Source organism: Ammospiza nelsoni, chromosome 14 (genome assembly GCF_027579445.1).
Source record: "Ammospiza nelsoni isolate bAmmNel1 chromosome 14, bAmmNel1.pri, whole genome shotgun sequence".
Lineage (NCBI taxonomy): Eukaryota > Metazoa > Chordata > Aves > Passeriformes > Passerellidae > Ammospiza > Ammospiza nelsoni.
This window is the reverse complement of record NC_080646.1, coordinates 18,785,776-19,023,880: the sequence shown is the minus strand read 5'-3', so window position 1 is coordinate 19,023,880 and position 238,105 is coordinate 18,785,776. Positions and strand designations below refer to the sequence as shown.

Here is a 238,105-nt window from a genome sequence, read left to right as displayed (position 1 = left end):
GGCATCATGGTGTGTGAGATAATTTTAACTAACTCAAAGGTAGTTTTTCTCTGAAGAAAAATAGTACTCTTCACTGAAATTGTCAGCTTCCTATTTCAGATACTCCCTCTGCATCTGGTAATTTGGATCTTATGCTGGAACATTAAAAAAATGTCTTCTGAGGTTTGATGAATTTACATTCAAATCAGGATTGATTCCAGGAAAATGATCTGGGAATTTCCTTTTTCTATTTCAATGGGACTATGTAAATGTAAATTATACAGACCCATGAGTTCTGCCCAAATAGCTTTTCATAGTAAAAATAGCATGAAGATTAATGAGAACATCAAGTAATTTCTTTAAGAATAAAAAACATTAACTGCCAAGTAATTAGTGAAATGTTTCAGAGAAAGAAAAAGGAGCTAATGAGAGGACAGATTAGTATATATTTGTTATTCCTGTGGATTGGATTTCTTGTGTTTACTACTGCTGAATCTCATCTGGCATGCTGATAACATATCAAGTTGCAAAGATCTCAGCGATACCAAATGCATGTTTGCTATCAGGGACAATAGGAAAGCCCAAGATAAGGCTGTGGGACACATGGAGATGGATGTCAGGAGAGAGGCTGCACCTGGGCTGCACTCCTGTTTCCTGAGCTGGGACTGAACCTTTCCCAGCTCTCTTGCTGTGGCAGCTGGTCTCAGGCTGTACAAATACAAGGTCTGAAGTGAGGGGGATAAAGTGTTACTTGTTCTGCTACATGATGAATGGCTGTTTACAAGATAAGGCTGCATGCAACTTTCTTCCCTTTCTCTCCTCTCAGAAAAAAAAAAAAAATTACTTCGCTGGGTTTCAGTAGACAGTTTTTTTCTTTTAAAGTGTTTTTTTGTGGGTGTTTTTTTCTTGTTCCCCAGTGGGTCTGCCTTTGATGGTAAAAAAATACTTTGGACAGACCTGGCAGTGTTGGCTGTTGACAAAAATTTACACTGTTTGAAGGCACAATCGGTTTGGTTCTCAGGATCTTCCCTAATCCTGAGAAAGGTGAATATTCAGGTCAAATAAAAAGTCTCCTGTCTTCCAGAAATAACCTCTTTACCTCCTAGGCTTATATAATGAATTTTCACAGCTTAATTAATTATTTTCTTGAGGTATACACACAGTTTGATTGAAACAGAATAATTCCTGAAGGTTAAATGCAATATTAACTTTTTTGCTATCAGCAAATTTGCTTTTCCCAGAGCCAAAGTCACACAGTAGAAATGTCCCACTCTGCTATTTCTTCATGGCAGAAATCTCTGAAGAATCTGTGTAAATTCCTCAGTCATCAGTCATAGGTAGATATGATGATAGTTTGTATGAATGTGGACATATTTTCCTACATCCTGTCCAAATTCAGATTGATGCCTTGATGTGTGATGGTTGAGAACCTGCACAAGACAAAACTAAATCCTAAATCCTAAAATTAAAACAAATCAGGAGAGGGGTGCTCACATGTACAGCCCAGCAGCTCCTGTCCATTCACTTACTGCAACAGCTTTTCTTTTTTCCTTCTGTGCTGTACTGCTGCATGAACTGCTGTGAATTCTGATACAGGATTTCAGGACATTCCTAAAACACTTGAGCTTTTCCCAGTTGCAGCCAAGAGAAGGGAAATTGCTGTCTGCTCTGATATTTCTCTACAGCATCTCTCCACTGTTGTATCAAGGGATGGGCATCAGAAATATAATCAGGTTTCTTGTTTCCTATTTTTCATTCCTGCTCTGTGCTGCTATCATATGTTACTGTACCAATGAGATCAGTAACACAAATCTGTCAGAGGTATGCAATGGTAATTGTTCTTTGTTCTGCTGAGGAAAAATCCCCAACAAAACTGCAAATTTCAGCACACCTTGTAATCTTGTAGATATGGCAGCAGATGTTACAGTGATAGTGTACTTATCTATATTTAGCTCAAAGCACTGCTTCACAAGGATAGAACTCTGCCTTTGAAGGTATTGGCCTTGTTGTCCACAACTTTTTCTCAATTGCATTCAGTAGAACTTGGTCTGTTATCATTTGGGATAAATGTAATCATTTGGGATAAATGTAATCATTTGGGATAAATGTAATAAGTGTAAATCAGAGATCACAATATTTAATGCAATTTCTGCACCATTGTAAGGTCATGAGTGGACTCTCACCAGAAGAGTTGCTTCTTTTTGGATTTTTCACAGTTCTTTTCAGTTTGGTGTTTGGGTACAGTTGATTGTAGTATTTCTTTTTTTTTTTCCCCTCATTGCATATTAATTGTCTTTTTCTTTACTTGGCCTCTTCACTGTTCTTCTTTTCTGTTGCACAATCCCATACTCTAAATCAAAACGGACTGGATATTCTTTTTCAAGACTATTTTTTAAACACTTTTTTAAAATAGATGATTACTTTAGTCAGATTTAAGTGACTCGAGACTTCACTGAGTGGGACACAAATCCAAACAATATATAAATACAAATAAACAGTTTTAAATTATCTATTAATCTTTTCTTTTGGTCTGAAACACATTGAAGCTATAAAGAAAAATATGTAGGAAGACATCTTACCAAGAGTGGACTTTGGGTTTTGTCTTTCTGTTACTTGTTTTTTTGTAGATTTTTTCCAGAGAATGACATTAGTAACTCCTAACTACCAGCTAAAGCAAATCTGATTTTTAAAGAAAGCCCAATACAAAAATTTGGGAGACATGTTTGCTCAGCTGAAATCCAGCAAATAGCAGTAGTGCAATTAGAGTGAAAGGAGTCTTAGGGAAAAAATAAAAAAGACCTTCTCAGAGCTATTTTAAGATCTTAGGTCATGAGTTAGGTCATGTGCTTCTTAGCATTTGGTGTGGTATCTGAGTAGACCCTCGGATTACAGATCAGGGCAGGTGCAGAAGACTGTGCTATAAATACTGCTTTACTTAAGGAGTTCACTGCTTTCTTGAATGACAAACCAAACAAACATTAGTTCTGAAGAGGAAAATTATTAAAATAATTTGAAGCTTAATTTTCCAATAAATCATTCTATAGTTCTTAATTACAAAAGCTAAACTGCTCTCTACCATTCCCCAGGAAATGTTACAGAAAACCTTTTCAGGGTTACAGCATGTGCTAAGCATGACTGGCATGTTCTGGAGTATTTCTGGACTTGTTTTCTGCCTACTGAGCTGTGCAGAGAACTGGCCATTGGGATTCCTGCCTTCTGCTTTAGGGCCTTCTCTTCCCTGATGGCTGAAGCACAAATGACCAATTTCCCCAGGGGAAATTTGCTCTTTTTATGCTTCTTTCAGAAATATTGTCCCTCAGTTTCTGTAGTGCAAAGCTCTTGGAGATCCTTACAGGATAAAATATGCTGACTGTACTAGTAAAACCTTCCTGATTTCATCAGTATTATTTTATTTGTTTTTTGAGGTGAATGCAGATGTTTTCAATTTCCTATTTTTGATAATATCCTACACTCATGTTGTTGGCTTCCTTTGTCCAAAAGGAACATTCGTGTTTTACAAGGGCAGCAGAGGTCTCAGAGGGCCTTGAGAAATTGGTTTATATTTCAATTTGCCTCCATGTGAGGGAACACTCCACTTTTCAAATGACATACAGGCCTGTGAGTTCACTGTGACTGACCTAACTTGAATCCTTAATGGTCTTTTAGGAGGCATGTTTTATAGAACTGGCAGAACCAGTTGTAAGGTGTCATTTCCTGTATATTCCTTAAAAAAAAAATCACACACACACAAAAAAACCCCAACCCACAACCCAAAACAAAGAGAGACCTAGGAGAAGAATAAGAAGTAGGTAAAGCAACTCCAAAGGCATGTTTGAAGTTTTTCCAAGTGAATATGTCCATCTCCCCTTTTGTCTGTTCTCAGAATGAACCCCCTATGACCAACTCAATCTATGCCCAAAGAGCAAATCTTCCTCAAGGCAAATTTCTGCCCATGATAAGGGATAGGTGACATGACAGAAACATTGTTCTATAAACAAGTCTCAGCCTTGCTCCTTACTGTATTGTCAGTGAGCCTGAACTGTGGCATCACCTGCTCACAGAAGGAGTTGTGAATTTCAAAACTAGCTATCCTTTCTTGGTGCTAAGAGCCCCATTAAATTAACAGAATTCAAAATGAGTTCAGTAGGTACTCCCCAGAAGAAAGTGGAACTACTGCTAGGGAGTTCCTGCATCATATTTCAATGAGAGGGGATGAGATGAGATTAGATGAGCCATTGTGGTGAAAAACAAGAGGTGACAAGTAACATTAGAGAATTGGTACTGTCATAAAAACAAAGTTAGCGCTGCCTTCTTTTTTCAATAGGTAAAAATAATTTGCATACAATCTGTCTTCACATATCAATTAAAGAGGGAGAGACTATACAAGCTATTTCATTTCTAAACCTATCTTTCTTGGCCAGCTGGAACAGAAGCTTCCAAGTAATTGAAATTGTTAATGAAAGGTATAGCAAGCATGTTAACACACGTCTGTACTTTTCATATTCTCTCTAGGAGGAAAACAAAAATTAAATCACCATCAGCCAGTTCAAACCCATGGATACAGGTCATCTTGCTATAAACAAAGCTTATTAACTGGACATTTTCATGTAAGTAGAACCTCAAGATTATTTTTTTTTCTGTGAAGGTGATACCATCCTTTAGGTATTTTTTTAAAAACTTTGAGTTCCTTTCCTTCTGCCTGTATCTCATCCTTTCTCCTATATCCTAGAGGCTCCCATGTCATGGCTAACATTCTTTTGAAAAACTCCAACAGGAGCTGCTCAGGCATTCTTTTAGGAGCCTATCAGCACCACTCCCAAATTAACCAGACAGTTGTTTGTTTAATTTCGCAAGACATTTTCTTTCCCCAAAGTGAGAACAGCTACCTCAGTGAATTCCCAGCCATGACGCTCTCTGTTTTTAAGGCATCTTCTGTGGCAGAGGAATATGTTCTCCTAAACTAGGGTTAAAACATACTGATACATTTAACAAAGCAGTCGGGTTGTTGAACAATATGTAACTAGGTATCTTTTAAATATTCACTATACTTACCCCAGAAAGGCCCCAAATCTGTTCTACCTGACTATAGTGTAAAATCAAGGTAGGTGCAAAGAGAAAAACTACACTTTAGAGGTGGTTGCAACTAAATCTGTAGACGTTTTCAATACTTTTGTGTTTGGAAACATTCTGTGAAAGTGCAATGTTTTACTCAATAATTTTTGCTGTTATTGTTGTAGTAATTTGGTTATTAAACCAATGCAGTGAGAAATCAGCTTTTCTTTAAGTAGGCATAAGGAAAGCTTCTATATTGACAGTGGACTTCTGCTCCCTAGGAGCAGTACACATGAATCCCCATGCCAAGTTGTGAGCGTCTGAATTTTGTACAGTTCCTAGGTTAATTCAGATTATGGCTTTTCTGAGGACCTGGGGACTGTAACTGTTGGTCTGAACCCTCATCAGGGGCTTTGCTGTCTTGTAGAGCTGAGGCTTTGTGGTGCAGCTTGTTTAAGCTCTCCAGGAGCTGGCCTCCAAGGCCAGCTTTGCAAATCCAACCCTTATCTGCCCTGGTAAGAACCATGGGCCAGAAGTTGTAGGACATTCCCTCCTCCTGCTAAGTAACATCAGCTCAGCTGATGCAGTGACAGCACCAGGGAGGAATTTTCTGCTACAAGGATTGAGTGTAGACAAAGGCTGCCTAATTTTCTCTTTGTGTAACCCACATCCTGTGGGACTCATGCACATCCCTGTACTTTCTACGCTGTACGAGGCAGCGTGCGTCCTGAGGACGTGTTGTGTCTTGCTCACTCTGCTGATGAGACTGTGAGAGATGCCAGAAGTGAATTAAATAGGTCTTCACTTAATTATATGTAATTTTGTTAATTGTCTATCTGCTGCTGTCCCTCGCTGGCATTACGAAAGGGTGCAAGTCACCTCTGTAGCTAGATTGCGTGCCCCAGCTTTTCCTGGGCTCCTTCCCTCGCAGCTCTGGATAGCCCTGGCCGGTCATGGCCCCAGCAGCGTTCCCGTTGAGGGTGGCAGGAGCTCCCGTTCGCTTTTTTTGTTCGCTCCTTGTGTGTGCAGTACCGAGGCGCAGTATCAGGAGCCCCGGTGCTGCACAGAGAGCGGTGTGCTTGGGAAGCTCTGCCAGCCGCTGGCACCTCTGCGTGCCCCGGCCCTGCTCTGGGGGTCAGGGTCGCGCTCAGCCCCTTCCCCTGGCCGTGGGTCCCTGCGGAATGCCAGCCCTGCCCGGCTCTCTCCGCAAAGTCTGGGATTGGTGCCCGGCGCTGCCCGCACTAGCAGCAGCCTGGCTGTGGAGCAGAGGTGCCCCCTCCTCCTCTCCTGCTCGGGCTGCCGGGGGAAGGTCTCGGAACGCTTTCATTCCGTACGTGCATGCGATTAACCCCTCAGTGCCCGTCCTGCAGCCCCCGTGCCCCGCTGCCCCGCCTTCCCCTGCCGCCTGATGCTGTAGAACCGATTGATTTCCACGGGCGGGGACGGCTCCAGCACGGGGCCGGTGTCACCCAGACACGCTGCCCGCTGCGAGCAGCCTTCGCTCCCGTCTCCTCCGCTCCCCGCCTAGCTGCCTTTTTTTTTTCTTCTTCTTTTTTCTTTTTTTTTTTCTTTTTTTCTCCCAGGAGTAGCAGCGAAATGTCCCGTCCTGCCTATTTGGAAATGGGAACAAATTGCTCCCCCGCCTTACCTCGCCCATCGCATCCCATATATAGTCATATCTGCGGTCAAATGGCAGGCGGCAGCGAATGGGAAAGCTGTGCCTCCCAAAAAAACCCGGGGGGCAGTGAGAGAGGGAAAGGGGTAGGGACGAAAGGAGGAGGGAGGGAGGGAAGAAAAAAAAGCCCTTTCCAAAAAAGTATTGGATGTCTTGAGGAATGCAGTCAGCCCCCTGGGAAAGTACATATCTGTGAGGCGCTCGCTGCCCGCCGCTTGCATTCGGCCGGCGCCCCGTCCCGCACGGACCAACCCCGCCCGGCAGCTCCGCTCCGCTCCCCCGGGGCCTGCGTCCGGACTCGGGGCTCTCCCGCAACTTTCCAAGCTTTTCTTTCGGAAGGAGTTCGCGCGGGGACGCGCCCTAGCCCACCGCCACCATGGATGCCATCAAGAAGAAGATGCAGATGCTGAAGCTGGACAAGGAGAACGCCTTGGACAGAGCCGAGCAAGCCGAAGCGGACAAGAAGGCAGCGGAGGAGAGAAGCAAGCAGGTCTGCACCGAGGGCCCGGGCGCAGCGAGCGCCGGGGCGCAAATCTTTCCAGACTATTCTCTTTTTTTTACCTCCACCCCTCTTCTTCCCCCTCACCGTACTTTGTTCTATTCCACCCCCGCGCCCCTGCAGAACTGGTTGAACTTTCCCTAAGGCAGAGCTTCAGCCTGGCAGGCTGGAGGTTCCCGGGGGCGCGGCAGGAGGTTCTTCCCCCTTCCCCACCGTTCCAGCCGGGGAGCAGGGCCCTGGGATGGCTGCGTGGCCTCTGTGCCTTTGTCACAGGGGGATGGCTTAGAGAGGCTGCCCTGAACGCCTGGTTAGCACTGGGCAGATGTGCGGCGCTTTGGCAAGGGACAGTGAAAGCTGTGTTCGGCCGCTCCAGCATCACTCGGCAGATGTGTCCGATTCAGACTGCCCTCCTGCCCCTCTCCGGACACATGCCCCACTTTACTGTCCTTCTCCAAGCCCCTTCCTTTACACCTGGGGCTTCTCGATTGAGGGAGGGGAATGCATTGATTGCACGTTTCTGGGAGATCCTGAAGGAGGAGGGAGAAAGGAAGAGTGATTTTATGAATTAGTTTCCGTTTTCTAAGCCAAGTGAGAAACATATTTGTGCGTTATATTTCCTCTTGTGCACCTAGTTAGAGAGTGACATTGTGCAATTGGAAAAGCAATTGCGTGGGACGGAGGATACAAGGGACCAAGTGCTGGAAGAGCTTCACAAGTCTGAGGACAGCCTCCTCTCCGCAGAGGAGAATGCTGCCAAGGTATCGTGCCCGTGCTGCAAGCAAAGAGGATCTAACTGTCTCTCCTTCTTTCTCTCTCTGTCTGTCTGTCCTTTTCTGTCTCTTCTGCACTCGCACCTCTCCGTTTGCACGATCACGCTGCCTGCTGCACCTTTTCCCGCCCGCCCTCCCCTCTCCACCACTTTCCACCCACATCACAGCTGGAGGACGAGCTGGTGGCTCTGCAAAAGAAGCTGAAGGCCACTGAGGATGAGCTGGACAAATACTCCGAGTCCCTTAAAGATGCACAGGAAAAGTTGGAACTGGCTGACAAAAAGGCCACAGATGTAAGTTACCCCCATCCCTTTCACCACAAGCCCAACAGAGAAACCACACGCTCCCTCTGCTCAGGACAGCCTGGACTCCTCCTCAGCAGCACTGCAAAGCTTTGCTGGAGGCTGGGTCCAGGCACCTCCTGGACAGGGAGTGGGAAACACAGCACTGCCTCTCTGCATGAGGTTTGCACACTATCAGAGGTGTCTGGTTGGGTTTCTGCTCACTTGACATGTGCTTTTTATGTGTACTTGCCACTCTAGATGTGAAAGTAAAGAAATGGTGATTTATCTATTCAGGTGATGGTAAAACAACTCAGGGTGGAACAATACTGTCTTGATAGTGAAACAGAAGCAGAGAGTTAATAGTGAGTAGGTGCAGGAGAGGGAGATCCAGAAGAGCAAGGGCTGCTAGTTCTGATTTCAAGAGAGCTGTTCCTAGGTATGCATGTGTTAGAACTGCTGGTAGATACTGGTTTGGCTCACTAGTCCCTGAGATAAAAGGTTCTCTCCTGGGTTTTTTTTTTTTTGGTTTTTTTTTTTCCCCTTGGAAATCAGTGGAACTGCTTCACTTGTCAAAGAAGAGTTCAGTCTTGTGTGACAGAAGACTGTCTGGAAGATGATACTTGCTAGTTTTGCTGTTCAGAGGACAGGGAGTTTGGGAGCAAGCTGGGAGATATATATAGCTCAGCACTTTATATGGTAATAAGGCAAGAGCTTGTGCCTCTCCCAGGCCCTCATCCCTCCCACCTGTCTGTTCCTGACGTGCATTTAATGGATCGCATGCATGGAACCATGAGAGTCTCTGCAGTTAAGGTCTTGGTCTCTATTGCTGCTGTTGGACAATTCAATTCTCCTTGAGTAAATCTCAGGTCTGAATTACAGGATTAGATGAAACTACAGCATTTCCCAAGCAGTCACCCTCCTTTTCCTATAGCTCAGCTTTAAAAGTCAACCTCAAAGCCAAAATGAAAAGGAGTTGCCACAAATGAAGCAAGCAAAGTATTTCAGGGGAGGAAGGATACTTTCAGAAATGGAAATGTTACAAACAACTTCACATAGAAGACACCATGTTTTTATCTTTACTTCTAAAATGCATAAAGAAAGAAAAGGTTTAGCTTCAGTATGGCAACTAAGTTATAGAGCTTTGAAAGAGAACCCAAGAACTTAACAAACAGAAGTGTTCAAAGGAATAGGGGAGAGGGATCCGTGTATAACGTGGATCAGATGTCTGCTCTGTGCAGGCTGCCATAGGAGAGACAGCTTCCTAGCAGGACATTTATTTAGCTTGTTCAAAGGAACCACATATAGATCCAAGGGAGATATTCCTTATATGGAAAAGTATGCAGACTATTTGGAAATAGCTTGCCTTGGATGAAGACTGGAGAAATGCTACTAGATTCCCTTTCTGAAACTAAGGATCTTCCTAACTGATTCCCATGCCACCTGCCCCGCTGGAAAACAGTGTTTGGAAGGTAGTTGAGGGCAATTTTATTTGCAGTCTTCCCTGAGGTGGAGGGTGGGAGAGTGTCTGGCTTGTTTTCATTGAGGTAAATGTCTTATCTATTTGTATGCATGGAATACGTCTGACAGTTTAGGGATTTCTTTGTCAATGAAGAGTATATTTGGGGCATTGCAGTTGACCCAGTATTTACCTTATTAGTTTGGATAGTTCCAAGCCTTAGGAAAAGGGCAGAGGCAGGGAGGGAGTGTCGGCTCGCTGGGATGGACTCGCCTTTCGTTGGGACGAGAAAATCTTACCTGTCCGGTATGATTCATGTCCCAAAGCCAGGCACATCCCGGGAGCCACCCCAGCTGAGAGGGGGCAGCTGCAGCCCCCTGTCCCCTGCCGTGTCTCAGGAGCCAGGCCGGTGCAGCAGCATTGGCGGGTCCCTCGATGGCATTGATGGCACCGCTCGTACGGGGGCGGCGTGCGGGGAAAGGCGGGGCCGCTCCGCTCCGGGGCAGCTGGCGGGCTGTGCCGCCAGGCGGCGCTGCTGCCCCGCACATCCGCCGGGCAGGACCGGCCCATCCCCTGCCACGACCGGCCCATCCCGGGCTGGACCGGCCCATCCCGGTTGAGGAGCGGCCCATCCCCGGCCACGACCACCCCAACAGCTGTCGGATCGGGCCAGGCCCGGCCCATCCCCGGCCAGGACCGGCCCATCGCGGTTCTGGACCGGCCGATCCCCGGGCAGGACCGGCCCATCCCTAGGACGGCCGGACCATCCTCCGTCCCCGCCCCGGTCCCAGCCCGGTGCCGCAGCCCCGCCCCGGAGCGCTGCGGCGCGGGGGGACTTCCGGGGCTGCGGCGGGCGGAGGGAGGCGGCGCGGTCTGGGCGAGGTGCGGGCATGGCGGCGATGAGCTCGCTCGAGGCCGTGCGCAGGAAGATCCGCAGCCTGCAGGAGCAGGCGGACGCCGCCGAGGAGCGGGCGGGACGGCTGCAGCGGGAGGTGGACCAGGAGCGGGCGTTGCGGGAGGAGGTAGGGCCCGGCTTGGGCCCGGGGCTCGGGGTGCGGGTCCCGGGGCGCGGTGCTCCGCCTGCCTCCCCGGCTGGCGGGCGGGAGGCCGCTTCCTTCACCGCCGTGCGACAAGGCGGCTGTTACCTGCCGGGCTGCTGGCTGTTACCTGCCGGGCTGCTGGCTGTTACCTGCCGGGCTGCTGGCTCTTACCTGCCGGGCTGCTGGCTCTTACCTGCCGGGCTGCTGGCTGTTACCTGCCGGGCTGCTGGCTGTTACCTGCCGGGCTGGCGGCTGTTACCTGCCGGGCCGGCCCGCGGCGCTGCCTTCCCCGGCTCGGTAACCCGAGTGCTGCGTGGGCCGGGCCCAGGTGAGCGCGCCCAGAGACAGCGCTGGGTGTGCTGGGCAACAGCAAAAGCCCGAGCTGGAGTGAGCTCGCACTTTGGCGAGATGTTTGAGGTTAGTTGTTTTGTTTTAGGCTATGAGCAAGGTTTTACGGGGTGTTTCTCCCCACAAGTCCTAGTTCTCTTATCCGAGCTCATTTGTGAGGGAAGTCAGCATGGCGGCTGTTGGAAGTACGCAGGAGTGCACCTGAGATGATACCTGACAACTCCCCAACAACCCCAGGCACTGAACACCTGCGGTGTGTGCTGTTCACCAAAGCCCCTCGCCAAGAGGGGAAAGGAACAGTAGGCTTGGTTTTAGGCAGAGCAGGATCAGGTGAGAGCAGCACAGGCTTACGTAGCAGAGAGATGTAATTATGGGTGGCAATCACAATAAAAAAAAACCTGATAGGGCTGTTCTTTGTCTTATCACTGACCTTTGGGAGTTCCAGCAGCTGTAGCTGAATGTTTCCTGCTGTAAAATGTACAGTGTTCTTTGAGGCAGTTTTAGTGTCTTCAGTGGTTGCATAAAAACAAAGCAAAAGAGCAAAGTTCTTGTGTAGTTTATTACAATAGAAAAAATTGTGATTATTTGATTTCCTTATAATATGGGCCTTTCTACACATTCTGGGCAGTAAGTTCAAAAGAAGAACCTCCTGATTACTTGCAGGTGATCTTCCTTCTGGAGCAAAATATGGCCACTTGTGCTTGTGTAACTATTGCATTCTTGCAGATCACTTGGCATATCTGGCTTTTTCAGCAAACAGCCATAATTCATTTCATAAGGGTTTCTGTTTTTTTAAAAACTTGTACTTGTTTTCTAATCTTTGTGGAGTAAAGGACACAGAAATCGCTACTTTCAGTAACATGTATTATTCTGACCAGGAATTAAGGAATTTCTATTGAAAAGGAAAGTTTTGCTGTTAACTTTGGTGGCAGAAGGAATAGTGCTGGAGGAGTGGTTACAGCCTTCTGGAGTAAGAAGGCTTCCCTTAAGAGTTCAGCTACATTGCAGTAAGGCTTAGGACGCTAAAGGTTAATGTTTATCTCTTCCCTGGAGTTGGTTTATGTGGATGATGTGAAATTCTGCAGAGTACATTTACATGGTATTTAGGTTTTTGTGTGGAGGGGTCAGTGTTCGGGTGAATAAAGGCTGAAAAAGCTGAACTCCCAGGCACATGTAGACGTGCTTTTCTGCAGGGCTGGCTACAGATGAGGGGTTTTATTGTTGCAGCTGTATTTCTGCATGCTTGAGGAGGGAGGCTGTGAGAGCTCTGCAGCAAGAGCTGAGGTGTGAATCTGCTCTTTCCTCGGTGCATGTATGGCATGTGACCTGCCAGGGTTGTTACGTGAGGGTTTGCTTCTTCCTGTGCAAGGTACAAACATGCAAACAACAAAAAAGCTACAGCTGTGGCCAGAACATAGCACAGCCTGCAGCTTTTGATTGTTATACCAGATTGTTAAAAGTTTCAAGGCTGTGATTAGCAGCCATTCCCTTAAAGAAGAATCTTGGTTTGAGTGCATGCATCTCAAAGGGCTGTTGGTAACCACTTTTTCAAAATGCATTTTTCTTCCTCCTTCTGGAAAACAGAATCTCCCTTATAATAGTGATAATTAACACCCAGTGGTAACTTATCCATGTCATCACTCATTGTAAAAATATGTGGTGTGTAAGTGCCACGGCAGAAACATGGGTTATGTTTGCATGGTAGCAGTGGGAGTGCCCCGAATGTCACTGGGGTTTTTTCCTTCCTTGCCATATAAGGAGAGAAGTCCTGCTCTGCAGAAGAGTAATGGGGCCATATAAGGCTGATTGGTAAATCCTTAGTGAGTTAGTGGAGCAGGAAGTGAAAACTTGAACTTTAGTCACCCTGTGTTTTGAACCACATTTTCTGCTCTTATCATGATGAGCAGTCTTGACATGATAATAATTAACTTGAACATTACAAATTTCCCTAGGGTAGCCTTTATGAAGGGTCATTTTCTTTCTTAAATGTGAAAGTTCAAATTCTTACTGTTTTAAAGCCAGAAGTCCAAAACCAGAGATTTTCAATACTACTTTATGATTACATAGCTAAATACTTTATATTTGGATTAATGTGGATCTCTAAGGATGAAGTCTCTTCTCCTTCTGGTTCTGTGTTCACTGCCAATGCATATTAATGTTCAAAGATATAATTGCTTCCCTGTTCATGTGTTACTTTCAGTCATTCTAGCTGGACATTGTTACTTTTATGTCAAAGGTTGTTTTATTTGTCTGGTCTGTAAGTTATTCTTTTTTGTGTTATGAACAGCAAAATCTTTGATATGGACAACTCTGTCCAGCTACCTCTGGTTAGAGAAGAAAAAGTACCAAACTGATACTTTTGGTATCCACTCTTGTCAGAGGGTTGGTTTTCCCCTCAAAAGACGTCATAGGAAATTCAGATGTGTACTTCCTCACATATAGCAAATATATATGTTTACAGTACTAATTAAGTGTTATTCTCTGAAGTAATTAACTTTTTAGAATAGTTACCCTTTTATGTATACTTTGTGCCTAATATAGTTTTGAAAGAAAGTAAGTTTAATGATGAGGTTACCATAAGAAGAATGTTTTAGAACTTACATTGCAAACTTAGGTTTGGAGCTGTAGTATATAATAGCTTGTAGTGATAAGAGGCAGATGAGTTGCAAGTGTTGTACAGAAAGTTAAGTGAACAAGTAATTCAAGAAAAGCAAATTTAGGGGAAGATTGAGGATGGAACTATGGGAGGAAAAAAAAAAAGGATGTTTGAAGGGATTGCTGCCTGTACTAGGGTCCTTGCTGGTGCCTTTTTTGTCAACCCTTGCACAGCTTGCCTGTAAACAAAACCTCTGGGTGTTGGGGCACTTTTTAAATGTTCTCAAACTCTCTCTGTGGCAGCTGTCTTGTTGCAAATGCTGCTCCAGGTGTGTTTTTACATGTTTACACTGAACCCTTCTTACAGGACTCAAGGAAATGTCGGGAGAATTCTTGCCAAATATGGTGAAAGGTCATAAATAAAGAATTGGGGTAACAGAAGAATTGAGTAATTAGCTTGTGTTGGTTTGATTTGAAAAAGGGATGGTCTGTAATTAATGCCTGCAAATACAATAACAGAAAATATTTGGGTAATGGTGCACAATTCTTCCTGTGCAGTTCTTTCTAGTACAAATTGTACAGTCCTTGATGTGCTTCGTTGAAAGCAAGCATTAATCACTTTTTCCCTCTGTTAAGCAATAACTTCACAATTCAATCATGCACATCTCTGTGTATGGACTTTTTAATGGATGAAGTCAGAAATGACAAAGTTCTGTTAAGTGGCACTAGCAGGTGATGGGGTAACCTTGTACAAGGGAAGATGTGTGCCTTACTAAGAATTAATTTCTGTTTTTCCTGTGCTTAGGCTGAGAGTGAAGTAGCTTCTCTGAACAGACGCATCCAGCTGGTTGAGGAAGAGTTGGATCGGGCTCAGGAGCGCTTGGCCACTGCCCTGCAGAAGCTGGAGGAGGCTGAGAAGGCTGCAGATGAGAGTGAAAGGTGGGTGGAGCCACACCTGGATGGATTGTTACCCTTATGACAAAGATCATAATTGCCAGGGTGTGGGTTAGGGACATAAATTAAACCACTCCTAGGTCTCTGAATATGTGTAATCTGCTCTTCCTTTGCCTACATGGGCTTCAGTAACAGCTTGTCTGTAGAAATGTCCAAAGTATCTGGGCTTGGATTCTTTTCCAGCTGTGAAGATGACATTTAAGTTGGTAGATCTTTTGATGGATCATTCACATCCTGGGAAAACTGCTTGGCCCAGCCCAGACTTCTCTGGTTGGGTGACAACTCCTTGTAATATTCTTGTGCTGTTGGGTGATTCTTGCTTTCATTGTGGGTAGAAAATCTCACCTGGAGAGTAGTAAAGTGCTGGAAGAGGCTTTGGTTCTCTTGTTGGCAAGATTGGTATGTGAGGGTGAAGAATGGAAAGAGACTGATAATTCCTTCACATTTCCAGAAGTCTGTAGTGTAAGTTAGTAACTCGAGCTTCATGACTTTGGAAGATCTTCTGTTTTCTTCCAATGGTACTTTATAGCTGTGATAGAACCTTTTATTGTGAAAGAAACCCACACATTCTGCATGTGTGCTTCTACCTTACTAAGAATGGGGTCTATTCAAAAGAAATTTGCCAGACTCACGATGTGTTTTGAAACATTTAAGGTAATTTTATATCAAACATGTGCAACACACAGTGTTTCTTGTTATGAAGGATTTCAATTTTGCTTTTAGAGAGCACAGGGAGCTTCTAGGGCTCTGACATGGCAAAACCCAGGGGAGTCTGGCCCATAGACATGGCTCTTTTCAGTTCTGCAAGGGTTCTACATGCTGATGATGAGTGTAAAAGCACAGCTGCTTTAAGTCTTATTAGGTCTGTAGAAGCAACACCCTTTGTTAACCTTTCCGTAAGAGGAGTGTTTCCTGCAGTTTAAAATGAAAAAGAATTCTACAGCTGAATTACAGTATGAGCTAAACAAATCACATTTTTTCTTTCTTCCTAAGTCATGTTTTGTTCCTTGAACTTCTGAAATGTAAGTGCACAGGACTAAATCTATGGTGTGGGGACTCATGTGTCTGATGTGCTTCACTCACCTGAATACCACTGTCTGAAAGTCACATACCACAAGGAGCAGAGCTGGAGATAAACTGGCAAACCCTGAACCTTGCATTTCCTGTTTTTCACGTTTTTCAGAGGAATGAAGGTCATTGAAAACAGGGCCCAGAAGGATGAAGAGAAGATGGAAATCCAGGAGATCCAGCTCAAAGAGGCCAAGCACATCGCTGAAGAGGCTGACCGCAAGTATGAAGAGGTCAGTCTTTGAGTGCAGGTGATCTCTCTCTGAAGCCCATGAGGCTGGGCCTGGAATTTTTGGTTTTCTCTTTTGCCTTTTAAGTTCAAAAGATCACAAACACCCCTCTCCACAGCTATGGAAGGAAAATCAGGCACTCAGATAGCTCAAGGGACAAGGTAACAGGAGATCTGAGCTTAGATCTTTCACTAAACTGGTGATCTTTCATTCACCAGTTACGCTCTGGTGAATGAAAGGGAGGCCTTGAAAAATGTCAGTAACTAAGTCTCAAATGAATAATGAAGATATCACATAATCTAAACTCATGTGTTGACCAAGAAATGAAGAGGCCTGGCCTCCTGCTTTGTAGGTTCTAGAAGCAGGTGAGGTGCAGTGCAGCAACATAACATCCCTGATTGTGCCTTGCCTGTCCTTGCAGGTGGCTCGTAAGCTGGTGATCATTGAGAGCGACCTGGAGCGCGCTGAGGAGCGTGCTGAGCTATCAGAAAGGTAAGTGTGGACCTGCCCTGGGGTCTGTGTGAGGTGCTAGAAGAGAACTGTAACTGCATGAAACGTTGGCAGCACACTGTGTGTTCAGCTCCAAGCTATGTTTTGCTCATTTACTGTAATGGTGAGATAAATGGTCGGTGCCAAAGTAAATGTGTTCTATGTGTGTGCGCGTGTTTTGTCACTGCATGCTGTACCTGCACACTGATTTTGTGAATGGCTTTTGTGCATTTCATGTGTTCACTAACAGCCAAGTCCGACAGCTGGAAGAACAGTTAAGAATAATGGATCAAACCTTGAAAGCATTAATGGCTGCAGAGGATAAGGTACTGATACTAATAAACAGTTTTTAGGTTTAACTGCAACCCAAGTGTTTCAGCTTCCATAGCCAGTTAGCTCACTCAGTAGTAACAAATAAGTCCTTGCTATGCTCTTTACTCTCTCTTTGCATCTCGCTTTGGTGGTTTTCTTTGGTCTCTTTTTTGTTTATTGATTTTTATCTTTAAAACTGATCTCCTGTGCAGCCAAAAGAAGCTGAACTGTCTCATGTGTAAAAGCTCTGTAAATGTTTCTGTGTAAGCCAAGAGCTGTAGATAAATTTCTGTCTGGTCATTGTCTTAATGTGCACTTGAACTGGTATTTGGCATCACAAAGAGCTGCTTTCAGTCTGTGATGGATCAGCTGCTTTTGAGGCTGTTCTTTTGCCCTGTAATGGTTTTCATTTTTCTCTATCTTTTCCCCCTATTTTCTCCTATTTCTTTTGCTTGACTGAATCTTCCATCCTCCCCTTTCCTGCCTTACCTCCGAAATAACAGCAAATGTGCTGAGCTTGAAGAGGAGTTGAAAACTGTGACCAACAACCTGAAGTCGCTGGAGGCTCAGGCTGAGAAGGTAGGCTAGAGACTTCTGTGAGAATGTGTCCCTTACACTGTCAGCTGGCCTGTGGGGTTTTCTTTGTATGCCAATCACTTTGCAGCATTTCTTCAGGGCTGTTGTCAGTAGAGGCATTTGGATTTATTACTCAATTCCATACATAGCATATCTTGTAATTCCAAATAGGTCAGTATTATTTGGCCACATTGGTTCTGTTGAGTATTCTGACAGGATTAAGTGTTAATTATAGAATGTCCTCAGAATGGCATTGTGCACTAACATTAAATTTCTCCAGAAGACATTCCTCTTTAAAACTGTAGTACTAATTTCTTCTCCAAGTTCCCACCATATTGCACTGGAATGTAACTCAAGGGAAGTTTGACTCTTGTAATAAACCATATTACCACAGCCTTCCAAGTGGAATTAATTTTGTTTTACCTATAACAATTTCTTGTGTACAGATAATCTGTTACAAGAGTTTCGAGGTGGGGTTTTGTTGGGTATATTTAGATTACCCATCTAATACCAGTGATCCTCTTTCTAATTACAGTACTCACAGAAAGAAGACAAGTATGAAGAGGAGATTAAAGTTCTGACTGACAAACTGAAGGAGGTAAAATGAGAGCTGTTCTTTGCAACATATTTTCCAGTGCACCTTTGATTCTTTTAGTACAAACACTACTTTGATGGTGCAAGGATGAGCATACCATTTTGGAAAAAGTTTACTGTTAAATATCTCCCCTAGAAATTAGTTTCTATTAGCCTTATTATTTGCCTCTTCTCACAGTGCTTTTTTCCTCACTTGAATTATTTCTTTTCTACTCCTAAGCACTGTGTGTGTTTCCTAAAGTAGTCTGTATTTGTCCTGACTGCAGGCTGAGACCCGTGCTGAGTTTGCTGAGAGGTCAGTAACCAAGCTGGAGAAGAGCATTGATGACCTAGAAGGTATGTGGGGCTGTTTTTCTACTTCCTGTGGAAATACATATCTCTTATTCTTCTCTTGTGTGAGGGTTTTTATTGCTTTTTTTTTATTACCCAATTCTACTGGGCTGACTTGTCCTGCTTTTATAAATGGGTCTGCCTAAAGAGTGGACAAAATGTTTTCTAAATGAAGTGTATTGATATCTTAAATGCTTCAGGTGAACAGTGTTTTGCTCTTGCCTGTTGCTTTTTCTCTTATGTTCTCAAGACTCCTTCCATTTTTTTGCTTTATACTCTTCTATTTGGAAGTATATAAATGTTACAGGGTAAATGATCAGGTAAATAACAAGTGTTATTGTCATCTTAGTAAAGAGCTGATGAAGAGTTGCATTATGTTTGCAATAGTTAGGAATGTAGCAAGCTAACCTAATTTATTACTGTGTTAAGTGTGGGTTGGGGCAGGCATTTTGTGACATAGACCCATTATTGGGTTTTGGTAAAGCTAATAGATTGTATACATAATCAGAAGGATTATTCAACTTCAGAGGTTTGTTTGTAAGGTTTTGATAAATCTGCCAGAATTGCAGCAGAGTAGTAGAATGTGCTTTCTGCCTCTGGAGAAAACAATTCAGTAGGACTTTGTAATTTGAAGTTCTGTGGAGTTTGCTATTTAGAGGCATTACACTAAGTGTAGGATTTGAAGAAGCTAAATTGCATGGTGTGGCAGGCTGGATTCTGCATGAAGGTGATGAAATGCCTAAGTAGCTGCTGAAAATTTATGATCCCTGACTCAGGAAGGAAGCAGAGAAATGTTTAGAAGGAACAAAAATTGCTGTAAGAAGCTGAGTTTGAAATCACACAAGCCAGAGTGGTTTAAAAAAATGGTAGAAAATGGTAACATCCTTCTTGAGCCCCATTTTTGGATCTTTTCTACCTAGCTCCTGTGTTTTCTCTTGATTAAAACAAAAAAGCATTAAAACAAAAATCCATGACACTGAAACATGGATTTTTGTATTTTGTATTCGTTTGTATTCTTTTTTCTTGGTTTTCTGTATATCACAGGTTACCCCGTTGGCAGTGCAGTTAATGAACTTGTTGCATAAAACTGTTCACTATTTTCTTGCATAGAACTGTTCACTATTTTCTTTCTTTTATTCTTCTCTAATTTTGTTTCATTTTATTTGTCACAACACTTCTTTCTGTGCACTCTTCCCATTTCCTATGGCTTCTGGATGGTATCCCCATTTCACCACCTCACCTTCCATCCCACCACCCTGCTCCATTTCCTTGCACACCTCTGCTTTTGCTGGGGGAACACCAGATGAGCTGTATGCTCAGAAACTGAAGTACAAAGCCATCAGTGAGGAGCTGGACCACGCTCTCAATGACATGACTTCCATGTAAATGTCCTCCCAGCCTGTGCCTGCTGCTGCTTCCCTGCCCTCACTGATTGCGCACTTCCGCCCTTGTGAAATGATGCTCCCTGTGTAGTGGGAGATGCTTTCCTTTAGAGACAATAGGTGTACAAAATACCATGAACAATTGCTTTACCCTGGCAAAGTGTGGGTGAGTGTTGTGCCAAGCCTGGTAAATACTCATGGTGATTTTGTAAGCTTGTGGTTACTTTTTTGATATTCTGTCTCTGCAATCCTTGTGTCTTGTGGTTGCCCTTTGTTTGTAGCTCTGTGTTTATCCTTTCAGTTCACCTCTGTTCAAACATTATCTACCAGGCACATCATGTTTGTTTTACCAAAGAAAATTGCTGTGGTATGTGTTGCATTCAGAGTGTATTCCTTTGCCTGCTGTCACAATTTTTGCTCTGGCAAAGTTCCTGCAAAAATGTCAGAGAAATTTAGATTTAGCTGTATTCTCTGTTAATGACAGTAGAAAGTGTTTATCTAAATTTTCATAACTGCTCTGAAAATTTCAGCTGTTATCACTGAATTCCATGTGTGGAAATGGATTGAAAATACCTTGTCATTTAAACCCATAAAGGCAACAATTTGTAGGTTTCTTCTGGGTAGCAGTAGTAATTTTATTTGCATACACCAAAAATGTGGTAATACCAACTTTAGTCATAAGGAGAAAAATAAAGAGTGGCAGGAAAGTAGGAGAGTCAGCAGCTGTAAGGTGTGACTGCTCAGTGCAGAGTTTGACACAAAGTGACTCTGAACAGAGGTCAGCTGTGCCACCTCCACCTTCCCATGCATGGACACTGCAGCTGACATGGGACAGGGGAAGAGCTCTGGCTCTCAAGTGCTTAGGAGGTTTAGCAGTGTTTAGTCCCAGCATTCCCTTTTGGAAACCCAGGCATGCTTTCAACAGGACATAAGGTTTGCTTATGTCTTTGAGCTTGAAACCTATTTTGTTTGCACCCATATTTGAAATGGTTTTTTTCTTCTTGTTGTTTTTGTCCCCATGTCTGTTCATTACTTTCCTCCTCCTCTCTACCAACATTTTAGTAGAGGTCTCATGTTGCCTGCTTTGTATGCTTTGATTTTTTGTTTTTAAATTCCTCCCCAACATATGGTTTTGCTTAGTGGCTTATCAAGCAAATGGATTTCTTTTTTCCTCCTCTTTATACAGAGATTACAATATTTCTTCAATTTGGGATATTTCTAAGTGGAAAACAGATTTAAAATTGTAGTCTACTGGTATATGAGGACATGACTGTATCATTCCAGTCCCAGCATGGTGTGCTGTTTCTCTAGCATAGTCATCTCAGCATGCTGGGCTCTGCTGTGCCATTGCTGCTTTTTTGAAAGTCTTTCTGCACCTTTTTTCATTTTCTACCTTATCTCACTTTTTCTTTTCATGCAGATAATTTTCTTTGCTTCAGTTCTCCAAAGACATCTTCATCGGGTTGGATAAAACATCTTTCCAAGCTTTGGATGTTTCATGGGCTCATTGTCCTGTCTTCTAGCTTAGTTGACTCTTCCTCTATCACCTGTCTCAGAACATGCTCTGTTTGTGCTCTGCTGTACAGAAACTACATTTCTCAATGTAAAATAAATATCCCAGCTGTATCCCTTTTGCTATTCCTTTGCCTTTTATTTATTTAAGTAACTATTTAAGTTATTAATAAAAGTTGCGCTTTTATGCCATTAGGGATTTCATTTTTTGGTGTTTTCATTTTTTAGCTGAAAACACTTTTGCCTGAACGCTGACAATGCCAAGCCAGCAAGTGCAGTGTGTGAAAACTGACCAGTTATTATCTTAGTTTTTCTCAAACTCTGCTGCAGATAAAATGACAAATAGATGTAATAGGAACTCTTCCAGTTGTTATTGTTAGGACAAAATTTGCAAGGTCACTACTTCCTTGGGGTCATTGGTCGTGGGAGCCTGGCTGAGGGAGCAGTTACATCCTTGATGTAACCAGATTTTTCACTTTAAAGCCTGAAATCTTTTCCTAGCTTTATGCTGAAGACTTCTTATCTCTGTTTAAATGTCTTTGTTCATTAACTTATATATTTGAAACAGATTTAAAGAGGCAACATCATAAACTTTAAATTATTTTTTTCACCCAAAAATAATCCTTGAAATGTCTTGCAAAAAAAGTTTTCCCTCTTTCACACCTCAGTTATTCAGCAAAGATGATTCTTGCTAACATTCTGGGGTTTTTACAATATATTTTTCTTGAGTGGCATGATAGTATTGGAGGTTCATTGGGGAGGTTTCAGTAGCTTTCCACTTGTGCTTAGTTCAGACTTGTGAGTTTGAATTGCAGACTCATGAGAAATGTTTCAAAGCTGGAGTAGGAAAATTCTAGTGATTATGCTGTTAATGAAATTACTCTGCTGCAAAGTGGAACATCGTGGATTTCAGGTTTCTGCTGATTTGTCACTGTCTGATTAAGGATGAAGCATTAAATACTGACATCTTGTGCTCTTTTTGTATTGTTATTTGCAACTAGGGTGTTTATTGCTTTATTTTAACTTTATTTACATCACAGTGAAAGAAGTTATTTTCCGGTTCACATGGAAGCGAAAACCAGATTGATTTCTGGTGATACTTTAACTCTATATATTGCTAAAGTTCCTAAGTCACCAAAGCTAAATAAATTCATTATACCATAGCTGAACTGTAGTTTTTAACTTTTAGAATAATGTAAATGTCTCTTTCTTGTTCAGCTTCAAGATTATTCAACAGTGCAGTCTAAAGTAGATTTTCTCCCCTCCTCAAAACTTGTTTTCCCAATAAGGCTTGGGATGGATGCATGCCCTTCCTGGCCTGCCATTCTTGGATAACTTTGGCATATCCCAGTTCTCTACCTCTGACACATCCTAATGTTGCTGGATGGGGACAGAACCCCAAATACAGGATACAAATCAGCAATCACACACAGTTCAAGTAATAAAGTTCAGTAACTTACCACTCCTCGACTGCCACAGTAAGTGGCTGTGTGTGAAGGGTAACCAGACAGAATGGGATATATAAAAGTTAACCAAATATAATGGAATGAGCATTTGTAAAATGACTGAGGCTAATAACTTCACAAATGCAGGAGCAGGGCATTGTGGTCAACTGTAACTTGTCATCTGAGCCAGAGTAAAATATGCTACAGCAACTCCAGCTACTTAATTTATTGTGTTTTGGTTCATTGTTTTAGCAGAGTTTTTTGTCCACTCAATTCCTTGCAGTACTGGTGTTTCTTAAGAAAAGTAAACAAAAAAGGCAAAATCCATTGTAGGAACCTGTCAATTTTTAACATAGTGATTTTAAACATCAGTATTAAAATTTTGCCTTTTGTGTCAGTCACACATGATGAGCTCTGCACTGAGGGATGACAGGTTGCTGGACAGAGCACTGGAAGTGGGCAGTGCAGTGTAGAGCCCCAGGAAGCTGCATGCAGAATTCCTGCTGCTCTGATCCTCACTGCAGGGAGCTGGTGTGGCTCCCTGCCCTGGTGTGGCTCAGCCCTCCTGTCCCCTCACTTGTGGTATTGTACCATGTCTGGCTGCTTTTGTGCCTGAGGCTTCTTCCCAGGGGTGCAGGGCTGGCTCTGGGCTCTGCTTTGAGCTTTGCTGACTCTGCTTGGCTGCTGGGGCTCCTGCAGAGCCAGCCTCTGCCTCTGGAGCACATGGACACATGGCCCATGGGAATCCAGGGCTCACTGTACTCTTGGGAAGTGCTTTCCCTGCCTTGCTGGGGGATTTAGTTGTTTTGGAAGTCAAGAAATAGTGTAAATCTCTGCCTCACTCAGAGAGGAGATTGCTCTGATGGTAATAAGAGTAATTTCACATGATTCATTTTTGAATAACAGCTACATACATTTTGCTAGACAAAGTGAAATTTTAGTTACTCTAAGGTTTTGCTTTTTCCCACATATATGTGGCGTTATCATGGTGAGAGGGACAAGATCCATTTGTTACTGGTGCAGGATCAGAGCTGTGAAATGCCCTGGCTTTGCTGAGCTGGCTGGGGAGGAAGCTGGGAGGAGCTGCTCACCATGCAAGCATGTCCTGCAGAGCAGCTCACTGCACAGCTTTGCCTTTGCTGTGTCCAGTGCCTGCAGGGGAAGGGGATTCCTGTGGAAGCTGTTAGGCAGCTTGTGGAGCAGTCAGAAACAGTCATTTCCTGCAGGGGAATAATCTGGGATCAAGAGGTCAGGAGTGCAGTTATTGAGAAGGGCATGGACAATTTGAGAGCACAAGATAGTCAAAAGCCATTGTGGAACATTTTTTTCACTCTGCAGAGCAACTCTCACTTAATGTGCTGTCACAACATGGCTGTGGCTGTTCTGTTCCAGCACAAATTGTCCTCTCTGTTTGCTGTTTTTGAGCAAAGTGTTCATCCTTCCTTTTCATTTTCACCAAATGTGAGTCTGTTTTCGTACAAAGTAAAACTCAGCAACGTAAAGGTATCAAAATGTGTGGATTCCAGTAATATTTACCTATCAAAAATAACATTTCAACCCATCAGACTGCCTCAGCCCACACTCCTTTCCTAGGAAGACCTGGTGGTGGCTGCCTACTGGCATCTCTCCTGCTGTTACTTGTGCTGGCTGTGGTGCAGTTGCTTTCTCTCTACTGGCAGATGAGGTTCCACTACACTTTAAATAGCTTGCAAAGAAAAATGGCACTCAATAAAACAAATTCACACACTGTACAGAAGAGTAAAGTAAGACTTAGTACTATTAGGAGTATAGCTGCAGTTCTTCCATTTCTATTGCAGTTTTGTCTCACAGCTGTTCCCCACAACAGGATTCTTAGCCAGTTCTTGCTATGTACAATAGCTGTTCCTTGGAGCAGCTATTGCTAGAGTTCTAGAAACAGAGGTAAAATGTTTCTCTCTATGTTACTGAACTGTCTGTCATGTGACCAGTTTCTTTAGTAACTCTTATTTAACTGTTTTCTCTGTCTAATCTGTCTTCATTCTGCCTCTTTTTTTCTCTTCTAACCTGCTTGCTGCCTGTACAGACCAACTCTACCAGCAACTTGAGCAAAACAGTCGCCTAACTAATGAACTAAAGCTGGCATTGAATGAGGATTAAACTTTAGTGGGACTGTGTTGTTAACTTGTTTGAAAACACCTCCTTCCAAATTTCCTTTAAAAATGAATTCGTAATTGTAGAAAGAAGCAAGAAACTTAGAAATTGATTTTTTTTTTTCCTGTTAATTCTGTGGTAAATTAATGAAAGAAATTCTCTTGGGAAAATCTGGAAATGCTTCTTCTGGATGAGGCTTTTCATTATGTGTCTGCACATCTATTTTGGAGGAGCACTAAGCTCTTCTGCTGTGCAGTAGTTTCTTTCTACTTAAGTAAAGAGCTACAGCATTTCACTCACAGTATGCAAAAAGTAACAGCCTGTGTTGCAGAAAGGCACTCACTTTATCCAACATTAATTGGCCCTAAGATTTTTACCACAGTGAGAGAAAAATATTCACTAGAATCCATATTTCTGTATTTCAAAACCAACTTAAAGGATACTACAGCTGTTTTGTCTGGAGACTTTGATAAAATAATTTTGCCTTACTATGAATTTGGCTTGTATTTGACATTAAAAAAAAAAAGAATGGGAGCTCCATCTGACAATACCCAATGAGTTAAAGGTATGCTTGCATAGTATGAAGTTACTATTACTGGATCCTGGTGGGATGCACCACCAGAACATTATGCTCATTTATTGTATTAACTATGTGTGTTAAGTGATTGTCCTATAAAAGTGTGCATGCAGCATAAGGCTACTAACTTAGAGTTAATTTATTTTCTAGAAGAAATAAATTTCTTAAAGGTCACTTCACTGAAAACTAAAATAGTTTTAATTTTTTTTGTTCTTTGTGTTTTTGAAATCTATGAAACTATTAATTGTGCAGCTGCAAAGAACTTATTTTCTTAATTGCCTACTTAAAAAAAGAAGAAAAAAAAGCTGCTTTTTTTATCTCACCTATAAGCAAAGAGTTTCCAGAGCATTGTGTCTCTGTTGGCAGTGCATTTCCTTAACAAATGCAGCTGTGAACAGTTCCAAACTCGCATTACTTGCTGTTTGTTTTATTAATTTGGAATTCTCTCTAGTTGTGTTATCTGGAAACATTGATATTTATGAGCATGCACATTTCTTAACTTTCTAAACCCTCTGAGAGAAGTGATGATTGCATGCCTTCATGTTCAGTGCCTCCAAAGAACTGCTATTCATGTTTTAATTTTCTAATCCCACAACAGAGAAAGTGGCGCATGCCAAAGAAGAAAACCTTAATATGCATCAGATGCTGGATCAAACTTTACAGGAGTTAAACAACATGTGAAAACCTTCTTAGTGGCAACCACACTATTTGTTTGTTTATTTTTACACCTGCTTGCCGTGAAGCCCCATAAACATGTCTTTATTTTATTTTCACCAGTCACAAGAACATCTGCTAAATTATGGAGCAGGGGTCAGGGAAACACCAAAATGGGCAAGCCATATGCGGGTTAAATGACATTACATTATGGTTTAAACGTGCCATTTCCCAACAAAAATGTTACCTACACTTTGTAGAGAGTTCAGCAATTTGGTATGCAATTCAGCAATTGCTTAGTCTTTGAAGAATCCTGGCTGTGGCAGAAAGTGTCCCACCTCAAGTGCCAACTACAGTTTTTACACAAGAAGAATGATTCGTGTTCCAGAGAGATCAGGTGGAAATGGTGCTATTTTGAACAAAAGGTTCTACTTGAAGTCTTTTGTTTGATATCAGACAAGTCAGGAGATGTCCAGCACAGTAATTTATTTTTATCAGAACTTGACTGGTCTGTGAGAATTTGGACTTTCTGTGCCTTCTAATTCATTAAAACGAAGATATCTAAGCAGTGGAGACAAGTGAAGGCTTCTGAAGGTTTTAAATTGTGTTCTTGCAACTCAATACAGAAGTGTAGGTCAGCATTTCACCTTGAGTTTTCATTCGATTGTATTTTTCATGTTGAAATGAAAGATTCAATAAATTCAGGACAAAACATTAATTTGGAAGAGATTGTGTTAAAATGTATTTTATTTGTGGGGGTTTGGGGTAGGGGAGGAATTTTTAAACTGATATTTGCCTCACTTTTTTCACACTTTCTTTGAGCAGTCTTAAAAGTATACCTGTATGTAAACATTGTATAATGATATGAAATAAAATGCACATTTCAGGACATTTTGTAAATCTTGTCCTCCTGTGGTTTGTTTTTCATCACATCAGTTTTCCTGTGCGTTGTGCAGTGTCTCTCATGGTGTGGATCACTGGTAACACGCTGGCTCTGGGTCTTTGCTGTGTTGTTAGGCCCAGGTATGGAAATGGGGTGCTGTGGACAGATGTGGGTGTGCAGCTGCTCAGAGGGACCCTTTGGGGGCCACACCTCAGGAGCCTGTCCCTGTCACTTCACTGCATGCCCAGCTCTGTGCAGGAGGCAATTACCCCATAGCAGAGGGTAGAACTTTCCAGAATTACTCATCATTGACCAAAAAATGGTTTTGGTAACACCGTTGCAGAGTTCTTTGGGAAATGCTCTTGGAAGCATTACCATCTGTTTGTATATCTTACCTGGTAACAAGTGCTAATTTACTTTAATGCAATGAATAAACCTTAGAAAATCATGTTTTGTGTTCACAAGAGGTACTTCCACTCAACTTTTCACTTCTGGTTGCTAATTTCTATATATGTAGGTGTCTTTATTTGAATTGTTAGGTCTGTCAATAGGCAGGTTCAGGACTTGAAAAATAATATTTTTTTTCCTTCTTTTTCTGTAGTATATTGCTGAAAGCAGATGCTGTCCATCCCTCTAGCAGCAAGGAGCTTGGTAGGAGACAGGTACAGACACCTTCCAGATCACCAAAGAATTTCCATTAGTGGGCCCTTAGCAAGGCACTGAAAACAGATGGCTTTATCAGCCCCTGGTGTAAGCTGGTGAGGGGGTAAAGTAATACACAATAATTTCAGGTTAAGTGGGAGTCAGAGAGGGAAGATGTACTGGTATGAGCCTGGAGGTTTTTTTTATTATGTTTTAAAGGGAGGAACTTGGTAACATTACAAGTTTTTGTGTGATTTATTGACTGCTGCAAAGTCATCCTAAGTAGAAAGGATGAAATCCCTGGCTTCATGTTTCTCTTGTGTTTTTGGGAAGCAAAATACATGTTACAGGGCCTTAGCTTGAACTGGAGACTGACAGATAAAATTCCAACCACAAAGTGCTGAGGTAAGTCACTCTAATCTCTTATTGCTTCCTTGCTTAGCACAAGGATGAAGTGTGAGGTAGTTGAAATCTAAGAGTTCAAATCCCCATCCCTGTGTGGCTTCCCCTGGTGCTGCTGGAGTCAGGAGGGTTTCCCATGGCAAAGTCTGTGCTGGGAATTGTTTGTGGAATGGGGCCCAGGGCCACCCAGAGAGTCAGAGGCTGTGCAGGAGTGGAGCAGAGGAGCTCTTGGCTCTGGGCTGTGAGTCTGACCCAGCTGGGTGTGCTGCCAGCCCCACTGCACTGCTGCCATGGGCCCTTGGGATGTGCTTGAGTCCGAAACAATGGCTCTGAGGTCACACCCTTGGTTTGCTGCTTATATTGCTTTTCAGGAGACCACAAACTGCCTTGTGGTTGGGGGAATCTGAGTTCAGCTCTCCCTGTGTGTAAGGATATGAGAAGGCTGTGGTTTTCATATCTCTTACTGGTGTCATGTCACCATTAATAGGGCAAGCATGTGAGGCAAGGAGATAAGAATTAATCTGAAAAAAATCTGTTGGCAGGCTAGACTTCCCCAAAGTGCACTTTGCAGATGAATCCATAAAGCTTCATAATGGGTAAGTAAAAGCTTTCCAGTTTCAGGGAGAGCTGAATGGAGCAGTGAACATGATAATGATGAATCTCACCAAGTGGCTTTTTGCTGACTAGCAAGAGACACATAAATACAAATAAGAGCATATTTGCTGGAGCAGAAAAATTGTTTTTACCGTATCTCATAAGCTACTGCCCCTCATGGGGTGTCTAATCAGACAAAAGTCAGTGAAGCTACAAAGCACTGGCTTGTAAAAACAAGCTGAGCCTTGATTTAACCCCATTCTAGCACATTTGCAGCTACTTTGGTATTTTAACTAAAAATTTGTTAACTCACAGAACCCTGCATCGTTCAGCATTCCTCAAGATGTATGTCCTGGTTTGGAGAGTTACTCACCCTTTCTTTTAATCCAGAAAAAATATTTGGCAGTCTGAAATGTATCCTAATTGTGCAGCCATGCTCTGTAATTGTCTGGTTTGGTTTTTGAGCTGACCTCTCTCAATGAAATGAGTAGTTCTGAGAGCACCAGAACTGGCAAAACCTGCCTTCTTGCAGATTCCTATCTCATGGTTGGCTGCAAACTTGGAATTAGTTATTTTCCAGATATGGAGACATTTTTGTTGTCTCCTGCTCCCTCTTGGAGTATTTGGCATCAGAATACCAAATAATGTACAAGGCCCTGCTGCAGGGTGTGCTTTCCTTCCATCATGACCCTCAGAGGCCTGTTCTATCTTAATGGTTCCTTATGTTCACAAAGCTTGCAGAAATGTATTTTATCTTTTAGAGCTCTATGTGGTCAATCAGTTCACTCCAGAGTTATTGAATGGCTGAGAGATAAGAAAGAACAGGAACTTTGATTAGGAAGCAAGGCTAAAGCCAGTAAGCTGCACCTGTAGAGCACTGCCTCAGCTCTGGGTCTGTAAGTATTTTGTGTATTAAATGCTACTCAAAATCTGGGTTGTCAAACTTCACTACACTGTTAATATCACAGGAATATCTATTACACTGGGCTGCCACTGACTGCTAGAATGTTCTTCAGTGTCAGAAAAAGAAAAAGTGGTTAGTCAACTAAATTTTAAAATTGAAGAAGGGAATACTTTATACATTACTCAGCACATAGAAAAAGAGAGTACTTTTTCCTTCAGGTGTTCCTCTGGGTGGGCTTCTTTTAATAATAAACCAGGAACATCAGTGAAAGATTAAGTGGAAATTGCAGCAAAAAGGTCAAAGTGGAGGAACCAAGGATAATGCCTCTTATCTTCATGGAGGACTTTTTGAAAATGCACACAGCAATAGCTCTTTTAATGGAGGGAAGCTGTATAACTTACTGTCTTCAGTGTGTGTTGTGTTCTTCCCAAGGTACAGAGAATCTCTACAAGTTTGCATCATCTCCTTGGCTTCAGTTGCAAACCCATCTAGTTTTCTGTAAGTCAGAGCTTTGCCAATTCATAAGCTGCAGCTGAGAATTACATAAATGCAGGATGCCCCTCAATGCCAGCAGCTTAGTGAGCAGTGCAGATAGTCCAGATGGAAACAATGGGAAACAGAAGCAGACAGAAATCTTACAGACACATAAAACCCCATCACTCCTTTCCATTTGTTATTTCCTGACTCATAATGCACCAAAATAAAAGCACACTCTACAGTATTTTGGATTTGAGTATTGTGGGCCTTAAGGACACCACAGCACTGGCTTCTTCTATCTTTGCTGGTTTGAGGAATAGCTGGACAGAGACTAAACAGCCTCTTTTTCATTAAAGAAATAAAGCAAAGACATACAAAAACCCCAAGTCCTGCAGACCCAGCTGCAGCTGCCAAGAGCACATGTCATAACACACTGACATGCAGGGTTGTGAATATTTCTCTGTTCCTCACAGCAAGATTTATGGATGATGGGTATAAAGGGTTGGTATGTTTGAGGCCATGATCCAGCAAAGTGTTTTGAATGCCTTCTATTCCAGGGTCTGACTATGATCTGCTTCTTGGGATTGTTCCTTTCTTAGATGTAGTTTTCATTCTTGCCCTGAGACACAAAGAGAAATGTCAAGAATCCACGTGGTCTGTCAGAGCCAAAGCTCATGGCAAACAGTGTTTCCTTGGCTAAAACCTGCCAAGTGCTGCACCTAGTGATAGCTGGCTGTGCCACTGAGGAAAAAATTATGCAGCTCTGGTGAAAGAATAATCAGGGTGGAGCAACTACAAAGCTCTGGTAAGTTGTTTTAACTTGGGACACATTGGTATTGATATTAACATGGAGATCTGTGTGAGTTTCCAGTTTAAGAATAGAGCATTTCTTTGCAGGCCCAATGGATAGGTTATTATGTTTTTCTTGACAAGAATATTACGTGGAGAAATAGCCTGGGAAAATGCTTCAGAATCTTTCCTCTGCTTTCAGGATTATGGTTTTTTGCAGCCAGCAAGGAAGAGCCTGCCAGACTTCTTTCTACTTAATCTGGATTGCAGTGCTACTTCCTTATTTTTTATTGTACACATGTAGACCATGAAATAGGATAAAAGGGTGATGTAATTGCTGCAGGCTTTCCAGAAAAAAAAAAAATCTGGAACATGAATTAGGTGAGAAAATAGGAAGGGAAACAAGATGATAGAATTGCACATGGGGGCTCAGGGCCAGTTGGGAGGGTATGGAGAACACAAAGATGATCTACAGAGGGATGAATCCTCCCCTCTAAATGCTGCTGTGTTTGTTTTGTCCTGGTCCTGCAGCCTCCACATGTCTATGCAGTCACCACATTCCTTTGCCACAGGGGAAGATGTTTGCTAAGGTCTAGGTAACAGGACTTCTTTGTCAACCTTGTCTGGGTTTAAAGTATGCAGGAAATTTTTCTGTTAAAATCCTTTCAGTAGTTCTTGCCACACTGGCAGAATCTGGGTAAAATTTCTCTGTGCTAGGACTTCATTTTCAATTATCTTAACCAGGAAAGTACAACATTAAAAAAAAAAAAAAAGACAAACCCCCACCATTTTTTGCTGCTTGTCAGCAGGTAGCAAACGTGCAGCACATGTGTGTGTGCTTTCATTGCATTCACATGCTGCTGTATCTGAGAGCAAGGCATTTCCAGGAAATCAGCAACTGCTGGGAAGGATTGTGGATGCAAGAGACAGCTCAGCTCACCACCCCAACTGGCTGTTAGTCAATGGGAGGTGCTCAGTGCTGAGACTTGCTGTCATAAATTGGAATGAAAAGCACATGAGCTTATGAGGCTGTGTGCAGGAGATGCAGACATTACTGTCATTTTGAGCAATTAAGTTATTGCCTCCTCCCTCTGCATCTCCTTCAGTAGGAACACTGCAGCTGGCAAAAGGACTGATAGCAAGGATTTGCCCTAGATCCATTATATTTGTGAATCACAAGCTATTAACAATTTGGATTTAATTAAAGAAAAGTTATAAAATCCAAGTTTAAATTGGGCGCAGATTGTGTAGGGATTTGTGCCATTTCAGCTAAGTTGTTTTAAAGATCATTTTCCCAAACCACCCAGGTGCATACACAGCTCTGGCCATACACACATATGGAGCACACACAGCTCAGGCCTGCCTGTTTGACTAAGCCTTAGTCAAACAAACAGTTCCATTAGAGCAAAGTCTCAGTGTTGCAGAATTGAGCTTTAATCACCATTGCACAATGAAAAGTTCTCTCTTGTGTTAAAGCTGCTGGATCTTTAGCTGCTGTGACATTTGGTATGTAGGTTTAAAAACCAAACAGCTGCCCACAGTGAGCAGTGCAATGTTATATTTCAATTTTAGAGAAAAAACTGTGTTCCGAGATGCTGAGAATTTTTTTTAAATCTGAATAGAACATCTGCATACTGTATTAAAGGTGTGAGATGGCAGAAATCCCTTTTCAAGCTACTTTAAACCCAGAAAGCCCTAATATCTCTTTTCCCAGTTCCTCTTTTGCCCAAGTCTGTTTTGCATGTGAATCAATAATGAAGACATTGCTGTCTAACATCAGGTGTGTCACTTATCAGTTATACACGTATTTCTCAGACCACATGGGATTTAGCTTTGGTTCTATTTAATTTCCCTGGCTGAGAATTTAGAAGAACATAACAGCCCACATAAAAAATGTTTTTTACCCACACCTGTTGGTTAAATTTTCCAGGCAACAAGTCGAGTAGGAACTTGTTAGCTTTTGTTACAGCACTTGGAAAAAATGTTGTCATCCACTAAGTAGAGCACAGCCTCCTTCCAGCACCAGCAAGCCTTGATCTCCTCTGATGGATGTGTCCTTATCTTGCTTGTCTTCACACTGCAGATTGCTGCTATTGGTGATGAAAGGATGAAAAGAACCCAAGCTGGGTGGCAGACACTGAGATGAGTGTGCAGGTAGTCAGTCTGTGCTACTGAGTCATGTTAATCACACTGAGGCACAACTATAAGTGTGTGATGGATATTGCTATACACCAGAAAGTACAAGTAGCATCTAAAACAAGGAAATGGTCCTGGTTGTGTTCAAGGTAAAAGAGATAAATGACAGTATTTCCAATTCAAGCAGCTGATGAGTTACTCCAAGTCACAAGAGACATGAACTGTCTTACAATTAGGGCATATTAGAGAAGTTACTCATCCCAGGGAGTTGTTTTCCCTCAGTAGCAATTTTTTTTTTAATTTTCTTAGTTGTTTCCCACAGCCCTGCTCGCAAAGGTACAAAAGAAATACCTCCTTTAGTTTTTGCAAATATCATTAACTTGGTTTATCCTGTATGGAAATGGAATAAAGTAAAATTCCTGCTTAGCAATTTGTGTAGCATATAGTAATCAGACATCTTTAGAGGGGCTCTTTTGAAATATATCTAAGTTTGGGAAGAAAAATATGAAGCAAAGGAATGGAGTTTGTAGTATTCATGGACTCAGTCCCATAAGAATATGCAAGCCCAGTGCCAAATGCCTCCACCCAAATACCCGAGACGTTACTAATTTGATAAGAGTCCTTTTCCTGTTTTTTTACTGGCCTGTGCAGTTTCTCAAGCTATCTGTACTCCTTTCCCACGAAGAGCAATTTTAGTGGCACAGAACATGTCTGCAAAGCAGAATGAAGGTGTAGTTGCAGCACAGGTAGGTGAAAGCACACGAGAATGGGTGGTCAGAGCAGTAAATGTGTGGGAAATGGGCTGGCAACCAGCCTGCATTTATAGCTGGGTGAGTATTTGGCATAAACTGCACAGAACCTTTTGCTTGTGGCAGTAGATATCAGTAAAAATACCTGCTGGGGCTTCAAATAATGTTGAATGGCTTGGAAAAACTGCTGGACAAGGTCCTGAGCAGGATCCAGAGTCTTCTGTCTAGAGGAACAGATAAGTGCAGTAAATGCAAATCAGGACTGCATTCTTCAGACAGAGCAGAAGATTCACACAGAAAATCTGGAACCACGTTTTTCTTTCTGCTGCTGTATCTTTCCAAGCAAATGTGCCTGTTGTCTTTCTTCCTGACTTGGAGACTCCTGCTGTGGGGGTGGCACTTGGTGCTGGCACCTCAGAGTGGCTGAATGCAGTGCCTGGCCCACTTGTCTCACCAGTAAGTGTCAGGCTGTCAGTGCTCACATCTGGCCTGCCACAGCCACATCTTTGACTCTGGGCCATGCTCATTTCATTAAGCTTTGTATTTTGGGGAGAAAGGGTGGAGAGAGGTTGTTATCACCTCCTGTGAGGAGTGTGACCGTGTTCACAGGGGTCTGAGGATGAGGGATGAGACGAAGATCTGACTCCATGTTCAGAAGGCTGATTTATTATTTTATGATATATATTATATTAAAACTATACTAAAATAATAGAAGAAAGGATTTCAACAGAAGGCTGGATAAGAATAGAAAAAGAAGGAATGATAACAAATGTTTGTGGCTCGGACAGAGAGTCTGAGCCAGCTGACTGTGATTGGCCATTAATTAGAAACAACCACATGAGACCAATCACAGATGCACCTGTTGCATTCCACAGCAGCAGATAATCATTGTTTACATTTTGTTCCTGAGGCCTCCCAGCTTCTCAGGAGGAAAAATCCTAAGGAAAGGATTTTCTATAAAATATCATGGCTACAGAGGAGCTCTTTCTAGAGCAAGCCAGAAAGCTTTCCCAAGTGCCTGCACATGTAATTCTATTTTTGGGCATATGAGCCTTACAATTCCTTGTTAATATGTTTAATCTTTCAGGTGTTTTACACCTCCCATGGCTCTTACTTTGTTTAGAAACATGTTTGAGTCTGAAAAGAGATAAACTGGAAAGTGAAACTCTCTGATGGTGTGTGGTGCTTCTGGCACTCTGGGTGGTGATGCACACCATCATTTTCCATGCTGTCTTGTACCTCTGCCCAGTAAGTGGGAGAAAAGCTGGAGAGGGTAAAAAGGTTACACACAGCAACTGAATTTTAATGATAAATGTGAGTACATTCCCAGGCACAAAATTGTCCAGTGCTCTCTGTGCTGTTTTCTACCAGAACTGATTGCAACCTGGAGAGTAACTTCAGGAAAAACAGGAAAAAAAAAATCTGCATGTTTTCTTTTCTTTGGAAGAAGAGTGTATGTGTGGTGGTTTTCTCTTTTTTTACACTGATGTATTTCACAAATGTTCCTTCACTACATACTTTCAGCTGGTGAAAATTATTTTTCCTCTGGGTCCAAAAAAGTTTCAAGTAGGCCCTGAATTAAAACTATGAGAAAATCACCACTGCAAAACTGGAATTTTAAAACCAATGCTTTTGCAAAGAAGAAAAATAAGTGTGTGTGCCCTTTGGCTGATCTGTAACCGCAGCCTGGTCTTCTCAGCATTCCTTTTTTTAACATGCAAAATATTTTCCAAACACCCATCCTGTTTTTTTAGGAACTGTGTCAGACTGCATGCAGTTTTTGAAACTAAGGCAGTAACAGTGTGGCACTATAAAACTTGCATATTCTATTTCATTGAAAATATATAATGCCCAGATGGTACACGCTGAGTACACAGGAAAATGAAGCAAATTAAGCAGAGCTGATGATAAATGCGTTGAGCTCACTGCCTGAAGATCCACTGCTTTTAATCCTGCTCTTTCTCTTGGTTCTCTTGTAAGATATCTTAAAGATTTGTTCCTGACTAATGTGTCCCAGCTGAGCTTGTGGAAAAGACCCAAACCACCCCAGACAACCTGGGGAAGATTTAAATGTTAAACTCGAGCTGTGAGTATGCCTTTATTTCTGCACCTTTAGGGGTTTATGCCTGGGTTTGTGCTGGCTCTGACTGTCCTGGCACAGAATGTTCCAGGTGCAGATTGGTTCTGTTACTGCAGTGTACATACACTGAGAGCAGGCTGCTCTTACCTTACTTGACAAATAATAATACTCTGAGGACTGCTATACTCACCAAAACCAAGCAAAAAAAATAATGTATGTGGGTGAGGAGACTGAGATCAGGAACTCTGGGACAACCAAGGAAGTTCCCCCTGCGGTGGAACCACTCCCTTTGCTGGCAGCCTGTTAAATGGGTGAGGGTTTTTGCTGCCATCTACTGTGCAAACGCTTCCAGCCAGAGGGAAATAAAAGTTTTGTCTCTTGGCTCTCATATAAATGAAATTACTTCTGAAAAGAGAGGGAAAGCAGAGCTTGATTTCTCTCTACAGCTAATATTCTCTTTATTTATCTTCTTTTCTGATTCAGAAAGGATTTGGGTCTTTTATTTCCTTCCTGTGCTGAGAGTAGAATCATCAGGTTTGATCAAGGTAATTGTTATCCCTTCACTCTTTGCATTTTCCATCAACATAATTTTTCCACATATCTATATATACACAGATAGTATTTTTAATTACTGTTTTCCTGTTTTTCTTCATTTTATCTAGTACAAATATAAATTACAATCCTTTTTGACAACTTTAGCTCTTCTCTGTTAATTATGTTCTATTAGATTCAACACTTTTAGATCCAGAAATCTTTACAGAAATTAGTCTTTAATTATTGAAATCCAGCTGGAATAATGGGAATTCAGCTGGAATAATGGGAATCCATTGGACCATTTCATTGTTTCACAATAAATCCAAAAAAGAAAACAAAGGAGCTTCCTCACACTACTACTGTCTTCATTTTTAAGAGCCCTTTCCTACCCATTCATCCTACAAGCGTCAGTCTGGGGCAGTTAAAAATGGCATTTAAAAATATAATAGAATAGAGATGGGCTCATGATTTCAGGTCTGCCCAGCCCTTTATCAGGGGAATACTGATATTGATCACTTGTATTCTATCTTTCATACCTTACATGTTATTTGTTGAAAACTTCACCCATTTTTTCAATTGAATGGTTACATTTAGGGGAGTGTCACTGCAAAGTTTGTCAGTGAGCTAGAAAAGCAAATAAGATCATCATAGCAAGAAATAATGTGATCAAAGTCCAGACCTACAAGCAGGAGCAGCCATAATAACATCTGTTATTATTGCTGAGACATCAGAATCCACACAAGCATTTACAGAAATGCAAGTGACAGAAGTGATGATGTTGTTTTCAAAATTCCTGATTTCTTTTTTCGCCCCAAGAGTTATGTTTTAGGAAATGTCAATGAAGCCTCACAATTTGCAAATGCCTGATGTTCCCACAAACTGGTGACCATCAGCAGCAGAGTGAGCATATTGTGCCTTTTGCTGGTGGGCTACAGCCCTGCAGAACAGCACAGAAGCTGCTGCCCACCTCTCTGTTCCTAGTCTTTGGTGACTAGTGCAGCTGCACCTCCTCAGGGGTGAGATTACCTTCTGCACTATTTTCTTACATTCTATCCCTCCACATCTTAGAAGCTCTAAAACCTTAAGGGATTCTTGGTGGTGAGACTCCAGAACTGGGCCCAAGTGGAGGAGAGTGAGCACAGCCCTGCCTTGCTGAGAGACCCATTGTCTCACACCACTCTTTATCATCTCAGTAAGGCATATCTCAACATAAATCCAGCAAGTATAGCAGAGCAGGAGAAAAATTATCTGGTTTAGTAATAAACCAACCATGTTGAGATTTTTCCACTGTGCCAGGGGGGTCTACAGATTGACTTTTCTGGTTATGTTGCATAAAGAAGACAGATTACAGCTGAGACTCTGTGCCTGTACTTCTGAGTCACTGATGGACAAGAATGGAAGAAACACATTGTCTTTTTTGTTAAATTAGAATTGTATAAGCCTAGCGCTTGCTGTCCTCATTTTCTATTGCAATCAGTAGAAAAAGAGTTGAAAATCCTCAAAACATTGTAAGCCTGATAGTTCAATTCAAAGTTAGCAAACCCAGAAGTTTAGAGGAAAATAAACCAGATAACAATTGACACAATTGTGCTACTGGCCTTAGCACAAAGCTCTTCATTAAGGCAATCAGACAAAAATGGCAAGCTCTGTTTCTGGCCCATTCAAAAGTGTGATGGCAAAGAGTGCTCATGCTGAGCAGGTTAATGTAGGAATGCAGAGAATGCTGCTGAAAAATGCTTCCAGAGACAGCTTAACACAATGAAAATGAGTTACAAGAAAGGAAATGCATCATCTTGTACCAGTTGGGTATGAAGTTGTACTGTGATAAGCAGTGGAGTTTTATTGAGAAAGTACTAATGAGCAATAAATGCCTGCAGTGAAAAGGTAGCAGCTGGTCTGCATTTGACTCACACGTGAAAGCTATTTGGCCTGACTTTCTGCCAAATCCTGCCATTTTTGAGATCTTCAGACATGAAGAAGATTGAAATCCCTAGGTTAGCCCCTCAAAGAAGTGAGCCACACTTGTAAGCAGAAGTGGGGAGTCTGTCCTTCTAGAACTCTCCATGAGCCAGCTGTGCCATCCACACTGTTCTAGGCTGAAACCTGACCCTACAGCCAGTCCTGGAAGATTCAGCTTCTGTAATTCCTGACAAACCTAGTTCAAATATGGTCATCTTGCAGTTAAGAGGTTTTATCTGGGTGTTAGCCTAGCTTGCTGTACTTCAGCCTGGCATATGTTCAGCAGCAGGCTTTTGTCATTTGATTCTGCAAACATTTGCTGGGGAGTGACAAATAAAGAAATTATTTTGTGGCTTGAAGTATTCTTTACCTTCTCTACCTTTTTCTTGTGCATCAGAGCAATGAAAGTGTTGGTTAATAGCAGGTTATTTTGTCAGAGGCACATTGATGCTGGTAGGAGTTACAACCTCACCTCCATCAGGAGGACGAATTAGTACTGAGCCTGCTTCAAGAAATTTTATTTTCAAATAAGTTTTTGGGGAGGATTCACAGGGGTTTGGCTCAGTTTGCCAAACACCACCTGTGGACACAGCTGGTGGCTTTTGGTTAACAAAAGGAACCAACTCTAAGTCCCTGTACTTGGTGGGGCTGCAGTGGGTCCAAAGAGGGACAATGGGGATGGGGAAAGGTCTGGAGCACAAATCTAGTGAGATGAGGGAGCTGGGGGTGTTTAGCCTGGAGAAAAGGAGATTCTGGGAGACCTTATTGCCCTCTAGAACTCCCTGCACCAGGAGGGTACAGCCAGCTGAGGGTCTGACTTTATTTCCACACCACAAGTGACAGGATGAGAGGAGACAGACTTAAGCTATGCCAGGGGAGGTTTAGGATAGGCACTAGTGTGAAAAACGCCAATCACTTGTTTTTAAAATTTTAAAAGTTTAATAGTAATAAAATGGTTATAAAAATAGTAATACAATTAGAGTAAAAATAATTTGGACAATTTGAATTAGGACAATATGAGACAATAGAGACAAAGAGTTATGGATGTCCAGGTACCTTTATCTGGGCAGCACGAGCCTGAAAAAGGACCCACGTTAACAGAGGATTAACCCTTAAACACAACAGCCTGTTGCATATTCATACACCTCATACATGATGCATAAATTCCATTCAAACTCAGGATTCTGTCTGGTCATCATCAACTTCTTCCTAATCCTAACAGCACCTTTGAGGCAGGAAGAAGTTCGTTTCTTCTGATAATGGAGAAATAAATTATTTTTCTCTGAAAGATTCAGGTGTCCTGTGGCTGCTATCTTGCTGCAAGCCCTTTCTTTACAAAAAAAAGTATCCTACATAGCCTAGTTTCTATTTTAACATTTTTTATAACCTAAAACTATATTTAACACAGTACTTAAGAGAATTAATACAGCATTACTTTCTAACCCAACGCATATAATATTCATTTTAATATTTGCGAAAAGCCAATCGTAAAATACACATTTTTCACACTAGGAGGAATTTCTTCACTGAGAGACTGACATTGGAATAGACTGAGCAGGAAGGTTTTGGGAGTCACCGAGCCTGGGGTGTCCAAGTAAAGGCTGGACGCTGCACTTGGTGCCGCGGTCCAGCTGATAGGAGGTGTTCGGTCACGGGCTGGGCCCGCTGAGCTCAGAGGTCTTTTCCAACCTCATCGTTCCTGTGATTCTGTTTCTCTCCGTGGCCGGCCAGTCGCGCCGAGCCCCGGGGAAGCGGCCCGAGCGCCCGGTGTGCAGCCCGTGGTGAAGGCGGCGAGCCGCACTGCCGTGCCCCAGCCGCCGCAGGCCCCGCCGGAGCGGAGCCCGTCCCTGCCGGAGCGGAGCCCGTGGAGTGCAGCCCGTCCCTGCCCGGAGCCCGTCCCTGCTCGGAGCCCGTGGAGTGCAGCCCGTCCCTGCTCGGAGCCCGTGGAGTGCAGCCCGTCCCTACCCGGAGCCCGTCCCTGCTCGTAGCCCGTGGAGTGCAGCCCGTCCCTGCCCGGAGCCCGTCCCTGCCGGAGCGGAGCCCGTGGAGTGCAGCCCGTCCCTGCCCGGAGCCCGTCCCTGCTCGTAGCCCGTGGAGTGCAGCCCGTCCCTGCTCGGAGCCCGTCCCTGCTCGTAGCCCGTGGAGTGCAGCCCGTCCCTGCTCGGAGCCCGTTCCCGCCGCCGCGGCCGCGCCGCTCCGTGAGGCGGCGGCGCTCGATGCGCTCGGGGCTCGGCCCGGCGAGGCGGTGCCTGCGGCCCGGCGCTGCCATGTCCGCCCCGGCCATGGCGGGCCTGGCGCGGGCCCTGCGGCGGGCGGCGGCTCCCGGGCGGCTCCCCCCGGCCCGCGGAGGGGGCGGCGGGGCCGAGCCGCGGCCCTGGGGCTGGGGGCTGGCGCTGGGGCTGGCGCTGGGGGTTCGGGCGGCCCCGGCGGGAGGCGAGCCGGAGAACGGGCGGGAGGAGAAGCCGCTGTCGCCGCGGGGCTTCGGCGCGGCCGTGGAGAGGAGCAGGGACCTGGTGCGGAGGATCAAGGTGCTGAGGGAGGACCGCTGGGGGCTGGCGGGGCTGGCGCAGCTCAGGCCAGCTCGATACGGGGGAGTGTGGAAGTGTGGCATAGTGGGGGGTGTCTGAGAACAAGGGGGGCCTCGAAGGCTGTAGGAAGAGAGGCAGGAGTGACCCAGGGCACTTGGCTCAGCCTGGCGGAGAGACCTCACTGCAGCTTCCTCATGAGGGGGAGCGCAGGGGCAGGCGCTGATCTCTGCTTTCTGTGACTAGGGAATACCAGGAAATGATGTCAGGAGAAGTTTAGGTGGGAATTAGGAAAAGTTTTTTACTCCGAGGGTGGCCAGGCAGTGAACAGGTGCCCAGGTAAGTGGGCACGGTTCAAGCCTGGCAGAGCTCCAGGAGTGTTTGAGCCACGGTCTCATGCCCAGGGTGGGATTGGTGAAGCTCTCCTGGGCAGGGCCAGGCGTTGGCCTCTAAGGTCCTTGTGGGTCCCTTCCCACTCAGGATATTCTGTGATCCTGTTTAAAAAGCACCTTGTAGTTACTTCGAAAATCCAGCCGAAGCTTTTTTAAAATCTTGCCTGCCAGTAGGTGATGCAGATTGCCAGTTGCATAGTAACTGTCATGATTTGTTTCTCTTGCATGTTCCATTCAGTAATTTAATTGAATTATAAAAGCAGAAATATTACCTTGCTATTCTTGTTAGGTATGCTTTTCCCAATAGCTGAGTTAAAATGTCAGCTTTGCAAAGCGGATTGTACCAGTTCAACCAAACTGGTACATAACAAAATTTCAATTATAATTTGACAACAATAAGCAGATTTATTTGTAGGGGTTTTGTAGCTTTTTCAGTTCAAGGCTTGGGAGGAGGTGGTTTTTATCTTAAATATCCTTCTAAATGTCTTCTGTCCATTTTGTTTTTTGCAGGATGAAGCAGGAATCCCTGGTATATTAGTTGGAGTTTCTGTAGATGGCAAGGAAGTCTGGTCAGAAGGTTAGTATGTAGGAGCAGTAGCTGTGCATGCTGTCAAGAACTGATGAACATCTGAAAAATGAACAATTCAGACAAGCTAATCAGGCTGGGATTTTGTCTACTTGACCTCCCATCTCTGGACAGTCACCAGAAATGGGTGCTTAGGGAGTATCAAATGGCACCTTCCTTGGTAAACTTCAGTAATTTCCAGTAATTGATAATTAGTTAACTTCCATAATATGCTAGTATGTCTCAACAGTTAGATTGGAGAATCTTTCTTCCAGTAATTTTTCAGAATAACCTTTGAATGTACTCTGGGCATAGAGCTGTGCAGTGGTCTGGTAGCATTGGGTGTAGGAGGAAAAGAGCTGTTCTCCCCACAGGAACTTCCTTAGCAGTCAAAGGAATCAGAGCTCACATTTGGTGACCTGTCTCCTGTTTGTGGGCTGAGGTGTTTACTGGGAAGGCACTGGGATTTAACAGGTGCCCTCCTTGCAGAAGTTGCAGTTGTTTTTTTTCTGATTACGCAGGGTGTAAGTAGAGTGTGTTAGTATTCCTCATATAATGTAGACATTTGATGTTTTTAAAAAACCAATCAAATTGTCTATCTGTTCTCAGAAACATTTTCATGAGTGTCAAAACACTCAGTTCTGGGTTGTTTGGGTCTCCTCCTCCCTTTCTCCATGGGGGCAAAGCAGGGTCAGGTGTGAGTTGCAGGTATTCTGTGACCACAGCACTGAACCTGCTCTCTTGCTGATGGGGATGGTGTGAGGTTTGGGAGGTGTTTTCACTGGGAGAACATCATTAACAAGCTTAATTAGCTCAAGTGCCTGCATTAACAAGCACCAGGCACTTGAGTAGCAGCTATGTAAGAGAAAGGATCTTGGGCAAATGGCATGTCATCTATTGTATTTCTTGTACTTTGTCAAGGTTTGTGGTTTAATATCCTGAGCAGTTCATTGTTAGACTGCAGTTGTATATAGACAGAGGTGTGTTGCTTGCAGGCCTATCTTGTACAGAAAACTGCAAATATGTCATTGCTGCATTTTCTTGCTTTTATGCTGCAGCATCACTTGCACTTTCTTCAGACCTCTCTCAAACTGAAGGCAGGTTTGGCAGCTTGAAAATGCTCTTTTAATTCAAGTTCTTGCTCCCAGACTTGTGGGTTGGTTACATAGGAAAACATTGTTACAGAGACTGTTAAACTGTGTTTTAATTGAAGTTATACTGAGTGATGTTGAAACATAGTAACACCTGGGTTCTGTGAAACCTTACAGTTTAGGTAATGGGAATAAATTTGTGAGTGATTTCCTCTCTCAGTTTCTGGATTGATACAATAAGACCCTTTACTGCTTTAGCCATTAATTTAGACCAGTAAAAGGAGTGTTTATGACTGTTGGTTAGTTATTTTACAGTCTAGATTTTGGTCTCTTTGGGTTTTTATGCTGAAAATTTGACCTCAGGAGTGTAAATTTTGGCTTAATCTTTAATCTCTTTTATCATTATGTTTGTTGTAGTCTTAATCATCAATTTGAGATGCCATTGTCTAATCCAATGGACTCTGATTACCCGCTGCTGCTACAGTAAAATGTTACTGACTGAACTGAAGCCGGGGCTGGGATATTCCAAAGCTTCATATCCCAGTTTACCTGGGGAAAAAATATTTTCAAGAGCCAGTAAATCTAATTCATTGCATGTAATGAATTCAGCATGTGCCAAGGACTTAGCAGTGTTTTGTTTCCTGCCAGGTTTGGGCTATGCTGACGTGGAGAACCGTGTGCTGTGCAAGCCTGAGACCGTCATGCGCATCGCCAGCATCAGCAAGTGTCTCACCATGATGGCTGTTGCTAAACTGTGGGAAGAGGGGAAGCTGGATTTAGATGCTCCAGTGCAGAAATATGTCCCTGAATTTCCAGAAAAGGTCTACGAGGGTGAAAAGGTATGCAATTGTTTGTTGGTAAGAGTTTTAAAAAATTTTTGTTCCTGTCATTGCATAGGTATCTGTGTGCAGGTGTCTGGTGTGGACCTATTCCTATAAAACACTCAAAATCATTTAGACAAGTACTGAGATTTCCTGCTCAGAAAAGCATATTTGGATCTTCACTTTTATATCAGTGTGTGTCCACATACACACCCCTTTTTTTTTTTAATACTCTATTTAATATGTGATATTTAAAATGTCTTGCACCTTTGTCTGTTCTTTGTCATGGTGAATGTTACTTTTTCAGTGATTTGTTGTTTGTCTTTTAATGAAGAGAGCTCACATTGTCCTCTCCACCTAGGTCACCATTACCACGAGACAGTTAGTTTCACACTTGAGTGGGATCCGTCACTATGAAAAAGATATTACAAAAGTAAAAGAAGAAAAGGAAAAGGCAAACAGAGCACTTAAGCTAACAAAATCCCATCAGGATAAAGAACAAAAAGCAAAAGAAGGTAAAGGGACTGAAAACACTGGTTGTGTCAAACAGAAGAAAGAACATGATAGTGAGACAAAGAGCCGAAATTCAAAGCCTGGCAGGAACGACAAGGAGTTTGAACAGGAAGAGTATTATCTGAAGGAAAAATTTGAAAGTGTGATTGAGTCACTGAAGATATTTAAAAATGATCCCTTATTCTTTAAACCAGGTGAGTTTCTATTAATATAGACTAAAATATGCTCTTCTGGTGAGAGTTTTGTTTCAAATAGTTTGACATGTAATGATGGTAGTAGAGTCCAGTGAAGAGTGTTTGTGTGGGTGTTTTGGTTTGTTCTGCTTCCCTCCCTTTTTAGTTTTTCTTCACATGCCCCATTAAAAGCTCATTAGAGAGGTATTTGGTCTGTTCTGCACAAACCATCTGGTCATGTAGTATTTATGTGTAAGACTTTTCTCCCAGGAGCAGTAAGTAATGCAGTAAGTGCTCTGAAACATACCAGTCAGTGGATTTATAAATGGTGAAGCAGAAGATAATTCTGGTAACAAATTTGTATCTACAAAGTATTTTGTAAGCAGATACCAACTTGCTGTAGTCATGTTCTGGGCCTTCTAGATAGGAAATGAAAAGCAAAATGTTTTACTGAGACACTAAATCAGACCTAAAAAAAAAATCTAAAAAAACCCCCATACACTCACAGAATTACTCAAGTAATTTATTGTTGGGATTATTTAAATTAGGTCTAGAGAGGACTTTGAGGAGCTTCACGTGTAAGTTTTAAATGAGGTAGGTTAAGGTAAATTCTATATATTGCTGATAAACAGTAAATAATGTGCATTTAAGGGGGAGAGAGGTAGAAAGAGGGTGAAGTTAAACACACAATCTTGGAGAGCTCACTTTAAATAAGTGACCTGTCTCAGATGTAGGCACTTCAGCAGTTGCTCAATATGTAAATGTTTCATAGAAGGCATTAGTACAAGAATGAGATTTTTAATATGAAACACTGTTTTGTAAATAAATTCAGTTGTCTTAAATAATACACATGCTTGTGTTCATATAATCTTTTGGGATATTCTAGAACTAGAAACACTGTGCTTAAAGTGATGAATACCCTTGAAAAATGTGAGTATTGCTGTTGTTTTCCCTTCTCCAGGGGATGGACACACAAACAAGTCACAGTAGCTGAGCATCTTTTAAGCAGTGATTTTATGGCTTGTGTCAGCTTTCCAAATCCAGACATCCTTGTTAGACCTGATGTGGTAAATCTCCTGGAAAGGATGTTAAATGTCAGCATTGACACCTTGGCATGAAACCTGAGTGTACACAGAGATCTCTGGGAGATTTTAGTGCTGTTCTCTTGGCAGGATGTGTGCCTGCTGCAGTACAGAAGGCCAGGATCAACAACAGTTGATTATTAATTGCTATATATAGTTTTATTTGTACATATGATTCCATTTAAGCATCATGCAATTAACCTGGGGTTTTTTCCCTTTCTCACTGTGTTTCTTCAAGGTAGTCAGTTCTTGTACTCAACATATGGCTTTACTCTCTTAAGTGCTGTTGTGGAGAGAGCTTCAGGACAGAAATTTACAGATTATATGCTGAAAATGTTTCGTGACTTGGATATGCTGTCAACTGTCCTAGATGACAATGAAGCAATGATATACAACAGAGCAAGGTACACAGGGGTGGAACTCTGCTTTTTCCACAACAACTGTTCCCCTTTCCATCTTAATTAAGACACCTGAATTAAGAATGTGTGATTTTTCTTTTCCCAGACATTTGAATGAAGTGTTGTATGTTACCTCAACATTACTTTTTACATTTACATTACAATTTACAAGGGAATTCCTCAGCATTACTCATGTAGCTGCTTCCAATGTCATGGTATAGGTTCTCTAATTAGCATGTAAAATTACAGAATAAGAAATAAATATTTCTTGTTCTAAGTATGGATATGGGAGGTGCGGGGACTAATAGGGGTGACTTCAAAGTTTGCATTTACCTTGGGTACAAGTAAGCACATAAATGCAAATTAAATAAGGAGTAACTAGGAAATTATGTTGGAATATATAATTACCTTACCTTGCTTAATATACTAGCATTTAAAGGGTTCCATGGAATTGTAATAGTCTCACAGCAACACAATGTTTTCATAAATCAAATTTCAGTGTGCATGTTGACCAGAATTAAAATTCTGTTTAACATCAATTTAATTTTAAAATTAATTTAACATAGGAAAAAAAAATCAACACACCCCACTGCTCCAGATCTACAAAAAAAAAAAAACCCAAACAACACCCACAAAACAACAAGCTGAGATAAATTTTGTAACTGGATTATCCATTCCAATATAGTGGATCAGGCTAGAATTTCTTGTTTTATTTTATTGAATTTCCTGTCTGGGCTCAGAAATGGATTATTGACTCCCCTGTTAAATTTTGGTGTGGGACAAGAATTCTATTGAATGACAAAGTAGTTTTCAGTAACAATCTCATGAAAATGAGACTCAGACTTTTAAAAAGTTTGGCTTCTAAAATGTTCTCAAAGAATGATAAACATGTTGTAGCTGAGGTTTATAAGTACAGGTGTATATTGAAAGTGTGTGCACAGCTTTACTGCTCTGTTCTAAGATGCTTTGTGCTGGTGTTCAATTTGCTTGCAAAATTTCAGAGGCTCTCTGGCTGTAGGATCAGAGGCTCATCTAGATGATAGTGATGTTCTTATAAATTATCAACTTTGTACAGTCAAGGTTTTTTAGAACATGTGTATGTTCATCCTTTTATAAACTGAAATATGGGAGGGATCAAGGAGTTGGGAGAGATGCTCTTCTGGGTATCTTTTTATAGGTATTTACTGTTAAGCAAAACTGAGATGCTGATGGATTTGCTTCCACAAATTGGAGCTTGATGCCTCAAAATAGAATGTACTGATGTGTTAAGGTTTGTTTAATGGTTTGGTCATATTATATTTATCTAACAGGCAAAGGCTAAAAAATCCATGTTCTAGATCTTTTAGAAATATAAGTCAATGTCTTTGTAACAGGTTTTTTTTGTGATAAAAAAACCTGTTGTCATTATGGGGACAACAGGATACTAAATCACTGTCAGTTTTGCATCCTGGACCATTCATCTTTCTTCCTTTGTTTCAACCTCTGACTTCCAGTGTTATAAGTTATTCAGAAGTTTGTTAGAAAGCTTTCCAACACAAGTGAAATCTAGGTAGGGTTTTTCCTTTTCACAAACTCTCCACAGACCTTAATTGGTCAAAAGACCAAAGGCTGAAATTCTTTGGGTTATATATTTATTCAACAAGTCCTTTTCATATGTTGTATGAAATTACCCAAGTCATGATTGGACTGTTTCTTTCAAAAGCACAATTTGTTCTGCATTTCTGTTGTATTGTTGCTGGCAGTTCATTCTGCAGCCCTGGTTTGCAGTTTCTACATTTGTGTTATGCAAGATTTTAATGGTCCTTGCTTTGTTCTAGAGTACAGCAACCGTAATGGGGCAGTGGGGGGAAATCAGCCATAAGTGGGAACTACTGTCTGGGAGCAGTCACCTAAGCCTCAGTTGTAGAATTCCTTGTTCTTTTAAACATTTCTAGTACAGGCATTTAAGAAAAAAATCTGTGTTGCCTGATCTATTTATCTCTGTCACATCTCTTATTTGTATATTGTCTTTATTCTTAGTATATCCTAAGATTAAGCAGGATTAGTACTTTTATTGAAGTTCAGCTTCTAACCTAAGAAGTCACCTTAATTTTTGCTTTGCTGTCTGAATTACTTGTTGATTTTTCTGCACTAAATATATTTTAAAAATGTGTTTTAAAAACCCTCTAAATGTTCATGAGAATGAGCTAATACATGCTCAGCTTGCTCTTTTAAGGTAGGGCAGCTTAAAATCATTGTGCATAGTATATGAGAATGACAAATTGAATTTTCTTGCATTTCAGGTGTTACATTTACAACAAAAAGGGACGGCTGGTAAATGCACCATATGTGGACAACTCTTACAAGTGGGCTGGTGGTGGCTTCCTGTCATCAGTAGGTGACCTCCTGAAATTTGGAAATGCCTTGCTGTACAGTTATCAAGCTGGACAATTTCAAACCAACAACAGCAAACTCCTCCCAGGGTACCTCAAGCCAAGCACAGTTGCCATGATGTGGACTCCAGTGCCAAAAACAGAAGTGTCGTGGGACAGGGACGGTAAATACGCCATGGCTTGGGCCGTGGTGGAGAAAAACCAACAGTGTGGCTGCTGCAGACAGCAGAGACACTATGCATCTCACACTGGGGGTGCTGTGGGGGCCAGCAGCGTCCTCCTCATCCTGCCTGAAGAGCTGGACCCCGGGGCCGTGGGTGCCTGGCCAGTGGCACCCCCCAGAGGGGTCGTTGTCACCATCATCTGCAATATGCAATCGGTTTCACTCAACAGCACCGCCCTAAAGATCGCCAGGGAGTTCGACAGAGAGAAACAGGCACAGAGTGTGGGCTGAGATCTGTGGGACTGAACCCACTGTGCTGGAGAACAAAGGGTGGAGTTGGACCTCGAGTTCACTAAGAATATGGGAAGAAACAGCATAAATAATTCATTTAATTAACCTCTGCTAGTGGTGCTAATCTTATGTCTAACTGGAATTCATCTCTCAGGGAAGTTCCTAACTTACAGAAAATGAGAATGTAACAGTCAAAGATAACTTTCTGTAGTACCTGTGTAAATTATCATTATATTAGCAAGTTATTTTTACCAACTAGTGAAACACTTGACCATGATAAAAAAATAGCCTTTTTTTTTACACTAAGTACAAATTACCTACCTTGAATGTTAAACTCTTGAAAAATTTCACATCTTGATTTGACCACACAAATATGTTGCTTGTTATTCTTACAGTTCCAGTCTGCCAAAACTATTCAGTATTACTTTTTAAAGAAAAATCGTGTCACCATTGTTTTTTGTTTTCACATGCCACTTCCCTTACTTGCTTAAAAACCCAACAAAACCCAAACCTTGAAGCTACCTCCAGAATGCAGATTTATACCAGAAGCAGGCTTTTATCAGAGCTGTGGATTAAGAACTAGAAAAGAATGAATCTAGAGCAGTGTAAGTAAAATTCTTTTTGTTTTTTCGATATTATCTCATCCATTTTTATTGGACACAGAATGTGTAGAATTAGTTTACTGTGCAATAAAAGTATTATTTCCAGAGTCAAGTCCACCCGAATAGCACAATGTGGCAAGCTGTCAAACTGTCCTGTTGTTTTTGAGTGCTAAACACTTGGTAGCCAGAAATGGCACTGTGTTCTGTAGCCCAGATACTCCCTTGTGAACAGGAATTAGGAACTCCAATAGCTCAATACAGCTCCAAGCCCATTCTTGAAGGCAGGAGTAGAAGTCTCACCAACAAACATGGCCCTGGCAGCTGGGGCACAGCTCAAAGTGCTGCATCCAGGGTGAGGACTCCAACACCTCCATGGGCAGCTCCTTCCAATGCCTGATCCCCCTTTCTGTGAAGAAATTCTGCCTGTTGTCCAAGCTGAACCTCACCTGGTGCAGCTTGAGGCCATTCCTCTTGTCCTTTCACTTGTTCCCTGTGAGAAGAAGCCAACCCCAGCTCCAGCCTCCTGCCAGGGAGTTGTAGGGAGTGATAAGGTCACCCCTTCTCTCCAGGCTCCTTCAGCTTCTTGTCAGACTTGTGCTCCAGACCCTTCCCCAGAGAAAGAAAGAAAGAATGTCCCCTGCCTTTCTCTGGACATGCTCCAGCTCCTCAATGCCCTTCTTGATGTGAGGGGCCCAGAGCTGGATGCAGGACTAGAGGTGGGAGATTTTCTAATCTTGTTTCACAATGGGAATAAAGTGGCATCTGAAGTGTCCATTTTATTATTTCACAATGGCATGGGAGATCTCTGTCATCTCAAAGATTTACCCCACCTCACTTCCCCTGCAGCTACACTTGACAGCACTTCCAGGCTGACACAAAACAGAGGAGTATCTTTAGGAAAGGTTTCAATACTTCCTTTCCTGCACTGCTCTGCTGCTCTGAATTTAAGGAGCAAGATGTCTTGGTTAGCAGCCAGCAGATGACAGCCCTCCCTGCCTTTTTCCCAAACTGCAAATTTTCAATGTTTCTCTTCTCTTTGCTGATTTATGTCCTGTGAGATGATAGCTCAGGGACGCCACTTGTAAGGTTTTCTGTTTCTGCTGTTTAGGCTGTTTAGGTCCAGGGATGGCCTTGAAGAGCTGACGCTTCAAAGGACGAGGAGAGACTTCTGATCTTGTCTCGGTCTTGGTGTTTATTAATTGTTTATCTAAAAGATTTTCTTTCAGCCCGACAGAGGTCTGCACAGCAAGTCAGCCATGGGCACACTCCCGAAGCCCCCGGGCGGTCACTTATCTTTATACCCGAAGTTATGTGTACAATATTTATCATTTTTCTCCAATACTTTCTACTCTTATTAACCGGTGCACTTCTAGTAATAACCAATCCCAAAGTGCCACCACCACCACAGAAGATGGAGGCCAAGAAGAAGAAGAAGGAGGACAGGACACGCCCCAATTCCTCCATCTTACTTCTTTAGACCCCCCTGTACCAAAATCCTAAACCCTGTGTTTCACACTCTAATTAACTTATCCCTTCACCATTCACCCAGTGAAATCCTCCCATCCTCATACAGGTCTCGTCTCCTGTGTAGGATCAAAGCCCTGCCACCAGACACTTCTGGCAACATTCCAGGACTCCCGAGCCCCCCAAGGGTGGTCTCGGCCACTCTGCACCTCCATCCTGAGGTGCTGAGATCCCACACCAAACTAATGTTTTTAATGTTATCCTCATAGCTGTTACCTGCCCTGGGATGATACAGCACGCTGCCATCTCTGCTCCCACTATGCCTGTGGTAATATTTATTACCCAAGAACAAGAACCAGGAAATTTAGTATTTTGAGGGGTCAGTGTTTTACCTATATTTTTAATCAGAGCTAATAAGACTAGTTTAGTATATTCTTCATAACTACAATCATTATTGTACCTTAAAAATGGTTTGCTTGGGGTTTCTGGCCCACTCACCAAAATTTCACTTTTTTATTCATTATTAATGTATTTATCTCAAGAGTATCCAATCATTTCATCTTCTAGCACCTGGAACAAAATGGGTCCCTGACAGTCTCTGCTTTGGTATTAAATTAATCATGAGTTCTTATATTTTAGGGTAGAGAAGGCAGAGATATGAGAGACTAGGAATCAATGTGGCCTTAGCATATGTATTCAGGTCACAATTAATATTGCTACTTTGATCTTTGTTCTAAAACCTGTAATCTGATGGGCTGCCATTGTATGTGGGAAAATTAACTAGACTATATTTGGTTAATTAAAGCAGCTTTCCTGATAAACTTACCTGTGAGTGAACCTTTGTTGTGAGTGGCACTGACATGAACCCCAACTCTTCTTAGAAGGCACGTGCATTCCATGGGTACACCTGTTTCTGTATCAAACACCTCCTTCTGCATATGGTAATTACATGTTTGCTGTTTGAAATAACAGAAATAAAACTTACCTTGCAAATGCTACCAATTGTAGTAGCAGGTTTTTGGTTTATTTTATTGACTAGACATGTAAGAGTTTTCAAAGTCATAAAAAGAATGCTAGCTAATTAGAAAATCCCAATAATAATTAGCTCACCAAGACACCTGATACTTGTAAAGAGCTGTTGATACATAACTTGAGATATTATTTAATAAGATATATGTAAGATTTTGTTTTAATATTTTCTCATGGTTAAAAACAAAATCCATTTTTACCAGCCATTTAGAAAGACATGGCTTTCAAAAAATAATTATATCCTTTTCCTTATTGCAAGAGGGCAATTATTTAATGCCAGTATTTAATACTAACAGTATGCACAGTTTTGCTGTGCCTAGATACCATTCACACCTCTCAGTGTAGTTCCATGACTTAAAATTGTTTATATGCCTGTTGCCTTCTCTATGCTGCAGGTTTTCAGTGCTTTGCAAAGTACTTTGGGGTTTTTTTGGATAGACATCTCAGTTTAGAATACCAAGTGCAGTCTTGAGATCAAATCAGCAGGAGGGAAAACCCATGCATTCCACAGAAACAGCTGAACAGAGGTGAGTAACATTTCATTTTTATTTATCACCATATTGCCCAAGAGGGGGAAGGGACTACAGCAACATTGAAAGCAAATGAGCCATTTTAAATCTTATCTAGCTTTTGCAACCCTTGCAGTTATGGTGGCTGCAGTAATAAAATAAAATGCATTTTAAAGCAGTTTCTCTAACTATATGCATTATATAGTTACAGAACTATAAACATTATAAACACTGCTGTAGTTTATGATTAGCAAGGGGAAGGATGCAGGAAGTCAAAGGTTTTTTCTGTTCAAACTTATAAAAATAGAGCTTGGTTATCTGCAAACTTACAGGAAGAACTTGCACTTCAGATCATTTATTGAAAAAGAGATTCCAGCAGATTAGTCAGCAGGAGCATGTAATTAGTACAAAATCAATCATAATCACATTGTTGTTGTAACAGGCATTTTTAAATTGGGAAGGTTTTCAGGAACACAGATCCAAAAATCACATGCTGAACTGCTCAGTGTTGCTTTCTTCTAAATGAACAGCCTGCAAAGAAATCACATGAGTAGAGATATGAATAGTCCTTAAATTGTCAGACTGCCTTGAAAAATTGCCCATCCAATGAAAGTAGAAAAATCCGTGGATTAAATATAAACTTCATGTACCATGAGAGGTGAAGATTTAGCACTGTAAGTCTTCTCTAGCTCAACCTGTGCAACATGGTTGTCATGCAATTCATCTTAAAATAAGATTAAGGTGTACTATTTCTTTTCTTCCAGATGCAATTTAAAATTTCAGTCTATTATTCCATCCCTTAGTGATACAAACCCCAAACTGAAACAGCTGCTGTGTGTTGTTACCATTTCAACAGCCTCACTTCAGGTATTCTGTCCTCATGTTTACACCCCTTTGTAGCACATTATATAAGCACTGCTATGTGTAATTTGCACACATACTTACCTTTTGCCCTTTAAATAAGAAATTACTAAAATTTGGGTTAATTCTTACATTTTTTAAATCCTAAAGTGTTTCCAGTGCTTTTCACATACCTCAGAACTGGGCTGCACTCAAAGATGCTGGTGTTGTACCAGTTATCTGTATATACATTATTGGTGGTTATTTGCTCCCTTATAATTTATATGAAACAAATATACTTTGAGCCAGGGAACTGCTTTACAGCAGGGCTGTTTAAAAACAAACAGGCAAACCATTAGTGACTAGCAGTGGCACAGGATTACTTTAGCCTGGCAAAAGTACCCCACTCCTTTGATGGTGCTTTTGAACACTTTAAACCCAGCTCAGAGTTAAACAGCAGTATTCACTACACAAGCTGAAGGGAATGACAAGTCACCTAAAATGAAGTGTGTTTGCTGACAATGTAGGTGTTTAGCTGCCTGGCAGGTCTGTACAGCCATTTAAAAACAAATAATCTGAAGAAAAATTCACAATTCTGTGCCTATTATCAATGTTTCTAGTAGCCAACTCTAAGCCATTTGCAAAATCAGTGTTCCAGTATCAGTTTCCAAAATTCAAGCTAAATATTTGCAGGCTATACAATGCATTTATATAAGTGACATATTTGGGTTGTGTAACATTGCCCTTACCTTCTGTGAGCCTGGCTTTGCCCCCAGTTGGCTGACACAGCACAGTTGAGCACCCTACACACAGAACTACTGTCTGAGCATGGCTGAACACTGTGGTGATCTTGTAGCATCCTGAAAAACAACATCATGAAACTTTCCACTGGGTATTTCTAGCATCATTTTTTAATGTGGTAATTGAATCAGGTATTCTAAATACTTGTCCAAAATGCATCTATATTTCCTTACACAACATACTTGTCCAAAATGCATCTGTATTTCCTTACACAGCACACCAAGCCAAACTAAGCAAGCCATGGTTGTGTTCTGAAGTGCTTGCCTTTGCTTACATGCACAGGAAAGCAAGTTAGGTAACAGAAACTGGTTTGATTCCATATGAAAATCAACAGGCCCTGCTGGCTGACAAACCCCAGTTTGCCTATCACATCTCCTGGAAAGAAGTTCAGCAGTTCCAGGTTAGCCTCCTCTGCTGAACAGAGGAACCCATGGAGCTGGAGAAATATTTACCTTGTAACAGTGGAACACTGCTGTTGACAAAGTCTGAAAGCTGGGAATATAAACACTGCTGTTCCAATCTGTGTTTGCTTTCTGTTTAATAATTGGTACATGTAAGGCTTGGTTGCATTCTATAAAACTAACATAATATTTAAATGGAAAGACTTGCACAGAAAAATTTCACTAATTCCCTATGTAATGCTTTTGTCTACAACTTATAAATTTTATGACTTAAGAAAGGATGAGATCACTCATACATGGCTTAGAAATGGGATTTTCACTGCTTTTCAATTTTTTCCCCCTGAAAAGTATTTTTAATTAGCCAAGAAGTATTTTTGGAGGGAGAAATCCTGTAAAGGATTTAATCTGGATGTGCATATACAAAATAAATAGGTAAAGGTGAGCAGAGATTGCATTTTCAGCACATGTGGATCAGACAGCTAAGACAGAACATATGTTGTGAGCAGGGTCCTGTGACAAAAGCTCTGCTTGGTAGGGAGAAGTACTATAGACAGAATAACAGATCTCTGTTTAAATCACAAAGAGCAACTGTATAAATCTTTGTGAAAAACTGCTAACAGCTAAAATTTAATCACAGCAAATTGGTTTTTTTCCCCTACTGAAGCTGAACTTCCATGTTGATGAGTTTTTAATGTTTGTGAGTTGGCAGGGAAATGAGCCCAACCCATTTGAGTATCTAGGTAGGAACTTCCAATTCCACTGACCTGGGGACACATAAGGCCATCTGCTGTTTTCAGTGCCTTGTGCATAGGATTCTATCATTAGTGAAGCTCTCCTGCTTTGCTCTATACAGCCCTCAAACACAAAAAAACAATTAACCCAACAATAATGAAGATAACTCATGACCTATGGCCCTATTTTGACACTAAGTGTATGCATTCATGTATTCTGGTTTGAACAAAGTGTAAAAAACCCCAAAAACCCCAGAGGCTTAGTCTTCAACCCTGGATTTGTTTGAAAGCAATCAGAGCTTACTTTCAAGTTGTTTAAATTAATTTACCTCACTTCAGATGGAATATGTCTCAGAGCTTCTTAGAAAATTAAGCAACTAAGAAAGAATAAGATCAGAAAACCTGAGCACATCAACAATTCCCTGGTTCTATGTCAGGAAGATCACTATTGAAATGTTTTCTTACTGCTAAAATCTTCTTATACTGCAGCAGTTGCTAGGAAGTTACCACACTGTGCAATATGGATGTGACTGTGCTGAATAAAAAAGCTCTTCACTGGTAGAGCACATTCCTGTCATGGTGCTACAAAATCCCATAGTTTAGTTTATAAAAGTGAAGTTTATTATACAGATATCTCTGAGCCAAAGTACTGAGGATCTCTGAGAAGTGGACACAGGCAACTTCTTATAACCCTTGTATGTGAGTTAGATGGCAGCTTAGTTCTTAACAGCATATGCAAAAAAGGCAGTGCTGTATGTTTTACTTTTATGTATATGTGCAGTGTCCCTGCATATATCCTTGTCAAAAGTTTTTCTAGTTGCTCTTCCAGAACTAAGTTACAAGAGCAGGAAAACAACGATGGCTTTTGTTTGAAACTTGTGCTATGGATCCTTTAAGGCATCCAGTTAATCTCACTTTATACATGCAAACCTGGGGAGCTGGGTTTTTCCCTACTTGCAAGAGTTTTATACCAGAAAAAACCCAACTAAAGAACTCATGCCAGAACCTCCAGAAAAAAAGTGTGATTGTTTACATCAACTTTTTCCAAAGATGGAAAGCAGTGTTATTGTTAAAAAGCCCAAAGCAATATGCAGACCTTTTTCTAGACAGAACACAAACTCAGATAAGAAATAATAATCAACCGTTATGTTAAGATCTCTATAGAATACAAACTCAGTTAAGAAACAATAATCAGCTGTTATATGAAGATCTCTATAGAATACAGACTCAGATAAGAAATAATAATCTGTTATATGAAGATTAACAGTATATAAAATTAGTTTTGTTCCTTCCATAATGCATGAAGGTTTCAAATATTTACCTGGACATTTTACATCCATAAAGTAGGAGTTCGGGCTCTGCACGAGACGTTTCTTTTTATGCTTCCTCTTCTCATCCTCCAAGGAGGGATGCACCAGGTCCTTGGCCAGCTGCGTGGGGCAAGGGGAGAAGCGCCCGGCGCGTCAGGCGGGAGCCGGGCCGGGCCCCGGGGCTGCCCCAGCGCGGCCGCAGCCGAGCCCCGACAGGGCCGGCCCGGGGCCTCTGAGGGGGCTCCGGGAACAGCGGGAGCCCGAGCGAGCACGGCCGGGCCGCTCTGTCAGCCCCCGCTCCCAGGTCCCTGCTGCCGCTGCGGGGCCGGGCGGTACCAGCGGACCGTACACAACTCACCGGCATGTCCGCGCCGGGCCGGGCCGGGCCGCCCCTCAGCGCTGCCGCCCCTCAGCGCCGCCGCCGCAGCCGCGCCTGTGCCGAGCGCCGGGGGCGGGACCGAGCGCTGCCAGCCCCGCTCGTGCGCTCCGGCACCGCCGGGCGTGACACCGGCCCGCAGGGCGGCAGTGAATGCCCGCTAGAACTGCTCCGGCTCCACGCTGCATGGTGACTAAAGCACATGGTATGGCACAGAATCGTGGAATTGTCAGTGTTGGAAGGTACCTAGAGCAGGTGATACAGGAACGTATCTGTGAAAAACGCCAATCACTTGTTTTTAAAATTTTGAAAGTTTAATAGTAATAAAATGGTTATAAAATAGTAATACAAAAAGAGTAATAATAATTTGGACAATTTGAATTAGGACAATATGAGACAATAGAGACAAAGAGTTATGGATGTCCAGGTACCTTTTCTGGGCAGCACGAGCCCGAAAAAGGACAAACGTTAGCAGAGGATTAACCCTTAAAAACAATAACCTGTTGCATATTCATACACCTCATACATGATGCATAAATTCCATTCAAACTCAGGATTCTGTCTGGTCATCATCAACTTCTTCCTTCTAATCCTAACAGCACCTTTGAGGCAGGAAGAAGTTCGTTTCTTCTGATAACGGAGAAATAAATTATTTTTCTCTGAAAGATTCAGGTGTCCTGTGGTTGCTATCTCACTGCGAGCCCTTTCTTTACAAAAAAAAGCATCCTACATAGCCTAGTTTCTATTTTAACATTTTTTATAACCTAAAACTATATTTAACGCAGTACTTAAGAGAATTAATACAGCATTACTTTCTAACACAGCACATACAATATTCATTTTTATATTTGCAAAAAGCCAATCATAAAATACACATTTTTCACAGAACTGCACTGGCTTCACGCTGGATGGCGACTAAATCATCACTCATATGGCACAGAATTGTGGAATTGTCAGGGTTGGAAGGCACCTGGAGCAGGTGACACAGGAAGGTGTGCAGGTGGGTTTGGAATGTCTCCAGAGAGGGAGGCTCCACAACCTCCCTGGGCAGCTCTTCAGTGCTCTGCCAGCCTACACATAAGTTCTTCCTCGTGCTGAGATGAAACTTTTTGTGCTTTAGTTTATGGCTATTGCTCCTCATCACATTTCTGGGCATCACTGAAAAAACTCTGGCACAATCCTCTTGGCACTCACCTTGAAGTTATTTATATGAATTAATTAGATCCCCTCTCCATTTTCTCTTCTCTAGCCTAAACTGGCCCAGCTCCTGCTCATAAGAGGGATGCTCCAAAAACTCTCATCATCTTTGTGGGCCTCTGCAGGACCCTCTGCCTGTCTTTCTTGTTCTGAGGAACCCAGAACTGAACATATGTTTGTTGTTTCATAGTAAAATATACATTACATGAAGTTGTACCTGTGAGCTTATTGTTTTGCAATTTCCCACCCCAGTCAAAAAGAAAAAGGAGAAAAAGGCAGAAGAATTTATGTTAGCTATCATTTATGTGCTTAAATCAATTTAGAGAACTTATGAGACATAAAAATATTGCAGAGAGTGGAAATTTTTAAAAAAACTTTTTTTTTTTTTTCTAACAGGCTGAGTGTTTTTTTCTGCAAGTCAGTAATCACAAATGTAATCTGTAAAATCGCGTATTTTATCCTGGAATATTTGGAATATTTCAAAGTGCAGTTCAGTAGAAATCCTCCTGGTGGCACAACAGACCTTACAAAAATCTCTCGGTATGAAGTCTTCCCAAAAGCCCAACGGGAACGTGTCAGGACACTGCCTTTCTGAGAGGGAACTGATGCATTCAGCAAAACTTATTTGAAAAGTTTGCCATGAGCACAAGTGAGGGTGTAATTTCACAGAAGCATATCACTCTGACAACAATATTCTCAAGGCTGGGCTTGGTGTCTCCAGTGCTATAACAACTTTCAAAATACTTTCCACCCCAAATTCTTACATTATTCTGCCAGAATAGTCCCGTGTGTTGCAGTGCTCCAAGCCATTATATTGGTTTTCCTCTTCTCACTGTCCCAGCCCTGTAGCACTGTAATGCTGTGTTAGCATTTTTTCCTTATGTGATGATGACACACAGATAGAGGTATTTTGGAAGTATTTCTTGTTGTATCATGGGGAATTTACTAGGAAGGGCTCTGACTCATACTTTCCTCTGCATGCTGTGCTGTGAAGCTAACAGCACAAACCAGTTAGGAGCACAGAGTCAGTTCTTGTGTTTTAAGCTGTTCCTACTACCCTCCTGTCCTTTTCAAATACATGTTATTTATGTGCCAGCAGAATGGAAAGAGGATAATTGCTTAAGGCTTTTGATTTAGTATCTGCAGTAGAGTTCTGTTTTTCTGTGTTAAATAAAATAATAAAATATCTTCACCATGTATAAAGTGCCACTTACAATAAAATAGAACTTCTGAAGTGCCATCCTTCTTCACCTCTTCCTCCTGGCTTTCCCTTCGAACTCTTTCCTGTAAAGAACCTCTGGTGCCTGAGGAAGACTTCAGAGTCACATTAGAAATTGGCTTCCATGGAAGGAAGGGCACACAGGATGATCTGAAAACAGGATGTGTTTTGGACACATTCCTCTGGTTCTCTATTTTGGTTTTGCTTGTAGATTCATTTCCTTTTTGTAACAGCTAGAAGTTCAGTGACCTGCTGTATGAGTAAATTCGAATGGATTACCTCTAATCTTACAATTTAAACTTTTCATGAAGTGTGCTCTTAAGAAAACAGAAATGCAGCATTGAGTGTCAGTTAGCACGGACAGAAATTCCGTACAACAGTGGCTTGGCCTACTGAGACACAGACAGATTCAGGTCTAAGAGAACAACTTCCTCTTTCCAGCCTTCTCCCAGCAAGCAAGGGCTTTGATCTCATTTTAGAAAAAAAAAAAAAAAAAAAAAAAGAAAAGAAAAAGAAACTTTGTCTCTTTGCTAGAATGACAACAGAAAAATTCCAAAAGCTGATCTGGAAATGTTTTAAAACAACATAATGACAGTTGGGTTTTCTCCTGCATTGTGTCAGTCTCAGGACAGGCATTGTGGTGGCTCCTGCTGGGCTGGGACAGCCTGCAAACCCTCACTGTGATGAGCACCTGCTGCCCCTGGTACTGCTTTTCTCTGCTCCATTTGTGGTCCTCTGCACCTGAATTTGGGCAGCTCCTTAGGATTTGCTCTCTGACAGCTTTTGGGAGGTTTTACTACAATACCTTGTATAAACTGCCTGTGGTCACTGACAAAGTGTGTAATGACTGATTTTAAAAACCCAAATTCACGCTACTAATGCTCATAGTGGTTGTCTAGAATACTAAAATGGGGGTGGGTATCTCTGTAATACTATTGTTAAGAGCATTTAGATTTCTTTTTGCTAACCACCTTTAAGCTGCACTCAAAAGAAGTTCATTTCAAGTGGTATGTTTGATCCAGAATGTGACCAGTCTGTGGTTTTGCCTATACTGCAAATTGATTGTAAACTAATGCTGTAAACTGTGGCATGTAATAATTTGGTTTAAATATGCTTGTGCTCAGATAGTTTAGATTAGCAGTGGAAACTGAAGACACTCCACTTTTAGCACTACTGTAATAGCAAAATTGAAAGTAATGGATTTTACAGATAATCTTACAGTGTTTTTTCCTTCTGGAATTTAACTGTACATACTTTGTGTAATTTTTTTCTCAATAATGACTTTATTTAACCTCTTCTATATAAAGTTCTGCAGTATATACACATGGAAAATTCATACATTTAGATCACTATAGTAGAGTACTGTTCTTTGTACATTAAACATTGATCTTAAAACTAGGAGTTGAAAGCAGGACATATCAACCTAACAAATGCAGTAAGACAATGAGTATAGAAGTATTCACCTTCTAGTGAAATAAGTGAAAGACTTATTTACTGGAAACAGGTAATAAGTGACTTTTTTAAAGGAGTGTCAGATGATGGTTATCTACTGTAATGAATTCCAGAGGCACCTCACCTGCCAAAGTCAGAGTTGTTAGAGATATGCATCAGAAGTATTATTATATTGGGTAGCAGAGTTCAAAAGTTAAGGAGCAAAGCTCATGTTAATGACTTGTGGTTAGGTGGCATTCAGGGCAGGACTGCCTCATAAGATTATTGTTGGTAGGACTTGGACCTGCTGATTCCAGTTAGTGCCAAAATAACAGGATCTTATTTCTACCAACATGTTTTAAACTCTGTTTTTTTCAAACCTTGTACTTAAGCAATTAAGATGCAGAATTTTCTACAATTTTGTGTGTGTTGAGAAGAGCTTCATTGAAAACAGATTTTCTCACAGTTGTCTTTTTACCTACCCAGTCTCACCTTTGAACTAAAGGGGAAAAGGGATGTTTGAAAGCTAGAAGTAATGATGCCTATCATTTGAGAAATTAAAAATGAGAGTGGGAATGAAGTAGCAATATAATCTGTTTTTTTCTTCAAAATGTAGGTGTCGGTAAACAAGTGTTTTCTGGCTTTTTTAATGTATATATAAAGATTTTTGAACTTAGTGCATATGAGTAGAGGTCATCCTTACACATTGATATTCCTATTAGTTCCTTTCTTGAACTGAGGGCTTTAACAGATGCACTTTACCTGCGCCCAGTGACTAAGGGAATTCTGCCATGCCTTGATTAGGACTCCCCTATTCATTGGATGAGCTTGAACTATGGCACTGCTCTCCTTTTATGAGCAGGTGACCTGCCTGGGGGATGAGGGAAAGGCTGTGCAGTCTGCCTGGATTTCAGGAAGCCTTTGGCACTGTCCCACATTGGCCTCCTGGAGAAGCTGCAGCCATGCCTTGCCCAGGTGCACTCTCTGCTGGGTTAAAATGTCTGGCACGGTGCTGAATGGTGCCACATCCACGTGGGACCAGTCACTGGTGGTGTTTCCCAGGGATGAGTACTGGGGCCAGTCCTTTTTGAGGTCTTTATTGATGATCTGGATGACAAGATTGGGAGCACCCTTAGGAAGTTCATGGATGACACAAAGTTGGATGGGAGTGTTGATCTGCTGGAGGACAAAAAGGCTCTGCAGAGGGATCAGGACAGGCAGGATCTGGGTGCTGTCCCTGGGTCACAACAAGCCCCTGCAGCCCCACAGGGTGGGGCAGAGGGGCTGGAAAGCTGCCCAGCAGCAAAGAACTGCCTGGTGACAGTGGTTCAACATGAGCCCAGGGGGCCAAAAAGGCCAATGGCGCTGGGCTGTACCAGCAATGGTGTGTCCAGCAGGACCAGGGCAGTGACCATGGGCATGTGCTGGGGTGTGCCAACCCAGGGCACTGGGAATATTTCTGTGTCTGCTCTGGGGTGCCCTGACGCCCAGGGAGCACTGACTCTGACCCTCATTCATGGAGAAAGTTCCCCAGACTTCAAGATAGCCTGGAATCCACAAAAGTGTGAAATAGAGTATAGAGAGTAGTGTAGGTGTGTCACTTGGTGAGAAATTTAGGTTTTGGGGTTTTTAGCGTGTTGTGGATGGAAGCAAGATGGAGGGCACAGGGTGTCATCCTGAGTTTCTTCTTCATGCTTCTTCCTTCTTCTTTGTTATTATATTGCAAGAGTTCAACTGTCATTACATTGCAAAGGTTCCATATTGCTAGAGCTTTGTACCTCCTTGATGTTTCTTGTAGGCATCTCCTCTAGGCACTGACTTCTTGTCCTCACAGCAGCCAACTCCAGTTCCCCCCAATCCACTCTTTATAACACTCTCCTTATTGGCTAAATGCAGCCTGTTAACATCAGGCCTGCTCCTAATCTTTAATAATTAACCAGCTGCAACTCTTTAGGGGGTGAGATTACTTTCTATAATTCCTTTATTTATTTATATTCTATCCCCCTACACTTCTTCATGGGTTTGGGGGGAATTTTGTAATTGTGTAGAAAAGTCCACATTGCAGCTCTGTGGGATCAGTTATTGGGTTAAAAGGGAAAATAATCTAGGTGTCAGTTCTTAATTGGATAGTTTAGTCTTAAAATATGTTGTAAAATGAGATTGTTGGCCATTTTGTGCCTTCTAATGAAAAGGTGCTGAACTCACAGCAGTGAGACTGTTTTACTGATAAGAAATAATAAACACTTGAGTCTGAACATGAACTACCCTCTCTAGTGCCTTCAGTCCAGACCCAGAGAAACCAACAACTGGGACCCCCACACTGGGGGCACATCCAGTGGGCTCCTCAATTCAGGAGAGACATTGAAGTGCTGGAGTGAATCCAAAGCAAGACAGCAGAGCTGGGAAGGGCCTGGAGCACAAGTCTGATGAGGAACAGGTCAGGGAGCTGGGGGTGTTTGGCCTGGAGAAAAGGAGGCTCAGGGGTGAGCTTCTCGCTGCTGAAAGGAGGGTGGGGGTCAGGTTCTTCTCCCAGGGAACAAGTGACAGGCTGAGAGGACATGGCCTCAGGCTGCTCCAGGTTAGGTTGGACATGGGGAAGAATTTCCTCACAGAAACAGTGATTAGACATTGGAATGGGCTGCCCAGGCAGGTAACAGAGTCATTATCCCTGGAAGAGTTCAGAAAAAGACTGGAGATGGAACTTTGTGCTCTGGCTTAGTTGACAAGGTGGTATTTGGTCAAGGATTGGAATAAATGATCTCAGAGCTCTTTTCAAACCTTAATGATTCTGTGATTTTATTCAGGCAAAATGGTAGTGTAGTAATTTAGGAATTGTAAAGAGTTTTTAAATTCTGCTTTTTTGAAATGTACAAAACAGAATCAGACTGTTACAGTCCCATCTGCTTTTACATAGTGACAAAATGTAAACCATAGTTTCAAATCTGTTCTATTTCCTACACGTTCAGTGCTCCCCTCAGAGGTTCTTCCATGCCAGAAAAGAAAAGAATTGTTGATCTATTTGACTGTAATGCAATATAAACCAAATGTTAACTTTTCCAATTTGGTGCAATAACAAAGACTGAGTTCCATTGTTTTCGTGGAACAGGTACCATAGAGGTGTGGCTATTGAACCTTAACAGCTTTGATAGTACTCCTCAAAGTTTTACTAACATATTACAAGGTGTACAATTGAACAATTAGAGGATATTTTTCATATTCTAGACAATAAAAAATGCAACTTAATTTTTCTATCTTGTTTTTAAAGTCCATGGTTAAATAAACATCTGTCCCTTGAATGTGGCAAACTGGCACTTTTCCAAATCAGAACAGAATGCACCAGTGTAATTGAAGAGGGAAGTAATTTGCATTATTTTTCTATAAAAATACTCTTGAGTAACAGATGGCGATCACAAACATATTGCTCCAGAGACATATGAAAGCCTACGTGTTCCATCAAACTCAAGAGAGAATATTAACCCCCAAATCCTCTCTTCAGTGCTGAAATGCGTTTGTGTAGTCATCTTCAGCATGGCCATAATTACAGTACACAGCAACTCATGTCCCTGAAAGTACAGCTACAGGATAATATTTCAGAGACTTTTTCATTTGCAGTTTCCTATAATCCAATTATTCATGTTAGACTGCAGTAATGAACCAATTTGGTCTGACTGCTTCGGTGCCAGGTTGCCATTATAATTTATAAACTCAATTATTGTAATAACTAGTGTGACAACTCATTTTAACATTTAAAAGCTCGACTGCTAATTATACAGTATAAAAATGATCCAAGCAGCCACGTTTTCAAATTCTGGCCTGAACTAGGCAGAGATCCTCAGGTGTGTTAAAAAAAAAAAAGAATTGGCATCCTTGATTTGTGCTTTCATCCTTGATCATCCTTTCACCCCCATCCTTGATCTGCAGCTTTCATTCTCCTCTATCAGATGATACCCAGGTCTTCCAGAAGTCTCAATCAAACAATTAATTTTAATAAGAATAATATTTTTTTCACTTGAATTATGATGAAGCACATAAATATAAAATTAGATTTTGATCCAATTAACTGGAAATTAGATTAGCATTCATGACAAGCTCTTGCTGAATTCACCTTGTATAGAGTTTTACATCACATCTGTCAATGGATTTTTCATTATATTCGCTGGGATTACCACCCAGCTGAGACCCTTAATGGGGAAAATTTGGATAATTTATAACTAGGAGCAGAATACCTTTTGCTTTTTCAAGAAGTATAATGGCTGAAGGTACTTGTTTGGAGTGATTCCTCAGTGCACAAATACAGCAGTAGCCAGGGATTAGACTGGCCTGGTCCTATTTCACATCAAATTGTTGTTTAATGTCACGAGGTGAATTTTTTGTGTGCTTGCAAGAGGCTAAGCATGTATGGGAGAGCTTTAATATTCAAAACTAATTTTGTTTGATTCTCTATAGAGCTCAGCATAAATATTTGCCAAGTTAACACACATACAAGGAAGAAAAAACAACACAAAAGTGAGAAAGGACCCTACAGTATGCTGGTTTATAACTAATAGAAACCTTAATGAATTATTTGGGGAAATCTTTTTTCTGTTTCTGCTAAGAGGGAGCTGAGAACTGTTCTAGTGATTTATAGTGTTAGAGTGTTCTGTTTATAGCTTGTCTGAAGGCTACAATTTTTAGATTAAATTAAAGCAGTAAGTCCTTGTTGTCATTTTGAAGTGTTTTGTAGTGCTATTTATTTTTATAGTGCCTTGTGACATCCTGTGGGGAACACACTATAATGAATACATAATGAGGCTGCCTCTCACCAAGAGATTATTAGTGGAAAAAAGATGGGGGAAAGCGTTTTAGCTGCTCCAGAGCAGATCTCTTGTTGTAGCACACCCCGTTTGCAGTGTTACGTGGGACAGCATGAACATCATTTTTGTGTTGTGCGCACAAGTTTCTTTGGGAGTTGACATGCCATGGGCAACATGTAAACTTCTGGGGTCACAGGCAAGACTCACTCATTGAGGACGTGAGGGAATGATGCCATTATTTAACTAAATACATAACTATATGACTCTGGTTACAACTCCTGCTATGTTCGAGCGAGAATTGAGCCCTGGGGGACGGCCCGGAGCCGCCGTGGGTGAGGGCAGGCCCGCGGACCACAGCCCCCGTCGGGCCCGGCGGTTCCGGCCGTGACGCGCCCGCGGCACCGCCTCCGTCCCTCTCTCCGCCCGGCCCTGCTTCCCTTGCTTCCCTTCCTCCCCTTCTCCTCCCCGCCCGAGTCCCGCCCTCCTTCCGTCCCGCGTTCGCCCCCTCCTGCTGCGGCGGCGAGCCGAGCCCAGGCGAAGATGGCGAAGACTTACGACTATCTGTTCAAGCTGCTGCTGATTGGGGACTCGGGCGTGGGCAAGACCTGCCTGCTCTTCCGCTTCAGCGAGGACGCCTTCAACACCACCTTCATCTCCACCATCGGTGAGGGGCCGCGCCCGCGGCCGAGCGCCGCCATCCCGGCGGGAGAGGGGTCCTGCCGGGGCCGAGCGGGGACGGAGGGAGGGAAGGGCCGGGGGCACCGCCCGTGCCGGGGCCGCGCTCGGGCCGTGCCGGGCCCCGTGCGGGACCGAGGGCAGCGCTAGCCCAGCACGGCAGCGCCCGGCACGGATTGTCCGGCGGGGGAAGGTGCCGCGGGCCTGGCGGGGCCCGCAGGGTGCGATCCGCTCCTGCAGCGGCCCCGGCGCCTCCGTGCCCGCCGCAGCAACAGTTGGGCCGGGCCGGGCCGTGCTGCCGCCGCTGTGGTGCCGCGCGCGGAGCCCGCAGCTACTTCCCGGGAGCCCGCACCCCCTTCCGGGGGCCATCGGAGCCCGCAGCCCCTTCCCTGGGCGCCGGGAGCCTGCAGCTCCTTCCCGGGAGCTTTCAGCCCCCTCTCGAGGCGCCGGGAGCCCTCAGCCCCTTCCCGGGGCGATCGGAGCCCGCAGCCCCTTACCGGGGCGATCGGAGCCCCTTCCCAGAGCGATCGGAGCCCCTTGCCGAGCCCGCAGCCCCTTCCAGAGCGATCGGAGCCCCTTCCCAGAGCGATCGGAGCCCCTGGCCGAGCCCGCAGCGCCGCCGGCCTGAGGCAGAACCGCGGCTTCCTTGGGCTCTCCCCGTGTGGGGCGTCTCGTGTTTAGGTGCAGATGTTCAGAAAGTGGGGAAGGGTTGCTGGAGCTGGTGGTGGCAGTGCCTGAACGCTCTGGGCAGGTGGTTCTGCTCTCAGTTCTCCCCTCCGCACTCATCGTGCATATGTGTGCTCACGGTTTGGAGATTTGGAGTGGCTGCATTGGGTAGAGCTCCTCAGTCGGCTATAGAAGCCCCTTAGCGACTGGGTGGAGGAACCTCCTCGACCAATGTTGAGTTTTGTCCCAAACTTGGTTCTGAAAAAGGGTTTGTTTCTAAGCTTCACTAACCTTTTTTAATGGCAGTGAAGTGTGATATATCCAAACAGGTGGTTGTGACTTATATTTTTATAAGATTTTTCAGGTTTAAAATACTCTGTTGAAATAAACATAAGCCAAATTTTCAAGGCCTTCACTGAGGTAGAATTGAAACTACAGTGTGGCATGACTTGAGATTTATGTTCAGCTACTTGTAGCTGAGGTCACTTCTAAAGTGAGGTACAGTGTTTTGGGGATGAAAGGGAAAGGTGCAGTGCAGGTTACTAGTATTTAGGAGGGCAAAACTAATGCTGACTTTAAAAAATAACGCTAAGAGAATGAGTAGACTCTCTTGAAAAGAAATTGCTTTAAAGATAAGGTGAAATAGTGTGTAACTTGTTTTATGTTACCCTATGTTATGTCCTGTCCTTTTCAGACATTTTATTGTGCAGAACTTGGTGCACAAGGAAGAAACAATCTTTATTTAGGCACTTGTGATTGACTAAATTAGGTGTGGCATCATTTCTAATGCTTTTAGAACAGTTTTTCTGCATTTTTCTGGCACGTTTCTCTCTGTAACCATTTTCAAAATGCTGGATCAGTAACACCAGCTGATTAAGGCCTGAGTAATTTACCTGAAGAGGTATTATTCTGTACCTGTGGTAGAATAAAAGGCTTAATAAACATTAATAAATGCTGTATCATTAAAAAAAATAGCCTACTTTGGTACTGTGCTGCTTCTTTATACTTCTAAAGAGCTAACATAAATGGGTGTGTCTGTCTTCCAACCATTTTCTTGACGTTTCTTGAACTGCTCAGCTCCTTGATGGATTTTTTTTTTTTCCCTCACTGATTCACTTTGAAGTCTTGAGGACTGTGAATATGCTGTTGTTTTTTCTTACCTTATTCAGTAAATATAGGATTTGCTCTCATTTCCTTCCTTTATATTTGTTTGTGCAAGGGCCTTGTTTGCAAAACAAGTCAGCTTGAAGAAACTTACTAATAACTGAGGCCCACTTTTAATTCCATAGGTAATAGTTGTGATTCCACAGTTACATATTCCTTCTTATGGCTCTAGTCCCCTTTTGTTTTTCAGCAAAGAACCTCCAAGCAGGAAAGTTGACAGTCAGGAAATAGTGAAACTGTTCATAAAAGTGCTGACCTATGCTTGAATAAAAAGACTTGGAGCTTTTTCAGTCTTTGTTGAAGATTGTGTGTGTTACTTGTAGGCCTGACATGTGGCTGTAATCTGTTGTTGAAGATGTGCTCCTGTGCCCTTTCTCTCTTCTCAGAACTGGTTGATTTTACAGTCATAACTGCTCCATCTGATGAGCTTGGGGGAATTCCATTTTTAACAATTCTGCTTTTTTTCCATGACTGATAAGTCACAGTTAGCCGTGCTGTGCTGGGAGGCACAGGGATGCTTCTCCCAGACAGACTGCCCTGCCACTTCAAGTTCTAAGGTGCCCAGATGAGCATTTCTCATTAAATCCAGAGTTTTCGTGGAGTATGAGCTGCCATGTATGTTCCCATGAAGTGGATCCTGCAGTAGGATGGTCCTTAGGATGTGTGTTCAGTTAACAGTGATTTGTGATGTTGTGGGCCCTCAGTTCTCCTTCTCTCAGTTCTTAACAACATCAGACTTGGCTTTACTGTAGAAGTCTAAGAAGGCGTATGTTTGAGATGTGTTGACATCAAATTTTATTGTTTAATCTTATGTACTTACATGCTGTTTGTGAGATGAGTCTTTCAGATTTTTTTTCAAACTATGATGGGGTTAAATTTTTGCCAGTTTAAATTTTTGCAGGTTACTTTTTTTTTCTTAGATGTTTTGGTGCAGAAGTTAAAACACACTCTGTTTCCATGATGCAAGGGCCCACATCATATCCAAGCACCAGATAACTTCCTTATAATTTCTCACTCCTATTGTGATTTAGTAGTTTAACCAGGGTTAAACTGAAGCACTCCAGTTACCAAAACAATGAAAACACTTTCCAAAAGGAAAAAAATAAAGTAGGAGGGAGATATGGAAATGCTGTTTTATTATAGAATAATTGCTTTATTTCCCTTCAATGCTCATATTATAGAAATAAGTCAGTAATGAATTGTAGTTACTTTGTCATTGTGCGTGGTATATTCGTGTTATACTTCACAGATCCCTTTCTGTTTTGCTGTCATGCAAAACATGCCTGTAAGGCTGCAGCATCCTTGTGGAGTGCTTGGAGGTCAGGAAATGCTCCTTTGACTTTTCTCCTCAAGACTTTGCTCATGCTCACACTCAGTGTTGGACTGTTCAGACAGCTGGGACTTCCAACCTGGTGTCCTGTGGCCAGCATTGCATAAGAAATGTGATAAAAGTGCAATGCATGTGTATTTATAACTCATCAGACTTCTTTTATTCTTTTTATGGGTGTCTGTTGGTGCAAGAACCTTCATGTCTTGGTCTTCGCTACCTGGCATTACTAATACCTTCAGCAGACTTTGCTCCCCATTATGAGAAGTGAACCAGTGACCTTTGGATTGTTCAAAGCCATGTATTTTCACTCTGTAAAAGCACAGATTGGCCTTAAGCAACTTTAGACACGACAGGTCCTTGTCCTTCAGCAGCTTTTGATTTTTTATACAGGGCTCTGTAGCTCTGTTAGAATTTCTGAAAGTGCTGGCAAGGCATCATGCTGCTGTGGTCCCTAGTGAGGATCAGCTTTTCACTCTGAACATGGGATAAAACTTTTTTTTGCAACAGGAGTGTGTTATGTAAGGTTGTGCTGTTTAGTTTGCTTTCTGGGTGGAAACTTCTGCTTTTGCACATTACATGGAAAGTAAAATGCAGTTGAGTCAGCTCATTTTCATACTTAACAACTCCTAAAGCAAAACCTATCTTGGAATATCTCATGTGCATTTTGCTAATAGTTTCAGTGCAATACACAAGAATCAGGAGCATTAATTTAGCAGTTTCTAAGTATCTTAACTTGCTTTTCAAGTAGTACTGTCTGGTAAAACTGGATTTGGTTTATAATTTGAAATAATAAGGTTTATTTTTTGCATTTTCTTTCAGCTTTTGTATCTATGAGAGTAAAGTCGAATCTTTGCAGCTGATAGCATTTCTGATTTAGTACAAAGGCTTGCTGACAGAAACAGAATTTGTCGTATTTATTTTTTTAATCCAGGATGATATCAGCATTTGGCAGGAAGTTGCTCACAAGATAGTACTGTATCTGAGAGCTGAAACCATTTGTTGATTTTACAGAAGTAACTTTTCCTTAGTCTACATCTTTCAAAATAGGACACTACTCTGGCAGGCAAGCACGTGTGTGCTGACCTTTGAACACTTCCATGAAAATCCTTTGTCAAGCAAAATCACCAGCTTCCCTTTTGCAGTGAAATTTCCATGTCTGTAAAGTGTAATGGAAATTGTTTTAGTGTATTCAAGTCAAATCATGAATATTTCTACTCTTCTTCTTCACAGTTACTTATTTGTATGATGGACAAGGAGTGATTGTTGCTTTCTTGGGGTTTGGGGTTTTGTTACCCACCCTCCCATTAAGCTGCAGCATTTCCTGTCCTTAGTCAGTTGATTTCTTTTGGGCTTCTCCAGATGGTTGGAGCTGTAGGAGAAAACACATCAATGATAGATGAGCAGGGAAGGGAGGGCAGGGAAGCATCAGGAAAGCATTGCCAGGAGTTCTTTATTAATGGTCATTACTCCAAACTGATTGTCATCTGCACTTTGGAGTGACTGAGGTGAGGTCACTCCCACTCAGGTGGCACTGTTACATGTGTCTGCAGGGTGGGAGTGTGTGTTCAAGGCTTGTGGGATCTGGGATTAGGGTATCTCTTTAGGACAGGGTTTACATGGAATAAGGGAAACAGGTAAATATGAAAGTGGAAGAATGATTCTGTTTTCAACGTCAGCAAGATGATGTCCTGATATTGAACAGGAAGTTGTAGCTGAAGGTATTGCAGGTTAAAAGCATTGAAGTTTGTGTGTCTTGTAACTTTGAATTTGATACTAACACCTAGCTGGTAGCAAAGGACATCTTAACTTTGATTTTCATCTGCTGGTGAGGTTGCATTACCTCACTGTATTCTTCAACAAGCCAACAATGGAGTGGAAATTATTTGGCTTTTGTTAAAAATGCTGCTGCAGCTTTTGTGTTGCGTGTTTTACTCTGAAACAGCGTGACAGATGTCTGAGTGTTGATGCCTGTTGCTAATTGGCAGATGGAGGTCTGTCTTGGTTATGTGTTACTGGTTATTTGAGTGACAGGAGGGCAGTTTGGAGCTGCTTTTGTGACTTGGTTTGAATGCAAAGTTAAGAACACAGACTAACTTTGAATAAGGGTAGGAATTGGTTGATGGATACAGGCTTTGAGAGCTTTTGTTTGGGAATTTTTAATGTACTTTTTAGGATGGATTTCCTAGTCCTTCTGCAGTAGAAATACATTCTTTTAGTGGAAATACATCTTGGACTGTCTTACTTCAGAAATTAACTAACTATTATTATTAGTTAACTAATTATTATTCATATTATAAATTAACTAATTATTATTAATAATAATAATAATACATGCAGTGTTTATAATGATGGTTTATTTCATGTTTTGTGGTAGAAGTTATGTGGTTTTAACTCAAAGGATATTATATTGCCTTTTGCCTTTAATTGGATGTTATGGTGGCTTAAGTGTCAAGTCATCAGGCTGACTAAATATATAAACCAGCTCTGATGCTTTTCTAATATGGATAAGCTAGGACTAATAGTAGCATCAATAAAGTTGGACTGTGTCAGGCTTTTGTACAGAGTTAGGATGACAGACTCAGGATATCCTGAGTTGGAATGGGCACAGAAAGATCTTTGAGTCTGGCTCCAGGCTGAGCAGACCAAGTGCCCTCATCTGTTCCCCATAAGGCTTCACCATCCTCATGGCCCTCCTTTGGACCCTCTCTCAAGCTTTCCATCTTTTTCTACTCTGGGACCCAAAACTTGACCCAGAGGCTTTTAGTTACCAGACTTGCAGCTCAAAACTTAGGTCAGTAACTTCCTGTCCCAACAGAGCTTGCACTGGGTTGTAATTTAGTGCCTTTTAGAGGGTTTTTGACCAGTAATTGCATCTAATATCAGTTTAATCTTGTGGTTTATAGTAAACTTTGCTGTTAAATGTAAGCCATGACACTTTTGATTAGATTGTATGTAGTTAAAGGCAAGTAAAATACTGTATGTGTCAGAAGGTTTCTCTTCTAGAGAACAAACAGTTGACCAAGTTTAAGATGTGTTAATTTTGCTGCCATCATGCAGACTCTTCTGCTTTGGGCACCAGAGAGAAAACCCTGATGCTGAATATCAGTGGCATCCTCTTGTATGTATGGCAACATCAAAAACATGTCAAGCAGGCTGGTCACTAGTAGGAGTCTGGCTCCACATCTGGAGATTGGGAAAACCAGGCTGAGTGTAAGAAATTGGGCAAAGCTGAAGTGTGTGTCAGCAGGGAGCACATCCACTGCTTCCCCTGCCTCCACACTCCCAACAAAATCCTCAATTCTCCCACCTGACACAGAGCAATAGCTTTCCTTTGCTGTGCCCAAATATCTTGTCTGTGTGGTGTGACTTCTGCTGGGATTAGAGATGGAGTGTCTGTGTCAACCCAGGCATGGAAAGGAGGAAAAAGAAACAGAGGAACTGCCTGGGAGAACTTCTCTGGCTTAGCAGAAGTGATGTAGAGAGGAGTACTTAGAACATGCAAAGCAGGAAAAGCAAATGAAGAAATTAAAGCATTAATTAAAATTAATTCATTAAAAGAACTTGGATGATGTAGGAGGAGAAAACAGCTGTGCCAGAAAGTGTGACCTTTCTTAATAAGTTAGGTAGCTGTGCCTGTTGGTATAGGTAGTAAAAACCTTTCAAAAAAAGGCCTGTTTTGTCATTCATGTAAGAAGTTAAAGCAGCCCTTCTTTTCTCATGTCCTTGGCTTCCCAAACAAATCAGCAAATGACAAACCAAATCCACCCCATGCTTACTTATCCCTGTGTTAAAGCTTTAAAAAAGCCTCTGATAAAAATGGTGTTTTGGGGCTGCTGAGAGTGCTGTCTATAACACTAACTTCACTAACTTTAAACCTTCTGCTTTGACTTTTTGGCCTGATTTTGCTGCCTCACTGGGTACTTACACTTGCTTCTAACCCAACTGAATTTCAGACTCTAACTGAAATTCCTAGATGAGATTATTTATTTTAACAAGGATAATTCTTGCTGGATGAGACATTTTGCTCTTCTTGGATCCTTTTGGACAGAGTGTCAGTTAAAGCCAAGAGCTGTTTTACTGATATTGTTGATATGTGTGGAGTTTTTTTTTGGTTTTCTGTACTTTTTTTTTCCAGTGTAAGCATCTGTGCCCTTTAAAGTGAACAGAGTCTTTGTGCATTCCTGTAAAACTTCCAGAAATTTTATCACTTCTGTCTTTACAGTGATCATGTGTAATTTACACCTGCTCTAACATTACCCAATTTAATTATTTTTTATCTCTGGTGGTTTTGTAGCATCCCTGAACCCATCAAGGAAGTGTTTGGCAGTATAAGTTTTGGGCTGTAGCAGTGCTCACCTGTCCATGCCAAGTGTTCCCATGGTATTTTCCATACCTGTGCTAAACCTGCAGCTCATGGGGTTTTTATGTGGTGCCAGTCACAGGCAGGGCTGCAATAGAAGGTACAAAGTGCATTTTTTGAACTGTGTGAGGGCATCTTATCTGTGAGCACTCATGGACTTGCCACTTCTTGCTTTGCTTTGTGGCTCCTGGGACACTCAGTGTGCTCACTTTGCATGGAGCACCTCTTCTGTTTCAAACAAACAATGGCCTGGCCACCCAAAATCTTTATTTCCTCACTCTGAATAACCAGGTCATGTAGAGCCTTGAAACTTTTAAGAGGCTTTTTCAAGAAGAAGTGACATCTCCATTTCTCACTGGCCAGATGTATAGATGTACCAGGAGCAAAACCAATCCTAATCTTTTTGGGCTGTTCTTGTTGTCACAGCTGAGGCTTGGTATATAAATAGTAAAATATGAAATTTAAATCATGGTGGCAAGGGAGTATTGATTGCATGAGACTTTTTTAATAAGCCATTTTCTCAATCTTTTGGATTCTTAAGATGCTAACTTTGGTCAAAGTAATTATTTTTGTCTTTTTCCTGACAGCAATATTCAGTTAGAGTTATTTTGGTTAAAGACATAATTTTCTATGTTTTCTACACCTACAAACATAGTTCATTTACAGGCAAGAAATTCAGGAGAACTCTTTTATTTTTTTTTTTCCTGTTCTTGAAAATTCCACTTTGGGGGAGCTTTTTTTTTTTTTTTTTTTTTTTGGTCTTACCTATTGATTTCTGCTTTTGATAAGGATCAATCACATGTTGTCTTGTATTAAGCACTAGACTTCTGGAAGAGGCATCAAATTTTTGTATTCATAAGCCACCTTCTAGATGGGGAAATCTGGTGTTCTTACCTATTAGAGCATGTGGCAGAGTTTTTCATGTTTGCTGCACTCCAGTTGCATCTTGGCTTGAAAGGAATATGTCCTCTAAGCAACTAAGTTAATGCATTTCTCTTAGACACAGGCAGTCTATAAATAATCCTTAAAATAAACAAACTTTGCTGTCTGTATCAATAGTACAATTTTAATCTATTTTAAAATTGCTTTAGATGAAACTGAGTTACCATCAAGCATAGCTTATCTTGCATTGAAAATAGAATGAGAGGTAGACCACAAGTTAATTCCTGTGCACTTTCATGGTATCTAGATTGTAAGCTCTAAAATACATTCTGCAGGGACTCAGCCCTTTTAAAGTTGGGCTTTTGTGACAGTTGATAATTTCACTCATGTCAAATTTCAACTAAGTTTCTAGTGTTATGTTGTTTTGTAGTCTTGAATTTTATATTGAGTATTTTTTGCGTTTAAAATAATGTATTTCAAAGGTTGCTCAGAGCAATCTGCAAGTTGAATTCAAAACACTGAAAAGAGAATTTTGGTGCTCAGGATGTTGCAGTGTCCACCCTGAAGCACTGCAGTGCACAGCTGTGGGGGCAGAACTCACAGGAGCCCTGCATTCAGATCTTAGTGTGGTAATCAGAGCACACTGTGGGCTGGTGAGCTGTAAAAAACATGGGCATTCCAAATGTTGCTCTGATTCTATTGGTTATAAATTGTATTCTGAATCCCTTGTTCTCTTTTAAGTAGAAAGTGGCTTATCTAAAGCAAGGCAGCTTAGGTGGCAGTTGTGCCACAGCTGAGGGGACATGTGCTGCAGGAAGTGGCACAGGACTGGCACCCTGAGCTGATGTTCCTTATCAGCCTCAAGGCTTTAGGAGCAGGAAACATTCACATGGCATCCCCGTTCTTTATTGCCTTACCTCCTTCAGCCATTTCTATAGATTTGTTTTGCCAGTATTAAGCACTGGACTTGTGAAAGAAGAATCAAATTTTTGTGTTCATAAGCCACCTTCTAGATGGGGAAATGTGGTGTTCTTACCCATTGGAGCACGTGGCAAAAATTTATTTCCTGTTGTACAAAGCTGCACACTGCACATCTTGCAGACCTGAGGGAAAGAAGAGCCTAAACTAAACTTTCTAAGTTTCTAGCTTTCTAAACTTCCAGAGCCTTTCTGTATTAATAACTTCCAAGGTGCAAGACACTGCTCTGTGCTTCATGTGGAACTCTGGGTTTGGGTTCTTGGTGGCAGTGAGGAGCCAGATGAAGAAAGGCCAGTTAACCTGAAGGAGCCTGTTCAGCCCACTCAGGGTTACCAGTGTGTTGTGGGCTCTTGTGGGCTGCCCAGAAAGAATGCAAGTCACTGTGTCCCTTTAAGTTGTGAAACAGTAACAAGAAGTGGTTGCACTTGTGTTTAGTTCTAAAATAATTCGCTTTACGGCTTTTGAGAAAATGTTGACCTTTAGCCTGGTGGGGTGTTTCATGTTAGTCTGCTGTGTTTCTGAATGGTGCAATAAAAAACTCCTGCCTCTTTAATTTACATACTGATACAAGGCATTGCTGAGATCATCTGAAAATTCTCTGCGGATGTTACTAGGGACTAAGGCTAAACGTTCAAGTTCAAAATGGTCAGAGTTTGTTCTTTTGTATGAGGCTGTATGACACACTGGGATGTTGCAAGGGTTCTCTGTCCTGCCCTTTACAGTAATCCTGACTCCTATTTTGTCATTTTTTATTTTGCTATAATTATTGTAGGAGTATTAATTTAAAAGCAACTTTCTGAAGTTTCATTTATCTACCTTTGTAGATTGAGACAGTACACTGATGTAGCACAAGAAAATGTTCTCTTGAAAACCACATTAAAAAAATAATTGTGTATTTAATCCAAACCTTGCAATAGCTCCTGCTGAGAACAAAAAAAGGAGCGATCTGTGGGTAAGCTTGTGGGAACAAATTGATGTCCCTTAACTGTTGGATAGATATGAAAAGAGCAAGTTTGTGGAGAACTGATCTGTCCATGGAGGGTGTGTTGTGGTGTGTCCTCAGCCAGCTCTGTGACCAGTGCTGGTCCCTGCTGTGTGTCACCTGGAGTGTGACAGGGCCCCAGTGCTCTGTTCCTGTGTATCCTCACCCAACTCCTGTGTGACCAGTGCTGGTCCCTGCTCTGTGTCACCTGGAGTGTGACAGGTGTGTGACAGGGCCCCAGTGCTCTGTTCCTGTGTGTCCTCACCCAGCTGTGTGTGACCAGTGCTGGTCCCTGCTCTGTGTCACCTGGAGTGTGACAGGTGTGTGACAGGACCCCCAGTGCTCTGTTCCTGTGTGTCCTCACCCAGCTGTGTGTGACCAGTGCTGGTCCCTGCTCTGTGTCACCTGGAGTGTGACAGGTGTGTGACAGGGCCCCAGTGCTGTGTTCCTGTGTACCCTCACCCAACTCCTGTGTGACCAGTGCTGGTCCCTGCTGTGTGTCACCTGGAGTGTGACAGGTGTGTGACAGGGCCCCCAGTGCTCTGTTCCTGTGTGTCCTCACCCAACTCCTGTGTGATCAATGGTTTTCCCTGCTGTGTGTCACCTGGAGTGTGACCAGTGCTGGTCCCTGCTGTGTGTCACCTGCTGATCATTGTGCTGGTCCCTGCTGTGTGTCCCCTGTGTGTGACAGGGCCCCTCAGAAGGATGGAAATGCCCTGGCAGAGGTGATGCTGGAGGAGCTGCTGTGTCTCAGGTGAGAGTTTGCTGCTGAGCTCTCCCTTGGAGGGTGAGCAGCACTGCTTGCTCTTCCCTGCTCCTCTGTGCAGCTGCAGCCACTGCTGCCCACAAATGCACAGCCTGGAGGGAGAAGTATCTCCTGAGTAATTCTCTCCCAGGATTCAACAATCTGAGGGTGAAGCATATTGATTTTCAGTTATTTATGTGCCTCTTCTCACCTTTTTTTTTTGTTTGAAGGTAAATTACAAATGTACTTGCTTAGTTCAAAGTTACTTTTAATTCACTTAACCCAAGTGACTGCAGAAAATGTTTTCCTTTCTTTTTGTGCATCTTAAGACTCTTACGTGTCCTGCAGTAAAGAATTCCTGAGGAGTTCTCTTTTCCCAGCTCAGCCTATTGAAAAAAATCAACACCCCACCACCTCATGTATAAACCAAGCAGGCTAGAAAGGACCAGTGCTGTGAAGCTGGATCAAGCCTGGCTTAAGATTTGATGCATAAACTCCAATTTTTCCCATGCTGACTTGCTCAGAGGGCTAATGAGACTTTGTACCTTGACTCTTTCCCCCATCCCTTTTATTGTGGTCTGTCTCCAGTGGTGGTGAGTGCCACTAAGTTCTGTTTATTGTGGAATCCCATTAAAAAAAAAAAAAGTTTTTCATTTCCATTTCATTCTTCCATTCTTACTTCAAAGGAGTAAAGTTAGATGTAAGACAATAGGAAGACAGCTTCTTTAAGAGGGTGAGGCTTTTATTATATGCAGGTCATGCAAAACAGTTCCCTTTTTGTTTTAATAAACTCTGGTGCATCTTTTATGCTCTTTGATAGATGGGACTAAAATAAGATTTCTCTAGAAAGCTAATCTGGTATTCATGTTTTCAGTATCTTTGCCAATTTTTGTGTTCACTGACTTCTTAAAATGTCTTTGGCTTATATATTAAATAAAACCAAAAGGTAAACAAATTAAAATGCTAGTACATTGAATACTTAAAGTATGGATTTGTCAGAGATGGAGCAATACTCTGCTGGGGTAGATATACAAGCTATCAGAGTCTGATGTTTATTTACATCCTGAATGGTGCTGATTTCCTGTCTGATTTCTTGCTACAGCTGCACACATAAGGTCCTCCTGCTGCAAACTAGTGTTGAGCCACATGAAAAATTAACTTAAAATACTGCTGAATTGGGTAATAAAGGTAAAGGTCAAGAATTCTAATATTTGCCTGTCAGTGGCAGGATTTTTTGTTTCAGTTTTATTTGTACAAATTGCTTTTGTGTCTGCATTTTACTGCTGGTAGAAAACATTCAGGAACTTGACCCTTCCAGAAGCATTTTGCTGAGCAGACTGAAGTCCCCCTAAAGAAACCTTTACCTTCAGGAATTATTTTCTGGTACAGTTGGAACAGCTTACTGGCTCCAACCAGAATGCTTCAGTTTGGTTTCTTTGCTTTCTTTGTGCTGTAGCATTTCTGCAACAGCAATTTTGTTGAAAAGAACAAACAAGACAATCTGTCCAGGCAGTGGTGCTGTGCAGGGGAAAGTTGTAGTGGAGTCCTAGCTGGAACAGATACTGTAGCATGAAAAACATGAGATATTGGCTCTGATGGCTACAGGGTTAAAATCAGGGTGAGGGGAGAACAAAAGAGTAACAGTGATGCCCTGAGAGTGAGCTGCTGTTTTAAAAACTAAAGTAACAAAATGAACTTTTCCAGCCTCCCTGCTCAGTTTGTCCTTCCATTCCTGTAAGGGCTGCGTCAGGCTGGTTTGTTGAGGTTCATGGTAGAAAACCCCTGGTACTAGAGCTGGAAAGGGAGCTGCTCCCTGTGTGCTGCTGGGCAGTTCTGGTGCTTACTACTGTAGTGTTGTGAGCTCTTTCTAATGTTTCCCTGTGTCTTTTGAAAATTATTGCACGGCAGCTTAATTATGGGTAAAATCTGCCCAGGTGGGCAGAAACAGCTGGGAAGTGGAGTAGGGGGAAAGGCAGTGGCAGAAGAGCTTTGGGATATGAGGTGGACATGAGTTCTTGGCTTAAACCAGAAGAGGCCAGGTGAGGCCAGTCCCTGTGGCGTTTGGCTGAGTGTCACTGGGCAGGCGTGTCCTGAATTTTATCAGCTGTGCAGAGCAATGCAAGGTGGGCACAGCAGCACAGAGCTGCCAGGGGTTCTGTGAGAGCCTTTGTGTGGCCCTGAGGATGCTGCCCAGTGTGCTCCTGGACAGGGTTTTGTTGGGAGCTATGGAAGCAAACACCCTCAGTGAAGTGAGGAGAGAGGATGCCCCTCTGCCTGTAGTTAGCAAGGATCTGGAAAGGATTTTGAAGAACAATAAACCCACAGCTGCTTTTACCCCATGCTGCAAGGGAAATGCAAGCAAATACAGCCCTAACTAATGTGCAGTTCAGATTGCACATTCTGGTTCTATCCTTGCAGAATGCAGGTTTGTGATTCCTGCAACAAATGTTTCTGTATAGTTCTGATCTAATATTTACTGACATGCTAGTGTGACAACTCCAATTCAGCAGTTAATTAATGTGTTAGCATCTGCACTCTTAAGCATTAATCTGGGTCTGTGTTTTCTGAAAGCTTCTAAAACTTAACTTCAGAGGGACATCCAGATGTTTCTGGGCTTTTTCTCCCTACTGGAAGAACAGCATTTCATGTTGCATTTTAAAACTGCAAACTGTGTGATCCTTTGCAAGCAAACTTTAATTCACTGACTCATCTTCATTTGGCCTAAGTAACTTTTCAAACTTTTGTATCCCAGTGTATGACTGTGCAAAAGAAGAATGGATTAAGAACAGAAATCCTCTGTGAGGGGTTATTGTTGCAATCTCTAGCTGTGGAGTGTTTTCCATGGTGTAATTTGGAGGTGGCTGTGAGCAGATCGTGGTTTGTGCTTTACCGTGCAAGAGCATTGGGCGGAAGTGGCAGCACATGTCACCAGGCTTGCTCTCAATGTGTGTAGCTCACCACTTCCTCATGCTGAAGAGCAAAAGAAACATCAGTTTCTAGTTCATTTTAACCTCCAAAAAGTTACAGTTGCAGAGGTACTTACAGCCTTTCCCTTTATGTTCTTCTTTTCGCTTTGAAAATCATTGAGAATTTTGGTGAAGTTCATACTAGGAATTTTAAGTTCTGAGAAGATATTTTTTGTGCAGGTCCTGACTTTTAGAAGGAGTGGTTGTATAAATAATTTCAGTGCTGCGAGGGAAATGAGTAACCACGAGAAACCAGTCTGTGCAGGAGCTGGATTGGTGCAGGTGGGGAGCTTGTGCTGAGTCCTCCTCAGAAAGCCACCCCTGCAGGATCCCTCGCTGCTGTGTCTCAGCTCCAGCAGCTCTCACTGCAGGCACAATTCTCCTTCTCAATCTGCTTTTCCTGATACTTGCTTCCCAAAGCTTCACAAATGAACTTTTGGAACTGATTTAATTTGCTGTTGCCACGATAAAATGCTCTTTCCAGAGAAATCCATATTTGTGCTTTATAACCTTTGAGGTCAAAACAAAATCCATTCAGGGCAAAGGTTATTTGTTTTCAGACCTGAATACAATTGTCTGTGATTTCAACAGCTGTGATTGCACCTAGTTAAGAAAAAAATCTTTACAACAAGGGAGGCAATATCCTCTGTTATGGAAATGGAAACATTTGCCAAACTTATGTAGGATGGAAATTTTTTGAAAGTGCATATAATTCTCATGTCATTTTTAGTAGAGTGTGAATTAATGAAAGTCTCTTTTTTTCTACCAGTGAATCTTGTGCAGTTGCAATTGTACTGGCAATCATAGCATTTTAATTAATGCAATTAATTTCATGTGCTGATGTGATATTTTTGCTCATAATTTGTATTCTAACTAATGAGTTGAGCTACATATCCATGGCACATTAAGTGGCCAAAACTTGTTATTTTCCATATATTAAAATAGTAATATTGTATGTGAGAAGAATGAAATTCAAATAACTAATGAACATCCATATTTCATATTCAGTTTCCACTGTGGTGTAGTAAAAACTCCCATAGCTTCCTGTTTAGTATCTGGATTAATTCTTAAAGCTAGAAGCAGCATTTTCCCAATTAAGATACTTTTGATAATTGTAAATTAAATTACATTTTAAGAAAATGTATTTAATTTTTTCTAACTTACACCCATCTTTTACAAACTACAGCTAAGTATCAAGTAACTATTTAAGATGCAGTGAAGAACAAGTGGGCCATTTGTTTCCAAACCAATTAATCTGAGGGATACTGTCACAAGATTGAAAAATCTGGCAGTCGTGTAGTAGTGAGGCTTGAACAGTCCCAGTTTGACCTGTGTTGTAATACAGATTTAGAGATCCAAAAGTTACAGTAGTTAGGATTAAGGGGCTAGTCTGTTTGGAAATCCATTTCACCCCTCTAAACCTTAAAAAAAAAAAAAAAAACCAAAAAAAACCAAAACATTATTAAACCCTTCTGAATTAATTTTTTCAATCTTTTTTTAAAACCTATGGCTTAAAATCTGAAATTTATTTTGAAAATCATTCTTAGAACTGATGGGTACTATGTGGAAGTGTAAAGGGGAAAAGGAGAGAAGTGTTTTCTTGATGCTTTTTTGGAGCTTCCTAGAAAATTTTAATTGTTCCCAAATGAGTGTTCTTGGAAAAGGAGTCTCATATCTCCTGTGTTGTGTTACCATTTACTGTGATGTCTGATCAGATTGCATCAAACATCAGTTTTCAAAAGTAGATGCTGGCTTTGGGAAGGAACTCTGAGGGGTCACAGGATGAGCCAGAGGTACCAGAGAATTGACTCAAACTGCAGGAACTGGTCAGATCTTCAGGAGAAATACACACTCATACCAGTGCCCTTACTGGTGTGAAATGGAAAATCTGGAGGTCAAGTCTTCCTCTGATGCTCTTGGCTAACTAGTACTGAGTCTGAGCTTGGCTTGCTTGCATTGTGCAGAATAATTTATCCTTGCCACGTTGGATGCAGCTGAAAACGGTGTATTTTCAGCACTTCCAAGTGTGTGGAAGAAATGGCAGCTTCAGAATGGTTCTTTTGGCTAAGTTTGCTCTTACCAAATTGGCAAAAGGAAACTGAACACTTCCTTTTCATTAACTGCAAAACTTAGGAGTGTCTCTTTCTCTGGCAGGAATCGACTTTAAAATCAGAACAATAGAATTAGATGGAAAGAAAATCAAGCTACAAATATGGTAAGTGTTCCAAAGTAATTCAGGTTTTCAATAACTTGAATTCAGTTTGAGAAAGAATACTTCAAAGCTTTTGAACTTCAATGTACCAGAAGTTTCATACCTTTTATTAATTGACTGTTCATAAGGTTTGTGCTTTCTCCTGGCTTGCCCTTGGAGTGGTTCTGCTTCAGCAGCACTGGAAGTAGCCTGCCTCACATGCAAGCATTACAGCAATTTCCCAGTTTATCAAAAACTGCCCTCTTAAATGTGCCTTTAGCTTTTCCCCGTGGAGGAGAAATATTAACTCAGTAGCTGTAAGCTAAAATATGCAAGCCTATAAAATGTAATCTCTTCTGGTACTTTGATACCTGGTTGTACTCACCAAGGCCCAGGTGAGTGATAATTCCTTGCATGGTGGCTTAGTAGAAGCTGAGTCTCCTGAGCCAGATTCCTTGTGACTGAGGAGGTGCAGTGCCACAAGTGGCTGATAAAAATGTTCTGTCTGTAATACAGGTTAAAAAAGCTGAGTTTGGATCAGTTAAAAAGGGTTTTGTCAGGCCTTTGGGGTTCAGCTCTGCTGTGGTGTGACTGGAATCACCAAATATAAAATATATCCAAACACTTGGGTCTGCTGGGTCACTCCCAGGCAGATGCTGCTCTCAGGTCACCCAGGAGAGAACAGCAGCACACTGAGCTGTAGGGGCTCTTTGAACTTCTGTTTAAGACAGGACTTGGATGCATCAGAGCTTTTTATTTTTAATTACTGGAGGGCAGGCTGTGCAGTACTGAGTTTTATTGCCTGCATGTAAAGTGGAGTGGTTTTGTGCCACTTTTCTGGTGCTGCTCTAACTGCTGGTGTAAGGAGGGTACCTTGGGAGTGAGGAAACTGCTGAGGGCTGAAGGAACTCATGCAAACAGCCAAAGGTGTGTTTTTCCTAATGAACAAGTATCACTGCATTGTTATTCTTTAATAAGACATCTCATGAGTGTACAACAAATCCTTTTTTTCTCTCTGACCTGTAGGGACACAGCAGGCCAGGAGAGATTCCGCACAATCACCACAGCTTACTACAGAGGAGCCATGGTGAGTGCTCACACTTCAAAAAAAACCCTAAACACAACTTGTGGAACTGGTTTGTACCTCCTGAGTTTGGGTCCTGTAAGTCTTCCACTGGAGGACTGGATAATTGTGGCTTGAGATGTGGGGAATGAAGTTTGTGGTTTGCTTAGGGGTTTGCTCTCTGTTTTTCCTTTTTCTAATGTGCTGGAGCTCAGTCTAGGCTTGTTTTTTGTGATGAAACTTCCAGCCCTATTGTGTTTTTTAATATAATTAAAATTTCTGCAGATTTTAATGAAATATGCTACCAAACTTTAATCAGATAGGTTTGGGGATTTTTTAACTCCTTTAACACTTGAAGTGTTTCAAAAATGGATAATGAATTATTTTAATATTAAACGTGTGTTTCACTGAATTGCTTTTTCTTCAGCCAGTAGAGAATGCAAAGTCTGGGCTAGAAATACAGTCACCTGCAACACCTACTGTTATGTTTTGCTCCATTGAGAGTGACTTGAAGTCAAATAATTGACTTAGAGCCTGCACCCTTGTGGTACAACACTTGTAATGGTTCTTAATGCTGTGACTTGAGATATTTTATGTTGGGACACCTTTTATTTTGATTTGGTGGTTGCTCCCTGTGCTGCTGTTTTAGGTTCTTTTTGCTTTGTATGAACAGATCTGTGACATTCATGGGCTGTGGGTCCAAATAACTCCACTGTTCCAGAGCACAGGGAGAAATAATAATGGTTGTGGCACTGTGATAGAGCTCTGCAGTGCTTCAAAAGGCTTTGGCAGTGAGCTGGGCTTCTCCCCAGTCCATGGCCAGGGACTTCTGTTGGTCCTATGAGGAATGATTGGAAAGGCCTCAGGAAATGGAGGTGAACCCTGCGTTGTCCTTACTGCAGTGGCTCTGTGGTTTGCCATGCTTTGCTCAGTTCCCATGGCAGATCCCATGGCAGAGCATGTCCAGAGCTGCTGGAAGGAGCTGAAGCTCCTGGGAGAGCCCCAGGGTTGAAAGTTCCTGCTGGCCCCAGCAGATTGGAGCTGCCAGGTTTGGTGTCCTGGACTGCTTAAAGCTGCTGCATTAAATGTGACTTCAACCAGAGAGTCCTGCTGGCTGCTGTAGTAGAATTTCTAAACTTGCCCTGACTATAGGCTAGTAATTAAAAGTATAAGTGGTGTGTTTGACCTCTAACAGTGGCAAAAAATGTTAAATAGTAATATTTTGGGTAAATTGCAAGCCATGGCATAATGCCTTGAGAAAAGACTTACACACCTATAATCCAGTGTTGAATTTTTTTGGAACTAAAATTAAAACTACAGCATACATCAAAAGTCAGCCAATTGTACTAGCTCATCTAACTAGATTTTCCTAACTTTATTTAGGGAATTATGCTGGTGTATGACATCACAAATGAAAAGTCTTTTGACAACATCAAAAATTGGATAAGGAACATAGAAGAGGTAAGTGCTTCATTCCATCTTATGATTTCCCTGGGACAAATAAAAATCAAGTAATTACTCACTTCCATTGCAGTAGCCAGCAGATATGGCCATGCAGCACTTAGGAGTAAAGTGCCTGCTGTTACATTTCCAGAGTAGCCAAATGCCTGTGCATGTGTGCAACCTGCCACACAGGTCATTATAGTACATAGACAAATGCAATCTAGGAGTATTTATTCCAGCCTATTTTAATATTTTAATTGCTTTTTTCAAGAGTCAGCCTCTCTCAGTAATGCCTTCCCATTAGATAATTTCTGTAAAATAAAATGGTCCGTTGTGGAGGAGTTTGACACACAAGTTTCTTCTCAACAATGATGCACTTTGTTCCTGAGAGATTATTTTTTCTTCTTCCAGCATGCCTCTTCAGATGTAGAAAGAATGATCTTGGGTAACAAGTGTGATATGAATGAAAAAAGACAAGTCTCAAAAGAAAAAGGGGAGAAGGTAAGATTTGGTAGCTCACCCTAATTAGAAGCCTACTTCTTCTAGGATTTTAGCTTCTGGCTGTTAGATATGTTTTAGGCATGTGAGAGAGCATGGGTCTCAAATCTCTTGTTTCAGAAACTTTTATATGTATAGGATGCCAGGTTTGGGGTTGTTTTGGTTTTAAATAGCATTAACTGTCTTCAGGTTTGAATAAACTTAATGGTACTGTTGTCTTGAGGGCAAGACCCTGTCAAGAATGTTGGCCTTTGCTATAGCATGAAATATTCTAGATCTCAATAGAAAGTTTTCTGTATATTTGACCACATTGTACTCAATTCATTCAAGGTGGTTACTTATCCTGGTTATAAGTGCTGCTACTAAAAGTTAAGTAATTAATGAGTTGTTCTACAGAGCAAACAATTGAGGAAGAATCCCACAAACTCTCATGTGCAGCTGAAGTAGTCTGGCTGTTGGTAACACAGCTTATGGGATGATGGCATTGTAGTTTTCTGGTCCACAATCCATATCAAGAAATTCTACCTTAATGTTCTTTTAGAGCCTAAATAAGTATTTTGGTGAGAAATTAATGTCCTTCTTTGGTTTTGTTTTGATTTCATGTGAGGGTATGATGAGTTCTAGTACTTTGTCTAATGGTCTTTAATGTTCTTGCAAGAGAAAATAGAAGTGAAATGTGCTTGGTTTGGTTTTTATAGTTTGTTGTAGCATGCAGCATCTATTCTATTATGAACCTGTGTGAAACATTACTTTTACAAAGGGACTTCAAAACAACTGAAAAACTTTAACCTCTCTTCCAGTTAGCAATTGATTACGGAATCAAATTTTTGGAGACAAGTGCAAAATCCAGCATAAATGTGGAAGAGGTAAGAGATGGGTGCCACACTTGGGTGTTTCCTGAATTACTCCTGGGGAGGTTATGCTCCATGGCCTGCTGGGCTTTCTCACCTCACCTGGGACCTGAAACCCCCACTGCACTCCTGGGTCTGCTGCTATGATCCAGCTGTTTCTTCTGGTTTTCTGGTAGGGCCTAGAATTGTTTTAAAAATGGGTGTTAACAGAGTGGTCCACTATTACTGTAGCAAACAGTTGCCTTTGATGTCTGTGCCTTGCTATTTCAATTTCAAGTCCTTTTGCACAAAGAATAGGTTTAATTTTAGAGCAGTGCCTTGTGCAGGAAATGGGAATCTTTATTTTCAGGGTAACATGCTACTGTGTCACAGAGGTTACTGCCAAATACATGCTGTGGAAAATTCGTGTATTAACCTGAACACCAGGTCATAAGCTCATGTTAGGGGAGGAAGAAGACTCACAATGCTATTTATAGATTTATAATCTGTTTTCCTGTAAATCAATTTCGTGCTAAACCCACAAGATCCCTGTGAGAGTTTCAGGAAATAGAGTGGGAAGGAAGAGTGGCCCCAGTCCAGTCTATCTCGCTATAAATCACTGCTGTCATCTCAGGGAGGGTGGGGGAGGATCTGAGCTGTGTAACAAGTGTGGACAAAAAAATAACTCTACCAAAGGCCAGTTAAAATAAGATTTATTCATCCAGCAATGTAGACTTGTGTTGTCCTTATACATAATCATTTACAAGTCTTTCTATGGGATTTTTTTCTTTAAAAGTCCTGCAAACACCTACTCAATTCAGCTTGTGTGTCTGACAAGTTAACTAGAAACTGAAGACATTGTTGCTTTAAAATAACAAGAGGGATGTTGTGCCAGCCAGAGGTGGTTTTTTTGTGATTGTGGGGTGATTGTTTTACAGGATAGAGTTAGAAGGGACTGATCTGCATCATGCTGGACTAGCCTGACCTGATTTTCAGTGTCCTTTTGATTCTTAGAGCAGACTCTGCAAGTGGGGCCATGAGGAGTCAGTAGCAGAGGGGAGACCTGAGTTCCTCTGGAGGGATGACTTGGCTCTGTCATGACATGGCACTTTCATTTTAACCCCTGCATTGCATGAAATACACAACAGCAGTTTGTGCTTACTCCAAAACGTTTTCCTCTCTGAAGATTTTTTTAAATTGTCACATGAATGGTGAAGAAAGCATTAAAAAATGCAGCTGGTGTAGGCATTTGGCAATCACTAATGATTTGGTTTACTTTCCACCAAATACTTTACTTGCAGGGAATTACACAATTGTGATGTTCTTGGGATCTGAAGTGCATTAATTTATCTGTTGTGATTTATTTACATTAAATGAGTGCCTGTCTTTGGCTATATTCCAAACACAATGAGAGGGGAAGTGTTTATAGTTCTTACATTCTGGAACTGTCCTTTGATTATCAGGGTCTCCAGACAGCCTAAAGTCTTGCTTTTTCCTGCTCCTGGAGAATTGCAGAGCTTTCCTGCTACTGAAGTTTCTTTGCTCCTTCATGCATTGAAATCTGAGATGCTGAGATTTGCCAGAGTAATTATTCATGGGTTTGTGTCTTTAATTGAGATACTGGAAGCTTAAATAGCCTTACACATAGTCCAGAGTAAAGCTTTTGGAGGACAGAAAGCAAGCTAACCTTAATGGGAATATCCAGGCTTGCCCTTCTCAAACCTCTCTGGGTTCCTGATTGTGATGCACATTTCAGTTTGGGGGGAAATAAAAACAGGATTAGTAAATGCAGCCTTGTCTTCAGCTGATTTTTCTTTCTCCCTCCAGAGGTATGCAATGGGGAGATCTGTTCATTTGCTTCAAAGATTGGCAAGATGGACACTAAAAATAAATATTTTTTTTCTTCTAAATCACTTTTGCTGAAGTTTTAAATATACAGATATTGTACATAGAGTGTCTTGCAACTCAAAGTGCTTCTAGTGACCTACAGAACACTGTATTGTTAATGTGTCTGGCTAGCCCAAGTTTATCATGTCCTTAATGTGTCTTGTGACTAACTCTTGTTTGTTTTTTCTTTATTTCCCCTCCTCACCAGGCGTTTTTCACACTTGCACGAGACATTATGACAAAGCTCAACAGAAAAATGGTTTGTATTTCCAATTAGCATACAAACTAGATACAGTGAGAGTACAGCTATCATAATACTGAGTAGTAGCCCTACCAAAATCTCCTGGGGATTGCATTAGTTACTAGATAAAATTTGAGCAAGCAGTGATTTATCATGCTTTATTACACATCAGTGCATAACTATTCATTATTTTGCATGAACATTCACACTGGGCAGCCTGAAACTGATGTGTTGTTCTAAAATGCAATACTGTGATCTGTGTTTTATTGTGTAGTCCCTTTTCCAGCTAATTCTTGAGATCTGGATTGTTATGTAAATGTTAATTTTTTTGCCAAGTGCTTCATGAAGTCTGGATAACTGAGGAGCTCATGTTGCATCAGATCTCTGCTCTGATTATTGCTTTGCAAGCAGAGGAAGTGGGAAGGGAGACTAGGAAAGCTAGAGATACTATTTTCTGCATTTTGTGATGTTGACACTCTTTTCTCTTTCAGAATGACAACAGTTCATCGGGGGCAGGTGGGCCAGTAAAAATAACAGAAAATCGATCTAAGAAGAGCAGCTTCTTTCGATGCACGCTACTTTGATGAACTTCTAATGATAAGACTGCAGCACACTTAGAACCTTTTCTGCTTCTTTGAAAGCACAGGGTCACAAAGCCTCAGAAATAATACCACCAAGCTGCTGCTGAGAGCTCCATTGAACGTAGACTGCGATACACAAATACCAAGTGGATTTTGCTCACTAAGCCTATTGACCTGTCAGGCTCTTCTTTCTCAGATATGGAAGCTATGAAGTGGAGACACAAATGCAAGATTTAACTTGTTTTCCTTTTTTACTTTCTGTTTTATTGCCTGTTGCAAAAGCTGCTATGTTTCTTTTAACTTTGCACATCCATATTGGCCTCTTACTGCCTGTTACAGCACAATCTTACATTTGTATTTGCACAGTTTGACTTGTAAGATTCCTAACAGATTTGTGCACAGTTTTATTTCTCTTTTTAAACAAATTTATTTTCAAGCAGAAGAGCCAGGGGAAAAATTAAGTCTCGTTTCCATTATTTTCTATGCTGTATACTCGTGGCCATGCAGTATGGATGTTGTTGCTCTAGTGATGAGAATTATTGTAACAATTGGCATTTAACAAATTTGTCCAGATTTTGTCTCTTAGATGCACAAATCTGTTTATGCAGAAGCTGTGGCTTCTATTCTGAATGTAGTATGCTTTTCTTTCTTTACCAGACTTAGCAAAGTTGTGTTCTGAATTGCCAGTCACTGTCTGATTCACAGATGCACCTTTCAGTTGTTTGAATAAACACAGTGTCTTTCCTCACCTAACTTCCCTTTGTTAGCTCAGACTGTCTGCTCCTTGTTTTGTTTCTGATGAGGAAGCACACTCTGGATTTGAAATCATCACCACAAATTGGCCTCATCACTATCACTTAAGTGGCTTGTGGAAGCTGAATGCATGAGTTTTGAGTAACCTCTTTGTGGATTCACTTGTTCAGAAATGACTGCTTCTAAAGGTGACTTCCATTTCTACTCTTAATTCTAAGGATAGTTTGTTAATGTCTGTAAGCATTGGCACTAAGGAAGCCTCTCATTAGGGCTATAATGTACTCCTAGTTTGCAGTTAATGCTGAATGTGTGTCTTTGGTCTGCTCGAGCAGTTGTTTTTTCATCAAAAACTGGTACAGTGACCTAGACTGTTAGAAGCAGAGGTGAAACATAGTTGCCTTTTTTTACTCAACTGAGCATTGTATAACCTAGTCTTTGTTCTACTACTTTTTTATTGTCTTCTGAGAAATTTCCTCAATGAGCAATTAAAACAGGTGCTTTAGTTCTGTTGGTGTGCCAAACGTGGACCATTGTAAGCTTTAACTCCAAGTTTGTGTCCAGCATGTTTGCTGTTAGGGGATGGGCGTGTTCTGTCATTGTCAAAGGAAATGTCTGACATGCTTTTGCTTCACTTGGTTGTCTGGAGTTGTAAACAGTGAGTTAGTTGTTACCACAGAGAACCATTTTGTTGTGTCAGGTACTGAATTTGTCATCTCTGGGTCTGTTTGAAATAGTTTGAAAGCAAACAGGCCGATAGCATTAGATGTAAAGCTTTTGATTTTAAAGGGTTTATCCTTAGTAGCTGGTTCCATAAAGTTTTAGGTGGTTATCAGCCTGTCCCCACACGTAGTTTAATAGAAGTAGTTCTTGTAACTAGATGGTGGATCTCATAAACTGCTGTTGCTGCACTAGAACAGAGAAACCTTCATGGCAACAAGGTTTAGTGAAAAAACAAAGCAACCCTAACTGCTCTGTTGTCTACCCTTGATGTTTTTCTTGGACAGGCTAAAGCAGTTATGTTTTCTGTATGGTTAAAAAAAAGTGCTTCTATACAGAAAGTGTTGTGACACCAATTATGAATGTTGTTTATTTTCAGTAATTTACCTCTGACTTACTTGGTGTCGTAATACTTTGATTTTTATCTCAGGGGTTGTCTGCAAACCAAAACTGACATGTTCTGTGTTTGGCACTGTTTACAGAATGCTTTGTATTGTTTTTCCTGTCTTCACTGTGTGGTTAAATGTTCATTCAATATTAGTCTCCATGAACTTCCCTTTGAAAGAGCCTGTAAGTAGTAGAGTCTATGAAGTGCTTCTTGAAGCAGCAGCGAATTGGGGTATCTGCTCTGTACGGGGGAGGGTGGGAGGGAGAAAAGAACTTGCTATTTTCTTACATTTAGCTGTGCTAAACTGTACATAAATGTGAGGTAAGACCATAGGAAATTCACTTTATGCATGAGAAAGTACTGCAGTAAATATTTCCCTTTGCTTATTGTTCGTGTACAGTTCATCTTTTTCTATTTGTAGAAGAATTTAATGCAATTTTGTTGTCATCTGCTGAAACTGAAGAATTCTAATTTCATGTGATCTTATGGATAAGGTAAAATGCAGATTTCTTTCTTTATGTCTTTGCCCCCACCCCACTTCTCCAGCAGTATTAAATGGCTGAGTGGCTGCACTTTATCAGTGTGCTAACTTTTGGTCAGTAGAGACCTTTCTGTGTACAGTCTGCCCTGTCAGACGTGGGAAAATGTGCTGTATCTTAGCATGCAAATCAGCTGTATGTTTTACTGGGATATTTTAGCTCTGGTTTCCTCTAGACAAGCGGGTGATGATGATGGTATGTCCTGCCTAGGCATCAGATGCTGGCTATTACAGGCTTTTCTAATATCACTATGATTGTTTTGTGCAGTCTCTGTTGTTACTTTGCTCAAGACTATATAATCTTAAGTTTTGAAGGACTCTTAACTATACCTCAGTCAACTAGTTAGTACTCTAATGCCCATTAGAATGAAAGTCATATACTTCCTATTCACTTAGCAGCAAATGTATTTCTGTTTTCTTCCAGAAATTGCCATTAACCTTTCAGGAAAGCAGACTTTTTTTGGTAGATTTCAATAAAACAAAAATGCTGCTTATGCTTTGGAGTTTTAGGAGAACTTTTCCTCAGCCCCATGCCTGTGCACTATATCTTGACCTATGTTTTTCTAAATGTTTTTTTAAAAAAACAGCCAAATGAAAAACAAACTGGTCTCAGTGCTTTGCAATTTTAGCTTTCAGTCTGTGCTCAGCAAAACATGCACAAGAATTTTTTGTTGAGTGTATATAGAATGTGTTATTGACTTATCTGGGAGTTCTAATATTGCTAAAGCTTAAACCACTCATGAAACTTAATGCAGCTCACTTTTCTCTTTGGGGGACAGTCTCAAAAATGCTGATTGACTTTTCAGACCTGTAGCTCTTTTCACAGAAAATATTTCCCATTGTGACTTTGTCATACTAATCTGCTGAAGTTAAGAGAATTACGTGGATCATTTTCACAAGTGAATAAAGTCTTGAATGTACATATCACATTAAAATATTGTGAAAGCATAATGATTTGAAAGTCCATCAATAATATGTAAAATGCATAAATGTGTTATTTGTGAAAATGCATCTGTTGTTGGGTTACCTGTTAATGTAACAGAATTTTTGCAATGTTAAACTTGCTAAGGATTGGTCTGTAGGTAATAATAGGTCTTTTTTCTCCTCTGTTCATTGAACTGCTTATACCATTCTCACTCTTACAAATAAAACTTGTATTTCTTTCTTCCAAAAAAGCAGGATTTACATTGATTTTTCTTGTTTCTGGTGAATATAACTATTTCAGTGCATTCCTATGGCCTTACAAACATTTTTGCAAATAAAACTTCAATTACCATTATTTTAATGCTATATAGCTACTAAATTCAGAATAAAAAGTATAGTCCTTGAGAAAATGCTTAATTTTGAAATAGAAGTGTTCTGCTGTGTGTGTTTAAGCACATTTTACCTCTGGTATAAAGGTGTAATGTGAAAAGCTCCTGCAGATAAAAGTGAACTTGTCATGTGGTTAACTTGTAAACCTAATCATTAAATGTGTATTGATGTATATAGATAAAAAAAAAACCAAACCCAGCTCCTAAGAAAACCTTCATAGTCCAATAGTTTTATTATTTCATGTGAACTTTTTTACAATGTGTGTCTCAAATAAAAGTTACATAATGAAAAGTATTTTGGAGTATTTTGTATGAAATATTCCATGTAGTTTTTATACAGTTGGCATTTCCACTCTACTTTTGATACAGTTGTTGTGGAAAGGTGTCCTGCTGGGTTGTATATGTAAAGTTTAGTTTAAGTAGTGATGAACCACAAGGGTTTTTGCCTGTCTTTGTTGTTCCTAAACTTCACTGTTCTTTAGAGCTGTCTAGAAAAATCTTTTATTTCTGTAGTGATTGCTTAAATCCAACTATATTGGTTTGATGACCTTCAGTTTCCTAGGAAACCATTCTTCCAAACATTTAGTGTCATGAAATGCCCTTTTAAAGTGACTTCTAAGCAATGCCTGTAAAGGTAACATGAGACACAATTTCCAATTTGGTTAAGAATTATCTACTGACTTAAATTGTTATCATTCTCCTTTTTTTGGTTATTGTTTTAAATCAGCATTATTTGAAAGGTATGACTCTGAAATAACCTGGAGCACAAATATTGCATCAATATAGCAAATGTTGTTTGTCCAGTGTCCTTCAACTGAGGAACAAATCCCAAATTGAGGGATTTGGCAAGTACTTGTTGGCTGTTATATTAGCAATAGTTTCTGCCTTCCAAATTGTTGTGATTTGGCAGTAGCTTACCAGTGGTACAAAAATTAGCAAACCTAAGGAAAGAAGGGTTTTATCTACCCAAGAAAGTTAATAGTTGAGACATCCTAAGAAGTAAGTGGCAAACTCAGGGATGACAGATAATTTCTGAAATGTGTTTTCTGTGTGTTTAAGCATTATCTTACATATCCCCTAGATCTGAATTGGATTTAGATGCTCAGCAGTCATTAAGTCCTCACAGTGGTCAGTGACTTTTTAAGTACATTTGCATTCTGCATTTGTTAAAAGGAAATAGCAGACATACCTACACTACATATAAATGGTGATTTATTGCAGCTTCTGTCTGGAGCTATTTTTGGTTGCAAACTAGCAATAATGATACAAATACTGCCCACTTATAGATCATACATGTAGAATGGATCCACTTTTTATAATGTGGTAAATTGCCTTTTTCATAAATTATTCTTTTTCCAGCTTGGTTGACCAGTGTCTCTTAAGAATTCTTGAACTATACCAAAGTAATCAATATAAAAAGATTTCATAATAATTTTTCTTTAGAAAGATTCTAATCTCCAAGAGATGAGGTACATAAATGAAGCTTTTAGCTCACCATCTGGAGATTTAAAGAAAGGGCATGGCATGGAATGCCAAACATACTGAAAAGTTTTGCTCTTGTATGTGTTGCAGTTGCTTCAAAAATTTTTTACTGGCTTCAGCAAAGCACATCAGCAAGAAGCTGCTGGTGTGAAGAAAAGCTGCACGAGTTCTGTGCACATAGCTGGTACTTATTGTTAGTTCAGTTTGGGAAATAAAGTTGTAAGTTATGAGCAGGGTATGAGCATTTTCCTCACCTGAGGAATTAACAGGTTTAAAAGATTATGGAAGGTGTGTGTAACTTAAACTGCACTACTGAATACACTGTACTGCCTCCAGAGTGACCAAGAACTCTGTGAACATCCACTAAGTATTGAGAATTTCACCTTAGTTAATCCTAAATATCTTCCTTGAGTAGGTGGCTGAGGTGCCTCACTGCTGTTGGGACCTTTCCTGCCTCTGCCACCCGTCCAGAGGGGTGGGTGACACAGCTCTGTGTGCCAGGGCCTGCTGTTGGCACTGGGCTCTCACATCCCTGGATGTGCTTCCATGCAGGTTTAGGTTCCTTAGGGAAATGCTGCCATTGTGCTCCCTGACCTTTCTGCCGTGGTTTGACACTTTTGTGGAACAGCATGAGGGGATGATGATGCTCCAGAGACACTTCCTGTGGGACAGGGCTGGCAGGGCGCAGGGCTGACGCCCTTCTCTGCTGCATCCTCTCTGTCAGTGCTGCCTCACCCACAGGCTCGTTTCTGTATGCAGTGAAGAAGTGCAGACTCACTTACCCAACTCACTGCAAGTGTAGTGCAAATTATAGAACTTTTTTTTTTTTTAAGAAAAGGCAAATGTTTGTTTTTATGTTGTTTGCAAATCGTACTGCTACTTTTACTTATTTTTTCTCTTTTTTTTTTCCCCTTTTTTTTCCCCTCCAGGCAACATAGGAACTAACTAGCTCTGGTCTGTATTGTAGATGAAGGACAGAATTTCTTCAACAAGGCTGAACAACTCCTGTCCCTGTCTTAATGCTGCCAAATACTTCTTCTGAGCTTCCTCACCCAAACTGCAATGACTTTGTAACCCTCACACTTGTGCACTGAACCAATAAAACACAGGCAAAAGGCAACCACATGTGTCTTATGTACTGTTTATATGTAATTTTCCAGAACAGCCCTGGTAGATGTACATGAAATTAGGAAATGGCTGAGCAGCTCCTTGTGCCAGCTGTGAGGAGGGACCGGCCTTTAAAACGAGGTCTTGATTAATTAATTGAGTTCTGCTGTTTGGGCTGACAGGGCCGCGTTACCGGGCCTTCGTTTGCTTCAAGGGAGGGCAGGGAGAAGCCCAGCGCTGTACGAGGCTGGGCCGGAGCTCTTCCCCTTCCTCGGCTCCCGCGTAGGAGTGGCGAGACCCCGGCCCACCTCTGTGAGGGGATGGCGGCAAGGCCTCGCTGCCTGTCCCAGTGAGGGGATCAGCGGTGAGACCCCGGCCCGCCTCGCTGAGGGGACCGGCGGTGAGACCCCGGCCCGCCTCGCTGAGGGGATCGGCGGTGAGACCCCGGCCCGCCTCGCTGAGGGGACCGGCGGTGAGGCCTCGCTGCCTGTCCCAGTGAGGGGATCAGCGGTGAGACCCCGGCCTGCCTCGCTGAGGGGATGGCGGCGAGACCCGGGCCCACCTCTGTGAGGGGATGGCGGTGAGACCTCGGCCCGCCTCGCTGAGGGGATGGCGGTGAGGACCCCCCCTGCCGTGTCCCGGTGAGGGGATCAGCGGTGAGACCCCCATGCCCATCCCGGTGAGGAGACCGGCGGTGAGGAGACCGGCGGTGAGGCCGCCCTGCCGTGTCTCAGTGGTGAGACCCCCGTGCCCATCCCCTGAGGAGATCGGCGGTGACTCCCCTGCGTCTCCCAGTGAGGAGACCGACGGTGAGGCCTCCCTGCCTGTCTCGATGAGGAGACCGGCGATGAGACCCCCATGCCCATCCCGTGAGGGGACCAGCGGTGAGGCCTCCGTGCCATCCCGGTGAGGAGACCGGCGGTGAGACCGCCCTGCCCATCCCCTGAGGGGACCGACGGTGAGGCCCCCCCTGCCGTGTCCCGGTAAGGGGATCAGCGGTGAGACCCCCGTGCCCATCCCCTGAGGGGACCGGCGGTGAGGCCCCTTTCCCACCCCGCTGAGGGAGCCAGCGCGGCCCCCGGGCCGCCCGCGCCCCCTGGCACTGTGGGGCGGGCGGGGCTGCGGGCGGTGCCGGCGGCAGCCGCTCCCCGGGGCAGGCAGGGCGGGAAGGAGCGGCGGCCCCGGTCGGGGCAGAGGGCCCGGGGGCCGCACGGACTCTCCGCGGAGAGGAGGCCCCGGATGGGGATGAGGATGGGGAAGGGTCCGAGATGGCGAGGGCGCCTCCCGCCCGCCCCGGCCTCTCCTCCGCGATAATAGAGAACTTAGGAATCGTCATTTAAAAACGTAACTCTATTCCTTAACCCTTGAACTTTCTCTCATAGGGAGGGCCACCTTTTGGAAAGCAAGAGAATTTAAAACGAAGTTTATATTTTATTTCTCTCTGAGGGTATCATTTTAACGTGCCCTGCTTTTTAGGGTAAGACACCCTAAGAATTAACAGTGGTGTGGTTTGCTGGAGAGCTGTTCCTTGTTATTTATTAAATACACATGGAAAGCCAAGAACAAAAGAGGAAACTGGTGAAAATTGCCTGCGCCACCTCTTTCGCTCTTTCAGTTTTTGTGTAGCAATTCCGATAGGAAAAGCCCTCCTCGACAGTCCTGCAGAGGGCACATGGCCGCGGCTTGAGAAAAAGGTTAGTAAGGCTTTGTCCAATATGCTCCTTCAACAAAATCATAGAGGAATAATAATATAAAACCTAATAAATATTTTGCTTTTGTCTATAATTTTCTAGTGGATGAATTCCTGAGATAATTTATGCAATTATTCTGCAATCTGTACAGAAGCAGGTAAGTTGAGTAAAGTAGCTTAGAAGTGTTCTGTGCTGGCAGCCTTTAGGCAATCTGCTGGAAAAGTGAAATAAATGCACAGGATCATGGGTGCCTGTGCAAATATGAGGTGTGATTATCAATTGAAGAGAAGGGGCTGCTATTTGAATTTATCAGTGAAAAATGAGATGCATCCAATTTTTATTCATAAGTTTTGACAGCTGTGTGTGTTACTAACTGATAGAAGCCTCTTTTGTAAGCTATTGTTGCCACTGCTTAAAAACCATTTGTTGTTTCTGTGAAGATACTTGGGTCAGTAGTATGTAACTATTAAATTTATATTGTGTGTGCTTCCAAAATATTTCAACCTACTAAAGACCAGAGTTACCTAGTTTGGTAGAAAAATAATCCTTGAGTACAATACTTGACTTTCAATTCCTTGTTCCATAGAGGGTGTTCTGGCATTTATGCTTATTTTTACATTTACTTCTGGTAATGTTGCCAAACTTGACTGCATGGTGTTGAGAGGAAGTAAAAGAAGTGACAGCTTTTCTGGTTTCTCATTGTGTGAGTCACTAGATGGTGCCATTTCACTTCTCTTGAATCAGAAACTATCTGACATTATTTTTAGTAACAGTTGTTGGTTGTGTTTTCAAAAGAAAACTACTGATCTTCTGAATTCTTTTTTTTTAAACTGTTTTTTTTTTTTTTTCTGAGACTATGCAATATAGACGTTTTGAGTTAATCAAACTAATATATTCATGAAAGTGTACAAAATTTTAAAGTTCTGATCTTTTAAATTGTCATCAACTTTCAGTTTTACATTCTATTACATGTTTTACTGATCTAACAATGAGTCCAGACTTGACAAAAATACACATTTTAAATGCAGAATTGTTTGAGGCTCTTTAAGTATCTGCAGCTAATGTGAATCAGTGATGTGAAGAGGTCATGGGGCATTCCCCATGGGGTCTTTCATAATTTTTACAGGACACAGCCTCCTTTTAGTCCTGATTTCCTGGCCACATTTTCCCTCCCTCTTTCCCCACTGGCTGAGGTACTTGAGAGGTACAGACTCCCCAAAAAGCCCAATACTTAAAACCCCCTTTTAATGTATAACCCCCTCCAAACCCCATTTTTCTTCTTCCTTGTGTCTCTGTTATTTTTCTCTAAATCCAGAGATTTTGCACAGTCTCAAGTGAGTAACAGTGTGTGTCAATGAGTGGAATTCCTATGGAATTTATGGTTCCCCCATTGCTTCTTTCACCTCTCTGTATCAGGCCTTATCTGCCATGAGGGCCACAGTTTGTTTGTAAAGACACCTCCTGCTCATTGCTTTCAATCCCTCCTCTTCTTATTTTCCTCAATAATTGTTTTTACAAACCTTATTCATCACTGACTTGCTGTTCCTGGAGCCTTTTTGCTTTTGCAATTATTTGCAGTGACACCATTTTCTGTCCTTTTGTAGCCATTTCTGGATCTGTAGGCATGGCTACTACCTGCATCCCTCTGATCACATACTGAATAAGTTGCACTAAGCAAGGGATGGTAAAAAGATGAGAGTTGCTACAGCATATAAGAGGGAAAAAAAAGCATTCTTTTAACCCACCATGAAAATGTGTCCCATTTCCATCCTTTCCATGTTTGGATGGTACATGAGCTAACTTTCTTATTCCCTTTGCTGTTTGTTTTACCACTTTTCCATGGTCATCTATTTGCAAATGGCACTTTGAGTCATTTAATTTGCCACACACTTCCCCTTCTTCTGCTAATAGATAATTTACTGCCATTGAAATATTGCACTACTCATCTGAGTGGATTGGTCAGCAAAATGGTCAAGGCTGTAGCTGACTGGTTGGTAATTATTTCAAGGACAGCTTGTAACCTAATGATCTGATTTATGTATAAATGTGTTCCCTGCCACCTGATATTATTCATTAGGACTCCATGGTGTTGTATAATTTGCTCAGGTGGCCATTCATCTTTTCCCCACTTCTGGGTGCTCCTTCCAGCCAGGACTGCATCAATTGACTGCTTTTCTCTGATTAGATCATCACATATCCTGATTCCTGACTGATTTCCCTGAATTGTGACAGCAGAAAGAACAACAGTCCAATATACCCTACACAACCAGTTTGGAGGTAACCTGTGATGGGCATGTTGGCCACAAATCCAGTAATGCCCAACCTCCTGGGCATGGATTGCCCTTCATTACCTCTGCCAAAATACCTCAACATTCTCCCAAGGGATTCTTTGTAGATATCTCAGGATCATCATCCCTTTCTCCAGGACCCCTCCCTGGCTTTAACTGTGGACTGGCCCCTTCTGTGTAGGAGCAAATGTTGAGCCTTGCATTACTGGAAGTGCTGTGCAACCTTTGCTTGGTTAGTTCCTGAATGAGAATGTGTTTTCATGGGAAGGAAAAACACACATCTCCACTGTTGGAGGTGCAGATAAGAAGCTGATAAGGAGCTGCCTAGTGGAGGTCAAGGCAGGTAACCTGTAGCCACATTTCTCTTCACAGAGAAAAGCAAGACACATCTTCCCAAGAATATTTCTCGGTTTCACATTCTCTGAACATCAGAGGAAGAAAACACAATTTTTATCATTTGCTGTGCCTGTGTTGTGCCAAAGTAGAATGCAATATGGAGATTGTTTACCCACAGGGATGGGGTTTTGTTTCCTTGGCCTGTCAGGGCCAGGTGTGTATGTTGGGACTGTGGGCTGACAGCCATGAGATTCTGTGGAGTATGTGCAGAGTTGATTGCACAGCAGATTCAGTTTAGATGTAATAGAGTGGAATATAGAATAGATTAAGAGTATAATAAAGTAATTAATTAGCCTTCTTTTAAGATGGAGTAAGATGCATCATTCTCTCCCCTTGTCAAGGCTGCCTGTGAATTCAATAGTAACCACTTTCTGTCCTGGCATATTTGGTGTTTGCCTCAGTTTGTACAGTGATGGAGTTGGTATCCATCTTTGGAAGGTGATCTCCTGGTAGATTCAAATTGGCATGTGGTATCTACATCTCAGAGGTATCTACATCTTGAAATTCTCCTAGCACCCTCTTTCAAACAAAGTAAGCAGCTGCCCTGAGGCTTGGTGTGCACTGATCTAGTGCCCTGGGCAAGTAATGCCCAGTGATGGTGTTCTGTCACCTTTTGTGTGGAGTCAATCCCCAGGTGTTTTGTATTTTGGAAAAGAGGATGCCATTTCTTTTGAGATGGGCTTGTAGTTCCTCTCTTTGGCAAAGCAAGCAGGTTCTGAGGCACACACTGGGTACTCTCACTGAGTGTAAAGCTGCTCTCTGGGTTAGAGCTGTTGAGCTGTCAAGTGGGAATGGAAACACCAAACTGCTGAGCTTTTTGTCCTGGTAGTTTTAGTGTGTGAGCAGTCCCTGGTGCTGCTCCATTTGGATCCTGGCTCTGAGACTGAAGGCTTAAGGTGGTACCCAGAGCTGAGAAGGGAAGTGCTGATAGCAGGGTGTGTGCTGGTAGTTTGATGGGTGCAGCTGAAGCTGTAGGCAGCAAGAGCTTTCTCAGCTGACTTCTTTGTGAGCTCTGGCTTTGACAGATGTTTTCAAGCTTGTGGCCAGACTCTGTGAGAGTGAAAAGATTTGTTAGGGCAAAGGAGTTTGTGCTGCCTTTTAAAAGTGGTGCAGAGAAGGGTTTGCGCTTTGAAGTGGAAGATCAGTGAAGCCTTTTTGTCCTGATGTGGCTGATTTGAGAGACGTTTGTTTCTTGGCTCTGTGCTCGGGGTGGTTCCAGCTGGGCTTTGTGCATTTCCTTCTTTTGTGAGTCGACACCACCATCGTGTGGTTGTTTTCGTAGTGCTGACAGTGCCCAGGAAAAAGCCAAGCACTTTTCTGCCCCTGCCCCATTTGTGTGGGAGCAGTTTGTGGAAGAGCTCTGCCATGGATCCTGGCTCTTGGTGTCTGACAGAGTGGGATCCTGCATGTACTGGTGAAAGAAGAGGAATTGTTTCATCCTTAGCTGTGCACAGCTTATAGGTTACAAAAGAAAAGGCAATTCCAGCACAGCATCTTTCTTTCAGTGTGTTTTCTTGTGTGATCAGCTGTTGAACATGTAACTCACACCCATTGAACTGCATCCAGCTCCATAAGAGATGTGTCCTTTCCCTCAAGCTCCATGTACCATCTTACCCTCTCACTCTTGCACATCACAAACCCCTTCCAATGTCCAGCAGGTATTCCCAAAGGAAACACCCAACAACAAAAAGCCAGTGCAAGCTTCATCTTCCCTTTGCAGTCTCTAAATTAAACAAAACACACTAGTGATTTGCATTTGCCTTCTCAGCTATATATATAGCATCATCACATTCTCTAAAGGCAGCAGGGTCCATCACTAAAGTGAAGCATTTCCAGCTGCAGTTCAGACTGAGAAATGTGCCAGGAGACAAAGCATTTGCTGACCTTCCCTCTTCCCTGTGAAACCTGATTTTCACAATGCAATCACTTTCAAACACCCTCATTGTTGCCTAATTGAAGCATCTGTATCTGCCAGAGAAGGAAGTGTCAGGACAAAAGGCTTTATGAAATTACCCTCTTACCTAGCAGCCTCTAAAGTGCACAAACATGCTGGGACTATGCACCTTCCTTCTCACATGTACAAATCAGACGTTTCTGGGTCAGTTCTAGACAGAAATGTGAGGGGCACACTGCCTAGCACTGGGCTTTGAGGCTGCCAAAGCTGAGCTTTATCGAGAGCTCGGGGGTGGCATGGCCCTGGCTGTCTCCCAGAGAGGGCTGGCTTTGCCCTGGGGCTCAGTGTCACTGGCACAGGGACTGCAGCATGGGGGTAATGAATCCCTGCTGGCCTCACCCTGGGGAGTCACCCCAGGAGCAGCCATGACATCAGTGTCACCTGCAGCAGGTTACACACCACAGCTGTGGCAGGGACAGGGCCAGGCATGGGCACAGAAGGGACCATGGCACTGTGTGCACACTGTCCCTGCTGCTTCTCCTCCAGCTGCTGGGGGGCGGGGGATCCCATGGCACTGTGTGCACGCTGTCCCTGCTGATCCCAGACACCCTCTCCTGGAGCCAAGAGGCCACTGGGACACTGGGGGGGACTTGGGGAAGGGAGGGACCATTGTGACACAGCAGGGCTGCACAGAATCTGTGGGATCTCAGCACCTCAGGATGGAGGTGCAGAGAGGCCGAGACCACCCTTGGGGGGCTCAGGAATCCTGGAATGTTGCCAGAAGTGTCTGGTGGCAGGATTTTGATCCTACACAGGAGATGAGACCTGTATGAGGATGGGAGGATTCCACTGGGTGAATGGTGAAGGGATAAGTTAGTTAGAGTGTAAAACACAGGGTTTAGGATTTTGGTACAGGGGGGTCTAGAGAAGTAAGATGGAGGAATTGGGGTGTGTCCTGTCCTTCTTCTTCTTCTTCTTCTTGGCCTCCATCTTCTGTGGTGGTGGTGGCACTTTGGGATTGGTCATTACTAGAAGTGCACAGGTTAATAAGAGTAGAAAGTATTGGAGAAAAATGATAAATATTGTACACGTAACTCAGGGTATAAAGATAAGTGACCGCCCGGGGGCTTCGGGAGTGTGCCCATGGCTGACTTGCTGTGCAGACCTCTGTCGGGCTGAAAGAAAATCTTTTAGATAAACAATTAATAAACACCAAGACCGAGACAAGATCAGAAGTCTCTCCTCGTCCTTTGAAGCGTCGGCTCTCCAAGGCCATCCCTGGGCCTTTCCAGGCCACCTAAACAGCAACACAGAAAACCTTACAAGAATCCACAAACCTGTGTGAACCTTTTTCAAGGTATGTTGTGACCCCGTGGGACCCAGGAGACCCTTGTGATGCTGTGCAAGTTCACAGAACTCAGGCACTGTGACACCACAGAAGCCCAGGGAACCCTGGAGACCATAGGAAAGCTATGGAACCTGACAGAAGCCTGGGGAGCACTGGGATGCTGTGGAACCTGGTGGGACCCAGGGCCCTAGTGACACTGTGGGGCCTTTTGGGACCAGGGAGACCCTAGTGAGAATCCACATGGGGAAAGAAAGAAGGGTCAGGAAGGGCAGAGAGACAATTCAGAATGCCATGCTGCTTTGGTTTCAGGAATGTTGAGTGAAGCAGACAAGCTGATCCTGGGTAAGAGCAAGGAAAGGTTGTGTTTAATGTTTGTTTGGGTTTTTCTTGTTACTCAGCATGTGAACCTTTTTCAATTGGCCATACATTAATTTCCCTAAGTTGAGTCTGCTTTGCCAACAATCATATTTGCAAAGCCATGTCCCAGGGTTTATTTTGTCCTGGAAGAATTCTCATCTTGTTTTCTATGCTTCTAATTCACAGACGGTGGAGCAGAAGTGAGCAGCTGGGTGAGCAGCTGACTGTGCTTACCCCACCACAGACATGGACCCACAAATGCACCTACATGGCACAGTGTGTGTGGGGAGTGATGCTGTCACCAGTGTCCCCTACAGCACCACCAGCACCCACATAAACAAGGGAGACTGTCTGACCTTTTTCTACTTCTCTGGCTGCTCAGGGCTGGAGATGGGTGCTGGACACCCAGATCCATCTCTTCCAGACACACCCCATAGGTCTGTGCAGCCTGTGCCTGCAGCTCAATCCTGATCTGTCCAGGGTCCTGCTCCAAGCCTGGGCACCCCCTGGTGCTGATCTTCTCTAGTCGGTGTCCGGCCCAGCTTGAGTTTTCCAGGCAATACCTCACTCACAGAAGCACCCATCTCTTGTGGCAGCCTGTAGCAGTGCCCATAGAAACAGAAGGAGCCGGTGTGTGCCTGTAGCAGTGCACAGAGCAGTAGGAGCCAGTGTGCACCTGGAGCTGGTGGAATGTGACCTGCAGGAGCAGGCACCACCTTCCCCACACAGATGCGTTGGTGGTATAGTGGTGAGCATAGCTGCCTTCCAAGCAGTTGACCCGGGTTCGATTCCCGGCCAACGCAAACTGTATTTTGCTCCCTCACCTGCTCCCGAAAGCACAGAGGCCACGAACCTTCTCTCTCTGTAACCTTGGAAGACAAACCACAGCTTGTGGCCTGGTCCTCCGTTCCCTGCCGTGATGCACCCTGTTCTGACGGACAGGTTTCTTCTCACCCCCCACTATCCTTCTCAGGGATTCAGATGAGGGTGATGACAAAGGTTTATCCAGCATCAGCTCTCGGGGCCTAGAAGGACACTCTGCTTTCAGCAGTTTATTTTTCCACCTCTATTTTTCCACCAGAGATGGCTCTGTTGGTACAGGTTGAGAGGGATTTTAGGGTTGCTGCTGCAGCTGGTTGCACCTGGCAAGAGAAGCATGCTGCTGTGGCATGGTAATGATGGAGACTGACAGTGCCCAGGTGGGGACCCATGTGATGGTGTTCACAGGGGTCTTATGTTGAGGAAAGAGATGGAGATCTGACTCCATATTTCAGAAGGCTTGATTTATTATTTGATGACATATATTACATTAAACAAAGAATAGAAGTAAAGGTTCTCAGAAGGCTAGCTAAGCTAAGAATAGAAAGGAATGAATAACAAAGGTTTGTGGCTCGGACAGAGAGCTGAGCTAGCTGGGCTGTGATTGGCCCTTAATTATAAATATCTAAGATGGGCCAATCAAAGATCCACCTGTTGCATTCCACAGCAGCAGATAATCATTGTTTACATTTTGTTCCTGAGGCCTCTCAGTTTCTCAGGAGGAAAAATCCTAAGGAAAGGATTTTCATGAAAAGATGTCTGCGACAGACCCAGGCATGAACTGCACTGCATGAGGCCAGTTCTGCAATTTGGGGGATAGTGGGAGGAGGCCTGTTCTATATAAAATGTCTCAGTGTATCATTGGGGTGAAATTGCTCTCCATCCTCCACCTATTCCATCTCTACAGTGCCAGCTTTGACAAATGACAAATGCTTTGTCATTCCCCTTCAGAGGGGATGCTGGTACATACAATGTCTGTGTTCACAACACACAGTAATTTCATATGTAGGACTCTTTCTTGAATACAAACTGTGGCACATGTGGGAATTTCATTTGGAAGGACCTGGTTAGCAATCATGACTGCATGTCTCAGACACCCAATGTCACCAACCCACAGGTAGGGCTGCTGTTCTTATTGGGGCTTCTTGCAACTTAGATACTCCCTCACTTTCCTAGGGACCAAGGTGAGGCTGACCAGCCTGTAGCTCTCTGGGGCCTCTTACCCTTTTCAAGACAGGAGTCTTTTGCCTTGTTTTAGTCCTCAGGCATCTCTCCCAGTCACCATGATCATTCAATTATTGAAAAAGGCCTGACAATGACATCAGCCTGTGCTGTCAGCACTCATGGGTTCATGGGCAGGTTCATGGACAGGGGGATTGGAACTAGATAATCTTTAAGGTCCCTTCCAACCCAAACCACTCCATGCTTCTGTAATTCTCTGATTCTATAAGTTATGTATGTCTGTTATTCCCTGACCTGATCTTCCTTCACCAGGGATGCACCATCCTTACCCCAGAGCCCCTCTGATCTCTCAGGCCTGGGATTCCTGAGGCTTGGTTTGCAAGTGAAGACCAAGGCAGAGGAGTCATTCAGTGCATCAACCTCTTCCATGTCCTGCCTCACCAAGTTCCCAGCTCATTCACCAGTGGGTTGTGTGTCCCTTTTGTCACGTGGGTACTTACAGAAACCTCCTTGCTGTCTTTGACATCCCTGGCCAGATGCAATTCCACTTCAGCTCTGGCTATCATAACTGCATTTCTGCATGCTCAGACAGAGCATGAAGATTTGAATAATAATGATTGCTAATTAGCTTATGCACTTTTGTCCTGTAAACTGCCAGCCAGATGCTTTAGGGAATATATCTGCATGGGCAATCAAAACACTTCCACCCACACCCAGGCGTGCACATACACGCCCCACACACTGCAGGAATCCTCTGAAGAGAAGGCAGAGGCCAGGAGCCCTGGAGGCTCAGGGGAGGATGATGGAGCACTGGTTCACAGCTATTGCAAAAAACCCCAAAATCATCTTGATATGAAAAGGAACTGCAGGTGTTCATTGTTTTATTTTGACAAAGAGCAAAAACTAGAACAGCCAGTTGTATGTATAGAAATGCAGAACTAGAGCAAGGGTAAACACATGGGTGACATCCTCAGCTTCTCCTCAGAATGAATCACATCACAGTGCTGACAGCACATCCTCTTGTTGTGCCTGAGTCCTGCTGCCACAGGGCTGCTGTGAACACAGTGGTGCTGTCCAAGGCAGACACAAGGTGTGTGATGTGCTGAGCAGCCCCAGTCCCAGGCTTATGTTCTCATCTAGTTTTTTTCCCAAAATATTTATATCTCCCACTGCCAGCAGTTTGGGAAACCATGCTCATGAATTTGTGAGAAATGTCTGCAAAAATCCACCCACCTGGCCTCTTATATGTTCCCCATGAGAAGTTTGCCTGGTTTTCTAAAATCTGATGGATGGGTGGTTGTATACCACAGGTGAATGGTGGCTGCTAGCAGGCAAGCCAAAAAGCAGAAGATACCAGATGGGCTTTGTCTCTGTTCTGCTTTCAGCAGCATAGTGGGGACTTGTAGCAGGACATCCCCGACGTGGTAATAATTAGCATTGACTCCATGACTCCAGAAGACTGATCCATCACTTTATTATACTGTACTTATTAAGAAACTCATCACCCTTACAGACTGACACAGTTTGACCCACTTGGTCCCTTTAAGTAAAACACCATCACCAGTGGTCAACCAAGAAATCACCCTTTGGTAAACAAATCTCCATAACAGATTTCACATGTTCACAACAACAGGTGCAGCAAGCAAAGATAAGAATTGTCTCTCATTCTTTTCTCTGATCTTCTCCCAGCCTTCCCCAGGACAATGCCAGGGAAAGTTGCGCCTGTTGCTCTCTGTGACCAGAGAGCAGCTACCATAGGGGTGGTTCCTGGGAGGAGGTGAAAGCTAACACATAGTGGGGCACCACAGTGTGTTATATTCGCTGTTCCCCGTTTTGGGGCTAACGGGGTGCTCCTGTTACCCTGCACAGGCTGTTAGTGCTGCTGGGGTTGCAGGGCAGGGTGCAATTTTAGATGGGAATATGTACTCGTGAGAGGAAACCGGGCAGAAAGCAGAGTGGCGCAGCGGAAGCGTGCTGGGCCCATAACCCAGAGGTCGATGGATCGAAACCATCCTCTGCTAGGAACTTTTTTTGTTCCCTTTTTCCGGGAGGCGGAGCCATGGCCGGGCCACGAGGTGGCGGCGCGATCTCGCCGTCAGTAGGGCCGGTTAGCTCAGTCGGTTAGAGCGTGGTGCTAATAACGCCAAGGTCGCGGGTTCGATCCCCGTACGGGCCAGCTTAGCTTTTCTTCAGCATCAATCCTTTTTCTTCCCGTCCGGCTCTCCCTTTTTTGGCAATGATGGTGCAGGGAAATACTCTGTAGGAAAACAGGGATCCTGCCTGTGCTGCTCAGCCCTGACGGATGGTCTGGAAGAGCTTCTAGGTTCTCCCCATGTTTTCCCTACTCCTCCTTTTGCAGGTGTTCATTCCAGTTGAGGATAAACTTCACTGGTGTTCATGGCAGATGCATCATCTCCAGCAGCCCTCAGACCTGGCAGTGACCTCAGCTGTGCCATGGCTGGATTCAGGTGTGCAGCACTAACCACTGCAGCTGCTGCTGCTGTGCAGGGGCTGAGGGTCACACCTCGGCCAGCAAGGCTTTTTGTGGCCATCTGATGACAGGTAAGAATCAGCTGGGGTACAGATGGAGCCTTGGTGGGCAGGCAGGGCAGTGGAGTCAGTTGTCCTGAGAGAAGGACTCTTGGGGTTTCCCTCCTTGTATCAGGATGCTGCCCAAGGTCACTCTGTGAGATTGAGAGCCCTCAGTCTGTGGCATTCTGTGTTACCCTTTTTTTGCACATTCTGTGTTACCCTTCTAAAATCTTGAGAATTCGGAAGTCAGTCAGGTAGTACCAATTCCACTTGACATCACACATCTCTGTGCAAATATTGACAGAGCCTTAATTAGTTTGATTTGCTTATCTGCTTTAACTGCTTTATAAGGCAAATCTCATAAAATTATCTGTGGATTTTATAAGCTTCCTTGGCAATGCTACAGTCAATGTTGCCCATTTAAATGGTGAATAATTGTCAGAAAGCAGGTTTGCACAGGAAGTGCATCAGTCAGCGTCCTGCCCTAAGGACCCTAAGAGTGACAAATGTCCATGTCCCCCACTTTCAGCCACCAGCAAGGCTCAGTGGGTAACCCCAGGAGGCACAGGCTGTCTGTAATCCCACAGTGGCAGAGGGGCATTAGATGCCATCCAGGCCATCATATCTTTATCCCTATATTTTCCCACATTTATGGCTCTCCAAAACCACCTTGGTCCCTCCTTTTCTCCACTTTTCATTCCTGCCCTGAACGTCCCATAAGTCACAATCTGAAATTTCCTTGTATCCCACAGTGTGAATTGCTCTTTCCTTGTATCCCACAGTGTGACTTTGCCCCTAGTGAGGGACCAGCTGTGACCTGCAGTGGCCCCATTCACCCTCTGGCTGGGAGCCACCTCTGAGCCCAACAAGAGCAGCTGGGACAGGGAATCCCTGGCACTGTGGAGGTTCCCAGGGCTACTCCACCTCCCCCTGCTTGTCTTCATTGCAGAAGATGAGCTCTTAACCACCTAACCTAATGCTCTCATGGGGTAGGAGTGTTCCCTGCAGCCCTGGCTGACCCTAACAACCCTCAAACACCCCACATCCTGCCCTGTCCCTTCCAGTGTCCCTGGCAACCTCAGGGGACCTACAGCCCCCAGGACATTGAGCTGAAGTGACAGAGGGCAGCCCCTGCCCCGAGGTGCTGCACCCCAGCCAAGCCCAGCTCACTGCAGCTCCCAGCAGCATCTCCAGCCCTGCAGAGAACAAGGCTGAGGGAATGAGAGGGGTTCAATATGGGGTGGGGGGTGACAGGGGCCAGGGAAGTGGCCCCAAGAAGGGGTGTCAGGGCTGTAGTTGAGCTCAGACATGGGATGCAGCTCTGGGTTCTCAGGTGAGACCACTCTTGAGCACTGATAATGTAGAATATCAGCCTTCTTTCTTGGGTGCCACTTCACTCCAGGGCTTGATGCCATGGGACTGCATCAAGCAGGAGGCCAAAGTCTGCTCTCCTGACACCCAGCATTGTGACTTGTGTCTGGCTACCTCCTTCGGGCCTCTGAACTCCAGCACCTCAGTTTTACCAAGGGGAGCAGCTGCACTTTGTTATTTGATCAGAGTAGGAGATATCCAGACCTTGAAAATCTCATTTTAGCACCTGTTGAAGCAGGCCTGTGAGAGGGAGATCTTGAGCTTAGGAATCACCATCTAACTCCCATAGAATGGAGGCACTTTCTCCTAATTAGGGACATGGAATTCATCAGCAGCCCCTGAGCTCCCACAGACATAAGGAGGCACCCTACTGCCTGGAGAGCCTCTGGAACCATGCCTGGTAACACCTGAGCTCCAAGAAACCCACTCACCTGTTTTAGGTACTTGTATGTGTTGTGCCCTAAGTGATGGAGCTGTTCCCTCCCTTATCTGGCCCAACCTCCCCCTCTGACCTGGCTCCTGAGGCAAAGGGGGCTGTAATGTTGTGTAAATGAATAATCACGTCAGCACCACTGGGAGGACTGAACCTGGGATTGTGTCTTGGGAGGGATCAATCTGGTTTCAGATAGAGGTGCTGGAATGCTGTAAAGAGGCAGATGGGGAAAAAGGAAAAGCCAAATGCAGGAACATTTCCAAGCAGCCTGCATGGCCAAAGGAAGTTTTGGAAATAAGAACCAACAGCTCTGTTTTCTGTATTACAAATCATGGTTTTAGTTTAATACATACAACACAGGCAGCTTCAACAAGCACAATTTACAATCATTGTCGAGCACTGCAATCCATGTGTTCCAAGGCTCCTTCAGGCACTGTTGCCTGCCCCGCTGCCCTTGCCAGAGGCCGCTGCCTTCTGCACGCGGCTGGCGCTCGGCTGCCGGGGCATCCTCTGGGCAGATCCTTCCCGGCTGCTTCTCTCGGCCAGAACCTGGGAGCCACCCACAGCAGAGCTGCTTTTATTCCTCCCTGAATAAACAAACACATCCATGAGCTTCCACATCCCAGCCCCAGCATCCCCACACAGCAGCTAGCCACAAGCGTTCCCTCAGGAACCATGCAGGAGGCAAAATTCCATTAATGTCACAAACATCTCCAGCATCCAGTGCACAAAGCAAATTGGTGAATTCAGCCCAACAGGTATTGGTGCCACTAAACCCAAAGAAGTGACAGTAGAAGCATTTTTAATTCTCATGAGGTTTAATCTCCAAAGTAACCGGCCACTTTGTTCCAGTCATTGCACACAGGAACAGCAGCACAGCAAACAGCACTGCTGGAGCACCAAGAGTTTCCAGCACCTCAAGCTGGGATAAGTGAAAGGATGTGCCAGTGTCCACTGGTGTCTGAGACTGCTGCCACATCATCAGATCACACACACCTCTCTCCATATCACTTCTGTCACTCAGTGAACAGATCTGGATTTCCTATCATCTCCTGGGGTTCTCAGGAACTCAGACTTCTACACAGAGCTCAGGAGGTGAGAGTTCCCCTCCTGGAGGCACAACTGATGGGCTCTAAGAGGCAGGGTGGGAGCAGGGAGCAGCAGTGGGTACAAAGGTAGAAACTGAGGGAGGCAAGGGGCAACAGGATCCTGACAGAGGAGAGAGTGACAGACTCACTGCTGCTGAGGGAATGAGGGACACTGACTTTTCCTGCCACTCCCTCAGGTGAGAAGTAGGACTCACTTTAGGAAAGAGAATAAAATGAACATGATGTACAGCATTTATTAAAGATGGCAACCTCCATGAAGCATCATAAAATGAGGAAACAAACAAGGCATACAGCGGGCTGTAGTTACATGCACACAATTAAAATGAAGAGTGACATTTTGGCAACCACTCACAGTGCAACCTGCACAATATCAACAGCTGCTCTACACTCTAGAGTCTCCATGGGCATAATCTTGGGTCATCTGTACTATGGACAGCCCACAGTTACTCACCAGACCATCCTGTCTCCTTGGAGCAGCTGTCTGGGGGCAGGACTCACATCACTACTACCAGCTAACACCCTGATGCACCAGCAAGACAATCTAAGAACTTCCAAGCAGGAGCAGGTGGCTGTTATTAATCCATAAGATTTGGGTGGCACAAAAATCCATTCACTTATCCCAGCCAAGTCAGGTGCTCTTGCTAAACTCTCTTCTTGTGAAGCAGGGCAGTTTTGTGCCAGCAGCCACCACCCCAGGTCAGCCTTGCCAGCTGTGCTGTAGCTCAGGCACCTTAAGCAGCTTCACTAAAGCAAGTGCTGTGGATGAAAACAAACACACCGGGCAGAGGTAAGATGTGATCTCACAGTATTTGAGAGAAAAGTGGCAGGAGGAATAAAAGCATTATTCACCATGATGCTTTTAGCAATCCTGGACACATCCCCAATGTCCTCCCCTTCTCCCATGCATCTGTCTGCTGAGAGGGGAGGTCCTGAACCCACCCACAACTGCAGCTGTGTGCACACCCTCACTGGTACCCTCAAACAATCCTGGAGTGGGGCCCTTGGTGTTCTGACCAAAACAACTTGGGGAGGAAGAGTCATTGGGCTGAAGAGAAGCTGGGCTCAAAGCGCATGCCCTCCATCCCCTAGTCTTGAATCACAGTAAAACAAACCACTTAAACTGCATAAACACCCAGAATATCTCTGGAAGCAGCCTGTGCAAACCCATGTACCAGACAAAGACAGCTCCTGAAGTGTGCAGGGACAGACATGGTTTGTGCTTCTCTCAGTTACACTATCACAGATAACAGATTCAATTACCACAAAGCACAAAAGCAGCTCAATGAACACAAACTCTCTGTAATTCAAGTACTACAGAGGAACAAAAGGACTCCACTGATACTTTCCTTGCTGACTGTCATGGTTTGACACTGGACAGATGCTGGGCACCCACAAAAGCCATTCACTCACCCTGCCATGTTACACCCCTGCAGTGTCCCTCACTTTTCTCAGAGCTCTGCTGAGTCTGATTTTTTGAGTGTTTCTTTGGTAGGGTGGGGGAAAAGAATGAATTGTCACTCAGTTATAATTCAAACTTGTATCTCATTACTGTGCAGCAAAACTACAGGACAAATTTGGCATTTACAGTATTCCTCTAAATCCTTTTTCTTCTGTCAGGTCTTGCCTTGCAGAGCATGAAAAGGAGGAAAAAAAAAAAGCTTGATAACCAGCCTGAAAAGACATATTGAAAAAATTATGGCACTGCAGCAGAGAGGAAAGCTCAGAGCCTCAGGTAACCCTGCAAACCTCCTGCAAGAAAAGTGTGACAGGGGAGAGACCTCCATGGCCACCCATTCTTCTGGGACTAGAGCCACAGCAGGTTGTGAGTATTCCAGCCTAGACTTTTTGCAATTTACTTCCCTACCCATCACCTGTATTTTGAGAGGTTCAACTTTTATTAATACCTCCTGGGAGGGGAAAGGTACAGGAACTTTTAACCAAGGCAATTTCAGCCATCCCAGAAAGCACAGTACAGCTGAGAAAATTTTTGTCAGTTCTAAAATAATTGACACATTGATAATTTCTGTACCAAAAAATAACAGAGGTCTATAAATTGAAGCTAGCTGGTTGCCTACAATACAGGAAAAAAAAAATCATTTTGGAATGTGAGCCTGGGGGAAGGGAGAGAAACAGCAACAACTTCACATCAGGAATGCTCTGTGCACAGAACCTGTCCCATGCATTACCATGTCCATCATTAGACAAAACATGAATAAAGGCCTCTCATCCAAAAGGCTTAAACTCTATTGTTTATGGTAGGAGAAGCTGGCAGGAGTGAGAGTTGCAGGGTAAGATCCAGAAGGCAACCTAACTGCTCCTCAGTGACTGCAGGAAGTCCAGTCATTGGAGTGGTATTGATGGAGTGCTGGAAAAAACACGAGTATGAGCAACTAAGTAAGAAAACCATGATCAGGATTCTGTAAGTCCTTTAATTAGTCCTATATAAGTCACCAATAGATCATTCTACAGATCTTTTTTCAGAGAAGACATGCAGACCATGAAATGTCTGGGAATATTTTCAGGTGCAAGGCACACATCACCACCACTCAGACCCCTTGGGGATATTTCATTTACAATTAAAGCATAATAGCCAGTATAACCCACAGAAAAAAATTCACTGCATGATGTATAAACCCCAGATTAAATAAATGTAAGATAAATCCTTTGCATATCCAAGGGGATTCCCTCTGCCATATTAGAGCCTTACACAGAATTCTCCTTGTCAGCATTATCCTTATCTCCTTAATACAGAAGTCCACACTACAAATCCCACATCAGGGTGAACCCTGAGACAACTCAGGGCTGAGTGGAAGAGCAATGCAAAGCAGCTGGCATGGCAGACCCAAGAGTCTGACAGTCACCACTGCAAAGGCTGCTCACAGCTAAAAACAGGCTGCACAAAGGGAAAGAAACAAGTGAGAAAAAGGGATAAACAGGGAAAGATAAAACCCCACAAAGATGGCAAGCAGAACACACAAGAAGGACCAAGTTAGGAACAAGCTGTGTTATACACTGAGGAATATTTATGAAACAACTGAACAGCAACACTTACAGTTCTGAGGCCTTGACTGCATCTAAGTATTTACACAGGAATTAAATAGTTAAAAAAGCAGGGCAGAAAAGGACTTGTGATTGTCCACAGCATATTTTTCCACACAGACCATAAAAACTCACCATGAGAACCTCTGAGAGCCCATGGCTGGTGATGGGCTCAGTGTATTTTCCAACAGGCACTGGAGTTTGTGAGAGTTTCCCTGGGCAGGAGAGCATTCTGACCCTGCTATGCACAACTCCTTTCCTCCTGTGCCTTGCAGCCCTAAAATCCACACACCAAGTGACAGCCCCACAAAGGAGACAGGTTTTGAAAAGCAGGCTCATGTTAACAACACATTCAGAAGAGAAATTAGCAGGGGCAAAGCTTCAGGAAGTAATTTTATGGTAAGACTCTCTCTGGGGAAGTGGGGAATGTGAAAAAGAGGTTGGAGTGCAGAAAGTGAGAGAAGCATCAGAGACTACTCATCAGCCCAAAAAAGAGCAGGGCACCGATATATGCACGTGTATAGAGAGGTAGAAAACTGCAGGGAACCAGCAGGGACTTGAGGGCTGGCTGATGGAAACAGAAAGCACAGAAATATGTGAGAAATGGGTTACTTAATTACACATATGTCTAGTCTAGCAAAACTCATCACTGTCCTTAACCCTGCCCCTCACACACACAGAAAGGACACCTGGGAAATTCCTTCTATTTCAATCCAGCACTTTCCCTCCCAAATGAAATGCTGAGGGACCATTTTGAATGAAGCTTAAATTAAGCTGCATCCAGCTAAATATGCCAGATGGATGCTGCAATACCCACACAGAGCAATTTGCAGGCAGCTGTCAGGGATTCAGTTACCAGCCAGCACAGAAGGCCATGGCTGTGCGCTGTGGGAAAATACAGAGCTACTCATTTCAGACTCCCTGATGCTTCATCAGCACAAAAGCTGAAATAACCACAGGGCAACCCCCAGCACCAATAGTGCTGATCAGAACTGCTGCATCAGCTTTATTTTAGCTGGTTTTTAAAGCCTCCTGCACCAGGATGTGCTGGGAGGCCTCAGCCAGATCTCATTCCTGATACAAGTGGGGCAGAGCAGGCTTGGGTGGGACCAGGATTCCCTGAGCCACTTGTCTGCCTCCTGACAGGGCAGGGAGTGCAGGGCTGAGCTGAAAGGCACCAAGCAGCTGGAGAAGCTGGCACAGGACAATGCTGCTCTTGTCACAAGCACAGAGCTTGGGCTGCAACCACAAAAACAAGTCCCAGCAATGCAGAAGAGGCATCTCCCCTAGCAAATGCCTGGTCCTGCATGGAAGCTGCAGCATCTTTTTCTTAAATGGAAGCAGCACCTTCCAACAAGAGATTGCAGAGGCAACAGCAGGCAGCACTTAGGTTCCCCCTCCTTACAGCAGCTCCCAAAGGGAAAGGAGGCAAGGCAAGGCAAACCCACCAGTCCTGCAGAACAGATCCACCCCCAGACACCCCAGAGACACTTACCCACTCCTGAAGGATGCACTTGGACTGTGCCCACAATGAGAAAGCTCAGTGAAAGAGCAGTGATTCTTTTTCAAGTTGAAGGATGGTAAGTTTAGATCAGGTATTGGAAAGAAATTCTTCTCTAGGAGGGTTGTGAGGTCCTAGAACAGACTGCCCAGAGCAGCTGTGGCTGCCCCATCCCTGGAAGTGTCCAAGTGTCCAGGAGCCACCTGGGATAGTGGGAGGTGTCCCTGACCATGGCAGGGAGTGGAATGAGATGAGTTTTAAGGTCCCTTCAACCCAAATCATTCCCTGATTCTGTGATCCTTACAAGGAGGACTGGACAAAATACATCCTTCATATCAACAGGATCTCACCAGCACTACTTATACTCACAGAAATGAAAACACAGGACTAAAGTTGTGCAAAGCCCCTGCTGAGCTTAAATTCTGCCTAAAGCATTTTCTGAGCATCAGCTTTTCAGTGACAGTTTTATTCACAAAAGAGTTAGCTGATGTCAGCAGATGCTGTGTGACAGCAAAGTCACTTGGGCTGGCAGAAACTAAAGAGAGAATTCACTCTCACTTTCATTCAAACTGAGTTAGGGCTCTAATTTAACACAAGCTTACAGAAAACCAAAAACCTGACGCAGTTGGGAAGACCAAGCCTTCTGACAAGGTATAGAAGTTCTGTCCTTTGCAATTTGGTCAGGGATGAATGTGAAAAGAAGAGGCCCAAGTGCCTCTTCACTACCATTACCAAGCAACAGCTTTGCATAGAGGGCAAATTCAAGCTTAGCATTTAATGTTTGACCACATCTGCAGCACAACCGTGGCTTGATGGTACAATCTTCCTGTTTCAGCAATTCCAGTGCATTAACTTGCACCAAGGACATATTTTAATCTTGGGAAATAAGGCAGCAATTGGCCAAACTGGCTGCTGAAAGCCAAACTAATACCAGAAATATTTACCACAAACAACACCACAAGAGAAATTAACTTTTCCACTGTGAATCCAGGCTTAGTGACAGCAGATTTTAGTTACTTATCTTTAAACCTTTTGGAAGTAATCCACTGAGTTGTCGAGCCAAAAGTCACTTCAGGGAGTAAATAGAAATTTTATTAGAATTGGTTAGGAATAAAATAAAATTATATATATATCTACATATGGCACAGGTTCAGGGCTATGGTTGTTACTGTCCATGGACATTAGAGTATTAAGGAGAGATAAATACATTCAAAAGCAGTAACTGCTTTAGCTGACAGCCTTCTATTTCATCTTCCCACACAAATACCATCCTAGAGGATGGAAACCGCTGGATGAATGTTAGAAACCACCATGCACATGGGGATAAAGGAAGCAACACAGCTTTCCTCCTTTTCCAGGAATTCCTCGTGGCCCGGAAACTTTGGCTTTTTTTGAGTTACATACAAAGAAAGCAGTACTGAATAATACCGTAGCTTAAAGTGAATTTTTCTCTGGTAAGGGCTTGGCGAGCAGAAGTAGCACAAGTACTGCAGCAACCTCTCCCCAAAACCCATGAACATTAAGACAAAGGGGTTCGGGCCGGGGCTGTCCCGGAGCGGGCCCCTCGGGCCGGGCCAGGGCTCACCCGGAGCGGGCCCCTCGGGCTGAGCCGAGCCGGGGCTCACCCGGAGCGGTCCCCTCAGGCCGGGCCGGGGCTCACACGGAGCGGTCCCCTCAGGCCGGGCCGGGGCTCACCCGGAGCGGGCCCCTCAGGCCGGGCCGGGGCTCACACGGAGCGGGCCCCCCGGGCGGAGCCGCCCCCCGGGCTCGGCCGAGCGGCCCGCGGGCCCCTTCCCGCGGCGGCCCGGGCACGGGGCAGCGCCAGGCGCGTTCCGGGCCGCAGCGGCCGCAGCGCGGGCCCGGGGGCCGGCGGGCTCCGGCCGTGCTCGGGAGGCTCCGCCCGGGAGCTGCCCGGGGAAGGGCCCCGTCCGCCCCGTTCCGCCCCCGCCCGCCGCGTACCTCGGCTGTCGGCGGGGATCGGCGCGGGCGCGGCGGGGCCGCTCTCGGCTGCCGGCGAGAGCCGCTGCCCGGCGCACATCGACTTCAGCACCTGGAACACGGCGAGCGGCGCCACGTTCATGCGCAGCAGGTCCAGCAGCACCCTGCGGGGGACACCGGCAGCGCCCGTCACAGGGGGCTCCGGCCTCACCGGCGGCTCCCGCGGGGGCGCCCCCACCGCTCACCGGAACACCTCCGGGTCCAGCCCGCTGCCCGCCGCCTGCGCCAGTTCGAACAGCTCCGCTTCCTCCGCGCTCAGCAGCTGCTTCCGCCGCAGCCGCGTCTCCGCCATCGCCGCCGGAGCCGCCATTCCCGCCGGCCCCTCCGACATGGCTGCGCGGCCACGCCCCGGGCCCGGCCTCCTCATACCAGGCCACGCCCCCACAGTGGTCAGCCCCGTCCCGCCAGCCCGGCACGGCTGCTCCCGGCGCGGCCGGCAGGTGGCGTTCCAGCCGCGCCCCGGCCACAGCGCCCGCGTAGGGACGGTGAGAGGGGTGAGGGTGTGCGGGGTGAGGGTGTGCGGTGTGTGAGGTACCCGCTGTGCGGTGTGTGAGGTACCCGCTATGCGGTGGGTGAGGGTGAGGGATGTCCGCTCTGCGGTGTACGGTGTGAGGTGTGCAGTGTCCGGTGTCCGCTATGCGGCGTGAGGTGTGCGGTGTGTGCGGTGTCCGCTATGCGGTGTGAGGGGTGAGGGTGTGAGGTGTCCCGTATCCGCCCCGCCGCCCTCCGCGCTCGCCCCTGGGGCCTCCCCGCGGACGCCTCCGCTCCCGAGCAGGCCGGGCGCAGCGGGGCCGCTGTGCACACAAAGGGCCGTGCTGCAGTTCGGGGTTTGGAGATGCCCTGCGGACCCGTGGGGGCACAATGAACCCCCGTTCTCACCCCGGCTGTGCCCCGGGCCCGGCGCAGCTCCCCCGAACGCGCTGCAGACCCCGAGCCCAGAGGGCAGCTGGGGTTGCGTGGGGAGAAAACGGGAAATTGGGGTCTTGAGTCGCACCGTGGCGAAGCGCTGGCAAACTGAGATTGAAATTCCTCTATCTAAATGGAAATGAGCTGTTGCCATCAGGGAGGGATGGTTCGTCACCGCTGCCCCGGCCCAGCACACACAGGCCCAGAGCTGCGCTGTTAATGCAGAGCAGAGCAGAGGGGTCACTGTGTCCCCCCATCACCGCTGTGACAGACCCCATCCCACCCCCACACCAAGCCACAGCACACAGATGCTCCCACTCCACATCCCATCTGTGAGTGTCAGAAGGTGACCCGACCTTGTGCCCTGCTGACAGACAGACATCTACTGCAGACACCAAGACAGCAGTGACATGGATGATGATAAAAGAAGGATCTTGCTCTCTATGGCCCCAAGCACGACCAGCCCAGCAAGAACAATTATGGCTGTTTTGAGTAGGAACAGCTGCTGCCAGCACGAATTACTGTGATATATCAAAGGGATGTCTCTGAGCAGCTCCAGGACTACTCCCCACCTCAGCCTTGGGATGCCCCCACTAATGTTAACAGCAAGAAGCTGGTAGTGTGGGATCATCATGCCTGGGATGTCCTGGGGAGGGACAGCCACACCACTAGCACTGGGATGGTCTCAGTGGAAGATCATGGAATCCTGGGTTTGGGTCAGCAGGTCATCTAGTCTAATCTCCTGCTGTGAGCAGGGACATCTTCAATTAGAGCAGGCTGCTCCAAGCCCTGGCCTTGAATGTTTCCACACATGGGATTTCCACCACCTCTCTGAGCAACCTGCACCAGGGTTTTACCACCCACACTGTAAAATACTTCTTGTATCTAATCTAAATCAACATTCCTTTTAGCTTAAAGCAACTTCCCCTTCTGGGTGCCTGAGCCCGGTTGTTTGGAGACAGGCCTCCAAAACTGCACAAAAAATGACAGAACTACTCACAGGTGTAGACGCAGAATTTGGTGGAGGCATCCAAGCAGAGATGTCTTGGGACAATTTCCAAACAGGACACCGGGAGCAAGTCAGTGGTTTGGAAGGATGCTGGGAACCATCCTGAAGGGATTAAGTGAGGATGATCTCCAAGTCAGAAGTTGAAATTTGTCCTTTGGGTCAAACATTTGGTCTTTAGGAAGAGATTGGAGAGGAGGCATTCAGCTGTGCCAGTGCACATGTGTGCTGTGTAGGTGCCACCCTGCACATTGCACTGGCAGCCCAAAGGGATCAGGAGCAAATTTCTCTCCTTTTCTCCAAACTCTGGCAGCTGAGCTGTCATCTGATCCTCCTGCAGATTGCTGTGCTTGGAGGCAAAACAGAGGGCTCAGCATTCTCAGGGATACCCAAGTAACTTCAGCATCCCTGGTTTCAAACTAATCACTGGGGTCAAAACCAATCATTGGGGTTTCAAACTCATCACCAGGCTGGGCCTCAAGGAACTGCTCCAGGCCAGAGGGCAGGAAGGGGGCATGGATGACAATGTCAGGGTTTAACCCAGCCCCACAAGGATCAGCTCTGGTTCTCTCCAACCTCTGAGGTACCTGGGAGCCTTGATGACTTGTGCTGGGATGGTGATGTGAGGCTTGGCACTAACCAAAGGGTTTCATTTCTAGCAGGTGGGAGACATTAGGGACAGAATTCAGTGAACACACCCCAGCTTCCCAGGTAGGCAAGCTCCAGTTCTGCCTTCTATCAGTCTTTTATCACTCTTGGTTGCCTCCATCCTGCAAAACTACACATTTTCATAGAATCATAAAATGGTTTGGGTTGGAAAGGACCTTAAAGCTCCTCTTGTTCCAATCCCCTGCCATGGGCAGGGACACTTTCCACTATCCCAGGATGCTCCAAGCCCTGTCCAACCTGGCCTGGAACACTTCCAGGGATCCAGGGGCAGCCACAGCTGCTCTGGGCACCCTGTGCCAGGGCCTCACCACCCTCTCAGCCAAGAATTTCTTCTTCCCTCATCTAACCCTGCCCTCTTTCAGTTTGAAACCATTTTCCCTTGTCCTGTCACTCCAGGCCCTTGTCCAAAGTCCCTTTCCAGCTCTCCTGGAGACCCTGAGGGCACTGGAAGAAGCTTTAAGGTTTCCCTGGAGTCTTGTCCTCTCCAGGCCTCACAGCCTGAGCTCCCCCAGCCTGTCCTCATGGCAGACAGCCCTGTGAGCAACGTTTTGGCCAGTGAAGCGCAGGGCTGACACAGCCCCAGGCTGACCCAGAACCAGGCAGAGAGACACGAGGCCAGGGCTGCACCAGCTCAGCCCTGACCCCCTGCACAAGCTGTTCCCAGCAGTGCTAATCCAATTACAAAACAAACTTCCTGCCCCCATTCTCAGAGCTGCAGCATGCTGAACCAGCCCTGGGATTGTGGAGGGCTTTGTGAGGGACCAGCAGTGAATGGCAGAGGGAGGAGGGACACAGAGCACAGGCAGCTGGGAGCACACGGGGCACTGCTGGGACAAGTGGATTACAATTATTACAAACAAAGGTCTTTGGTCTAACTTTACACTCCCAACAGGGTTAACCTCAAAGCCACACAAGGTTGTTCATGCCCTTTTCCCTCCTGGGGATTAGCATCCTCATGAATAGGGATCCCTGTCACCTCTCTAGCCCTACGGGATGCCTGCCCTCAGCCACCCCATTCCCAAACAAAGCTCATTCAGTCACAGGATGGCAAAGGCAGCACTAAAATACCCTTTCAAGAGAACTTCAGTTCAAATTTTCTGGAGAGAAACTCCTGCTAGAACTGGAGTGATATACTTTTGGTGGTCAGGACAAAGGAAGGGGTTATTTCCCTTTATTTGGTATTGGTGAGACCACACCTGGATACTGTTTCCAAGTCCATGAGGAGAGTCAGAGAGTCCTGCTGAGGATGGTCAAGGGCAGAACAAGGGAGTTTCACTTCTTTACCTGGAGAAGGGCTCAGGAGGGATGTGATCCCCACAGCAATGCCCAAGAGCCATTTTGCTGGAGCACCTGGACACCCAGCCCAGCTGCAGGCAGTGCTGCTGGCCCATGCCTGGCTCTGGGCAGCTCCTGCAATGCACACAGGTCTCATTCCTCATCCCTGTGCTCAGCAGGGATGCTCTGAGATGGAGCCAGCTGACTGAGCAGGATTCCACCACAAGGCTGCACAGCCAGCACTGCCTTCCAGGCACGTTGCTCCCTGCCACAGCTCCTCAGGAAAGCAGCCCCACACTGTGGGGAGCGGCATGGACGCAGGAACCCTCTTCTTTCCCACCCCAGCTTCCAAGAAGGCAGAGGATCCCCATGATGAGCTCTTCGCTGAAGGGGTGAAGCCCTTCACACTGCAGGGCTGTTTAAGTGCCACTTGAAACCTTCCAAGTGCAGAAAGGGCACCCAGATTTCTGCACCTCCAGCCCTTCCTGCAGGCTTTGGGTGCAAAGCCCTCCCACTGGAGTCACCCCCAACCCCAGTGGACAGAATGCCTCCCTGGGATGGGAGAGGCAGGCAGAGCTGCCAGCAGCCAGAGGCTGTAAGGAGACACCGGCCAGCTCGATCCAATGCCTTTTAAGGAGCGGCAGAGGCTGAGGCATCCTGGACCAACCCCCCAGACTTGTGCAGCCTCCAGTCACGGGGGGTGCACTCACAGACCACACTGGCCATGCACAACAGCCCCCAGAGCAGCTCAGAGCTGTGCAGGGCAGCCAGGACAGCTGTCTCTGTGCTAAGATCGAGTCTGAAAAACCCCAAACCCTGGTCAGCAGAGCAGGGTTCCTACAGAGGCTGCAGCACTCACCCACACAAAATCACAAAATCCCCCAAGTGCCATCAATCACCTCAGTGTCCCCCAGCAACCAGCAGGGACAGCTTCTTCCTGGCAGCAGGCAGAAGGGAGGATGATGCTTTTACACAAAGCCTTCACCAGAACACTGCTAACTCATCCCACCAATTCCCCAGGGCTTTGCTCCACTAACAGAAAAGGTTTTGCTGGTCCAGTAGTGAATTTGCTGGAGAGCCAGCTGCCAGCTGCAGAGAGCAGAGGGGAAAGGGAATGTGCTGCTGGGGAGTAACAGCAGGATGGAGCTGAGGCTGGATCATGGACAGAGGAAATGCATGTGCATGGGTATAGGAGCAACAGCAGGAGCAAGGTGAAAAGGCAAGGATGTATGAAATAGTACAGAGCACCAGAGAAAGCTTCAGCCAAAAAAATAAAGAGGAGCAAGCTGGCCCAAAGACAAGGTGTCAGGAGACAAACAACAGGAGTGGAGCCAGTCATTTCTCAGAGGAGATCAGGAGGTCTGTGAAATTCAGAGACTTTGCCTAAGATTTCTGAGAGGTGAAGGAAAACAAGAAGGCAAAAGATCCCAAAGGGCACCCTCTTCTAACAGGGAGTAACAGGCAAGTCCAAAATCAGCTCATCACTGCCCACAAAGGCTCTCAAAGACATGGCAAGGACGTGACCACCAGCATCCTTTGTCCCCTGTGTCTCAGAGGGGACACTGGCTGACCACACCAATCTCAGTGTATCCAACGGCACAGGCAAAATCAATTCCCTTAAAGCTCTTGTGTAACAAAATTTCCCTTTGCACTGTTTTGCTACACTGATCCCCCACTCAGGGGGGGTGTGGGCACACAGTCCCATGAAGCAGGAGACAACCATGCACCGCTTTATTGGGCAGTGGTGCTGCACACACGGCCAAGGCCGGTCACTGTTCACGTTTGGCACAGGATGGCAGCGAGCACTGAGCAGGGGGCACTGAGGGCAGCCTGCCTGGCACTCTGCATGCCTCGCTGGCCCCAGGCAGGTCCTGCTCACCCCTGCCAGCCTCCTCACCTCGAGCACAGCCATTTGTCTCTCATGGGCAGAGCCAGGCACCCTCACGGAGGTACCTCAAGCCTGCTACCGGATGATTCAGCCCCGTCCTCGCACACACTGCCCCCCTTCCTGGACTCTCCAAGGTCCCACTCCAGTCCTGGCATGCCAAGCTCTGCCAAGGAGGCAGGTGTGGAGGTGTGGACAGCCCCACTCAGCTCCTGGCACAGGGGGTCCTTCCAGTGCCACACCAGCACAAAACCAGAGCACGGGAGCCCCTGGGCGAGCAGGACGAGGGGCCCGGCTGCAGCAATCCCCGACGGCAGCGGCTGTGCCCAGCGAGCCGCCCACGGGCCTGGAGCCCATCCTGGGCACGGCAGCGCTCAGCCCTGGGGATGGGCCAGTTTGGGTGCAGCCAGCCTGGAGCCTGGCTCGTGGGGTGATCCCTATAGGGTACGGATGGCCACCGGGTACAGCAGGGACATGTGCTCGGCCCCCTTGATGGGCAGCTTGCGGCTGGCGTAGTGATGGATGATCTCGGGCACGCTGTCGAAGGGCGGGCTGTGCTGGCCCAGCACGTACTTGTTCTCCTGGGTCCGTGACAGCTTCATGTGCATGAAGCCCTGGCTGCTCCTGCAAGGACAGAGCAAGGCAGGGTTAGGGGGTAGAGCTGGCCCTGGCCTCCCCTCATCTCCTGATCCCCAACACAGGCAGCCTGCCCCTGCAGCTGAGGGGGACACTGCTGGCTCATGTCTGCAGCCATGGCTCTGCTCCTGGCTGACTCCAACAAACCCCACAGAGCAAAGCAGGGACATGGGCAATGATGCTGCACGGTGCCCACCCAGGGTGTGTGTGGTAGGGAAGGCATCACTACTGTAGGGTCACAGAGGGGTACTGGCTTTTGCTCCTTGCATGTGACAAAGCCCCTTTTTCTCTGGTTCTCACAAGATGCCCTCAGCTCGCAGATCTCCGGCCTCACAGTGGCAAACCAGGTTTTTCTCCTTTGGCCCACAGCCAAAGGATTTTTCCTTCCCCCTCGCCCCATGCCACCGCTGCAGGCTCCATAAAACCTGCTCAGCACAGCAAGAGCATTTCCCAGCACAGCACGGGCACGGAGCCACAGCAGGCTGTGCAGGCAGACCCTGCCACGAGCACTGATTCCAAGTGACGGACTAATGGCCCTGTTGCTATTAATTTGCGTCTCCGAGGAGAGCCACAGCCTGTCTGCAGCGTCTGGATTGCACATTATGGCAAAATATTGATGACTTAAAAGCAGACAGGACCTCATCAGTGATGCTGAGCTGCTTGGAGTGCTGCACAGCCCGGCCCCATCCCCCCGGCTGGAGAGGGGCCATAATGGACAGCCCAGCTGCATTAGCAGAATGGCTTTGCAATCCATTTAGAGACAGCAGCAAGGAGCCAGCTGTCCTGAGAGACAGCCACAGCCCCCCAGCATGGGCTGAGCAAAAGCAATAGCTTGGCTGTGTCTTGTGTCCCAGCTGGGAGGGAATGGAGTGCTGCCACACAGGAGCCATGGAGAGCTGACAGTGGCTGTGCTTAGCCCCAGGTGCTCCACAGGACTCTGCCACAAGCTCAGGGATGTGATGGGATCACACCCCCAGGGAGCTGACTGAGGGAACAGGCTGCAAACACCAGCAGCCAGAACAGGGGGTGGGTGCTGCTCCTGCTGAGCACCTCTGCAGGCACAAGGAAGGACACAAAGCTTTGCAGTGTGGCTTCAGCCACCCTCTGGACTCTCCAAGCATCTGAGGCAATGACATGACCCTGTCCATGACAGCATGGGGCTGCCCACCCTGGACCAGCCAGCACTGTCACAGCAGGGTTAAATCCTTCCAGCTACCTGACCTGCTCCTGGCTGCTCTCTCTTGTGCATATTTTCCTTTAAAGCAACACCAAAGTACTTTAGGTCAGCATTGGAACGCTTTTCAGACCATCTCCTTGGCTGTGCCTCCTTCCTCAAGGAAAAAAAAAAAAAAGAGTTTAAAAAAACTAATAGAGAGAGCTGCAGACAGCCAGCTTACAGCATATAAAAACATCCCAGGGGATTTTCCTTGAACAGGCTCTACAGAGAAAGGCAGTGGAGTAAAAATCCTGCTCCTGGGGCTGTGGGTTCTCCACAAACTCTGCAAGGACAGGCAATGCCCAGACAACTCCCTGAGGGGCTGGGGAAGGTGGGATATTGCTGCACACCATGGCAGAACCACACATGCCCTCTGAGAGAGGAGGATTTTGCCATAAGACTGAGGAGGATGGCAAAAAGTAAGGGAAAAAACACTAAGAAACAGGTGGCTGGCTTGTGGGGAGGTTATGGAAAGCCACCTTTGGTGATGGAAAGCCACCTTTGGTGATGGAATGCCACCTCCCAGGCTCTCCAACACATACCTGGCTAATGCCAATCCCAAGGCAATGGTGAGACCTCTTGCAGCTTCAAATGCAGCCCCCCAACCAGAAGAAGCTGTTTTTCCAAAATGGCTCACAAGCCAGGGGTAGGAAAAACCACAGAAAATTAAAATATCAGTACAGATTCTAACCAAAAAAAAGGGAAAGGAGGGACCTCTTTCAGAAGGGTTTATTGGCTGATCTGAAAGCTCTAAATGAAGAAGGAAGAAAATGTATTTTCAGTGGAGCTCCTGCCCTGCTTTGGTGCTGAAGGCAACAAAAAGAGTGAAAAAAATGTGAAGAGAGAGCAATTTAATTCACAATTGTGCCACTGGGAAATAAACAGAAAGGCTGAAAGCCCTTGAGAGCAATGCAGGTAGAGAGACCAGTGGGGAAACTCAAAGTATACTGAGAGAAGCACAGGGTTAAGGGGCCTATTGTTGGGCAGGGATAGCTGAAGTGCTCAATGAATACTTATTTCCCATCTGGCAGGAACAGAGCTAATATAGCTGTCCAGCAGCAGAGCAGGAAGGTATTTGCTCATCCATCATCATCTTCAGACAGTAACAGCTTTGATTTTGTGGATTTGTGCTGCCCCAAGAGCCAGGAAAGAGCTGGATGAGGAGCTGTGGGCAGTTCCCCCCTGTCAGGACACATGCAGAGATGCTTCATGCAATTTTGGCATCCAGGGAATCTGGAAAACTTGGAGAGAATATAAAGATTCCCCAAAAACCACAAGCAGAAACCATGGTGTGCTGTGGGGATGGCAAAGCAGAGCAGGGCAAAGCCCTCTCTACAGCTGAGCAATGGATCTGTGGGCTGGGGAGGCAAAGATGGGTATCCACATTCCCATCAACAGTGGGCTCTTACAAACTTTCTTTTCCCATAAAACTAAGCTACAAAAAAAAAGGGGGAACAAGAAAACAGAGCTGGAAGCTGTAACCAGACACATCTGACTGAGAAGTGAGGCACATCATTTGATCCATCTGAGGGATTATGAGCACTGCCAAGGAAGAGCAGCGGGCCTACAGATTTCCCTGAGAGATTTTTTTTTGCGAGACACCAAACCAGAAACCTGTGCCACACCACAGAAGAGTGTGGACTCCATACTGCAGCCACAAGTAATCATCTCATATGGGCACAATTCACTCGGGGCACCCACCCAAGGCCACCTAAGGGTCACCTGTGCTGTGTGCACCCCCCAGGCCTGGCAGGCTCACTCACTTCAGGGACAGGGAGAAGTCGTTCTTGCTGGTCTCGCTGTTGCGCACCAGGTAACTCGCCTCCTTGCACAGCCGCAGCAGCGTCTCCGCGTCCGTCCGGCTGATGGCCCCGTGGTACCAGCTGCAGGGAGAGGGCACAGGGCACTGCCACGGGCTCTGCTGGGCACAGGGCACATCCTGGCAAGGGCTCTGCTGGGCTGGGCACAGGGCACACCTGGCAAGGGCCCTGCTGGGCACAGGGCACATCCTGGCAAGGGCTCTGCTGTGCTGGGCACAGAGCACACACGGTGCCAAGGGCTCTGCTGGGCTGAGCACACCCTGACAAGGGCTCTGCTGGGCACAGGGCACACAGCTGGCAAGGGCTCTGCTGGGCACAGGGCACACCTGCCAAGGGCTCTCCTGTGCTGGGCACAGGGCACACACGGTGCCAAGGGCTCTGCTGGGCACAGGGCACATACCATGCCAAGGGCTCTGCTGTGCTGGGCACAGAGCACACACGGTGCCAAGGGCTCTGCTGGGCTGAGCACACCCTGGCAAGGGCTCTGCTGGGCACAGGGCACACCTGCCAAGGGCTCTGCTGTGCTGGGCACAGGGCACACACTGTGCCAAGGGCTCTGCTGGGCTGGGCACAGGGCACACACTGTGCCAAGGGCTCTGCTGGGCACAGGGCACATCCTGGCAAGGGCTCTGCTGGGCACAGGGCACATACCATGCCAAGAGCTCTGCTGTGCTGGGCACAGGGCACATACCATGCCAAGAGCTCTGCTGTGCTGGGCACAGGGCACACCCTGGCAAGGGCTCTGCTGGGCACAGGGCACACACTGTGCCAAGGGCTCTGCTGGGCAGAGGGCACACACTGTGCCAAGGGCTCTGTGCTGGGGCAGCAAGGGGAGAGGGCCCTGCTGGGCTGGGCACAGAGCACACAGCTGCCAAAGGCTCTGCTGGGCTGGCACAGGGCACACGCTGTGCCAAGGGCCCTGCCCTGGGGCAGCAGGAGGAAAGAGCTCTGCCATGCTGGGCACAGAGAACACACTGTGCCAAGGGCTCTGCTGGGCTGGGCACAGGGCACACACTGCCAAGGGCTCTGCTGGGCTGGGCACAGAGCACACACCATGCCAAGGGCCCTGCCCTGGGGCAGCAGCAATGCCAGCACCTCCCCAGGGACTGCAGCCACACTCAGGGAGAGGGAAGGGGGTGGCATCACTGGGGTTGGGAGACAAGGGGCAGGGACAAACAGGCTGAAATGTGGGGCCAAGGAAGAAAGGAAGAAGCAAGGGTGCCCCAGGGATCCTCATGGTGTGGCCACAGGGCTCCCTGTGCAGTGGGAGGGTTGGCAGCCATGCTGGGCAGGCAGGACTCACCACTGGCTCTCCAGGGGCAGGGCAGGGTCGATCCTCTCCCCAACAAAGGGGCCAGGCTCAGCTGTCAGTGTCTTTGTGTTCTTGAGGCTGCTGGAGCCGTGCCTGAGGACAGCCCTGGCCTTCTCCTCCCTGCAGGGCGAGGTGCGGCCGTACCCCAGCCCCTCCGAGGGACCTGCAAGACAGACAGACAGACAGACAGACATCACACCTGGGATCAGAACTTCCCCTGGCAGGAAGAGCCAGAGCCACTTACATCACACTGGGTCACTTCACACTGCCCCATTCCCCTGGCCTAAGCAAGGGCAGGGCAGCTCTTGGGCTCACTGCAGTGCCCAAGCTGCAGCCAGTAGCTGAGCCCATGGAAGACATTTCCAGGGAGGCTTCAAAAGCTCAGGAGGTTTTGCTGATGCAAAAACAGATTCAGTGGCTGTGGCACAGGGTTAAGTGAGATACAGCAAGAAGAGGTTCCCCAGTCTCAGAGGAAGAGGGGATAGAAGGAGCTAAAGGAAGTTGTCAGTTTGGAACCAATGGACACATTCTGCTGGCACAAACAAACGGGGTGAAAAAACAATTCCTCAAGGTGGGAAGGTGATATTTTGACTGCAGGTACCTCCCTGACACTGCCACCTGCCTGTCACCAGCCCAGCCACAGCCAGGAGTGCGGGGGATTGACTGAGCTGTGCCCCAGGGACCTGGCCTCCCACTGCCTGTTATTTCCACGCAGGATGATTTCAGCATTAACAATATCAGCTCTCCTTCCTCCCAAGAGTTCATTATTGCTCCCTGTACCACCAATCCCCTTGCACAAATTACTTATTGATCAGGCAGAGCTGCCACAGTGTGGGGCTGCCAGGGGCTGACACTGTGGCAGCACAGTCACTCTGGAGGTGGCTGAGCCCAGAAATGCCCTAGGACTATTGGAATGCCCCAGACAGAACAACTCTTCATGCTCCCTGGCTGCTGGAGGGGGAGGTAAAAAATAGCCAGAGGGATGTTTTCCTCTCTAGCAGGGCATCCTCTAAGGCAGCTGTTTGAGTGATACCTTTTCCAAGCCCTGTGCAGGTGAGCAGGACTCCAGCCCCCCAGCACTGCAAGGAGGGGAAGGCAGCCATGGCATAACCCACCCTGAGCACAGCCCAGGGAGGAGATGCCTGGCATTATGGCTTGACAAGCCCTGCTTCTGCAGCACTCTGGCTTTTTACCAGCCATGCTCCCCTTGTACATCACACACAGGCTTCAATTTCAACTCATCACCTTAAAAAACTGGGGCAATCATTAAAAGCCAGGCAATCAAACAGCCCAAGTGTTTGCTGGCGGCACAAAGTCATTGTGTTCCAGGCTCAAAAGAAATGCATTGCACCTGTCAGAGGGAGACAGAGGCAGGTGCATGATTAAACAGGATATTAAAAACAAGCCCTTAGGAGGAAGAAGACATCCTTCAAGACGTTCAAGTCACCCCCAGACATGGGAAATAGAAAATGAGACAAAATTCTGGCAAGATTAACTTAATACAACAAAGCAAGGCAAGTCAGAGGGGAAAAAAAAAAGAGACCCTGTGTTGCTAAAACCAGGAAAAATGACAAAGTGATGTGTTCATCAGGAGCAGGATGCATGTCAGAGCCACTGTGGGGATAATAAATGAGAGGGGAAGAGGGGAGCCTGCATAACAAAGAGATTAATTTCTCTTGACACCTGCACTCACTGCAGGAAGAGGATCAGAAAATTCCCACCTGCCAAGACCTTTCTTCTTGAGGAGTGATCTCAGCCTGCAGCTCCCCTGGGGGTTTGGGAAACACCCAGCAAAGCCCTGGCAGAGCGGCCACTGCTCTCGAGTGCCTCCACCATCAGCACCACAATAAGGCATCACCTGCAGCCTGTGCTCAGGCCCACCCAGGAGGCAGCAAAGGCCACTCTGGCTTTTATCTTATGGAGCTCTGCAGGGATCTGGGTAGCTGCAGATAAGGGAATCAGTCATGTGCAGCTGGCACTGCAGTGAGTGCCCACCTGGACAGCACCAGTGACACACAGGAAAAGGCACAGCCTGCATCCCAGCTCCCCACTGGTAACAACCCAGTCATGGCTTTCCACAAACTCCCCCCACCTAATGCTCTTGGCAAAATCCTAATTCACCACAGCATAAGAGCAAGGTCCTTGAAATATTAATAAAGGGTTAAAAGAGAAGCAGCAATATTTGGCTTTCATAAGTGAGACTGCCAGCAGCATCCAAAGGGGATTTACCCAGGGGCTCTGTGCTCAGCACACAAAAAAAGGTTTCACAGCAAGGCAAACCTGAGATGACAAAGTGTACCTGGGAGATTTGGCTGCTCAGGATAGCAAAAAAAGAGTGGAGAATCCACAGGGACCTCCTGACACTAAGCAGCAAGGTAATAAAACAGCAGAGGAAACGGAGCAGTGCTAAATAATGAAGAGGGGAAAAAACAGCCCCAGCTTCAGCACTGGGATCTGAATTAGCTGCTAACACACCTGTAAGGGACCTGGGCATTAAAAATCAGTCAATGAAAGAAAACATCACCTAAATACTCAGTACAGTTGTTGAGAAGACCTTAACAGCAGCCATCAAATGTTGGGAATTCAGAGGCAAAGAGGAGAGAACAAAAGGGACAGTAACAACTCTGCCATGCCATGGAATAATGCCCCAGAGCAGCTCTGCTGCTGAGAGCTGAGGCACCAAAGAGACAGTGCCTCTGCAGCAGAAAATACAGCAGGACAAACACCTGGTGTCCAGCACAGGACAACTGAAGGGCCAGGAGGAGCTGGGGAGGGCAGAGGAGGAGCTGGGGAGGGCAGAGGAGGAGCTGGGGAGGGCAGAGGAGGGGGGTCATGTCTGGCACTGCCCAGGGCAGGCCCCGAGGCAGCCCAGCAGTGCAGAGTCACGGACACGGCGCTGGCACGCAGGACCCACCATTGGCGTCTTCGTAGCTGTGCTGCGCAGGGAGGGGGGCCCCGGGCTCCCCATCCGGGGGGCTCTCACTGCTGTCCAGCTGTCCCACCGGCGGGGGCCATGGCAGGTCTTTAATGACCTTGATTTCAACTGGATGGGGGGTGGGGAGGGTGTGGGAAACAGAGAGAAAGAGAGAGAAAGAAAGGGTTTAGAAAAAACCATCAGCAACACCAGAGACCCACAGAGAAGGAGAACAGTTGTGGGGGAAAAGACCTCAGGATTCCCAGGAGCCCTACATCAGCTTGGCCATCTCATCCCCTCCACAGTACCAAGCAGGGACGGGCCTGAGGTGGGGCACATTCCCAACAGAGAGACCCTGCTCCACCCTCTCTGGGGTTTGGGGGAGCCTGCGATCACCCCATTCCACATACTTGTCTGTCTGGGGGTCTTGACCAAGTATCCCATTGCCATCTGTCCTGCCATAGGTACCTCCCAGTGACCCACAGGGTGCACATTTCCCTGCCAGGCACCAGTGGGTTGCAGCCTTGTGCCAGTAGCAGCTGCCCATCAGCAGAGGTCTCATGGACCCCTTGGCATCACTGGAGAGAAAAAATACCCCACAAAACACAGCAGGATGTGCCCTGGCTTCACAAAAAAATGGGCAGCAGGTCCCACAGCGTGGCCCAGGGAACAGCAACCTGACTCCCTTGGGACTCAGAGCAGGCCTGAAGCACCCTGGCCAGCAGCCACATGTATCTACAGGTGAGCCAGACCTGTGAACACACCACCTCCACCCAGGGATATCAAGTAAAGCAGCTCATCCAGAGCACAGACACCTCAGCACAAACCCAGCCCAGCAGAGCACTGTTCCATGATGGAGCCTGACACACCAAACCCTTGGCACAGGGTGCTGTGGGACCTGTACCCCAAGCACAAGTGACACTGTGACACTGTCCCCAGCACACACATCACCCAAACCCAAAGGGTGAACCACTTCCCAACCCCAAATTTCCACATGTCTCTCTGCCATCATCTCCACACAGTGGCACCAGCCTGAGCACCCTCAGCAGCAGCTGCAGCACAGCCACACAATGCTGCAATTAAAATGCATCCTAGATAAGAGCGCAGCAATTAGGCAGCAGCGGCAAGGAGCCAGTGCTAATGCACAGCATGGATTTCCTCATTACCAAACACAAACACAATCGATCCCACAGCATGGATAAATAGGTCAGGGGGCTGGATGAAGCCTCCTTGGCTATCCTCCTGCCCTGAGGAAGGAGGGATGTGCTTGAGCCCGGGGTTGAACCCACCCCTGCAGAGCAAGGTGTTAATTTGCACCAGAGGCTGTGATCGGTCAGAGCATGGCAGAGGCAATGGGAGAGAGGTGTTGGACAGGTTACCAAGGCAGGTCTGTCCATCACTCTGTCCAGCCTGGCTCCCTGCTCAGAGAAACAGCTTCTGCAAGAGCACAATACTCCCTGAGCTATGAAAATGCACAGACCAACATTACTGACCCCTAGAAGATGAAGCAACCCCAAAGATCCAGCTTCACAAAAAGTGTTGTTTGCTTTATGGCTGCTCCCATCGCTCACCTGCAAAGGCTTTGGAGATCCTCTCCTTCTTCCATTCCCAGGGCTGGTCATATTCCTCTGGTGGCCTCTCATCATCCTCAGGCAGCCGGGACTCCCTGGGCCTGGGGCAGGCCGAGCAGTCGCCGTCCATGTCCAGCACAGGCTCATAGGGGGTGTCATAGAGGGGCAGCGGCCGTGCAGGAGCCTCCCGCAGGCCCTTCTGGCGGATCTCTGCCCAGACAGGAGGGAAAGGACATGAGCCTTCTGCCAACACAGCCATGGTCCCCCCCAAAACGGTGCTAGGTGACAGGGATCAGTGTCACCTGTGGTGAAATGGGGCAGGGAGCATCAGCAGACGAGGAGACAGCACGCAGCTGCCAGGAGCGGGAGCACCAAGATGCCCACAGCCCACTCCTGGCAAAATGGGGACAGAGTACCCTGAGCCTGATTTCCTGCAAGCAGTGAGGCTGGGCTTCTCCCCTGGACCCCCAGAGTGGTTGGTTTAATAAAATGCCCATCCCTCAAGCAAAACAAAGTCTCTCCCACAGGCACAAGCAGTCTCTCCACTGCTTGCTGGTTTTTCCAAGAAATATAATGGACTACTTGAAAAAGCCACATGAGCTTTCCAGAAACCACTTACTCCAGGAAAACCACAGAGCTGCAAAGCAGAGGCAGAGCCAGCATGGTGACCCTGAGCACTGCCTTCAGGAGCACATGCTCCCAGCTCACCACAGCTTTCCAGCCCCACACAGGCCCACTGGGGGCCCTGCTGCTGCAGCAGGCACTGCATGTTCTGGCCCAGTCAGTCCTAACTGAATTAAACAGCTCCCACATCCATCTTAGTTTTAAGCCAGATGCATGGAATGTCAGGTCTCTCCTGACTCCACCTGGCAACTGGGGTCCTGGGGGACAGCACCTCAGGGAGAGATGTGCCTGTAGTGCTCAGACAGTCTTTGCATGCTCCTGCAAACCCAGTGCACAAGGATAAAGCTGGGAAAATTCGCCTGCAAAATGGCTCTCCCCCACCAGAACCATCACCCAGGTTTGCCTCATGTGGGGGCTGCAAGGAACAGAGTACAGTGGCCACCAAACTCAGGGACCAGAGGTGTAAAGAGTGGCCTTTGTGTGACACCTTCCACCTTACCAGCCATCATCTTCTGGGCTTCATAGGGCTCCATATATCCATCATTCTCCATCACCTTCTCCAGCCCTGCCTGGCTGCCTGCCACCTGTGCTGCATCAAAGGGATCTGCATAGTCCTCCAGAACAGCCAGCTGGAACAGGGCAAGAACAGGAAAAGGGTTAAGGCACTCTCTGCCTTTACTGGCAGGTGGAAGGCAGAGCCCACCATGAGCTCCTCCAGCAGCAAGAGAACCCAAACCCACACTGTGGCAGCCCTGCAGAGCCCTGCAGGCAGTGACAGCTTTCCAGGCACCAGCAGTTGGCTGTGGAAATGCTCCAGCCTTTGTCCTGAAAGCTGAGATGGAGCCAAGCAGAACAGAAGGCAGCTCTGCCCCTCCCTCACCACCAGGCCCCACCTGCCAGCACCCACACGCATGGCCTGGCTGGTCCCCACTGCAGCACAGGGCTGCCAGCAGTGCTGCACCCCTCCATGGCACACACATGCTCTCCTACACAGCCACAAGGTGGACAAGGGGCACAGATCCCAAACACGGGGTGTCAGCTGGCACTGGCACAACTAGGAGCTCACTGCTGATTTTCCAGGGCTCCTGTGCACTCATTCGAGGAGCTTTTCTTACAAAAAAGCTAAGAATAGCCTATGGCTTCCTCTCCAGAGCACCCCCAGACACATCCCAAGTTAAGTCAGACAAGATAGAACCTTCCTCCAGGAAGCCAAAGCAGGAGCTCCTCAAGTGCCAGGTCACAGGGTCAGCACTAAATTCCCGAGATTTGCACTTATTAGTGAAAGGGATCCTGCAGTAGGATATGGGGCATGTCCCAGAGCTCATTCCCCTCCAGCACTGCAGCCACATGCCTGCTCTAGCATCTCAGCAGCTTCCCATCAGAGCACCCCATGACATGGCCCTGCAGTCCCCAAGAAGCCTGGAGCTGTACATCCACCTCCACCCCGAAGCCTGCTCCCAAAGTGAGGCCAGGCAAATTTCCAGCAGCGATCAAATGTACCCAAGCACCCCCCAGGACACACACCCCCAGCTTGGGGGGATTTGCTGCCACAAAAAGGGCTGTGCAGATGTCCCACAGCAAGGACCAAATGTCCCAAGCATGGTGTGGCACCCACCTGGTGCCAGGCTCCATCCTCACCACGATGCTGCCCTGCTGCTGGCCAGCCACGGGGACCATGGCTGCTCACACATCCCTCTGCAGTTCCAACTATCAGCTCAAAACAAAAGATTTCTCCCTCCTTCCTGAGCAAAATGCCCAACAATAGCCTGTGACAGAAAGCCCAGCAGGAAAAGGGAACAGGAACTGGAACTGTAAACATCTCCATGCAGTCCCAAGACTTGGCATCCCTGTGAGCTACATGAGGCTCCGTGCCTGGCTCACCAGCTCCTCCCAAAATGTCCCAGCTCCATGGGGCATGGGGAACAGGGTCAGCTCTCAAACCAAATGTCCCAGCTCCATGGGGCATGGGGAACAGGGTCAGCTCTCAAACCAAATGTCCCAGCTCCATGGGGCATGGGGAACAGGGTCAGCTCTCAAACCAAATGTCCCAGCTCCATGGGGCATGGGGAACAGGGTCAGCTCTCAAACCAAATGTCCCAGCTCCATGGGGCATGGGGAACAGGGTCAGCTCTCAAACCAAATGTCCCAGCTCCATGGGGCATGGGGAACAGGGTCAGCTCTCCAAACCTGGTCCCTCCATGCCAGGGCACAAGCATTGCTTGTGATCACCCCCAGACTGCCCCAGAGGAGCAGAACAGGGCTCACACATGGGAGCTGCAGGTGCTCTCCCCTCAGCAAGGCAGCAGAGGACAGGTGGTGTCAGAGCTCCACCCCAGGCAGAGGCAGTGAGCCAGGACAGGGCTCAGGAGCAGCCAGCCCCAGCTCTGCAGGGGGAGACAGGCAATCTGCTCTCACCTCCATCATCCCAGGGGTGACAGGCATCACTCAGGCCCCATCAAGCACTGGGAACACAGAAGAGCAGAGCTGAGCCCAGGGGTCTGAAGCCCTCTGCAGGGCTGATTTCCCCAGGGCAAACACAAGTCCCTGGTGACTCTGACAGCTGCTTGGCCAAGCAGGACCTGTTTCCCACTGCTGCCTGAGATATCTCAGTGAAGCTGCTCCAGACAGGACATCCCATGGCCTCTCCCATAGAGGCTCTTGCTGCACCTCAACCCCTGCAGAGCACAGCCCTGTGACAGCAGCAGCACCTTCACACGTGCGCTCCAGACAATGGCATGGGCATGCCAGCAGAGTCCCTGCACACACAGATGCACCAGCTCAACAGCCAAGGTGGGTGACTGGGCTGTGCCATGCTCAATGCTAACTTTAGCAGAGCTCTCGTGGCTCCAAGCATGCTGGGGGGCTGTGAAATGCAGTTTGCTGACCCTCCTGGGGTTAGCTGTCTGTTCCTCAGGCCCCAAGCCCAACCTGACCACATTCAAACCTGCCATGAACCCCCTTTCCTAGACAGGCACAGACCTATCGAGCTGCTGGTGCCAGTCCTGGACCCTCCCTCTGCACCACACACACAGCAGCTCCAGACAGGGCCAGGAGGCCTCCCTGCATGCAGTGGTCACTGTCAGAGAATCACTAAGGCTGGAAAAGACCTCCAAGACCATCAAACCCTTCCTTATTTCCATATTTCCAAATGTATTTCCTTGTGTTTAGGCTCCCCAGGGAGGAATGCACAAGCTCCAGCAGGCTCACAGAGTGGCCCCACACAGATGCTTCCAGGTCTAGAAAGAAGAGGATGGTGGAGAATCTAACAGGTTTCTGTCAAGACCCCTAAAACTGGGTATTTTGCCTGCAGAAGTTTGCAGAGGCACTCAGCAGAGATTAGATGGATTTTGTTGGTAGAGGATGTGGTTTGCTGGCCTCAGTTTGGACCCAGAGCAAATGGCTCTGGTTAGAGGCAAGCTCCTTGGGTTTGGGGGAATTTGCCACACTGGTTTGCTTCTCCACTGCCTCAAGGATGCCACTTGATAGGAGCAAGGTCTCCCAACTGCAGGGTGATGAGAACATAAATCCATTTGTTTTTCACATGGTTGGATATTACAGCAGAGAGCCACAGAAAAGGTGGGAAGGGAATTTCTGCCTCCAGGAGCATCACAACCTCAGGATGGACAAGCAAGCCCACGAGAATGGTGCCTCAAGCCCCAGGACTGAGGGGCTGGGGGCTCCAGCCAGTGCCAGGAGTGGGGCAAACAGCAGGGATCCTGCAATCACTGGGCACATCCTAATGCCCTTGCACAAGGGGCTGTACCACGGTTGCCCAGGAAACTGAATCTCTGACATTTCCTAATCTGAGTTCTGGACTTTATGAGCCATGCAGGGCTCTCAGCAGCAGCCACAGTGCAAACTGCGGCTCCCAAGAGAGGGAGGGGGCACAGCCCTGGCAGGGCAGCTCACAGGGGTGCCCTGAGCCCCCCCCACTTTGCTCCAAGGCCAGGCATTTCCATGCTTTGCTCATGTTCCATGTTGCTGAGAGAGCTGCTCGCTGCCTGCTGATCCCAGCACACGGCTGTGGAGGCATTGCCTGCTCGTACAGAGCACAAGCTTTGCTAGATTTGAAATAATTTGGGTGCAAAGCAAAAGCATGACGTGCAAAGCCACCATCCCAGGGCAGCTCTTGGTGCAGACCAGTCCTTCAGGGAGCAGCCAAGCACCACTGGCACCTGGACACACATCCTGCTTGAGCACAAGTGTTTTTCACATGTTTATCTGCCACAGCAATGCACACTCAGACCCCTGCTGCAGCACTGAGGCTGGTCTCACTCTATTGTACATGCCAACAACAAGGGGGGGGGGAAATCAAAACAAAATTAATGCAAAGAACCAAATCATCACTGGGTTCTCACAGTCAAACAGCTTTTATGCTGCCCACCAGTGAAGGTGACAGATCACAGCTCTTCAAGAGCATTCACAGCTCAGACAGCAAAATCCCGGGGCAGAGCTGGGGTTCTTTGTCCCAGAAACATTCTACCTGCCACCACCTTCTGCCACAACAAGATGTTCTACTCCACACAGAGGTTTGCAGAGGATTCCTGGGGAGATCCTCCCCCTTAAAAACGAGTTTCCTGCCCTAGAGGTAAAGCACATTTGGGGTCTCCTCAGAAGATTGGGTAAATACATCGCACAAACTCCGTCAGGTGCAAAATCCCTCCAGTTTTACACATCTGGAAGCTGGGCTTTTGGCAGACGCGGGAGCCAAACCCAAAAGCAAACACAGAGCTGACCTTCCAAGAAGGGTCTGGTGCAGGGCCCCCAGGGACAGGTGGGCTGGGCAGGGAGCTGGGGCTGCAGCCATGGCACAGGGGAGGGCACACACACAGCACAGCATCGGCAGCGTGTAAGATGACTCAGATGGAGGAGCTCTGGCAGGAAGGACACACACCCAGGAGCTTCCTGAGCGGCTGTTCCCACACCCTGCAGCACTGAGCCTGCACTCCCAGCAAGCACAGCACACTGCTCCTGGTGGGCACAGGACAGAGGTGTCCTCAGGCAGATCCCCAAGCCCACCCTCAAGCATGCCCTGGGTCCCTCAGTGCATCTCTCCCCACTGGTGCTGCTTCTTGTGCCTAATCCAAACCCAGCAGGGACAGCACCTCCAGAGTGTCCAGCTGGCTCAGGTGAATGGCACAGGGCCAGTCCATTGCCCACTGCTGTGGGGAAAGGCCTGGCACACCAAGCAGGCCGAGGAGGACGTGTGCTGTCCACACCATTTCCAGCAGAGTTTGGAAAGCAGCACAAGCCACGGCAGAGCTCGCTCCAATGCATCCCCACAGGATGCTGCAGATCCCACAGAAAGGGCAAAGATGTGACAGATGTGCTACAGCAGCAAAGCATCGCACAGCCCAGGCAGCAAGGATTCCTGTACCAAGATGTTCCTGCCCTTTCCATTCTCCAGAAGAAACACGACAGCTACAGCAGGCACAGGGTGCCCAGGGAGCACAGTCAGCCCCCAGCCACAACAAACCACACGGTCTCAGCCAAACCACACAATCAGGAACCAGTGACTGCTCTTCCCACTTGTCTCCATCCTAATCATCCCCACTTGGAAGGGCTGCATATTTTATTAGAGTGATTTTCCCCATCTATCATTAACAAAAACCCTCTCTGCTCCAGCAGCTCTGTCTGTACACAGAATTGTGCTTCTCCTTCACTCTCCAGCATCACCACAACCCCAGGGGTCTGCAGTGTCAGTCCCTGCAGCAGGCAGGGAACAGTGCCCACAGCCTCCTGCTAAGCCTGTGAGCACTGAGCCCTGGGCACAGCCATCACCTCAGCTGAGGCTCCAGCCAGCTTGACACCACCAAGAGCAAGGGTCACAAGCATAAGTAACCCCCAGCAGGCACTTCCATCCTCCTGTACCACCTTCAGGAAGAGCCTCCATGATGCTGGAGCTGTTGGGGAACCCTCCCACTGCTCAGCCCAGTGGATGAGAGCTGCAAAGGGCTTTTCAGCCCAACACAGCTGCTCTACATGGTGGATGCTCCCTGGCTCCTCCAGGAAAACTGTATTAATGGACAGCTGCAAGCGCTATCAAATATTTCCACTTTTAGTCCGGTTTTGCCCAGGCTCTGGAGCTCTGTGTCCATCACATATAAGAGCCCTAAAGAATTAGAAGTCTCCTCCCTACAGTGGCATGCAGGAGACCATCAGTAATCTAATCACTGCCTATCTTGGAAAAATGAAGGGTCTTCAGCCTAGTGCCGTTTGAGCACAGCTTCCCCGAATGCATCCCAGCTTCTGACTTTTCTCCAAACTCTTCAGGTTCTCCCCAACCTTTGGGTCCCCAAACAGCCTGGCTGTACCTGTCAGCAGTCCCTGCTTCCTTCAGCCCTGGCTCAGCCCTTTGCACATCACAGCCTGAGTCCACACGCTCCTGCTCTGATCCTGCAACACATGTTCCAGACAAAAAAACATCCAGATTGCCTCAGCAAACCACAGCACCACGGTGGCACCTCTGCTCCCTACTCCCCCCTGCCATTCTCCTCATCCCCCTCTGCTGCCTGCAGCAGCCAGTTCACCCAGCTCACAAGGGGAGCTCTGCTGGGCCACTCGAGAAATCTCCCAAAAGCAATTACTCAGTACAGGCAACTTCCCAAAATCCACCAGCAACAAGTTTTTCTATCTGCTTAAAACATTCCCTAGCAGATTTTTCCCGGTGCTCATTTCATTGTGCCGCCCGGCAGTGCCAGGACCACGGATGGCATCGCTGACTGTATCCGCGATTCCCTCCGCCAGCCAGATCTGCAATCCCGTCGAGTTCGCCTGACAAGCCCCGTCTTGCAGGCGGCAGCGCTAGCAGGCACTAATTACCCCCTCCTGCCTTTATTTGCGCAGTCCCCGCATCAGCCTCTCCTCCGAGAGCGAGGCCCGGCACCGAGGGCCGCAGCCCCGCTCGGGCATATCCTCCACCAGGTCCGGTGCCACTCAGAGCCCGTGTGCCATGGGGAGCTCCTGCCCAGCTCCTGCCTCTCACCGGGGATGTTTCTCGCCTGCCTGGCAGCTCCAGGCTCTGCTCTCAAGCCTGGAGAAGCCGGCGGGGGGGGGGGGGGGGCGGCAGACAAAGAGGCGCTGAAGCTCCTGACAAAGCAGCACGGCATCTCTGGGGGTCCGGCCGCCGCCGCTGGCACGGGCAGGCGGGCAGGGGAGATCCGCCGGGCACGGAGCGCTGCGAGGCCCAGGGTCAGCGGCCCCGGCCTCGGAGGGCACCGCAGACAGTGCTGCGCTCCTCGGCTTCCCGCTGGGGATCGTATCTGCCGCCCGCGGGAGCCGCAGGAGAAGCCGGGGCCGCCCCCGGTGCCGCTGACGTGTGCCCGGCATGTCGGGGCTGCCGGGGCACAGGGGAACGCGACACGGGAGCCCTGTGGAGCCCGGCCGGGCCCCCCCGGGTGCTCGAGGATCCCAACCCCGCTCCTTACTGCGGTGCCAACAGTCTGGCGGGACCGCCGGGGCCATCTCTGTGACAGAGAGGCTCAGGCTCCACCTGCCCCGAGGGTCCCGGTACTGCCCCTCACGGCAGGGGCCGAGGCTGCGGGCGGTCACTCGGGACCCCGCAAGTGGCGGGATAGCGCGGGGAGAGCACCGGGGCCCCGTGTCGGGGCACTCACCTCCTGTGGCGGCTCGTCGGGCGCTTCGGGACCGGCCGAGGGCGAGCTGGGGGCAGCCGGCACCGCCGGCGGCGGCGAGGGGCTGGCGGGCACCTTTTCCACCGCCTCCACCTTGATGAGCCGGTGCTTGGGCGAGACGTAGCGGGGCCCGTCGGGGGCGGCGGCGGGCGGCGGGCCGCTGTAGGGGTCCTCGAAGTCGCGCTCCTTCTGCAGCCGGTAGGCCGCCACGATGTCGGGCTGGGCGGCGGCCAGCGGCTCGGCCGCGCCCCCGGGCGGCAGGGGCGGCTGAGGCGGCGGCCCGGCGCGGTAGTCGGGCTTGGGCGGCGCGGGCGGCGCGGGCCGGGCGCTGCGGAAGCCCAGGTGCTCGCGGAGCCAGCGGGCCATGGTGCCCACGCACTGCGGGGCCCCGCCGGCCCCCGCCCCGCCGCTGCAGCCGCCGCGCTCCGAGCCGGCCGCTCCGCTCAGCAGCATCGGCGCCGGCGGACTGAGCGCGGCGGCGGAGCTCGGGGGGGGCGCGGGGGAGGCGGCCAGTGCCACCTGCCGGAGCGCCGGCTGCGGGGCCTCCCCCGCCCCGCCCGCCGCACCGCGGCCCCGCGCCCGCTCCCCCCGGCGCGGCCCTCAGCGCGGCCCGGCCTCCGCGGCCCGCCTCCCCCGGGGCCCGCCCCGCTCCCGCCGCCTTCCGCCGCGCCCGGCCCTCCTCACCGCTCCGGGCCGCCCCCCCGCGCCCGGGCTGAGGGCTGGCGGCTCGCTCCCGGCGGGCCCGGGCCCGATCCGGCACCAGGGGAAAGGCCCCCGGGGAGCAGGGCGGTAAGGGGTCCCTCATGGGATCACAGGACGTGCTGAGCTGGAAGGAGCCCGCGAGGGTCGTGCAGTCCCGCTGCCCGGGAGGTGTGTGGTGGGAGCAGCCCCGTGCGGGACCCCCGGAGCAGCTCGGTCCAGGGAGACACTGAAACACGAGGCTGTTCTGAGGACCGCCACAAGAAACACTGCGGGAAGGGGTGAGCAGGGACAAGGCAGCGAAGTGCTGGGGAGGAACGCTGAGCTCAGGCTGGATGTGCAGAGACATAGGAGTGAGCGTGCAGGGCTGATCCCCAGCACGGGGACTGGATGACATCCCCTGGGATGCAGCGGGAATGGGGCACTGGGAGCAGTCTGTTGGGGCATGGCAGCAGAGCCACAAAAAACACACTAACACACGTTCTGAGTGCTCCTCCTGGACATTGCCATCACCAGCCGGCGGCTCACCCACCACTGAGACCATCTCCCCATGCTCTCCAATGCCCCAGCAGCCCTGTCTCCAGATCTATGCCCCTAAATCCATCCCATCCCTTCCTAAATACACACCATCACCCAAACCTGCTTCCAGGCTCCCAGGCTGAATCTCCTGAAGGCCATGAAGAAAGAAAAGGAGCAGGGACAGGTGCCACAGTGTGTGTCTGTGCGTCCTCACACCATTAGCCATGGCCCTGCACAGTGTGGGGACAGATGCTGGGATCTTGCTCTCAGCTGGGCAGAGAAGTTTCTCATGGTGACCTCCTTCCTACCAGCCCTGTGCAGGAAGGACAGTGAGGATGGGGCTGCAAGGAACTGAGCTTTCTATGCCAGCCTGGCACGGTACATGCCCAACATATGCCCAACATGTGCCCAGGGAGCCCACTGAGTCCCACATTTCCTGGTTCCTTGAGCACACTCCTGCTTGAGAAACACATCCGAATTTTCCAAATTTGCCAGGTTCATGTGGACACCACAGGAGCTTCCTCCAAAGGGAGAAGACAGCCATGAAACCCAGAAAACAGCGCTGGAAATTTCAAAGCATGGGGATTGCAAGATGCAAAAGGCAGCAGGAGAAAAAGCATCTGTGAGGAACAAAGTGATCACCAGGCAGTGTTTGCAGCAGTCTAGCAGCAGATCTCGTTCCCAGGCTCTCAGATGGAGATGAAGAGACTTATTAAAATGCAGAAAAGACAGAGATTCTCAATAAATTTGCCTGTCCAGCATTTGGAAGGAAGCAGGGCTAATGGCACTTGAGATTGAAAGCACTTCCACCCTCTATTAGTAACCAAGGAGGATGTTCAGCAGCAGCTGTAGGAGATGGCTCTTGTTAAATCCTCAGGCCTGGCGAACACACGCTCAGTGTCTCCAGAGAGGGGATTGAGCAGGGACCTAGCTTGTGGTGGTGTTTGTTTTTTCAAATACTACCATATTAGAGGAATTGCAAAGGTTCTTCCTTCTCATCCCGTCCTGGCACATGTCCCACATCGCTCCCTCCTTGGAGAGGCAGCTGTGCTGGGCTGTGCTGGGGTTTGACAAAGTTCTGTGGTCCCTGCCCATGCAGGATCCTGGCACCTCCTCACCATTTGCTGGGCCTGTTTCTCTTCCAGGCTGGCCCAATGTAGCCCTGATCTCTGATCTGTGCCTCTGAGGGATCTCCTTCTCACCTCAGGCTTCAGCAGAGCTTGGAGGGGCACCAAAGTCCCTGGACTCACCCGAGCCCTCAGATTTGGGCTTCCCCTTGGCCAAACCTCCCAGGCAGCAGCACAGGCAGCAGGTGGAGAGAGCACAGCTGAGGTGAGAGCCCCCTGAGAGACTCCTTTGTGCTTGGGGAGCTTTAAGGAGCTCCAGAAGGAGACCAAATGACCTTACCACCTGCAAGGCCTGGCACAGGCACAGGCTGCTCATGTTCTTTTCTGCAGTCACCACGAGAGGCTGGTGACATCGCTCTGTTCACAGTGCCTCACTTCAGGCTTGGAGGAGCAGTGGCAGATTTCTACATTCTCCTGCCAAAGCCGGAATCTGTCTGCAGCTCGTGTGCAGCTCGTGCTGCTCCAATCCCAAGTGTTTGCACTCTCCCTACCTTATTCCTGTCGGGACCCAGGTTTGGTGGCTGCGCTGCAGAGACTGACCCTGACACCACAACGGTGACTGTGATGCCACTCTGCCTGCGGGTCACTGTGACAGATGGCTGTCATGGGGTGCTGCAGGGACTGGCAGATGGGAGAGGATGGGGGAGCACAGACTGCCCCGCTTCCGTGCCAGACTCCACATTTCAGCTTTACTCTCATGCATCCCCAGGTAGGACGTGCAGCCTGGGGGCTGCCTGCTGCTGGCACTGCCCAGGAGGGAGGGAAGGATGGCTGTGAAGCTGCACACAGTCCTCAGACAGGAATATAACAACCCATGGCTGTGCAGAAGTGATTTGTGGTTCACTCTGAGGGAACAGCGGAGGCAGAAGGGCTTTCTGCAAGGATGCAGGGCTGGTCCTCTGCACTGGAATCCGCTCCCACCCTGTTCTCCACCTCTGAAGGCTCCAGGAGCTCTTTGCTGAGATCTCCAGGCTGGTGCTGACAGCATTGCCCTTCCTCTTACCAAGGGAGCTGCTTGCCTGGGTAAATGCAGACAGGTCAGAGCACGCACCAGGAAGAAGGATCCAGGTAATGTCTTCCGGGCTGCTGCCAGCCCAGCAGAGAGCTGAGTGCATCCTCATCCATCCTCCGGGGCCGAGGAGCCGCTTCAGCTGCCTGGAGTGTTCCTGGTGCCCACCCCGGCTGCGGGCAGGAGCCCTGTGTGGCAGCTGGGCCAAGAGCAGCACACAGCATTCCCTGGGCTGAGGAGGGATGGTGCCAGGTGTCATGGCAAAGCTTCCCCTCTGGTTTAACCTCGGGTGCTGCGGGCACAGCAGCGTCCCCCAGGCGGGCGGCAGCAGCTTCCTGTGACTCAGAGTCCCTGCCCCTGCACACTCCCGGCTGACTCAGCCCGGCTCATGTGGGGGCTGAGGCTGGCACTTCCCACGTGTCACCTGAGTCAGGTGCTGGGTCCACCCCATGGACTGCAGGGAAGCCTGCAGCAGCTCCTGGATCTCCAGCTGCTTCTTCCACAGCTTCAAACAAAAGCCATTTGCAGGGGGTTTGGAGTGGATGTGTGCCCGCTCCTTTCCTCTCCGGCAGCAACCCACATCCACCCCACTGTGCAGCACAGCAGGGACCAAGGGGATGTCACCTCTGCTGGGTGACAGCCGAACCATCTCCGGGCTCCGGGTACAGCAGGGGACGTGAGGACTGGAAGGTGGCAACTGTGGCACCAGAATTGCTTCCTGGGAGGCAGCCAGGGAGTCCCAGGCTGATAAATGACACATCTGTTCTCTGCAAATGAACAAAAATTGGCATACGGAGGAGGAAACTGGCATCGTTAGGGAACAGATGGATAAATATGACATATTGGGGAAGAGTTGATACAGCTCTCTTGCAGTGAATTTCTCTTTTCCACAGCGAGTGCTTTCTTGGAAAAAGCCAGCAGGCCCCTGAGGTGATCCAGCAGAAGTTCCTGCATTTCCACACGCAGATCTTTGACAAGATGAGGTCAACGGCAAAATCTGCAATAATATTGAATTATTCTGGAAATTGTGGATGCGTGCTGAGCATTGCAGGAGGACTTTGAGAGGCTTAGGAAGCTGACAATAAAATGAGACAAAAGCCAGTGTTAGGGGAAACCAAACCCAGGCTCTTGTCCACGGTGATGGGTTCTGAGACTGGGAGCTCTGACAGTCTGTGAAACTGTCCCCTAAGCAAAAGTCAAAACCTCAGAGACTCTCTGACAAGCTGATAGGAAGGGTCAGCAAAAAGGAGAGATGAAATCAGAGATGTCACTATTCCCTAGCCAGTCCCAGTCTACATGCATTTCTGGTCTCCCTGTTCCAAGGATACAGCAGAGCTGGAAAATGTGCACGGAAGGGCAGCAGGAGGACCCAAGGTCCCTGCACACGGGGTCCCTGAAGGAGCAGGGCTCTTTGGCACAGGAAGGAGACAGCTGGGATCACAGAGCAGAGATCTGCACAGCAGGGGGAGGTGGGAGAGGCTGCAATAACAGTGATAACACTCAGCACACAGGGGCCCTCCCTGCCAGGGGCTGCTGCAGATGCTGCATGGTTTAGGAACAAAACCACACAAATCCACAGAAAAAAAATCCATAAATACATATTAAACACAAGGACTAGCACAAAGGAGACCTGTGAGATTTTAGAGGCAGGGATGGTGTCCAGGGGAAGTGTTGCTGCACATTTGCACCAGGACACCATCAAAGCCTGGGCAGGATATGCACAAAGCAAGTGGAACACATTTCTGCAGGCACTTTTTGCAGCTTTCCAGCTTTTCTGTGAAAAAAACCAATTTGTTATGCAGTTGATAGTATAATTGAGGCAATGCTAATTGACCAAAAGAAGAGATGACAGCTTGCTGAAAGACTTGGAGCCAGATCCATTGGTCATCACCTGGAGCCTGGTCCCAGCCTCTGCTCTCTGCACTGACAACCTCGAGTGTCAGCACCCCGAGTGTCACAGCTGCTCTGTATGTGGTCCATCATCTCATTAACACTTTGACGAGGTGTGGAGAGCACTGGGTAACTTCATTTCCACAGGTTCAGGTGCAGCATCCTGGAGACAGGACAGTGAGAGAGCTGCGTGACAAGAGAGGAGAGAAAAATGACTGCAGGATTGACACCCAGAGGGGGGAAACACTTCTTTCACTGACAAATGCAAGGTTTGAGGGAAATTTCCAAGCAGCCATTATGCAAACTCTTTGATGTTTTTTGGGTTTGGTTTTATTTTTTGGTTTTTTTTGCAAAATCATTTTGTGTGGGCTCAAGTCCCAGAGAGCTGAATTCTCCCCACTCAGGTCTCATGGGGACAGGGGAAGCAAGACACAGGAGCTTTCCTGGAACAAAACCAGGATCATGACAGGAAAACCTCATGCCAGATGCTGGCTTGGTGGCAACAGCTCTGTGATATCATGCAAATTGCATGGCCTCACCCAGCCAGCCACTCCACACTCTGACAGCCAGGTGGATGCTCTGGGGGCTTCAACCACAGCACGGCTTCAGTCCCTTCATTGCTGGCCCCCCATTTTTGGCTTTTATTTGCTCCTACCAAAGGGTTTGATCCTGCAAGGACAAAACAGCATCCAGCTGGGATAAAATGCCTGAATCCCTCCTCTGAATGAATGAAGGAAATGGGACCAGCTGTGAGAGCATGGATCTGAACTCAATAGCAAGTGGTAAAGTGGAATTGATCGGGGCTGCCTGCCCTCATCGATCTGAGGCTGAGCAAACGAAGGAGCTGGAGCATTTGCAGCTCAATCAGAGCCATGAGCTGCTGGGGGCTGTGCTGTGGCGCTGGCAGGGGACCTCAGTGCCCCAGGAAGGGGTTAATGGTGGCTTTGATTAATCCAGCTGCAACAGCCATGCTCTCACAGCTGGGTCCTTCTCCAGACAGTTTTATGTTGCCTGTGGGCAACACCCACCCTGGTATCTCCTTATATCTCTTAATAGGGCTGTCATCAGCTGTCAGGAAGATGGGCTCAGTGCACAAGAGCAAAGCAGTGGCCATTGCTCCCACAGAGAGGGGATCAATCGCAATTGCCACCGGCCCAGTTTCTCTGGAAGGGCTGAGAGGCAGAAAATGAAGGTGAATTCAGAGATGAGTGCAAGAAGTGGGGAGGTGAGGGCTGGCAGGCTGCCTGGCAGCTCATGGGGGCCTGTCCTCTGCCCATTTAGCAGCACAAGCCTGGGTTAAGGCTGGCTGTGTGCAGGCCATAAATCCCTGCAGCAGGAGGAGGCTCCTGCTGTGCACAGACAGTGAGAGCTGGGGCTGGCACCTGGGATCAGGCAGGGCACACACAGACATGCCCAGCATTTATTTAGGGCTGCAGGATGGCTGGATCTCCCCTGGGACACTTTCCTCACGTTCCGTCTTCAGCTGGATGCTGGACACACCAGGGAAGAGCTCAAGAGGCTGCTCTGGGCTGTGTTCCCTGGGTTTTGGACAGGACAGCTTTGATACATCCCTGCTCCATACATTTTGGGTACCATTTTCTTTGATTTCTGAGCGTTGGAGCCAGGCAAGGGCATGTCAAAATACAACCAAGCAGACAATCTTTCTGTTAGATCCTGTTTGCCTTCCCTTTCAGTTTTCTTGCAGACTGGAAAATATCCTTTGAAGTTCAGGCTTTGGAAGAGCCAGGACCCACCTCATGTGCTGTTGTGGGCTCATAAAGCCTCTGGAGAGCATCACAGCTGAACACTCGTGTCAAGGAATGCTCAAGTTCTTCTCATTCAGGCCTCAGTGCATGTCTCATGAGCTACAATCACAGAATGGTGGTTTGGGTCAGAAGAGACCTTAAAGCTCATCTCAATCTACCCCCTGCCATGGGCAGGGACACCTTCCACTATCCCAGGGTGCTCCAAGACTTGTCCAGCCTGGCCTGGAACACTTCCAGTGATGGGGCAGCCACAGCTGCTCTGGGCAATCTGTGCCAGGATCTCAACACCCTCTCAGCCAAGAATTCCTTCCCAATATCCCATCTGACCCTGCCCTCTGGCTGTGGGAAGCCAATTTCCCCTTGTCTTGTTACTCCAGGCTTTGTTCAAAGTCCCTCTCCAGCTCTCCTGGAGCCCCTTCAGGCCCTGCCAGGGCTCTAAGGTCTCCCTGGAGCCTTCTCTTGTCCAGGTTAAGCCCCTCACTTCTCCCAGCCTGGCTGCAGAGCAGAGGGGCTCCAGCCCTCAGAGCATCTCTGTGGCCCTAGAAGAGGATGGTGGGGACAGAATGGGATCAGGTTGATGGCAATTGTCTCCCAGTTCAGGTGTTTTGTCCTTCACTCCTAAATCCCACACAAACCTTCACTTTCAAGTTGTCCCAGCCCCGGAACCTTTCCCTGCTCCTGCTCCAGCATCCAGCTCTGCCCCAGCAGCACCCGTGGGATGCTGGCCATGATGGTAGAGTTGCTCTGATTTCCTTAGGAAGAAAGGTGGGATTTCCACAGCAGAGCAATTTCCAAGTTGGATTAGTGGCCTCTGAATAGGCAGAGAGGACAGCACTGGCTTGCACCTCTGCTTTTCCATCACCAGCAAAGCACAGAGAACCTCCTCAGATCCTTCCTGCCTCCCCAGCACCAGCGCTGCTGCCGGGGCTGCTTCAGCAATCTGTGAGAAAAGAGGAGGTGGTGGGGATTGCTCTGCCTCCCAGCTGCCTTCCTGAGGCTGGGAAAGGAGACCAGGGCCTGCCCCAGTGAGGGAGCAGCTGGGGAGGCTGCTGCAGGGGCAGAGCAGCCCAGACAGCCGTGCAGTGATGAATTGCCCTTGCCCCTCTGCCAGCTGCAGGATTTATATTTGTGCCACAGAGTGGCAATGGCTGGGTGCAGCAGCACTCTCTGTCTGGCTGCACTGGTGTTTTGACATTCCAGGCACCTTTAAAATCCCACTGAAAGCAACCCACAGGCATCAGAGGGCTCAGAGAAAGGACATTGTGGGGCAGAGCAGGGTGGGAAGAGCCTGGAGCAGCCATCCTGGCCGGGTGCTGACATCCCAAAGGGATCAGGTTCCCCAGCAGGCACATGGGGCTCTCAGTGCTCCCACAAGCTCGTCTCTTTTCCTCAGTCCTGGCAGATCCAAACCACCTGGACTAAAAACCACATGGCAAAGAGTGTCTGGGGCCCTGACAACCGGGCAAGGTCCCTTAGGAGTGCTCTCATCCCAGTTCTGTTGGGAGGGCAGCCTACAGCAGAAAGTTGGACAGGCCACCACCGATGCCAGCGATGGGTGGCAGCAGTTTCTCACCTCCTCCTCCTCATCCACACCCCATGCCTTATCTCTGGTCCTTTTGCACCTCCCTGCTTACTTCCCTGTTTGGCTGACTCTCCTGGATGGCTGCAGTGTTATCTCAACCATGCCCGTTCCAGCAGCTGAGGTCATTGTAATTCTGTTGACTTCCACATTCTAGAAACATCTGCCAAGAAGCCAAATCACAGCCCTGCTGCCTCCTCCAGGGCACCAAGGAGCCCACACGTGGGCTGTGCCTCCTGCCAGGCCAGGAGCTGGGATAAAGCCTTGGTGACACAGCCTCAGGGGTCCCACTCTGCCTGCCATGCAAATCTCCGAGCAGGAATCTCCTGGTCATTGTCTGTGCCTCCGGGGGTTCTCTGTCCCCACCAGCCATGGACAGCATGTCCTGCCAGAGCGTGCCCCACTGTCTCCTGTGGGTCCCACCACACTGTCCTGCTCAACAGAGACTAACCAGGAGCTGGGCTTATCCCTTCACCAGGGACACAGCTCATGGCATGGTGCCACTGTGGAGGAAGGCACAAGAGACCAGGCACAGGGCAGCACCAGGACTTCTTCCCATTCACAAGCTGATGACCTGGGATTCAGAGGTTGCAGTGATCCCACCTCTACAGCTCAGCTACACCTGTCCTGCAGGGGCCTGCTGGTTGGATTTGTGTCCTTGGTGCAGTCAAGAGGATGATGATGTTGTCAAACTCCTCAGGTATGGGAGGAGAACCACATATCTGCTTCCAGTGTCGCTGCACCTGCTTCGTTCCAGCATAAGGACACAGATGGGGACAGGGATGGACACAGATGAACAAAAGCAGCATCCCTGCAGCCCCATTAGAGGCATGGACTGGGATTCCCATGGACTGGGATCTTGGCACGTGGTCAGAAGAGGGAGAAAGCTGGGGCTGGAGCAGGACAGTAGCATGTGGACACTCAGGTCATTCAGCATCTCCTGGCCAGCCAGTTTGACATGGGAGAGCATCTCCCACTGCAAAGGATCCCAGCATTGCTGAGGGACAACTGGTGCACACCAGCAAACTGCTGAGGACAGGACGAGGTGGGCACAGGCAAAGGGAGAACACAAAAACCCATTCTGTCTTCCTCCACCACTCTGAGCTCTTTTGGGCTGGTTGTGAGCAAGATGAGCTCAGAGTGGCAGGAGCAATTACTTCACAGAGTAATCAAGGCACACGGGGAATTTCTGCAGTTTGCCCCAAGCCTCAGGAAGACCACTCTAGATGTAGGATTTTCCAGCTGCAGCAGATACACCAGGATGGATGGGGTGCAGGGACATGGCCAGCAGGGTTGTAGGAGTCCCCTGCCATTCCCTGTACCCCCTCCCATGTGTGTGTATGACACTCGATGAGCTCATCCCGTGTGAAGGAGCTGATGTTTCTATGACCAGCTCCAGTTCTTCAGAAGGAATGAGTCATGCTGCGATAACTCTGAAATATTTTATGTCAGGAATTCTTTTTGATCCCAGGTGTTTGGAATTCTTTGCATATCTGTGAAAATGAAAGAACCTTTAGTACTGGGGGCAGGGAAGCAGCAGCAGTGGTGAGAGCAGAGCCATTAGGTATCAATATGTGCTCAAGCAGGAAAAACAAGGAGTCCAGCACAGATTGATACCTGTAGATGTTTCAGGGGCATAAAATCCTTAGTCTCTCTCTTTTCTCCCATCCCTCTATGCCCAGTCGTCATTAATCCTGTGGTTGGGAAAAACTTTACTCCCTGAGAAATACGCAGGGGAGCGAGAGGTGAGGTTACAGCTCAGGGAATGGAGTTACCCTCGGATACAGAGGGCTGGAATGAGGGGAAGGGCCAGGATCAGGGTAGAGCAGGGAGCTGGCCCGAGGGCAGAGGATAAAGGCGTGGGGGTGAACGCCGCGGTGGGGTCAGACACGGAGCGAGACTCGGGGCTGAGGCCAGGGAGTGGCTGAGGGCCGTGAGAGCTCCGGGGCTCGGCCCGGGGCCCTTCACCATCGCCCCGGCCCCGCACGGGGAGCACGGGACGGAGCTCCGGAGCTGCGACCGGGAAATGCCCGCGGGGAGCGGAGCGGGAGCGCCCAGAGCAGACCTGGTGTGACAGGGGACACCCCGAGCCAGACCCGCGTGTGACACGGGACACCCAGAGCTGGCCCCGCTTTGCCCCTCCCGCCTCACCCACGCTCAGGCCCGCCCCACCTCACGTCAGCGCCCTCACACACAACTGCCGCCGCGCCCAGCCGCCCGCACAGAGCCCCGGTAGCGCGCCGTGATCGTATAGTGGTTAGTACTCTGCGTTGTGGCCGCAGCAACCTCGGTTCGAATCCGAGTCACGGCATCGCCCGGCGGTACCACGGCATACGGGCTCCGAATTTTTGACATTTTCGTGCTCTGCCGCCTCGCGCTCTGGTTTTTTGTCACGTCGCGCCAATATCTCACTTTTCTTTCTTGTTTTCTGTCGGTTGCCGGCGGGGCTGCGGGGCTGAGCTGGGCTCGGCGCGGGGGGGTTCCGTGGGCGCCGGGGAGGGAAGGAGCGGAGGGACTGAAAACAAGAAAATAACATAAGATGAAAAAAAAGAACATAAAGGTAGAAATAATAAATTAAATAATAAAATTAAATTTTAAAATACACGAAAATAAGATGAGAGGAGAGGATGAGGTACAAAGTAAGAGTAAAATTGAACTAAAAATCGAATTTTAAAAATAAGTTGAAACAAAATATGTATTTTAAAATTAATAAAATTATATATTAAGTAAAATACAAGTAACTATAATAAAATAACTACATACTTAAATTTAAAATAATATAAAATGAAATATTAAAATAAAATATAATAGAAAAAAACAAAAGAAATATAACAATTGATAACATAAAGGTAAATAAAGAAATAAAAATTCAAAATAGAATAGAGGAAAATGAAATAAAATATTATTAAGTATAAGAATAAAACAGTAAAAATTAAATACGAAAATGAAAATTAAGTTACGTTAAACAGATAAAATGAAATAGAATTAAATGAAAAAAATAAACTAAAGAAAAATGTTAAAATAAATTAAAAATAATAAAATTAAGCTCAAAATAATAAGAGAGAATAACAAATTTAAATTATGAAATAAAACCAAAACGTCGTTTGAGGGGGGAAGAAGTCAAAAACGAGAGCCCGTATGCCGTGGTACCGCCGGGCGATGCCGTGACTCGGATTCGAACCGAGGTTGCTGCGGCCACAACGCAGAGTACTAACCACTATACGATCACGGCGCGCTACCGGGGCTCTGTGCGGGCGGCTGGGCGCGGCGGCAGTTGTGTGTGAGGGCGCTGACGTGAGGTGGGGCGGGCCTGAGTGTGGGTGAGGCGGGAGCGGTGCAGTGGGGCCGACTCTGGGTGTGCCCTGCCACAGAGGGGCTGGCCCTGGGTGAACAGTGTCACAGCGGGGCTGCCTCTGGTGTGCTGTGAGTGTCACACGCCAGGCTGGCTCTAGGTGAGCCGTGCCACACGCGGGGCTGGCTCTGGATATCCCGTGTCACACCGGGGCTGCCTCTGGGTGACCCGTGAGTGCCACACGCGGGGCTGGGGGGCCTCGCCGAGGCGCGGTGATGCAGCTTAGCCCAGCGTGGCAGCCGCCGCTTTCACGGTGTCGCCCTTTGTGACCCCCACGCTGCCCGGCGCCATCGCGCCCTCGCTCCGCAGCCCCGGGCAGCTCTAGCGGATTGGATCGGCCGAATCCTCTGGGAGAAGGCGCGGGGCTGGCACGGAGAGCGGTTTGTTTACGGGCGGCGTGTGGCACGTGGTGGCCTGAGCGCCCCGTGCTATCGCTAACCATCACCAATGCCTGAACTGATTCCTGCCAGCCCCGGTTTGGCACCCTCGGAGCCACATCACCGCTCCCTGTGCAAACAAAGCGCGGGAGGTACCAGCAGAGTGCACAAACCTGGGCATTGGATTCCCATCATCTGCGTGAAAAGGGCGTTTCGGACACACAGTGCAAGGGGATGTGTTTGCTGGCTTCCACCCCGTCCCTCTCGGGTACCAGGGCACATGGCTTCATGCCACTGAAGCCTTGGAGGCCACGTGTGGCGGGCTCTGTTTTCCTTTGGGAAACATTTCCCGGGGTGGGGTAAAAGTTTGATTTCTACTTTCAATATCGCTCCTGCAGGCTCGTTTTGCCAAGGGGGAAAGTCCCGCGGCTGCCCCTCCTTTGGATGGCACGGTGCCCTGCCCGGCCACTCCGCTGGGCTTCCCTGCCCGCCCTTCCCGGCAGCCGGGCGTGAGCGCCGGGAGGAGCGGCGGCCCCAGCCCAGCCCAGCTCTTTGGACCGAGCTGTTAATGGGTAACCGGACACGGGCCCGGGAGCTGCGGGGCCGGCGGGCTGAGGGTGAGTGCCGGGGGACGGCGGTGCCAGGGCGGGGGAGCCGTGAGGACTCGAGGCCACCGGGGGATGAGGGACCCGGGGGATGAGGGACACGGGGCAGGGGGTGCCGCGGGCACGCTGCTCCGGAGGCTGCGGGGGACACAAGGAGGAGCAGGAGTGAGCAGGGACACAGGTATGCAGGGGGCACTGGGGACACCCTGCACTCCGCTCCTTCCTTCATTATCTGCCTGTCCCTGTGGTCCAGCTCCTGACGGGACAGCAGCCAATGAGACTGCACCAAAACAAGAGAATTTGGAGCTGCAGTGTGGGGGACAAGGAAGTGGCATCAGCCCTGGCAGGCACTGAGCCTAAAATGGGGACACTGCCAGGGACCTGGGGTGGTCCTGGAACTCCGTGAGATCCTGGAGGGGTCACTGAGCCCAGATGGGCACTGGGGAGTGTCCTTGCAGTGGTGATGGACTTGGGGAGTCCTCCTGATCTGTGCCAGGGTCCTGGAGAGACATCCCTGAGCACCAGCAATGTTGGAGGCCCTGGGCTCCCACCATGGCCCTGAGTCCTGCCCTGCTGCTGAGGAGCCACAGGGACACACTGGGGCCAGGACACTCCTGTGGTTCCCCGTGGTGGCTCTGCCAGCCTGTGGAGCCCGGGCCACTCCACCTTCAGCTGCCATGAGGTCCCATGAGGATGTTCTCCATAACTCTCCACCTTCACCTGTTGCATTTGGGGCTGAGCCCCTTCAATGGACACTGAGAGAAACTGGTGATGACCCTGTGATCTCCTCCTTCTTCACACAGAGCTCTACAATTCTCCTCAAAGCAAAGACAACATCTTACTGCCTCTGTCCTCACACAGAAGTGCTTCTACAGTCGATCGCTGCCTTGCCTGCGACTCTCTGCTCTTCCCTCAGCCTTCTCCAGGTAGGGGAATCGGGTGGGTGTCCAAATGGGATGCTCCAAGGGTTCCTGCCCTGGCATAACACTGGTTCTTCTGGGTTTGCTGGACCAGTTCTCCCAGTATGATTCTCTTTTAGGACCAATCCCTATGCAAACTACCAGCCATTCCTACAGCTTGTTCCTTCACTATGTTAATTATCAGCATGAAAGGATCTTCTTCCTCATCTTACTTGGTTGTACCAAGACCTTTTGAGGATGAAGGATACTTTTTGAAAAATCCCTCTTGCAAAGGTGTTGCGTTGTTATTTCAGGGTTTACCTCAGAAACCCGGTCCCTCCCCTGATAATTTCCTCCCAGGTGTGTCAGTCACCTCTCCTTTCCCTGGAGCGCTGTCTGTCAGTCCTGGCATTCCAGAAGGGCTTTGAGTGATTGGCAGATTCAAAGGATGCTCTCTACCCCCGGGGGGACATTGGGCCATCCAGGTGTCCTTTGTCCCTTGAGACCTCCCCTCCTGTGCCTGGTTGGTGGCTCCCTACCCCTTCCCTCCCCTCTCCCCGGGGTTAAAAGAGCCAGCAGCCACGAGGTCTGAGAGTTCTGTTGCTGCATTCAGAGGCCTGCGGGCCAGAATAAAGCTCTGGATCAAAACTCTCCATCAGAACCGACTCCTCTCCTTCACCATCACCATAAAGCTTCTCTGCCAGGGGCTCCATCCTGCCACCACCAGAGCTCTGCAGGCCTGGACCTGCCTCCATGTGCCCAGCTGCAGCATCCAGCCAGCCAAAAGTGTCTCTGGGGTGAAACACCACAGTGTCGCTATTTGGTTCAGCACCAAGGGCCAGACAAGCTCAGGCACGTCCTGTCCAGCTATACTGGTATGATTCCAATACAAAGAGGCTCACAGAGGCTGGTGGGCACTGTCACCAGCTTGGAGGGGGAGTACCAGCACTCCCTGCTGCATACAGTCCTCTCCTGTAATTCCTTGGAAGCACAGCAAAGACCTCTCCAGAGTTACAGGAGAACAGGAATTCAGCCCACCAGCACCATGGCCTGAGGACCCCACAGCATGGTCCCTTGATGTGCTGGGGCAGGACCTGCTCTGAACACTGACTGCAAGGGGTGTTCTCCTCTCAGGGCCCCAAAACTGAAAAGCAGAGTGGGACATTTGAGCTTCCCAGAGGTGATCCCATTCTGCTCTCCCCAGCCAGCATCGGACCCTCCCGGGGTTGCCCATATGCACTGAAGCAAAGGAGCTTCTGGAGATGGAAGGAAACCAGATAACCCTGGACAGCCTTGACAAGGGCACAGATAACCCAGCTTTCAGCTTGGAGGTAAGTTTCCCTTCCCTTCCCTTCCCTTCCCTTCCCTTCCCTTCCCTTCCCTTCCCTTCCCTTCCCTTCCCTTCCCTTCCCTTCCCTTCCCTTCCCTTCCCTTCCCTTCCCTTCCCTTCCCTTCCCTTCCCAGTGCTCAGTTAATGGTGTTTTCCAGGGAGAGAACAGACACTATGAGGAATGTGGTGGTCCACACAGTGAGAACCAAGAGGAGAGAAGAGAAGGGAGATTCTCCTCCTACTGCAGGTGGGATGATCTGCACAGATGTGTCAGCTCTGCCAGAGTACAAACCTGGTTTGGCAGCAGAGTAGGGTGGTATCGAGGTGGGGACAGTGTCTGATGGCTCCGTGTGGCCCTGTAGGGTGCCACTGGCAGGTCTCTGTCCCCATAGCAGGTGATGGTGAGCGTGCTGGGGTTCCCACCTGTACCACCTCCTGCTGCTGGCAGTGCCCAGTGGGAGCCACGCTCATGGCCTGGCTCTGGTGGGTTGGTGCACTTGGCGTGGTTTGGCTTGGGATGATGTTCCTGTCCATTTTCTGCATCTCTCCTGTCTCTGCACGTGACTCTCCCCAGGAAGGCCCTGCAGCCAGCATCCAAGGCACAGCATTTCTGCAAGGCTCATGCCAAGGTGGTGAGAAGAGTTCTCCTGGGGCTCCTTGCAGTAGGTGAGGACTGAGACTCCACGTCCCCACCCCTTTGGCTGTCTGTGCCTCCAGACTCCACTGACTAAACCCTGTCCAGTGTGTGGAGTTTGTATCCACCTCCAGCAGCCTCACTGCCCCCTCCTCACCCCACCACTGCTGCCCAGTTCTATCTTCATTCACCTCCCTGTCCCCCTGCCCTTTCTCCACCTGCCCAAAGGGTTTGCTGTGCCCCTGCTGCTCCCTGCTGCGGTGGTGCCCTTAAGCTCTCCTCACACAAAGATGGGATCCTCAAGGGTGGCCAGGGAAGGACATTGGGAGGAAATTAACCTCGTGGTTGGCCCCAGTGAGTTATGGACCCATGATGCTACAGCCCTGATGTTTCTGACTCCCAATGTGCCTTCTCCAGCCTACCTGTGCTACTTCATTGCGGCCTGCTACCTCAACTTCCAGCGAGCCCTCGCCTTGGTGGTGATAACTGCTGTGGTTGTCTTCTTCATCTGCTGGGAGCTCTTCCAGAAGCACTTTGGGGCAAAGGTTCTGTTGCTCCTCCGCCCCGTTGGGAAGTGCTTCCAAAAGGCCTGGCCATGGCTGAAATGGTGAGTCAGGAGAAGGAAGGGTCAGATCCCTCCCAGCACCTGGGTTCCCTCCCATGGCTCTGCATGTGCCAGGCTGGCACCGGGCAAATGGTGAGCATGGCCCAGCCTGGGGACCCCTTAAAAGCATTGCAGAGATGTCTGTGTGCTCTGCCTCAGTAGTGATGGCTGTTCACAGCCTCACTTGTGCCTGAGCCCCAGGTTTCTGCACATACATGGACCTTACAGTGGCAATCCCATCACAGTGGGCTCCTGCCCTTCATGAGCTTCCCTCCCTGTGGGGACATCGTCTTGCTGACAGTCTGGGGTTTCCTCTGCAGGCTCCTGTGGGTGGCCCTCCTGGCAGGCCTGATTGTGTGGCTGGTTTTGGACACTGGCAGAAACCCAGAGCAGCTCATCTCATTAGCTGGCTTCTCCGTTTTGGTGCTGTTCCTGTTTGCCTGCTCCAAGCACCACGGTGCGGTACGTGTTCCAGGTGTGACTGACCATCAGGTCCCTTGCAGGAGGTGATACCCAGCTCTGGAGAAGCTCTTTGTTCCCCCTGGTATCCCCTTCTCTGGAGGAAGCAGAAGCCCAGCAGAGCTGGGCAGAGCTGGGTGCAGCCTGAGGAGCTGAACTGGTTGGCTGGATAGACCCCAAAGCCACCTCGCTGCTCTTTGTCCCATTGCTCTCCTTCCCACTTCCCAACCCAGGGCTCGCCTGCATGCCTCTGTCCTGTTTTCTCATGTGGGTGAGACCCAGAAACCCAGCACCAGACCCACACCTGGGCTTCAGGTGCCTTGGGAGCCTTGGTCAGAAGGGATTGAAATCCTGGTGGCTTCCAGCCCAACCTGCTGCAATGCTTTGGGCAGTCTCTCCATCCTGCTCCTCCAAAGGGTTATTGAACAAACAGTTTCAATCTAGCAGCTCTGTGCTACCAATCATCATAAGGTCTTTGTGCTTGTATCCCTGGCAGGTTATGTTCCAGCCAGTTCCAGAGTCTCACCAACTCACTTCTGGCTCTGTCACCAACCCACATTTGTTGGTTTCTGTAACACTTTATTGGTCTCCCCTTGATCTTCACCCGGGGGCAGTGTGTGGTGTTTGTTGTGTGCTGGAAAGCAGAGGGGGAAGCCTGTAGGCCTTGAAAACATTTCATCTCCTGTTCTGCTTTTTGTCCCCAGGTGTCCTGGAGAGCCGTTATCTGGGGCCTTGGTTTGGAGTTCTTACTCGGACTCTTTGTCCTGCGAACGACTCCTGGCAACCAGGCTTTCCAGTGGCTGGGAGACCAGGTCCAGGTACTGCATCTGCTCATCCCATCCTGTGCTGTAGCCTGAGATTGACAGGAAAAGCAGAGTGTGGCACGGGGGAGGGGACACAGCAGGGATTGCATGCTCGGGACTGGAGGGCAGCCAACTCTTCCCTGGTTTTCTGCAGCAGCCCAGAGCCCTCTGTGTGCTCCCCTTTCCAGGCTGTAGCAGGGCCCTGTGGCTTTGGGACAGCCCACCAGGATCCCCATCTTAGGTCTCAGAGGGGCATTCTCTGGGGTGCAGTGAAGTGAGCTATGGGACTGAGGGCACAGGGCCCTCATTAGGCAGAATGAGATATCAGGGAGGAACCTGATGGAGATCTCTGTCCTACAGTGTAACTTCTTCCCTTGCAGTACTTCCTGGGCTACACCACAGCTGGCTCCAGCTTTGTCTTTGGGAACACACTCATTAAAGATATCTTTGCCTTCCAGGTCAGTCAAGGAATGGGGAATGGGGCATGGGGAGGTTTTCTTCTGGTCTGTCTCTTTGCTGGGTCCTGGAGAGCACAGAGCTAAATGCAGCCAGATCTGCTGTGGTAGAGCTCAACCATCTCAGAGATGGATCTCCCTCAGCTGTGTATCCACCTGTGGGCTTCCTCAGTGCCACAGAGGACTTGCACTGGTCCCTGTCCCTCCTGCCAGCCTGGCTGGGTGTTGTGGCACCCCAGCAGTGTGGGCTGGCTGTGCAGTACCACACCATGCCCAGCCTGGTGCCCATGGGTGCTGGGATGTGTGGCTCAGCTCTCCTTTAACCCTGTGCCTTGCCTGCAGAGCCTGCCCATCATTGTTTTCTTCAGCTGTGTGATGTCCATCCTCTACTACCTCGGTGTCATGCAGTGGGTTATTCTCAAGGTAGGGCCTCACTCCTTATCTGGGATGGCAGTGGGAAGGAGAAGAACCTGCTGGGCTCTCTGTCTACTATGGTCAGCTGAGAGATGTCCCAGAAAAATTGTCATGGTACTAATTTGGGGTGATTTGTCCTGCTTAAAAGGATAGACACAGCTCCTGTCTTTCTAGCATGTCCTTCTCAGAAAGCTTAAAAACTGAACCCTAGAGCTGATGTTTCCTCCTGGTCTGGAGGTGCTTCCCAGGATTACCTCCATGCAGGGGCCAAACAGTGCCTGGCTTGTGGGTATGGTGGCAGGGTGCCTGCAGCTCTGTCAACACAGTGGCCTTGTCTTTCCCCAGATCTCCTGGGTGCTTCAAATCTCAATGGGCACCACTGCCACCGAGACTCTCAGCGTGGCAGGGAACATTTTTGTGGGACAGGTAAGATCCTGGTCTGGCAGCAGATCCAGCTACTCAGTGCTTGCAGCTGAGCCTGCTCTGGAGAAAGGGTCTTCTCCCTCCCCCTGTGAGACCCGTGGCCCTGTATGGCCCCATCCTGAGGCCAGCAGGGTTTTCTCCTCCTCCACAGACCGAAGCACCGCTGCTCATCCGCCCATACCTCGCAGACATGACCCTGTCAGAAATCCATGCTGTGATGACTGGTGGCTTCTCCACCATTGCAGGCAGCGTGATGGGTGCCTACATATCCTTTGGGGTGAGTAGCTGGATCCACATGCTCCCTGCCACAGGCTACTGACATGCAAGAACTGCCCTGGGCTTGAGGAAGACCCCCAGCAGGTGCCTCATGTCCCTTTCCCCACGCAGGATGAGAGCAGGGTGTCCAGACCCACCTTGTCCCAAAGACACCTGATCCAGCCCCACCTTTGCTGGCCTGGCCAGAGCCCTGGAGCCCTGCCAGGCAGTGCTATGGGACCCTTACCCTGTGTCCCTGCAGAGTGAGCAGAGCAAATCCCACAGAACCATGGGATAATATAGTCCAGAAAGACCCTCTGGTGGGGGGTCTCTAACCCACCCTCCTGCCAACTGAGGTTATGGCAACTGAGGGGATGCCCAGGACCTTGTCCAGGTTGGTGGTGAACATCCTATGGATGGAAATTCCCCCAACCTCTCTGATTTCCCCCACAGGCGCCTCAGACACAAGAAACAATTTTTCCTTATATTCAAATGAAACAGTGTCTGTGATTCTCACCTTTTGACTGACTATCACTGAGCAGTCTCCCCTCCAACCCCATTTTAAACAGAAACAGCAATACCCAGCCCCCTCCTCTTCTCAGGGAGGAATCCCTGCTCCTCCAGCATTGCCTGGGCACCAAGCCTCCAGGGATGCCCTCTCCAGTTCATCAGTGCTCCGAACAAACCTTTCCCTTAACCTGCTGCCTGAGCTCCTGCTATTTAAATGTTAATTAGTGTCCTTAAATGGGGAACCAAAGGTGGAAGGTCAGAGAAATGAGACGTTGCCAGGGGAGGGGTGAGGCTGGGAGCTTGGCCCTTAGTTAGCAGGTAGAAGGTAACAGTGTTATTCAACATATTGCTCTGATACCAATAAAAAGGGACAAGGAAGGGACAAGAACCATTATGATTAAGTCAAACAGCAGGAGCGATTAACATCACCAAGGCTACAATCTCTGCAGTTCCAGCAATTGCCTCCATGCAGGCAAGCTGCCCCATGTGCACGGCTGCTTAGATGGGAAAACAGCCAATTTTTCCACCTTCAGCAAGTGGAGAGCCCGGAACTGCTCTGAGTGTCACTGGCTGATGCCAGGCACGTGCTGGAATGCCCTGGGGTGGCAGTTCATGGGGCGCAGCCCGGCACAGAGGTGCCTATGCCTCTGGTGTGCACGTTGCAGATTGATGCAGGATCACTGATTGCAGCTTCTGTGATGGCTGCGCCCTGCGCCCTCGGCATGGCCAAACTTGTCTATCCTGAAGTGGAGGAGTCCAAGTTCAAGGGCAAAGCAAGCGTCCGCATCTCCCGAGGGTGAGTGTGAGCAGAGGGGCAGTGCAGTGGGGCTGCACGCGGCCGGGCACTGCAGGGGAGCCGTGCTGGCACTGCGGGGTGTGCCCACATCCATGGAGTGAGCGCCGACCTGGCATGAGGGATGCCCAGCCAGATGAGTACATTGGGGTCTGTTTCCATGCAGGGAAGAGCAGAACATCTTGGAAGCTGCTAGCAATGGGGCTGCCAACTCAGTGGGGCTCGTGGCCAACATTGCGGCCAACCTCATCGCCTTCCTGGCCGTGCTGGAGTTCATCAACGCTGCCCTGCTCTGGTTTGGGGAGATGGTGGACATCGAGGGTCTTACCTTCCAGGTATCCCCAAGAGCCAGCAGATCCTGCATCCCCCACCCATCCCCACCTCAGTGGGCTGCTGAGACCCTTGCTGGGTTTTTGGCAAACACTGGCAGCAGATGTCCAATCCGGAGGCCGTGCAGGTCAGCTCTGAGTCGTTCCTTTCTGGGATGCTTTTCCCAGGTGATCTGCTCCTATGTCCTCATGCCTTTGGCCTTTCTCATGGGGGCAGACTGGGCAGACTCACCAATAGTGGCTGAGCTCCTGGGGATCAAGATCTTCCTGAACGAGTTTGTGGCATACCAGCAGCTGTCCACGTACAAGAAGAACCGTCTGATGGGCCTGGAGGAGTGGGACGGGAGCCGGAAGCAGTGGATATCTGTGAGGGCACCTGCCACCCTGCCAGGCACAGGGCAGGGATGGAGCCAGCTGGAATGGGGCATGGCACCTGCTCAGGCAGGGGGGTGGTGGGCAGGAGAGGATCATAGTACCATTTAGTTTGGAAAAGCCCTCTAAGATCATTGAACCAAGGATGATGGTGCTGGGAGTGGGAGGGCACCTGGATGTTTGCTAATGGCATGGTGTGGGAAGGAGTCAGTGAAGCCCTTTCCCATTCATCCTGCTCCTTGATGGAAAGATCATGGTGCTACAGGGCCCCTTGTCCCCCCAGCCCAGCCTCTTCCAGGAAGAGCCCTCATGCTTGCTCCCAAAAACAGCTGACAGAGAAGGGATTGGGGTGGGGGACTTTGCTCTATCATGTCTATCTGGGAGCTCCAGTGTGGTGCTCAGCTCTGGGTGCTCTGGGGCAGCTCTTGGGCAGACATGACTATCCCCTGCTTCTGTGCCCTCCAGGAGCGAGCCGAGAGCATCACCACCTTTGCCCTCTGCGGATTCGCCAACCTCAGCTCCATTGGCATCATGCTGGGAGGCCTGTGTGAGTGTGACTGACGTCCTGAGTGGCTGGGCACTCTGGGAGTGGGGTCCTGGGTCAGGGAGCAAGAGCTCAGCTGAGGCAGGAGGAATTTGCTGTCCTCAAGCCTCCATGTTTGGTCTCTGCCAGATGAAAAACCAGGATTTGCATGAAGCAACCAGGATGATTTTGCACTGTACTCATGGGCAAGCCTGGGTATCATCCAGCCACAGGGGAAAGAGCAGAGAGACTCCTGTGCTGGGGGCGCTCAGGTGGATCACCCATAGGTGCTGGGTGGGCACAGATCTCTGCCAGGATGGACAGACAGCAGACTGGGTGCTGGCTGGGATCACCACATCCTCCAGACAGCAGGAGCTGGGGTGGGCAGGGCACTCAGGACTGAGGAGGGTATCATGATGTCCCCGTCTGTCCCCCATGCAGTGTAGAGCAGGAGCAAGGATCTGACTGACCCCCCTGTCTGTTCTGCCCCCACAGCTTCCATGGTGCCCGAGCGCAAGGGTGACTTTGCCTCCGTGGTGCTGCGGGCGCTGCTTACTGGCATGTGTGTCTCCATGCTCAATGCCTGCCTGGCAGGTAGGTCTCTGCCCACTGGCAGCAGGGCCAGGGAGACCCAGGGAGGGGCAGGCACAGGGCTGAAAACCCCATAAATGCAGCATTCAGGGATGGAGGTGGCTGGCCTGGCTCCCCATGGCTCTGCCTTCAAACCCTGCTCTCCCCTCATGGCTCTGCCAAGGGCAGCCCAAGCCCAACAGCTCTCCTGGGGCCCCTCATCCTTCTTTGGGCTGGAACATTTCAAGGACAACTTTTGGAGTGTGGCAAGGAGCTCCCTGAAGTCTTGGAGGGTGAGGTGGAACCTGCACAGTCCCAGGTACAGGATTTGCAAGCAAGTATAGTCAGTGTGTGGGACTTGTGAGCAGATATGGGGTACGGAGCTCACAGCTTGCTTGAGGTATGGAATTTGGATCCATGGTCCCTCTCAAGTCCCAACAGAAGACCTTGTCCCCCAGGTCTCCTCCATGTGCCAACAGAGGTGGGTGACTGCGCCATGTTCTTCAGCACCACCAACTTCAGCTCGACCAGCTACACCATGTACACCTGCTGTAAGCAGCTCTTTGCCAGGTGGGTGTGAGGGGCCTCAGAGCCATCTGGTCCTGCCCAAGGACCCAGCTGCTGGGGCAGCAGCTTGTCCTGACCCTGTGTCTCTCCTTCCAGCTCAGTGCTCCAGAACGGGACTCTGTCCTTCACGGGATCCTGGGCTGACCAGTCACGCAGCGAGCAGTGGCTCAAGAAGTGCTGTGCACACTACAACCACACGTCCTGTGCATGGACATTCTAGAACTGGGGGAGCACAGGGCCTACAAGGCCTATCCCCAACAGCAGAAACAACCCCAACAGAAACCTGAGCGTCCGGTCTTCTCCACTCCAGTGCCGACAGACACCTGTGTGCACCCTGCAACCTGCACCCTTAGGTGCTGGCCCTGTGGACATGAGGGAGCAGCTCCCAAATAAATTATGGCAACCCTTGTGTGCTTGCCCTCAGACCCCTCTGGCCCCTGACTATGGCTGTTGCACACTGCACCCCTAGCCCACTGCAGACTGTCTGCTGCCAGCCTTGGGTTCTGGCCCCAGTCCCCCTCTTCTCCCCCACGGGACATGGATAGAACACAAAGTCAACCCAATGTACTTGGGTGCAGCTCTCCCAGAGGGACCACAGTGCCAGGGAACAGGCCAGTCCTTTTCACTTTATTGCACTCGAGAGCAGCCAGTCCAACGCAGCCGCGTTCCGTACATCGGTATCTTACAGCCGCCCAAGGACAAAGGACCTGGAGCCCAGAGCACAGCATGCTCCCAGCCCGGCCCCTTCCCTCCACCAGGCTGCACTAAGCCACTGCTTGGGACCCCATCCTGCAGGGTGCAGGCACCCAGCACCCTCCTGCAACGCCCTGAGGAAGCGGATGCTCTGCAGGGTGAGCGAGCAGACAGCTCCTGTGCCTGTCCATCACTGCCTCGAGCCAGGGGCAGCAGGATTTGGAGTGGGTACTGCCAGCTGCTGCTGGAGTCCAGCCTGTGCCAAGCAGGGGTGATGCTGAGCACCAGATTGTGCTGTGGGGCTAGGGCATACAGGGTCTATGTATGGCAGGGGGCAAGGAGCAGCGATTCCTGTGGGATAGACACCCCCATATACCAAGGCAGAGCCTGGTATGGAGGGGAAGTCGCCCCTCTGCCCTGCTCCCTGGTATCCCATGTGAGGTAGAGCATCCTTACCATAGCACCAGCCACCATCCAGAGCAGCACAGCCACCCAGCAACGGGGTGGGAGACTTCCCTGGGAAGCAGGGGAGGGCAGGGGTGCAAAATCCCAGCCCTATGCAGCTGCTGGTACCAGTGGCAAACACCCTGCCCTGGAACCAGCCAACACCCCAGAGCCCCACACCATAGCAGAGGAGCCCTGCAGCAACTGCTGGAACCCTCTGCAGGAAAAAGGGTGTGCCAGGGCACTGGAGACTGCCTGGGCACTGGTGAGGGTCTCATCCTTGACAGTGGTGGCAAGGCTTGGCCCGGTCACTTTATGGGGTCACAGAGAGGGACATGAGGTGCTGGGAACCACGAGGGTGTCCAGGACTTCCAGTCTGCTGGGAAGCCAGGCAAGGACATTCTCCCTCAAGCCTACAGAGCTCCAGGGAGAAGCTCTGCCCCTGCCTTAAGGAAGGCCTATGGAAAGTTGAGAGAGGAAAGCGAGTCCGAGCGTGGAGAGGCCCTCGGCCCCACAGGCTCCAGCAGCAGCTCCTGGAGAGAGGCACTGGGGAGGTGGCCTGTGCCTCACAGCCCCCTGGCCCGGCCCAGCCACTCACAATTAGCACACACCACACAATGCAAGCGCTGCGGGCCGGGCAGGAGAAGGCCACTGCCAGGGTCTCCCTTCCCCACTGCTCACGTGCTGGGCCCAGGCTGGGGGCCAGAGCAGGAATCTCAGCTGCAGCAGCTCTGACTACTGTGGGCAGCCAGCTCTGTTGCTCTCTCCTGACCTGGGTTTGCAGGCTGTTGAGGCCTCCCCTGTTTCTGCAGCTCTCCGGGAGCTCTTGGGGCTCACAGAAGCCTTGCGGGCGCTCTGAGGACTTGTCAGCACCTTCTTCTGGAGCTGGGGGCTGGACTGGGCAGACTTCCTGCCCAGGCAGGGACTCTTGGAGCCCTTGGGCTTGGCTGGCTCCAGCATCTTCAGGCCCAGGATGCTGCAGTAGTGATTGCACTTGTGAGCGGCCGGGAACTGCTCCAGCAGGGAGGGAAAGCAGCTCTCCTTCAGCCCCTGGTACCTGCCAACACAGCTATCCTCAGCTCCTGCTCTGCACCAGGAGATGTCACCAGGGCAGGGAGGTGAGGATGGAGCCTGACCACGGTTACCCCATGGCAGAGCTGGGGACAGCCAGGGCCACCACCCTGCTCCAGAGCTGGAAGTCACTCACCCTTTCAGGTTGGTAGCGATCCGCACGTTGGTCAACTTCCAGCCCACTCCTGTAATTTAAGAGGACAACCAGTCTCTGTCCAGGGAAGGACAGCCACCAGTACCAAGGACAGGTCATTGCCCTGGGTAGAGGGTTCCATGGCATGGGGTGGGAGAGGGGCAGGAAGGCAAGCCTGGGGCTCTTTCTTTCCAGGCTGGAGGAGGGTGATGGGCCATGGGCGCCACACAGGAGATCCCCTTACCTTCCATGTCAGTCACGAGGATGTTTCCATTTGTCCACTGGTAAACCCAATGCTGGAAGGTGCAGCATTTGAGCACAATCTCCGAGGTGCCTCGTGCCACCAAGCTGCCATCTCTCTCAGTGACACAGTACTGCTCACAGGGCCTGCCAAGGTCCTCCTCCATTGTGGCATAAGGGATGTTGTTGGCCGGACGATAAATCAGGTACAGAGGAATTATCCTGTGTGGGAGTTCACAGACAATGTCAGCATGGTGAGCTCCCCTCCTCTGCAAGTGGAGATTCACACCACAGTCTGCAACCCTGGTTTTTCCCTTCCTCCCAGTATCCCTTCCATTTGTGGGAGTAGAGTGCACTGCCTTTGAGATGCCCCAACACCCACAGGGAAGCTTCCCACTGTCCCTACAATGCTCTGCCAGGGCATCAAGCCAGGGGAGGTGCAGCACATCACTTACTCAGGCACCGCTCCAAAATCAGGGACTGCTCGTGCCTCAGCAGCAAAGATCTTGCAGTACTCACGACTGGAGTTTTGGACTTTACATTCCTGGAAGTGCAAACAGAAGAGTCAAGAACCTGTTCCATCATGCACGACTGCCTCCCTGGGACCACTGCCAATTGTTTCCCTGTCCTGGTGGTCAAAGGGTGATGGGAAAGTCCTGGGCAACTCCACATTGCTCAGATGGAAGAGCTGAAGCTAAGAATGGCAAGGACATGTCCAGCCCCCTGGCTAGAGCACCCCAGAGCAATCCAAAAGTGGAAGGAAATAGCAAAGATGGGCACAGAGCTGGGGACTGTCTGGGGACCAACTCAGACACAGGTGGGGAGGGAGAAAGGTGGATGATGGCCCACAAGGATGCCCACCTGGATGGTGATATCATAATTCTTCTCGATGAGGCTGTTCTCATTCTTGGTCCCAAAGACGATGAAGTTGTGCACTTTGATGACACAGGTGTGGCCGGACTCGAAGACGGGCTCCAGGCCGTAGATGGCCCTGGCACGGCAGGCCTTGCGCAGGAAACCGGTGCCCACCTCCAGATCCTCGCTGACCACGCGCCCAAAGAGCTTATCCCCCCAATAGCCTGCATCAGCCAAACCCTTGGCAAACACCATGGGTGTCATCTCGATCTCCTCTCCAACTGGTGGGAGGAAGAGCTGGTGAGGAGGGGACAGCGTGGGCACGTCCTGCTTCAGCCCCAGAGCTGCCTGCCCCACTCAGCAAGGGGCAGAGTCACAGCTCAGCACGTGGCCCTTACCTTCAATCTCTTCCCGCAGGATAAATCCTGACAACACTAGAGGAGACAGAAAGCAAAGAGGTGTCAAGGTCCTGCAGGATCCCACCTTGCCCCATGCACTTGCACAGCTAGGGATGGCAGGCAGGATGGTGGGAATCAATTGGCACGCAGAGGCAGAAGCACCTCACTCACAGAGGCGGTGTTACAGAATGTGCCAAGGCTCCCCCACTGCAGCCTGGCACCAAGCCTTCTCTGCAGTTGCCCACACCCAGGAAGCTGTGAGGGGCTTCTGAGGGCTCCTCACCTTCTGGGCTGAGCAGGAAATCTGTGGAGTCGGTGCCGTACTCGTTGCTGATCACACACCGATAGACCCCACAGTCCTTCTGGGATGCCTGCACAACAGCCAAAGCTGCCTGGCCCTCATCACCAGCACTGCAAAAGAAATGGAGCATGGCCACATCCCTGTGTGGTGTGGGGCCACACAGGAGCCCTGTGACAGGCACTGTGGGTGGGCAACATCCTGCCCTTGGGGGGACGGAAGAAGGCTACAAACAAAGCCATCCCAAGGGCAGCCCAGCTGCTCCCCCAGCATGTCACAGCACCACGAGTCCTGCCCTGTGGTTTGTACTAACAGAGATGCTTATCCTCCACACAAGCCCTGCAAAATCTGTCCAGGATTGAGCTACAGACTGATAAAGGTACTTGTCCCTGAGTGAGGCTGGGTCAGGGCTTCGCAGAGAGAAGAGGTGGGACCCTCATCCTGAGACCCACTCTGCTCTGGTTTGCTGGAAGGCAATAGCCACTCCTTCCCATCCCCCCCAGGTCAAATATCTGCCCCAGGAGACAATTTCTACCCCAGAATCACCTAACTTACCATCTACTATTATAAAGGGAGCTCAGGGGACACCAATGGCATCAGGCAAATCCTAACTGATGTGGATGATGCTCCTACACAAATCCTCTGGGTTTGGGAACAAGCTGCTCCTCCTCAGACCCAAAAGATACAACCAGTCACCCAGCTGTCTGAATATGCACTATCAATATATGAACTATCCCTGTGCAAGGGCAGTGCCCAGGGATAGAGAGGGCACAGCCAGAACTGTTCTCTCCCAGCAGTGGTTGCATGGAAGACCCTCCCAGCTCTGCTGAGAGGCTGCCACCCTCACATGGATCCTTTGGGGTCCCAGTTTTGCAGTTCACATCCAGCTCTTGACTTTTGCGATGGGCATAACACCTTTTCTGCCCTCCACAAGGTTTGGGTACCCAAAGCAGACACTAGAGATGGAGCATCACTAAGATAAATTTGTCAGCAACTCCCCATCTGGGCAATCCTTCCCTGTGTGGACACTGATATGATGAAGTGCACAATGCACTGTGCCATGCACTGAGATTTCCATGCTGCCTTAGCAAGAGTGACACCTTCACTCAGAAGGGCAAGGAGCAGGATGTGACAGGTGACAATGTGGAACTGACAGGTTACCTCCTTTGGGCTTCAGCCACAGGGATCTCGTCCTTGTACCACGTCAGCTTGGAATCACTCAGTATATTGAAGAACTGGCACCAAAGTTTCAGGTTTCCTGATGCATCAGAAAATTGTTCTGCCCTGATCTTACGGACCACCTGTGGAGCTAAGGATGCAAAAAGATGGGTGGTGAGACACAGAGTGCTGGCTGCAGCTCTGGGGACAGCCAGCCTACACCCACACTGCTACTCAGGGTTTTGGGCATCACGTATAACTCTGCCTTCCCAGGGAAGGTCTCAGAGCTCCACTGGGATAAAGAGATGGGATACAAGTGGTACAAATTTGCTCAACGTTGCAGCACTGCAATACCCAGTGAGGCTTGGCCAGAGGAACGGCAGAAAACCACCATGGAGTATTGGAGGAAACATTCATTTACTGAAGTAGGGATTTATCATGGTTACCCTTTGCAAGAGTGCTGATTCCTGTGAAAGTATCACCTGGTTCCCTGATCCCCAGGATTATGCCTTTTTCAATTCAATGCCACAAGGAATCAAATTAGCACTGACCACAGATGTGGAAGAGGAGTGTGTGCCCTGTGATGCCCACTGAATCATGGAATCACAGTTTGGGTTTGAAGGGACTTTAAAGACCACCTCTTGCCATGACACTTTCCACTCAACCAGGTAGCTCAGGATCCCCAGCCCAGAACAGAGAGACCAAAACCAAGAGTATTCTATGATCCCTCGGGTTGGGGAAGCCCAGGCTGTAAGAAACAACCAGTGTCAGACCTGCTGCCTCTTGCATTCCTCATCCCTCCCTGCACTGGGATAGAAGTCTCAAGGGAGACTTTTGGCTTTCACACAGCCAAAGGCTGATGCTGAAAACCCTACAAATGTACAAAGCTCATGTGGCTCCAGCTGACTATTACTGGCTCCCTTTGTAGGCAACAAGGGAATGAGCTTCATGGGGATTCTCTCTTCCCTCACCTTTAAATGGGTTATTAGTACTCTGGGACTCTGCTGGCTGTGCTTCTGGCTTAGCATCTCCAGGGACCTCTTTGTCACCACCGGTGTCACCTGCAGGCTCCTCGTACAGCTTAGGAACCTCCAAGGTGTCCATCTTCCTCGTGAGGGTTGGAGAGCACTGCTCTGAGGGAGAGGATGGAGCTGGGGCAGGAGAATGCAACAGGGATGCATTCTTCCTGGACTGCCGTGGTGAAACAGTCGGGCTTCTTGTGTGGCCCAGGCTCTCTGGGGTTGCCTCCTCCTCCAGCCCCACCTGTTTGGGTTTTGGCAGGTATATTTTGCGCCGGGCCCCCAAAGCCAGCTCTTCTGGTGTGGCACAAGGTAGCACTGCCAGAGGGTCAGCAGGGCTCTCTTCAGAGCTCACTGGAGGCGAATCAGAAAGATGAGGAGCCACTCCTGCTGTGGGCACGCTGCCCACCACGATGGAGGGCACTGAGAGTGGGGGTGGCCCCTCAGCCTCAGGAGCTCCCCAGGTGCGTCTCTTTGGAGGCACAGGCCTGCAAGCCAGCATCTCCTGGCTGGTGACAAACTCCTCATTAATCATTCCTGTGATCCGTCTGGATGTCCTGGGGGTCAGAGGCAAGTTCTCTGCTGTCTGGAAGAGCTGGTTGTTTTGTACTTTTTCCAAAACTTTCCTTGAGGTGCGAGGGCTGAGGCCAGCAATGCCTATCTCTGGGATCATGCCTTCCCCTGCATTCGGCTGCTCCGTGTCCCCAGAGTCAGTGTCCCCTTTTGTGCCATCCTTACTGCTATCTGACATTTTTAGAAGTAGCAGCAGGTAGTTCTTTAAGGAGGAAACCAGGTTTTTGTGCTGCATTTTCTCCTCCACAGACATCTCCTGAGATCTCTCGGAGCCGGGCAGGACCAGCGGTACCTGTGACTGAACCTCAGAGGCTCCTTCCCAAGTCCCTGAAGATGCTGCTGGCTCCTGGCATGGAGCTGTGGCTGTCAGGAGTCCTCCCTCCTTCCCCTGAGGTCCCATGGGCACTGGCTTGGCATTCTGCTCTGAAGCGATGGCTGAAAACATCTCTTGTGGGGCAGATCCAGCTGTCATTGTGATTTCCGTTCCTCCTCTGGCAGGAGGCAGCAGCTGGGCTCCAGATGGGACCTCTCCTGCAGTGGCTTCCACCCCTGGGCTTCTCTGAGATGCCAGCAGTGCCTCCTGAGCCCCTGATGGCCTCACTGCAGGAGCAGGGAGGGGCTCTTCTTTGGCAAGAGGAACTGAAGCAGGAGCTGCCATTTCATTTTGGGTGTTCTGATGGCCCAAAGGTGTCCCTGCTGCCTCCCTGTGCACAGCCCCAAGACATGGCTCTGCTGCTCCACTTCCTCCTGTCCTCACACCAGGATGGCTCCCAGACAGCTCTGCTCTTGCCTCTTTGCTCTTCCCATCCTTGACTGTCTGACATGGGATTTGTTCAAGAGCAGTGTTTTCTCCAGGTTCTGGAGGAGTCAAATTTTTTAGCAATGACTCTTCCCCACCTTGGCTTTTGTTCTCTTGATTTAACAGTCCTTGCTGAGTCTCTCTGTCCTCAAGAGCATGGGAATGTCTTTCTGCCTGTTTCCTGGGGGACGGCTGCTCCTTGCCAGACTGAACATGTTCTGGAGAACGTGGCGGTGGCTTTGGTGGCTCCTGAGGCCTAAACCGAGGATTTGTCCTTTTCACAGGCCCCCTGCTTTCCTGGCAAGCAGGCACCTCTTTCCTGACCTCCTCTAGCTTACTGCCTTGCTGACTGGTCTCTCTGGCTGGACTGGACACTGGATGCTTTAGGTCACCAGGAGACTGTCCAACTCTTGCTGCAACCTAGTTAAAAAAAAAAAAAAAAAAAAAAAGGAAGGAAATTAGCATCATGTTACTGCCTGGGTCTGTGCAGTTGTACTTGTGGGCCACCTGTACCATACAGCACTGCCCAACTTCTTGAATCATGGGAATTACCCTGATACCAGTGTTACTCTGTCATCCAGGGTCTTCTGTTTCACCATTTTCCCACAGGAGTGGGTCCCACCTGTCAGGCTGTACAAAATGTTTCTTCTTTCAATCAGCTTCAGCCCTTCTGCCTTTCAATACCCCTGCTGTGCAGAAAGGCAAGAGATCTGCTTTTCTAAATCATTCAGTGGCTTTTAATCCAATCTCCTCTGACTGTGCCTTCCCAAAGAGCAAAACTTTCCCATTTTTACCAGCCACTGCTGACACCTTGCATAATTCCCCTGATGTTTCCGCAGACTGAGTGCTCCCCTATGTGCCCTGTGAGATGGGGGCAGCTGGCATGTCACACTCTATCAGGATGAGGCTGCCCAAATGATTTATAGGGAAACCATACACCCTGACGTTATCAGCACCATTCAGCCATTCTGTTTCTCTGACGTTTGGGAAGCTCAAATGTTTCCGACCGCAGCTGCACCCAGCAGACGTGTCAGCAAGCTGCCTGCTGTGATGGCCAGGCTTTGTCCTGAGGAGAACTGCCCCAATCCTCCAGCCAAGGAGCACAGGCTATTGTTGTAGGAGAGGCAGTGATAGGGTGGTGCACACTCTGGGAGCATTACCAGGACAATGGCACTGGGACAGGGCATATCCACAATGGGACCCTGTCACCATCACATTTTCTGAAAAATCCTCCTTGCCCAGGGTTTCTCTCCTGGGAAGCTGAGAAGCCTCAGAGAAAAAGGAAAACAACATTATGTCATTTGCTTCTCCTGTGTCTTGCTGCTTTGGAATGTGGTTGCAGATTTATCTGACACATTGAATTGTTTTAAATTAACAACCAATCATGGTCCAGCTGTGTTGAGGCTCTAGGGAGAGTCACGAGTTTTTCTCTATTATCTTTTAGCCTTCTGTCTGTATCCTTTCTCTATTCTTTAGTATAGTTTTAGTATAGCAGAATAGAATAGAATAATAAATTAGCCTTTTAAGAATATTAATTAATTAACATAATAATAAACTAGCCTTCTAAGTATCTTGTTAAGCCTACTGTCTGTATCCTTTCTCTATTCTTTAGTATAGATTTAGTATAGCATAATATATATGATATGATATGATATATGATATGATATAATATAATATAATATAATATAATATAATATAATATAATAATTAATTAGCCTTCTAAGTATCTTGTTTAAGCCTTCTGTCTGTATTCTTTCTCTGTTCTTTAGTATAGATTTAGTATAGCATTCTAGAATAGAATAGAATAGAATAGAATAGAATAGAATAATTAATTAGCCTTCTAAGAACATGGAGTCAGATTCATAATTTCCTTCCCTCGTCTGGAGACCCGAAAATACCACAGGACCCCCTTCCAGCCTGGAGGATCTGCTGCTAAGGATTTTCTTCTGAGGTTCTTGACTTGAGCCTTAAGCCCCCCAAAATGAACACGATGGGAAAGGAGGGCTGTGGCACTTAAATCTCTGTTTTGTGCTGCTTTTGCTTCATTGGTAGCTTGGGGAAAAGAGGAAAGGTAGCACTATTCTCTCAGCAAGCCCCTTCCCAAGAAAATAAATAGAATGGTTTGAGTTGGACGGGATCTCAAAGCTCATCTCATTCCAATCCCTGCCATGGGCAGGGACACCTTCCACTATCCCAGGTTGCTCCAAGCCCTGTCCAACCTGGCCTGGAACACTTCCAGGGATCCAGGGGCAGCCACAGCTGCTCTGGGCAACCTGTGCCAGGGCCTGCCCACCCTCTCAGCCAAGAATTTCTTCTCCATATCCCATCTGACCCTGCCCTCTGACAGTAGAAAGCCATTCCTCCCTGTCCTGTTACTCCATGCCCTTTTTCAAATTCCTTCTCTAACTGTTAGGGCATGAATATTGAAGGGTGGAAGAAGCATCATTAGAGGCTGTTCCTACCCATAAAATTCAAGAAATATAACCAAATCATCAGTTTAAAATTTAGGCAAGAGTGATTACCATGCAAAACTAGTTTCTTTGCTCTTGTAGAGGATGATGTTCAGATGGTACACTCTGGCATTTTGCTACAGATAAATCCAGCTCAGAAGAGAAGTCCTGACCATAAGGCCCAGATATGTCCCAAGGCTAGGAAAACACTCACCTATGACCTTTCTTTTTTAAGAGAGAGAATAAAAAAGAAATAGACAAGTAACCCCTGTCCTGAGGGGTGAAAATATCCTGAATCTGCCTTAAGGCTTTAAATCAGCTTATTTGCTCTCACAAAAGCTTGAGGACTTTCCCCAGCAGCACCAACAAGCTGAAGCATTCAAATTCAAATCAGAAGCATTCCCTTTTGTCTCCTCAAAGGCACACCAGCTGACAAGTCACAGTTTTCCCTCTGTGAAGCTTTTAAAGAGAAAAAAAATCTTGATGCATGTCAAAGGCTCAGGGATGACAGCCCAAGCCTGCTGCACACCAGCATTTTCCATCTTTTTTGAGAACCAGAGCTGTTAAAATGAGCACAGAGGGGAGAAACAAATGGCTTTGCCATGGGCTGGTTTGAACAGCAATAATTTCTGCAGCAGTATGTGATCCTGGTGGGTCAGGATGAAGATGAGTTCACAGCACTGTGCAGCAGCAAGGCCAGAAACCAGGTGAGCACTACAGAACACAGAAAAGCTGCACCCACCAATGGCTAACGAAATTTAAGAGAGAAAGAAAGGATTTTTGTTTCCACTGGAGCACCCATCAGTCCCTTATGCATTGTGGATTTTTCCACATTCTGAAATACATGCATTACCTACCAAGTGAGAGGTGCTGCACCCAGAGCCTTGTCTCTGCTGAAAGTGTGCACCTACCACAGCCCAAACTCCAGATCCTGCCAGCACCTGCAAACTGGACTCAGAGAATCCTTTATGATAGAAGGGGTCATTAAAGAAAAATGGGGGGAAATTAGTCCAGTAGCTTCCAGTGTAATATTTTCATGGCAAATACTTCAGGTTAGGTGACAAAAATAGCAGCTGACTAAGAGATGCTCTGAGGGTCAGAAGCAGGTGCTGTGCCCTAGCACTTCATCACCACCAAAACGAGTCTCCCAACAGAGTTTTCCCAATAGGGATGGGTGAAAAAAATAGTCCAGACCTACTGTATACACGTTGCACTGTAAACAAAACTGGAGGCCCTGAGGGTGCAGCTCACTGGTACCTCATCTGCATGGGGGGCTCCTTAACTAAAGCTGCCTTGTTAAACTGAGCAGATGCCATCTCAAGGCACTCACTGACAGCTATAAATACCCATTCAGTGCTCCCTGCCGACCTGATCTGCAAACATTCCGCATGAGGTCAGCCTGCTGATTAAACCGGAGAGCCCCAGGCCACCGGGACCAGCTGCTCGAGTGGCCCCGACTTACATCTCTCACCACCTCAGCTGACATTTGCTTGGAGATGGGGTGGAAGCTCTGCTGTCTGGGCTCACAAAATCCAAAGAGCCCTTGTGGGTGCTTTCACCAGTGGAGACCTGCAGAGCCTGGGCAGCAGATCCTGTGGTGTACATGGAGCCTCCCAGTGCCACAATACAAATGCACAGCACAGATATTTTCTTGTTGCCACCCCTGCGTTGGCTGCTGTCTCTCCTAGTTACCTCTTTGTTTCCCTCCAACTTCTGTTCTTGCTGCTGGCCTCTCTGGCCCTCCAACACCTCAGAGGCCAGTGGAGCATCCTCTGTCTGTCTGCTGGCTGCCACAGGCTGCAGGGCAGCCGGACTCCCGGCCTCGTCCTTGGCTCCCACCTCCTCCTTCCCTGCTGCTGGCTTCACTTGCTTATCAAAATACATGTCCTTTAGAGAGAAGTACATGTCATCATTGGGTTTAATGTCCTGTTTCACAGCTTTCCCAGACTCTTTGAGTTTTGGACTGGTTTCCACTTCTTGATCACTTGCTGCTCGCAAACGCGCGTTCCTGCGTAAGGGGACAGGAGGAGCAAACCTGGGATTTGAAGATTGATTGGCCCTGTCTCTCCCACTTTCTTCTCGCTTAGAAACCTCCTGTTTTGGTGCTGAAGGAGCCTCCACCTTCTTTTTCTTTTTAGCTGCAGAGTCTTTTGCCCCTGGCTTGGTTGCCAAGTCCTCCACTGTCTCATAGATGTACGTGAGAAAGCTGTTCCCATTCTCCTCCCCACTTTCCAAACTGGCATCTCCATTGGTGGTCACCTCTGCTTTCAGAGGTGCCACCAGTTTGTTTGGGAAGCCTGGCACCGCACTGAGTGGCTGCTCCTTTGTCTCAGCAATATCCTTGTGTAACCTGGACTGTGAATCTGCCACGTGCACTTTGGCTGTGTCTTCCTTCTCCCATGAAGAGTCTCCTGAGCGGAGGTTCTGATCTTGAGCCAGCCTCCGCTTCCTCTGGAGCCGTTCAGGGCTCATTCCTTGCAACTTCTCCACCTCCGCATTTTCTTTTCCTCGTTTCTTGCCTTGTTCTATTTCTTGCATCTTTTCTTCAGCCTTTCTCTTGATTTTGTCAAACCACTTCTGATGGATTTTAAACTCTGTCATGGTTCCCACTTCCAGCACACCGGAGCAGGACACGATGCCTTTGTTATTTCTAGCTGAGGCCTGGTAAATGCCTGCATCCTCTTCTCGGCACCTGGAAATCAAAAGCTGTGTGTGAGACCTACCCATCCTCCTCAGGATGCCCGCTGGACACACAGGCATGCATGTTCTCCTACTTCTTGCTCCACAGAGTCCAGAAGATGTGGCCCATGAGGTGCCCACAGGACATCTGGAGGCCTTGGGCTGGCCTCCCAGCCTGGCTCTGCCTGCTCTCCCCTTTAATAAACAAGCAAGTATTATGATAAATTTGTTCTAGCTCCACCCTGGGCTGTAACTCTGGTATGAGGGCTGTGATGGAGGAGAACAGGCAGCACCAGGCTTCCCAATTGTTCTTGGTCAGAATTCTCTGCAGGATCTTTTCCTCTCAGCTCTACACAGCCCACAAGACATTCCTATTCTTCCTCTACCCTACCCTATTACCAAAGTCTTCCCATCCCGTGTCACAGGCACCACAAGCACCTGCCTGCATCCCTACTGGCACCCCCTGAGGACACCTGACCCACAGAGATCCCTGCTCCTGGAAGAGGTGAGCCAGCCTCTGATGGACACCTGGAGCACAGCTGGGGGAGCAGAAAAGCTCAGGCCACAAGCACAAGGATGGCAGGACTATCAGCAACACTGATATTCTACATTTTCAGTCAGTGCCACACCTGATATACCAAATCCAGGACTCAAGGTGTGCCTGGCTCTCCAGAAACTTGATTCCCTGAACCATCATCTTGGAGGCAGATAGTGCTTTCCCCTTGTTCACCTTTGTCAGACCTAATCCTCAGCACTGGAAGGCTCCAGAGAGAGGGACTCCTTCTTCCCTTCCTCTTGCTTCCAGCATGGCAGCTATCCCTGGATGCAGTAATGGATCTCATACTGGTGTGACTGGGGAGCCACAGCTGGAGGGGACGGGCCAGCTCTGAACTCACAGTGGGGAGCAGAAGGGGCCAGCCAAGTGGTGGGGAGGCTGTCACTGCTGACAGCTTATCCAGCCTCTGAGAACACACCCAGAGCTCCCATCAGCAAGCCCAGGCACCCTGCAGCTCCTTTACTCACTTGTAGAGCTGCAGGGTGTGGCGGTTTCCATGACGGAATATCTCGTACTTGGGCAAGCCACAGTAGCGATCCATCTCCTCATCATCCTTGTACCATGTCACCTCAGGCTGTGGGTACCCTGGGGAGGACAGGGAGGGGACATCAGAGAGTGAAACATTCCACACAGAAGCACAGACAGCGTGGTATCAGCAGCAGCACACCAGCACAGATGCTATTCTGGGCTCACCACGTTCCTAAATGGCACAACAGAAACAGTGGAAACTTAATGGGCTTATCTCAGACTTTTATCACTCCTAGGAATAGGGCTATTTTTGAGGAAAAAATCCCAGCACTTCATTCCTGAACAGAGGGAGTGGATCACACGCTCGTCTCCTGTAACGCTGGCTGGGAGAAGGTGAGCATGCCGTCACTTTTATGTGAACAGGGGTGTTCTGATGGGGCCAAGGCTATGGCTGGACAACAGGCCCCTCCATGGAGCTTGCAGCATTTTGCACAGTGTCACAGCCTGTAAGTTGATCTGAAACTTTCCACTGAACAGAAACAACCTTGATTGCATCACAGTCAGCTCAGTGTCCTACAAATGTCACTTGACAACAGATGTCACCTGCCTTTTCAGTAGAATGACATCATGATGTGTGTGACTGGCTGGCTGGCAGGCTGGCTGGGCACACAGCCACGTTCTCCACCACTTGCAGAGGTGTTGGATCAGCATGTGAGTCCCATATGGACCAGTGCTAGCCACAGCCCCCACTGCTCACTGACAGCAGCTCTAGTTCACATTAAGTGCAGTTTTCATGCAAAGACTGCTCAAGCCAGCAGCCAGCAGAAGTTCCTGCACCTCACTCAGGGCTCACCACCCAGCCAAGCTGACCCTCAGGGCACGGGATGAGAGTGTCAATGATCACATCCTGCCATGGGTAAAGGCTATAGGATTGCTCAGGAGCTTCTCTGCTGCAAATGTCCGTGCAGGCTTTCTGTGGAGCCAAAGAAAGGAGTCCAGCACTCTCCTCAACAATACCAGACCCCAAGGATCACCCACAGCACCCCAGAACGTGGCAAGGATCAGTTCCCATGAACATCTTGGGCATGGGGGTCCCAACCCAATGGCTCTGGAGTAATGAGAAAGCAGGAACAAGGTGCTCTCTGGACATCAAGCCACAGGTTTCTAGGCCAACCAGGACCTCAAATGTCCTCCTTGCACCAGCCAAAGATGTTGTCAGCCCATAGCAATGGCTGAGCCCAGCTTACTCCTGCTCTCATGAAGGTCCTAGAGCAGGACTGAGAGTCCAGGAGCAGAGACTCATCAGCAGGAATTCACCCAGGCTTTGGCCAATCCAATATGCCTTTGCCCAGAAAAGCAGCATATGCCAAATCTCCTCCTGTACTGCTCTGGCTCCCCTGTCCTCACCCCCTTGCCTGTGGTGGCTCCTCAGTGTCCACTGGGACCAGACAGGGCTGGGAAGAGAAGTCTCAGCAGCTTTTCTTTCCTGCTCTCCTCTATGAGAAGCATCAACTCCCATAGCCCAGACACCCACAGACTGGATTTTACCCTATTGTTCCTCCTTCTCTAAGGTCTCTTACTCTGCACTGCCCCAGCATCCCTGCAGTCTGTACATCTCCCAAATGTTTTGCTGCCTCAATCCTCTCCCTCTGCTGCCCTCAGCAGCTTTGGCTTTCTGTTGGGTAGTGCCTCATTTCTCCTCTTCTACAGGAAGCCAAGCCATGACTTTCTCCCAAAACCCTTCCTGCAAGGCTCTCTGTTCTCCACCTCTGCCCCACTTTTGTCACAGCCCATTCCTTGCTGCTGCCCTGACCCCCCAAACCAGTTTCTAGAGACATGCAAAGCCCTCAGGTACTGGTGGCTGAAGAAAATGAGCCCTAAACTGCAACTGGAGAAAGCTATGAGAGCATTCCAGAGATGGGATCACCAGGGATTGACTGCTGCTTGTATTTTTCATAAAATAATAAATATTGGCAGCAGGAGCCTGGGCTGAATGAGCCTGTGGTGAATTCTTTCTGCTCCAGAGCTGACCAAAACAATTTTCATACACAAGCTCAAACTGTGCCCAGAGCAATCCAACCCTTCCCAAGGGCTGCTCTGCAAGCAAGATCTTCAGAATGCCCCCACAGCCCATCCTGCAGGGAGCTGGCAGGTAGATTTTCCTGACAGCCTAAGAAACAGCAATCACAGCCTTTCATTCTGGGAACTGCCAGCTGACAGTTTCCAAGAAGCTCTGTGATGTCCCCCCCGCCGTGGCCTCCACAGCTGATTTCCATTCCCAGCTGACATCTGCTGGAAAGGAAAGAGCTGCCATTGCAAAGAGCTGCCATTTCCATCGAGGAAAGGCTTTTCCTCCTGCTAAGCTTCAACTCCCTGTGACTTGCAGCACTCGTATCCTTGAGGCTGCCTGCTCCCTCTGAGGAGCCATGGCCACGAGAGCTCAGTGCCAGGCCAAGCTCACACTGCACAGTGTCACCAGTGTCACCTGCAGTCCAAGAGAGCTGCAGGCAGGTTCTGGCTGGATCTGCATCTGCAGGCAGGCGGATGCTGAAAGGATTCCCACCTCCCACGCAGGTACAGTGGCCCCCGCTGCCTGTCCAAATATCATCCATCCCTTCCCAGGGGCTGTAACCAGAGCCAAGATGGAAACATGCCTGGGCAGGGATGAACCTCCCTGGCACAGGGAGGGGAGCTGCTCCTGATGCTGCTGACATCCATCTTTGGGCTGCTGAGTGAATAAATTCCCCCTGTCCAGGGTGGGGGTTAAAGGAGTCAGGCATCATTCCCTGCACGGTGCATCCCCTGCAGGCACAGCATCCACAGCTTGCCCAGTGGGATGAGGGCTCCATCCAGGGATGGAGGCACCATGACACACTCCCAGATCCACACTCATCCATCCCAGCCCTGCCCCTGCTGCAGCCCCTCCGTGCAGCTGGGCCCCTGCAGCCCCCAGGCAGAGCCTGCAGCTGCAGACAGAGCAGCCACCCAGAGGCTCCACATCCCCAGCATGTGTGTGTGTGCCTGCCAGCAGCACTGCTCCAGCCACCACAGCATCCTGGAGACTTTTCAGAGCAAGGATATTTTTTTTCATGGAGATTGCCAGGTTTAGATCAAACATTCTTTTTCTGAAAACTGTCGAAATCTGAGAAGTCTTCAAAGCTTAGTGACTGTGACCAAAACAGTTCTTAAAATATCTATCCAAAACAGTTCTGAATATATCTATCCAAAACACCCAGAGAAACTCTATTTCAAGTTGCTTTCTTTTTTTTTTATTTTTCTGGGGGCAGGAAAGGAGGGGGAGTTAGTCTTCTGAAACTTGGGAAGGTGATATGAGTTCAGAACCATTAAACAATATCCACAGTTTCTGCTCTACCCAAGCTACATACACATAGGGGCTTCAACAGTCTTGGGAATACAATTCCTGGTAAGATGTTACCCTTCCTGGCTTCATGGATTTAAACCCCTCCAGCACACAAGGACAAGGAAGCTTCTAGCAATGCTGACAGGAGGGACAGATACTCCCTGCAGTAGCTCCCCATGCACTGTGAGCAGTGCTCATTCACCATCCTTCTCTTGTCCTGGGCCCTAAAGCCAAAGCTCCTCATCTCCCAGCAGCTGCTCTCTGCTCTTGCAGTCACTATCCCATCCCCAAACCCCTCTCACAGCTCCTGCCTGTCTCCTGACATCCTTCATCCAAGCACTTCAGTCTCGCCCTTCAAACATTTCCCTCAGGGTCACCACAAATGCAGCAAGTGGAACTCCTTTAACCTGATTAAAAACTGCATCCATAAGCATGTGACTGTCTACTCAGCCTACCCCAACTCTCTTCCCTCAGCCATGGGCAGAGCCCTCTGCCCTCTCTACTCTGCAATAAAACCATGGAGGCACTGATGGGATCAAGCACCTGAGACAGTGATTTGTGCAGCCAGATCAGAGGGTTGAACCTGGCTGAGGAGGGCTGAAATGGCACTGAAGAGGCAGCTGTACAGCAGTGGGCTGGTGCTGACATACAATGGTCTTGGCTAGATCCAGCCATCACCTGTCCTGGCTGCACTCACTCCCTAACAAGCAGCCAGAGACCTGGCCTCTCCATCCAGCTTCCCCCATTTCATCCGCTGACATCTCTCCTTCCCAGGCAATGCTACACAGAAGCAAATAAAAAGCTGGAAAATCCTTGTGGCAGCACCTCCATGAAGGGCCACTCTGAAGAGAGAAGCCCAATATCCACCCACTGCAAATGAGCTGTGATGACCCTTGAGACCCTGAAGTCCAGACAGACCCAGCAAGGAAGGTGCACAGTAAATGGAAATGTTCTTGTTTCCTTTGTCACATCCTTTTGAGAACAAAGGATGAAACTAATTTTGTCTGAAAAAAGAAAACATCTCATATCTGATGCAGGATCTGACCCAAAAAAATCAAATCAGACACAGCAGGGACACCAGCAGCAGGCTGAACTAGGCATCAGGAGGAAAGGAAAGTTTGTGCCTCCACACACAGGAATCTGCCTCTGCCTGACCTGCTTTTTTCCTGCCTGCACCACTCATCACATTCTGGAGATTGGTTCTTCAAACACTTGCATCCTTCTGTGTTCCTAGGACAGCCCAGCAAGTCCTAGTCAAAGTATTCCCAGATGTTGGACTAGCCTGTAACTCTCATTATTGATCAAGAAAAAAAAAAAGTAAGATGCTATTGTAGGTCACACGTCCATATTTGTGGCTTGACCGTCAAAACAGGAGCAGGTGACTGTCTGCCCTTTGCCTCCATCAAAGTGTCCCTGGCCTCCAGCCACAGTGCTGGGGCTGAACTGGTTCCACTCTGGTCACTGGCCAGGGATGCCACTGCCATTTCCTTGCTCCCAGCAACGCCTCCCAGTTGAACACAAACATCACGGCAGGGCAGGATACCTGACGTACCAGGCAGGCTGTGCAGCCAGGGCATGCCCCACACCTCCTGCCCCCCTCCCAAAGAGATCCTGAGCTCCTAAAGCACTCCACAGGACCACACACAGGAGATGCCCATCTGCCAAAGGTGGTCCAAGAATGATTTTAAAAATGTTTCCATGAAAATTTCTAAGTGCACAGAAGCATCTCCCCAACCTAGTTTACCAAGCACAAAAATATTGTGACATGTGCTGAAAGAGACTCATTGACAATTTCCTATACTTGAGCAGGAAATGAGGCCAGTACCAGGTTCAAGTTTTCTGCCTGGTGCAACACACCAGGAAGAGATGGGATTTGTTAGAAGGAACCATCAACCTCAGAGGTGCAGCTGGTGGAGATTTAAGCCAGTGAGATAAGCCAGGACTTTTACTCCAGATTTCCCAACACAACTAAACATTTTCACACCTCTGACACTTGCAGAATGGCATGTTCCATGGTACTGCACAGTATGTCAAGCTTTTGTTTCCAGAAAACTCAAACTGGGAAGAGCCCTTCTAATGACTCCCCAAATAAAGTGGTTTGGAGGCATCTCCTAGCAGCCCTCTTTGGGTCTAGAAGCAGCAAGAAGGGGTCTGCTGAGGTTAAGCCTCAATAAAATCAATATATCAGTTGTACCCCTGCAAGTCAGAAGGTCAGCCTTCAGAACATGGGAATCCATGAGAGAAAAGCCAAGAATTCATAGCTGGCAGTTCTCAGAGGGACTGAGACTGTGCCTCCTCATTTCCAGCCTGTTTCTAACAGCAAACCAGACTTCCTTAGGAAAAGAGGCTCACTGGATATACTCTCCTCCTCCCAGAACTTGCAAACTTGTTTGTAAGTGTCTCTCACTGGAGTGAGAGACTTAATTGGAGTAATTAATACTAGTGAGGTCAGGAAGGATCATGGAGTTGTTAACAAGTACATTGAGAGAAGAGGTTTTAGTCTCCGTATTTAAAGAACAAAATCTCATCACCAAAGGAGCTACTTGCCTCTACACCAATGTGCTGCCATGCCACAAGGCCTTAGCACCAGCCTTCTTTTTCAGCCTCTCCCTCCTCCTCCTCCTCTTCTTGACTTAACCCCTTCCTGCCCAACGGGAGGTTTTAGCTCATTGGGCAGTGACCAGCTTTTATTTCAGATGTTGACAGACACAGAAGTTCATCACAGATACAAATGTAGCTGCGCTCTAACCATCTACAGCCAGCAGTATTGGTTCCAGCAGGAGAGCCTTAGTCTTCAAAACTGCACATTCCTCAGTAATGGAGGTCAGGATTAGAGAAGCAGAGATTAGGACAACAAAATGTAGCTGGTCCAAGCAGTAACCAGCATATCCCATTTTCTGGTCTTTCATTTGCCTTGTTTGAGATGTTAGCTTATGCCTTTGCCTCTTTACACACTCAGGTGCTTCCCACCTCCCTCAAATTGAAGCTAAAATCACCATGCAATTGCTGACCCTCTGCTCGTGGTGGGCTTGTTATCCTTGTTATCACTTGCTGCAGAGTTTAACTGGCACAAGTCCAGCAGGTGAGGCAGGACCAGGTTATTCACTGAAGACACTGTTACCTGTCACTATGCACGTGAACTTAGCATCAGAGTCCTCGGACACAGCACGGGATTTGATAGTGGTTTCAAATAGTGGCTGTGTTTCCTCCGTCAGCTGAGAAATGATTGCGCAGAAGGTGCTCCTGGAAGATTCAAGAAGCATTTCTTAGAGATAAAAGCACCAGAAAAATCAAAGGGTCCACCTTGTGTCTCACCTCAGCAGCCTGTGTTTTCATTGTCCATGCCCTCTTCCCTCCCATCATCCCTACACCTGCTCACAAGCCCAGTTCAGTGCCAGGGCATTGGATTGATTTCTCCCTCCTAAATGTCAATTTAAAGTGACATTTGGGAGCCATTCCCTTTGTCTTAGCTCTTAGGGCTACTGGGGCAATGAATGTCAACCCTCTGGATGAATGAAGACCCATTTTAGCTCTTGATTATACCAAAACATCTCTTTGGCCAGCCAGCAAGCTTAGAGCTCCACCTAACAAAGTCAATTCTCAGTTCTGAACCATAAATGTTTCAAGAGATGTTCTGTTCACTGGGATTTTCTTTTATTTGTGAAGACTTTGAGTCATTTCAGGCCAAGTGTGAATTGCATGTCTCCTGAACACAGCAGCCCTCTTAGAATGAAGAAAAGCTGCCAGCTGTGGGACAGCTCACTGAGGAAGCTGTGAGTCTGGCTAGCAGCTTTCTGAACCCAGGAATTAGCTGGAAAGGAACTCCCTCATTAACCCCTTACTGCTGCAGGTAGGCACTCACACTCCCTACTCCAGGAGTTCATGCTGGGACACCCAAATAGCCAGAACTATCCTGACAGTGCAATCTGTAATGCTCAAGAGCAGACCATGGTGTTTCAGCACTGTTCAATGAGTGCAATAAATCACCATATTCATCCAACCCTGCTGCAGCATCACTGAGAGAGGTCCCAGAAAATCTGGGCTTTCTTAAATAAAGGGAAATTATTGAATTTCAAATTGGGTTTTCATTCAGATAATTCTGAGGCTCTTGGAAGGGAAGAGCTTCCTATTTCATTTTTCCCTCTGCAATTAAAACTCTACACATTTACAACATGAGAGGGGCTCCCAAGGTCTCAAGTGCAAAGATGCTGGGAGAAACAGCTAATACTGCAAGAGAACTGGTAGCTGGCAGCTCTATTTATATAATTTTCAGCAGTGAAAGACATTCCTTAAACAAGTGATCAGCTTCCAGAAGCATGCAAGGGGTGGAACAGATGCCCCAACCACTCGTGACACAGCTGCACCATGAGCAGAAGGGCTCAGAGTGTGTGGTGAGGCTTCCATGAGGAGGACCCCAGCCCCACAAGCAGCCCCAGCTTGCAGGCAGGATGCTGCTGCTGCTGCCACTAATGCTCTACCTGCTAAGGAAGCAAACTGAGTCAGGACAAACCAAAAATCCCACGTTTAGCATGACCCAGAGGGGGCAAGTGCAGTGACAGGGACTAAGCACACGTGGCTGAAGGTGTCAGGAGAGCTTACAGCCACAGCAACTGCCTGTTTTATCCACCCTGAAAACTTACCTGGAGGCTGCAATGTCATTATTTTCCCTCTGCCTTCCTGCAAGAATGGGTTTGTAAGAGATGCAGGGAGATGAATCCCTGAGTAACAACCCACTGGGGCAGAGCAGGAACCTCACCCAGCTCCCAGGCACCTTGTGCTGGATGAGGGTCAGGACAGGGGAAGCTTGGGATGTTGCAAACCTGATTCATCTACTGAATGAGGGTTATAAGCATGGTGTGTATCCAAACACATGTGTGGGGTGGGATAAAAATAACAGATCCCACAGCTCAGACTCTTTTCTGTGGAAATCAATCGTTACTAGGACACTGGTCCTGGTAAGCAACTCTTCACTCAACTGTGGGGCCAGGAATGGGCTGTGGGAGTCAAAAGCTGTTTCAAACCAGAGCAACCTTCCCAAATTCCAATCCCAGGAAAAAAAAAAAGCCCATTTCCACGGAGCAAGGCAGACAATCCAGTACAAGGCAGTTACTGGTAGGGTTCTGATGCTCCCTTCAGTACAGATTCCCTCCCCATACCAGTAAATGCCTTTCAGAGCCACATAAAAGAATTTCCCAAGCATCAACCAACATTTCATACCCCAGCAGGAGGGCAACAGGATCAGCATCTTATAACCAAGTGATGCACACACACAGAGTGGCTCTTGGGACCCAGTTTAATCCCAGCACCATGCCACCAGCAGGCAGCACCGGGAATAAGTCTGGTCCACTCAGTGCAAACCCCACAACCTGGTGAAATACATCCAGCAAAGGCTACTGAATGCTTTGCAAAGCAGCTGTGGTGGAAGCTGGGAGCCCCACAGGCTCAGCAGATGAATCAGGGACTTGCCCAGTGACACCTGGCAGGAAGCCTGGAAGGTCTGTTGAGTCTTTCAAAGAAACCATTGTGTTGGTCACAGCAGGATTTCAAGGCTCTGGCACTGTGGGGCTCTCAGCCGACTCACTCCAGCTGCAAGGAGGCTTGTCCAATTCAAATTGCTTTCTAAACCAGTAATTCAGGGTATTCCAAGAACTGGACACAAAGCACTAGTCACTTTTTCTTTGGGCCTTCCTGGAGCTGCATCTTTGGGGCAGAAGAGACCCCTTGCAATTCAGTAGCCTTTTCAATTAAAGAGGGATTTCCATACAAAAGCCTGCTGGAAAAGGAGATTTGAGAAGTGTATTCCTCTTGGTATGATTTTCTTTTTCTGACTTTTTGGTTAGAAATCCCAGAGCTATAGAGGTGTTCTGGAGAGGCCTTTCCCTCCATGGTTAGTCTTCTACCTGCCACTCCAGCAAACCAGAAATGCCAACTGATTTCCAAATGTGTTCTTTTGCCAAAGGCAAAGTACAGCTGTACAAGTGCCTTTTGGGGCAAAGTCCAAGTGAATGAGGATCCTCACAACAATGGCAGGGGGAAGAAAATTTTTTCTCTGGATGTCTCAGGGCAGTCACATCCAATTTTTAATGTCTCTGTATGGAAGTCTCACTTTAATATAAAGAAGTAGCTGAATAGCCATCCTTTGGCTAAAAAAGAGGAATATTTCTTGCACCTTAATACAGGAATTATGATGAACATTCACTTTTCTTTCTGCAGTTCAAGCAAATATTAGGGATCAAATCACGCAGAATGAGGCTGTTAGATCACTTCAGGGCTCTTGACTGATTAATTAATTAGTACCAAAGCATTACAGGTTAATGACGTGCAGACAGATTCAGAAAAGTGTCTGGTCAGAGCAGTTTAATGCAATGTAGTTTTACCTTCCTAAACTGGAGGGAGAGAATCTGCTGCTTGATAAGCTAAGCAAAAAACAGCATAAAAACCATTAGAGAGAGAAGCACGGAAAGGAGCTGAAATAAACAAACAGTTACAGAGACATATTAATGATGAGTCATTTTGCAGAGGTCAGAGTTCCTATTAAAAGAAGGTACAGCTGCCTTAGGCTGCCTGCCAGGACGAGCAAGCCACATTGTCAATTGAAATCAAAGGCTGGAAAAATGAAATGGTCGTTAACCACAGAGAATCAGTGTCAGGACATTTATACAAGTAGGTTTCCAAGAAGCAGCACCTTGAGCCTTCCATGCACCATCTGCAGCACTGTGCTCAAAGCAGGCAGCTCCAGCACGGGAGATGTCCAGCCCAGTTCTGTGCTGGCAAGCAGCTGGCCCGAGCTGGGTGCCCTCTGTGCTTCCAAGGACAGCTCCCGGCAGAAGCTGAAAACTCTCTGATCACATTGCTGTCCAGCTTGCCAATCAAATCACTAAGGTCTGGCAAAACATTAAAATAAAAGAACAGAAGTAGACTTTACAAGAATCTACACGCTTTGCTTTCTTTGTGGGAAGATGCAGGAGCATTGACCAATCCAGGGAACAAAATCAAACACAGGTCCTGCACAAGACATCTTGATGAGCTACTTACCAGTGGTCACAGCTCTCCCAAAGGAGTGTCTTCAGGGACTCATGTCCTAGCCAAAGGACAGTGGCAGCAGCCCCTTGCAGGCTGCAGGAAACAACCTCTGTGCATTGACCTGCAGCAGTCAGGAACAGCTCCTCAAGCCTTGACTCACCCACATGGCAATCAAAAGTCCAAAACTAACAGGGACAAGCTAGTCAGCAGCATGTAAGCTCAGTGATTTAACTGCACTGAGGTACATGTTACACCTGTGCAACAACCTCACCACACAGCCTTGGAAATGACTGCAGCATGGCCATCCCCTCTGGGAGGTGCCAGGCCAGACTGCCACATCCCCAAGTGCAGGGAGATCAAACCTTTCCAGCCTCTGTGAACCACCAAAGTTCAGTGCTCTAGGATGGTGCTACAGAAGACAGCAGAAAGAACCACATGGAGGGCCACCTGCAGGTGCACCTCTTCAGGTCTCCTACCCAAATGTGAGTCCCAGTCCTGTGCAAACCAGCAGGACTTCAAGTCTTGCCCTAAAAATGATCACAGAGAGACCCTGAAAACTGGTCCTGCCAACTGTACATTCCACCTGTGGAGACAGAACCTCCATGTGAACACTGAGAAAAGAAGCAGCTCAGCTTGAAGTCCTGACACTTTACACAAATAATTGCATATTTCCTTTGAGAAGAAAAATCAGAAGGGCTCACTGACTCTTCTCCTTCTTCAGGAAAGCAAAGACAGCAGAAGTTTTGGTCTGTTGCTGAGGAGCAGCTTTAACCCAACAAACATGGGTGGCACTTGGCCTTTTGGCAGCAGCTTCACCCTCTCCACCCCCAGCCACACAATCCTGGTCCACTCCCAGTGCCAAGTGCTGGTCATGCAGCCAAAGGATGTGCAGGCTGGGCGTGATCCAGCTGGGGAAATCAAGTGCTCACAGGAACAGGCTGAGGATCACTCACTCACCTGATCCCTCTTCCATGTGCTGTGCTGGTCCATGGAGAAGCCACACAGAGTCCTTTGTCCTTTGAGCTGTATCCTTCCACTCCTTGCAACATCCCTGTGAGCTCCATGCCCTTTCTGGCACTGCCAGGCACAGCTTTGCATTACCTGCCTTACTGACCAGCACCTCACCTTGTCTTCAACACCCTCAGAGCTTCTGGGGCTCAAATTGCACCTCGTGCTGCTCTCACCCCATCCTGACCTCCTGGGGATCCAGGATTCTCCTCCCACACTCCTCACAAGCACAACCACCCCCAGTGATCCCAGGGGCAGCTGTATCCCTGTGCTCTGGGCTGTCCCCAGGCACCTCTGTCTGTCTGGAAACACAACTCACTGGTTTAACTTGTCTCAAAACATTTTGCTTACCACTGCAAGGGAAAAACATCTTTTTACCCAAGAGGAACACTAAAGACCTTCTAAAAAGGAAGTTCCCAAAGTCCTTGCAAGCTAGAATGCTGGTGTAGGCAGTGGTGTGGTTTTAATCACGATTTCTTGCATAAGACAAACAGGGATGTGTCTTGGCTTGGACGTAAAGAAAATAGCAAGAGTCAGAACAAAGGCTGCTTGTGCCATGAACCCATTGTGCTCGTGGATGTGATCACACAGTAAGCACTGACAGTGCTTTTTTTTAATCCCCAGTATTAAGACAACATGGGCTTTATTCAGTGCACATCCTGAGACAGCGCTGAACACTGAACTGAGGGTCTCTTGAGGGTCTCTCCATATTATCAGAAGAAAAAGGCCATCATGTATTAATTGAAGTTTAACCTCAATATGCTAAATTTGCTTTTCAGACTAGAGCTTTAAGCCCCAGAGAGCATGATCAAATTGTGGATCCTGCAGCCAGCAGAGCCCTGCCTGCAGGCAGCTGGCACCTCACTTCAATGACGTTCCAGCATGTCCATGGAGAGCTGAGACAGCACAGCTCCATCAGAACCCAACCCCTGCTGGAAACGTGGGGCTCCTGAGCAGGGCAGCAGATATCCAGTGTGCCTGCTCTGATCCTCTCTGGCACTGGGCTCTCTGTGCCCTGGGCTCCCCAAGGACTTACACAGGGCTCTGCTAATGAGGTGCAGCCGCAGCAGTGGATGTGCCTCCCTCGAGCAGGCTCGGGGCCATTGCACTTACTGGATAAAGGCAAATGCTTTTGTTATCCTGAGGAATACATCTAAAGCACTGAATCAAGGCCTCCAGTGTAACCCTTCCTTCTGTTGGAAAAGTGGACTTCAAAAACATCTGCTCCAGGCATGTCCAGCACTGGTGGGATGAAGCCTCCTCAGGCACCTCCCACTGATGAAGAGAAACTCAGCTTTTTATAAGCTAATTCTGAAAATACACAACTGTTCTCACAGCACTACACCTCTGCACCACATCCCTTCTACCAGCCTCAGTTCTTTGTTAAACTGCATTTTATCATACGCTTTCAAGCTCCTTTGGCCATTTATCATCCTCTTAAAGGTTTTAGCCCTTCAACTACTCCTAATTTTCTCTGGAAGTGAAGACAGCCTTCTTCATTTTTCATGCTCTTGCCAAATTTCAGTCTTGCAAGGGCAGGAGGCAGAACTGTCAACACCATTCACTTTTTTTAACCACTCAAGTTGATGGTCTGGGCTGGCATCCACTGGCACCAAAAAGTTAACTGCTTGAAAAACATACATTTTCAGTCTGGCACCTTTTTTAACCCTCTCATGCAATTATCCATGAAATTACTCTCTTTCTGCATTTCTTATCACTGAGATAAAGAAATCTTTCTCCTTCCAGTGCACTCCTCACATGGAAGTGAGCAAGAGCTCAGGAGACCCTGAAATAGGCTTAACAGTGGCTCCATCCCCATATGGACAAGCACCTGGACTCGAGCTGCTTGAGCTGCAGCAGTGATCAATATTTTTCAGTGCTCTTCCACAGCGTGAAAATTGACCCACACAAGCTGTCCAGTGAAGGAAAAAAAGAGCAAAACGTGTCCATGACAGCAAAGCTGACAGGTCCAAGTTATGTTTTGAGGGAATCAGCATTGCACCAAAGCTCCTTGGAGAGCCTGGCAGCCTGTACAGAGCTGGACAGAGGGACTGGCAATTTCCTACAGACATTGCCCCTCTCTGGCTCCCTGATATTATTGGGCATGTTTAGCACATGCAGACTTCCAAGTATAAGATTTCCTATGAACTTGCCTGTCTTCAAGGTTAACACTGCTTGAGACAAATACAAACCACTCAGCTGTCAGCAGTGAACCCTTTTCAGGGTTTAAAAGCCAATACTGAGGCTTTCATGTAGGCATGGCTGTGCTCAGAGCTGCTTTCCTGCCACGTGTCCTGCTCCTTATCAAGCACTCCCTGCACACACAGAATGTGTGCTGGTGCTCATACACCATGGCAGGAGCTATCAGCAGGCCTGTGATAAAGCAGCTCTGGGTGCTGTGTTGCTGTACAAGACACATTGTTATTTCACAGAATGGAAAACAGATGTATTGAGTCTTTGCTTGTCAAGGTCACAGAGCGAATCCATGTCAGAGATGCAGAAATGTGACAATTTTTTTCTGCAGGTAATTTACTTTTTGCTGAAATGAACAGATTCGTGTGTAACAATTCAGGCTAGATTTCATTAACAGAGAAGGTGGAAAACAATAAATTAAGTTACACATTCCTGTATCAGCCTCTGTAATGCTCTGAAGATGGCTCAGATTTGTGTGTTTTAACTCTTAATTGTTGCTGCCTCTATGGCCCAAATTAAACATAGAAACACACCAAGGGATAAGAAATGGCCAAAAAAATAAAGCAAAGTAACTATTGGACAATGAGATGCCCAGGAAAGGCGACATCCTCCTGGCAGCTCACTCTGTAGAGAAAATAAAATAAAATAAAAATGCCTGTAACAGCCCTTCCATCTTCCTCTTCTTGGACCAGTTGATGCTGTGAATGTGAGATAACAACCTCAGTCACTCAAGATCTTCCTCCTCTCATCCAAAGAGAGCAAGGGTAGAGCAGGTTTCAATTCCATCTCCTAGGAACTGTCTCTGCTGGACATGAGAGGTGCCCTGTTTGGAGATGACCACACTCTGTCCCCCACACAATGGTACCCCTGGCCTGGGAAACATCCCCTTTCAGGAGGTCTCCTGAGAAGAGCACAGTTCTCACATGTGATATCCTCTGTGTCTTTATGGTGACCCTGAAGGGCATGGGCTTATCAGGACACTCACTCAGCTCCACTTGGCTTCCTAGGGGATATTTACATATGGACAGGAGGCTATGGAAAGGGAGCTGAAAAATCTCCCTTTGGAATTGCTGAGGATGGTTATTCAGAGCGCACAGCTGCTGAGGAGCCCCACTCAAAGCAGAGCCCTCCAGCAATGGGAAACAACCTCTTGTGTCCTGCAGGTCACAGGGTGTGGAGATGACTCATTGACACCCCAAACTTTGCCTTTCCTGTAGGAACTAGCTGTCCCTCTTCCCAGAGTTTGAGACACCTCCATCCCACAAATCAAACTGACTGAGTGCTCTCAGCTGCCTCAGCTGGCATCTGACCAGGGGGTTACACCACTCCTGGCCAAAAGCAAAGTCCCCTTGGACATTACAGGTACCCAGCTGCCAAAGAGGGAACTCCACTGAACTAAACCTGCTTTTCAGGAACCAAGGGCTTCCTCAGCACACTTTATTATAGCAACAGATCTTTCTCCTTCATTTGATATTATGTGCAAAGCAAGAGGGACAAGACTGGGAATGGTTTGCAGCCAGAAGAGCCAGGTGGCAAGGCCCTCTCCTGAGCTCAAGTGCCACCCCAAGCAGAGTTATCCAAGAAAAGCTCAGAGGCAATGCCACTACACTCTATAAATATCTGGATATGATGTAGCTGTGACAGTAGAAAGACATTCAAGCAAGGAAGCAAGTCTCTAATGAGACTGAGGAGCAGACAGCTGCATTAGGTAAGAGGTGCAGATCACTTCCAGCAGAGGTTTGCCTAGCACTCAGATGAAAGTTTTATATAAAATTGCATCTCTCTGCACAATACACTCCCCAGATTTGCTAGTTCTTACAAAAAGGACATCTAAAAAGATGTCTTGAGGGTTGTGGCCCATGAATGCAGCTAAGGTAGACCCTGAATAGGACTGACAGTGAAATAATTACTTGCTTGAAATAATTCCTTTGAGACATTACAGGTTTGTTAAAAAAAAAAACAACACAGATTAAAAAAAATCCTGTCAGCAGCCAGAGCAGAGGGCAAGTCACTGTGGCCATAAGCTGCTCCTGACACTGTCTAATATCAGGTATGTTAAAAGAGCAGGAAAGGAAAAACATGGAGCTGTTTGCTCACATGGAAAATCCTTACTAAAGTCTAGTTCCCAAGAGCACAAAGAGTAAATACCCTGAATACTCTGTTTAATAAAAGGATGATGTTCTATCTATGGCCACTTTCAACACCTCTATTCTTCTGGCTTTCTTAGCACCACCTCTAGAAAATTCTACAAGTTAAAACCCAGAAAAATCATGTTCTGGTTACCTGATTCATATCCTTCAATTTACATTATATCCCTTTCCTCCAACAGGGTTAGGGACACCAAGTAAGACATCCAAACTGCCCTCAACACAGAATCACAGAATGGTTTGGGTTGGATGGGACCTTAAAGCTCATCTTGTTCCACCACCTGCCATGGGCAGGTGACCTAGACCAGGGTGCTCCAAGCCCCATCCAGCCTGGCCTGGGACACTTCCAGGGATGGGGCAGCCACAGTCCCTCTGGGCACCCTGCGCCAGGGCCTCACCACCCTCACAGGAAGAACTGAACCCTAATATTCCATCTAACCCTGCCCTCTGTTAGTTTGAAGCCATTCCCCCTTGTCCTGTCACTCCAGCCCTTGTAAAGAGTCTCTCTCCATCCTTCTCTTAGGCTGCCTTCAGGTACTGAAGGCCACAATCAGGTTACCCAAAGGCTTCTCCAGGATGAACAATTCCAGCATTTTCTCATGGCAGAGGTGTTCCATCCCTCTGACAATCTTGGTGCCTCCTCTGGACTCGTTCCAACAGCTCCATTCCTGTGCTGGGATCCACAGGGCAGAGCGTGTTCATAAGTCACCCCAGAAGCAGGGATTTCCAACCTCAGTTTCTTTTTTAAAAGATCTCTCCAGGTCTTTGTGTATCTCTACCACGTTACTACACTTTCTACTGCTTTAAGAAGTGGTGAACAGGCAAATATTTTAGTTAAACATACTCTGTGTATACACATAAAGACAGAAAGAGAGAAACCTGAAAAACCCCACATTTTCTTTGGATCACAATATCCATTTTTGTTTCCTAATTGCTACGGTAGCCTCCCACAGCAATCCTGTGTTTGTCTCGTTGCCTTTGTTACTTTCAAACCCAGCAAATCCAAACCCATTCTGTGTTAGAGAGCTGCTCAGTGTTATCTGCTGTTCTGCATGTTGCTCATCGTGCTTTTCAAGTTCTCCCAGGTATGCTCTCCAGATGTTCCTGGATTTAATTAAAGTCATAATTGCTTTCTGAAAGTCTCCTTGCTACACCATTCCAGTCATTTGCTTCCCAGAATTGTTATGATACATTTTTCAATTACAACATAAAAAGCCACACTTCATTCAAGCCCTTGCCCTGCATTTTAGACAACAGTTTCCAAAAATCCCAGCTCAAGTCTTCAGCACTTGTAGGGCTCTGCAGGGAACCTGACTTTTATATTCCTCCTCCCTAACTCATTAGAGAACCTAGAAGTTGCCATGAACTCTGGGAAAGGTCAATTTTGCCATTTAGCCATTATTTAGTCACTGCTTCTTACAACAGAATGGGCAGACAGTGGATTTAAGAGACAAAATTAAATTGCCTTGCCACAGGCTTTGACGATCATGCACATAAGTGGTTGGAAAAACGATTGGAGAATTTGTGGAAATTGAATGTGCTGCTGATTTAACTGGGGCAGCAGAGTCCCTATGCCAGCACTGGGCTCCCACTGATGGAAATTGGAGTCTAGCCAAGGCAGCATTAGGTTGAAAAGCTCAAAAGGTCCAGGGCTCAGAGCTCGGCAGCTATGGGCTGGATTTGCCACGCCTGAGGCATAGCCCCAAGGGGTGCTGCAGCCTGAAGACACCAGGAGCACTGCCTGCATGGGTGCTGCACTGCTCCCTGCCTTCCCCAACAGAGGAAACTCTGGGAATCCAACTGGGAATACTAAAGGTGTTTCTTGCTCGATGGATGAACTCTCCTTTATGGTTAAACTGATTAAAGCTGCAATTTGAGAGTAGTCAAGGAAAATAAAAGTTAAGCTGTAGGCAACCCAAATACCTCAACATCTTCTTTATTAAAACCCCTCTCTGCTTGTAATCCACAGAATGGAGTCACTGGGCTCAGTTAAGAGATTTCCAGTCCCTGGTATGATCTGAGGCCACAGGCTGTGGACTCTATATGGACATTTGGTGGTGCTGAAGACGTCACTGTGTGCAGCCAGTCTGTGATTAGCTCACATCCCAGCACGACATGATACCCCCACAGAGGAACTGAATTTAGGCAACTTCACTTTGGCGTCACCCCAGTTTTAACACCTGACTTCCAAGCAGCACTTTTTTATCTCTTTTGGTCCTGCATTTATTTTTATGAATGTCTGACTCCTTGAGGCATCAATGCTTGACACGCTGGAAATGGATTATTTATAAACCATCAGCAGGGAAGAGGCACACTCATTTGGAGAGCTCATAGACTGAAGAGCATTCCCAGCGAATTCAAAGCAATTTCAAGGCTTTTTTTGAGTGCCTCACACAATCACCGACACCTTGGGTGCTGCTGGCATATCACCCTGTAATTCTGTGTTTGCTAACCTCAGTCAGGCTCAGCTGACAGCATGTTTATCATACCTTCCCCCTGCGAACAAAGCCTTATTCCTACCCCAGACCCTGTGCTGGAGGCCATTCCTGACCCAGGAATGCTGATCTCACTGCTGCTCAGCCCCTATCTACAGTGCAGAAATGCCTTTTTGACAATAAGATAAGGCACCCAGCGGGCCCCTCGCTCTGTCTGGCGAGGCACTTCACTACAATGAAGGCAGGAAGGTCAGTGCTGTTCCCTGAGTTTAACTGGAGACACTGGTGTCTGTCAGGATTTCATAAAAACTGCTTGGACTGAGCCTTCACTGGGGTCTGCAGCTTTCTCATGAGGGGAAGAGCAGTGGCAGCACCAATCAATCTCTGCTCTCTGGTGAGCAGCAACCGGACCTGAGGGGCCAGCATGAAGCGGTACAAGGGGGCTTAAAATAGACGAGATTATTGGATATTCAGAAAGGTTTCTTCACTCAGAAGGGTGAAGAAGGTGTGGAGGCTGTTCTGGTGGGTCACCAGAACAGGCTCCACAGGGCAGCAGTCATGGCCCCACAGCTGCCAGAGCTCCAGGAGTGTTTGGACAACCAGCTCAGGCGCAGCACGGGATTGTTGGGGTGTCCTGGGCACGGCCAGGAGCTGGTCTCGACGATCCTTGTGGACAGGACATTCCATGATTCTATTCTATGATTCCACCACCACTTCACACACCCGCTCAGCCACACGCAATGCGCCGTGTCCACAGGCCCTGCCCCGCAATAGCTGCGACACCGCCAGCTCTCTCTGGGGAGGCGAGGGACCGGGCTAGAGCACACAGCAGCCCCTCTGGAAAGCCCGAGCCATGGCTCGGTTTTCTCCCCTGGAGCAGCTCCCGAGGGACGGCCAGGCCCGTTGTCAACACCACTTCCAGCTGGCCTCGCATTCCCTGCGAGGCCTCATGGGTCGGGTGAGGGCCAGCCCGGCCTCCCCGCTGCACCCCCGGCCCGCTCCGTCCCCGCACCCCGCGCCCGCCGTCACCGCACCCAGGGCCGCGGGCAGCTCGGGGACAGCCCCCAGAGCAGCGCCTTCCCCCGGGCCGGCGCTCACCTGTTCTGGGGCCGGATGCCCAGCAGGTAACTCCGTCGGTCCGGCCGCGAGGCCCAGGCCGCGCTCTCGGCCTCCTCCGCGCCGTCGATGTGGCTCGTTCCCCGCCCGTAGAGGCCCGCCAGGGCCCTGCGGGTCGAGCTCATGGCCGGAGTGCGGCTGCCGTGCCCCGCGGCCGTCGCTGCCCTCCCTGTCACTCACGGCCGCCGTTTATAGACCCTCCGCACATGCCGCTGTCAATCGTGACGCGGCCGCTGCCCGGCCTCCCCGGGCCGCCTGCCCGGCCGCCTCCTCCTCCACCTCCTCCTCCTCTCGCCATCGAGTCCGGCTTTTGAGGAAGAAGTGAACTTCACCAGACATTCTCTGGTGACCACTGACAGAACCCGGTGGTACAGCGTTGAAGTTGTGTCAGGTTTTCACTGGATATCAGGAAAAGTTTCCTCCCCAGAGGATAGCTGGAAGAAGTGAACTTTTCCTTATAATAACTGCCCCATCACAGGGGATTTCTCACACATCAAAGAGGTGACCACTGATAGAACCCGGTGGTACAGCATTGAAGCTGTGTCAGGTTTTCACTGGATATCAGGAAAAGGTTCTTTCCCAGAGGATGGTTGGAAGAAGTAAACTTTTCCTTATAATAACTGCCTCACCTCAGAGGATTTCTCACATCTCAAAGAGGTGACCACTGATAGAACCTGGTGGTACAGCACTGAAGTTGTGTCAGGATTTCACTGGATATCAGGAAAAATTCTTCCCCAGAGGATGGTTTGGCACTGAACACATTCTCCAGGGAATAGTCATAGCCCCAAGGCTGCCAGAGCTCCAGGAGCTTTTGGACATTCTCAGGCACAATGTGGAGTTGTTGGGGTGTCCTGTGCAGGGCCAGAAGTTGAACCTGATGGTCCTTGTGGGTCCCTTCCAGGTTATTCTGTGATTTCTCAGGATCAGTTCCAACATTCCCCACTTCCTTGCAGCACAAGGCTCCCAACCTGCCTGGCAGCACCTCTCAGCATGGGCATGGCAGTCACATCCTCACATCACTTGGCAGCCTGTTTTTTACCCCAGAATGCCCAAGAGAAAGTCTGTGATGGTATTTATTCAGTCTCTAAAAAAGACAGCACAAAAGAGAGATGTAAAAGGTGGATACATGTCACAAACAATTACTAGCTGTGATTTAATACCAAATGAAAATATAATGAGTAATAAAATGGACTTATTTTCTTGTTCTACCTTTCTCTTGCCTGTCAAGTTGTTGCATCATGTGCTGCAGACATGTCACTGGTGGCACTGTATCCCTCCAGCACTGGAATGATGGATGGAGCAGATTCACTGTGGATTAGCTGCCTGCCCATGGCTGCACAGCAGTGATTGCAGCAGGAGCAGGGAAATTATGGCAAATTGCTCCATTCCAGGAAATAAAACATGATTAGAGCTGATCCTTCTGGGACAGGAGAGGCAGCAGATGTGGCAGCAAGCAGCAGGACAGGTGATGGATGCATTGGTGCAGGACATTCCTGATTCCTTTTCCTCAGCAAATACTGTGATTTGGAATGTGACTTTGGCTAGGGACTGGTACCAGGGTATGCACAGACACCCAGAGTGTGTGCATCATCTGTACAGGTGACACAACAGTGGCAGGTGATCACATTATCAGGCTTGTAAATTGCAGGATTTGTGATACCAGAGAGGATATTTGATCTTGGCAAATGCAAAGGAGATGGACCTCCTGAGACATTTGGATGTGCTCCTAGGAAATATGGAGAAGGGTGGTCCCAGAGGGCTGACTGAAAACCTTCACCATGCAGTGAAACAGCAGATGAAATTGCATGAAACAAATAGAACATGATCCATGGGGGAAACCACAGTACTCATTTTCAATAGGCAGCAGTGAGCTCTGTGTGAGCTAATGTCACTTAGAAATAATCCATCTCAAACAGAAAACAGCAGATGCCCAAAGAACCCAAATGCAGAACTCAGAGAAGGGCAGCAAAGATGAGCCAATATCCAGGCTGGCTGCTGCATGAAGGGTGACTGTGTGGACTGGGACTCTCCAGCCTGGAAGAAGCTACTGAGGTGCCCATGACTGAGGAATACACAGCTGAGAGGGACAAGGAGAACAAGTCAGATTAGCAGGAGGTAAAATAGTGAAAGGGAGATGCTTCCTCCCTCCCCTTGGCTTTAGGCTACTCCCACACATGGCTGTGGCTGTTCAATGTCAACAGGGATTAATAAAATCCACAGGACAAATCTGTGGAAAGAAAATCTCCTGAGATTTATGCAGTATGAAGATATAACCTTCAGTTCAAGAAATGTTTGAGCTGCATAAGAATGTTCAGTGTGAGCATGCCCTGATCTCACACCCTTTGTTCTGCTCTGGCTGCTGCCCAAATGTGGGAGGCAGGATGCTGGGCTGGGAGGACTCAAGCTGGCATTCTCCTGATCCCATCCCTTTCTCTGGAAAGAGAAAGAGAATTTTCAGGTCCCACAACTTCAGGAAACCTGAAGACCCAACATATGAATTACACATTCTTTACCATGAGCCCAATATCTTGGCATATTGATCTGATAGAACAGAGCCCAGACCAGCTAAGAAGGGTGTCCAGAAGAGGTAGGTTTCTGCTTTGGGCCTGGAACTGTGTCTGATTTCAGATTCCCAAATACAGGAAAGACACCAATATGCTGGATCAAGTCAAATGGAGGCCACCTAAAAGACCGAAGGAGCTCAGACACCTGACACAGGAGAAGAGGGTGAGAGAAACTGGGGTTTAGGCTTTGGGGAAAGGCTAAAAGGAGACCTCCTTGTTTTCTTCACTACCTCACAGGAGGCACAGAGGTGCAGAGTGATGGAATGAGAGGCCAAAAAGCAAATGGCAAGGAGGAAAGTTCTGAATAGATATTGGGAAAATTACTTGCCCTGTGAAGGGAATCAAGCAGTACCACGGGGGACCCAAGAGACAGGCACTCTCCATTCTGTGAGACATTTGACAGTGGAGGGGACAGGGTGCTGAGCAGCTGATTGACATCCTGCTCAGGGTGGGGGGCTGGATCAGAGACCCCCAGGGCTCCCTTCCCAGCCTGGTCATGTCATGGTTTGGTGCTGCACCCCGTCAGTGGAGAGAAGCCTGGATGGTGAGCGCAGAAAGAGCCTGCTGTGGTGTTTGATCCTCCCCCTGACACGCAGGGCTTATATTCCTTTTCTGCCCTTTCAAGCTCTGAATGGTTCCTGTGCCTGTTGCCTGCTGAGACAGCTTCCTCTCACAGCATCTGCTCTCCCGTCAGTCTGCTCAGAGAGTGACAGTGCCCTCTGCTCCTGGCTCCGGGGGAAATGCATTCAGCTGCTGCAGCCTGAGCCAGCCAGAAACGAGGCTTCAGACCTCGTTAGCAAAGCTTTCTTCCTCTGCCTGCAAATCCAGCACCGACTCACGCAGGCACAGATGTTTTCTCACTCCTCTTGCACAATTTATCCTTCCCTTTCCCATCCTGCACCCTTAAGTTCCTCCCTTTCTAAAATGACAGGCTTCTTCCTGCAGTCCTACAACAAGCTCTCACCTCTGGTTCTTCCCCAGATATTAACAGGTAGTGCCAGGGAAGGGCTCTGACAGAGCACAAGCACAATGGGCTTCCTGAGGAGGTATTTGGAGGAGGATTCTTTCTATCAAGTCTGGAGAAACAGTCCACAGGGAACACAGCAACCTCCAGCTGTTTGAAGAGATTCTGCATCAGCCAGAAGTGTCATCTTTAGCTATGGGAAGGTGCTGGGGTTAATTTAATGATCATTTTTATTGGCTACGTGTGTTGCATAGATAATAACTCTGCAGGATAGATGTGCCACAGAGCTGCTGGCACATACTCAGCCAGAACCTTAATTTTCAATCATTTATAGATATATTTCCAAATGTCTAGCTGGACCATGCAGAAAATAGGGAAAAAAAAGGGTCTGTGTGATCTCAGACAGCTGGGGAGATGAGCACAAAGGGAGGTCCTATGGTTTTCCTGCCTTTGCAGTGTGACCATCCCATTCTGCACAAAGGAAAGGATATGGAGGGACAGAGCCTTTCCCTGATCCACCAGTTGTGTTGGGTTTGGCTTTTTCCCACCACCTTCTTCCCCAACTGTTATAAAATAAAAGCAGCAGTTAGAGATGCATCCTCCAGCCTTGCTTAGTCCCTCTGACCCTATGGCACAGCTCAGCCCTGCCCTGGGTTCCATAGGGCATGGATCCACGAGCACTTGGCCACAACTGCTTCTCTCTGCCATCCTGATGCCCCTGTTTGTGCCCTTCCATGCTCTCCTCCTGTGAGAGATATCCCTGATGGCCTCCCTTTTGCTTGCTCAGCCCATAGCTACAGGATAGAGAAATTTCAGCAGCAGAGTGAGTCTCTCGTAGCTTTCTCTCTAACTGGTCCATGGTCCCCCTCATGCTGAAGTCCTGGTCTCCAGGGAGTCTGCTTCCTAGGACTATTAACACAGGGAGAAGCCAGCCAGATACAAATTTGTCTGCCCTGAGTTCATTCCTCAGAGCTTTGTGTCACACTCCCTTCCCAATCACTTCAAAGTTCTTTGGGAATGACAGTCACTCCCTGGCCACCCTTTGTCCTCCCTAGCCACCATTTCCAGCTAATTTCCTGGTAGCCCTGATGCCTCTGGAAAGGTGATGAGTATTGGTTAATGAGCCTGACCTTGCCCTAACCTTGCCAGCGCAAGTCTCGGCACAGCGCTGGGGACTCCTCCACGCTTCCCTTCTTTCCCAGAGGGGCTTGTGCAACCTCCGGAGGGCTGGCCCAGCCACTTCCCTCGGGCCGTCCGTGATGCCCGGCCCAGCTGGCGGGGACTTCTCGGAGGAAGGGGGTTCTAACACACCCACCCCGGGGAGTGCTGGCTCCACCATGAACCTTCCGGGCCGTGCTCCCCAGGAGAGACGTGAGTGCGGCCCTGGAGCCGGGGTGAGGGCATGGGGCGAGAGTGGCTGCGGGGATGAGGGCGTGGGTGATCATGGGGGGACGGACAGGGCCACCCGTGGGGACACGGTGAGGACACCCGTGGGGATGTAGATGAAGATGGCTGTGGGGATGAGGCTGAGGGCACTGGGGTGGACACGGTGAGGACACCCGTGGGGATAGGGGCGAATATACCCATCAGGGGGTGCAGGACAGTGTGGGGAGGACATCTGTGAGGAGAGGGGCAAGAATAACTGTAGGGAGTGGAGGGGGGCTGTGGGAAGGAGGGGAGGACACTCCTGGTAAGTAGTTGATGTCACCAGTCAGAATGGGGACAAGGACACCTGTGGCGAAGCGGCAATGACGATTGTGGGGATTGGGTGAGGTCTCCAGTGGGGATGGGGGTGAAAACACCCGTGGGGAGGGGGTGAAGATATCTGTGGGATATGGGGTGGTGGGGACGGGGACGAGACGGGACGAGGACACGCGGTAGGGGGAGGGAAGGACACCCGTGTGAATGAGGGTGAGGTCAGCAGTGGCGGTGGGGAGGCCGCGTGTGAGGAGTGTGGAGCGGGGCGAGGCCACCAGTGGGGGTGGGCGTGGGGACACCCCTGGGCAGGGGGCCAGGTCACTCGTGGGCTTGGAGCTGCGGGCAGCCTCGGCATGGTGGCGAGCGGCGTCCCCGTCGGAGCGGGCCGGACATGCGGAGCCGATCCGTGCCGGTCCGTGTCGGTCCGGTCGGGCGCGGGGCGGCGCCGCCCCCGGTGCTGGCGGGCGCGGGGCGGGCCGGGAGCGCGGAAGTGCGGGCCCGCGGGGCCGGCGGCAGCCGAGTGCGGGCCCCGGCCCGGCGCCGCAGCCCCAGCCCCAGCCCCAGCCCGCCATGGGCCCCCGCGCCGGGTGAGCGGCCCCTGGGCCCGGCCCGAGCCGCCCCAGCGCCGCCGTCCCTCGCCGCAGGTGCCGCCGCCGCGTCCCGGGGACAGGAACAGCCGCGGGGCCGGCCGGCGGCCGCCCCGGCCGGGGAGGAGCCGCCGGAGAAGCGATGCAGGAAGGTGAGTGGCCACTTGGCAGTGACCGTGCCAGCCCCCGGGCACTTGTGGAAATAGCCAGAAGCGCCCCATGTCATCCATTCACCCATCCATACTTCTATCCACCCATCCCCTTGTCCATCCACCATCCATCCATCCATCCATCCATCCATCCATCCATCCATCCATTCTTTCCAATCTTCCCCGCTTGCTGGGATGGGTGTCCCCCTTGAAGCCCCCCATGCCTGGCCACTGGGTGACAGTGAGATGCTGGGCTGTGCCTGCAGTGCTGTTCCCAGCTGCAGCTGCTGTTTCTCCACAGCCATTACAATAACGGAGCAGCCGGTCTCTGTCTCTGTCCCGGCGGGATATTCCTTCACGCTGCGGTGCCGAGCCCAGGGACGTTCCCCTCTGCAGTACCAGTGGTTCTGTCAGCACCAGGTAAGGATGGGTGGCCCTGGGTGTGGCACCAGCTGGGTCCCTGGTGGCACACACTGGGGGAGCTGAAGGAGGGGAGGAAACCAGGGGTTTCCACTTTTGTTGTTCTTACAAGGGGCCTTCTGCTGCCCACTGCCTGTGTTTTCCCTTTAGTCTGACTGCCGCCTGATTCCTGGAGCAACCAACCAAGACTTGCCCATCATTGCAGAGCAGACCCAGCTCTACACCTGCAGAGTCAATGACCTCCACAGAAATGCTGTCTTCTCTGACTGGGTGAAGGTAGAGGTCCATCAGTGTGTTGCCAGAGGTACAAGCATGTCTTTTACCTCCTTCTCGATGTATTATGGAATCACAGAACGGGTTGGGTTGGAAGGGACCTTCAAGCTCATCTTGTTCCACCTCTTGCCATGGTCAGAGACACCTTTCACTAGACCAGGTTGCTCCAAGCCCTGTCCACATGCACCTGCACCTCATGCTTTCCATGGGTTTCCCAGAGTTATTCTGGGTATTGGGACTGGGAGAACCCATCTGGCTACTTCAAAGTTGACCAAAAACGGGGTGTGGTTTTCCTTAGAATGTTGACTGTACCTTTGTCAGGAAAGGGCGAGGATCAGGTTTGGGAAGCCAGAGGCAGGGCTTTGGTGTGGCATTTACTGTCACAGGCATTGCTCCCAAAGGAGAAAGGTGCAGTAGTGATGGTGCAAGATGGCGTTGTTTGCTGTCCCTGTGGAGGGAGGACCAGTTGTGTCTTGCTGCCTTGCAGGTCTGCCCCCTCGGCTGTGGCAAGGAGAGCCAGTGATTGTGCTGAACCCCCAGGAGCAGCGGGTGGAGGTGGGGCAGCCCCTGCAGCTGCAGTGTGCTGCCATGGGGGTGCCAGCCCCCAGCTACCAGTGGTACCACAATGGGAACCCCCTGGAGCAGCAGAAGAGGAAAAAGCTCTGGGTAAGGCTTTCTGGGGGCAGTACAGGAGCTCTGGGTGCTGAGGTGGGTAATGGGAGTAGCTGATTGCAGGGTTGTGAGAAAGCCCTCCACGTGTCACCCTGCTGCTTTGGCAGCTGGCTGGATGACTCTGTGTGAAAGGGGAATATGTTTTATGCATTTCTTTCAAAGTTGTGGATATTCCTCTAAGAGGTAACCAATCCATAGATGTGTCAAGGGCTCTCAGCACATCTCTTGTGCTCTTTTATGCAGAGATATGAGAACAGCTAATCTCTGTGTGTGGATTGATGGAGCAGTGGGAATGCTCTCTGCCTGCTGGAGACCTAGAAGGAAATGTGGTCCTGGCAGAAAAGAGTCAGGGAGGCATCAGAGGGGCTGGCTTTATTTTGTATCTCTGGCTGAGTGTAAATCAGTGCTGTGTTATTAATTCAGGAAGGGATATTTCCTCCCAGGGCATCATGTGAAAGGCACAAGGACAAGACATCCAGTCTCTCCTCAGATGGTATTACAGATGGTCTCAGAGGGTATTACATGGTGGCCTTAGATTGCAATTCTGATGGGAAAGTTCAGTCTGGGCACTAACAAGAGGTTGTTTTCAGAGGTGGATGGTGCTGGGCTGGAGCCAGAAAGGCAGCAATGTGCTTAGAGGTGTTCAGGGCTTGAGTAGACAGAGCTGTGGCCACCCTGACTCAGTGGTGGCTTTAGTCCCGCTCTGAGCAGGATCCTGGGCTGGAGAACCAGAGTCCTCACCAGCTGGTACTGCTCTGGTTCTTGTCCCTGTCCTGACTCTTTGTGAGGTAAAGTCTCTGCAAACAGCAGGAAAAATACTTTTTATTCCACAAACACGAGTGCCTTTGGCACATCCTGGCCTGGATCTTCAGACTTTCCCCATAAATAATGTGATTTAACTTTTGGTCTGCCTAGATCACCCACAGCAGGGTCAGTGACTCTGGCACATACCTGTGCTGTGCCTCCAACAGTCACGGGGAGCACTGGAGCAGCGCCGTGGACGTTCACATCGGTGAGCAGAGCCAGCCCTGTCCCTCTGCTGTGTGTCACCTGCTGTGGGATGGGATTACAGGGGACAGAGGAGTTTGGTGCTCTCTGGGGGTGCTGAGCTGGTGAATGAGGACTGTGATAAACAGGGTTCCTTGGCACTGAGGGGGCAAAGGGAGAAGCCCCTAAATGCAGTGATCCACTGTCTGGCACATGGGATGCTGCTGGGCCCTGTTGTGGGTCAGACCTGCTGTGTTAGGGCAGGCTCAGTGCTCTCAGACCTGCCAAGAACATCATGCCAAGGTGCTGCTTTCACAGTTCAGGCCAAATCTCAGCAGGCTCCTGTGGCCATACTCATTTCCAGTCTTGCTGACACAGAAGGATGTGCTGGGATACAGAGCTGGAGAGGATGGTGTTTGTTCGGGAAGGTTCAGGCCCCGTGGGCAGCCAGCTCAGGGCTGGTGCTGTGTGAGTGATGGATCCCAGGGAGAGGATGTGTTCCCAGAGCACCTCTGGCTGCTTTGGCCCTGTGCCTTTCCCTTATGTGAGGCAGGAATAGCTCAGGCTGACTTTGCTGGCTCTTTACTCCACCTAGAGATTTTTCTATGCCATAAGCTTCTTATCCTGCCTTAGATGCCGGCTTTAAAATTTCTCCATAGTGCAAATTGATCTTGTGTAGCCAGAGAGCACTCTGCCTGCCTCCTCACAGCTGGCAAAACACATCCTGGGGGCACAGACAGTGAGAACAGGACACCAGATTGGGTTGGGTTCAATGTGTTACTGCTGGGGAGCTTTCACATGCAACAAGTGCCTCTGTAGGAGGTAGAAAAGAATGAGTGGTTTTGTTCTGCAGCTTTTCAGGCACCTCTCATGCATCAGCAGCAGTGGTTCAGGGGCCAAAGGTCTTCAAGACCCATGAGATTTATGCAATTTATCCTTAATTTCTTCTTTAAGAGCATTTAGGGTTCTCAAATTTTCTCCTGGGCTGGATTTTTAAATTTATTTCTGATTGAAATAGGAAAAGCTGGAGCTGTTAAGGTAATAATGCTTTTAAGAGACTGTAAGTGCTCAGGCAGGAGAGCTTGTGGACCAAAGTGAGTGGCTCTTCTGAACCAGAACTGCTAAAACACCAGGGAAAGGCAGAGCAGGGAGATGAAAAACTCTGGGAATATTGTTGCAGTCAAAAGCAAACAGGGCAACATCCTCCGCACTGCACATTTATAGAGAGAAACTCTTGTTTTTGAGCTTGTATTGACCTTGAGTCATTTTGTTTCCTTTGCTTTTGCTGCAGTGAGGTAGCAGGTGAGTCACATCAGGTATGAGCTTCTCCATGTTGACCCTCCTTCCCTGGTCTGCCACCTCTCCAGGCTTTGCTTCCCAGCTGCTCAGGATGTCATAAATCAGGCTGGATTTCAGAAATCCTCCCAGCATCAGAGGTTAGCAGGTCTTTAAGGTTAGCAGTCAGGCTGTGAGGAGTTGCCTGAGGGGTGTTGCTTGTGCAGGTCCTCTGTGTGTTTGCTCCAGCTGTGCATGGCCAGGGCTGTGGGAGCAGAATTCAGACCTGGCATTGGGTGCTGGGCCCAGGCTTACTGAACCCAGGCTTATCATTTCCCTTTTTCTTTCCCAGGTCCATGTGGCTCTGGGAAGTTTTTTGGTGAGTACTGTCATCTTTTCTTCCTGAGCAATTATTCCCTTAATTAAAAGCCAGGCTCCAGGGTGGATGGGAGGAATGGGAGTGCTTTTTCTGCAGAGACTGCTTCAAGCCTTTATGACCACATTGCCACAGGCTCTGCACTTTTGGATTACAGCTGTGCAGCATAAAATGAATCCCAACTCCTGCCAAACCCTGATCTTTTTCAGCAAGTAGAGTAAGATTATTCCTAATGAGTAACTGAGTCTTAAGCTCTGTGCCTGCCAAATTATTTTAAAAAGTGTTCAAATGACAACTTATCCCTACTTGAAATACCTCCTCAGAGCAGGGCAAGTCCCTCCCTCCCACCACCACTGAGCAAAATAAATCCCAGTTTTTTACAGTGGGAGGTGGAGATAAAATCAAAGCAGGAGCCTTGGGTTTCTCTCCTTCAGCCCTGTGAGGGAAGGACCCCTCAGCCTGGCTCAGTGAATCCCCCTCCCTGTGGTCATGGTTGGGCAGGTAGAGCAGAACCTCAGCAGAACCTCCTGGGATTTTGGTTGTCAACTGAAAACTTTCCAAGCCTTTCTGTCAGAATGATTGTGGATTTTGTCAAAGTGCTCAGAAAGCTTTCTGAAGAGTGCTCCAGGCTTGCAGCAGCCTTGAGTCTGTCTTTGCTTAGATTGTCCATATCTTCACTCCAAGAGCAGGAGGTGAGATCTTGCTGAGCATTTACAGCTTTTTCTCTTGGTGTCTGTTTCAGCTACAGGCAAAATAGCACTTCTGGTGGGCAACAACCGTTACCAGCATCACCCCAACCTCATGGCCCCTGTGAGGGATGTGTTTGAGCTGAGGCACCTTCTGGAGCATCTGGGCTTCCAGGTTGTGTCCCTGCTGGATCTCAACAAGGCTGAGATGGCGACAGCGGTCGCTCAGTTCCTGCAGCTCCTGGGCAAGGGGGTCTATGGTAAGGCCAAGGCAGCTCAGCCCCCTGCCTGTGCTGAGGAGGAGTTGGGGAATTGTCTGAACAGCTAGTGAATTAAAAGAGAAGAAATTGAATGTTGCTGTCTCAGAGGACACCAGGTTTGGCAGTAGCCCTTGGATTAAGCGTAGTTTAGTTTTGGCAGATGTTTCTCCAACATGTGGCTCACCTCCAATCCCAGCAGTATGGACTCACACTGAGTTTTTGGGGAGCCAGTGCTTCCAATAGTGAATGGGTTCTGATTTTTCCTTGAATAAAAGAATTGAGGACACTGACTGATTGCCCCTCCCTACTCATGTGTGAGGAGGGGAGCTCCTTTTGGGCCCTGACTGCTGCATCTGGTCATGATTTCCTTGTTTCTCTTTCCTGAAGGTCTAATTTGGGCCCCTGACAGCCCTTTTGCAGAAGAGCATTTCCAGCTGCAGGTGGCTTTGAGGCTGGGCTTTGTGCTTAATTGTACTCAGTAAGGAAGCGTTCCTCAACCACAAACCCAACCAGCAGATCATGTGGATCTTAAAGCAGGTGTTCAGATTTGGTGGTGAAAGTTGCATCTTTGGGGTCCCTGAGATTCTTACAGTGGGATAGATACCCTGAAAACACCTTGCAGGTGGTTGTTTTTTGTTTCCAAACCTCAGTGTGAGGGTTACATGCCAGCTGAGTGGCACCCAGACAGTGAGGACCAAAAGGCATTTTATCCATGGCCCTTCCTAAGCACTGCAGAGAAAAAAAAGGCTTGGAAACAGCAAACCTTTCATGTTGTCATGCCTTATTTAAACTTTTAGAGCTTCTCTGCATTCGTGGCCTCTGATCCTTCCTGGCAAAATTGATTTTGTGTGCTGTCAGGAAAAGCATCAACAGTTGGGTTGAGTGTTTGTGAGGCAATGCCTGCTTAGGCTGAAGGATCAAAAGCCAAGTGGATGTGGCACTGCATGATATGGTTTAGTGGGCATGGTGAGGTTCAGTCCAAGGTTGGACTTGATGATCTTGGAGGTCTTTCCCAGCCCTCCTGATCCCATGATCCAAAGGTTTGTCCAGTTCATTGTATGGAGGTAGTGGATTATCAGGCTGCTTTTCCTCCAGACTTCATCTTAAAAAAGCTTCATAGGATTTTTGAAAGGCCCTGAAACTACATCCTCTAAGTGATCTAATTGTACCACCCTCAGGCAAGTGAGGAATCCCCTGGATGTTATTTCGAGCATCCTGAAAAGTCCCAAATAAAAAAAATTATGTTGGAAATGCAACGTAAGCAGAAAATGGCCTTTATTCAGCCTCATGCTGATGTTCCCTCCATTATAAGCAGTGCTTGGAGCTTCCCCTTTTTAATTTAAACTCAGAAGTTTTTCTGTGACGAGCAGTTCTGACTCATACAATGTGGAAAGAACTCAGAATAAAACATCCCTTTCCTTCTCTGGGCAAACTGTTGACTTTCCTGTTCAGGAGGAGAGATTCAGTCCAGGAGAGGTTGGAGAAGTTGCTCAGGTGATGTGAAACTCACCTTTCTTGATTTGGACACAAGTCTTTGTGGTTTATATAGCATGGGGAGCACTTGTTGGTACATTCAGGTACTCAACAAGACCTCAAAAGTTACAAGATTTAAGGAGTGAATAATTCTTTGTGGGCTTTCCTGTTACATTTCATTTTTTCCAAGCCTCAGTGGTGCTGCCTGGTGACAGATGTCATCACTTCCCTTGCATGTACAGGCAGAAGGACAAAAGCCACCAGTGCTCAGTGGCTCAAGGGGCCCAAGCTGCATCTAATTTTTCTAGAAGGCTTCCTGTTTTATACTCTTTTCTAGTCTCAGGGGAGGGTTTTGTGGCTTTGATTCACAAGTTACAAAAGTTGAAAGCTTCTGCAAATCAGAGCCTGCTGCCTCTGGCTGGTGATCCACCAGAAGAGGAACCCAAATCTCATGGGCACCTGTGAAAATGGTCATTTGAGAAACTTTCCATTGTCCCCTGAGAATAGAAACCAAAGGTGACTCAAGGTCTTTTTGACTCTGAGATCATGTTTTCCATTCTGCACACAGTGAGGTCATGCTTTCAGCCCTTCAGCTCCTGCCCCTGTCACTGCATCCCTGCAGAATCACACCAGAGTGAGCGTCCTGCCAAGTGCAGGGGCAGTGGAAGGAAAACAGAGGAGAGGTTTACTCACTGGAGTGTGAGTTTTGGCAGTGAATCTGAGTGAAGAATTTCTCCTGCTGTTGCCTCTTAGCTGCTTTTTCCCATTTCTGACCTCTCACTCTTCGCTGTCCCCCAGCTGTAGTGACACAACTCCCCGTGTCACCCCTTAGAGCTTTTTTTAGCCCATTTCACTTCCCCAGGTTTCACCAAGCAGCTTCCCCCAGGCAGTGGCATTGGCCCTGGGGAGGGGTGGCCAGCTACTGCCCCTTTTGAGAACCTCCAGCCTGGGGATCCCCTGCCAGCCCTGCCCTGAGCACAGGGCTGCAGAGGAGCCCCAGCTTAGGCCATGCCAAGTTCCCAGTGCTGGCTTCCCACCTGGATAGCCCATCTCTTGGGAAGGCAGAAACCATTACTGTTTCATTGTGCCTAAGAGTAAAACCCAAAATTCTTGTTGGGTTTTAGGCTTCCCACCAGCATCTGCATGAGTCTGACTCCACCCTTAACAGGGCTGGTGCTTGGTTTGAGATTGTTGAAGCACACAATCCTCATATTCTGGGTATCTGAAGAACTCATCTCTGTGTCTAATTTTTCACCAGTTTATAGGTGTGTGAATGCAGGCAGACCTTTGAAATGGAGAATGTTTCCCATCACCTAATCGATTGTTAGTCTCTTCTCCAGAACTAGGAAACTGAGGAGCTTCTAATTTAAATGGTTGTTAATGGCATCTAATTTAAATGACTGTTAATGTATTTTCCATCCTGGTAAAATCCTTTTCTGTTGCCTTGTTCCTTCAGAGAGCTGAGGACTGACCAAAACATGGTACAAGGATGAAATTCAGCCTGGCAGGTGCTGAGCCTGGGTGTTGCAGCACAGAGGGTTTGGAAGTGTGTAAATCAAAGGTCCTCAGGAGACAAGCAGTGCAGGAATCCACAAGCACAGGGGAGCCTCTTGGGGCTCCTTCCAGCACTAATGAAGGGAATAAGTTGGGAAGAAGTTGAAATTGTGGGGTTAACATAGCTCCAGTTCCATACTGGTCTAGGTCTGCTCTGCACCAGTGTCCTTCCAGGACAGGGGGTGGGACATGGCCATGAGGAGCTGGTTACACACCTGCAGGTTGGCATCCTGATTCACCTCTCCTCTCCCTGTTCCCAGCTGTATTCTACTATGCTGGGCATGGCTATGAACATCTGGGGAGGAACTACATGGTCCCCGTGGATGCTCCCCAGCCCTACGCCCCTGAGAACTGCATCAGCGTGCAGAGGATCCTGCAGAAGATGCAGCAGCAGCAGACAGCCCTGAACATCATCCTGCTGGACACCTGCAGGAAGTGGTAGGAGCCTCTTCCCTCTTGCTCACCTGGGTGTTCTGAGGGCTGGGGAGGGCAGCCATCCTCAGCTGTGGGTTTGGACAGCCCCCATGGTGCTGCTGAGCCTCTGTCAGGGGTTGTTGATCCATGCCATAAAATCAACCACGTTGTCAGGTCCTGCAGGGTGTCCTGAGGGTGGGTCAGTCATGTCTTAGGTGCAGAGAGAATCAGACCTTGTCTGAGATCTGCTGGAGACCCTCCCTTGGTTTTTGAGGTGAAGAATCCTGGCAAATACAGGCAGGTTGCCTCAAGCCTGCAGAGGGATGGCTCTGCCTGGCATAAATTGTTGGCTAAAACTCAGCACAGGGTTTTTATTTTGTGTTTCAACCTAACCTGATCTTGCTGATTGTGTGCTTTCCTGGTCCATATTTCCCACGTGCTCAGGCTGGGAGTGTTGAGTTCACCTCTCTTCTCCTGGCTGCATTCTTGTTAACATCTGTGAGAAGACTGCAGCATGACAGGGAAAATATTTTAAGCCTTGCTACTTGATTTTTTGCTGGGCTTAAATCCTTCTGAAGTGGTCGTGTGGTGAAGCTGCTGCTGCTGAGGTCAGGGATCAGCATTTTCCCACTTTCTGTGGAAAACCCATCATCCTCCCTTGGCCTGCAGGCTTCTATCCTGCTGCAGGAAATTACTACTTGTCCAATTTCAGCAGAGGTGGGTGGACTGGTGCAGTGGAAGCTGTCATTAGTTCATTTATTTCAGGCTCCTGAGGCAGATTTACAGGTCAGAGAGGACCTGGAGAGCAAAATCTCTCTCTCTTCCTGCTGTGGTTCCTGCATTAAGAATGGGAAAGACAGCAGAGCTTTTGGTACCCTGAGAGAGCTGCCAGCCCCTGAGAGCTGATAAATTTTGGATGCCTTTTAGCTGCAGTGATGGGGCTGCTTGCTTTGAATAGCTTAAAGCTGGCTGTGCTGGGATTTGTCCCACAGCTCTGGGGCAGGAGTTTGATGTCCCTTGATGCTGCCCTGAGCTCCCCAGAGTGGAGCATCCCCTGTCTCCCTTCCTGCTGAGGGCAGGGTGTGGTGCTTCCCTGGCACACCTGGCTGCCCTCCCCAGTGTGCTCAGAGGCAGGGATGGCCTGCAGCAAAGCAGGAGCTCCTGGATCTCATGGATCCTCTGCTGGAGCTGGGCTGGAGCAGCTCTGGGCTGTGCTGTGCCATCTGTGTGATGGGGAGGCACTGTGGGGGCTGCACAGGGACACCAGTGCAAGTGTTAAGAGTCTGTAAAACAGCTTTTGAGGTGCTGTCTGTCTCCCTCTGAGCTGCTGTCTCCTCCCCTGGCATTGCCACTGTTCCTTTGCTCAATGGAGTCCCAGTGGTGCTCAGAGGATGCAGTGTGAGCTCTGCTGTTACATTCAGGCAAATTTGTGCAGCTGGTTTTCTCCCTCCTTCCCTGAAGTTCACACCTCCCCTGTTCCACAGCAAGCACAGCACTCCATGCAGTGGTGTTATCCCTGATCTTGTGGGGGCAGGAGCTCTGTCTTGAGCTAATTTTTCTCCAGAAGTCACCATTTCAGCTCAGGAAAGCATCTGGGTTTCATAGCTGTGTAGAACAAGGCTCCCAGGGCCTCCTTTCCAGGCACCCTCGTGGTCAGGCTGATGCTGCAGCTCTGTCAGCAGCCCCTGCATGAAGCTGGGGCTGTGCTGAGAGGGAGCTCACCCAGAGCTGCTGCTCACCCCACGTGTTGGCATCAGAAATGCCAGGGTGCTGAGAAACACATCTCCTCCCTCTGCCAAGGGGAGCAGATGCTCAGCCTCAGCAGGGGAGGAATCAGCACAGAGCCTGTGTATACCCTCATACATTGATACACTGATTTGGGGTGGATGTGATTGCCTTTTCCAGGAATTCCCTGATTTATCCTAGGATCTGGAACCAAAGATTTCTGCATTAAACTAAGAGGAATTGAAGAGCAGATAAATCTCAATATTCAGATTTAGAAACATGCTTCCTTTCTCACATTTTCTATTCTGATCATCTTTAGGACAACTTACACAAGCCAGTTGAATTTTGCCATAGAACATCTCCAGGCTGTGCCACCAGCAGTAGGTGACATGCTGGCTGGTGGCAAACCCCTGTCCTTTCTGCTATCCTTAGAGTGCCAGCTCCAGCCCTAGGAAACTGTGCTGGAATTGAATTACACGGACTAACTCTGCCTCTGTGCCTGGTTCTTGTCACTGTGTGACTGGGAGCAGCTCCAAGTCACTGGTGTGAGCTGGAGGCAGCCTGTCCCCATGCTGTCAGTCTGGCTGCAGGCAGATGGGCAAGTTTAACCATTCAGTGCAACCAAGATATCTGTTTTGTTGGAAATCAGATCCTGTCACCGTGGATCTACCTGATTTTGGGAATAATAGGGGCTCTGTGTCTAGGCCGAGGTGCTGGGACCAGTTTTGGGCTTTGAGACTCTTGTGTGTTGTCCTGATCCCATCTCAGGGAGATCTGGGGGTGTATCACCCACAGCCTGCTTTGGTTCCCTAAGGCAAAGGTGTGGGCATGGTCTGGAAGGGCCCTATGGGGTGCAAAGACAACTGAGCTGTAACCATGGTGTTGAGCACCTCTGGCTTCTTGAGGAACTGTTGTGTTTGCAGGGTGCCCTGGTGAAGGCAGGAATGATGCATCTGACTCCATGTTCTCAGAAGGCTAATATTTTATATTATTAGATATTATTTATATTATATTATTTATTTTTATAATAAATAATATAAATTTTAAAGATATATTCTAAATATATATTTATATATAAATATATTTTTATATATAAATATATATTTTTATATAAATATATATTTAGCTATAAATATTTTATATATTTATATTTATTTTCATGTATTTATATTGATATATTTAACATATTATATTATTATATAGTATTTATATTATATTAAAGAATACTATACTATACTAAAGAATACAGAAAAGATACTTACAGAATGCTAAAAAGATAAAATGAAAACTCTGAATGAAAATGAAAAAGATAAAATGAAACTGACTCTTTCCAGTGCCCTGACACAGCTTGGCCCCAATTGGTCAAAGAGTGAAAACAACTCACAGCAGAATCCAGTGGTACAGTCTCCAAACACATTCCACATGAGTAAAACACAGGAGAAGCAAATGAGATAAGAATTGTTTTCCTTTTCTCTGAGGCTTCTCAGCTTCCCAGGAGACAAATCCTGGGTGAAGGGATTTTTTCAGAGAATATGAATGCCACATGGCACAGCTGTGCACGGGGTGAACCTGTGTGTTCTCTGCACTGTGGTGCTGCTGGAGTTGTTAGAACTCAGCCTCTGTAGGAGGTGCCAGTGTGCACCCACAGCTCCAGGCTGAGGGCAGGGAGCAGCTCACCAGTGCAGGTGAGTCACAGCTGGACAGACCACACCTCTCCCTGTGGCTGGGTTCTTGGTGGGATTCCCAGCTTTAGTCCCTCTGGTTGTATCTAAGGTGAGAGTTGGTCCTGCTGCCACCCCTAAGAGATGGACATGAGGAATGTGTGGCATTTGTCCCCTCCAGCTGACAGATGTCCTCAGCACTGACCTGTGCCTTTGCCTCCTCTCCAGGTACAACTCAGGACGTGCCCTGTCCCAGGTGCAGCCCCTGGAGCCCTGGGGGAACACTGTCTATGGCTATTCCACGTGAGTGACCTCAGCATTCCCACAGCCTCACACAGGAGCAGAGCCTGGCACAGCCCTGTCTCCTCTCAGCCTTTCCTGCACAGACACTGGAGAGGATTCCATGTTCCCTCTGGCTCTCAGAGCCTGGCACAGCCCTGTCTCCTCTCAGTCTTTCCTGCACAGACACTGGAGAGGATTCCATGTTCCCTCTGGCTCTCAGAGCCTGGCACAGCCCTGTCTCCTCTCAGCCTTTCCTGCACAGACGCTGGAGAGGATTTCATGTTCCCTCTGGCTCTCACCCTGCATCTGCTGGGTGTGCTGTCCAGGCACTTCTGTCCTTCCTTCCAGAGTTGTGTGTGAAGGTGACATCAGCTCCTGATCCTCAGCCTGGTTCTCCAGGTGGATGTCCCATGAGCAGCTCACCCAAAGCCTCCTGAGATGCTGGGTGTTATTTACTGCTCCAGTGCCAGTTCCACTGGCTTTTCACCTTTGTCACCCACCTGGGCTGGCAAAGGAGACTGTGCTGTCCTATCGCATTCCCTTCCACTGCTTTTCCCTGTCCTGTGGCCTGCCCATCCTCTCTGGGGCACAACCAAAGCACTTTGTGTTATTCCTTGAGAAGTTCTCTCTGACCCAGCCAATAGAGCCTGGATGGATTTGGCCACCCCAGACTGACCTTGGGCTTCATGCCCAATGCAGAACTGCAAGGACTCTGAAGAAACACCCTTACTCTTGCAGGAGTGAAGATGCAGAAGCCTATGAACTGCAGGATGGGGAGTTCAGCTCTGGGATCTTCATGAAATACCTGAAGAAACACATTCTGCAAGAAAAGAAGGTTACACACATGCTGGAGGATGTGTTAGAAGGTAAGAGAAGCTAGAAATTGTGGGAATTTACAAAATTAGAGGGTTTTGGGAAAGCTGCAAAAGGCAGGCTTCAGAAACAGTAGAACTGTGATTAGAGCTAAGCAGCAGCCATGAGATTGGTCAGCAGAAAAATTATTTAAAAAGTAGAAAAGCAAAGACAAATAGAACAATGGTCTGTGTATTAACGCTTGTCTAGAATAACTCTCTAAGCTACAGAAAAGTTTATCTAGCAAGATATTAGGAAGTTTGAAACTTAATAATGGAGCTCTGTGCATTTGTGTTTAAGGCTTACAAGCAGGTATTGTATTCGAAATAAGCATTGTTTAACCAAAGGTACCTGTGCTTATAGTGGTTAAATAGAACTACTGTCAGTATCCTTTTGCTTTGTGTGATTGGTCAAAAAACTTATAAAGTAAGTTGTAATATTAAGTTCTTTGTCTCCTGCCTGAGATGTGAGCTGGTGGCATCTTCCCATTGTCATAACCATGTAATAAGAGTCATGCTGGAAAATAAAACAGCTCAAGGCACATTCCACAGCAGCCCCATCCTGTTTGTCATTTGTACAGAGCCCCCAGCCAGTGATAAAACCACTTGCTTCAGTGGCAGGGGTGAGAAGAGACAGCAGTGGCTCCACATTGCCCCATCCCATCCCATCCCATCCCATCCCATCCCATCCCATCCCATCCCATCCCATCCCATCCCATCCCATCCCACCCACTGTTCTTCCCTAAACTCCAAATCACCGGCTGTGCCCCGTGGGAGCTCTCAGTGGCCTCCGAGCAGCATGGAGACATTGATGTAGGGCCTGAAAGGCAGGGAGATCAGTAAGGAGCCTGGAGTGATCCTTGTGCTCCCTCCCCACTCTCCCCCAGACATTGGCCGTGATCCCCTGGTCACTGGGAAGCAGGTGATGGAGATCAAGCACACCCTGAAGGAAGCCCGGTCCCTGACAGACCCCATCTGTGCCTCGGGAGCAGGCGCTGAGCGCTGGGGACACGGCCAAGGTGAGCCATGCAGGGGTGGGCAGGAGGAGCTGGGGGTGCCTGTGGCCCTCAGGGGCTCTGCTGGGCAGGGAGGGGTTGAGAGAAGCCCCAGAGGAGCTGATGGTGCTGGGATTTCCCTTGCAGAGCTGCCGAGCAGAACGGTGACGTTCCCGTGCGGGGCGCGGGCGCAGCTCCGCTTCCTGCGGCTCTTCTCCAACCTGATGTTCGTGTGTGCCAAGCCACTGCCACCCCTGGCACACATCACTGAGCCCCAGCTCCTGCTCCACCAGCTCGTGAGTGCTCTGCCTGGCCCCTGCTGGGCTGCCTTCCCCGGGTCACAGGTGGGGAGGGTGCTTGGGCTGAGTCCTGAGGAGTGGGGATGGCTGGTCTGAGTGAAAAAGGGATTCCTCTTTGAGGCTCCTTCCACATCTCCATGGATTTCCTGCCTTGCTTCTCATAAATCACAAAAAAGATTTGGCAGCAGTTGGATGCCTTTAACCAGTTATCCCTCAGATTGATTTCTGGCCTGCCTGATTAAATTATTGCATTTAATCTGATTGAGGCCAAGAGCTATTCTGTTTTCTGTGTTAGAAAGTAGGTCTGGCTTTTTGACTTCTTTAGCCTGCTGTACTAATATATCTTAATGCAACAATATATTCCTTCCCAGCTGAGCTGTACCAGCTTCCTTGAACCCCTTTTCAAACCTTTCCTCCCAGACCTGTTGTATTTGCTGGGAAATGTCCCTACAAAGTCAGGAATGATGCATCTGACTCCATGTTGTCAGAAGGCTAATTTATTACTTTATAATACTATATTATATTAAAGAATACTATTCTAAACTATTTTAAAGATTACAGAAAGGATACAGACAGAATGCTGAAAAGATAATAATGAAAACTTGTGACTCTTTCCAGAGTCCTGTCACAGTTTGGCCTCAATTGGCCAATGAGTGAAAACAGCTCACAGCAGAATGCAATGAAACAATCACCTGTGGGTAAATAATCTCCAAACACATTCCACAGCAGCAAAACACAGGAGAAGCCAATGAGATAAGAATTGTTTTCCTTTTCTCTGAGGCTTCTCAGTTTCCCAGGAGAAAAATCCTGGGTGAAGGAATTTTTTCAGAGAATGTCAATGCCACACAGACCCTGTGCCCAGCGTGGGCTTTACTGATGGTCTCCATGACACTTGTACAGATTTAATTTGCTGCTCCTTCCTGTAACTATCATCTCCCTTGTTTTCTGTAGTCCTCCTCCTGAGGTGTAGCTCATTTGTGGCGGATTTTTGGCCCTCGTTTCTCGTGGAGGGACACTGCTCCTCAGAACATTGGGGTCACTGATTCAGTGTGGTGTATCCAGGAGGTTTGGAGGCTGATCCTGCTCATTCCTCAGCTGCAGCATCATTTCCCCTTGTGAGCATCATGCATGAAAGTTGTGTCTGTGTATGTGAGCATGGGTTTGTGTGCTTTGCCCCACATCAGTGACTGGGGGAAATGGAGACCCAGCTGCTTGCGCTGGAGCTGTCTCAGGAGGGATCAGGGGACAAAAAGGGACCCCAGTAGAGCCAGATTCCTCTTCCTGTGCTGGTGCATGGTGGAGCTGGCTCCCACTGAGCTCCAGGGCTGTCTGCAGAGGCAGCAGCATGTCCTTCCATGAGTGTCACCTGCCCCTCTCAGACATCACAGCAGCCACCACCCCCCTCTGGGATCCCTGAGATGCCCATGGGGACACTGGGCTCCCTCTGGTAAGGAAAAGCTGAGAGAGCTGGGGCTGTTCATCCTCTGGAAGGACAGGCTCAGGAGGAACTCCTCCAGGTTTACAAACACCTGCAGGGAGGGGGCAAAGAGGAAGGAGCCAGGTTCTTCCCAGTAGTGCCCAGTGGCAGGAGCAGAGGCCATGGGCACACACTGATGCACAGGAAATTCCACTTAAAACTAAAGAAAACTTTCCTTCTTGGAGGGTGATTGAGTAAGTTTGGGCTTTTTGGAAAATCAGGGCTGTGGGATTGGTTGTTATTTTCACTGATGTGCTTATTAAATACACAGATCCCATAACACCAAGGTGCTACAAAGTAGATTTTTGAAGGATTTGGATAACTGAAGGTACAATTTGAGGCCAAGGCTGTTATTCAGCAGATACAAGTTCCTGCATGTGAGCAAGAATAAAAAGTAGCATCAGCATGGGGTGGGCAGTGAGTGGAGAACCAGTCCTGGTCAGAGCCCAAAACAGCTGATGCCCCAAAAACAGGGCACAAAACCATGGCAAGGTTGCAGACTAGAGCTCTGAGATTTGTGTGAGATCTTGTCTGGCTCTCCTGGCTGTTGCTGCAACACTGGGTCCAGTTTTGGGTCCGTGCTTCATGGAAAAAAAACTGTGCCAACTAAAACACAGACAAAGCAATGAAAGGAAGGAGCAAGCCAATTGTAGTTTAGGCAAGAAAAGCAAAAATGTTGATTTCACCGGGCCTTGAAATCTACAAAAAGTTGCTCCCAACACGGAAGTAAGTCATGGTTTGTATTGCAGGGAGGAAGTTCTACAGTGGAGATGACATTCTCCCTAATCTCTGATGGCAGTGGGAGCCATTCCCCTCTTGTCCCCTGTGATGGTGTTCACAGGGGTTCTTGGAATGAGGGAAGAGATGAGGACCTGACTCCATGTTTCAGAAGGCTGATTTATTATTTTATGATATATATGTTACATTAAAACTATACTAAAAGAACAGAAGAAAGGATTTCATCAGAAGGCTGGCTAAGAATAGAAAAAGAAAGAATGATAACAAAGGTTTGTGGCTTGGACAGAGAGTCTGAGCCAGCTCACTGTGATTGGCCATTAATTAGAAACAACCACATGAGACCAATCACAGGTGCACCTGTTGCATTCCACAGCAGCAGATAATCATTGATTACATTTTGTTCCTGAGGCCTGTCAGCTTCTCAGGAGAAAAAAATCCTACGGAAAGGATTTTCCATAAAAGATGTCTGTGACAGTCCCAAGTCCCTCTCCAGCTCTCCTGGAGCTCTCTGAGCTCTCCCTGGAGCCTTCTCTTGTCCAGGTGAGCACCCCCAGTTCTCCCAGCCTGGCTCCAGAGCTTCCTGCCTCCTTGGTGTCCATTCACTGGCCTGATCTTCCCCAAGCTCCCTCCAGTTTTTTGTCTTTCCTGTAATGAGCAGCCAAGTGCAGTGATGGATTTGGCTTTCTCTTGCACAGAGATAAATGGTGTTTCCTCAGCCTCCAGTGACCTCCTGTTCCACCAGCCTTGCATGCAGGGCTGATCCTGATGCTTGCAGATCCCAGCCAGCATTTGGAATCCAATGCTTTTCCTCATACTCTCCTGGCCAGAACCAAATCTCTTTGGCTGCTTGCAGGCAGCAGCTCAGGGAGGGCCAGGAAGAGCTCCCAGGGCTTCTCCAACTTCTCCCTCCCCAAATATCCCAACAGCCTCCTTCACCAGCCTGCCCAGGGCAGCTTCTCCTGCTGAGGATCACACTGGGATGGTGCCAGAGCTGGCTGGCAGAGGGAACCTTCTGGAAGGAGCTGTGGGCTGTGGCCTGTCACCCATCCTGGAGGGCTCAGATCCAAGGCAAGAGGGACTTGGTCACAGCTCCAGGGCTGCCAGAGCTCCAGGAGCACTTGGACAATGCTCTCAGGCACAGGGTGGAATTGTTGGGGTGTCTGTGCAGGGCCAGGAGTGGAACTCAATGACCTTTGTGGGCTCCTTCCAACTCAGGACATTCCATTGTTGTCATCGTATTGCAAGAATTCTGTTGTCGTTACATTGCAAAGGTTCCATATTGCTAGAGTTTTGTACCTCCTTGATGTTTCTTGTAGGCAGCTCCTCTGATTTTTCCTTGTCCTCACAGCAGCCAACTGACTCCAGTTCCCACCAATCCACTCTTTATAACACTCTTCTTATTGGCTAAATGCAGCCTGTTAACATCAGGCCTGCTCCTAATCTTTAATAATTAACCAGCTGCAACTCTTTAGGGGGTAAGATTACTTTCTATACTACCTTTATTTACTTATGTTCTATCCCCCTGCATTCCATGACCTGTGATTTCATAGGACCTTTATTCCCTTGTCTCTTCCTGGGCTGTTATTGTGGCTCAATTGGTACTGAGAAGGATCTCAGTGCTGTTTTGGTTAAATTTGAGCAACTCAGCAGGATTTGGCAGTTCTGTAGATGGTGAGGGCTAAATCAGCCCTCAGCACAACTCAGTGCCTTTGGAAAACTTGCTCCCTCCATGGCACACTGCTGGCACTGTGGTGGTTGTGACACCAGCTGGTGCTGCTTCTGCTCTGCTGGAAATCCCACTGTAGCCCATTTTTCACAGTGAGATGTGCTCAGGTGTAGGCACAGAGTTTGTGGTAATTGGGGATGGGCACAGCTGTGAAAAACAGATGACTGCAATGAGCCAGGGAGTGCCCAGGGGCACTGAGCAACCACCAAAGGCAGCAGAGGGCACACAGGGGCAATGCAACAACATCAGGGGATAAAAAATTGGGCTAAAGAAGAGAAGCAGCTGTTTGCAGCCTTCTGAAGTGTTGCTCTGTCTGGGTTGATGCTTTCTGATATTGTTTGATGGTACTCTGTGTATTGTGGCCATCTCAATTGCAACATATGCTGAGACACTCATGGTCCTCTCATTACATACAGGGCAAGTGTGTGAAACCTCTGCATTCCTTTTGCTTTCTGTAGCACTTCCATTAGGACACCCAGCATTTCCACCAGGCAATGTATTGTTAATCAAAGCCCTGAGCACATGTTTGATGGGCAGTTGTGCCTCAGTTCTTCATGCTGATGCTGAAATTTCCTTGTCTTTCCTCTTGTTTTCCTGACCCAGGAGACAGATGCTGTGGCCATCCAGAGGGAGAGCTGTCTGGACCACGTGGAGACTCTGCTGGCCTCTGTGTACAAGAGGGAGGAGCTGGACTGCATCTTCCAGCTGTGTGCACTGCAGAAAATTCAGGTAGAGAGTAGGCAGGTGCACATTTCCCCAGCTCTGCACTCTCATGGAGCTGGTGTCCTTATCTGCATGGCTGGAGCTGGATCTGCCTCTCTGATTATATGTCTATGTCACATCCAGATCAAAGAGGAGCTTATTGGTCTTCAAGGCACAAAAGCTGCCCCCTTTTAGAGAATCACAGATTGGTTTGGATTGGGGGGAACCTGAAAATTCATCTTGTTCCACCTCCAGCCATGGCAGGGACACCTTCCACTATCCCAGGGTGCTCCAAGCCCCATCCAGCCTGGCCTGGAACACTCCAGGGATGGGGTAGCCACAGCTGCTCTGGGCACCCTGTGCCAGGGCCTCACCATCCTCACAGGGTAGAATTTCTTCCCAATATCCCATCCATCCCTGCCCTCTGGCTGTGAGAAGCCATTCTTCCTTGTCTTGTCCCTCCATCCCTTGTCCCTAGTCTCTCTCCAGCTCTCTGGAGCTCCTTTAGGCATTGGAAAGGGCTCTGAAGTTATCTTGGATCCTTCTCTTCTCCAGGCTGGACACACCCAGCCCTCCCAGCATGTTTCCATAGGAGAGTACTGTCCTTTCACCTCACCTCTTCCACCTCAGCAAAATTTACAATCAGGCTGCAGAACCTGACTGTGGATGCTCTTTGCTTTTGTGTTGTCTCCTCTGCCTGACTTTGCTATCAGAGCTGACCCACAGCAGCCTCTGCTGAGGGCAGAGAGGCATCACCAGCCATGGATTGTTCTGTTTTTCTCTGCTCCCTGCCCCATCACCCACGGGGAGGTCAGAGCTGCCCAGTTATTTCAGGTGGAGGAATGTCTCAACTAGGCTGTGTGCTTGCCTGAGAGATGAATTCAGGTGGAGGAATTATTTCAGTTATTTCAGGTGAAGGAATGTCTCACTGTGCTTGCCTGAGAGATGAATTCAGGTGGAGGAATTATTTCAGCTATTTCAGGTGCAGGAATGTCTCACTGTGCTTCCCTGAGAGATGAGTTCATGGGCTGGCCAGGATCTCCAGTCATCAGAGTGACTCTGCCAAGCCTGATCCAAGCTGTGCCTCTTTGGCACACTTCAAAACACCCTCAAACTATTTAAAGAGCATGAGAGAAGCAGAATTGCTTGTCCCCTGGCTTGTTTCTCCTCAAACAGCAGTTTGCACCTTGTTTATTCTTGGATTTTTCTTCCCTAACACACAGCCAGTGGATCTCACACCCAGTGCTGCTCTCAAGCTGCTGCCTGGATCTGCCTGCAGCAAGTTCTGCTTGCTCTGTACGTGATGTGCTTCAGCATATGGCAATGCTTTCACTTCTTCATTGTTCCTGGAGCTCTTTTCTGAACCTTTCCCTGATTTTCTGCATTGCTTCTAAGTGCAGACAAGAGACCTAGACCAGGTATTGCCTGCCAGAATTTTCTTGTTCCATTGTACCTCTCCCTGCTCTTTACAGGTGTTTCTGGGGATCTGTTTTCAGGGGTTTGACTGCCACAAATGTGGTTATTCTCTTATTTCTCCACATTTAATAAAATTCTAAAATAGTGCTAGGCTGTGAGTAGATCCCTATGGAGCACTGCTGGTTAAAGCTGCTGGCTTTTACAGAGTGAGGGGTGTTTTAGTTCATAGAATCCCAGAATGGTTTGGGCTGGAAGGGACCTTAAAGCTCATCAAGCAGGGATGCCTTGCACTAGATAAGGGTGCTCCAAGTGCCTTCCACTAGGTCAAGGTGCATCCACCTGGCTTTGAGCACTGTGAGTGGTTCATGCTTTCCTCTCCCACGTGCATTGCTCTTGGCCATGGTGCACAAAGACCTGGGTAAACACAGGCCTGTCAGTCCCACCTTGTGCCTGGCAGGATCATGACGAAGATCCTGCTGGAAATGATGCTGAGATATCCTATTATCTCCTGGAAATGATGCTAAGATACATGGAAAATAAGGAAGTGACTGGGTGACAGCCAGCATGGCTTCACTCAGGGCTGACTGTGCCTGATGTATCTGTGATGGGGTTACAGTAGTGCTGGATGATGGAACTGGTGTCTGCCTGCACTTGTGCAGAGCATTTGGCACTGTCCACATGGCATCTTTCTCTATAAACTCTTTTCTGCTCCTGCTCCCCTGTGCCCCAGGGTGATGCTGGCAGTGGCAGTCCCTGATGGAGCTGATGGGATCCCACATGGCCTGACTTCAGGAGAAATCCAGGCTCCATGGCTGAGGCCTGCAGGCACAGTGAGCTGTATGAGTGTGTTCAGCCCATTTTCTCTGGCAGCAGTGTTGCTCAGTGAGCTGTAGGAGTGTGTTCAGCCCATTTTCTCTGGCAGCAGTGTTGCTCCATCGTGCCACAGCATGGGGCTGTGAGCCTGCACAGCAGCAGCCAAGGCTCCTTGCTGGCAGCAGCACTAGGAGAGCTCTGCTTCCAATCTGATTCCCCCATTCACTTCGTGTTCTTTGTTCTCCCTTTTCAGACAGATGTGGTCCTGCAGCTGGATTTGCATTACACCCAGCCAAGCACAAACCAGAGGACTTGTGAAAGCCTGCAGACCACGCTGCAGAAATCCCTGCTGAGGCAGTTTGTGTGCCAGAGGAAGGACTCCCAGCCAGCCCCTGCCCGTGTGTGCCCACAGGGTGCCCCGGGGCTGGGCACTGAGCCCAAGGGCTCCCTGGGCACGGGCTCTGGGCACAGCTTGCCCAGCAGCAGCCCCTCCACCTTCAGCAGTGAGCCCGAGGAGAACGATGAGAGCGAGCTGGCTCTGCCTGGCCCAGGGCAGGGCAGGCCCTGAGCCCAGCCTGGGAGCTGCTGCTCTGTCATTGAGGCCTCAGCCTGAGTGCTCAGTCTGGCAGAACCCATCAGTGCTTCCTAGCCCTGGCACAGCCCTGTGTGAGCGAGACCAAGGCTGCTTTTTTGGAAAGGTTTCTCCTGTGTGTGCTCTGCGGTGTGCAGGGCCTCAGCTCCCAGTGGGAATGTTCCCTGTCCTGTGGGAGCACTGGGATCAGCAAGGAGTCATTGTGGTGTCTGGCAGGGGACACAGCCACCCACCAGTCATAACAGAGCCAGGCAAAAAAGGGTTTTGCTGCAGGGCAAGGGCACAGGCTGGTGTTTTCTGCCTGGAAACAAAGGTTGCTGCATTGGGAAGCCCACAAACACTACAGACCCCTCTGGCTCAAATCCCAGCCACCACTGCTGCATGTCCCCAACCCGTGCAAGGGACACAGGGCTGCACTGAGGGAACCAGGGGAAACAGTGCAGGCTCTCCACAGGGTCCCAGTGTGGTTTCCTTGTCAAGGCAGGTGTTAAGTTATGCATTTGTGTATTTATAACAGGGGGGAGGCAGTAGCTTGCCAGGAGAAGGAAGGTCAGATATTCTATGCAGTGTGTTTACACTGGAGCAGGAGCAGTGCCCAGGCAGGTGCACTGACACTGCCCCTTCCAGCAGGGCATTAAAGGGTGTTCAGCCCTCTGCAGCTACAAGTTCAGGTAGAATGTCCTACAGGAGAGGTGGAATGTACCAGGATTGAGAAAGGATAACCTCCAAAAAGTTATTATTAATGCAAGTTATTCTGTGTGTGTGCCTGTCTGTGCTGTGGGCAGCCTCAGGCACTATGTAGGGAAGCAGCTGTGCAGGGAGAGCCACAGGGGAGCCCAAAGCACAGCCTGGGTGTCACACCCCTCTCTGATTGCTTCCTAATGGATGTTTGATAAACAGTATTGCTGTGGGGTCTCCATCCTTGGAGGAAAGTTCACTTTGGGCTGCAGAAGGTGGCAGTGACCTGATCCAGGCTGGCTGAGGGCTGGACCAGAGACAACTGGAGATCCCTTCTGGCTGCTGTGGAACAAAGAGGTTGGAGGGCAGAACTTGTTGAGAGGTCAAGGGCAGCAGGGTGGGGAGAATGCCTGAGCTCTGTCTTGCTTTAAAAGAGAGTTGGAGGCAGAATTTTCTCAGTTTTGCTCTCCTTCAGCAGTGAAGATACATCCCTGTCTGTGGTGCCAGTTGCAGCATAGAAAAATCTGAAATGTTGCTTCCAGATAAACCATTCTCCAAGTGCTGGAAACCTGTCCAAAGAGAACAGAGGAGGCTTTTATCCTTCTCACAGTGAGTAGAGCCAAGGGAAAGAAGTGGGGCCCCAGCTGGCTGCAGACTAGAAAGTCTCCTAGGAAAAAAACATCTAAAGCTCAAAAAAAAAAAAGAAAATTCGGAGGATGTAGTTTAACTAAGATGGGTTGATAGAGAAGCTGAAGCAGAAAAAAATAAACTAATTTCAGGATGAACCAAAGATCAACTCCACAGCAGCAGCCATGGGGACAGGTCAGTGGGAATGGCTGAGCAGGCATTTGGGAGGAGGTTCCTCTGAGGATCATTCACAGCCCCCTGTGCTGTTGGGGCACTGAGGCATGGCTTGATCCTGGCTCACATTATCATGCCAAGTGTCATCTAATATGAATTTTTATCTCATTCAAAGCAAGATTGATTATTTTTTCTGAATAAAACACTATTGGTGTTTTTAATGTACAAAGCTTCACGTGGCTGTGAGTTAACTGTGTTTATTTTCCCTCTAATTGCCAGGATGTAACTTAATATTGATCTGCTGGGGTTTCATGCTTCCAGCCTGAGCTTCTAGGCTCTTCTGGGTGAGCATTGTTTCTTTTTTTAGGTAACTAAAAATACTGGAGTTTGGATTTAGAAGGCAGATCAAGTGACTAGATAGGATGAAGTGATGTCAGGTGAAGGGTGTAGATTCAAAAAAAAAAGTCCTCACTCACTGTGATTTGTCCATCTGCTTTGTAAGTTTGGCTCTTGGGTGGCTTAGGTGGTCTCCTGTCTTAGTGCCAAGCACAGCACTTGTCCTTGTCATCGTTTCTGCTCTTCCAAGGAGACCCTGCAGCCAAGCCCAGGAGAATCACCACATTCCTATTGAGATGATGGTTTGCCATGTCTGGGATTGCTGAATTCCAAAGGTGGACTTTGTGTCCTGTGCCTCGGCTGGAGTCATTGTAGGAGGGGATGGAACTATGGATCCTTCATCCCCACCTTTTCATGTGAAATCCAAACTCCCTCATGGTGCTTAAACTGTTTAGTGCCAGTAAATTTTCCTGGAGATCTGTGTTTCCATCTCCCAGCGTCCAGGACAGACAAGGCATCCCAGCATTACCACATGTCTCTGATCTGCACCTTGGGCTCCACAGCCAGCTGGGAGGGTGGGAAGGGAGCAGGGCTCAGGCAGCAGCAAACAAAGCAGGATCAAGACATCAGCTCCAGCTTACATTCCCTTTCTGCCTCATCTTCCACAGCCATTGCCCTCCATTATTGTATTTGTGGGGTTTCCTGACAAAGGAATCACAGAATCACAGAATCTGACTTCATGTTCTCAGAAGGCTAATTTATTATTTTATGATACTGTATTATATTAGAGAATATACTATATTCTTTATAGTATAATATATACTATATTCTTTATTAGCTATACTAAACTATACTAAAGAATACAGAAAGGCTAAAAAGATAATAATGAAAACTTGTGGCTCTTCCAGAGCCCTGACACAGCTTGGCCCTGATTGGCCAATGAGTCAAAATAATTCATATGAAACCAATCAAACAATCTCCAAACACATTCCACAAGAGCACAACACAGGAGAAGCAAATCAGATAATTATTGTTTTCCTTTTTCTCTGAGGCTTCTCAGTTTCCCAGGAGAAGAATCCTGGATGAAGGGATTTTTCCAGAAAATGTGAATGCCACACTCCTCTGTTTCTGGGCCAGTCTGTGCCCAGAGGCTGCAAACAGCACTTAGAACATTTTTGTAGGTAATACAGGTGCTTTCCTTCACCCAAGTCTTTAAAAAGCACCAAGTGAGCTGAAGCTTTAAAACAATATATGGTGAAAATAGCAGCACCTAAATATTCAATAATTTTATTTTTAGATAGATGTCCTTCTTTTGCTGTCTGGTAGGGCAGATGTATTGAAGGGAAGGACCTTGGACAACAGTCTGATATGTTCTGCTACAGAATTCATTTGGGGTGCAGTTCTCCACTCATTTGCTGAGGTTTGGCAGTTCCTGACAAAACGAGGCAAGTGTACTCAAAAGGATTGAGAAAACAAGGTAGTGAAAATCAGAGAAATCAGGGAATTTTGGACATTTCAGTCTGTTCCTGGCAAATCCTGGGCCCAAGTGCAGTGAAGAGCTGTGTTACACGTGCATGGCAGATCCACCCCAGCCTGGCAGCAGATTCCTGAAGGTTTCCTTTCGGTTGGCATCTTTGTGATCAAAGGAAGGAAAAGGTGGATTTGTCTCATATCAGCCACACTCCAGCCTTTACTAAAGAAAGAAAGAAAGAAACACAAAACAGGTTCTTCATTGCAGGAGGCATTTCTGGGAGAAAAAATCTGAACGGGACAATATTGAGTAATGTCATTTAACTCTTTCCATCTTTTTGGAACAAATCCTTCTCCCTCACAGATGTAAATCTGAATTTACTCTTCAGAAACTGGCAAATTCTCCTTATTTTCTGCAATAAGAGGTTTTCCATGATGTACAAATAATCTCCTAGCCCACATTAGGGGCAGAGTGCATGGTGCTGTTGATGGAATGTGCTCGCAGTGTAATAAAATGTGTAGAGGGACATGCAGGGAAATCCCAAGATTCAACAACGTGGTTTTGGTCTTCTTTCCCTAGTTTTTGGAAGTAGCTTCTCATAGAGGCAGGAGAATCCTGAAGGCATTCAGGAGCCATTCACTCCCAGGGAAGGAAGGAGCTTCCCAAAGGACAGGTTGTGGTTCTCTAGAAGTTAATGCTGCCTTTCATGTGGACAAGGAGTGAAGAGGATGGTCTTGTGAACTGATAGGATATGGGAATCAGCTGTTTTCTGAAATGCTGAGGGTTGCTTTCATCAGCTGAGGATCACTTCTGGAGCACCAGGTCCTGGAAGTCAACTTGCTCTGAGCTAACAGGACCATGCACAAGGCAGAAATGAGACAGGCTGAGCTCTAGTGAGGAGGGAATCACTAAACCCAATGCTGCTCTCACAGCCAGCCCTTACCCATCCTGTTTTGCACATGGAGACATCCCCAGCTCTGTCCTGCTCCGAGCTGGATTGTGTGTCCTGTTGGATTCACCTCCCAACCCAGGCTGTGGCTGTGCTACCAGAATGTGCCCAGAAGGATGGATGTGTTCTGAGTGACTCTGCACACCAAACTGGGAGTTTCAACATTCTGTTTCAGTGAAATATCCCTGCTCCCTGTGCACAGAGCAGACAGGGACATTGGTTCAGCTCACCTGGATTCAAAATTTATGAAACAAACTCGTGGCAGGGCAAGAAAATAAGGAAAAAGTGGTAAAAGTGTTCATTTGAAAATGACAGATGGTTCAGATTCAGTTCTTCCAGGCCTCCCCATCAGGGGGATGGTTCAGGAGTGAAACCAGGAGCACAGTTTGAAACAAAAGGGGTGAGTGAAGCCATCCCCTGTCAAGCTAATAAACCTAAGGTGAGTCATAAGGAGATTCACACTGCTGACCTTCATTCAGGCACCTCCTGGGGAAGCAGGAGCAGCTCTGGTGTCACACTGAAGCTTGCAGACCACGATTTTCTTATTCATGGTGAGAAATTATTGATTGCACAGACTTTTCATGTTGTCCCAGAGTTCTGTTCTCTATCACAGATTATTTTAATGACTGTTTTGCAATTGTTACTAATCTCTTGAAATTAGGTCTGTAACATCATGTGGCAGTGGAGAGAAAAACACATCAAAAAAAAGGAGGCTCCTTGAAGCACTTGAAATTGCTTCTTATCTTCACAGTTTGGATAACCTTTTGCATAACAAGCAACAATTTCAAATATATTGGTCATATCACCCCCTCAAAGAGATAGAAGACACACTTTGAAATTACAGAGCAGACTTCATGTGCAGGAGAAGAGCTGACGTGGTGTCACACAGCGAGGAAGAGCTAATGTCTCTTTGATAAATCTGTCTTCACTGAGTTGGGTTTTCTTGCCACAGTGTCAGGAACAGTTGACGAGACAGACGTGTTATTAAGTGGTAAAAATAAACAGATGGAAGAGAAAAGTGAGAGATTTCAGCTCTGACTTTTCCAGAATGTTTCTTCCAGCAAAGAATAACCTCCTCGTTTCCATTCCCTACCAGAGATGAAAACCAGGCAATGCTTTCTCAAGGACTGCATGGCTGGAGAAATGGGGCACCAACAGGTCCCTGGGCATGTGAGATGGGGCAGTTTGGGCTCCCAGAGAGGGAGGGAGCTGCTCCTGTCCTGCTGCTCCTGCAGATCCAGAGTCACCCTTGTGGAGAGCATTGGTGCCTGACCACACGAGCTCTGCCTGCCTTGGGTTCTCCTGGGATTTGGAACCTGGTTTTGGGACCAAACCCCTGTTCTCTCACTCTCCCTCCTTCTTCCACAGAAGGGACATTTTCCTCCCTGGAGGATGCTGCAGTTTGGTCAAGGCTGTGTCCCTGACAAGGGAAAGGACAGAGGACAGGCAGCCTGGAGATGCAGGCACTGCAGGAGATCCTCACTCCACAACACACATTGAGGGGTTGGAGTGTGTCCAGAGCTGGGAAAGGGTCTGGAGCAGCTGAGGGGGCTCAGCCCAGAGCAAAGGAGGCTCAGAGTGGGAATTCTTGTGCTCCATAATTCCCATACAAGAGGGTGCAGCCAGATGGGGATTGAGCACTGCTCTCATGGAGCAAGGAATAGGATGACAGGAGCTGACTGAAGTTGTACCAGGGGAAGTTCAGATTGGATTTTGGGGAAAAATTCTTCACAGAAAAAGTGATCAGGCTTTGGCACATGTTGTCCAGGGCACTGGTGGTGTCACCAGCCCTGGAAGTGTTCCAAAAAAGTGGATATGGCACTTGGGGACATGGTTTAGTGGTGAACCTGGCAGCTAGACTCCCTGATCTTAGAGGGCTTCTCCAACCTTAGTAATTCCATGATGCTATGATTTTAGAAGATGTTTCATCCCCTGGGAATGTGGTGGTAGAGCAGCAGCTCCTGCAAATGTGACACTGAAGAGGGTCAAGTGGCAGTGTTGTAAGTGTGGGGGAGCTGGCCTTGGCATCTGGGGTCCTCACCCAGGCAGGGCACAGCACAAAATCCACTTTTCTGAAGAGCTGATGGTCGAGGGATGTTCCCTGGCTCATGCCCAGGCCATTGAGCATTGCTGGAAGAGCAGGGGGTGGCTTCTGCTGTGTCACTGCAGCCACCTCTTGGCCTGCCTGCTTTATTCTTCTGTGTCACTTAATATAAATTATAAAATATTAAATCAGATAAATACCTCTAACCTTTCTGGATGATAAGAAAAGATATTGTTCAGCCTCCTAAAATGCCTTGTATTAGCTGGAAAATGCTAATGGGATTATATAAAGGTTATTTCAGCCTCCTTTCAAGTCTGGAGACGTGGCAAAACAATCATGATGCCCTTTGTTGATGCCTTTTTAATGGCTGCTTTTACCTTCAGGTATTTGAGGCTTGTGCATCTTTTCAAGGAAGTCCTTGGAGTGCTTTCTGGAGGAAACTTCCTGAGGAATGTAAATGTGCCTGTGATTTTAGAGGTGTGGAGAGAGCTGGGGTGTCGGAGCACTCTGGGAGTCTGGCCAGGGTTTGCTGTGCATGTTTGGATGTCCCTGTGTATTTTGCAGATCAGGAGCTGCATCCAGAGGTCCACCAAGCTCCTGTGCTGTGTGTGAGCAGCAGTGCTTGGGGTCTGCTCTGTCCTTCCCTGCCCGTGGGGCTGTGCCAGGCTGCAGGAGGAGCTCAGTGCATGGCACAGCCCTTCTGCAGCCTCCAGTCCAGAGGGACCTTTGCTACACTGCAGCAGTGAATTTCTGGGTAAGAAACCATTCATGATGCAGAGAAAGCTACAGAAATAATGTTCCACTCACTCTGTCCTCTGGGAAGGACCTCCCAAGCCCATGATTTCCTCTACTTTTTTTGTTGTTACTGTTTTTTTCCCCAGGTTTTGAATTTTTTTGCTAAACTTTGTGTCCCAAACAGCTCCAATATTGTGCAGGGAGCTTGTGGTGGCCTGATCACCTCCCTGCATTCCTGAGCAAAGCATGAGGCAGCCTGTCACCATTTCTAACAAGGGAAACATCAGCAAAGAATTCATTCTCTCCTCCACCCATGGTCCATCTAACTGGGCCTTGAACACTTCCAGGGATGGGGCAGCCACAACTTCTCTGGGCAGCCTGTGCCAGGGCCTCACCAGTCTCACAAGGAAAAATCCTTCTTAAGCATGATTTTATTGTGTTAATAGGTGGAGTAATTGGAGAGGGGGAAATTGTTCCTGGAGAGCAGAGGGCAGGTTAGCTGAGCCAGCAGGTTTACACCTCTCACAGCTGGGAAGAGAAGGTGGCTCCCACTGCCTAGAGAATACAAAAACATTTAGCCAAGAGCAGAGGGAGGGAAGGTGCTGCATCCCTTGTGCTTGGTGGAGATACAAATGGCACATTGCATTACTCAAAGTTATAATTTTTTTTTTTGAGGTTATTTTGCAGGTCCCTGGAGGGTCATGCCTGGCAGGTCAGACAGAGCAGAGCAGCTCCTCTGGGAGGACCACGTTCTCCTGCCCATGGGGCTTTTCATGCATGTTGGCTGTGCAAATTCAGCAGCTGTTGAGTTTCTCACATCCTTTTAAAAACATCTCTCTGGCATCTGTGTTAATTAGGGAAAATCTGCAGTTTAATCACTAAAAAATTAGGGAAAATCTGCAATTTAAGCACAGCATTTCCAGTTTGGGGATAGTGTGTCTCAGTGCGCTGCTGGCATCATGGAGCCCCTCCTGAGAGCTGCTGCAGCCTTGTGGGTGCCCACCTGCACAGACCATCACCCTGGCATCACTGCTGGGCTCCACCTGACACTGCCTGCCCCATCTCCTGCCTGCTCCATCTCCCTCCCCACAGAGCCACTGTGGTGGCCAAAACCACAAGAAGCAGCAGAATGTCCCTCAAAAGTTGGATCTCACCTGGAGGGTCCAGCCTTTGAACTGGGTTGGGACAGTTCTATCAAGGATGTAATGGAGAACACCAAAAAGCATGCTGAGAATTGCAAACAGTCTGGGAGGAAAAATGGAAGGATTTTGGGCAGAAGAGAAGATTTATTGAAAGCATAAGATCAATCCTTCTAAGTGGTGTGCATGCCCGTGTCTGTCAGGGTCTGGAGTTCCTTGGGTCATGGATGCCTCTCACTCTGTCATGGTTTAACACTGGCCAAACACCAGGCACCTCCAGAAGTCATTCACTTCTCTTCTCTAGTTACAGAGAGCTGGGCAGATGAGAGGGAAAAAATTTAACAAAGGGCTCATGAGCTGAGATAAGGACTTGGGGAAAAAACACTCTAAGGGCAAAACGGGTTCAAATTTAAAGGTGTAAAGTAAATTTATTATTAGCTCTCAGAGGAGGATAATGAGAAGTAAAATAAGCTTCTGAAACACCTTTTTTTCTCCAACACCTCCCTCTTTCCCAGCAGCAAGGGTCTTCTCTCTATCTCTCTCTCTGGGAGCAGAGGCCTTCTCTCTCCATTTGGGTTTCCCACTGGATCACAGCTCTCTCTGCCATCCACCTTCTCTGCTGTGAGCGGATCTGTGCATCCCCCATGCATTTTTGGGGGACAGTTTGTTTTAACACAGCCTTTACCATGGCCTGCAGAGGATTCTCAGCTCTGAAGCTCCTCTTCCCCCTCCTTTTCTCCACTGACCTCAGTACCACCATGTTGTTTTCCCTCACATGTTCTCACTTCCTCTTCTTCTCTGACTAGAAGAAAAACTGTTGTTTGTAGGCACCATTGCCAACAAATGTCACTGATTTAAAAGAGTCTTGCAGGATTTCACAGCATCAAAAGGTCAGTCTTGTCTGGGTTCCACACTGGGGACTCAGACTCAAAAACACTCCCCATGTTTTTGCTGCTGGCCATGGGACCCTGAGACAAAGTGAATCCCTATTGAATGCTCATCCATTGCCATGATTTGGCATCAGCCCAGCTCAGGTCCTCCCACAGGACATTCAGACACACATCACAACCCTCCAGCACATCAGCCAGCTCCAGTGGCCTCCTTCAGGTCACTTTAATGGTGGGAACAAAAAGTCTGTCCCAGACACATGTGGTCCCTGTGTCAGGGGCAGAGGTGCAGAAACTCTTTCTGAGGGCCCTGTGTGATGCACACAACTTCATCCTTCTCAGGGAATGTGACACACAGCAGGAGGACCACAGGAAATGGCCTCAAGCTGCACCAGGGGAGCTTTAGGTTGGATATTAGGAGAGATTTCTTCACTGGACATTCTTTGGCAGGGAAAGATGCTCCAGGAGAAGATGACATAAGCTGCCTCCCAAAGAGGCCAATTCCTTTATTACCTGTTTCCTACCTACCTGGAGGTTATACTTTTATCCTGTATACCTCATTGTAATTTTATTCTTTGCCTTCATCAATGCTTTAACAAGCCCTACTTAGCCCTTTCATAGGAAGAGGTTTTATGATCCACAATGCAATGAGGCTGCTTATTCATTCCTGGCTGCTCTCCACTATTTTCCCTCACAGGAAATGCTGCTGATTCCTGGTAGGCTGCAATGAGAGTGCTGAGTGCATTTCTCTGCTACACTGGCATGAGCCAATACGAGTTCAACCTTTGGAAAATTGTTTCTTGAAGGCCAGAGACATTTGTTTGTCCTACAGTTAAATATCTTTTGCTGACACATCAGAGCCACCCCAGCCCATCGCTCAGTGTCCTGAGTGGCAGCCCAGCTTAACTGAGGCCCCATGGATGCCTAACAGGATAAAAAAGGACATGAAATGCTCTAATGTCTGCAGTTAATGGGGTCAAAGGAGGCCCACAATGGAAAACTTCATTTTCAGATGACTTTTGACTGTGCCATTACAGTGCTTTCTCAGCATCGTCTGTCATGCTTTTAAGGCATAAAAAGAATTTTCTTCTTAATAAATCTTATTTTCTTTTTTTTCTCCCCATCCTGAAAAGCCCATTTGTCACACCCCCTTATATTTTTAATCTTTTTTCCTTTCTCTCAAAGCTTGGTTTGAACAAAAAGTACTCAGAACCCTGCACTTCTTATGACACCCTATACACTTTTGGGGCTTGGAGCAACCTGATCTAGTGGAAGGTGTCTCTGCCCATCACACAGGTGCAGCAAAATTACCTTTAAGGTCCTTCCAGCCCAAACCATTCTGGGATTCTATGAATTTCTAACTTTTAGGAAATTGATATTGCATCTAATACTGCTTCTCAGGAGCTGCAGCCCCACAACATGTGGCTGACAGCTGTGACCTCTCCAGGGGAGTAATTCCTGCTGATTAATTCCAGCCAGTCTCCAGAAAGTCTTTCACATGGACATGGAACTGTCTCCTGTGTGATACCAATATGGGGCAGAGGGTGCAGAACTAAAGGTGAACAAGGGCCAAAGGCAAGGCAGGAATGAGACAACACAGGAGGGAGAGAAGATGCAGGAGGAAGAGGAGGTGCAGGTGCAATAAGCAGAGGTGATGCAGGAGGCACAGGACATGTAGGAGGCTGAAACTACATTTATCCACATTTATCCCCCTGCAGTATTTGTGGGGGCCTCTGCTCTTGTGTGTAAAACAAGACACAAAGTTGAAGCCAAGACATTTGTGTTAACAAAATCGAAAGCAAATTGAAAATTTAGCAATTTTTCCAAGGTGCTGGTCTTTCCCTTGACTGAGAGCTTGGTGGAAGGATTACCCAGGGAGTGAGAGCAGCAGAGTGCCCTGGAGCACACCCTGATTTGCTCAGGGGACATGCATTGGATACCACGCAGGTGGATCCCAGGTCCTGAGCCAAATCCATTAGTATGACATTAATATGACATTAATAAGTCAAATGGAAGACAAACACAGAAGATTTTTTTTTGCCTCACTTGTGGGATTCCTAGAAACTCGAAGGCTTGGAGAGCAAGAAGAAAAATCCTCTGGTTCCCAGTTATCCTCTTGTCCCTAGTTATGAAGAAAAGCCTCTGCCCCAGACTGGGAACAGTTTAAAATGCAGCTCCTCAGCACAGCTTGTGGGATAAAGCCTGAGAATGTGCTGCCCTGCCTGGGGCTGGGCCCACCCCACTCACACCCAGCTGCACATTAAATTGCTCAGATGCCTCCCTGTCCCCCATGACCTTTTAACTGTGCCACAGGGAGGATCAGCAGGGCTCCTTGTGAGCACCTGGGAAAGTGCCAGAGGACATTTCAACAACCAGAAGCGTGAAGAAGGGTATTTAGGTATGCAAGTGCCAGGAAAGAAGTGGCACAGGTTTGGGGGGGGTGAGGGGAGGGGCTTGTGCACCAAAAACTCCTTTTCTGAGCTATTTTGTCCTTACTCTAGTAGTGGAAATAGCTTCTGTTCACTAGCCCCTTGTTTTGGGGCTATGTTGCCCTTAATCCTTGTTTAACATCTGGAATATTCATATATTCTCATAAATGCCTCTTCTACCTCTGTGTGATAATTTGAAGCAGAAGAATTTAATCTACTGACCTCTTCTTTCCTACTTTACCTTAAACTTGCTCACATTGGCTGCCTGTTACTCCTGTTGGGAAAAACATCCCACTCACCCCTCAGCTACACCTGCACCTTCTACTGACCTTGTGCCAGCATCTACAGTCCCATCCCTCTTTTTCTGAGCATGCTAAGCAATTTCTGGAGCTTTCTTGGGGAAGTTTTTCAAGATCCAACTGCACTGACATTGCTTGGAGTGTGCTATGGGCAGTTTAAGACAGAGAACACTTACGGAATTATTTTCCCTGCAATTTTCTCAAAGTTTTGTTTAAATTTTTTAACCAAAGTTTGGGAGAGTTTCCAGGAGCAATGTGGGCTGTGGCTTGATGCTGCTGGTTCCTCCAGCTGGGGAGTCAAGTCTTTGTTTTTGCCCACACAACCACTTGTCAGACTAAGGGTGAGCTGAACTCCAATCCTGGGGGCATGAGCCTTCATGACAAGATGTTGAGGGGCTGGAGCACATCCAGGGAAGGGAACAGAGCTGGGGAAGGATCTGGAGCACCAGGAGAGGCTGAGGGAGCTGGGGAGGCTCAGCTGGAGAAAAGGAGGCTCAGGGGGGACCTTCTGGCTCTGCACAACTCCCTGACAGGAGGGGAAAGCTGGGTGGGGCTTGGGCTCTGCTCCCAGGATGACAAGAGGTAATGGCTTTGAGTTGTATTAGGGAAGGTTCAGGGTGGATATTAAGGAAATTTTCTTCACTGGAAGGATGTTCAGGCACTGACTCAGCTGCCCAGGGCAGGGGGGAGTCCCCACCCCTGGAAGGATTTAAAACACAAGGATGTGGCACCTGGGGACATGGTTTAGTGGTGAACATGGCAGAGATGCATGGTTGGTCTCATTGATCTCAGAGGGACCTTCCAGCCGAAATGAATCCATGATTCTATGATGAGGGATGATTCAAAGTTTAATTCCTTCCCTGAAGAGGTTTACAAACCTGAATCAGTTCTTTCTGGTTCACAGAGCTGTCCCACTGCTATCACATGGGCAATAGAGGCACAAAGGCAAGAACAGCTCCAGCCCTTGTCACCCTGGGAATGTGTGGGGAAACCATGGAGCTGCCCAGCCACTGCAGCCACAGGAGACATTGCTCCATCAGGAGAGGATCTTGGCAAGGTTCTCTTGCCACAGGCTGGAGTGTGGGAGTGAGTCTGTTCAGAGGCAGCTGGGGAAGGAGAGGGGTCACTGTGAGTCCCACAGCAGCCATGAGGAGCCCCTCAAGTGCTCATAAATGAGCAGAGCTGCTCTTCTTGGGCAGAGCAACACAGCTCAGGGCTCTGCTGTCAGCTCAGAGGATTGCACAGAGGGTCCTTGCTTGCCCAGACCTTGTAGGGTGTCCCTACTGCTCTGGAGCCTGCAGTTCTCATGGTGAAGAAAACTGGAAGTTATTCTCCTGGCTTTGTGGTAGAGAGGTAGAATGGGTTTGGTATTGCACCAGAAAAAGCTGATATGGGCAAGGTGCACCCTTGGCACTTCAGCAGGGTTTGCCTGCAACCTCCCTGCAAGAAATCTCATCTTGCCTCCAACTGGGAATCCACCAAATCCCACCAAATGGGATTCAGAATCATGTCAGGGTATGAAACAGTCCTTCCCTATTGGGATTTTGCCACATTATGGTTCTTATTCCTGTTCCCAAACTTGCTGGGAGACATGGCTTTGTTCTCTTAGACTTGGCTCAGGAATTTAAGGTCAGGGCTCCATCACTGCAAGAGAGTGTCACAACCACTCCAAGTTGTATGGATATGGGGTAGAGGCAGATTTTCCTGTGTTTGTGGTAGATCAGTGGTTGTACAGAGGGATCTTCAGTGAAGACATGCACCAGCTCATCAATATTTGTGGCAATGAGGAAAAAGACAGAAAAAAACAGTTTGGGGCAATGAAGAGGGCAGGCCCTGGGAGTGAGTGAGACCAAAAAAAGCCAAAGTGATAGCTGTAAATGGTTTTAAATGTATACAGAAGCCATCTGTGTAATTAATTACCCTGATTTAAGTTACACCCCTTTTTTCATGTGTGTGTAGGTAACACCAAGGGCTACGTGTTATCTTGGAGGAATGTTTGTGTCTGGGGATCCATACTCACCCTGCCAATAACAAATCTTCCCCTGAGTTTCTGAAACATTAATTACAGTTTTGTAACAGGCAAGTTTTGCAACCAGCTCAAGGTAATTCACTACAACACAGACGTCTGGCAGAAACAAATGAATCTCTGATGTGAAAACTGACAGTTGCTTAGACATGAATGCTCAAGACGTTGTAATGTTTGTTATTAAAAATAAAACGAGTCTCACTGTCCTTGCCAGCCTGCCTGCCTCCATACACTTTTCAGCACACTGGCACCTGGGAAGAACCATTTCCCCCAGCTAAAAAGCAAGCACCAACAACCCCAAGCAGGT

The 238,105-nt window shown here is 47.8% G+C and overlaps 9 protein-coding genes and 5 non-coding genes across 46 annotated transcripts; 9 read left to right on the top strand and 5 right to left on the bottom strand.

Moving 5' to 3' along the window:
* Nucleotides 1-6,878: 6,878 nt before the first annotated feature.
* On the top strand, nucleotides 6,879-26,851 carry TPM1 (tropomyosin 1). Of its 24 annotated transcripts, XM_059481894.1 has the most exons (11): nucleotides 6,908-7,196; nucleotides 7,838-7,963; nucleotides 8,143-8,268; nucleotides 14,504-14,637; nucleotides 15,836-15,953; nucleotides 16,372-16,442; nucleotides 17,255-17,330; nucleotides 17,863-17,925; nucleotides 18,188-18,257; nucleotides 19,555-19,799; nucleotides 21,054-21,259. In XM_059481894.1, the coding sequence occupies exons 1-10, from the start codon at nucleotides 7,083-7,085 to the stop codon at nucleotides 19,635-19,637; spliced, it is 981 nt and encodes a 326-aa protein (XP_059337877.1). In that variant the 5' UTR covers nucleotides 6,908-7,082; the 3' UTR covers nucleotides 19,638-19,799; nucleotides 21,054-21,259. The 24 variants fall into 24 exon arrangements, with proteins under 24 accessions (XP_059337868.1, XP_059337866.1, XP_059337865.1 ...); XM_059481883.1 differs by lacking the exons at nucleotides 8,143-8,268; nucleotides 17,255-17,330 and adding an exon at nucleotides 16,690-16,765 and having other exon boundaries at nucleotides 6,881-7,196; XM_059481882.1 differs by lacking the exons at nucleotides 8,143-8,268; nucleotides 17,255-17,330 and adding an exon at nucleotides 16,690-16,765 and having other exon boundaries at nucleotides 6,895-7,196; nucleotides 19,555-19,633.
* Nucleotides 26,852-40,382: 13,531 nt separating this feature from the next.
* LACTB (lactamase beta) lies at nucleotides 40,383-51,373 on the top strand. The gene is made up of 6 exons (XM_059482371.1): nucleotides 40,383-40,628; nucleotides 41,528-41,594; nucleotides 43,322-43,512; nucleotides 43,856-44,201; nucleotides 45,501-45,666; nucleotides 47,943-51,373. Exons 1-6 carry the CDS (start codon nucleotides 40,383-40,385, stop codon nucleotides 48,484-48,486), a joined length of 1,560 nt encoding a protein of 519 aa, XP_059338354.1. The 3' UTR covers nucleotides 48,487-51,373.
* Nucleotides 51,374-52,109: 736 nt separating this feature from the next.
* Nucleotides 52,110-56,631, bottom strand: RPS27L (ribosomal protein S27 like). The gene is made up of 4 exons (XM_059482111.1): nucleotides 56,532-56,631; nucleotides 56,185-56,293; nucleotides 53,680-53,790; nucleotides 52,110-52,621 (listed from the first exon to the last, which is right to left on the bottom strand). Exons 1-4 carry the CDS (start codon nucleotides 56,535-56,537, stop codon nucleotides 52,593-52,595), a joined length of 255 nt encoding a protein of 84 aa, XP_059338094.1. The 5' UTR covers nucleotides 56,538-56,631; the 3' UTR covers nucleotides 52,110-52,592.
* A 9,033-nt stretch (nucleotides 56,632-65,664) lies between these two features.
* Nucleotides 65,665-94,981, top strand: RAB8B (RAB8B, member RAS oncogene family). 5 transcript variants are annotated; one of them, XM_059481807.1, is made up of 10 exons: nucleotides 65,665-65,853; nucleotides 82,092-82,152; nucleotides 83,155-83,215; nucleotides 84,575-84,652; nucleotides 85,046-85,135; nucleotides 85,933-85,998; nucleotides 88,058-88,108; nucleotides 88,582-88,606; nucleotides 90,951-91,023; nucleotides 94,792-94,981. In XM_059481807.1, exons 1-9 carry the CDS (start codon nucleotides 65,730-65,732, stop codon nucleotides 90,998-91,000), a joined length of 606 nt encoding a protein of 201 aa, XP_059337790.1. In that variant the 5' UTR covers nucleotides 65,665-65,729; the 3' UTR covers nucleotides 91,001-91,023; nucleotides 94,792-94,981. The 5 variants fall into 5 exon arrangements, 4 of the variants coding, with proteins under 4 accessions (XP_059337790.1, XP_059337791.1, XP_059337789.1 ...); XM_059481808.1 differs by having other exon boundaries at nucleotides 94,830-94,945; XR_009419387.1 differs by having other exon boundaries at nucleotides 88,582-91,023; nucleotides 94,792-94,974.
* An 8,693-nt stretch (nucleotides 94,982-103,674) lies between these two features.
* TRNAG-UCC (transfer RNA glycine (anticodon UCC)) lies at nucleotides 103,675-103,746 on the top strand. Its single transcript has one exon. It is a non-coding gene; the product is annotated as a tRNA-Gly (tRNA).
* A 3,147-nt stretch (nucleotides 103,747-106,893) lies between these two features.
* On the top strand, nucleotides 106,894-106,965 carry TRNAM-CAU (transfer RNA methionine (anticodon CAU)). Its single transcript has one exon. It is a non-coding gene; the product is annotated as a tRNA-Met (tRNA).
* An 81-nt stretch (nucleotides 106,966-107,046) lies between these two features.
* On the top strand, nucleotides 107,047-107,120 carry TRNAI-AAU (transfer RNA isoleucine (anticodon AAU)). Its single transcript has one exon. It is a non-coding gene; the product is annotated as a tRNA-Ile (tRNA).
* Nucleotides 107,121-109,593: 2,473 nt separating this feature from the next.
* On the bottom strand, nucleotides 109,594-117,281 carry LOC132079681 (mitotic-spindle organizing protein 2B-like). Its single transcript, XM_059482434.1, has 3 exons — nucleotides 117,113-117,281; nucleotides 116,889-117,031; nucleotides 109,594-109,867 (listed from the first exon to the last, which is right to left on the bottom strand). The coding sequence occupies exons 1-3, from the start codon at nucleotides 117,256-117,258 to the stop codon at nucleotides 109,707-109,709; spliced, it is 450 nt and encodes a 149-aa protein (XP_059338417.1). The 5' UTR covers nucleotides 117,259-117,281; the 3' UTR covers nucleotides 109,594-109,706.
* Nucleotides 117,282-122,497: 5,216 nt separating this feature from the next.
* LOC132079757 (SH2 domain-containing adapter protein F-like) lies at nucleotides 122,498-140,903 on the bottom strand. Of its 2 annotated transcripts, XM_059482537.1 has the most exons (7): nucleotides 140,378-140,899; nucleotides 133,261-133,390; nucleotides 132,138-132,347; nucleotides 130,567-130,695; nucleotides 127,644-127,815; nucleotides 126,284-126,403; nucleotides 122,498-123,292 (listed from the first exon to the last, which is right to left on the bottom strand). In XM_059482537.1, the coding sequence occupies exons 1-7, from the start codon at nucleotides 140,846-140,848 to the stop codon at nucleotides 123,106-123,108; spliced, it is 1,419 nt and encodes a 472-aa protein (XP_059338520.1). In that variant the 5' UTR covers nucleotides 140,849-140,899; the 3' UTR covers nucleotides 122,498-123,105. The 2 variants fall into 2 exon arrangements, with proteins under 2 accessions (XP_059338520.1, XP_059338521.1); XM_059482538.1 differs by lacking the exon at nucleotides 130,567-130,695 and having other exon boundaries at nucleotides 140,378-140,903.
* Nucleotides 140,904-151,223: 10,320 nt separating this feature from the next.
* TRNAH-GUG (transfer RNA histidin (anticodon GUG)) lies at nucleotides 151,224-151,295 on the top strand. The gene has a single exon. It is a non-coding gene; the product is annotated as a tRNA-His (tRNA).
* Nucleotides 151,296-152,144: 849 nt separating this feature from the next.
* TRNAH-GUG (transfer RNA histidin (anticodon GUG)) lies at nucleotides 152,145-152,216 on the bottom strand. The gene has a single exon. It is a non-coding gene; the product is annotated as a tRNA-His (tRNA).
* A 3,263-nt stretch (nucleotides 152,217-155,479) lies between these two features.
* On the top strand, nucleotides 155,480-163,597 carry LOC132079516 (sodium/nucleoside cotransporter 1-like). Its single transcript, XM_059482188.1, has 17 exons — nucleotides 155,480-155,548; nucleotides 155,706-155,794; nucleotides 156,122-156,213; nucleotides 156,599-156,788; nucleotides 157,106-157,247; nucleotides 157,949-158,062; nucleotides 158,428-158,505; nucleotides 158,845-158,925; nucleotides 159,262-159,342; nucleotides 159,491-159,616; nucleotides 160,770-160,900; nucleotides 161,064-161,232; nucleotides 161,395-161,592; nucleotides 162,064-162,145; nucleotides 162,617-162,715; nucleotides 163,150-163,261; nucleotides 163,355-163,597. The coding sequence occupies exons 1-17, from the start codon at nucleotides 155,480-155,482 to the stop codon at nucleotides 163,476-163,478; spliced, it is 1,977 nt and encodes a 658-aa protein (XP_059338171.1). The 3' UTR covers nucleotides 163,479-163,597.
* A 292-nt stretch (nucleotides 163,598-163,889) lies between these two features.
* ALPK3 (alpha kinase 3) lies at nucleotides 163,890-196,543 on the bottom strand. 4 transcript variants are annotated; one of them, XM_059482548.1, is made up of 14 exons: nucleotides 196,358-196,536; nucleotides 186,831-186,869; nucleotides 183,575-183,696; nucleotides 177,092-177,209; nucleotides 175,082-176,081; nucleotides 169,520-171,359; nucleotides 168,552-168,699; nucleotides 167,376-167,503; nucleotides 167,093-167,128; nucleotides 166,701-166,975; nucleotides 166,295-166,383; nucleotides 165,844-166,061; nucleotides 165,603-165,651; nucleotides 163,890-165,452 (listed from the first exon to the last, which is right to left on the bottom strand). In XM_059482548.1, exons 1-14 carry the CDS (start codon nucleotides 196,498-196,500, stop codon nucleotides 165,131-165,133), a joined length of 4,527 nt encoding a protein of 1,508 aa, XP_059338531.1. In that variant the 5' UTR covers nucleotides 196,501-196,536; the 3' UTR covers nucleotides 163,890-165,130. The 4 variants fall into 4 exon arrangements, with proteins under 4 accessions (XP_059338531.1, XP_059338529.1, XP_059338530.1 ...); XM_059482546.1 differs by lacking the exon at nucleotides 186,831-186,869 and having other exon boundaries at nucleotides 196,358-196,543; XM_059482547.1 differs by lacking the exons at nucleotides 183,575-183,696; nucleotides 186,831-186,869 and having other exon boundaries at nucleotides 196,358-196,526.
* Nucleotides 196,544-202,154: 5,611 nt separating this feature from the next.
* LOC132079726 (mucosa-associated lymphoid tissue lymphoma translocation protein 1 homolog) lies at nucleotides 202,155-225,922 on the top strand. Of its 2 annotated transcripts, XR_009419445.1 has the most exons (15): nucleotides 202,155-202,340; nucleotides 202,639-202,757; nucleotides 202,908-203,061; nucleotides 203,518-203,696; nucleotides 204,618-204,714; nucleotides 206,317-206,343; nucleotides 207,083-207,286; nucleotides 210,574-210,751; nucleotides 214,342-214,416; nucleotides 215,134-215,261; nucleotides 216,134-216,265; nucleotides 216,389-216,537; nucleotides 221,085-221,210; nucleotides 222,407-222,601; nucleotides 223,666-223,800. XR_009419445.1 is itself a non-coding variant. In XM_059482492.1 (14 exons), exons 1-14 carry the CDS (start codon nucleotides 202,331-202,333, stop codon nucleotides 223,978-223,980), a joined length of 1,893 nt encoding a protein of 630 aa, XP_059338475.1. In that variant the 5' UTR covers nucleotides 202,155-202,330; the 3' UTR covers nucleotides 223,981-225,922. The 2 variants fall into 2 exon arrangements, 1 of the variants encoding a protein (XP_059338475.1); XM_059482492.1 differs by lacking the exon at nucleotides 222,407-222,601 and having other exon boundaries at nucleotides 223,666-225,922.
* The last annotated feature ends 12,183 nt before the right edge of the window (nucleotides 225,923-238,105 follow it).

Coding starts and splice junctions, on each gene's coding strand:
- TPM1 (XM_059481895.1), top strand. CDS start 7,083: ATGGATGCCATCAAGAAGAAGATGCAGATGCTGAAGCTGGACAAGGAG. Junction 15,954..16,371: donor CTGACCGCAAGTATGAAGAG/GTCAGTCTTTGA, acceptor CTGTCCTTGCAG/GTGGCTCGTAAGCTGGTGAT. Junction 17,926..18,187: donor TGACTGACAAACTGAAGGAG/GTAAAATGAGAG, acceptor TCCTGACTGCAG/GCTGAGACCCGTGCTGAGTT.
- LACTB (XM_059482371.1), top strand. CDS start 40,383: ATGGCGGGCCTGGCGCGGGCCCTGCGGCGGGCGGCGGCTCCCGGGCGG. Junction 41,595..43,321: donor CAAGGAAGTCTGGTCAGAAG/GTTAGTATGTAG, acceptor GTTTCCTGCCAG/GTTTGGGCTATGCTGACGTG. Junction 44,202..45,500: donor TCCCTTATTCTTTAAACCAG/GTGAGTTTCTAT, acceptor TGTTTCTTCAAG/GTAGTCAGTTCTTGTACTCA.
- RPS27L (XM_059482111.1), bottom strand. Junction 53,791..56,184: donor TATGGATGTAAAATGTCCAG/GTAAATATTTGA, acceptor GTTGTTTTTCAG/GATGCTACAAGATCACCACA. Junction 52,622..53,679: donor CAAAGCCAGGCTCACAGAAG/GTAAGGGCAATG, acceptor ATTTCTTTGCAG/GCTGTTCATTTAGAAGAAAG.
- RAB8B (XM_059481805.1), top strand. CDS start 65,730: ATGGCGAAGACTTACGACTATCTGTTCAAGCTGCTGCTGATTGGGGAC. Junction 83,216..84,574: donor CTTACTACAGAGGAGCCATG/GTGAGTGCTCAC, acceptor AACTTTATTTAG/GGAATTATGCTGGTGTATGA. Junction 88,109..88,581: donor CAAAGCTCAACAGAAAAATG/GTTTGTATTTCC, acceptor TTTCTCTTTCAG/AATGACAACAGTTCATCGGG.
- LOC132079681 (XM_059482434.1), bottom strand. CDS start 117,258: ATGTCGGAGGGGCCGGCGGGAATGGCGGCTCCGGCGGCGATGGCGGAG. Junction 117,032..117,112: donor CTGGACCCGGAGGTGTTCCG/GTGAGCGGTGGG, acceptor TGTCCCCCGCAG/GGTGCTGCTGGACCTGCTGC. Junction 109,868..116,888: donor GATCCCCGCCGACAGCCGAG/GTACGCGGCGGG, acceptor TTGTTTATTCAG/GGAGGAATAAAAGCAGCTCT.
- LOC132079757 (XM_059482537.1), bottom strand. CDS start 140,848: ATGCTGCTGAGCGGAGCGGCCGGCTCGGAGCGCGGCGGCTGCAGCGGC. Junction 127,816..130,566: donor CAGCTACGAAGACGCCAATG/GTGGGTCCTGCG, acceptor TCTGTCTTGCAG/GTCCCTCGGAGGGGCTGGGG. Junction 123,293..126,283: donor GACTTCTCCCTGTCCCTGAA/GTGAGTGAGCCT, acceptor CTGTCCTTGCAG/GAGCAGCCAGGGCTTCATGC.
- LOC132079516 (XM_059482188.1), top strand. CDS start 155,480: ATGGAAGGAAACCAGATAACCCTGGACAGCCTTGACAAGGGCACAGAT. Junction 155,549..155,705: donor ACCCAGCTTTCAGCTTGGAG/GTAAGTTTCCCT, acceptor GGTGTTTTCCAG/GGAGAGAACAGACACTATGA. Junction 156,789..157,105: donor GCCTGGCCATGGCTGAAATG/GTGAGTCAGGAG, acceptor TTTCCTCTGCAG/GCTCCTGTGGGTGGCCCTCC.
- ALPK3 (XM_059482548.1), bottom strand. CDS start 196,500: ATGAGCTCGACCCGCAGGGCCCTGGCGGGCCTCTACGGGCGGGGAACG. Junction 166,384..166,700: donor ATTATGATATCACCATCCAG/GTGGGCATCCTT, acceptor TTGCACTTCCAG/GAATGTAAAGTCCAAAACTC. Junction 165,652..165,843: donor CCTCGTGACTGACATGGAAG/GTAAGGGGATCT, acceptor CTTAAATTACAG/GAGTGGGCTGGAAGTTGACC.
- LOC132079726 (XM_059482492.1), top strand. Junction 210,752..214,341: donor CTGGACACCTGCAGGAAGTG/GTAGGAGCCTCT, acceptor CCTCCTCTCCAG/GTACAACTCAGGACGTGCCC. Junction 215,262..216,133: donor GCTGGAGGATGTGTTAGAAG/GTAAGAGAAGCT, acceptor ACTCTCCCCCAG/ACATTGGCCGTGATCCCCTG.